General features: G+C 46.0%; 5 protein-coding genes across 14 annotated transcripts; 1 reads left to right on the forward strand and 4 right to left on the reverse strand.

Moving 5' to 3' along the window:
- Window positions 1-12898: 12898 nt before the first annotated feature.
- On the reverse strand, window positions 12899-182011 carry Trim9 (E3 ubiquitin-protein ligase Trim9). Its single transcript, XM_045747745.2, has 10 exons — window positions 181074-182011; window positions 23643-23738; window positions 23339-23455; window positions 21414-21530; window positions 20590-20746; window positions 18201-18340; window positions 17653-17791; window positions 16447-16665; window positions 15703-15875; window positions 12899-14090 (listed from the first exon to the last, which is right to left on the reverse strand). The coding sequence occupies exons 1-10, from the start codon at window positions 181854-181856 to the stop codon at window positions 13953-13955; spliced, it is 2079 nt and encodes a 692-aa protein (XP_045603701.1). The 5' UTR covers window positions 181857-182011; the 3' UTR covers window positions 12899-13952.
- Window positions 182012-190912: 8901 nt separating this feature from the next.
- On the reverse strand, window positions 190913-191479 carry LOC123761575 (zinc finger protein SNAI3-like). Its single transcript, XM_045747592.1, has one exon. The coding sequence runs from the start codon at window positions 191477-191479 to the stop codon at window positions 190913-190915; it is 567 nt and encodes a 188-aa protein (XP_045603548.1).
- Window positions 191480-194688: 3209 nt separating this feature from the next.
- On the forward strand, window positions 194689-195114 carry LOC138367966 (piggyBac transposable element-derived protein 4-like). Its single transcript, XM_069330251.1, has one exon. The coding sequence runs from the start codon at window positions 194689-194691 to the stop codon at window positions 195112-195114; it is 426 nt and encodes a 141-aa protein (XP_069186352.1).
- A 3220-nt stretch (window positions 195115-198334) lies between these two features.
- Window positions 198335-209560, reverse strand: LOC123761660 (uncharacterized). 10 transcript variants are annotated; one of them, XM_069330696.1, is made up of 8 exons: window positions 209338-209436; window positions 207621-207700; window positions 207281-207322; window positions 206906-207103; window positions 205651-205833; window positions 205142-205282; window positions 204490-204678; window positions 200371-203322 (listed from the first exon to the last, which is right to left on the reverse strand). In XM_069330696.1, the coding sequence occupies exons 3-8, from the start codon at window positions 207299-207301 to the stop codon at window positions 200506-200508; spliced, it is 3549 nt and encodes a 1182-aa protein (XP_069186797.1). In that variant the 5' UTR covers window positions 207302-207322; window positions 207621-207700; window positions 209338-209436; the 3' UTR covers window positions 200371-200505. The 10 variants fall into 10 exon arrangements, with proteins under 10 accessions (XP_045603700.1, XP_045603695.1, XP_069186797.1 ...); XM_069330695.1 differs by having other exon boundaries at window positions 206906-207106; XM_045747739.2 differs by lacking the exons at window positions 207621-207700; window positions 209338-209436 and adding an exon at window positions 209456-209550 and having other exon boundaries at window positions 198358-203322.
- A 2525-nt stretch (window positions 209561-212085) lies between these two features.
- On the reverse strand, window positions 212086-218253 carry LOC123761574 (uncharacterized). The gene is made up of 5 exons (XM_069330697.1): window positions 218150-218253; window positions 214181-214430; window positions 213698-214048; window positions 213269-213449; window positions 212086-212991 (listed from the first exon to the last, which is right to left on the reverse strand). Exon 5 carries the CDS (start codon window positions 212815-212817, stop codon window positions 212254-212256), a length of 564 nt encoding a protein of 187 aa, XP_069186798.1. The 5' UTR covers window positions 212818-212991; window positions 213269-213449; window positions 213698-214048; window positions 214181-214430; window positions 218150-218253; the 3' UTR covers window positions 212086-212253.
- Window positions 218254-224050: the final 5797 nt, after the last annotated feature.

Consider the following 224050-nt stretch of genomic DNA (forward strand, 5'->3'; position numbering starts at 1 on the left):
ATATTTATATATATATATGTATATATATATTTATATTGACCAGACCACACACTAGAAATTGAAGGGACGACGACGTTTCGGTCCGTCCTGGACCATTCTCAAGTCGATTGTCAACGTCGATTGATTAACGTCGTCGTCCCTTCAATTTCTAGTGTGTGGTCTGGTCAACATACTTCAGCCACGTTATATATTTATATTTATATATATATTTATATTTATATATATTTATATTTATATTTATATTTATATTTATATATATATTTATATTTATATATATATATTTATATTTATATATATATATATATTAATATATATATAAATATATATATATATATATATACTGGACGTTTATCCTTGCAACTTGTGTAAAAAAAACGCAAAATTTTCTAGACATACGTAGTATACGCATAAGAATAATGCAGTACAATATATACACGCCCCTGATAGTGGCCAGGTAATGTGTGCGGGGCGGCATCTGTCACGGATTTCTGACGGCTCAAGATTTGCCGTGGCAGTAAGGAGATAAGGGAGACTCTCCCATCTCTTCACCCCCCCCCCCATAACTTCTTCTCCAGGATGGGTACGTCTCCTTCCCTTCCACCTCCGTGTTACCAAGAAACATTCACAACCTTTGTGAAGCATAACGGCACCTGTGTGTATTGCTTGCGTCATGTGTGGCTATATATTCGTAGGTTCGACCTCCTGTTCTCACAACTGCAACAGCTGCACACCCACCAACATACAGCTCCTCAGCTTTTAATACAATTATTACCACTTTACAAATCTCAACACGTGAAGACATCAGAGCACCATGATGCAGGCGACGTTGGTGACTGCCGTAGTGGTCGTCTCCCTGGCCTCCCTCTCAGCCTCGCTCACCCTCCACCACCACCAGTCGTCGCGTCAAGCTGTCATTGTCAACGGCACCTCCGTCGATATTGGCTACATGGAGAACGCCTTCGTGTTCTGCAGGGCGGAGGTGTCGACCACTGACAACCTGCACCACTACCAGGTCCAGTGGCGGAACTCCACAGGTGCCACGGTGGCCAGATGGTCCGACAATACCCGCTACGTGTACTCCCTGGGCACCGGGGCACACGTCCGTCACTCCTACCTCGTCTTCCACCACTTCAGCAGCACACACGCCGGAGACTACACCTGTGTCCTCCTCCACAGGGGCACCCAGGTCGACGCATCAACCATCAACGTCCACTGATGAGTCCACGAGGGCCACAGCTCGTCCATGCTATTTATTATTTATTTAATATATTTAATATTTATATTTTAATATATCTGTAATCTGTCAAATGTTGAATTATTTATTTGTTAAAGAAATAATATAGTATATTAAAATCTATAAATTATATATTTTGTGCTGATTACCTATTTATGTCATTGACTGATTTGACTCGCGAGTGTCGAAAACACACACACACACACACGTTGTTGACTGCCAATTATCTGGGCTACCTTGATCTGTTGTTATCGCAGTAATCACCATAAAGGTTTTCAGGGTAGAGCATCTGTCACACAACTGATAACCCCTCTATATGCCACCCGACATCATCCCTCTCCCCCTCCCTTCCGAACCTCATCATTGTTAGTGAGAACATTCGGAGTATTTAATGTGTCACAGCAGCAAAGTACAGTATTAACATCTACTTATTGGCGTTTTGAATGTGTAGATGTTACATGTGTTAACACTGATCAACATGTGGATTATTTTATGAAGCTGTAAATTTATTGGTGAGGCTGTGAATTTGTTGCCGGGCCTGTGGATTTGTTGGCGAGGCAGTAGATTTGTTAGCGATTTTGAAGATTTGTTGATGACGCTTTAGATTGGTTGGCAAAGCTGTAAATTTGTTGGCGAGGCAGTAGATTCGTTTGCAAGGCTGTGGATTTGTTGGCCGAACTGTAGATTTGTTGGCGAGGCTGTGGATTTGTTGGCCGAACTGTAGATTTGTTGGCGATGCTTTAGATTTGTTGGCAATGCTGTAGAGTTGTTGGCGAGGCTGTAACTTTGTTGGCAATGCTGTAGAGTTGTTGGCGATGCTGTAACTTTGTTGGCAATGCTGTAGAGTTGTTGGGGAGGCTGTAACTTTGTTGGCAATGCTGTAGATTTGTTGGCGATGCTGTAAAGTTGTTAATGAGGCTGTAGATTTGTTGGCGAGGCTGTAGCTTTGTTGGCGATGCTGTAGCTTTGTTGGCGATGCTGTAGCTTTGTTGGCGAGGCTGTAGATTTGTTGCCTGTGCTGTGGATTCTGTGGTAATCTGTACTCACCCACCTAATTCTGCTTGCGGGGGTTGAGCTTCGGCTCTTTGGTCCCGCCTCTCAACTGTCAATCAACTGGTGTATAGATTCCTAGCCTATTGGGCTCTATCATATCTACATTTAAAATTGCGTATGGAGTCAGCCTCCTTCACATCACTGCCTAGTGTATTCCATTTGTTAACTACTCTGACACTAGAAAAGTTCTTTCTAATACATCTTTGGTTCATTTGGGTTCTCAATTTCCACTTGCCCCCCTTGTGCTTCTACCAACTATGTTAAAGAAACTGTCTTTATCTACCCTATTAATTCCTGAGAATCTTGTATGTGGTGATCATGTTTCCCATAACCTTGTGTCTTCCAGCGATGTGAGGTTTAGTTCCCGTAGTCTCTCCTCATAGCTCATAGCCCTCAGCTCGGGTACTAGTCTGGTGGCATACCTTTGAACCTTCTCCAATTTAATCTCGTGCTTGACTAGATACGGACTCCATGCTGGAGCAGCATATTCCAGGTTTGGTCTAACGTATGTGGTATACAAGGTTATATTGAGATGATTTCGGGGCTTAGCGTCCCCGCGGCCCAGTCCTCGACCAGGCCTCCTTTTGTTATACACCCCCAGGAAGCAGCCTGTAGCAGCTGTCTAATTCCCAGGTACCTATTTACTGCTAGGTAACAGGGGCATCAGGGTGAAAGAAACTCTGCCCATTTGTTTCCGCCTCCACCAGAGATCGAACCGGAAATCTAGGATTACTTACCCGAAACGCTGTCCTTTCAGCTGTCAGGCCCTAGGTTCCCAGGACGGAACCGTGGGGTTCTAAATGATTTTAAACGAGTTAAGGTTCTAAATGATTCCTTACACAAATTTCTAAAGGCAGTTCTTATGTTGGCCAAGCTGGAATATGTCACTGATATCTTCTTGAGGTGTTCTTCTGGGAACAGGTCTGGCGTGATATCAATCTGTGGATTCTGTGGCGTGGCTGTGGATTTGGCAGCCTCTGGGTGAGACATCCGTGCTGATGATAGTTCCTGTAGTCTGAGACAGGAAGCATGTACCTAGGCTAAATAAGGTTCTTCTAGGTCAAATATACTGACTTCCCCAAGGAGGCAACTCACAACAGTTACTTATCGCCTTCATGAATAAACAAGTTCACATTATTGTTTTTATGGGCATATTTTTTTTTTTTTTTTACTTAGTTTTGCAAAGTCTATTACAAAATATTACCCAGTAGTTAGTGAGCAACAGCTGAGCACGAAGCATCATGGACTGAAATTATTTATCTAGCATTATAGAGCAAATGATCTAGAACTATAGAGCAAATATAGTATTTACTCTGTAGCGCTAGATAAATCACTTCGGTCCATGATGCTTCGTGCTTAGCTGATGCTTAGCTGTCATTTTTACTCGTTAAGTATTTTTTTATTTTGTTACTCTTCATAGTATATATACATGATGAAATCTTATTTATGGTTATTTTTTATTTTGATCGGTGTTATTTTTTATTTATTCATTATGTAAACCACAGTGAATAAATAAAAAAATATCCTGTGGGCGCTGGTTTAAAGGGTTACAGGGGCACCTTATTGGTTCAGGAACTGAATTCCATAGTTCATTTAGTTAAACAAGTCTTTTTATATCATAAGTGGTTCAAGAAGTGACAGTTTCTATACAAAGCAGTGTACCTCTGCGATGAACCACTTACACATTTACTTAACCTGCGCACATTCATTTAACATTCCACATACAAGTAGTTAGTTCACACAAGATATTGCTGGTGCCAGGTTGTCGACCCTTGACAATAGTACAGTCACACCATCAGAAGTGTTAATGTTCACATGTTAGCCAGCGGTCAAGTCATGTCAGGTGACCTAGCCTTAGGCTAAGCTGATAATTATAGATATTTTGCATTGTTCTTTCCATTAAACAGGCCGCTGTCTAGGTGTGGTAGGAAGATAGCCAGAGGCTATCTCCTGGTAGGCTTAGCTCCTGGTTCTGCCTTTAATACTCGAGAAGTTGGACATTGACAGATAGAGAGGAGCCTCGCCACACCAGAGGTTCCAGCAATAGTAGGCCAGAGTCCAACAAAAGGCCTGTGCTAGACTGGCCAGTCAGGTGGGGTGGGGGCTTGACTGTCTCCCAAAACCCCCCTCCCCTTCCCTCTCTTACCAACTAATACTCAAAGACCTTGGTGAGTTTGCTTGTAAGATGATGTATTCTGTGTTTCCCCAAATGAGATGTTGTGTAATTTTCTAAGGGCAGTCATTCATGTTGCTCTCAATTCTTGTGTAGTGACTAATTCTGAATTAGTGTTGATATGGGAAAAGTCAAGGGTCAAGTTATTTATCCATAAAAGAGAGCATTCATTTATTATATATTTCAAGACTTTTAATTATCTTAAATCTGATAAACTAAGATCTTTGGTTCATTTCTTGACTTGTGATAAAGTGAAAGCTAGAGTGGAGAGCACTGAAGATTATTTACTAAAGATTATGACTTGATAATTAACTGTGTGATTCACATGGTTGTAATGTACTTAACTGTTAACATCCAGAATCTTAACTGTTGCTGAAGAGATGACTTCCATTCCTGGTCTTGTAAATAATTTTGAATGGTTGGGGCAGCCCTACTTCTACCTTCCTTCCTTCCTTCTACCTCTTTCTATCCACTAACTTCTACCTATACTCTTTACCCTTTCTATCTACAATTTACTACTAATACTAGCCCTTCTTTCTAACTCTTTCCACCCATCTTCTCTACTTCCTCTGTCCCTCACTCAAGTCTACCCTCCATCTTATTTTCTCTTTCTCAGTTTTCACTCTCACCTTCCCCACTCTTCCTCATTCTCCACCCATCCACTAGTCCTCACACTGTTATTTCACATTGTTCTTTATTTCCTTTTATCTCTTTCACTATTCGTTAACAATATGCCTTAATTGCCAATGTGCATTATTTGTTGAACATCAATTTACAAAATACATGTACAGTATTGCAAATTATGTTGAAAATGTACATGTATACAGGCTAAGACACCACTCATGGAGGGGTCGGCCCCCAAGAGCTAATGAATAATTAATTGACTTCAAAATTAAATGCCCACTTCTCCAGAATAACAATACAAAATAATACTTTTACTTACCATGTTGTGTATTTTGGTTTACAAGTTAAATCTTTAAGCACTTATTTCTTATATTTTTATATTATAATAAAATAACTTTGGTGGCTTGATGTACCAATATATAAACAATACTGTACACTATTCATAAAACAGAAAATACTATAAATTATATGGTAGACTATAGTGTAGCCTATATTGAAATGTTTAGTTTGTAGATCAAACCTATGAAGGTTATTTTTATAGTTATAACAATACAATACTGTGTATACAATACTAAATATGAAAATGTACAGTTTATTAATATTTATTAAATGGTTAATATATATCACTACAACTGTGTTATAGATGTACGCATTCACCTTATTTGTTCCTACAGGATTGAGCTGTTAGCTCTTGGACCCTGCCTTTCTAACTAATAGCTAAGTTGGTAAGGCATCTCGGAATAATGCAGGTAAGGAACCTGCTTTTGAGATCTTGAGCATCTCTGCTGGGTCATTTGAACATTGTCTATTTGGTCTATCTCTTAGGTTGCATGTAGTTGAATATGCTTTACTGCATCCTCCAGTGTTCCATGCTTTGCTAAAGCCAATACCATGTAGTGGGAGCCCCGATGAAATCGAGTTTTCCTACTTTAGTATTTTTATGTTCGACCTTTTTTGGGGGGTTCGGTCAAAAGGCACTGTTGCTCTTGTTATTCATAGACACATCGCACCTGGGCATAGGAAACATCTCCATCCTTCACACCCATCAGTGTTGCTAGTCGTTGACAATCTCATATTTCTCTGAAGAAGTTGCTAGTGTCCAGATGGAGCTACAGTACATCTCTACCCACAAGGTTTGATAACCTGGCTTTATTCGGTGTGTTCACTAGTAGTCCATTGCATCAAAAGTAGGGAGGAAGGAAGGACTAGGATTGTTGAATATGATTGCAAATGGTCTCTCTTGGTTCCATCCAATTTTGATGGAGTGGGAGCTGGACGTGACCATTTCTAGTCATGCGAGATCTTTGGCCGCCCACAAGTGGATGTGCAACCTTCATAGAAAAGCATCAGCTTTTGGCATATGTAGCTACAATTTCCAATCAGGTCTTGGCATTGGAAGTGCTTCATTTGAACTGGAAAAGTGGACTGTCATCTATCAGTTCCCTCCAGTCCAGGTGTTGCTTCCTGCGTTATCAAATTTTGAGCTTTGCGGGGCTGCATTATTCAGCTGGCTTGTAAATGGCTAGTATAGCCCATGTATCCAGCCATCCTGTCACTTTGCCTCCCTTCTGGCAACCTTTTCCAGGTGAGTAGCAGTATGACATACACAAATAGTTTTCTCTGCTAATCTTCACATCTCGAATTTGTGTGTTTCCTCTACCACTATCTGTATGGGAGCAGGAGGTGGAGATCCCTGTATTTCAGATGTGAGCATCTCCTTATCAGTATAAGGTTGTTTGGTGAACTTTTCACAATTTTCTGGTGCTGCAATCTTGTTCTGGTTGAGGAGTACTGCCTTATTCCTATAATTAGTGTGTTTTTGCTGGTCAGCACTTACTGAACCTGTGCATCTTTGTTTTCAGATTGGATCTGGCTTCCCCTCTTTTTGTCCTCTTCCAACCTCCCCCCACTCCTCCCTCCCCCACACTGTGGGGCCCACCTTCTTGAGGCAGCATTCCTTTTGCCATTTATGAGCTTTGTGGGTGAGCTGCATGATCTGTCATTCTTGTTGTTTTGCCCTTGTGGACAAGTTTATTAGTATGCAGTATCTGCCCTTATTTCTGGCTGACAATGGGGCTCCTGTTCTCTGTTTGGACATCATTTTGGTAGAGGAAAAATTAATTCATACGGGTTTACACCCAACCCAGTGTCCTGTTGCAGCTTTCCGTTGCTCTTCGAGAGCAATTCTTCAGCTACACAAATCAGCCCTATTTCTCAACTTTTGCAACTTAATTCCTTGCTTATAGGCGCAACTATCACAAATCGTTCACAGTGCTTTTTTAAGGGCAAGTCTTAGGATGGCTTGGCTTAAATTTGTGATTTAAGAAAGTATGCAACATATATTTGGCAATGTCCTATGTCAAATTTAAGTCCACTTCTAAGGGTGTAAGGTTACTTAAAAGCATGACCTGAAGTCTGTGAAATTGGCATAAGGCACATGGAAACTACTTACTGCCCTGAAAGGGGCATTTCATTTCACACAAAGCTCTATTTTTGTGGAAGATGGCTCTATGGGTTGTTGGAGGCTATTACATCATTTATGGCAATCATATTATTGTAATGACTGTTAATTTTGTCATTTTCCAATACTTAATCACCTATTTTCTCTCCTCTCTTCTCACTTTGAAAAAACACACAAAAAATGAACAGATTAATAAAAGTTTTATGACTCAATTCCCCATTTATTTACAATGTTGGTAATAAGAAATATAAAAATGATTTCGTACAGAAATCTCATTATATTTAATAAATGCACCTATAAGAATGGAAGCAAAATACAGTACAATGAAGGAAGTAATGGTCAATTACTTCCAGCTTTCTTCTGTTGTCTCCTAACATTAGTGGCAGTTGCATGCTATATTAATGCGAGCAATAGTGTTATGCACACAGTGCGTAATAATGAAAAGTAAACTGTCTTTGAAAGGGCTTTATAATAATATATACAAAACTTCTAATATGTAGTCAAGCTCATATTTTGAAATAGTATAAGGCAAGTGTCTCCCAACATATCTGGTCTACTTTTATTGGTTTACAACAAGGAAAGCAAATTCAATATTAATAATGGAGGGTTATCACTGGACAGGTTCCAAATATAAGGTACCTATAGTCAATTATTTAAGACTAGTTAATGCATTTTACCTGGAGCTTCCCAGTGTTGGCCCCAAGGGGGGCGCTCTCTCTCTCTCTCTCTCTCTCTCTCTCTCTCTCTCTCTCTCTCTCTCTCTCTCTCTCTCTCTCTCTCTCTCTCTCTCTCTCTCTCTCTCTCTCTCTCTCTCACTCGCGCTCGCTCTCTCTCTCTCTCTCTCTCTCTCTCTCTCTCTCTCGCGCTCGCTCTCTCTCTCTCGCGCTCGCTCTCTCTCTCTCTCGCGCTCGCTCTCTCTCTCTCTCTCGCTCTCTCTCTCTCTCGCGCTCGCTCTCTCTCTCTCTCTCTCTCTCTCTCTCTCTCTCTCTCTCTCTCTCTCTCTCTCTCTCGCGCTCGCTCTCTCTCTCTCTCTCTCTCTCTCTCTCTCTCTCTCTCTCTCTCTCTCTCTCTCTCTCTCACTCGCGCTCGCTCTCTCTCTCTCTCTCTCTCTCTCTCACTCGCGCTCGCTCTCTCTCTCTCTCTCTCTCTCTCTCTCTCTCGCGCTCGCTCTCTCTCTCTCGCGCTCGCTCTCTCTCTCTCTCGCGCTCGCTCTCTCTCTCTCTCGCGCTCGCTCTCTCTCTCTCTCTCTCTCTCTCTCTCTCTCTCTCTCTCTCTCTCTCTCGCGCTCGCTCTCTCTCTCTCTCTCTCTCTCTTCCTTGAAACTAAAGTCTGGGGCCAAGCTTCCCAAAATTCTGGATCAGCTAGGGTACTGCTACTGGCAGCCCCTCAGCCACTATACCTGCTACAGCCTGGCTAATCAAGCATCTTTTGATCAGTCAAGCATAACATTAGCATCTAAAATTAATATGTTGGATAAAATATCATACTCATACATAACCTTGAGAAAACTTAAGCTTGTTGGACTAGAAAATAGCAGACATTTAGTTCTAGGTTTGTATCCAGTTTTGTGGCAATGATTTTTTATATTATATACAATATATACAAAGATATATAATCAATTAAGCCATAAATTATAACTTTCATAAGTATTCTATGGCAACATGTCACAATTATGAAATATACTGATCAAACATATCATGAGATCCACTATTCATACAATGTTAGTTTTGACACTTACAGACTACAGTATCACGATAAAGAAAAACACCTAGCATGAATATAAATGTTAAGAAAATTTTGCATTTTGTGTGCAACACAGAGGCACATTGTTCCTGACAATGGTAAGGTACTGCTATAAACAAGCCAAGTAAAAATATTATTAATGGACAAGAATGTAGCCATTACAGTACTATACATGAATTTGAACATTTATTCAGAATCTTTAATATACTATGGACAGAAAACTAATGTATGTAGGCAAATCAAGTAAAAATATAACACCCTCTATAGCTGTTCTAAAAGTACAAAAAATCCTGTCATATGGAGCTCACAACACAACGAGTTGGCCAATGCTGTCATGTCTATGTGTCAGTGCTCTTGATGAAGGGCAGCAGGATTATCAAGACCAGTGAATAATGAATGCACCAGAGTTGTGGAATCTATAACACTGATAATTGCATTTACAGCTAGAGTTGGTAAAAAAAAATCAGCGTTGAATGCATTGACACGCCATTTTCTGGGCGAGACCCAGAGGCTCCACGGAGCTATCCAGGCTGATATGTAACCATTAACTTTCTGGCATCAGTCAAAGTGCATGGAGTTCTTGCCTACCGGGAACCATGAGCCAAAACCTGGCCCCCCCTCAGAGAGGCATGAGAAGCAATGGCCTATAGAAACCCCCGTGTGGTTGGAAGCATTCTATGTCTGCCATCGACCGGGTCTGACACCCAGAAAGGTAGGCGCCCCAAAACAAACCCCTATCCTGGTGAAAATATTGCTACCGAAAGAGGAATGAGTGAACAGAACTTCCCTAGTGAAAACTACCAAATTAGCATCAAGTCATCACATCGCTGTATGTGCAACTTCCCCCTTCCCGGGAGGGGGGAAGGGGTAGCCCCAGACCCCCCCGTGCCGGTGATCCAACCGACAGTTCTTAGGCTGGATGTAAAAAATATGTGAAAACACCGCCGCCCGGAGGGAGAAAGAGATGCCAGGGAGCCTCCGGGTCTCACCCAGAAAATGCAGTTTCATTACATTCAACGCTGGTATTCTGGGGGGGGGAGCCCCATTGGCTCCCCGGAGCTACAAAGATAAGAAAAAGAGGAAAGGACCCGGGAGGCAAATGCTACGCGCCCTAACTCAAAAACAAGATAACTGGAAAACCGAAGGACCCAACAGACAACCCAGGAGACCCAAACCCTGAAACAGGAAGGAAGGAAGGAAGGGAACCCGGGCAATCCAAAGCATTCCCACCACCACAAGGGACAAAACGTGCAGAGAACAGCAGAGAGGTGCAACCAAACACAACACATGATGCACCCCGGCCCGACCAACCAAAGAAGAAGAACCTAAGGACCCCTCCGGAAAGCAGCAGACCCATTCATCACCAGAGAAAAGGAGACTGCCACAAACGAGCAAAACTACCACTAGGACCAAATGAGCAGAAAAACTTCGGTGCCTGAGGAGAGCCTGAAGCTCCCAGAACCGACCCCCAGAGGCCAACACCAACAGGAAAAAAAAAAAGGGCTGGAAAAACAACCCTGAACCAACAACGAAGCCACCTGCACCCCATACAAGAGAAGATAGACTCGAGTCAGAACCTCAGATGCAAAGACTCGAGGAGAAGAATGAACCAGCCTCATGCCAAGCTTGACCAATCTGCTGAAAGAAGCGGAGCTGCTCGAAGACCCTCGGGTTCGGACACCAAGCAAGCAGTGCCCAAAAACAGGGCTGGGCCGGCCACCAAAGAGTCAGAAGGACAACTCTCCCCTGGTAAGTCCCTAAGTGAGTCAGGACCTGGAGCAACACCTGAACTGGAAGAAGAGGTATAGGTAACCCCACTTCGACCAATCCTGCCTGAAGGTATCAACCCCGACAGCCTCGCAGTCGGAGAAGGGCGCCACGTATACTGGGAGAAGCCTCGACCACCCCGACACAAAGAGATCCACTTCTGGAGGCTCGAACATCTGGCAGAGCCAACTGAACGAGTTGCCGTCGACTGTCCATTCCGTGGACAGGAGAATGAACTGGGACAGACTGTCTGCCAGGACATTGGACACTCCCCAGACGTGAACTGCCAGGAGAGCCAAACCCCGAGAACTCTGCTGATGAGACACCCGAAGTGACCAGCCCCAAAGAGCCAAGGACCGCATGGAATCCCTCCCCTGGTTCAGGCACTGAATCACCGAGGAACAGTCCAAATGGAGCCGGATCGTCGAGCCACGAGTGACCCGAACCCTTCGGAGCGACATCTACACAGCCGCAAACTCCAGCACCGTGCTGTGAGCCCGACGGAAGGACGGACCCCACCGTCCCTGGCCGACCTGGTGAGCACTGGTCACAAAGCCCCTGCCCAGAGACGACGAGTCCGTAAACACATCGAGTGAGGTGCCAAGGCACTGAACAGCGAAAAACCCTAAGAGGAAGCCGGCAATGCAGCAACCGGAGCAAAGCCACCAGAGGTCGAACCCAGTGGTCGTGAGAGAGGTGGAAGGGACATCCCCAAAGGAACCAGAACAACCAACAAAGCCACACTCGGGTAGACCACCAAGGCAAAGTTCAGGCTCCCGCTCAAACCCTAGGGCAACCGGCGTGTGACCTGGGAGCCCCTCAAAAAGAGACAAAGGCAGGAACACAGGTGAAGCAGAGCCGCCAGAGGAAGAGACAAGAAAGCGGTCCGAGCATCTCACACAAGATCCAGCCAAGACAGAACCTGAGAAGGAACCAGTTGGGATGTCCGCCAGTTCACCAGGAACCCAAACCCGGCGAGCTGGGAAAGAACCAAATCCCTGGCAAGCAGACACGTGGACCCGCTGAGAGCCAAAACCAGCCTGTCGTCGAGGTAGGCCAGAACCTGAACACCTAACAGATGCAGGCAGGCCACCACGACCCGATAAGTCGTGTGAAAATGCAAGGCGCCAGATTCAAACCGAATGGAAGGCAAACCTATCAAGCAAACTCCTAAAAGCTGAACCCCAAGGACGTGTCCACACATGGGGGCCTAGCAGGGGGCACCACCAAGAAAACAAAAATGTCTATCAAAAGACCCCAAAAAATAGAGAGGGGCAACCAATCAAAGGCAGCCCCCCCCCCTCCCCCCCACCACGCAGAAAAACAAAAACAAAAGAAAAACCCCGCAAGAGGATAACGTACCTAGGCGGAACAGAGCAGGCCGCTATAAGAGGTGAAAACTAGCTGTGCTGTACCCAGTGCCCCTACTAGTGATGAAAACCATCTCTTACCCAGAGGCAAACAAGGGCAACAGAAATTCCAGCCGACTCCAAGGGCGGCCAAATACTGAGTAGAAAAAGACATAGCGGAGGTAAATCCCAAGGAGACTTGTGAAAGGAGGCCCCAAGGGAAGATAACCCTAGGCACATGCTGCTCGAGTACCCGGCTTTCGGTAGCAATATTTTCACCAGAATAGGGGTTTGTTTTAGGGCGCCTACCTTTCTGGATGCCAGACCCAATCGATGGCAGACATAGAATGCTTCCAACCACATGGGGGTTTCTATAGGCCATTGCTCCTCGTACCTCTCTGAGGGGGGCCTGGTTCTGGCTCGTGGTCCCTGGTAGGCAAGAACTCCATGCACTTTGACTGATGCCAGAAAGCTAATAATTACATATCAGCCTGGATAGCTCCGGGGAGCCAATGGGGCGCCCCTCCCCCAGAAAAAAAATGAATACAAAAATCACTGAGAAATTATACCCAGGAGTTGTCAGTATTCTGAATGTTAGTTTGATTTACATATTCCAAAATGAGCTTCATTTTATGAAAATTTGTGCCTGCTGGGTTGCAAGTTGGTGGATGTAAGAACGCTCATTCTCACGACTAGTGTCTGCTTTCTTGTTTAGAGGCTGAAGGTGGAACCTTCCCTTCAAGGAGTTGTCATGGGTGCCTCATTACATACCCCAAGATGGACCAAGTGACCATTAGATGGCAGCATCATACCTCATCATGCTCCAAGAACTTCAAGGGGCACCTCCAACAAAATGTACTTTCTACATACCATATATATTGGAATATGGAGGAGGTTACCATGAATGATTTACTTCCCCAAGGATCTATTGTCAGCCATTTTGTGGATTTAATAACAGGCTCCTGTTCCAGCACTATCTGAAGAAGTAATTCCTATTACAGCATGATAATGCTCACACTCATACAGTACTTAAAGCAAAGGAAACCATCTAGGAGGGCTAGTGTTTGAAGCATTCACCCCTCTACATAAATTACTCTTACCCATTGGCTCACCAGGTTGTGTTTTCTTCTCAAGGAAGTTGCTTTGTAAATTGTGTTACACATTATGTAGCTTATGATAAGAGTTCACGGCCTCCTGTATTAAATATCTAAAAAGGGATCAACTTGAAGGTTCTTCAATATTCAGTACAGTACTTGATTTTCAAGTACTGTACTGATAGATTTCTCCATTTCAATCAACTTGAAGTAACACAAAATCAGACAGGACTGTTGACACTTTGACATGGCATATTGTGTATGCACACAACAAGAGCTGAGAACATAACTTTTGTTTACATTTGAATCCCCCATAGTATATACATTAAAATTTAAAATGAAATGAAGTGCAAATTACAATATTTTAAATCTATGAAAATAATTTTTGGATACGGTACCAGAACTCTAAACAATTAAACATAAAAATAATATTCGTAGTATTTTATAATGTGCTCTATGCCTCAACAATGGGAGGCACACCAAGATAATGTTTGGGAGGTTTCAAACCAGTCTGCAAGGTAAGAATCACACTTCGGTTTAGGCTGATAGCTGGATAGAGGACTCCACTTACACCAGTCAACGACAAATAACCCTGTAAGAACACAGTTATATTATAGCATACATTTTACATATTGTGGCTTTATATGCCAATTATTACCTCATTTCCCACATTCATGAGGTGGACACACATCAATCCAGAGAAAAATGAGAAGCTGTAGAGGAAAAGAAGGCTAAAGTTATTCAAAACTAGATATATTTTGATCATAGCTGATCAAGAGGAATTTCCATTCCATAACATCTTATGATACACATATGTGGTGTTAAATAAATACTGTAGATTCGAGGATTACAGAATGTTATAATGAGCATTATTAGGGATGTAAGTAGTGGTGACAACAGTGGTGTTAATAGTAATAGTGGTGGGGGTGCTTACCTGTGTTTAAAGGGAGTGAGGGAAGGGAAAGAGATGGCACAAAGTGGGAGGAAAAGAGGTGGAGGGAAGAAGATAATGTTGGGAGGGGGATTTGAGGGAAGAAAGGAGTTGAAGCATGAAGGGGACAGGTAGTAGTAGTAGTAGTAGTGAGAAGGACAATAAGGGAGGAGGGATTGGGGGGGGGGGGAGTAAGACAGATAAAGGGAGGAGAGATTGGGAAGAGATAGTAGGAGTTGAGGGGAAATTGTTACCATGAAGCAGTTCTAAGGATCAATGTCCCAGTGGTTCAATCTCTGACCAGGCCTCCTGGTTGACAGTCTGGTCAATCAGGCTGTTTGATACTGTTGCATGCTGTCTCATGTACGAGCCAGCCTGACTGATCTGGTACCCTTTGGAGTTGTTTATCAAGTTCCAATTTGAACACCAAAAGAGAAGGGCTAATTATGCTCATCATATGTTGAAAGAGGTAGTTAAAAAGTAAATTGTCATGTATCTCTTCTTGGAGTGCATGCAAGAGATGAGGTACATGCCTGAAAAATATTAGAGACTGGTTCCAAATCTACAATGAAATAATTCCTTACAAGCCCAGGAGTCACAGCAGAATGTGCAAGATAGCCCCCTTGAAAAGTATGGGTGCAACAGGTACTCTTAAGAGATACTGTAACATTATAAACATAAAAGGGCCCAAAACTTTTCAACTGACTCCCTCTAAATATGAGGGGCATAATTGCTTCAACTTTTTAAGTGTTCAAATTGGAACATGAGAAATGCCTTCAAAGGGTACCTGATCAAACTGAGGCTCATACATCAATCAGCACGCAGCGATGTCAAGCAGCCTGACTGACCAGAATGTCAACCAGGAGGCCTGGTTAGAGATCAAACCACAGGGGCACTGATTCTTGGAACCACTTTAAGGTGAGAAAGTAAGAGAGCACATAAGAGTGTGAAAGAGTACGAGAGTGAAAGATAGAGGGAAAGGAAGGGGAAGGAAAGGGGAGGGAAAAGTGAAGGTTGCAATTTTATCTAAAATTAAAAGAAAAAATCCAGAAATCATATAGAAAACTAAAAAAAACATAAAAAGGTAATTATAAAAAGTAAACTGAAGAGAGCAAATTCTTTCATTTATAAGATTCATCCTGTACCATATTAAATCTATATACTGTATTGTGCTATATTTTATATTAACAATACATTAAACAAATGAGAAATAGTATTACATACATTGTACTGTATGTCTGTAAAAGAACTTTTGGTCATGTGCTACACTTACCTGTAATTCCCCATTAACATAGAAACCTAGGGTTTTTTCTGGTAAATTGAGCAATAATCCTACAATGTCTCCTGTCCGAACACCACCTGCTGATCGGTTGAAATGTTCCCCACTGTGCATCAGCCATGATCGCTCATTATCAATGTACATACTCCAACTACCCCCACATTTTCCTGAAAAGTTAATACTTTCAATATAAGAGCAGAAAAAAAATAAAGCATAGAAAATTACATTGCCTTTCTAATCTCTCCAAAAATAGTTTATATTGGTAGTGTAAACTGTAATATGTGATGGGTTCTGATTTTTAGTGATTCATAAGTGATAGTGATCTCATTAGGCCCCTAGATGAATAATTCATTACTGTATACAACAATGTTTTTCTTCATGAAAGGTACGTTATTAGTTATATCATAGAGTAATATTCTTATAATCAAGGAGAACTAGGACAAGAGCCATAGCCCATGCTACAATTAAAGGATAATTAGGGCTTACTATAAGAAATACCTAACAAAATATTTATATTAATGCTACTAAAAATATAGAACAACAAGTAACTGACTATTGCAAGCTAATTATCTTTAAAATATTAACTATGATGCAAAATTGCTGTAGAATATTGGTATTGCACATATATATGACTGAGTGAGATACACAAGACAAGCATACAGTATTACTTTCTACATATGCAATCACACACAAAATATTCCTTAACTTTTTAAGTGGAACAAACTGGTAATACCTTACCAAGAATCATTTCCTTGCATATATCAATTCTTGAGAGTCCAAAGGCAATATCTGCATTTCCATCATATTTTTCAATGTTGAATTCCCAATAGTGTACTCCCCTAGAGAAGCCAACACTTCCCAAGGCTACTCGATGTTCGTAAGAATCACAGCTGATAGTAAAGCCATTCTCGGATATGGTGTGATCTGGGTGGATTGACTCCAGACTGAACCAAGCCACTGCAAATTCAAAGTATTACATTATACAAATGATAAATGTTGTGCATAAGGCTAGCTTTCACATATGCTGCATCAAATGATATAGTGTACAATAGCCGTAATGACTTGACGCATTCTCCTGATAGTTCATTTGTTCTAACCAAATTGTCTATTTCAAGTTAGTACAGTATTTATCACATACCACAGTAGATATCTGAAAAGTCAAACTTTGATGGCTATGTGTTGTGGCTATATATGTGAAAAATTCTTGGTTTTATTTTCAATAAATATAGTACAGTATTATTATTGTTTATTGTAACATAATTAATTATAATTAATTAATAAATAAGTCAATTAAGTGTATGAATATTTATTGAAAATTGTACATTATTTGAAATAAATTTCATTGTACTGTACATAACTTTTGAAACCACGAACATCCCTACTATTGTACAGTAGTTACTCCATCACGGGATTCAATGACATTTCTTAAGTAAGCTAACAAAAAACTTCACAAAAGATTTGCAATGCATGATTAAAGAGAGTATCCTCATATTAAATTTAACAATGGAAAATCAAAATACTGTACAATATTTAAAATTTGTAATCCGAAGGTAAATACTGAAAGTGGCAATAGCACAATTAGCTCACAATCGAGTGAACCAGAGATTGATTCCTGGACAAGGCGAGATGTTTGGGCACATAACTTTATACCTAATGCCTTTGTTCATCTAGCAGTAAATAGAATACCCGGAATTGTGTAACCGTCGTAGGGGTGCATTGTGAGGAAGGTTAGTTGCTGTTCTAATGGGACCATGCTAAGTTTAACAAGCTTCCTCTCCCGGACAATAGGACACCGATTAACAGCAGTTCTAAATTCTATAACTTTCAACATTTTTTTTTATATAAGAAATACATTCAAGTGAAAATAACAAGTGTAATAACATGAATACACAAAATAACTCTTGAGAGCTCTGATAAGAAACATGACCCTTTGGTGTAGTATACCTTCAGCTGTCTGTAAGCAAAGAGGTTCACAGTATGACGAGTTTCCAGTATTATTGAAAGCCCGTACTCTGGCTCGATATATAGAATTGAAGTGTAGGCCATCAATGGTGCATACAGTCTCTTCTCCTGTGTACACTTCCTAAAAACATTGAAAATACAGTAACTTCAAAATTCTGCATGGGGGACCATTATATTTGAAAGTTCTAGTTTACTGTATATTTAAAATCTGTGAATAATACAAAATAAACTAACATTAAAATAAACCAAAACAGATATTGTACATATAATATAAACTTTGAATAAATGAAAACTTCCATATTACTTCAAAACTAAGACTAAGTAGCAATCAATATTTCTTGTAAGGTCACAGGGTAAATAGTGTCACTGGTTTGGCTTAAGGCTAAATGTGAGTAAAAAATTTATTGAAAATGACCATCAAAATCTAGTTCATTCTGAAAAACCATATATTCAATCCAGCAATGCAATATTAACTTCAATCCTATTAAGAACATCAAAAGCAATTGCAAATTGTTATCAAATTGACTTACCCTAAATGGGCCATTAGATCCATCATCAATTTCCAATGTGTATCCAGTGACGCATGAGGTAGGATGAGGAGCCCATGCAATAGTCACACTGTTGTTTTCTGCGCTACACTCTTCAGTAATCATGGATGGGGTGCCAGGAGCTTTAAAAATAAAATGAAAAACAGCTGCATGGCAAATATGTTTTGCATCAGTATCTTAAGTCTAGGTGTTACACAATCATTGTAGTAAAATTAAAGTATGTACCTTCACTGAAAATAAATTTTGATCTCATACTGTCACTTTAAGTAACTTCTGTTTATACTGTATATAATAAAGTTCTAGTACTTTTGTTCAATTTCCAGAAACTCATCGAAAATATTCAGTATATCATCTGGGTTTATTGATGAACTATAACAATACACAATTTGATGCACAGGTAACTTTATCTGAGAATATAACACATTACCTTCTTAATTTTACACACATAAATCCCAGCTAGCCTTGTTTTTATCACATACACACATTCTACCGAACTACCCCAATTGGTTGTTTCGAAAAGCAAGAGCCTTCCTGCTTTCATAGCCCAGATCATGAACAGTCAGGGCAGGTTGACAATCTGCACAGCCATAACAAATCTTTTCAAAACATCTTGTGCCATAATGGTGCCAGGCATAAACTGCAGAATTTATTCAATACAGCCCTGAATAACTCTTGAAGGTTCATTCAGATACTCTCTTAGGCTTTACTTGAGATCATAGGCACCACCACCAAGTCTTCCATCCCAATCTTACTTTACATCCATTTCTTTCATCAGGTCATTTGCAGCCTTGCTACTTTCCCTGTAGTCACCTCTTCTGCCCTCTACAACATGAAAACATTGTTTATTTACCATTCCTGCTTCTATGATTGCAGTCTACGAGGCCATCTCGTCCCATCAATCTACTGCTCCACAGTAATACTTTATTTTCACACACGTTTCTCACATGTGCTTGTAATATTTGATGTAACAACTCATTGCTAATTTACAACATAACTCTGAAGTGAATAGGGTATCACCAAAAATAACAATATATGCTGCTTGAAAAATAAAATTAAAAATCAAAGAAAATGGATGGAGAACCAAACCCCGGTGCTATGACAAATGGTCCTACTTGCAGCAGGGAAGGATTACAAATACTAACTACTAGTATTTAATAAAAACTAACTATCGTTGCTTAATTCATAAATCTAGGACTAAATCTTTTAAATTAAAAATACATTTATTTCTCTGTACTTGCCAATGTAATGAAGGAATACATGATTATGTATTCCATGCACCTGGGCGCTAGGAGACTCGAACTGTGGACCCCATGAGCATGTGAGGCCGAAGCTCTATTGACCGAGCTAATGAGTAGTCTTAATAAGGAAAGTTTCCAGAAGCAGCATCCTGCTGCCAAACTGGAATTTTCGACTTTTCCTGACTACTACATAAGCTCAGAAGAGTTAGTGATCCACGCCTACATCATATAATATACAGTATCCTCCTGTTACTTCTGGAAACTTTCCTTATTAAGACTACTCAATAGTTCGGTCAATAGAGCTTCGACCTCACACGTGGGGTCCGCAGTTCGAGTCTCCTATATCCCATGTGAATGGAATGTTTATTTCCACGGAAGTGTGGATGGCAATTTATATGATTATGTATCATACTTTAAAATCATGTTCTTGGCCATGCAGCAGAATACTGTACCTGTATGATGTATCTTAGAGACTGCCTGACATGTACTAAGAGTCTAATCTATGCAAGTAAAATGCCATGCAAGTTCATAACAATATGTGCCACATGCTGTAATTCACAATATACTACTATACACGGCAACTAGAAACCACCTAGAAAGGTACAGTTTTAAGGAAATGGTCACTCGTACAGTCAAGCTAGGAGAAATGCCACACCAGACATGGAACTGATTGAAGCAAGACAAGAAGATAATTGTATTCCCCACCTGAGCCATCTGTCTGTGGCTGAGTAACAACTGGGCCTAGGATAGCATGGAAGGAAAACCATTTTAACCTTGGCTATGTTTTTGAACAGCAAATAATATTAACTATGGTTTTATAATATTGAATTAGTTAAAATATTAAAATAATAAAGCTACCCAATAGCTGAGGTGGTGAGTGGATATTTGTTAGTAAGTGTACTGAAAAAATAAATATAAATTCATGCGTTCACCAACAATTTGTTTTAGCCAATAAGACATTTACAATTAACATTATAAACCATTCTAAATTCAATACATACTATACTCTTAATATCAAATTCTAATGCAATAGTATGTTATATTGCACATTTTTAACAATGATATTTAATAATCAAATCTCTCGCCATATTCGAGTATTTCAAGGCAAACATGTACTGTATAATACCACTTACGTTTAAGTTGTATAAAGGTGAGCTGTTGGATCGCAGTCAAGAGTGTCTTGTCATCCAATGTGAGGTTGAAGCCTGGAGGTACTCGTGGCTCTGGTATCATGGTTTGATCCCACTCTCGCCTCATTGTACAAACACGCTCTTCTAAAACTTCCTGGGCCTGATAAATGCCAAATATGAATACTGTATATTGCTTTTTTTCAATATCGAGGCTTTTACTCAATACGAGATACTGTACAGTACTACATTTATGAGTCTTATCATTATAGATTAAAAACTACTTAAAAGGGACCAAAACAGCTCTAGCAGACTCAGAGGATCTTCTATAAAAGACTGCTTTGTATTTGTTGGGCTTCTTGCTAGTGAACTGCTCCACAATTTTGAAAATGTTAATTGTTTTAAAAGGAAAACCATAAGAAAATAAGTTACAACAAATTTCTTCACAAAGTCATTTGTTTTTGCGAGGATCTTTTTTCTCTTTTAAATATGAACATTGTGTAGTGTAGAAGGGCCTTTGAGCTTTTCACCTACAGTATACATGAAACAATTACATTAAAAATTTTAATTAGATGAACTTGGACCATTCATGAAGTCTAACATTCCTCATTGAGGAGTCCTGGGATCCTAAAAGGCTTGCTGTCTCCGATAGTGGGAAAACCATAAGCTACCATAGATAGCCCTTACTAAACCTCTGTTTATGTTATACCGTGTTACCCTTATGGTCCAAAGAGGATGCGCCCTGCACAATAAGATATTCACAGTGTAAAACTTGACTACCTTGAATATGATTGAGGCAAACAACCATTAAGATCTCTGACTACACCTACCTCCATGAAGGAAGCTGGGTCGGACTCCTTGAGAGCCTCGATGCAGAAGTGGATGGTAGCCGTGGTGGACTGTAGTGTATGGGTGTAGTCTTGCACTTGTTCTCTCAGTGCATGCACCTGTTTAAAGGTACATGTCTTTAGAAACAGGTAGCTAGAATGTATTAAAAAATACAAAATCAACTATTAAATTTTGCCACAAGACTGATTATTGAAAGAAGTCTTTTACTCTGTATTGAAGAAAAATGTGATTATATTCGACCAGATGAATTTAAAACTAACTAGTTCATCACAAATGTAGACTTCATAGCTTAATGAACATTGGTTTCGCGTTCCAGAAACCAGTGTGACTAACTTTTCTGGTACCGCTCACAGGGTTGTCTATAATAAACTAATTAGGTCTACAGGATCAAGTTGTGTGCTACAGTCCCGCTCCTGTGGCAGGCAAGCCCACTACGGGGTCACCATGGCCCGTGCTACTTGGAAATTTTATTCAGAGTAGTTGAATCTAAAAACAACAAAGTTGTGTGGTCGAGGTGCTTGTGAAATCAAAGTGACAGCGCAATATTGCTGCTTTATGAAAGTAAGAAGCATCTCATTTAAATTAATTGGAACGCTTACAATTTCTCAAATTCGATTCCCTATGGTGCGGGATATACTGACATAATTTACACTCGGAAAATATAAGAGGGACTGGTTCCAAATCTACCCATGGAAATAACTCCTTATAAGACCAAGAGGCATGGCAGAAAGTGCAAAATTGCTCCATTTGAAAAGCAGAGGTGCAATAGGCAACTCGCTAAGAGACAATTCTATCAATTGTTGTCCCCCTAACTCCCCTTGCCACTTCGGTCGGGTATAAGGTGTTTATGTAGCTTCAGGGCACCAATCCCCCCAGCCACAGGGCATGGCGAGAAGGCGCCCCTAAGCATACCTAATTCCCTATCAAACACAAACTAAAATACACATAAATGGCAGATCTTATCACAACCCACAAGAGTTAAGATGATAATAATAACACACAATAATATGAAAATAACATACACAAAACGGAAAATTCTTTTGTATTTGGTTTTTCTTATATGGGACACGGCACACAAAGGGAGAGGTGCACAGTATATCATTAAAAAGAACTAAAGCTGAAGGCAAAACAACAAGCTGCCTAAGCGGCAGGATTGGCGACCTGACATCGGCATACATGGAAAAAACTATTCATAGTGGAAGCTCCTAACAAGGCCCCGGAACGGGAGGGATATCATATATGCGCATGGGGGACCCTCCGGCCGCCGCCTTACCCACTCGTGGGCTCCGGCCAGGTCATCCACCCTCTTGTGAGAAACATTAAGTGAGCAAGAATTTTTAACGCTCTCCTAAACATAAGGGGCATAACTAGCCGACCTCTCACGGTGTTCAAAAGAAAACTTGATACACCTCTAAATGATATGTGATTAACCAGGCTGTGATTCATAAGTAAGACTGCCACACCCAGTACTCCCAGACCACACTTCTCTCCACTGCTCACACTCCATCTCTCGTCTAACAACTTGGCTGACTAGACCGCCATCAAGGATCAGTGACAGGGTCGCGGAGACATTGATTCCCGGACCCAGGAGGGTCCCAGGAGGATTCCCGGAGAGGAGGGAGCCGGTCGGCCGAGCGGACAGCACGCTGGACTTGTGAGCCTGTGGTCCTGGGTTCGATCCCAGGCGCCGGCGAGAAACAATGGGCAGAGTTTCTTTCACCCTATGCCCCTGTTACCTAGCAGTAAAATAGGTACCTGGGTGTTAGTCAGCTGTCACGGGCTGCTTCCTGGGGGTGGAGGCCTGGTCGAGGACCGGGCCGCGGGGACACTAAAAGGCCCCGAAATCATCTCAAGATAACCTCAAGATAACCCATCACACGGTAAGTAGGCAATAGGAAGTACTCACCTTGTTATCTCGCTGCCTCCTGACCCAGTTGATGAGGTCTGAGCGGCGTGCCTGCAGCGCCTCCACCAGGGCGTCCACCTGCGCCACCATCACACCCTCCACTTCTCGACAATTACCCTGTCGATTGTTGTATATACATCAAGGGATGTCACTGCCAGTGTTAATTGTGTATTAATCTGTAATGTATTAGTATCCACATATGGCACAGTATATGCAGAACGAACATGAGTACATTTTAGTTACATGTCGGTAATCTATTACAAGATACAGCAATGTATATAAAGTTATTTATATCACAACTCACGTGGACTTCATCCGAGAGAGTTTTAAGTGTGTGGATGAATTCCGTAGCAGCTCTGGCCTTCTCTGACAGCTGCTGCAGTGCCTGGGACAGCTCCGTCTGGTCAGGGGGAAAACAGTATTACAAATACTGTTCACATGGACATTTACGGTTCATTGCGAGCTTAAATTTCTTAAGGTTTAAGCTAGGCGAAATAAAGGCAGGGTGGAGGAAAGTAAAGGAATATCATTATTAACGCTTACGTTGTTATATTACATAATAAATATAGACATTGTGTAGAATACTCTCCGACAGGATACCAGTACCAGCCAACTTTGAGGAGATTGAGCAAACTGAAAAATGTTGGACAAATTAATCTTCACACACGGCCAGAATTATCCGACATAATTTGTCATGGGTAAAGACAGTGACAACATCGTCTCCGGATACTGCATGACAAGGACACGCTCTCTGGGGGACGGTTCGCCCTCTAGGTATGTGAACCCGGATCTTGTTTATCCGGAGTGTAGTAGAAGCGTTTAGACATAACACGGCAGAGGATCAGTTTGGGCATAAATGAACCAAAGAAATTAAATCGGAGCACGGGGACGGAGCTGTGGCGGTTACACCTACTAGACGAGGAGGGAGGCAGTGCTATGAGGGAGAGGAACTGAGGCAGGAGATGACGGGGAGCAGAAGAAAGCAAAAACGGGGATTTATTGATAAAGATTAAGCCACCCAACAGGTGGCACGGGCTTGAATAGCCCGTAAAAAAAAACGAGGTCAAAGACGGGATAACAGGAGCAGCTGGATGACCTCTCCATCCAACAGACAGACATTACTCCTGACCCTTTCTCTACCCCCGCCCAAGTTTCCCTGTGATCACACACAGTGGGTATTCTCTGTGGGAATATACCACCACCGCCACACTTACCTACACACATCCTTCCGGTCATCCATCTCACTCAGTCACACTCATTTCGTAGGCCACCGCTTCTTCACGCCCCCACACACTCCTCGGCAACCACTCCCTCCCTCCACACTCCCTCTCCCATGGTCATACATCATCCCTCCTCTGGACACACACTCCCTGTGTCCCTCTCACTCCCTCCCTCTCCTGGATACTCAAATCCTCCGCCCTGCACACCCAATCTTCCAATGGCCCAGCAACCCTTCTGTCACCAGCCACAAGTACAGTCCCTTCCAGGATACCTACCCATCAAAAAAACATAAAAAATACCCATCCACCCCCGCTTTTCCATGACCGCAAACCCCCTTACTCCACGGATATACCCCCATATCCTCTGGCCACACTTCTCTCCCCCACTGTCCACGTATCCCACCATCACTTTCATTATTTTATAGAACACAAATGACCCCGTTATTACGATGATGAGATGTACGTCGACCAATCAATCATCACTCCTCTGGCCACACGCCCAGGGGGTAACCGTGCCACCTGCAAGGCAAGAAACACCACCTGCAAAACTCGTATGTAAATCCTCTTAGGAAAGCCGCCCAGTTGGTGCATGCAGATACTGCTCTCCCGCCCGCACCCGCACGCCCCCACCCGCCCACAACCCCCCCCCCCCCACCCCCACTTGGTTTTGGGTACGAACTTTCACCATAAGGAACATGATCCTTAAATGTGGAGAGAAGGTGATGATGAGGCGGGAGATGAAGTTCCGGATCAGCCGGGCTGTGGTGGGTGCCAGTGGGCCTGCGGGCCGCTCCAAGCAACAGCCTAGTGGACCAAACTCTCACAAGTCGAGCCTGGCCTCGGGCCGAGCTTGGGGAGTAGAAGAACTCCCAGAACCCCATCAAGCAGGTATCTCACCACTGTACCTCCGCCCCCTCACCACTGGTCAACCAGGGGGACTAGATAGCACTGGAAAGCGGCCCGTCTAATTACCCAGAGCTACCCAACACTTGGAGGGTACATGGGGGTCGAGCTGGTGGTACGGTGCCCCATCCACTTGGGCCAACCCGGAACAAGTTGTTCATTACGGGCTATTCGTGCCCGTGCCGCCTCTTGGGTGGCTGGATCTTCATGAATCACAGTTTCACAACCACATGACACCTATCAGGAAATATAAGAAACATTGACGGAATGAAATTTCAAAGTCATCAAGAGGAAACTTGACAAGTTCGTGCAGAAAGTTGATGATTAGCCGAGATGTGTAACTTGTCTTGGCCGCCCGGCCACCACAAGCAAATCTCAGTAAATTTATATCTCTGTAAGCTTTTAATTTAACACTTCCCCCTCTCCGAAACATTCAAGTATTATAATAGATGGAACATTATGTGAGACAAAATGTTCCATCATACCATAAGTAGGAGGCAGAGTACGCAACATCCACGCCAACATTAACAACGGCAGCATGATGATGTGTACACACACACACACACACACACACACACACACACACACACACACACACACACACACACACACACACACACACACACACACACATACACACACACACACACACACACACTTGAGGCGGGACCAAAGAGCCAAAGCTCAACCCCCGCAAGCACAAATAGGTGAGTACACACACACACACACACACACACACACACACACACACACACACACACACACACACACACACACACACACACACACACACACACACACGGGGGCACCGGCGGGTGGGGCCGGGTAATCCGCCTGGCGCCTCCCGGGTAATCCGCTCTTACCGGATATTACCTGGATTTAGAACCGGAAACTTGCGGGTTTTAAATTTGTCGAAGGGGAGACGGGGAGTGTGGGGGAGAAGGCAGGTCTTCGGTGCTGGGGTCAAGGCGGGCAGTAGACGGAATATGTGACTGAACATTCATTCATTCCTTCCCCATTTCCTTGCACACATTCATTTTAATAAAATATATTACCAGATATCTGTGTTTGACTAGGATGTGTTTTAGGATTACATACCATTTATTTATACTCAATTAATAAACGTATTATCCAAGTTTATTTGTATCATAAATAATATTTGCCCAATTATCACAAGTGTCACATTTTGGCGGGAAGATTCGAATGTCATAAGCCATCTTTGTACTTATAATAATTATTAAAGAAATGGATTTAGGATTTAAATTATTGTTCACAAAATGCGAATTATAACATTTCCGACGTTCTTCAGGTTAAAATCCGGGAATGTATTGTGAACGATCGAGAAAGATCATTAACAAAAATCTAAGTTATTATAGCGATATATCAAACATCATTAACAAGTTACTGTAAAATAAATTGAAAAAAAGACTACTATTTCAATAAAATATATTATTAATTCATTTGAACTAATTGACTTTGGACTTCGGAAACCTTTTAACATCATTTCTTGGGGGCGGGGGGGGGGGGGGGGGGTTAGTAAAGAGGATAGAGAGACATAAGTGAAGTGAACATCTGTTCCTCATTTACCCACCAGATGCAGCACAAACATTTGTATAAATGCAACTATGTTCTTATTTATTTCCCACAATTAAATCTCATCAGCAAAACGATGAGTCTTCAACCGTGCAACTGTGGAAGACATAACACCACACACACGGAACCACCCACTCTTCTCCCTGCGCCACAACCTTCCAGTTCCGCAAATAGTCCCCGTAATAGTGTCTGGGATGCTCCCAGACGCAGGTTCGAATCCTCGTCACTGCCCTTGTGGATTTGTTCAGTCCCCCCTCTTACTCCACCGTTAATCCCACCCCATCTACACCATCGCTGGGCCCCCAACACCCGCTCCTACACCACCCTCCCCCACTGTGGACCCCACCTTGGAGTCTGCCGCTGTGGTAGCCACCAGCCACACCCCAACAGAAACACGCTTTCAACCAATCCGGTTATAATAATAATAAAGCTTATTCCAAAGAATGTGTGTACAAAAAACACATGGGTAATGTACAACTGTAGCTAATGGGTAGGTGGGTGGGTAGGTGGGTGGGTGGGTGGGTGGGTAGGTGGGTGGGTAGGTGGGTAGGTGGGTAGGTGGGTGGGTAGGTGGGTGGGTAGGTGGGTGGGTAGGTGGGTAGGTGGGTGGGTAGGTGGGTGGGTGGGTGGGTAGGCAGGTAGGTAATGGACAATGAACAATTGTAGGGGAAGAAGAGTTACACATACTTTTTTTGTTTTTCTTTAGGAGGCCTGGTCGAGGACCGGGCCGCGGGGACACTAAGCCCCGAAATCATCTCAAGGAGATACTAATGAAGCCACTATTACGCGAAGCTTTTCGGGCAATAAACCAAAAGAAAGTGAACATAAAAAAGCAAGTAAATAACGGATGAACCAGGAAACTGAAAAAGGAACAGAAAACAAAAGAAAATTATAAGTTAGAAAAAGAAATTAGAGAACGAGAAGACAAAGCGGAACAGAGAACACGAAAGAACAAAAAAAGCGAACACGATAAAAATGGCCACCTGTCTTCACGGTGTTGTTCATGTTCATGTTCATGACTCTTGCCTCAACCTGCTCTCTGCCCCCAATGACCCCCACCCCAACCCCCCCCCCCCACACCCCAACCCCCCCACACCCCACCCAGACCCATTATTTACTCTCTCCGTTACTTCCACCTCCCTTTACCTCAGACTGACCTACACCCTATTACAGAGCTGCCTTCCCTCTTGCTCCTCCTTACCCCGGTGTAGCACCACCTGTTCTCCTTACCCATTACCTTACCCTAGTATCTCCTCTCCCCCGTACTTACCTTATGTCCTAACTTACTCATAGTCCCATTTCCCTCTAAACCAACACTAATAACGCCATTAAATGACAAAAATAAGATGGGTTATCAGTACATGATAACCCAACTTTTGAGTGTTGGGTTATCGAGGTTTTTTGGGTGTTTTTCACACGAGTTGTGAAGGAAGCCCAAGCTTCCCTCTCTCCCACACTGAACAATCTCCCTAAGTGCCATACCAACGGTACACTATTCTTTGTAAATGGTACGCAATTGGTACAATGCACCACAGAGTAAACAGTACTCTCTTCCCCTATACGGTACCAAACGATGCAACATTCTCCCTAAATTGTGCATCCTCAGTTGTGAGTCATGTGTAAACCGTTTTTCATTCATAAACAGGGGGGGGGGGAGGTTTGGCGGGTGCATGGAATGGACTTTGGGAGCCTTTGTTTGGAGGACGGGCTGGGGCTGTTGTGGCCGCCTTACGAGGATAATTTAATCTTCAGTGAATCGCCGAAGAATATTGGTTCTTTTTGGGGCGTACGACATGTTGACGTGTGTGTACCATTAATGAAGAGTAGTGTAGCAGAAATTTAGTAAGAATTTCTCGTTTGTGAATAATATTGAAAGATATGGTACTGTTTGCGCACAATTAATGGACAACACTTGATGTTTATATACCATTGATGTAAACAATTAGTGCCGATTGCAGGGAATATTATCCCATTATTGTAGGGTTCTAAAGGATTATTCCACTCATTCTGCCAGCCCGTCCTCCAAACAAAGACCCAAAAATGATTCCATGCACCCGCCAAACCCCAGCTGTTTATGAATGAAAAGCGGTTTACACACGACTCGCAACTGATTTCGTTCGAACACTTCCGGAACAAGTGCTTCACTGACGAATTTTGTTCAAACCACAACGCTGTAAATGCTTCACCCACGTACTACAAAACCAAAAATTTTCGCCATCAGAACCTAAACACCTAACCTAACCTATTCCTGTATATACACAATATGCTATTATAATATTAATTTATATTTGAGAAAATTCCTGTTTTTAATGAACTGCATGTTAAAATGTATGAATGCGTCTGTGGGGTCGACCGCTGATGTAATGGATTTAGAGTTGAGGACGGGTTGAGGGGCAATATCCCCCCCTTAAACGGCCCATCAGAACACTGCCCTAAAGGCTCACCATGACATAGTGAACCCCATCCGTGGACCAGTAACGAACCAGTAAGTCTCACCGGGTACAACACAACCCATGACGCCAGAGACTCGATCGAGCCTGAAAATTCGAGTGCTGAATTAAACCGTTCCAGTCAGCACACACGCCATTTTGACCTCGTTCGTTTTTGTTAAGGAGGTGGGGGAAGGGAGGGTGAAGGGCTGGGGGTTGTGGGGAAGGGAGGCTGGGGGTGGTGGGGAGAAGAGATGGGGAAGGAACTGTGCGAGGCGGGGGGCGCACCGTTACCTGCCCATCAACGGGTGAAAAGGTGAAGGGAAGTTCATGATTTGTGCAGGTACATCTGTTTGGTATGGCGTTGTGTCCAAAGCGAACGACATCAAGCTCCAGAGCCCCGCCTTCTACCTATTGTATCTGTTGCATTTATACAATGCTCTGTCATTGATGGTCGTGAAGCTGTGATTTGTTGCTTCAACCACCTGTGATTCATGAGCAATCCACCTTTTAACCAGACGCTGCATTCTAGTGTGTTTATGTTATCGTGTGTGTGTGTGGTGTGTGTGTGTGTGTGTGGTGTGTGTGTGTGTGTGTGGTGTGTGTGTGTGTGGTGTGTGTGGTGTGTGTGTGTGTGTGTGTGTGTGTGTGTGTGTGTGTGTGTGTGTGTGTGTGTGTGTGTGTGGTGTGTGTGGTGTGTGTGGTGTGTGTGTGTGTGTGTGTGGTGTGTGTGGTGTGTGTGGTGTGTGTGGTGTGTGTGTGTGTGTGTGTGGTGTGTGTGGTGTGTGTGTGTGTGTGTGTGGTGTGTGTGTGTGGTGTGTGTGTGTGTGGTGTGTGTGTGTGTGTGTGTGTGTGTGTGTGTGTGTGTGTGTGTGTGTGTGTGTGTGTGTGTGTGTGTGTTAACAATGCGTTCCGCCCCGGCCCCTGTAGCCCTTCAGTGACTGTCCTATGACACAGCGTATCCGCCTCTAAACCCATGAATGGCGTCAACCTCTACTGTCTCTTACACTGACGGACTCATAAATCGCTCTGTCTCCCGGAACTGCCATCACCTAGCCCAGCCTCCTGCAGCATGTTCCCCCTCTCCTCTAACATCACGCTCCCCCCATCCCCAGATACCTGGCCACCGAGAGCATGCTCCTCTGACCTATCCAGGTTTCCATGAGTCAGTGGCATATAAGGAAGTAAGTTTTCAAGGCGCGGGCGTGCGTGTGCGCGCTCATCTATGTGTACTTGCGGAGCGTGAGTTGTGGCTCTTGGACCCCGCCTGTAGTAAAGTTGTAATCGATTTGCACATGTTCCAGAGGCTACTGGGTTGTCATATCCACATGTAAAGTAGTGTGGATGTAGTACGCATCCACCACTTCAAGCCCAAGCACTTGGGCAGGACGGTAAAGCAACGGTCTCGCTCCATGCAGGTCAGCAGGACGGTAAAGCAACGGTCTCGCTCCATGCAGGTCAGCGTTCAAACCTCGACCGTCCAAGTGGTTGGGCACCATTCCTTTCCATCCCAAATCCTTATCCTGATCCCTTTCAAGTGCTATATAGTCGTAATGGCTTGGCGCTTTCCCCCCTGATAATTCCCTCCTTCCACCACTTCACTTCTCAAGGCATTAATCGCGGCCTTCGTGTCAAATGCACTGTGACGTTTTATTGTTACGTCACTTGTGGTGACAATAAACACAGTAAGACAATAGATATATATATTTGGAGTAATGGTAGCACAGAGAAGTTTGGAGGTGAAGCTTGGCGAGCACTGGTGTGAGGGGGAGTTGGGGGCCACGCTTAACATTGAAGCTGCTGAATTGATAGATTGATAAGATTAAGTCACCCATGAGGTGGCACGGGCATGAATAGCCCGTAAGTGAAGGCCCTTTGGAGCCATTACCAGTACCAATAGATGATACTGGAGATCCGTGGATGAGATAATGATTCGTTGTTGTTTGTTGTTTTAGATTTAGCTACTCGGAACGAAATGGTGCAAGGGAAGATCAAACACAACCCCCCACCACACATGCACACACACACACTCTACTTCCAGGAAATCACCAACAAACACAACTTCTGGACCAACTACTTACATGCTTTTGGAGGCCATATTATTATTATTACAGTTATTATAATGGCGGTCTCGCGCGCACACGTTCACGCACACACACAGGAGCCTGGCGGGTGAGTGGACAGCGCTCTGGGATCGTAGTCCTAAGGGCCCAGGTTCGATCCCCGGCAGAGGCAGAAACAAATGGGCAGAGTTTCTTTCACCATGATGCTCCTGTTCACAGTAGATAGGTACCTGGGTCTTAGACAGCTGCTACGGGTCGCTTCCTCTGTCTGTGTGTGTGTGTGTGTGTGTGTGTACTCACCTAGTTGTGCTTGTGGGGTTGAGGTCTGGCTCTTTGGTCCCGCCTCTCGACTATCAATCAACTGATGCGCAGGTTCCTGAGCTTACTGGGCTCTATCATATCTACACTTGAAACTGTGTATGGAGTCAGCCTCCACCACATCACTGCCTAATGCATTCCATTTGTCAACTACTCTGACACTAAAAAAAGTTCTTTCTAATATCTCTGTGGCTCACTTGGGCCCTCAATTTCCACATGTGTGTGTGTGTGTGGGGGGGGGGGGGAAGAATTGTTTGATTGACAGTTGAGAGGCGGGCCGAAAGAGCCAGAGCTCAACCCCCGCAAGAACAACTAGGTGAATACTCGTCGGGGACACCCGCGGTCCTCACCACATGTCCACTAGAGGCGGAGACACAATGGGTCAACAAATGTAAACTAATAGACCTTGCAATGGGAAGCTGAGAACGACCACGCTCAACCAAGTCGGATTTCATCTCCATTACGAACACAAACTGGAAGAAAAACCCGGAACACAAAACCTACCCCAGGAGGGGGTGGTGGGGGTGGGGGTGGGGGGTGAGAGACGTTGTCTGGGGTTGAAGGTCCTGGTATGGGATTGCTCTTGAGCACGCCCGTAACGGTGCCAAACGAGGCTGTTAGTGGAGGCTAACGGTAACAGTGTTAGGCGACGACTTGTAGTATTAGTCCAACCTCGTTTCTAAATGTGTTTATTGTGTTATCTATTATTTGTTCTGGTAAGGTTTTCCATTGGTTTACCACTCCATTAAAGGAAAACTATTTCACGTCGTTGGACTTGAAACAAGAAGTGGGAGGAAGTGGACGGTTGAAGAGGGGGGGGGGGGGGGTGGAAGAGGGGAGGGTTGGTCAGGGACAATGAGGAAGAGAAGTGTTAGCATGGTAATGTGGAAGGGGGAATGAGGAAGGGAAAGAAATATTAAGGAAAGCACTGCTCTCTTTCTTTCATCAATAGGCTGAAGAATCAATAATGTCATCCCGGCCTGTGTACAACAACGAGGGGTTCGACTCCCCGGACCAAGCAGTGTAGCCAGCAAGTTATGCCCCTCCCCCCCCCCCCTCTACCTGGTTGATACCTGCTTGATGGGGTTCTGGGAGTTCTTCTACTCCCCAAGCCCGGCCCGAGGCCAGGCTCGACTTGTGAGAGTTTGGTCCACCAGGCCGTTGCTTGGAGCGGCCCGCAGGGCCACATACCCACCACAGCCCGGCTGATCCGGAACTTCTCTTAGAAAACAGTCCATTTTCCTCTTGAAAATGTCCACAGTTGTTCCGGCAATATTTCTTATGCTCGCTGGGAGGATGTTGAACAGCCGCGGACTTCTGATGTTTATACAGTGTTCTCTGATTGTGCCTATGGCACCTCTGCTCTTCACTGGTTCACTCTACCACCAGAGGTGACCACCACTCTCCAGGGGTCGTGTGTGTCGGCCCCTCCACCACTGCCGTTATAACACACAATTAATCAACCTCCAACATCAACAAAATCCAAATCCTGATCATCCTAACTGTCCGTCAATACTCCCACGACTCCAACACACAGTAGCCAACATAAGAGCCAAGGACACACTATAGCCCGTGCTACTTGCCCCGCTCCTGTGCCAGGTAAGTTACGGGCTCACCATAGCCCGTGCTACTTGGAACTTGTCCGAGTAGCTGAATCTATAACAACAAAAACAACATCCCGGATGTATTCCAGGGAGAAATACATAATTGTTCAAAAGTCTCCATCTTGTGTTTCCCCTGAACTGACATTTCCAGGTAACCGAGAACCACTTGGTAAACACGAAGTTCTCCAGGCATTATGATCACCTGTATAAACAACCCAATCATACTAATGACCCTTCAGCAAACACTGATCATAACAGCTTAAGACAGCTGCACGTGAGCCTGTCAACAAGGGGTAGTTCAGTGTAGTTCCCTCCTCCCTTCTGGGTGCTTCTCCGGGCTCACCACAGCCCGTGCTACTTGGAACGTTTTGTTGCAGGTAGCAGATCTTAACATCATCATCGGTACTTCTAGCACACTGCGAGAGGGGAAACTAAGGCACTGAACCTAAGAGAATCAACATGTAATCAAAATTACTTTGAATCTAGTTTAACAGAGAGGTAGAGCCTAACAGTGACAGGACGGTGACCTCTGAAGAACAAGGAGAAGGAACAAAGATGACCAGGAGGCGAAGATGACGCGGGAGCTATGTAATAATATACATGTAAAACACTCCCTCGTAACTTCCTTCTCCTCAGCTCTATATGTAAATCAGTTCCTCCCTTCCCTCCTCTTCCCCCTACATCCCTCTTATATCTCTCTCCCCCTCTTCCCCCTCTCCAATTCCTGTTTTCCTCTCGCTGTTCTTCCCTCACACAGCCAACAGCAGCAAGGGTGGCCACTGTTCCACCAGCTTGGGTGCTGTGCTGGTACGGACAGAGAGCAGGACAGCAGTTAGTGTACCTGATATCCCCATCTTCCACGATGGTTCATCACACGTGAGACGCCAGCACGGTCTACCAGCCTCTGCTAGTAAACCGCGTACACTCTAACCATTCTTCTAGTGTCAGTGAGTAAATGAAAGTTATAACGTTCCGACCTTCTCATGCTATTTGGGACTGAATCGCTGATAAATGTATATTTACTAATACAGTGTTGGAGAGTGTCCTGGCTAGTGTGTCCTGGCTCATGTTGACACTCTACAGGTGGAGTGCTCAGTGTTGTAAGTACCAGCAACACCAGCGTCAAAAGAACCAGTACCGGAAACAAGAGTACCACCCTCAGCAGCAACACGAAGAGCACTAAGAGCAGCACTAACTCGACCACCAGAGAGCAGCACTGCCAGGGAGAATGGTGACTCCCCCGGCTTGTACAACCAGCCCTCAACACTGTCTATGGCACCACACACACACACACACACACACACACACACACACACACACACACACACACACACACACACACACACACACACACACACACACACACACACACACACACACTCTCTCTCTCTCTCTCTCTCTCTCTCTCTCTCTCTCTCTCTCTCTCTCTCTCTCTCTCTCTCTCTCTCTCTCTCTCTCTCTCTCTCTCTCTCTCTCTCTCTCTGTCCCCTGAAGCCCATATCAAGAAGACAACATCAGCGGCATATGCCAGGTTCGCTAACATAAGAACGGCCTTTAGAAACTTGTGTAAGGAATCTTTCAGAACTTTGTATACCACATATGTGAGACCAATCCTGGGGTATGCGGCTCCAGCATGTAGTCCATATCTAGTCAAGCATAAGACACGGCCACTCGGGAAGTGCGAGAGGGGGAGTAGAAGAACTCCCAGAACCCCATCAACCACGTATCAACCACATACACAGCTGGAGTTGACCACCACCTGCCTCTCCCTACTGACGTAGAGTGGCACTAATGAGAGTTGAGATAGATCACCTTCATAACCAGCTGATTTTGAATAAGAACTATTAAGTCTCCAAAATTAAAAACAAAAACTAATATTAACAATGCCCTTGTCTTGCTTTAAAAGAAAGGTGGATTATTCGACTAGATTGGTTAATTCTGTTGAACTGCTACAGCAAGATCATTGGAGCCCGTGTGAACCGTACATCAAAATAGTGCCCACCGTGTACAGCAAGTGTACAGCAAGAGAGAGAGAGAGAGAGAGAGAGAGAGAGAGAGAGAGAGAGAGAGAGAGAGAGAGAGAGAGAGAGAGAGAGAGAGAGAGAGAGAGAAATATCGCAGCCACAACACTCCCAGGCCAAGGGCAACTGTTCAAATATTAACAGGAGCCAGTAATGGCCTTCAGCAATAGCTCAATGCACACTCACCCAAAAGGGAGGGCGAGAGAGGGCAGCAGAAGCAAGGAAGTCGGATGTAGAGGAAGAGGGAGAGAGTGGAAGACACACGAGGGGAGACTGAAGAAAGCAGCAGATGACAGGACAACAAATCCGGAGTAACGAGAGGTCCAAAGAGTTGCCAAGAAGCTGGTTCCAGAACTTGGCTACGAGGACAGACCTGATTCGTGTGAAGTCAAAGACAAGGAGACAACATGTCTGGACCGAGATGACCCATGATGAGAAGACGGTGGTTCTTCAGTGAGCCAGAGGGACGGAAGGTGGTGGTCCTTCAGTGAGCCAGAGGGACGGAAGGTGGTGGTCCTTCAGTGAGCCAGAGGGACAGAAGGTGGTGGTCCTTCAGTGAGCCAGAGGGACGGGACGTCATGAAGGTCACAATCATGAACAGGTAAGCAGGCAGAGGACCAGGAATAACACTCAACATTCCCAGAGTCTGGCAGGGGCGGAAGAGGAGGAGGAGGAGGAGGAGGGGTGTGTGGCGAGAGAGGAACAGTAATTAGTTACACTGTAATCTTCAGGATTGTATAACACAGGTCCCAGGAGGCCCGTTGGCTTCACTGCCGAGTTACAGTGAGGGGCCGTGTGAGCAGGGGACAGGGGAGCGGAGGGAAGCAAAGGGAGGAGTGGGAGAGAAGAAGGAGGGAAAAGAGAGAAGGGGAGGGAATCAAAGAGAGGAGAGGGAGAGGAGAGAGGAGGAGGGGGGATAAGTCAAGATTCCAAAGCAAATAAAAGCCTCCTAATGCCAAAGGCATGACGGTTATATGATAAGGAACTCGAGAACCAGACAGGGAGGGGGGACGGACAGACAGAGAAAGAGAGACAGAGAGAGACAGAGAGGGGGAGACAGAGAGAGAGAGACAGAGGAAGAGAGACAGACAAGAGAAAGAATAGAAGGGGAGGAGGGGGGGGGGGAAGAAGAACCATTAAACACCCTAATTCCACCCCCTCTCACCAACCCTTATCCAGCCCATTAACAAAGGCCTCGTTCAGATGGGATGATGCGCCCATCTACTGCTCTCCAAGCCCAGATAACACCGACCTGGTGTCATCTCAACACAGCCAATACAGTATCAAGACACACCGTGAACGACACTTAACCCATTAACTAGTTAACTGCCAGTACCTACTGTAGTAACGCTGAAACTACCTACTACCACTCCCCTAACAGTTACCAGCACTATTATTAGTAGTACTATTAATAATTTTATTATTAAATTGTTGCCATAGTTCGCATATGGTGATTTAACTTTTGATAGTACAGCTGAACAAGCAGCGGTATCGCTGTCACTTACAATTACATTACAATCACTTACATATGATAACTTAAGTAATTAAGTAATTGGTAAGCTACAGAGCTCACGAAGTTATAATAAGTATCAAAAGGATAAAATCCATGTAAGTATTAAGTCCATATATAGTGTGTGCACAACACACTATATATATAGTGTACGCTATATAAGTCCATATATAGTGTGTGTGTGCAGACTGACCACAGTAAAAATTGAAAAGATAACAGCTTTCAGCTCGGCTTTCAGGCCTTTATCAATAGCTACTAATGAAAGCTTCAAAGCCGACAGCGCTGCTATCTTGTCAATGTTGAATGTGGTCATCCGACACACTAATGATCAGTGTTTCTTGATCACTGTTGCCTGTAGTGTGTGTCGTTTTAACACACACACACACACACACAACAGCGAAGAGAGTTTAACAATGTAAGGGACAGAGTGACGGCCAAGTAACTGGGAGTGTCACAGTCACACAGTCACCTGCGGGCACCACTCTACACAACACTCAGGGAGAAGTGAACCAGGAACAATGTTGAAAAAAAAAAAAAGATAGCAAGCAACACAACCGGGGGAAGAGAACTATTAAGGTAAAGCGCCAAGCCATTACGACTATATAGCACTTGGAAGGGGTCAAGATAAGAATTTGGGGATGGGACGAGGGGAAAGGAATGGTGCCCAACCACTTGGATGATCGGGGATTAAACGCAGACCTGCATGAAGCGAGACCATCGCTCTACCGTCCAGCCCAACCGGAGAATGAACATACACAAACCCAAAATAAAGGAATGGAACAAAATATAAGAATGGAACAAAATATAAGAATGGAACAAATTATAAGAATGGAACAAAATATAAGAATGGAACAAAATACAAGAATGGAACAAAATACAAGAATGGAACAAAATACAAGAATGGAACAAAATACAAGAATGGAACAAAATACAAGAATGGAACAAAATACAAGAATGGAACAAAATACAAGGTGGGAACAAAGAGCAGACACGAGAGCACAAGTCAACACACGCTTCACACCAGAATAGGCAACAGCGCACAATAAAAAGCAACAACAATAAAACACGGCACGAGTAAATAAAACAATTCACCTGGTACAAAAGTACGACAGAAAAACAAAAGGGAGAGAGGCGGACCCAATAGTAAAACACACCATATCGTCCAACAGTCTGGAGTAAAATAACAACATGACAATATGATAGGCCCCTACCCACACCCCGACACCCACACCTACACACCCACACACCCAGACCCACACCCACACACCCAGACCCACACACACACCCAGACCCACACACCCACACCCACAGACCCACACCCACACACCCAGACCCAGACCTACACACCCACAGACCCACACACCCAGGCCCACACCCACACACCCCAAGCCTAGACTCACACACCCAGACCCAGACCCACACACCCAGACCCACACCCACACCCACACACCCAGACCCACACACCCAGACCCACACCCACACACCCCAAGCCTAGACTCTCCCCCCACCTGTTCCCCATCTCCCAGGGGCCAGTACACACAGCCTACAACTTCACACAACTCTATAAATATACTTAATCTCTCTTATTAACTCAACACTCATATATTTACCTACCCCAAAAAAAAATCCAGGTCTTAGATATTTCCCTCACCCTAATACCAGACATAGACAAGAATACAAACTACAGCACTGTATCATCATTAGCACATGACACTAGGATCATCACGCGAGTAGACAATATAGAGGACACGGCAACCCTCCAGGAGGATGTAAATCGGGTCTTTCAATGGGCCACAGATAATAATATGATGTTTAATGATAATAAGGTCCAGCTCCTGCGCTATGGAAAAAAAAGCAAATATAAAAACGGAGACGATATATATAAATTTATTTAATTTATATGAATTTATATAGAATTTAGAACAGGCATATTGGAGACTGGGAGGACCAGTATCATCAACCCAAACTGAGCTGTTTGCCATGCAGCAGGCAAATGTGATTTTGCCTGTGTGTGATTGCACAAAACACTCAGCATGCAATCATGCACTCAGACTCAAAAGCTGCACTTCAAATATTAGGAAAAAGGCAGTGGAAAGACAACGTGGAAATAATTACCACCATTTTTGTATCTTGGAGCAGTGGATAGAGGCAAAAAGACTCAACCTAACCCTAAACTGGATCCCATCCCATGTTGGAATCCCATTAAATGAGGAAGCCGGTGTGTGTGTGTGTGTGTATGTATATATATATATATATATATATATATATATATATATATATATATATAACACACACTCATATTTATGCGTCTGTGTGAAAAATGAAAAAAAAAACTATACAGGACACTAACCAGGGACCCTTCAAGAACGCAACATTCTTTATGAAAAAAACTATTTAATACGAAGTCTTTAAGTTCGTGTTGATGTCCGAGGCGACCTGAAACCCGACCTTATCGACAGTCCATCGACCAGGTGCCCGGGAGAGACCCCCCTCTCCCCCGCCCCGCCCCCCACACCACTGAAAATATCCACCTGGGGGAGGAAAACTTTTCACTCTTCCCAAGGACCAACCAACGGCGTCACTCGAGCGAGAAATTCACTCTTTTCTTGCCAGAATACCAGATGAGGGAGGTGCAGGCGGCCGGCCAGGGGCAGTGTTGCCATGCTGGGGATGGCAGCTCGCTCCTGCAAGGCCATTCGTTGTATGGAAATGGCAAAATAGTCGATCAGGAAGAATGTGTTTCTCACGACTGCTGGAGGAGGGACGGGGAAGTGCCTTTCAGGTATAATCCAGGTAAAGCTTAAGCACCTCCATATAGAGAACACGCTATGTACCTCAAACTTTCAGTAGCACACAAGTGCTATACCCGTGATTTGCCTGTGACTGGTTATACCTAGAGTATACTTGGAATGGGCTCTGGGAGTTCTTCTACCCGAGGCCAGGCTTGACTTGTGAGAGTTTGGTCCACCAGGCTGTTGCTTGGAGCGGCCCGCAGGCCCACATATCCACCACAGCCCGGTTGGTCCGGCACTCCTTGGAGGAACGAGTCTAATATCTTTTTAAGATAGTGGGTGTGGAGTTGGGGGTTAGGGGTGTCCACTTTTGTTTCGGCAATATTTCTTGTGCTCGCTGGGAGGCTTATGGACAGCCGGGACCTCTGGTGTTTATACAGTGTTCTCTGCTTGTGTCTATGGCACGTTTACTCCTCACCCCTTGTGTTCAAGAGGAAGGGGGGGGGGGTGAAGGACGGGCGCACACACAGAGGCAGAAGACAGAAAAGTAAGGGGAGACATGATAACCACCTTAAGGGGAGACATGATAACCACCTTAAGGGGAGACATGATAACCACCTTAAGGGGAGACATGATAACAACCTAAAAAAATATCAGGGGAATTGACAGGGTGGACAAAGACAAACTCTTTAGCACGGGTGGAACACGAACAAGGAGAGAAGTACAGCAGTAGATTGACGGTTGAGAGGCGGGACCAAAGAGCCAAAGCTCAACCCCCGTAAGCACAACTAGGTGAGTACACAGCCGGGTGGACAGTGGAGAGGGAGAGAGAGAGAGAGAGAGAGAGAGGGAGGGAGAGAGAGAGAGAGGGAGGGAGAGAGAGAGAGAGAGAGAGGGAGAGAGAGAGAGAGAGAGGGAGGGAGAGAGAGAGAGAGAGAGAGGGAGAGAGAGAGAGAGGGAGAGAGAGAGAGAGAGAGAGAGAGAGAGAGAGAGAGAGAGAGAGAGAGAGAGAGGGAGAGAGAGAGAGAGAGAGAGAGAGAGAGAGAGAGAGAGAGAGGGAGGGAGAGAGAGAGAGAGAGAGAGGGGGAGAGAGAAGCGTGAGAGAAGGGAAGAGGGTGAGAGAGAAATATATGCAATAGATACAATAGAGGGAAAATAGGTCGGGAAACAGTACCCTGGAGAACCGACGATTAGTCAGGCGGGGCCCAAGAGCTAAGAGCCGGCTCCTGCAGCTAGGAACGGTGGAACACACGCTAGCCAGTACCAGCACCAGGGCCTCCACTACACCTGAGTTGAAGCATCATTGTTGATGTTGCTGTTGATGAATCTTGGGGAATGTTGCTTGGCTGCTTGCACAAGATCTGTGGGGGGCGGGGGGTAAGGTACCAGGGCCAAATGAGGGTGAGAACTGTATACTAAAGGTATAGTAATGTATACTAAATGTCTACAAATGTATAGTAAACTCACAACTACAGAGCTGTGTGTTTACAAGGAGCGTCTAGCTACTGAAATTTAACAATTATTTTCCGAGTCAAAGAGAGAGGCAGATTATTTAGGCCCAAGGTAAACTAGGTGGACCTGACTTGCCAGCCGTGACGATACAAGAATGGTCCCACCTGACTATCAGACAACCACACAACGTGTCAACCATCCCACCTGACAACAACCACACAACGTGTCAACCATCCCACCTGACAACAACCACAGAACGTGTCAACCATCCCACCTGACAACAACCACAGAACGTGTCAACCATCCCACCTGACAACAACCACAGAACGTGTCAACCATCCCACCTGACAACAACCACACAACGTGTCAACCATCCCACCAGACAACAACCACACAACGTGTCAACCATCCCACCTGACCACCACACAACGTGTCAACCATCCCACCCAATCTATCGCTACAAATCTGCATTGCAAAACATCTATTGATTTAGAATAAAACAACTACTACTCCTACCAAAATTAAACGGACCTTAAGTATACCTAAACATTCTATTATATATACGCAACATCCAAATCTGTCTCTCCACCTGTCACCACCGTCTACCTGTCCCCACGTGTGACTGACAGCTCTCACCCCCCCCCCCGTCGTCATCTGGCCGTTACATAACGGTGGTCTCCAGACATTGCGTCACACACGTGACGTTGCAAACCTGTAACCGTCAAACCCAATCGGGAGCAAGTGAGTGACGCTTGCATATGCAACCTGATCAATCCGTCTGTTGGGGCCGTTGTGCCAATACTTCAAGGTTGACAACCCTTGTACCGTTACGACTAATAACAACCCTTCCATTAATCACTTTGTGGCTTACATGGAGTAATCCCACACGTATCACCACGCAAGATCTGACCAATGGCACTAGAGAGGGTGTGGCTCCGGTCTAGACCAGGCCATCAACCGCGCCGTCTGGTCAGAGACCGGGCCGCGCGGGAACTGGTCCTCGGAGATGGAGGCGAAACCTGTGGTGGCTGCTTACAAGACGTCACTGGAAAGGGGGAAATTTGCCAGAATGTTGGAAGACTACAAGTCGGACCTATACCAAGGAAGGTCATCTTGAGGTTATCTCCAGGTGATTTCGGGGCTTAGCGTCCCCGCGGCCCGGTCCTCGACCAGGCCTCCTTTGTGTTACAAGGTGATGGAAAAGATTGCAAGAGGCTTAGGTAGAGAAATATAATAGGTAGGTAGAACATCTGAAGAGAACTTTTACAATGCATACAGATTCAGAAAAGCGAAGGTGTCCCAGTGGATAAGGGAATACCTAAGCAACAGAAGACAGATTTACATCGAGGAAAGAGACTTCCTAAGTACAATAAACAACAAAACGATAAACTAAGAGAATGGTCCAACAAGTGGCTGTTAAGAGTTGAAATCGAGCAATTGCAAAATAATAAGGCTGGAAATAGCAGACCGAAAGCAAAATAGCATATTGGAGAGGAAATCTTCCTGGCATTTACAGATGAAAACAAACTAGAAGTCTATATTATAGCTAGACTATTTCCCTAAAGATCGCTAAACGCATGATACCACCCTTTGCATATGTAAGGTCTCCTGTGTACCAAGAATGATTACTACATACAAAATCCTCCAGGGAACAAACATGGCAGAATAAAGATTGTTCAGGATGGGTGGTACATGAACAAGGGGACATAGCGGTAAGTGAACAAACAAGACACAGAGTGATGAATAGCTGTTTTCAGGTGTTAATAGTGAACAGGCTGACTGCTCAGACTGTAGTGAAGGCCGGCTCCATATATAGCCTCAACGTATATACGACGTGTACACAACCAAGCAAGCCGTGTAGACTTGTCGGGAACCTGTATTCTAGTTGTTTGATGGCTGCGAGGCGGCACCACACACCTGAAGATCTCTACTCCCTCACTATGTACTCGGTGAGTATCACGACAGTACATGTGGTGTATACTCAACGTACTGTACTCACCGGTCAAATACACTCGTGATAAATGTGTACTCACCCGAATCATTCTCCAAAGGGAACAAGCCCAGGTGGGATGCTGGGAGCTGTTGAGCACTCAACACTCCCACCTGCGACCACCTGGGGCCACCTGGGGCCACCTGGGGGCCACCTGGGGGCCACCTGGGGCCACCTGGGGCCACCTGGGGCCACCTGGGGGCCACATGGGGGCCACCTGGGGGCCACCTGGGGCCACCTGGGGGCCACCTGGGGGCCACCTGGGGGCCACCAGCGGCCACCAGCGACCACCTCCCACCAGCGACCACCTCCCACCACCGCCTCCCCCACCTCATGGAATCCTGCTCACCTGAAAATGAAATGCCAGCGTTAACACCTATTAATATCCTCCACACGAACAAGAACCAACTAAGCAACACTAAAGTAACACCCAAGACACATATCACTTTTTTCTTCCCCAAGAACACTAGAGGAGCTCTCGCAACTGACTACTAGATACTGACTATTGTCATTCATCGTCCACTATGATGCTGCCCAACTGTTTGGCAGTACCAGCTGGTCAAGCAATGTAGGAGAGAGAGCCTTGCAATGGTTCCAATAGTGCTTGCAATTGGTCCTGTGGTAGAGGAGAGGTTTGCTATTGGTCCAGTTATAAAGGAGAGGCTTGCGATTGGTCCAGTTCTAAAGGAGAGGTTTGCTATTGGTCCAGTTCTGAAGGAGAGGCTTGCGATTGGTCCAGTTATAAAGGAGAGGCTTGCGATTGGTCCAGTTCTAAAGGAGAAGCTTGCGATTGGTCCAGTTCTAAAGGAGAGGCTTGCGATTGGTCCAGTTCTAAAGGAGAGGCTTGCGATTGGTCCAGTTCTAAAGGAGAGGCTTGCGATTGGTCCAGTTCTAAAGGAGAGGCTTGCGATTGGTCCAGTTCTAAAGGAGAGGCTTGCGATTGGTCCAGTTCTAAAGGAGAGGTTTGCTATTGGTCCAGTTCTGAAGGAGAGGCTTGCGATTGGTCCAGCAGTGGAGGCTTGCGATTGGTCCAGCAGTGGAGGCTTGCGATTGGTCCAGTAGTGGAGGCTTGCGATTGGTCCAGGGGGGTAATGATGGAGAGAGTGGCCATTAGACCAGATGCGACAAGGAACGCCTGTGATTAGCCAGGAATGGCGGAAGATGGGGCGACAGAAAATCAATTAACGCCGGAGTCGTAGGAATTAAATATCCAATTACAGACCTGTAACGAGGTGAATGCGTCCCCATGGTGGCCAGACGTGAGAGCTGGGTAGTGAGGGATCATCTCACTCATGATAATGATGATAATGATGATAATGATGATAATGATGAAATTAATGATGAAAGATAAAAAGAGATGTACGTTGCGTTAAGTTTCCATAAGGAAATGTTGTGAGAAGGGTGATGGGAAGTGTGTGGCGGTGATGGGAAGTGTGTGGCGGTGATGGGAAGTGTGTGGCGGTGATGGGTGCCAAGTAGAGTATGGGGAAAGAGGTGGAGATAAAAATATATGGGACAACAGAGAGGTAGACGAGAGTAGAGCATGGGGGGGGAGGAGAAGAGTGTGAGGGGGAGGGAGAGGGAGAGGGGGAGGAGCGGCCGCCACCAATTACTCCAACAGGATCAGGTCACAGCTGTCGGCCGGAACAATTTACTGATGAGCGGGGCGGCGGGCGGCGGCCACACACTGCCACTCCCCCCGGTGGGTGCGGGCGTGGGCGCGCATCCTCCTCAGGCGCACATCTCTACACCTTCACATAGAGGGCGAGGGTCTGACCCGATGGCCTCACCTATATAAACAAATGGTAACAAGTGTCTCTGAAAGAGGGGGGGGGGGGGGGGGGGGGGGGGGGGGGGGGGGGGGGGCGGGGGAGTGGGGGAAGAAGCGGGTGAACGAGAGGATAATACAAGATGATGAGGGGAGAGAGGAAATACTGAGACAGAGAGAGAGGGAAGGGAAATACCCTGAGGTAAGGAATTACGAGGGGAGGAGACTGGGTGGTGAGGCATCAACTGCTCCTGCTACCCTCGCTCTTGTTACTGCTGCTGCTGCTGCTGCTGCTGCTACTGCTGCTGTTACTGCTGCTGCTGCTGCTGTTACTGCTGCTGTTACTGCTGCTGTTACTGCTACTGCTGTTGCTGCTGCTGTTTCTGCTGCTGTTACTGCTACTGCTGTTGCTGCTGTGTGAGGGGTCACCTCCCATCCCTAAGACACACACCTTCACACACCTTGAAATCCTTTTGGCACTCTGGGGGGATGTCTCCTCGTGGCACCACCCCGGATGGTCTCCCACAACACCGCCCTACCCAAGAATGATGACAACAATACCCAATTGAAATTGAAATTGAAATAAGTTTATTGAGGTAAAATACACGCAAAGGGATACAATAGGTATGGCGCCCCGCGGAGAGCCTTCTTTCTGCGCTGCAGAGAACGGGAAGCTAATCCGCTTTCAGCAGAGAAGACTTCACTAGGGTAATGTCTGCTCAGGAGGGGGTGAGAGAGGGGTCTTTAATCTACCAATTAAGAAGTAATTACGCGTTCCCGGCAAGACGGCTGCCAAGTCGTTACCCCCCCCCCCCCCAGCGACCTCTGGTAGTGAGTCGAAGTTCCTTAAGTAATTCCGCTACGCTAACGATGGTCGTTCCGTGGACAATGCGCTACCTTGTGCAGTATCAACCCTTTCTGTAAGACATGTGTTACTTTTCACAGTCTTAGATGACAACATGTAAACAACGCAGCAGTTATAAGGTCAAAGAAAATAAATTCCACACTATATATTTTTTGAAATTGCAATTATAATTCCACCTGGGGATACTTCGTGACCCCTAGAGACACATGCAGACACATGGAGACCCCTAGAGACAATGGAGACCCCTGGAGACCCTCAGAGACCCCTGGAGACCCCTGCAGACACATGGAGACCCCTAGAGACACATGGAGACCCCTGGAGACCCTTGGAGACCCCTGCAGACACATGGAGACACCTAGAGACACATGGAGACCCCTGGAGACCCTCAGACACACATGGAGGTGGAGGCGGAAACAAATTGGGCAGTTTCTTTCACCCTGATGCAACTGTTACTTAGCAGTAAATAGATACCTGGGAGTTAGACAGCTGCTACGGGCTGCTTCCTGGGGATGTGTAACAAGAAGGAGGCCTGGTCGAGGACCGGGCCTCGGGGACGCTAAGCCCCGAAATAATCTCAATATAACCTCAAGAGGGTGTGGAAGGGTTGCCCAAAGAACAAAGACTAAGAAGAATGAAGCGAGACAAGAAGTAGAGAAGAGAGATTGAAATTGAAATAAAGTTTATTGAGGTAAAATACACACAAAGGGATGAGGTGGCTCAAGCTATTCTCACCCCGTTCAGTACAACGTGTTAATACATACATAGACACACGTCACAAACAATAAACATATTACCAAACATTCAGGGCACAGATGGGAGGGTGAGAATAGAGGAGGGGGGATAGAGTGACATCCCTGGGGGAGGGGGGGTGGGGGGGGGTCATCTTGCACCCTTCCTGCAAAAATTATATACATCAAAGAAAATCACGCCGCCCCCCCCCCCCTGATCGTCTTCCACCAACTATCGAAACTCAACCAGAGGGTAATAATTACAATTTCTGCTAAAGTGAAAATTATATTAAAAATAGTTGGTGAATAGGTCTATAAATAAATATATATATAATGCCGCGTCACGGACACAGGTAATGGAGGTGGGTGATAAACACACACATGTTTAATCCTTGCAGGCGACAGGTGTTAAACACAGTCACGAGAATATTGCAATGCTTTGAAGGTAAGAGGATGTTCTTAGGCAGGTTTAAATTCGAAGTCTAAATCCCCCCCCCCCAATATGTTAGAGTTGTAATATTATGCAGCATTTCCAAAGTGACCTTAAACATACTGACCTACTCCCACCCCACCCCCCCCCCCCACTCCAGAATGACCCTGCCCCGACAGGTTTGGTACTGACTGGGGGTTTTATATGCTTGAGTGGTGTCGGGTGACTGGTTGGGGGTGAGTGTGGTGGTGGGGGGGGGGGGAGGGGAAGGTGACTGGGGTGTGTGTGGAGAGGTAAAGAGAATGACAATAACAATGAGGGTAAGGTGGACGACAAGGAAGAGCGGCTCAAGTCAACATTAGACGGGTGCCTGGGGACGGCTCAAGTCAACATTAGACGGGTGCCTGGGGACGGCACAAGTCGTTACAGACGGGAGAGGAATCTGTCCCATCCCGTCTCCCCCTCACACAGGCCCAGTTAGGCAGCTGGGGACCCCTACATGTGTATTTTTAGCACTAATATGGTGATACGCCCTCCCGACTCTCCCCAGACGCCACCGCCGCCCACCCCTCCTACGCCACCCCACTCTCCTCCAGCCCCCACCCATGCCACCCCTGATCTAACACCCCGCCCTTCTCTGCATAAGGAAGCTTGAGACAATACATATAACAAGCTTTAAAGTAATAATGTACACCAATATAGACGATATTAGAAAAAGTGTCCACAAAACTTGAGGAACGAGCAAACACAAACCCGGATGTAGTTGTACTCACAGAAACGAAACTGTTAGGAGTCATAACAAATGCAGTATTTCCTGCCGGACTAACCAGGCTGTAGAGGATATGTGGGCCTGCGGGCCGCTCCAAGCAACAGCCTGTTGGACCAAGTTATCACAAGTCGAGCATGGCCTCAGGCCAGGTTTGGGGAGTAGATAAACTCCCAAAACCCTACCCAGGCAAGCTCTAGGTATGTTGTCCGCGAGGAGAGGGAGGGGTGGAGGAGGGAAAGTGGCCCTGTTGGTCAGAAAGAACTGGACAAGTTCCACCTGATGACCTTCACATGATCAGAGGTGAAGGAACTTGATGGAGGTGGACACAGCTAAGTGGGACCAGCCAGCCTCTTACCGCTCACACCTAAAGAAGGAGCGGAAAGAACTGAACACCCTCATGAGGCCTGAGCATAAATCCTAGATAACAGACCTAGTTCCTAAACCCATGGCCATTACGCATGAGTTAGTAGAACATCTGAAGATAAGATAAGTATTAGGAGAAAGCGCCAAGCCATTACGACCATATAGCAATTGGAAGGGGTCAGGATAAGGACTTGGGATGGCACATCTGAAGAGAATTGACCTTTATAACACAATACCAGTTTGGGTTCAGGGATTACAAATCCTACCTCACAAACTGGAGAGGATTATATGACTGGGCGACAGAGATCAGATAAGGCTGATAAGGCAAAGATCAGCATCAAAATTTCCTCGTAAAAGACGCTGAAAACCTTCAGGCAGATATTACTAAAGTCTTCGATTGGGCAACTGATTTTTTGTATTGACATTTAACGGTGATAAGTAGTTGATACTTAGGTACTTAGGTATGGGGAAAACGAGGAACTTAAACGAAACACAAGGTACAGGACACTCAGACTTACTCATAGAAGAAAGCAACATGTAAAAGATCTGGGAATTATGTCGTCTGGCGAACTGACAGAGAGAGAGAGAGAGAGAGAAAGAGAAAGAGAAAGAGAGACAGAGAGACAGAGAGACAGACAGACAGAGGGGGGGGGGGCAACAAATTCAGTACTGTTGGGGGGGGGGGATAAACAGGTACCTGAGAAAGGAGACTAACACGGCCAATGAACCAATGAAGAACCAATGAAGAGCAGAGGTGCCATAGGCACAATCAGAGAACACTGTATAAACATCAGAGGTCCGCGGTTGTTCAACGTCCTCCCAGCAAGCATAAGAAATATTGCTGGAACAACCGTGGACATTTTCAAGAGGAAACTAGATTTATTCCTCCAAGGAGTGCCGGACCAACCGGGCTGTGGTGGGTATGTGGGCCTGCGGGCCGCTCCAAGCAACAGCCTGGTGGACCAAACTTTCACAAGTCGAGCCTGGCCTCGGGCCGGGCTTGGGGAGTAGAAGAACTCCCAGAACCCCATCAACCAGGTATCAACCAGGCCCGAGAGGGGAAACAAGACCAGGGGAAGCTGGTCCCCCCCCCCGGGTCTGTCTCTACCTCACTCTCACACCTTCAAACACGTGCATAACTTAAATGCATTATCAAGTGTTACTGGGAAGGGCGGGGGTGTGCTCGACGAGGCAGGAGGAGGGCGAGGGGACAGACCAACCTAGCGCGTGAGGCTGGTGCAAATTGCGCCAATCAACCGAGGTTGCAAACAGCACCACTCAATCAATCAACCGAGGGATGAGGTGGGAATATGATAGACAGGCAGGAGTGGAGGTGTGGCAGTGGGAGGAAGAGGGTGGGAAGGGGTAGGAAAGAGGAGGGAAGGAAAGTGAAGAGGACCCCCAAACAAGTGAACGGAAAGGGAAAGGAGTGGAGACAGAGACCCCAAACAAGTGAATTGCAGGCATCATGGTATCCTCTTACTGCCCCCCCCCCCTCACCCACACACATCCTATCTTCCCCCAGTAACACCCGACTCTCATCACCCACCCGCCACACCACCCTCTACACCCTCACACATGGCCACCAGTGGCAGGCAGACCCTAGAAGCCTCCTGGTGAACCCCTCTGCGCCAGGAGTGCACACTAATGCACCACAAGGATAATACAATATTACAACCAAGTTGCCATGAAAAAAAGACATTTGGCAGTAGCATTACCATACCTATCACGTGTAAGACCTTACCTGACGATGGTTTCGTGGGACTACGACCCTACGACCCATGGCCCTTAGGACTACGACTCCGAAGCGCTGTCCATTCAACCGCGCAGTCCGTCCTCCAAACAAAGACCCAAACGCGATTCCATGCACCCGCCAAACCCCCTGTTTATGAATGAAAAACTGTTTACACACGACTCACCAACCTGTCCTCGACAGTCCATTACACCCACCGGTCGACCCCACACACACGCATTCATAAATTCTTACATGTTGTTCATTCAAAACGGGAATTTTCCCTAATACAAATTAATATTATAATGGCATATTGTGCATATATATGCATAGGTTAGGTTAGGTGTTTAGGTTCTGTTGGTGATTATTTGTATTTGTAGTACGTGGGTGAAGCATTTACAACGTTGTGGTTCGAACAAAAGTCGTCAGTGAAGTGTTCGGAAGTGTTCGAACGTCATCAGTTGTGAGTCGTGTGTAAACCGTTAAACAGCTGGGGTTTGGCGGGTGCATGGAATCACTTTTGGATCTCTGTTTGGAGGACGGACTGCGATTCGTAGCTGATTTCGTTCGAACACTTCCGGAACAAGTGCTTCACTGACGAATTTTGTTCGAATCACAACGCTATAAATGCTTCACCCACGTACTACAAATACAAATAATCGCCAACAGAACCTAAACACCTAACATAACCTATGCCTATATATGCACAATATGCTAATATAATATAATATTAATTTATACTTGAGAAAATTCCCGTTTTGAATGAACAGCATATTAAAATTTATGAATGCGTCTGTGGGGTCGACCGCTGGATGTAATGGACTTGAATCGAGGACGGGTTGCAGCCGCGAGGTCCACACGGCTTTTGTGAGTATATTCACCTAGTTGTGTTTGCGGGGGTTGAGCTCTACTCTTTCGGCCCGCCTCTCAACAGTCAATAAACTGTATATGTATGTGCGCGTGTGTGAGAGTGCGCGCACGCGGTGAAAGGCAACAAGGAGAGACCTTGAGTCCGTGAAGGAGTGTCACCCTTCCCAAGACAAGGTGGCCACACAGCCTGAACGACAAGGTCACCTTGTATCTCCCTACGACTGTGAGTGGTCTGACTGTGGCCACCACCACTCTGCTCGCCCTACTCGCTGCCCAATGGACTGTGGTTTACAGTCCCACACCTTGACACACACGCTGTGACTCAGCCAGTCACTCCTCATGGCCTAACTGTTCAGTTCAATCCCCCCCCCCTCCCGCAACTCCTCCCCTGTTCCTTGGATTGGTTCCTCTCCCTCGAATCTGGGTTTACCGAGGCGCTGGCAATCACAATATTCTCTCTGAGGGAGCCAGTCACCGCTGTGATGTAAACTGGCGTAAACTAACACCTACGGTATTTATCATAGTAGGCTACAGTTGCGACATTGGTTGCCATAACGTAAGAAAACGTTTCGACGCGTTAGTGTAGTCCCTGACGCAGGTTCGAATCCTCGTCACGGCCCTTGTGGATTTGTTCACTTGATGCATCACGTTAGTGTGATCTGTGTGTGTGTGGAGAGGACGGGATGTCTTGAGAGCGAGGACTACTGGTCAACACTCTCTCCTTATTGATTGGTGTTAAGATTTAGACATGGAACAAAACCTCAGAGATCACACACATTACCTTAAGGCCTCTGTCTCTCCATCCGGTGGATTCACTCTGTCTCTCCCTTAAGAGAGCAACGTCTGTGGACGACACTGGAGCCTGAACGCGCCCGTCTCTAGTTAACAAGGCTGTCTGTACTAATTACACCGAATGGGTTGTACCCCATTAATCTGCAGGCGCCCGGGGAATACAACCCCTCCCCTCTCTCCCCTCATCCAACACTCAATCCTCTCCCCTCCTCTCCCCTCCTTTCTCCTACTCAAATAGTAATTAGTAATTTAAGGAAGCTGGTGTGAGCTGTTCACTCCTGCAAGACTGTCTCAAGTCCCCCCACACCTGCCTGGGACCCCCACCAAGCTCCAACTTCACAAAAAATAACACAAACTTTTCAGTAGCTGTCCAATCCACGTGTGGGTTCCCAGACACTGTGCTTTTACTCCCTACACCTTAGCTTAGCATTTTAAAAGCACTACAATCACCTTCTGTGGTTGAGTGTTCAATAAACCCCTGAACTATATGTTTAACACATCTCTAACCCTGTCCATGGAGGACAGAAGAAAATGTATATATGCTGGTTAGCATTGTAAATGTCTGGCCACGTCTGTGGTAGAAAATAATAATAATAAAAAAAAAACTCCTTACACCGTCCCTGAACCCCCCCCCCCCCAGGTCCCTACACCTTTACTCAAAACAAAACAAAACGTCCCTAAACAACCTCCTCCCTCCCCCCCCCCCCTCCTTACACTTGTCTTAGCAGGACCTGGTAACCCTCCCCCCCCCCTCCTTACACTTGTCTTAGCAGGACCTGGTAACCCTCCCCCCCCCTCCTTACACTTGTCTTAGCAGGACCTGGTAACCCTCGGCATCCTCCGCCAGGCACCATCTAAACTAACCACCACGCCCTTAATTATGTTGTGGTCGGTCTACCTGTTCCTACCCGCCCTGCGCACGCGTCTCACCAGAGATCTTAACTGTCGCGGCTGTGACCATCCCACTGTGTCTTGTGTCATCTGGAGCCCTTGCCTGCCACTCCCCCTTCACCGTCACCCCCCCCCCACACACACACACACCACGCCCCCTAAACCACCACCCTCTACACAACACACTACCTGGCTCCTCCACCTCCCCCCCCCCATCCCCTCCTGTGATACCTGCTTGATGGGGTTCTGGGAGTTCTTCTACTCCCCCTCCCCCCCAAGCCCGGCCCGAGACCCGTGAAAGGAAGGAAACTATGAGGGGGAAAGCACCAAGCCATTACGACTATATAGCACTTGGAACCTACACGCTCTACTACCAGTCTTAGTGTACAAGGGTAGACAAGGCCGGTCCTCAACCCACACAGTCCAACCCAGTTAAGCTCAGTTTAGCTCCAACAAGGATGTTTAGACTTGATCCATCAAGTTCAGTGTGGGTCCTCCAAGTTCAGTGTGGGTCCTCCAAGTTCAGTGTGGCTCCTCCAAGTCCAATGTGGCTCCTCCAAGTCCAGTGTGGCTCCTCCAAGTCCAGTGTGGCTCCTCCAAGTCCAGTGTGGCTCCTCCAAGTCCAGTGTGGCTCCTCCAAGTCCAGTGTGGCTCCTCCAAGTCCAGTGTGGCTCCTCCAAGTCCAGTGTGGCTCCTCCAAGTCCAGTGTGGCTCCTCCAAGTCCAGTGTGGCTCCTCCAAGTCCAGTCCGGTCCGGCCGGGACCGGGCCAGTCGAGCCAACTTTGTATGCAAATTGAAAATCTCAAGGTTTAAGCTCATCAGGCGGGAGGTGAAGCCAATCAAGAAGTAATTAAATACTTTGATTACGTCTGGCTTTGAAAAGATTAAAAACTAACATGGAAGTATCTGACTTCAGAATAAGGCGATGTTGAGCTCGTGGCCGGAATACTGAACAGTTTTGGCAACACATAGTGAGAGTGAGTGGGTGGGTGAGTGAGTGAGTATTCAACTAGTTATGCTTGCGGGGGTTGAGCTCTGGCTCTTTAGTCCCGCCTCGCAACTGTCAATCAACTGGTGTACAGATTCCTGAGCCTACTGGGCTCTGTCATATTTACATTTGAAACTGTGTATGGAGTCAGCCTCCACCACATCACTGCCTAATGCATTCCACCTGTTAACTACTCTGACACTGAAAAAGTTCTTTCTAACGTCCCTGTGGCTCATGTGGGTATTCAGTTTCCACCTGTGTCCCCTTGTTCGCGTACCACCAGTGTTGAATAGTTTATCTTTGTCTACCCTGTCGATTCCCCTGAGGATTTTCTATATAGTGATCATGTTTCCCCTTACTCTTCTGTCTTCCAGTGTCGAAAGGTGCATTTCCCGCAGCCTTTCCTCGTAACTCATGCCTCTTAGTTCTAGGACTAGTCTAGTGGCATACATCTGTACTTTTTCCAGCTTCGTCTTTTGCCTGACAAGGTACGGGCTCCATGCTGGGGCCGCATACTCCAGGATTGGTCTTACATATATGGTGTACAAGATTCTGAAGGATTCCTTACACAGGTTCCTGAACGCTGTTCTAATGTTAGCCAGCCTCGCATATGCCGGCTAACACCAGAACAGCCTTCAGGAACCTGTGTAGGGTTCACACACACACACACAGTGTGTGTGTGTGTGTGTGTGTGTGTGTGTGTGTGTGTGTGTGTGTGTGTGTGTGTGTGTGCGCGCGCGTGCGTGCGTGCTTACGTGCATGTGCGTGCGTGCGCTCTCTCTACCCTCCAGCTCTACCAAACGGCGCGCGCGCGCGCACACACACACACACACACACACACACACACACACACACACACACACACACACACACACACACACACACACACACAGTGTGGTTGGATAAGCTCCGGGCCTCCGCTTTTGTGTTCCTGGATTAGAGGCACCGACGGGCCAACGTTTCGCCAATACACTACACAACATCTTCGGAGGCAGAAGCAAAATCCATACAAATTAGCAGGCTTGACATAATATATATCATGAGGTCTTGGGGGGGTAGAAAAACTCACAAACCCCCATCCAGGCACAGAACCTCGACAACTACACAAACCCTTAGCACAAGCACAACCATCAACCCCGTACTATCAGATTATACCCAGAGAGCAAAAAGATAGAACTATAGAAAAGATAGATACAAAAGAGAGAAAAGATAGATTTGAAAATGATGCTTAAACCCACGAACGTAAAAAAATACAGAAAATTATCTCATTAAACCACAAAGCTAAATCATGCAGAAGTAAAAACAAACGATGAGGTAAAACCCTCAAATCATGAGGTAAAACCCTCAAATCATGAGGTAAAACCCTCAAATCATGAGGTAAAACCCTCAAATCATGAGGTAAAACCCTCAAATCATGAGGTAAAACCCTCAAATCATGAGGTAAAACCCTCAAATCATGAGGTAAATCCCCCAAACATGAGGTAAAACCCTCAAATCATGAGGTAAAACCCTCAAATCATGAGGTAAATCCCCCAAACATGAGGTAAAACCCTCAAATCATGAGGTAAAACCCTCAAATCATGAGGTAAAACCCTCAAATCATGAGGTAAAACCCTCAAATCATGAGGTAAAACCCTCAAATCATGAGGTAAAACCCTCAAATCATGAGGTAAATCCCTCAAATCATGAGGTAAATCCCTCAAATCATGAGGTAAATCCCCCAAACATGAGGTAAAAAACCCCAAAACATGAGGTAAAACCCTCAAAACATGATTTAAACCCCCAAAACATGAGGTAGATCCCAAAAAAACATGAGGTAAACCCCATATCAGAATGTAAACCGTAAAGCGCAAGGTAAACCAGGGGAAATCCCCATTTCCGAGGCGCTATTAAACACCTGTCAATATTAATGTTGGTTTAGCTGATGAGTAGTGAGGGGGTGATGAGTACAGGTGATGAGTACCCACTTGTACCCCACACTCACCCACTTGTACCCACACTCACCCACTTGTACCCACACTCACCCACTTGTACCCACACTCACCCACTTGTACCCACACTCACCCTCTTGTACCCACACTCACCCACTTGTACCCACACTCACCCACTTGTACCCACACTCACCCTCTTGTACCCACACTCACCCTCTTGTACCCACACTCACCCACTTGTACCCACACTCACCCTCTTGTACCCACACTCACCCACTTGTACCCACACTCACCCACTTGTACCCACACTCACCCACTTGTACCCACACTCACCCACTTGTACCCACACTCACCCACTTGTACCCACACTCACCCTCTTGTACCCACACTCACCCACTTGTACCCACACTCACCCACTTGTACCCACACTCACCCACTTGTACCCACACTCACCCACTTGTACACCACACTCACCCTCTTGTACCCACACTCACCCACTTGTACCCACACTCACCCACTTGTACACCACACTCACCCACTTGTACCCACACTCACCCACTTGTACCCACACTCACCCACTTGTACCCACACTCACCCACTTGTACCCACACTCACCCACTTGTACCCACACTCACCCACTTGTACCCACACTCACCCACTTGTACCCACACTCACCCACTTGTACCCACACTCACCCACTTGTACCCACACTCACCCACTTGTACCCACACTCACCCACTTGTACCCACACTCACCCACTTGTACCCACACTCACCCACTTGTACCCACACTCACCCACTTGTACCCACACTCACCCACTTGTACCCACACTCACCCACTTGTACCCACACTCACCCACTTGTACCCACACTCACCCACTTGTACTTCCACGAACCCCGGAATTAACCATTATATTTTCCTCGTGTGCATAGGCCTACTACTACCCATAGGCCTACTACTACCCATAGGCCTACTACTACCCATAGGCCTACTACTACCCATAGGCCTACTGAGGCAGGCAGGCAGTGAAGAGGGGGGGAGGGGAGGTAACACCATCCCCGCTTCGTCAGGTTCCTCTGTGCTTCTCCCTAAGCTTCACTAAGCTTTACTAAGCTTCAGTAGGCTTCACTAAGCTTCACTAAGCGTTACTAAGCTTCAATAGGCTTCACTAAGCTTCAGTAGGCTTAACTAAGTTTCAGTAGCCTTCACTAAGCTTCAGTAGGCTTAACTAAGCTTTAGTAGGCTTCACTAAGCTTCACTAACGACAATATGTGGTCACCGATAAATAGCAAATCCATTAAGTAAATTGCAGGAAAAAAAGTTGGCCTGCCAATACTAGGGGAGAGAGGGGGGGGCGCTCCCTCCCTCTATACCCCCCCCCCCCCTTGTAGTTCATGCTTGTTTGCTGTTGTTCTTCTTGTTATTGTCTTAACATTTGGTGTCATCATTTCATGCATGCTTTATCCTGATTTGTTCTCCACCTCCATTATCTTATTGTGTTCTCCGTCGGTCGGTCGGTCGGTCGTTTGTCTCTCTCTCTCTCTCTCTCTCTCTCTCTCTCTCTCTCTCTCCCCGTGTCTCACATTCGTCTTTTTCTCTCTACTTACCTGCCCTTTCACGCTCCCTCTCTCCTCATCTCCCCTCAACACCCCCTAACCCCCCCCCCTGCTCACTTGCGGCATTTTTCCGCGCGAGCGAGCGAGTGTCGCGGCCGTGGGGCTCCATTTTGGGTAAAGAGAAAGGTAGAGGGGGGCGACCAGAGGGGGGCGACCAGAGGGGGGGGGGCGACCAGAGGGGGGGGCGACCAGAGGGGGGGGCGACCAGAGGGGGGGGCGACCAGAGGGGAGCGACCAGAGGGGATGTGCAATTAACGTAAAGAGGAGGAAGCGGAGGCGGCGGCCGCCCTAATGGTGGGGGGGTGGGGGGAGAGGGGGTGAAGGGAAATGGAAATGAGGGGAAGAAACAGCGTTGCAAAATGCCGCAGAGGGGAAGGAGAGAGAGAGAGAGAGAGAGAGAGAGAGAGAGAGAGAGAGAGAGAGAGAGAGAGAGAGAGAGAGAGAGAGAGAGAGAGAGAGAGAGAGAGAGAGAGAGCAACAGAGGGGAGTGGAACATAAACAAGCTCGTTACCTAGTTTCCTTCCCCTCGTATTGGGGTGTTCAGGAGGTATTGTTCGTCTGCCCTTCCTCATCTCCCGCCTTTATCTCTCACTCAACGCCTTCCTCCCTCATCACAGCCTCATCATCAGTCCCTACAACTGATGATGAACCAGGCTACAGCACCCATGTTGGCCTGCAAATTACCTGCACCAATAGTCTGCTAATCCACTTATTACCAAGTATCAACAATCTATAATTTACCCCATCAGGAATTTATAACAAATCATCAATAAATTGCTGATTTGCTCGTGACTGATGTTGAGAGTAGTTTGAAGACTTGTTTCTTTTAAGTTATAAGTCCCATGTGACCACTTAGGTGTGAGAGCATCCAGGTGATTATTGGTAGGTTCCAGCACCCTGTGCCCTATACTCACTCACTCACTCTCACTCACTCACTCACTCACACTCTCTCACACTCTCTCACACTCTCTCTCACACTCTCTCTCTCACACTCTCTCTCACACTCTCTCTCACACTCTCTCTCTCACACTCTCTCTCTCACACTCTCTCACACTCTCACACACTCTCTCTCTCTCTCTCTGTGTCTCTCTCTCTCTCTCTCTCTCTCTCTCTCTCTCTCTCTCTCTCTCTCTCTCTCTCTCTCTCTCTCTCTCTCTCTCTCCAACCATACACCTCACCCTCTCTCTCTCTCTACCTTCCCTCACCTTCACACGTCTTCCACTGACAAAGTTCCAGCCCCGCTCCTGTGCCAGGTAAGTCCACTACGGGCTCACCATAGCCCGTGCTACTTGGAACTTTTTGTTCCAAGTTTTTGTTTTCTGTTCCTTGGCACTTTTTGTTCCAAGTAGCGAATCTTAAAACAACAACAACGTCGTATATTGGAAGCATTTCACCCCATCCCCGAAGTCTCCCTCCTGTGTCATTCCTATCCTTGCCCATCCCACCAACCCTATCCTTGCCCATCCCACCAACCTGTCCTCCTACAAAGAACGTCGCTTTTCCATCGTATGCGTTACATAAGGCCAAAAATTGTCGTACAAAAAAATGGAAGCGGGTGGCGAAAGTGACGTACTGTCCCGTTTTCTGTTTTGGGTCCTCTGGTAGATTAGAAGACGAGGCTTTAAATTGACCGTTTTCTTGGCATTGGGAAACCTTAGGAGGACGGACTGCACTCGGTGCAACCTGCTCTCGCACAAGACAGCACATATATGACTTATTGCTTATAGTCACTACTTCGCTTATAAATAAGTATGTATGTGACATATTCCAAGCCATATTATTTTTCAAGGCACTAACTTTTTCTCTCAGTTTTATTAAACAATAGAGATTTTATACAAAATTTGACAATATCCTGAGTTACTTTACAATTTATTTAAATATTTTAGTTTTGTTTTATTATTTTTATAAAACTGTTATATCAATATAGGTATAGGTTCAGTACTAATCGTAATATCTTAACATACTAAGAAGGTTAGGTTAGGTTGTGGTTTTCTATTCAGCTTTTCAAGTTAAACTCAAATATTCACAATAAATTAGTATGTCTCACATGCACTTATTCATAAGCAAGATATTTACTATAAGCAAGTGCGAGAACGTGTTGTGCACTCACACCTCCCTCCCTTAACAGTGATCCCCGCCCATTTCTCCTCCCTTCATCAAGATTCAGCTCCTCCCCTTCCACTCCCCATTAATCCCAAGCACACTATAAAACTATAAAAATTTCCCTTCTTCAGAGGAAAGAATTCAGAAGGTATCTCAGAGAACGGCACACTAATGCGGACGGAATTTGATTTGGAATTATATTTGATATAGTCGTAAAGAAGAAACTAAATTTAAGAAGCTAGCAAGGGGTACCAAATTAACAGCCTGGTTGATCAGTCCAGCAACCAGGAGGCCTGGTCGACGACCGGGCCGCGGGGACACTAAGCCCCGGAAGCACCTCAAGGTAGCCTCAAGGTAGGTAGGTACCCGAGACTAATGGGGTTAAAGAGTTACTCCTGAATATATAAAGGAGTCACAGTGTACAGAGAGAGAGACCTTACAGACTGAAGTAAGGTTACAAGTCTTGTATGAGTATAGGTATTTTTTTTTTTTTTTATTATTATTTTCTACCACAGACGTGGCCACACATTTACAATGCTAACCAGCATATATACATTTTCTTCTGTCCTCCATGGACAGGGTTAGAGAAGTGTTAAACATACAGTTCAAGGGTTTATTGAACACTCAACCACAGAAGGTGATTCGGTGCTTTTAAAATGCTAGTATAGGTATGTGGGGCTATACTCTTCTGTATGAGTATAGGTATGTGGGGCTATACTCTTCTTGGCCACCACAGGAAGCTGAAGTACTGATAACAATATCAGTGGACGATGGACCATTAACGAGTCAAAACAAATGAAGAGTGTACAACTCTACAAGAGGAACTGGATAAAGCACACACAGAGATCACACTAACGTGATGCATCAAATGATCCAGTAAGTTCAGTAGAACTTCGGTTTCAACCCATTTTACCCTGTCGTAGCTCAGTCGATTAAGGCAGTGTCTGGGATGCTCCCGGACGCAGGTTCGAATCTTCGTCACGGCCCTTGTGGATTTGTTCAACTGGATAAGCTCCAGAGATGGTGTGAAAAAAACAGCTCCTGGAGCCAGACACAAGGTAATGAGACCTGGGGAGAATACAAGATTAAGCCCCTTGAATAATGTGACATGAAGAGAAGAAAAACTCCTTGAGAGAAGGCCCCCGTTACTTGCCACACACAAGCACGTAACACCCACCACATGCATGTCAACACTCATCACAACAATACCTTTCATGGACCTAGGCAAGAAGGCCTTCATAGCATTGTACACGTACGTGAGACCCATTCTGCAGCAATCTATACAGCCCCGGCCTGGACCCCTCACATAAAACCAAACTAGAGAGTTCACATAAAGGCAACGAGGTTCACACCACCCATAAGAGGAATAAACTTATTCAAAGCTGAAGAAGCTGTAGATACTGAACAAGACCAACAGAGAAGTGTTCATAATAGGGACACGGCTTCGAACCTCAGGCTCAACACAGTCATAGAGATATAAGGAAGAACTTATTAACGTAAGAATATTGACCGAATGGACCCGACTCTCTGAAGAGATGTACAGTTGCAGCCCAGCTCCTGTGGCAGGTGAGTCCACTACGGGCTCACCATAGCCCGTGCTACTTGCAACTTTTTGTTCAGAGTAGCTGTATCTAAAAACAACAACAACAAGAGATGCAAGACTCTAACAAATGAACAGTTTCAACGTAATACATAACAAAGAGGGTAGAGCCATTGCATTAGTCAGCTGACAGTTCCTGAGTCCCTTCAAGAGCTAGAGCTCGACCCTGTATCATCTTCAAGGCGAGTGATACACTACTCATACACTAACCCCTCCCTCCCCCCCAACCACGATAATGGACCCCTCCCTCCCCCCCAACCACGATAATGGACCCCTCCCTCCCCCCCAACCACGATAATGGACCCCTCCCACATGACGTCATAACTCTTACTGCCACCTTGGTCTGGTTATTATTTATATAAATATGTTTCCCCTTTATTAATAACACACTTCTCCTCACTACTCCCTCTCCCACTCCTCGTGCTGGGTTATTATCTACTCTAATACCTCCTCTCCCACTAGTCACTACACCCACCTCCCACCTTTTTACTACACCCTTCCACGCTAGCTACTAACTACTTTGTGTGGGAGGGTATAATTCCTTCCCCTCAGCAAGTTATTATCTCTTAATTAACTGCATCTCTCCCCTCGTGGTGTCGCCATCTCTCTCATTTATAAATAGTGAAATCGATATGTAAAAATTTTTTAATTCCCCGTCCGTGACAACATGGGTTCAGAACAGGGCGCTCTTACCTGTCACAGTTGCTGTGACTGTGACAGGCAAGAGCACAGTAACTCCCCCGCCCCCCCCACTCCTGTCACTCTAATACTCTCTCTCCATCCTCTTTATTTTCTCTTGTCTTCTATTCTTGCACCTCTTCCTCGTCATTGATATTCTTGCCTTTCTCTTCTACCACCTTCCCAACTCCTCTTCTTTTCTCTCATATTTCATCTCCCTTCCCATCTTCCTCCTTCTCCCTCCCCTCCCACCTATAATTCCCCCCTCTCCCCCCGTCCCAGGCTCCCCACCCCCCTTCCCCTGTCCGCCTTGTTTGGCTTCATCAGTGTGACAGGTCACGTGCAGCGGTCGTTAGCGACGACCAGCTGAACCACCAGACCACCACCTGGAGTCCAGTGGGAAGGGAGGGAGAGGGAACTGAATGGGAGATGTGGGAGAGAACTTGCAACGAAGAGGTAGAGTGGTGGGAGAGGTACTCCCTTAGAGAGAGAGACTAACCCACCTGGTGGACCAAACCCTAAAGTCCAGCCTGGCCTCGGGCCGGGCTTGGGGAGTAGAACAACTCCCAGAACCCCATCAACCAGGTATCAACCTACCACGCACAGGAGGAGATTTGTCCTCGTTGGGGTACCCACCTACCCACCACCTCGACCCACTCTCCGCCTCGACTCACTCACCGCCTCGACTCACCAAACGGACCCACGAGTACCAGTACTCCAAAGCCTGATGGTATTGGCTGTTCCCCAAGTCACCAATATAGAGGCTGCTCACTTGAGATAGTTCCAAGAGAGCTAGTTCCCCTGCTCGTCACACTGGCCTAGTGCTCACCTCTCATGATAACCAGGGGCCCTGCTCCCTGCTCTAATCTCAAGTAGCCCATCATACTGAACTCACACACCACCTCGTATAATCAGGCTCATTTTGTTCTGTAAGTGAGAGACACGCTCCCTCTCGTGTCCCAATGCCGACTGGCGCAGGCAGGCTTCAGTTCAGGCCTTATATCACCTTGTGAGCCTCCCCTGTGATAGGCTGGCCGATTCCGGCCCCACTCTCTCCCATTGGTCAAGGGATATTTTTGATAATTCCCCCCACCCCCCCAACTGATAACAGTTGGGGAAAGTAAAAATAAAGGCGTTGGCACTGTCACCTTATCTTATACCCGCACATAGGCTGTGTGTGAGAGAGAGAGAGAGAGAGAGAGAGAGAGAGAGAGAGAGAGAGAGAGAGAGAGAGAGAGAGTCGGTGAGAGAGCAAGAGTGGGAGAGCAAGAGTGGGAGAGCGAGCGACTGAGAGCAAGAGTGGGCGAGTGAGGAGTGTGAGTGAGCGAGTGAGCGAGCTAGTGAGTGTGTGAGCGAGTGAGCGAGCTAGTGAGTGAGTGAGTGAGTGAGCTAGTGAGTGAGTGAGTGAGTGAGCTAGTGAGTGAGTGAGTGAGTGAGCTAGTGAGTGAGTGAGTGAGTGAGTGAGTGAGTGAGTGAGTGAGTGAGTGAGTGAGTGAGTAAGCGAGCTAGTGAGTGAGTGAGCGAGTAAGCGAGCTAGTGAGTGAGTGAGTGAGTGAGTGAGTGAGTGAGTGACTGAGTGACTGACTGACTGACTGACTGACTGACTGAGTGAGTGAGTGATAGTGGAGGCCCCCCGGCACCAGGAGCCCCCCCCCCCAACACCAACGGTCCAGGGGGGGGGAGGGGGGGGACACAGGTGTGGACATAGCTATAATACCCCAACACTGGGAATATCACGCCCCTCAGATTAACACACAATCGTAAATCTCTTTGACATAAAAAAAACTGATGAATACTACACCATACCTACACAGGGTGATGAATGCCTGTGACACCTGCTTGATATCTGCTTGATATCTGCTTGATATCTGCTTGATATCTGCTTGATATCTGCTTGATATCTGCTTGATATCTGCTTGATATCTGCTTGATATCTGCTTGATATCTGCTTGATATCTGCTTGATATCTGCTTGATATCTGCTTGATATCTGCTTGATATCTGCTTGATATCTGTTTGATATCTGCTTGATGGGGTTCTGGGAGTTCTTCTACTCCCCACTCATCATCCACTATCCCACTCATCATCCACTGATCATGCACTACCTGATAACTGGGCAGCAGTGAACAATTTAAGGATATCATGACCTGTTTGCAATAATGAATAACCAGTAATAATGGATGAATAATGAACAATAATGGATGAATAAACATCCTTCAACACCATAACAACACCGGCCTTTTACCCATCACCGCTGTGATGAGGGCCACACGAGACCAGAAGGCATGGCAGGATGTGCAGAATACCCCTGTTGAAGAGCAGAGGTGCAACAGGTACTCTGAGAGAGAACTCTATCAACATCAGAGGCCCGAGAATGTTCAACACTCTTCCACTACACATAAGAGGCATAACTGGCCGACCCCTCACAGTGTTCAAGAGAGAACTTGACAAACACCTCCAAAGGATACCTGATCAACCAGGCTGTGATTGATACGTCAGGCTGCGAGGAGCCGCGTCCAGCACCAGTCCAGCAACCAGGTGGCCTGGTAGATTCACAAGTGAGCAACCATCCTCTTATTTACCAAGACCCAGTTTTTATATTTATACCACCATGAGAGCCGCCACCATCACCCTCCCCTGAGAGGGGCCCGGCACCCTACCAGGGCGGGCCCCCAGACCGTCCCCCCCCCCCAGCTCCCTGGTCAGATGTGTTGAGGTCACATCAAGTAATAAAACCATCTACTGAGGGTTCTAATTATAGTCTCCCCCACTCTTGCCATTTATGAACTGGTGGTGGTGGTGGTGGTGGTACTAATAACGCTAGTGTGGCGGCGGCGGCGGTGACGACACTACTGCCATTCAAGTGATTCAACACTGACAAACGTCTCTCCTTCTCCATCTCTCCTTCTCCTTCCTCTCCCACTCCTTCCCGCCGTCCTACATGACATCCAGCGACGGGTTGAGAGCCGCCGTCGGCACCAGGCACCTCCTCCACCCCCACGGCTGACAATACAACAGAACTCCTGCTTCTGTTGGCGTACCTGGCGGCGTTAACACAGGTGTCCCTTCGCTGGACACCTGTGGCTCCTGGTGGTGGCTCCTGGTGGCTCACCTGCACCTCGTAACATCACCCCCTCCCCACTCTCATTCACCAACCACCACCACCCTCTCACACCAACCACCACCACCCACACCACCATAACACTATTCCCCCGCCCCCTTTCCTCTGCCTAAACAGCACCACCAGAAGGGTCAAACAAGTGGCTGTCAGAAATAAACCCAAGTAAACCCAAAGCATAATGATGGGTGGTAGAAATCCTGTGAAATCAAGCCCAGAAAATGGACTGAGGGCACATACATGACACGGAACCTGTCACCAGGGGCTGGTTCACCCATCACTCTCCGAGCTGTCATCACTACCACCTTCCTCCACCACACGGGCCCAGCGCTAGCGCTCGGCCCAACACCCCAGTCACTAGTGCGTGAGTGACAGTCAACATGTGGCCCTCACGACCACTTATTTAATAAGGGAGGAGGAGGGGTTGGAGGAACAAGAGAGGGATGAGAGGAGGAGCAGAGGGCGTGTCTCTGGAAGGTGGTAGTGAAGGAAGGGGTGTCTCTGGAAGGTGGTAGTGAAGGAAGGGGTGTGTCTCTGGAAGGTGATAGTGAAGGAAGGGGTGTCTCTGGAAGGTGGTAGTGAAGGAAGGGGTGTCTCTGGAAGGTGATAGTGAAGGAAGGGGGGTGTGACTCTGGAAACAGCAGATATAGCTCCTCTGCACAAGAGAGGTAGTAAAGCTTTGGCAAAAAATTATAGACCAGTTGCACTAACATCACACATAATAAAAGTTTTTGAAAGGTGATTAGGACTCAAATTTCTAGTTTTATGGACAAATAATGAGCTACACAACCCAAGACAACATAAAATTAGAGCAGGAAGATCCTGTCTATCACAGTTACTCAACCACTATGACAAAATCACAAAAGCCTTAGAGGAAAAGCAAAATGCAGATGTTGTATACACAGACTTTGTAAAGGCGTTCGGCAAATGTGACTATGGAGTGAGAGCCAATTATATGAGATCAATAGGAAAATCAGGTAAAGTGGGGCGTTAAATTTTCAACTTTCTGTCTAACACAATGCGGAGAGTGACGGTCAATCAAGTAAGATAAGCAAAAAAATATTACCGGAACAAAGGTGGACGTCTTCAAGAGGCACTTAGACAATTCTTGCAGAAAGTGCCGGACCAACCAGGCTGTAGAGGATATGTGGGCCTGCGGGCCGCTCCAAGCACCTGCCTGTTGGACCAAGTTATCACAAGTCGTGCCTGGTCTCAGGCCGGGCTCGAAGAGTAGAAGAACTCCCAGAACCCTCTCCAGGTGTGCTCCAGGGAGGTGCTGGTGAAGGTGGAGGGGGGGGGGGTGTCTAGGAAGGCATGATGGATGAGTAGACGCCCGACTCTTCCTGCAGCACCTCCAGGAAGGCGGGGTGGAGGTTACTCCGTGGTAACTAATGATAGTTACAACGTCACTATCATTATAACCTCCAGGAGGAGCAGCGGGAAGAGGAAAAACGAGGAAGAGTAAAAGAAGGGAGAGGAGAGACAGGGAAGAGGTTCAACTGAAGACAGAGATGTTGAGGGCGAGAGGTGGGAAGGCAGCGCCCACATCAAAGCCAACACACCATACTCTACCTCAACAATTTAAGTCACCTCCACTAATGACTTCCTTAACCTCAATTAGAGTGATCAGTGCGCCGTTACAGCGGCTACAGCTCACTCGTCGGCACCTTCAAGGTCCTCCTAGACTAAACACGTCAGGTAAATGTGTTTTTGTAAGATATATATTATTTGTTCTCCTGTTGGAAAACATTTTACTTAAAATCTTGATGAAATGGTCCACAGAATTTATGAAAAATATGTAGTGAATAAAGGGCATAACTGGCCGACCTCTTAGTGTTCAAAAAGAGACAATCTCCACTACAACCCCGTTAGTCCGGTGCTTCTTACACGAACAAATCTAATTGCTTCTTGAAGACGTCCACCTTTGTTCCGTCAATATTTCTAATGCTTGCTGGGAGGGTGTTGAACAGCTGTGGACCTCTAATGTTCAGACAGTGTTCTCTGAGTGCGCTTATGGTACCTCTACTCTTCACTGGTTCAATTCTGTATTTCCTTTCATATCTTTCGCTCCAGTATGTTGTTATTCTACTGTACAAATTTGGGACCAGGGGCATAGGGTGAAAGAAACTCTGTCCATTGTTTCTCGCCGGCACCTGGGATCGAACTCGGGACCACAGGATCACGTGTCCAGCGTGCTGTCCGCTCGGCCACCGGCCACTCGTGTGCCGTGACGGTGGTGAATGAGGAAGAGGATACGAACCTCGTAACACATTTTTGTCATGATGATAATGTCGAGTCCCTCAGAGAGTCCCTCAAGGGGATGGGGGTGGGAGGGGGTACTGGCCTAACACGACCATGGGATGCACCCCTGATGGATGGCGAGTTCTTACTTCTCTCTCCTATCCTCGGACCAGAAAAGGGACTTTGCATACCACTCTCCTCCGGCTTGTCGGAGCACCCCCTTCCTCCTTCCCCACCTACCAGGTAGTGTTCTAACGCCTTTTCACTTCCTCTCCTTAAGACATGGAGAAGAAAATAGGGAGGCGATGAGTCACAATAACGTGGCTGAAGTATGTTGACCAGACCACACACTAGAAGGTGAAGGGACGACGATGTTTCGGTCCGTCCTGGACCATTCTCGAGTCGACAATCGACTTGAGAATGGTCCATTCAGTCCAGTCTGGTCAACAGAAAATTGGGAGCGAGGGAGAGCAAGATAAAGAAAATAGGATGAGAGGCGTATGTAGATACATATACCAAACCCCCGGACACTCCCTCCCCCCCACGTCCACTCGTCCCCCCCCCCAACCTAGGAAAGGCGTGGTGGGGGGGGGGGACTCCCCCAAAGACTCACATAAAATGTAGATATTCTTCAAGTAAGAGATACAAGTATCAAACATCTTAACCGGATGTAATCAAATGTATGTAATCAAGTACACACATGAAAAATACAAAGAAGAAAATATGTCAACAACTATGGCAGACAGAACAATTGCATCAGCAACAACAGAATAAAAACCAGTAGCAGTGGCAAGAACAGTAAGAACAATATCAACACAAACAATTGTAGAAACAAGAACAGGATATTATACCAAGATCAGAAACAATAACAATCTTTTTCAGTGGTGAGGAACAAGTGAGAGAGAGAAATAATGTGTGTACGAACAGGTGGTGGTACAGGTGGTGGTGCAGGTGGTGTGACGGGTAATCACCTCAACTACAGCCCAACCATTCATTCACCATCTGCCCATCACCCCCCCCCCCCTTACTCCACCACCTGAACCATCTGTCCTCACTACCCTCTATCACACGTTCTCTACCACCTGCCTTTCACACCTTCCACCATACCTGAGAGAGAGAGAGAAAGAGAGAGAGAGAGAGAGAAAGAGAGAGAGAGAGAGAGAGAGAGAGAGAGAGAGAGAGAGAGAGAGAGAGAGAGAGAGAGAGAGAGAGAGAGAGAGCAAGCAAAACACTCAGAAGAGCAGGCATTAGCGGTCATTTCATACAAAATATAGTGTTAACAGATGAACCCCTCCCTCCCCCCCCCACCTCGCAGCCCCCACCTACCACAGGAATATATAAACACAAGAGAGAGAGAGACACCTCCATTAAGAATACTCACAGCACAAAATTCTCTCAACATTTACAAGTTGAAACAAAACCTTCGCTGCCGCTCGACAACAAACCCAGACACTTGGAATAAACTTTAAATAAATTAAGGATGTTAGCGGACCTGGAGGAAGTCCTTTACAGCGCGCCTTGAAGTCGTCGGACACTGCCCAAGACTGACAACTCTACATACCTTGAGGTTACCTTGAGGTGCTTCCGGGGCTTAGCGTCCCCGCGGCCCGGTCGTCGACCAGGCCTCCTGGTTGCCGGATGATACATGTCTGATAAAATGTAAAAAATCCTTTCACATTTTGAAACTGTCGACTATTGTTTGACAGAAAAACTGTCACAGATGACAGTAACTAAATTACTTAAGTAAATCAATGAATTTATGACGCAAATTAATGCTGTGTTCACATACCACCATCTTTGTTTACCCGGCGGTGCCCGGGTGACGGAGGCCCCGCGGGTCAACGAGGTGGTTTATAACAATAATAACCTCGGGTTGTAGAGTTTCAAAACTCGTGAACTGCTTAATAAATGCAAACAAAGCCGCCATGGTCGAGGAAAGACGTACAGGTTTCTAAAGTTGTTGCGTAAATCTTTCGTGAACCCCAGGTGAGACAAAGGTGAGATCACCCAGGTGAGACCTCCCAGGTGAGACCCCAGGTGAGACCCCAGGTGAGACCCCAGGTGAGACCCCCCAAGTGAGACCCACCAGGTGAGACCCCCCAGGTGAGACCCACCAGGTGAGACCCCAGGTGAGACCCCAGGTGAGACCCCCCAGATGAGACCCCCCAGGTGAGACCCCAGGTGAGACCCCAGGTGAGACCCCAGGTGAGACCCCCCAGGTGAGACCCACCAGGTGAGACCCCCCAGGTGAGACCCACCAGGTGAGACCCCCCAGGTGAGACCCACCAGGTGAGACCCCCCAGGTGAGACCCCCCAGGTGAGACCCCCCAGGTGAGACCCCCCAGGTGAGACCCCCCAGGTGAGACCCCCCAGGTGAGACCCCCAGGTGAGACCCCCCAGGTGAGACCCCCCAGGTGAGACCTCCCAGGTGAGACCCCAGGTGAGACCCCCCAGGTGAGACCCACCAGGTGAGACCCACCAGGTGAGACCCACCAGGTGAGACCCACCAGGTGAGACCCACCAGGTGAGACCCCAGGTGAGATCAGATGCCGCCTCCTCCTCACATCTACAGCCATTGATAAAGTCTCCCGCAGACAGGAGGGGGGCACGGCGCCCCCAGGGAGCCACAGGCGAGACTGGGGAGTGACACTTATGGAGGCTGTGAGTGACGCATCCTTCATCCCAAGTAGGACCTTCCTGCGTACACCTGAGGAGGACACGTGCTCGGGATGGAGGATATTGATGCTTCCCGAGACGTCCTATGCCATCCCCCCACCACACACAGGATGCTGGCGGTGCCTGCACGGGAAGAGAGGAGTTGTGTGGCGCTGCAGTAGGATATCCACTCTCTGGGGTCATCCCCATACACGACACGGCGTAACCTCCTCGTATGTGATGATGTTGTTAAAGATTCGCTAACTTGGAACAAAAAGTTCCAAGTAGCACGGGCTATGGTGAGCCCGTAGTGCCTTCGTATGTGATGAGGGTTGTACCTGGGTGGGGGTTCTGGGGGGGCTGTTATACTTCCTAAGCCTGGCCCACATCCAGGCTTCACTTGTCAAAGTTTGGTCCAACATGCTGTTGCTTGGGGGTGGCCCACGTAGCTGCTACAGCCTGCTTGCTCCGGCACTTCTTGCAGAAGACTGTCCAGGATTTTCTTTAAAAAGTTCACTTTTCTTCTGGCAATATATCTTATAATTGCTGGGAGGATATTGAAGAGCGATGGCCCTCCGATGTTCAGTGTTCTCTGATTGTGCCTATGGCACCTCTGCTCTTCACTGGTTGTATTCTGCATTTTCTTCCATATCGTTCACTCCAGTATGTTGATATTTTACTGTGTACATTAGGGACCTGGCCCTCCAATATTTTCCACGTGTATATTATTTTATATCTCTCTCGTCTGCTTTCTAGTGAGTACATTTGGAGAACTTTGAAACGATCCCAATAATTAAGGCGCTTTATCTCGTCTATGTATGCCGTATGTTCTCTGTACTTCCTCTATTTCAGCAATCTCTCCCGTTCTAAAGGGGAGTAAGTAAGTATGGAGCACTTCTCAAGGCGGGACAGCACAAGTGATTTGAACAATATGATCATTGTGAAGGGATCCCTGGATTGAATGGTTCTCGTGATCCATCTCGTCCCTTTTCTGACTGATGCTCTATTTGCTTGGTTATGCTCCCCAAGCGTTACATCCTCAGACATTATTCTCGGATACTTTACATGTTGCTTTCCTACTTTCAGTAGATTTTATTGTGTTTTGTACCCAGTATTTTGTTTAATGTCTTAACTTTTACCATACCCAAGTACCTGGAATTTATCAGTTAAACAACAAGTTATTTTATGTTGCCCAGTCGAAAACTGTATTAATATGAGCTTGTAGTTGTTAATATCTTCTACAAACGTAATAATCATACCGATTTGTGTGTCATCTGCAAAATATGACACAAAGCTCTGATTCGTATCTTTGTCTATATCTCATATATAACGCTGAGGAATATAACAATCCTGGCCTGGTCGACGAGGAGGCCTGGTCGACGACCGGGCCGCGGGGACGCTAAGCCCCGGAAGCACCTCAAGGTAGAAGCACTTCAAGGAAGAGTATATAATCGAAAAGCGTCCATATTCGGTCACATTCAATATCACGTGTCGACAAGGCAAAGTTTTTAATCCTTTCAGCCCTGTATTCATTATTTGGAGCATTAGACTACAGGGCTTCATACAGATAATTACTTAAACCACAACAAACACGACACATTCACCCCAACTGAATGTACATCTTGCAACAACGTCCTACAATGTACAAACGAAACGTTTGATAAATATTAGAGAAGTAAAGGGTTCAAAGTTCAGTGATGTCTTGGGCTGGTGAAGGTAGGTAATGTACACCCTCGAGGGAGTTACAGGCAGCACCAGGACACCTTCCCAGGTCGTGTTCTAAACGGTGCAGCTGTCTTGGCCACTCCTATAACCAGTCAGAGTCGTAAACTGCCGAACACTTGCCTCATTCAAGCACATACTAGGCTCCTGACACACACATCGGGTAATGGGAGCATCACTCTAAGGTGTATCAGGATATACAACACAATGGGGTTACAGCCTACGACACAGTTTGTTTACAACCATCAGCTGTTTCCTACGAAGCAGTTTGTTTACAATCATCAGCTGTTTCCTACGAAGCAGTTTGTTTACAACCATCAGCTGTTTCCTACGACACAGTTTGTTTACAATCATCAGCTGTTTCCTACGACACAGTTTGTTTACAACCATCAGCTGTTTCCTACGACACAGTTTGTTTACAACCGTCAGCTGTTTCCTACGAAGCAGTTTGTTTACAACCATCAGCTGTTTCCTACGAAGCAGTTTGTTTACAATCATCAGCTGTTTCCTACGAAGCAGTTTGTTTACAACCATCAGCTGTTTCCTACGACACAGTTTGTTTACAATCATCAGCTGTTTCCTACGACACAGTTTGTTTACAACCATCAGCTGTTTCCTACGACACAGTTTGTTTACAACCATCAGCTGTTTCCTACGAAGCAGTTTGTTTACAACCATCAGCTGTTTCCTACGACACAGTTTGTTTACAACCATCAGCTGTTTCCTACGAAGCAGTTTGTTTACAACCATCAGCTGTTTCCTACGACACAGTTTGTTTACAACCATCAGCTGTTTCCTACGACACAGTTTGTTTACAACCATCAGCTGTTTCCTACGAGCAGCTGTTACACCAATCGCAGATCCCGCACCCCGCCTAGGTGGGGCTGGATTTCAGAGACAAGCACTGCAAAATAATAATAGAAATAATAGAAGCGAGTCTCAAAAGATGAGGTCGATCGAATGAATAAATCCACAAGGGCCGTGATGAGGGTTCGAACTTACGTCTTGGATGATCCCAGACGCTGCCTTAATCGACTGAGTCACGACATGGTAACAAGAACTGCAACCGGGAATGTTTTACACAATTCCCCCATGCGTTCATTTGGTATATCACGCTATTGTGATTTCAGTGTGTAATGGGGTCGACCCTTACCTTAGGGGTTACCTACCTAGCCAGCAGTGACCTAGCCAGCAGTGACCTAGCCAGCAGTGATCTAGCCAGCAGTGACCTAGAAAGCAGTGACCTAGCCAGCAGTGACCTAGCCAGCAGTGATCTAGCCAGCAGTGACCTAGCCAGCAGTGACCTAGCCAGCAGTGACCTAGCCAGCAGTGACCTAGCCTATAGTGACCTAGCCAGCAGTGATCTAGCCAGCACTGACCTAGCCAGCAGTGACCTAGCCAGCAGTGACCTAGCCAGCAGTGACCTAGCCAGCACTGACCTAGCTATAGTGACCTAGCCAGCAGTGACCTAGCCAGCACTGACCTAGCCAGCAGTGACCTAGCCAGCAGTGATCTAGCCAGCAGTGACCTAGCCAGCAGTGACCTAGCCAGCAGTGACCTAGCCAGCAGTGATCTAGCCAGCACTGACCTAGCCAGCAGTGACCTAGCCAGCAGTGACCTAGCCAGCAGTGACCTAGCCAGCACTGACCTAGCCAGCACTGACCTAGCCTATAGTGACCTAGCCAGCAGTGACCTAGCCAGCAGTGACCTAGCCAGCAGTGATCTAGCCAGCACTGACCTAGCCAGCAGTGACCTAGCCAGCAGTGACCTAGCCAGCAGTGACCTAGCCAGCACTGACCTAGCCTATAGTGACCTAGCCAGCAGTGACCTAGCCAGCAGTGACCTAGCCAGCAGTGATCTAGCCAGCACTGACCTAGCCAGCACTGACCTAGCCAGCAGTGATATTAGTACACACTGGAAATATACCGAGCAGCAAATTTGTCTATGAGATCCCATCACAATATGACAGACAGTGAGGAAGACTTCTACGAGGAAGTCTTGAGACTTGCTCGTAGCGAGAGAGAAATAATTACCTCATTACATGCCTCAGGAACTCCAAGTCCGCAGCTCATCTACATAATAAATCACATTCTCATTTCACCTACACACACACACACACACACACACACACACACACACACACACACACACACACACACACACACACACACACACACACACACACAAAGGGGGGGAGGGGGTCTGGTAGCTGAGTGGACAGCGCGCAGGGCTCGTAATTCTGTGGTCCGGGTTCGATTCCCGGACCAGGCAGAAACAAATGGGCAAAGTTTCTTTCACCCCTGAATGACCCTGTTACCTAGCAGTAAATAGGTACCTGGGAATTAGACAGCTGTTACGGAGCTGCTTCTTTTGTGTGTGTGTGTGTGTGTGTGTGTGTGTGTGTGTGTGTGTGTGTGTGTGTGTGTGTGTGTGTGTGTGTGTGTGTGTGTGTGTGTGTGTGGGAGAAAAAAAATAGTAGTAACAGTTGACTGGCAGTTGAGAGGCGGGACCAAAGAGCCAGAACTCAACCCCCGCCAGCACAACTAGGTAAGTACACACAGATAGATGAACACTGACACCCTTAACAAGACCCCAGGAGCTGGAGCACAGCCTCAGCCAACACCGGGAGATGAACACCCACGCATCCCCCCCCCCACCCCATCTCTCGGAACCCCTCACAAACAAGATGAATGAGCTTAAACTACCAAATTACACTCGTCAGGCCATGAGGCAGTTAACGAGGGCCGAGCCTTGAGGAGAACTGCTGTGACAATTAAGTCGTAATGGCCAGCAAGCACGCAGTATCGACCTTGCATGGGGTGATGGGGAGGATGGGGAGCAATGAAGGGAAGGGGACAGAGAGAGAGAGGGAGACGAAAGGAGGGAGATAGGAAGGGAGAAAGGAAGAGGGAGGGAGGGAAGGGAAATCCTAGACGGGAAAGTTAATTTAAGCGCTTCTGAACAAAATTTGGGAAGATTCTTCTTGGGGTTATCTTGAGATGATTTCGGGGCTTTTTTTTTTTTTTTTTTTTTTTTTTAGTGTCCCCGCGGCCCGGTCCTCGACCAGGCCTCCACCCCCAGGAAGCAGCCCGTGACAGCTGACTAACTCCCAGGTACCTATTTACTGCTAGGTAACAGGGGCATGGTTAAGATGGTTAACTAAGATTAACGGAACACTGTGTACTCACCTAGTTGTGTTTGCGGGGGGTTGAGCTTTGCTCTTCCGGCCCGCCTCTCAACTGTCAATCAACTGTTTACTAACTACGTTTTTTTCCCCCCCACACCAGGAAGCAGCCCGTAACAGCTGACTAACTCCCAGGTACCTATTTACTGCTAGGTAACCGGGGACATTCAGGGTGAAAGAACCTTTGCCCATTTGTTTCTGCCTGGCGCGGGAATCGAACCCGCGCCACAGAATTACGAGTCCTGCGCGCTATCCACCAGGCTACCAGTCCCCCCCCCCCCTCATATGGAGGGGGGGGCCGGGGGGTGGAGCTCTCTGATCATCTCAATTATATTATTTCTTCATTTATATTCTACATTGATTATTTTACTATGGCTATACCTTATTGTTCAGATCCATGTTACTTTGCACACACGCAAAGTATATATGTAGGGACACATTGGGGGTCATAACAATGCTTTTCCCTCCATCCTCTTACCCACACTCCTTCCCTCCTCCCCCACTCCTTCCTTTCTCCCTCCCTCCACTCTTTCCCTCCACTCCCTCCCTCCCTCCCTCCCTCCTTCATCCTCATTTTCTTCCCAGGACAAACACGGCAACAATATCCAATTACTTGCATCGTTTGGCTAATTGAAATCTGGCGCGCGGTGACGATCTTGAAGCTATCAAATTAGCTTGTTCGACTGAATATATTAATACTCTAACGGCAGTTAAGGAAGGACAAGGTTAATACAAACTGGTTCCCGATATTTTTCCTGCCGAGACGAAGCTATTAATGAGCGCTTTGGTCAGGGTAAGGAAATATACACACTGTCTGGGTTACATATGTGTCTCACTACATATGTATTATACCTGGTTGATACCTGGTTGATGGGGTTCTGGGAGTTCTTCTACTCCCCAAGCCCGGCCCGAGGCCAGGCTCGACTTGTGAGAGTTTGGTCCACCAGGCTGTTGCTTGGAGCGGCCCGCAGGCCCACATACCCACCACAGCCCGGTTGGTCCGGCACTCCTTGGAGGAATAAATCTAGTTTCCTCTTGAAAATGTCCACGGTTGTTCCGGCAATATTTCTTATGCTTGCTGGGAGGACGTTGAACAACCGCGGACCTCTGATGTTTATACAGTGTTCTCTGATTGTGCCTATGGCACCTCTGCTCTTCATTGGTATTGATGAGCTCTTGGCCCAAACTCTCATTAACTTTCCCTTTCCCTTTCCTTCTTTTACTCCCCCTCTCTCTCCCTCTCCCCCTCCCTCTTACCTAGAATCACTGACACTGAAAAAGTTCTTTCTAATGTTTCTGTGGCTCATTTGGGTACTCGGCTTCCACCTGTATCCCCTTGTGCGTGTGCCACCCGTGTTAAATAATCCATCCTTGTCCACCCTGTCAATTCCCCTGAGAATTTTGTATGTGGTGATCATGTCTCCCCTAGCTCTGTGTGTGTGTGTAAATCACGATGAAATTAACACGTGATGACCAATATGAGTGTCAGCATTATAAAGTAATTAGCATATATTCGTAATTATTAATCTGTCACTCTGTCAACTGCCCAATAATCTTGAATGTCTCCCAGTCTATAAAGTTCTCAACAAATGTTCCCAATCCTTCCCTTATGAATGTATCCATCCAATGCTGTGCACATTTATCCATCAATACTCCACTCACTCACTCGCTTGAGCACTAATCCACCTTCACATCCAGCCGTGGACATCCACACTTACCTGAACACCAATCAGCATTCCTCCACCAGTAGACAAACTGCCACACCTTACCTGAAAAAGTAAATAAATAAATAAATAAATAAATAAATAAATAAATAAATAAATAAATAAATAAATAAAATGACACTAGAGTTAAATACGATTTCCTTCCCTCTTATAACACTCGCCGCCTCCATTCATCTGTGTAAACAAAATTATACAAGACTCGAATCCAATTTATTTTTGTTTACAAACGCTATTCCATGTCCAGGTACGGAACGTTTGCGTCTCGTTGTAATTAAAAACAAACGTTGAGACAATGTTTTTTATTCCCAGGAACGTTTGGGGCTACAGTCATCCCAGAGACAATTTTTAAGACAATCCAATCTAGGGAAAACTACAGGAAGAACCTCAACAAAACAGTATTGTGACATGTTGAATGACATGACAGGACTTAGGCGCAGCTGGGAACATACCGTACGTGGGTTCGAACCCTGTGTGGAGTTGTCCCTCCACAGCCCTCCAGGAGGGGTGCTGGAGTTGTACCTCCACAGCCCTCCAGGCGGGGTGCTGGAGTTGTACCTCCACAGCCCTCCAGGCGGGGTGCTGGAGTTGTACCTCCACAGCCCTCCAGGCGGGGTGCTGGAGTTGTACCTCCACAGCCCTCCAGGCGGGGTGCTGGAGTTGTACCTCCACAGCCCTCCAGGCGGGGTGCTGGAGTTGTACCTCCACAGCCCTCCAGGAGGGGTGCTGGAGTTGTCCCTCCACAGCCCTCCAGGCGGGGTACTGCAGTTGGAGGGCCAGAGATGAAGGCGCCACAGTCTTATCAGCTCTCCTGCAGGCGTGTCGAAATGTACCCTCATCATCGATTTAGGACCCGGGACGTCCCACAAGCCTAATTCCTAGAGGCAACATGGCAAGGAGCTCCACCCCCCCTAGTAACACTGACGGTCACAGCAACACAGCCTAGTAACACTGACGGTCACAGGAACACAGCCCAGCAACACTGACAGTCACAGCAACACAGCCCAGCAACACTGACGTTCTCAGCAACACTGACGGTCACAGCAACACTAATATTTGAAATACTGTTACACATATTCTCCTCTACTGAAGACGGTGGGAAATGTCTGACCTGGAGAACGTATAGACAACATTTACACTCCAAATCCTCTCAATAAATACCTACGTTATTTGGAGAGCTTAAATTACCTCAAATTGTTGTCCCGGGTGACGCCGGCCAGGAAGATGCCTCATAATCATTTGACGGACTGGTGCCAAACCTGCCACACTGCAACAACTCCTCAACAGCCCAGGAGGCATGACACAATGTGCAAAACAGCCTTACTAAACATTAGGGATGCAAAAAAAAAGAGCACTCATCGTATTGAGTGACAATGGGTAGGGTCTGGTCGACGACTGGGCCGCGGGGACGCTAAGCCCCGGAAGCACCTCAAGGTAAGGGCTTACCCATCAACTTTGGTGGGTAAGCAGGTGGACACAGTGACATTAATTGAGGTTGGAGAAGGGAGGGAGAAAAGAGAGAGAGAGAGAGAGAGAGAGAGAGAGAGAGAGAGAGAGAGAGAGAGAGAGAGAGAGAGAGAGAGAGAGAGAGAGAGAGAGAGAGAGAGAGAGAGATAGAGATAGAGAGAGAGAGAGAGGGGATGAGGCATACATCATGATGATTGACACAGGGACGGGGGGGGGGAGGGGTACACACATAATGTGACTGACACGGAGGAGAACTAATATGATTGACATCGCTGGAGAGATGTGAGAGGGGAGGAGGGCCTATGGGCCAGGTGAGGGGGTGACACAACAGTACTTAGGGGAGGAGAGGCGTACTGCGCGGGCTCACCATAGCCCGTGCTACATGGACACTTCGTTCTGAGTAGCTAAATCTGAAACAACAACAGGCGTACTCACCCACCTAGTTGTACTCTCCTAGTTGTACTTGCGGGTGTTGAGCTTCGGCTCTTTGCTCCCGCCTCTCAACTGTAAGGCTCGGTAAGGGAACGGAGGTGAGGGCGAACAATTTGAGAGGCGGGACCAAAGAGCCAAATCCCAACCGCCCCACAAGCACAACTAGGTGAGTGCACATTATAACCAAATACACATCCCAACCACACAGTGTAGGGATGAGAGGACGCCAACGTGCCATACAACATGCTGCAAGCAACAGCCTGCTGGACCACGTTATCATCAAGTTATCCAGGTATACACTGGGTGGTAGGGGGGAGGGGGGGGGTCACCGTGTACAGGGAGGAGGAGGAGCCATCATCCCAACACACACACATCAATAACATCATTTCCATACAGATAACATGTGAAATTGGTGACCTGGTCTCTCCTATAATGTATTTACCCATTGATTCCCTGGGCTAATTCCACTCTCATTCGTTCTGTCCATTTCCCTCAATCTCTCTCTCTCTCTCTCTCTCTCTCTCTCTCCCTTTATCTACCATTTCTCACATTTATTCTTCCTTCATTTTCTCCATCCATTCCACTTTCTCATTTCCCTTCATTTCTGCATCTCTCGCCTTTTCTAACGGTTCTTTCCCCTTTCTTACTGCATTTCTCTCCCTTCCTGTCTGCGTCCTTTTCTTCCTCTCTCTGCTTGCCTCTCTTCACTTTTGCGTCTCTCATCCTCTCTGCTTCTCTCTTTCCCTTCTTCTGTCCCTCCCTCTTCCTCCCCATTACCTTGTGCCTCTCTCTGGGGGTGTCAGGAGGGCCTTAAGGGCCCGTCTGGGTTGGTAACAACCTCTTCAAACACCAGTGATCATCACTGACCTTCACACCTCACTTTACCCTCACAACTCAAATATACAAGCAAACAAGTCAAACAAACAGCTACAAGCAAGCAAGCAAGCCTTTATATGCTTGCTTGAATGAGGTGCCTCAAAGAATGAGGTGATTTGATAAAATGCTATGCCCAAGATTACCATCCGAGTGCCGGCGGGGAAGTGGTTCAAATAGCTCTCGGCTATCACTTCCTTATGTCCGGTCGTGATGGTCAAGTGGATTAAGGCGTCCTGTACATACCAGTTGCGTTGCTCCTGGGAGTATGGGTTCGAGTCACTTCTGGGGTGTGAGTTTTCAGTTGCATATAGTCCTGGGGACCATTCAGGCTTGAGGGGGCCAGGCCGGGACAGAGACATTAGAAAGAATTTTTTCAGTGTCAGAGTAGTTAACAAATGGAATGCATTAAGTAGTGATGTGGTGGAGGCTGACTCCCTTCACAGTTTCAAATGTAGATATGATAGAGCCAAATAGGTTCAGGAATCTGTACTGTTGATTGACAGTTGAGAGGCGGGACCAAAGAACCAGAGCTCAACCCCCCAAACACAACTAGGTGAGTAACTAGGCGAGTAAACAGGAAGCAGCCCGTAACAGTTATCTAACTCCCAGGTACATATTTACCGCTAGGTAACAGGAGCATCAAGGGTGAAAGAATCTCCCCCGATTGTTCCTCGCCGGCGCCGGGAATCGAACCCCGGAGCACAGGAGTACGTATCCAGCATGGTGTCCACTCAGCCACCAACGCCCATGAGTGTGTGAGTGTAATCATCAGTATTACATTATCCGCCATTCGTAACTAGTCAATTACAAAGATAATGTAGTTATCATCATTTACCACATTTTTCTCTCCCGCACATCGTCTATCGCGGAACATTAATGAAACACCTTCCACCACTCTCGGTGATTTAGTCGTGGTCGCCATGGTTACCTCTGGCGCGCTCAGGTGACGCCTCCCAGCATCTGTTTACATTGGTGATTCAACCCTCTCGTCGTGCTCTCTCTAGGATGAACACAGTGTTCTCTCTTGGGTGAACACTCGCGGTGTTCTCTCTTAGGTGAACACTCGCGGTGTTCTCTCTTGGGTGAACAGTTATTCTGGCCAGGTCTCCATGTAGCTGTATACACAAACCTGTCGCTCAACCGTGTTATAAGTGAAATAATATGCTTAAGTGACATTAATTCCTAGGCAGCAGCAGGAGGTTTATGGCAACAATACTGTTTATCAACTTATATTGTTTAGGTTATAAACACACAAGTTACACCTGGACACCGCACTTATCAACAACACGCGAGTATTTGGTTGGGGTGTCGGGTTTTGGCGGGAAGGTGGCTGGCGGGTTTTGGCGGGAAGGTGGCTGGTGGGTTTTGGCGGGAAGGTGGCTGGCGGGTTTTGGCGGGAAGGTGGCTGGCGGGTTTGGCGGGAAGGTGGCGGGTGTGTCGTGGGTGGCGGGGGCCAGGTCGGGACAAGAATGGTGGTGTGCGGCGCCCTTAGGCGGCCACAGGCACGATAAAGCCAGCCGACCCGGTGTAACCACACACCTGCCCACCTACCTGGCAAAGGAGGAGGAGGAGGGCGCCCCTAGGACGCTGGCCAGGGACCTCTTGCCACCCAGCAACACCACAACATTCCCCAGGGACACCCATCCAGCAACTAGCCACGCTGCACGTCCATCACATCCCTTATCATGGGATAAAAAGCAGTTTTATCTGAACCGAGACTACTGACATACACCACACCAGGGACGGTGCCATACATGAATACTTTCCCAGCTGGTTGAACGTGATGCCAGCGAGAGGGGGAGAGAGAGAGAGAGAGAGAGAGAGAGAGAGAGAGAGAGAGAGAGAGAGAGAGAGAGAGAGAGAGAGAGAGAGAGAGAGAGAGAGAGAGAGAGAGAGAGAGCAAGTCATCACAATAATGAGTTGTGTCGGGTTGCAGGGGGGGGGGTGTACCATGGAGATTCATCCACTCTTCTCAATTTTCATCGCGTCCTTTCCTCCTCCTCCTCCTCTCTCCCGTCTCTCCCCCCAACACCTCACCCTTCCACCGACACCCACAAAATATACCAATAGAATAAAGATAACTTAGAAAGTAATATATAAACACTATCATTAACCAATATACAAAATATAATCTATGATATAAAATATAATTTTCATTAGATAACACTAAGCCAAGGTAATATTAGTAATTAGATCTCTTTTGATGTTAGCCGATCGGTGAAGGTAGGCCTATCTCCGGTCCCTAGGCCTACACCAGACATATCTCGCTATACCTGTAGCGCAGTAGTAAGCGTAGTCGACTCACAACTAGTCAGACCTGGGTTTGGATATGCGAGCTGGAGGAACACCTTTAAGCGCATTTCCTTACACCCAACGCCCATATTATGACCACCACTACCACCACCGCCACCACCAGTCACCAACCAACCACAACCCTCCACCTGATGCCCCCCTACCCCCCCCCCCCTTCACGCACCAGTGCACCAAGATATACAATCTCCCTAAAATAAAAATGAAAATATTCCCGAAGAGCAAAATATCACCTCTGGAATACATCGGCCGGTACACACACACACACACACACACACACACACACACACACACACACACACACACACACACACACACACACACACACACACACACACAAGGGAGCCGGCTGGCCGAGCGGACAGCACGCTGTACACGTGATCCCATGGTCCCGGGTTCGATTCCGGGCGCCGGTGAGAAACAATGAGCAGAGTTTCTTTCAACCTATGCCCCTGTTACCTAGCAGTAAATAGGTACCTGGGAGTTAGTCAGCTGTCACGGGCTGCTTCCTGGTGTGTGTGTGTGTGTGTGTGTGTGTGTGTGTGTGTGTGTGTGTGTGTGTGTGTGTGTGTGTGTGTGTGTGTGTGTAATTTAAACAGCAAAGTCTCCATCATGGCGCACAACCAGTCAACCGCCACAACCAGTCAACCACCACAACCAGTCAACCACCACAACCAGTCAACCTCCACATTTACAACCAGACAAGCACTCCCAGTCTAGAGAGTAGAAGGACTCAGTCTGTGCACACTACTGCTTTCCCACACAACAGAGCTGGGGACCAAGCACTAAAGCACGACGGAGATCCAGTAGCGAGACGTATGTCGACGTACCAACACATTCCCCACTTAACTCTCTTCCTCTTTTATCTTCCTCGCTCTTGTTCCTTCCTTCCTTCCTTCCTTCCTTCCTTCCTTCCTTCCTTCCTTCCTCCCTCCCTCCCTCCCTCCCTCCCTCCCTCCCTCCCTCCCTCTCTCTCTCTCTCTCTCCCCCCCTCTCTCTCTCTCTCTCTCTCTCTCTCTCTCTCTCTCTCTCTCTCTCTCTCTCTCTCTCTCTTTAGGATTCAATTTCTATAATATTTGGCCTCAGGCCTTCGGTCGGGGGATGGCACTAGGAATAAGAGGCGAGGGAGAGGGGGGGGCGGGGGAGAGGGGGGGAGAGTAGAAGTGGTGTACTATATCACTTCTACTCTCATCTACACGCGCGTGCACACACACTCAAATTTCTAAAGTAAATTAGATATAAAAATAGGCAGGAAGCCACTGAAATAAGACTACCGGTGGCTTGAAAGGCGGGGGACAGGAGATAAAGCTCAATCCTGCAGGCACAAATAGAAAACACGCGCGCGCGCCCACAAACGCACACCTGGATTGTACCTGAATAGGGTTCTGGGAGTTGTTCTACTCCCCAAGCCCAGCCCGAGGCCAGGCTGTTCCTTGGAGCGGCCCGCAGGCCCCACATATCCACCACAGCCCGGTTGGTCCGGCAGGTCTTGCAAGAACTTATCTAAGTGCATCAGATATCCACCTTTGTTCTGGAAACCATTTCTAAAGCTTGCTGGGAGGGTGTTGGACACCCGTTGCTCCTCGCTCCCTATTCACCAATCTAAATAAATTAGCAGCCAGGCTATATAAAACTCCCATCCAGTCACACGCATTCACTCCAGTCACCATTAAACTTCCAATCAGTCACTGAACATTTCCAGGTAATGATTATAACTGCTGGAGGCTCGGCCCATCATATTAGTTCCTCGCCCCCGGGGCCAGCGCCCCCCAATCTAACTATGGACTCTATAACAATAATTATGATGCTGTTATATCCTCATCCCCCCCCTCCACCTCTACCCCCCCGATTGATCCCCCCTCTCCACCAACATTAATTAATGATCAACTCAGCTTTAAAACGCAGACCTGATACTGACCAGTGGGATTACTCTCGCTCGCTCGCGCGCGCAGTTGGTTGACGGTTGAGAGTTGGGACTAAAGAGCCGAAGTTCAACCTTCGCAAGTACAACTAGGTGAGTACACACACACACACACACACACACACACACAAACACACACACACACACACACACACACACACACACACACACACACACACACACACACACACACACACACACACACAGTCTCCCAAACATGGACATTAGAAACTATTTATTGTCAGTAGTAAATATACTAAATGAATTTGGAAGTGAAATCCCAAATTTACTCGGCCTATTGAAGGGAAGGGAACTATCAGGGAAAAAGCGCCAAGCCATTGCGACTATATAGCACTGGGAAGGGGTCAGGATAAGGATTAGGGATGGGACGGGGGGGGGGGAAAGGAATGGTGGGCCAACCACTTGGACGGTCGGGGATTGAACGCCGACCTGCATGAAGCGAGACCGTCACTTTTACCGTCCAGCCCAAGTGGTCGGCCTATTGAGTCTATGGCGATATAGACCTCATAGGCCTAACCAGCTTCAAAGGTAGGCAAGAGAATCCAAATGGTCCAGCAAGTTGGAGGAGAATATCTCCTCTCCTGCAAGTTGGAGGAGAATATCTCCTCCCCAGCAAGTTGGAGGAGAATATCTACTCCCCAGCAAGTTGGAGGAGAATATCTCCTCCCCAGCAAGTTGGAGGAGAATATCTCCTCCCCAGCAAGTTGGAGGACAATATCTCCTCCCCAGCAAGTTGGAGGAGAATATCTCTTCTAACAATTATTGAAGAAGATATGACCAAGCATCAGTGGCAGAGGTTGCCATTTCCTCCTTTTTTTTTTTTACCTTCCGTCCTACCCAGTTACCTACCTCCCTTTCCCCTCCTCCCTCACTCTTCATGAGTGGCCGTAATACCCCCCCATGACTACCCACGGGGGGGGGGGGCAGAGCACAACAAGGGCTGAAGATCACAGGGTTGTAGAGACCATTCACTGGTGACCGAGCGCCGCCTACTATGTGCCTCAGGTTCCAAGTTTCATTCATAAGAGAACAACGCTCCCAGATAATGTAAACAATCTTATACTACGGTAGTTGGGATGCTCCTGGTGGAGGGTGTGGGGTGTAGGGTGTGGTGTGTAGGGTGTAGGGTGTGGTGTGTAGGCCGCCGGAAGCCGAGTCGGCCGAGCCGGTAGGTCGGGAGCCGGTCGGCCGAGCAGACAGCACGCTGGACTTGTGATCCTGCAACCCGTTCTCGCAAATTCGTAAAGTCAATATTGACTTATTAACTACGTGCATAGGTGATATACTAAACATAATAGATACCCCTAAAAAGATTCATAGAAAACACCGACCTTACCTAACCTTGTTAGTATCTTAAGATAAGCATCTTATTGCTTCGTAATTACAATTATTACTTAACCTATACCTATTATAGCTTAGGTAATAATTGTAATTACGAAGCAATAAGATGCTTATCTTAAGATACTAACAAGGTTAGGTAAGGTCGGTGTTTTCTATGAATCTTTTTAAGGGTATCTATTATGTTAAGTATGTCACCTATGCACATATTTAATAAGTCAATATTGACTTATTAAATTTGCGAGAACGGGTTGCAACCTGTGGTCCCGGGGTCGATCCCGGGCGCCGGCGAGAAACAATGGGCAGAGTTTCTTTCACCCTATGCCCCTGTTACCTAGCAGTAAAATAGGTACCTGGGTGTTAGTCAGCTGTCACGGGCTGCTTCCTGGGGGTGGTGGAGGCCTGGTCGAGGACCGGGCCGCGGGGACACTAAACGCCCCGAAATCATCTCAAGATAACCTCAAGATAGGGTGTGGAGTGAAGGGTGTGGAGTGTGGGGTGTGGAGTGTAGGGCGTGGTGCAGCATGCGGTGCAGGGTGCGGAGGAACTGTGCTCCGAGAACGAGTTTTGAATACAAGTTATAAAGCTGCCTCCCCCGCCTCCCCAGCTGAGTCACTACCATCCACTGCCAGCACATTACCCTCCGCCAGCTTCGTTACCTAGTTCATTACTCGCACCTAATACTCCCCCCCACCCCCTCCCATCCTGGCCCAGCTCAACTGCAACCTGCAAGTACCAACAGTTTTGGTGTCCGGCCTCGAAGCCTGATCACAGTTCAGGCCGCATGGGAATGTCACCCCCGGAATTACCATAGGACCCCCCTCTACCCCATCAACTGGTACCCAATGGGGAGGTGACCTCCTCCCGGAAATACCCCTGAACCCCTCAATCATATTAACCCCCTTTCCCCATGGGGACGTGACCCCGCCCTCGAAACCATCACAGAACACCCCCACAATAGGGGACGTGTCCCCATCATCCCCAGGAACCACCACAGGACCCCCTCTTCACTACCAATCAGACCTCCATGGGAATATGATTCCCCAGGACCTGGTTGATGGGGTTCTGGGAGTTCAACTACTCCCCCAAGCCCGGCCCGAGGCCAGGCTTGACTTGTTAAGAGACAGGCGTACTGAGCAAGCAAACAAGCAACTATCAGGGGAAAGCGTCAAGCCATAACGACTATATAGCACTGGGAAGGGGTCAGGATAAGGATTTGGGATGGGACGGGGGGAAAGGACTGGTACCCAACCACTTGGATGGTCGAGGATTGAACGCTGACCTGCATGAAGCGAGACCGTCGCTCTACCGTCCAGTCCAAGTGGTTGGCTGGTACATGCGTACTAAAATCATATTAACGTGATTCATTAATGAGAAAGAGAAGTCATCACTAGGAGTCATGAGGAGGATTCGAACCCACACACTTGGTACTCCCAAGCACACGCCCTGCACCACTGCACCACCTCATGCTCAAAAGCAATGCAACCTGGTGAATCCTCTCGTGGTCCTGAAGCCTCTACTGAAGCCCAGTAAGGGTTCCCTAATTGAAACATGATCACCTACATTTCAATGATTTCAGGGCTTAGCGTCCCCGCGGTCCTGTCGTCGACCAGGCCTCCTGGTTGCTGGACTGGTCAACCAGGCTGCTGGACGCGGCTGCTCGCAGCCTGACTTATAAATCACAGCCTGGTTGATCAGGTATCCTTTGGAGGTGTTTATCCAGTTCTCTCTTGAATACTGTGAGGGGTCGGCCAGTTATGTGTAGTGGAAGCGTGTTGAACAGTCTCGGGCCTCTGATGTTGATAGTTCTCTCTCAGCGTAACCTGCTTGATGGGGTTCTGGGAGTTCTTCTACTCCCCAAGCCCGGCCCGAGGCCAGGCTTAACCTGGTTTAAAAAAGAAGGTACCTACTTCACCTCAGCTTTTCAACGGGGGTATTCACATCGCATACGATATTGTCAGGAGAACTGATAGCGACAGACTATACTCGTGTGATAGCATGACAGCAATTAACTAATTGGCATATAGTAAGAAGCGAAGAAATAGAGGTAGACTCCACACGCAGCTTAAAAAATTAAGATGACACAAGCCAAAAGAATTCGGAAGCTGAAAATCAACTGACTGAACACTGAGAGGCCGAACCCAACAGGCCAAGCTCGCCCCCCCCCCATCACCACCACCCACAAGCACAACAAGGTGAGCACCACACCACCACCACCACCGCCACACCTCTCCATACCTAACAAGGAAAATATTGAAGTGTCAGCCATATATTAGCGGAACAGAGCAGGTTTACACCCCCTCCCACACCCATCCCCAAGACCCCCCCCCCCCCTCCCACACCCATCCCCAAGGACCCCCCCCCCCCTTCCCACACCCACCCCCCAAGATAAGACTTGCTTCCAGCTGACGCCCCACTTACCCCCCACCCCCACCCCCTCCCCCCTCAGAATCCCTTCAACACCACCCCCCAACCTCCTCCTCCCCCCTCCCTCTCCCAATACTTCAAGACACCAGAGGCATTATCAGGGGTAATAAAGATGTGAATAAGGGGGAGGGGGAGGGGAGAAGGGAGAGCATGGAAGAGGGGAGAGGGGAGAAGGAAGAGGGAGGTAAGAACACTGACGATGGGAAAGAGGCAAGAGAGAGCGGGTCAGAGAGGGGTGATAACAAGGACAAAGAACGGGTAAAACACGAAGAGACCCGAAGGGAAGGAATAAGACAAAGTATACAAGACGAAACAAGCCACAGAGAAAGGACACAATAAACAACTAAACAAGAGCAGAAGCAACAGAGATTAGAGAACAAGAACTAGCATAACAAGCAAACAGGAGTAAGCAACTGCAAATACGAATGAGTGGAAGGGAGGGAGAGAAGGGGAGAGAGAGAAGGGAACTAGGAAAGTGGGAGTCAAAGAGAATAAAAGCTGACAGAGAGGGTAAAGAGAGGGAGAGGAGGGGAGAGTATCTCAATATTATGGGCACCCTTATCTGGTAGTGTCTCCCTCTTGTGATGTGTGATATGTGTGAGTGCGAGAGAGAGCAAGAGAGCGAGAGAGAGAGAGAGAGAGATTTCTGATGCTCACTGAGAGGACGTTGAACAACCGCGGACCTCTGATGTTTATACAGTGTTCTCTGATTGTGCCTATGGCACCTCTGCTCTTCACTGGTTCTATTCTGCATTTTCTTCCATATCGTTCACTCCAGTATGTTGTTATTTTACTGTGTAGATTTGGTACCTGGCCCTCCAGTATTTTCCACGTGTATATTATTTGATATATCTCTCGTCTCCTTTCTAGTGAGTACATTTGGAGAGCTTTAAGACGATCCCAATAATTTAGGTGCTTTATCGCGTCTATGTATGCCGTATATGTTCTCTGTATTCCCTCTATTTCAGTAATCTCTCCTGCTCTGAAGGGGGAAGTGAGTACTGAGCAGTACTCGAGACGGGACAACACAAGTGATTTGAAGAGTACAACCATTGTGATGGGATCCCTGGATTTGAAAGTTCTCGTAATTCATGCTATCATTTACCAATCCTGGAGTATCCTGGAGAGCCCAGTAGGCTCAGTAACCTGTACACCAGTTGATTGACAGTTGAGAGGCGGGACCAAAGAGCCAGAGCTCAACCCCCGCAAGCACAACTAGGCAAGTACACCAGCCACACCAATCAAACACATTACACTCAAATATAAGATTATATATAATGACCCACACCTTCCCTATACAGAGCCTGATCCCTTGTCACACCGTAAATAGCATCAGATCCCTTATTCTGCCAGACAGGATTCAATGCCTTGTTTCCCAACCAAAATAACCTCATCCTTTGTTACACGTGATCTGAATCCGATACCGTATTGCTCGATACACAAGATCTAACACCTTCCCGTCAAACACACACCGAAACTACGACGTTGGTACAACGTTCGAACAAGTTTTAACACCTCCTAACCGGTTATAACAACCAATATAGCAAGTTGTAACAACGTTCTAATACGTCATAAACACGTTAAGCCAAGAAGTAACAACTTTATTACAAGTTGTAACAAGCGGAAAATAGAGACAGGTATGGTTTGTGTTTCCCGGGTTCTGGCAATCATTTACACACACTCCAGCCCTATTCAAATACTAAATAATAATCTCTCTTTAAATAAAGTCCGAAATTCTTGGTAAATTGCTATAAAAACTGGGACGGAAATTGGGGAAAGGGGCGGGGGGGGGGAGGGGGGGAAGGGGGAATTGAATTCAACGGGAAGTTCGTGCAACTGGAAATTCAACAGATCCCCATTGATCGTTCAATCGTGAGAATCAACAATGCAAAGTTTGTGTTCAACGGTATTAAAAAGAGCATTGATGGGGACCATTCCATCCATCACCGCTGCACTCTTTTATTTAGGCCCGCAACACTGTGTTGATTATACTCCCTGTGGCACTATTGTGTTGACAACACGGCCGCCGCTCCTCACGCAACACACACACACACACACAGTTTCAAGTGTAGATATGATAGAGCCCAATAGGCTCAGGAACCTGTACACCTGTTGATTGACGGTTGAGAGGCGGGACCAAAGAGCCAGAGCTCAACCCCCGCAAACACAACTAGGTGAGTACACACACACACACACACACACACACACACACACACACACACACACACACACACACACACACACAGTCAACAATCAACCAATTGCTGGAAAGGCGGGATCCAAGAGTCAATGCTCGATCCTGCAAGCACAAATAGGTGAGTACAAATAGGTGAGTACACACCACAGTATATGACACCTGTCACTTAACTGCACACACACCTGTTATTCTCCCTCCACACACCTGTCATTACCTTCACTGTAGCTCTAAACACCTGTCATAACTCATCCTTGAAACATCTACACATATATTACAAATATTTCTACACACCCATCACACCATTATATCTGCAGACACCAGGTGTGTGCGTGTACACCTGTGAGGAGGAGGAGGGGGAGGGAGAAAGAGAAGGAGAAGGAGGAGGGTGATGGAAGATGATGGGGCGGGGAAGCAGTAACAGTAAGAAACAAGGAATGAGAAGAATAAAAACTGAGAAGAAGGAGAGATTACAAGGTGTGTTAGAAGGGGCGAGGATAAATATTTACCCAGGTGTAGAAACACCTTAACGAGGTGCCCCCCACTACCCCCCCCCCCCCACACACACCTGTGCCACCAGCCACACTCTCCACCCTGGGAACCCCGCCCACCACACCCATCCACCGCCCTCACAATCTCCACTGCACTAGATTATAGATGCTCCCCCCACCCCCGCTCCTAAACATCTAGATGTCAGTCATGTTGTTGTTTCTAAATTCATTCAGATTTTGAATGCATACCTGGAGAACAGGTATGCACCGGGTATCCAGGTTCGCCACGTGGTCGTGGAAGATAACCAGGCAACAAAGAGCTTTACCATTCCGGCTGTGTGTGGGAGTCTTATTGACTAGGACACCAGAGTCAAGCTTAACGTGCACGTGTTCACTGAGGGAACACGTGTTTACTGAGGGAACACGTGCACGTGTTCACTGAGGGAGCACATGTTTCTTCAGTGTGAGGGGGGGGAAGGCATGAAGTAAAATCTCCTCTTGGGCACAAGTGCCAATATCAACAAACAAGTGCCAATGTCAACAAACAAGTGCCAATGTCAACAAACAAGTGCCAATAACAACAAACAAGTGCCAATGTCAACAAACAAGTGCCAATATCAACAAACAAGTGCCAATGTCAACAAACAAGTGCCAATGTCAACAAACAAGTGCCAATATCAACAAACAAGTGCCAATGTCAACAAACAAGTGCCAATGTCAACAAACAAGTGCCAATATCAACAAACAAGTGCCAATGTCAACAAACAAGTGCCAATGTCAACAAACAAGTGCCAATATCAACAAACAAGTGCCAATGTCAACAAACAAGTGCCAATGTCAACAAACAAGTGCCAATGTCAACAAACAAGTGCCAATAACAACAAACAAGTGCCAATAATATCAAACAAGTGCCAATATCAACAGGTGTCAATATCAACAAACAAGTGCCAATAACAACAAACAAGTGCCAGCAACATCAAACAAGTGCCAATATCATCAAACAAGTGCCAATAACATCAAACAAGTGCCAATAACATCAAACAAGTGCCAATAACATCAAACAAGTGCCAATAACATCAAACAAGTGCCAATATCATCAAACAAGTGCCAATAACATCAAACAAGTGCCAATAACATCAAACAAGTGCCAATAACATCAAACAAGTGCCAATAACATCAAACAAGTGCCAGCAACATCAAACAAGTGCCAATATCATCAAACAAGTGCCAATATCATCAAACAAGTGCCAATAACATCAAACAAGTGCCAATAACATCAAACAAGTGCCAATAACATCAAACAAGTGCCAATAACATCAAACAAGTGCCAATAACATCAAACAAGTGCCAATAACATCAAACAAGTGCCAATAACATCAAACAAGTGCCAATAACATCAAACAAGTGCCAATATCATCAAACAAGTGCCAATAACATCAAACAAGTGCCAATATCATCAAACAAGTGCCAATAACATCAAACAAGTGCCAATAACATCAAACAAGTGCCAATAACATCAAACAAGTGCCAATATCATCAAACAAGTGCCAATAACATCAAACAAGTGCCAATATCATCAAACAAGTGCCAATAACATCAAACAAGTGCCAATAACATCAAACAAGTGCCAATAACATCAAACAAGTGCCAGCAACATCAAAGGCGGCCCTGGCTGGTGCCTGAGAGGAAGGAATGTGTGGAGTTAGGGGGCGGGAGGTGGGGGGGGGGCGGGAGAGGGCGAGCGGTATTCTTCAAAGGACAAGAACAAACTGAGTGACCCCCCGGCGCGGTGCTCATCACCTCTCACACTCACCACCTTAACTTTACAATGTTCGGCATTGTATATATATATATATATATCACTAAACACTGATCATTTGTATGCGGAAAAACCACAACCACAAAAACCACAAAAACCACATTGTTTTTTTTAGATATTTACAAGAATGTAACAACTCTTGTATATATCTAAAAAAAAAAAAAAAAAAAAAAAAAAAAAAAAAAAAAATGGGGAAGAGAGATGAACGTTTCGGCCTGTTAAAGCCGTTGTCAACACCAGACTGACTACATAAAGAGAGAGAGGATACAGGCCAACACCTGGAACCTGACCAACCCATCTCTAAGGAAAGAATTTCCAGAAACAGGAATAGCTTAGCTTAGAATGGTCAAAGATTAAGCGGTCAGAGAATAAGGAGGAAACACCTCAAGGTAACCTCAAGGTAACCTCAAGGTAAGGTAAGCTTAATACTATGAGCTATTGGAAGGGAAAGCTCTCAGCCTGCTAACAGGAGTCAGCAGTCATTTATTCCTGAACCTATTCTGTGTCAACAAAAGTCAAATCTAAAATCAGGACAAAATGCGGAGGATTTAAATTTTACAAATTTTGACTAACAAAAAATACAGGTGAAGATTGTTCAGCAATTCAGTCGTAGAACAGTTAGCCAGCCTGGTAAATGGCCTCCTTGAAGAACACACCTTAGGCCTAGTTACTGTTAAAGACAGGATAGACGCAGGTTATACGAGAGCGACCATGTAGCCTGGATAGATCCCGCCAGGGATAGTTCAAGGTGCAGGTAAGGCCAACATGTGGGTTAGGTAATCAAGTGGTCCCACACACCTGCCGGCCACCACCTCCACCTCCCCCCTTTTTACACACCTGTACCTTACCCCCCCCTCCTCCCACACTTGCACCTCTCACTCCTCCAAATTCCTCTCTACATACTTCCACACTTTCCCGCTACCATACACCCTCTCTACCATACACGTCCACACCCCCAATCCCACCCCCCCTCCCGCACCCCTTCACACGTGCAAAATTTCCCAAGGTGTGAGTTTTTAATGGCCAGACTCCCATCAAGACATGAATGTGTGGCAACGTTTCCTTACTGCTCACCTCTCTCCTATACCCACCCACCCACACCCTCACTCCACCCACCCACACCCTCACTAGCTGCCCCTGTGTACGCCACACCCTTACACCCCCCCCCACCCCCTTCACAGTACACCGACCACACCCTGACACACACCACCGACGCCAGAGAAGAACACTCATTAGGCGACAATCGACTTGAGAATGGTCCAGGACGGACCGAAACGTCGTCGTCCCTTCAACTTTTAGTGTGTGGTGTGGTCAACACTCATTAACACAACGAACGACCAAGGTGGTGACCAGGAACTACAACACCACAATAACACACTGCTGTTGCAGATTGTAACCAGTTGTTACTCCAACAGTCCAACAGCCTCGCCAAGGCTAACCACCACAGGGTCATTAAAGAGGCATAGAGAATATGACGTGTGATAATAGGTCATCAGAGGCGAAATAATGCTGTAGCTGGAGTAATGAGAGACTAATTACCCCCCTGTAAACAATAGAGTACTGACCGGGCCGGGCTTGGGGAGTAGAAGAACTCCCAGAACCCCATCAACCAGGTATCAACCAGACATTACACAAATGGAAATATTAGGATCCTCCAAAACTTCATAACACTATAATCTTGCGATAATAACACTGTTTTGGAGCAGAAATTGTGGGAACCGGTTTGAGTGATTTTTGGGGCTATTAAGGAACGTATGGACGCACTCACTGACGAATGAGGAGGGGAAGGAACCGTTGACTGTACTGGGGAGTGGGGGAAAAGGGGAGGGAATAAAACGTAAGAATGGAATGGAAGGACGGCAAAGGAGAAAAATGAGAGGGAGGGAGGTTAGGGAGGGGAAATAGAAACAACTGAACTCAAGCTACAAGAATCATACAAAACCCAGGAGAGGCAAAGAGAGCAAAAGGCCATATGAGAGAGAGAGTCATTGTCAGTGTGTGTGTGTGGGGTAGGGAAGAAGACCCACCCCAGCAGCAACTTCACCCAGGACAAACTTATAAGCTTGTTAAGTCCGGCAAGTTAGGAAGACTGGCAGGGAACTTTGTCCAGGGTGCTGGAGACGCCCCCGCCCTTCTCCCCTCCCCCACGAACCCCCACCCCCTCCCCTCCCCTCTCTCCCACTCACACACAAAACCAACCGGGAATGACAGAAACAGACAGAGGCTGACAGATACAGAGATAGGGACAGTGGGAGACAGGGCACCAGACCCCGCACCCCCCCTACCCACAGATAGAGACCTACCCACAAGGCAGGTAGATAAGGTAGGTTACATCCGTTCAAATTAATAATTCATTAAATATGTCAGGTGTATCGTAGTTTTAATTTATGGAGAGAGAGAGAGAGAGAGAGAGAGAGAGAGAGAGAGAGAGAGAGAGAGAGAGAGAGAGAGAGAGAGAGAGAGAGAGACAGACGGGGGGGGGGGGGAATCTACACGCAATCCCTACCACTAAATATAACCAATAAATTGGACCGTATGTCCGGTAAACCCCTTTAAATCCCACATGGTTGATACCTGGTGGGATTACCATAGTGAGGTTGATTACCTGGTGGGATACCATAGTGGGACACCTGGTTGATACCTCTCATACTCATTCCACCGCCTGCCAGACCAGACCAGACCAGACCACTGCACCTGCACAGGAAGGAGAGACCCAATTAATTGCAGTAGAGGGAGCAGGTGCACTACACCTTGCGGTGCACACCACCCACCACTCTCAAGGTCTGCCCACCACACACACTATTATCCCCCCCCCCACCCCCCTACTTTGTCATCCTGTAGGGGATAGACACTCATAAGGAACTTTTGAGCCTGATGAATTGGGTCCATATTTTAACACTCCAACAGACTGTGTGTGTGTGTGTGTGTGTGTGTGTGTGTGTGTGTGTGTGTGTGTGTGTGTGTGTGTGTGTGTGTGTGTGTGTGTGTGTGTGTGTGTCAGAATGAAGTTTTTAATATGGTGTGAGATATAACTGCTTCCAATCTGCTGTTACTATTACTACTATCTCTACTACTACTACTACTGCGGCCTACACTCACTACCTCAGCCACTCCACCACGCCCACACCACTGACACCATCCTAGGTGATCCCGGGGACACGAGTGCACACCCAGGGAGCACTCGTGCTCCCTGGGCCTTTTCGTTCTATGTTATGTGTTTCGTTCTATGTTATGCTATGTTCTATGTTCTATGTTATCGTTCTATGTTATAACATAGAACCAAACTGAGTTTTGCCAAACTCCCTCACTAACCCCACCCCCCTCTTTACCTCTAACCCCCCCCCCCTATCCCCTCGCTCTATCCCCTCCCCCCCCCCCCACACACACTGAAATAAAAAATAAAAGCCTCTTCCAATGCCTTAAATCTCACGGAACGACAGAGCGGAAATTTTTGTTTGAATATATGACGCCCTCAAGAGCCGTCCTGTTTAAAAAGATAAGAACTCATTTCCCAGAGTAAAGCGTCCATTTCGTCGTAGTTTCACTTCATTGGCTTTCGTAAATAGCACATAACCGAGGCCCTAGCCGAGGGCGATTTACTTCCTCCTGGGATTACAACAATGGTGCGGATTAAGTGGAGGATTTACGAGCACCGAGACTATCTGGCGTCACCGTTGGAATCCCGGTAGTGTCAGACCCCTTCACGTAATAGCCCACTTATCACCACCAAGCGTATGTGTATATGTATGTGTGTATATGTATGTGTATATGTATGCGTATGTCCCATCAGTTAAGTCCCACCACGCTGCAATAGTCCTGATCAAAGTCAACTAACTATATATAAAATGACATCCCCCCTCTGCAGGTGTCTTCAAGAAACGTTTAGATAAGTTCCTGCAAGACGTGCCGGACCAACCGGGCTGTGGCGGATATGTGGGGGCCTTACGGGCCGCTCCATGCAACAGCCTGGTGGACCAAGTTCTCATAAGTCACAGGGAGGAGAAGAACTCCCGAAAGCCTCTCCAGGTATTCCAACAGAGGAGTAGATGGGTGTCACCAGGCAACAGAGATGGATGAGTGCCGTTAACCAACAGAGGACTTCCAGAGTCGTATGGAGGTGGCCACAAACAGGTAGCCACAAACAGGAAGCGAAAAACAGGTGGCCACAAACAGGTAGCCACAAACAGGAAGCGAAAAACAGGTGGCCACAAACAGGTAGCCACAAACAGGAAGCGAAAAACAGGTGGCCACAAACAGGTACTTAAGCAGCAGTAGGAAAGCGACGACCCGGGACGACCCGGGACAACAGCGAGCTACCACCATGAGACAAGTTCAAGTTCAAGTATGTTTGTTGAGACAAGAAAATACATCTCAAAGGGATAGAGTAGCTTAGGCTATTTTTAACCCTCCTCCCGTGTGACGCCCCCAACCTGCCTCGCCTGATGACTTGCGCACTCAAAACCTCCACACACACACACACACACACACACACACACACACACACACACACACACACACACACACACACACACACACACACACAGCATGGACAATATATGCAATATAGGTGTACATAAGCCAGTTATTTTAACACCTTCACCTCAGCGATGAGTCAGTACATGCATCTCTAAGAGTCCACAGAAGGGGCTGATAGCTGAGTGGACAGCGCTCTGGGCTCGTAATCCTAGGGTCCGGATTACGAGTTTTTTTCCCCCATGATGCCTCTATTACCTAGCAGTAAATAGGTACCTGAGAGTTAGACAGCTGTTACTGGCTGCTTCCTGGGGGGTGTGGGGGAAAAATTAGTTAGTAGTTAGTAACAGTTGATTGATTGAGCTTGATTGAGCTCAACCCCCGCAAGCACAACTAGGTGAGTACAACTAGGTGAGTGTACACACACCATGAGGTCACCTTGTGGTTGCCCGAGCACCAAAGTCTCCCCGATGTGGTGGACCGGACACAGCCAAGGACACACACGGACACAGCCAAGGACACACACGGACACAGCCAAGGACACACACACACACACACACGGATACACACGGACACACGGACACACACACACACAGCCACGGACACACGGACACAGCCAAGGACACACACACACACACACACACACACAAACACACACACGGACACACACAGGGGGCCTCGTAGCCTGGTGGATAGCGCGCAGGACTCGTAATTCTGTGGCGCGGGTTCGATTCCCGCACGAGGCAGAAACAAATGGGCAAAGTTTCTTTCACCCTAAGTGCCCCTGTTACCGAGCAGTAAATAGGTACCTGGGAGTTAGTCAGCTGTCACGGGCTGCTTCCTGGGGTGTGTGTGTGAGGTGTGGAAAAAAAAAGAAAAAAAAAGTAGTAAACAGTTGATTGACAGTTGAGAGGCGGGCCGAAAGAGCAAAGCTCAACCCCCGCAAAAACACAACTAGTAAACACACACACACAGCCACGGACACACACACACACAGCCAAGAACACACACAGACGCGGGTAACCAGAGTGGGAAGCAGCAAGAGAGACAGACGAAGGTTTACTGGGCCTCGTAGCACCAGAGTGAAGACATTATCGTCGCCTGACTCATCCAATAACCCATTACACCTTGCAGGAGGGCAAGAGGAGGAGTAGGGGGGGGGGGGAAGGAAGAGGGGGAAGCCCTCCCCGTAGCCACCACACAACTCTGGGATCACAACCCCCCCCTCCCCCATACTAAATAGTCACCTGTATGCATGTTTATATCTGCTGGTTTGTATTTGTCGTTAGGTAATCTTTAATCAATCAGCGTTGCTTGTTTGGGTTGTTTGTTACTCGCTCTTGTGTGTGTAATCACCTATAGTTGTTGTGTTGACTATTTGTATCTGCAGAATCGAGGTATTAGCTCTTGGACCCCGATTTTGTAATCAATTTATTTTTCCTCTATTATGTCTACTACATACATGAACAAATCTACGAGGGCCGTGACGGGGATTCGAACCTACGTCCGAGAAGATCCCAGACGCTGCCTTAATTGACTGAGCTACGACATGGTTAAAAGAATTGCAACCGGGAAATCATCCTGATTTACCAACGGTTCCTGCAGTCACTCCGAGACACAAACCAGGGTTTTACCCTTGGTAAATCAGGATTATTTCCCGGTTGCAATTCTTTTAACCGTGTCGTAGCTCAGTCAATTAAGACAGCGTCTGGGATCTTCTCGGACGTAGGTTCGAATCCTCGTCACGGCCCTTGTAGATTTGTTCATTTGATGCATCACGCTATTGTGATTTCTGTGTCTACTACATATATTTCTCTTACACACACACATATCCCCAGGAAGCAGCCTGTAGCAGCTGTCTAACTCCCAGGTGCCTATTTACTGCTAGGTGAACAGGGTATCAGGATGAAAAAAAATTGCCCATTTGTTTCTGCCACTGCTGGGGATCGAACCACGGTTCCCGGGATTACGAGTCCTGAGTGTTCTCCACTCATCCACCAGGCGCCCCTGCGGTGTGTGTGTGTGTGTATGTAATCACCTAGTTGTGTTTGCGGGAGTTGAGCTTTGCTTTTTCGGCCCGCCTCTCAACTGTCAATCACTAACTACTTTTTCTTCCACACCACACCACACCACACACACACACCCCAGGAAGCAGCCCGTGACAGCTGATTAACGCCCAGGTACCTATTTACTGCTAGGTAACAGGGGGGCATTTAGGGTGAAAGAAACTTTGCCCATTTGTTTCTGCCTGGTGCGGGAATCGAACCCGCGCCACAGAATTACGATCCTGCGCGCTATCCACCAGGCTACCAGCCCCCTACCTGCTCCCTGTGCGTGTGTGTATGTGTGTGTGTGTGTGTGTGTGTGTGTGTGTGTGTGTTAAAGGGAACAAAATCCAATCGTCAATATGTTCATCAGTGTGAGAGTCTTAGTGTTTGTTATTTGTCTTGTGGGAGTGGCCGTGTTTGATGCCTACTCAGCCTCCGAGGACACCCCCCCCCCTTCCCCAAGATGATCTCTCTCCCCCCCCCACTCTCTCTCTCTCTCTCTCTCTCTCTCTCTCTCTCTCTCTCTCTCTCTCTCTCTCTCTCTCTCTCGTGATAAGTCTATAATAGGAACTGAGAGATTTGGGGCAACATAAAACAATGTGTGAAGTTCAAAGAATTCAAATTCCAGCTGCTCTCCCAACTCCAAAAAAAAAAAAAACAGAGCGGTATATATACAACAGGAGGAAGCTGCACGACACAGTAAACCAGACCAGCGACACACCTTGTCGCGCACACAAAAAAACGAATGTACCATATGTCCACATGTGACATATGCGAATGTCTAAACGTGACATATGTGCGGGAATGTCCACATGTGACATATGTGCAAATGTCCATACACAACAATATGTGTCACAAACCTTCAGGTCTAAATAGGAAACAAATTACACTCTCATAAAGGCCTTGAAGCACCAGCATAAAGAAGTTACGACTGGTTGAGATCTGACACGTATATATATGGCCGGCCTAAAACGTCCCACCAGACAGCTTGACACAATAGTTGCCATGATCAGGTTCTCCCATAGTTCACATGTCAAGTGTCATTTGGGCTTTGAGGAGGGGGGGGTAGGGGGGGGGTGTAACCGAGTCTGAGCTTAGGCCTAAGTGTCAGGAAGACAAATTACATCTCCATACAGAGGTGAGGAATGGTCGAGGACATGAATACTGGTCTAATCACTCTGGCGATGGGATGGGTAACATTTGGGTGAGACGTGGGCGTAAGACGTGAGTAAGGCGTGAGTAAGGCGTGAGTAAGGGCATGAGTAAGGGCGTAAGGGCATGAGTAAGGGCGTGAGTAAGGGCGTGAGTAAGAGCGTGAGTAAGAGCATGAGTAAGGGCATGAGTAAGGGCGTGAGTAAGAGCGTGAGTAAGGGCGTGAGTAAGGGCGTGGGGTGGAACTTTATATCGTGGTGGTCAGGTGTTGTCCGAGAGAGTGACGGAACTCAACCGACCAACGTGGGGCTCCACTGGGTTGGTTTATTTAATTCTGGGAATATTTAAGTTTAAAAACAGGCTGATGTATTAAATTAATATTAATTAATTTAAAATGAGAATTATTTATACAGGGAAGATTGTAGTCTTGTAATGGATCAAATTAATCCCCAACTTCAAGAGACTAAGCCTCGGTAGGGAATGATATCTGTATACTTGCCCCATACCATTATACATGGTATACACTCCGTGCAGGATGTATACAACCGTTATACATGGTATACACTCCGTGCTGGATGTATACAACCGTTATACATGGTATAGTGTCTACTATACACGAAGCTTGAGGTATAAAAGGGCTCGTCTCGGTTAAGGTGTCCCATACTAAGCGACCGCCACTCTATACAAGATTATTTCAATACTCTACCCACTCCCTACTTTATGACTACTGTATCATCATTACAGGAATCAATGTGCCCACGGCCCGGTTTCTGGCCAGGCCTCCTGGTTGGTGGTCTGGTCAAACAAGTTGTTAGACGCCGCTGTGTGCAGTCGGACGTATGAATCACAGCCTGGTTGATCTTACCTTGAGGTTACCTTAAGCTGATTTCGGGGCTCAGCGACCCTATGGCCCGGTCGTCGACCAGGCTTCCTGGTTGCTGGACTGGTCAACCAGGCTGTTGGACGCAGCTACTCGTAGCCTGATGTATGAGTCACAGTCTGGTTGATCAGGTATCCTTTGGAGGTGCTTATCGAGTTCTCTCTTGAACACCGTGAGGGGTCGGCCAGTTATGCCCCTTATGTGTAGCGGAAGCGTGTTGAACAGTCTCGGGCCTCTGATGTTGATAGTTCTCTCTTGAACACCGTGAGGGGTCGGCCAGTTATGCCCCTTATGTGTAGTGGAAGCGTGTTGAACAGTCTCGGGCCTCTGATGTTGATAGTTCTCTCTTGAACACTGTGAGGGGTCGGCCAGTTATGCCCCTTATGTGTAGTGGAAGCGTATTGAACAGTCTCGGGCTTCTGATGTTGATAGTTCTCTCTTGAACACTGTGAGGGGTCGGCCAGTTATGCCCCTTATGTGTAGTGGAAGCGTGTTGAACAGTTTCGAGCCTCTGATGTTGATAGTTCTCTCTCAGAGTACCTGTTGCACCTCTACTCATCAACAGGGGTATTCTGCACATCCTGCCATGCCTTCTGGTCTCATGTGGTGTTATTTCTGTGTGCAGGTTTGGGACCAGCCCCTCTACTATTTTCCACGTGTAAATTATTATGTATCTCTCCCGCCTGCGCTCAAGAGAATACAGCTTTAGATCAGGTATACAGGTATATCAGATCAATACAGATCAGGTATACTCTAGAGGTGTTTATCAAGTTCTCTTTTGAACACTTCAAGTTGAACACGGCCAGTTCTTTATTATTAGAACTTTTGGATATTCCTGCCCGAAACGCTTTGCGTAATAGTGGCTTTAGGCATGTATGTACTAGCTCTCGCTATAAATTCACCAATATTTGTATCACACCCTATATGTATGTACTTTACCTGAATAAACATTTGAATTTGAATTTTGAATTTGAATTTTGAATTTGAATTTTGAATTTGAACACAGTGCGAGGCCGGCCAGTTATGTTTAGAGGGAAGAGTGTTGACAAGTCTCTGGACCTTTACACTAAATTTATATAAAAAAAAAGTTTATTATTAGAAAGTAGACAATTAGAAATAATACTAAAAGTAAAATCTTTCAGTATTAAACAGTTTCCCCCTAAATCTGGATACATATCATTGAAAAAAGTGTGCAGCTCATTTAATTCTGTCCGGTGCAGAATTACCTGCGCGAGGCGGCTCACTCTGCCCAAAAAAATATATATATATATATATAAAGTTTTTTAATTACCCAAACTTTACAATCCCGTTGGGAAAGAAAACAAAAAACATTGGAGGACCGGGGAAGGGGGGGGGGGTTGCGTCTATTAATTTGTTCTTGGCGACCAAAAAACTGAAAGATTTTTGTTATAGTGTGAATACCTTTTGGGAGAGCTGGTTGAGTGCGCGCACTCTGAGGGTTGCCTGGTTGTTACCACCACCACTGACCTCAATACCACCCCAGGGAGCCGGTCGGCCGAGCGGACAGCACGCTGGACTCGTGATCCCGTGGTTTCTGGGTTCGATCTCGGGCGCCGGCGAGAAACAATGGGCAGAGTTTTTTTTTCACCCTATGCCCCTGTTACCTAGCAGTAAAATAGGTACCTGGGTGTTAGTCAGCTGTCACGGGCTGCTTCCTGGGGGTGGAGGCCTGGTCGAGGACCGGGGCCGCGGGGACACTAAAATGCCCCGAAATCATCTCAAGATAACCTCAAGATAACCAGTACTCTGATAGCCAGCAGTGACACCAATCTTTTAATTATTGCTTGTCTTGCAACATCACCTTCAGCGATATCAAAAACCAACCTCACCCCTCACCCCCCCCCCTTTCTTTCCCCGCTACCCTACCCCCACCCCTCCCAAACACCAACCCAACGCCATCTACCTGCCCCCCCCCCTCCTACAGCCTCCAGAACCCCCAGGCCCAGTTATCTTGAGATGATTTCGGGGCTTTTTAGTGTCCCCGCGGCCCGGTCCTCGACCAGGCCTCCACCCCCCAGGAAGCAGCCCGTGACAGCTGACTAACACCCAGGTACCTATTTTACTGCTAGGTAACAGGGGCATAGGGTGAAAGAAACTCTGCCCATTGTTTCTCGCCGGCGCCTGGGATCGAACCCAGGACCACTAGTCCAGCGTGCTGTCCGCTCGGCCGACCGTCCTCTCTCTCGTCAACTCCGCTATACAGACGCCTCCGTCACCTGTTCCTCCACCCCGCGCCTCCACAGCGCCCTCGTCAGGTCGCTCCAGGTATGACATTCGCCGTGGCTATCTGGCTCTGTCCAGCTGGGAGACATCAGCGGCGTCATCGGGGTGAAAGCCCCCCACACATAATGCAACTCACCCTTGGTCACCTGTTATACTCCTCCCCAGAAACGCGTCAATCTTGGCTTCCCTGGATGTTGGAATATCCCCAGAAACTTTCTACTTCCCCCAGCTCCTGCCTGGAGTGGGTTCTGGGAGTTCCTCTACTCCCTAAAGCCCAGCCTCTTGACTTGTGATAAAATATGTTGCAATTTCCCCCAGGAACGCGTCAATCACAGCTTCCCCCGGATGTTGCAACACCTATCAGAGTCACACCAACACACGCATGCCACATCGACACATTTCCAACGCACTAAAATCTTAAAAGACTCAACAATTGCGCTCCATTAACCAGTTCCACGTAACAACGTATTAACTCACGTTCACCACAGAAGTAATCAGTCTCAACCTTCCGTAAGAAGTCACAACTCTCTGGAACCGGGTGGTGGCCGGCCGGACCTGGGGCCAGATTCACGAAGCAGTTACGCAAGTACTTACGAACGTGTACAGCTTTCCTCAATGTTTGACGGCTTTGGTTACATTTATTAAACAGTTTACAAGCATGAAATCTTGTCAATCAACTGCTGTTATTGTTATAAACAGCCTCCTGGTGCTTCGGAGCTCATTAACTGTTTGATAATTGTAAACAAAGCTGCCAAAGATTGAGAAAGGGTGTACAGGTTCGTAAGTGCTTGCGTAACTGCTTCGGGAATCTGGCCCCCTGGACACGGACCTGGACACGGCACTATGGAGAGCTGACGAGTGTCGTTAAGAGGTGACGGATGACACCAGCCACCACACCAAGAGGTGACGGATGACACCATCCACCACATCCACCTTCGCTTCTATCAACTTCCCAAAAGACTATGATTTAGAACGATGAAGAATATTGGTATATTATTATTACAAGTTATTCAGAAACTAGCAGCACTAGAGCAGCACTAGAGCAGCACTAGAGCAGCACACTAACACTAGCAGCAGTACTAACTATTGCTAGGTTGCTAGGGAGGTCTGAGGCCACAGGGAGGTCTGAGAGAGACCACAGGGAGGTCTGAGGGAGACCACAGTTAGGTCTTCAGGTTGTCGAGGTCTCAAGAGGGTTCAGGGAGCTCTAAGGAAGATTTTACAGAGCTTTCGGAAAGGTTTCCATTGTGGTCTAAGGGAGATATTCTGGGGGTCTTAGAAAGGCTTCTCAGCGAGGTCTCAGAGAAATATAAGGGAGACTCCAACGAAGTCTTAGAAAAGTATCCTCGAGATTCACAGGAGTAGATGGCCTGGAGGAGTAGATGGGCTGGAGGAGTAGATGCACAGGAGTAGATAGACGCTTTCCCATTGGAGTGGGAAAGCATCTTTTCCGACAAGAATAGTGAACTTCATCTCAGGCAGCGAGAAGAGGGATTATGTATACATACATACATACATACATACATACATATGCCTCCTCTGTATTATACAATAACACTTCAAGACTGGCAACTGGTGGGAGGGGGGGGAGGGGACAGGATAAGAGGGACAGGGATGGAAGGGAAAGGTGGAAAGAATGAGAATTTGGAGTCTACCCTGTGTCTACCCTGTCTACCTGGAGTCTACCCTGTCTACCTGGAGTCTACCTGGAGTCTACCCTGTATCTACCCTGTGTAACAGATGGTAAGAGATTAATAAGGAAGTAGGAAGCTATGGAATAAGGAAGGAGCAAGAAGACATTCTGAGGAGAGATAATAAGAAAAGGAAATGGAATACGTGGAGAGCATGGGGTGAGCAGCACGCCAGTAGACGAGGAAATCACGAAGACACGTGGGGGGAGAAATGGAAAGGAAGAGGTGATATAACAAGAGTAAAGAGCAGATAAGAGGACGAGGAGGAAGGTGTACATGACTCTCAAGAGTTCCTCCTTCCTCACATCTCTTCTCCTCTCTCTCTCTCTCTCTCTCTCTCTCTCTCTCTCTCTCTCTCTCTCTCTCTCTCTCTCTCTCTCTCTCTCTCTCTCTCTCTCTCTCAACTGTCAATCAACTGTTTACTAACTACTTTTTTGTTCTCCACACCACACACACACACCCCAGGAAGCAGCCCGTGACAGCTGACTAACTCCCAGGTACCTATTTACTGCTAGGTAACAGGGGGCATTCAGGGTGAAAGAAACTTTGCCCATTTGTTTCTGCCTGGTGCGGGAATCGAACCTGCGCCACAGAATTACGAGTCCTGCGCGCTATCCACCAGGCTACAAGGCCCCTGTGTGTTAAAGGGAGTGTAAATAGGCATGTGTATATATGAAGGGATGTGGCTAGGGGGGGGGGAGGGGAGGTATTCCCAATGTATAAGAAGCAATGTACGCGTGTGTACCTATATTACCTATATACACATCGTATACCAGACAATTACCACTGACAACACCCCCCCCCACCCCCTCCACCACTGACAACACCTCCCTCCACCACAGACAACACCCCCCCCCCACCACTGACAACACCCCCCCCCCTCTTCCACCACTGACAACACCACTGACACACTTTCCACCTCGGTATTCTCTGCCTGAATCACCCAGTGACCTCACTTTTCCCCTCAAGGAGAGTTGACCTTACCCACATTTATGGTGGGTCTGCCCGAGTGCCCTGGTTACACCCCTGGCACTGTGCCAGTACTGACGACCCTGCTCTCTTGGCACTCCAGGGGGGGGCGGGGGACACACTGGAGAATACACTGATGGCACTACGATTAATTAATACTCAAGGGGGAAGTCCGACAATATTAGCTTTGTGATGATACATGGTTACCATTGTTTTGATACATGATTGGCACTCTTAGAGAGAGACTGCACTCCAGTGCCACAACGAGTGCCATTCTGGAGAGACGCTGCACTCCGGCAGAACACAAGTTACATTCCAAAGATTGTCAGCTGGCACTTTCGGTGATACACAGGTTGCACTTATACTGGCACCAGCTTGGCACTCCGGTAATACACGGTTGGCACTCTGAGAACAAAAATGCATAATAAATGATCGAAAGATCATACGGATAGAACAGACAGATAGATGGATGCGTGGACTGAAGGACGGACCAACAGATGGACGAATCAGCCAACAGATTTAGGATCTGACGAATGAAGACATTAAAGTAGCTATCGCAACAGCAAGACAACCACAGCCAGGATAGCACTAACTTATCAAACAAGAAATGTCAAAGCAATGATGATAACAAGACACTAGTGCTCTCTAGGGAGGAATATTGGTGCACACAAACAGCCCCATTCAAAGCTGGAGAATTCACCGACTTAGAGAACGTGCAGAGAATTCTAAGAGGCAGGCGATGAGTCACAATAACGTGGCTAAAGTATGTTGACCAGACCACACACTAGAAGGTGAAGGGACGACGACGTTTCGGTCCGTCCTGGACCATTCTCAAGTCGATTGAGACTTGAGAATGGTCCAGGACGGACCGAAACGTCGTCGTCCCTTCACCTTCTAGTGTGTGGTCTGGTCAACATTCTAAGAGACAATTGTATAAACATGAAGGGAGCCAAGATTACTCGGTACCGTAAGGAGCATAACTGGCCGACCTCTTTCGGTGTTCCAGTGGGGACTTGATCAACCAGGCTGTGATTCGTACGGTAGAGACCGGGCCACTGGTATACCTATCCTCGGAAGCAACTCTAAGGTAAGGTAAAGGATCTGAGAACCTGCTTCTTGTAGTCCTACGACACAGGCTGACCACGAAATTCCCTCCACAGTCAACGTTCACAAAGGTTGCCAACCATAGCCTAATGTTAATTAGTTTTCCTCTAAGTTATAAAGTTAAGCGCGTGCTCTCTCTCTGATGCAGGTTTCTATACAAACTGTGGGCGACCTCCAACTGTGTAGGATTTGGAAAGTCAACCCCCCCCTTCCTCCCGCCCCCTTAATCCACTTTCATATCCAAGCCTGAAAGTCTCTTCACCTCCTAACTCCCCAACACCACCACCACCACATCAACACCACCACCACACCAACACCACCACCACACCAACACCACCACCACACCAACACCACCACACCAACACCACCATCACTCCAACACCACCACACCAACAATGCCACCACACCAACAACGCCACCACCAACACCACCACACCAACACCACCAACACCACCACCACACCACCAACACCACCACCACACCAACACCACCACACCACCACCAACACACCACCACCACCACACCACCACCAACACACCACCACCACCACACCACCACCACCACACCACCACCACCACACCACCACCACCACACCACCACCACCACACCAACACTTCTTGAACCAAACAACCAAACCAGACTAAAACAAAGAATAACAATCCTACACAATTACCTTCTAGAATTCATTTTATTCGCAGTACGACTTTGGGAGAGGAATATGAAGAAAAATAGGAACAGGTGGTGAGGTAAAGGGGACAGAGAAGAGGGGCGAGGGACGGAGGGAGGATGATATAGAGAGGAAAGAAGGAGGTGAGAGGGAGGAGGGAAGAGAAGGGTCCGCCAGAAAACACAAGATGATTCTGTTAATTGTCCACTCTGGCGTCACCACCAATCATTACATGGCGTAGTACCTGCTGGCGGAGGACGCCAGCCCTCTCCTCTCATGTGGCAGCAAGAGCAGGGAAGAGAGAGGGAGAAAGGAGGAGAGACGGTCGTGAGCGCGGGAGAAAGGAAAGAGACGGTCGAGAGAGAGAGAAGAGAAAGGGAAGAGACGGTCGAGAGAGAGAGAAGAGAAAGGGAAGAGACGGTCGAGAGAGAGAGAGAAGAGAAAGGGAGGAATAGAGGAGAGATAAGGAGAGTTGGTAAAATGGTGATTAAAATATTAGGAGGTTGTGATGTTGTTAAAACTGTGTGTTCAAGTTCAAGTTTATGTTTATTGAGACAAGAAAGAAATACATCTCAAAGGGATAGAGTAGCTCAGGCTATTCCTACCCCCCCCCCCTCCCGAAACTGTGTGAATGCGTGAGGGAATGTCTCAGGTCTGTGTGGCTGGGTTACGACTTGTGGCAGCATGGCAGGAATGGCAGCAGGAATGGCAGCTACAAGCAGCCAACCCTCCCTCAGCGAGCTGGTGTACGTCGCCAGCGGTTCTCAGCTACACAAGACGCCTCAGTGCCACACTCTGGGGCTCCTGAGACACCTCAGCCTCTTGACAGCGTGGGGCGCCGATCTTCGACTACCAGACAGATGGTAGTCGAGGGATAGTTGTATGATCATTCAGGGGCGGCCAGCCCTTAGTTCCAGGGCTGTACCCCCCCACACAGCCCCCAGGATGACCCCTCCCCCCCCTCCCCTAGATGGACCTTAGCCCTTCTGTCTTCCCCTATACCTCCCCTTACACCCCTGCTGTCAATAGGTCTGAGTGTGTGGTAGTCCGTCGCACAATATTAAAAAAAATAATAACTTTATTTAATTTATTTATGCACCCTATACCCATCCCGTGGACGGCGGTGATGGAAAGGGTTACAGAGGCACATAAAGGGTTCAGTAGCCATAGTACCTTTAGCTAAGCAAGTGACAATCTGGTGAAGTTAGTCACACAGTTGGTAATATCGACCCCTCACAGTGTTCAAGAGAGAACTGGATAAGCCCCTCCAAAGGATACCTGATCCACCAGGCTGTGATTCATACGTCAAACCACGTCTAACAGCCTGGTTGACCAAACAACCAGCCAACCTGGTCAGAGACCGGACCTCGGACACGTTGATCCCTGGAATCCCCACAAAATAGATAAGTAGGGAGATAGACAGCACTAATGTAAGCCGCCGTAAAGCCCCCAGTGGGAATTCGCTGGTAATTAGAGGAGTAGATCCTAAACAAGTCATGTGCGTCCAATTATCGTGAGCACCGAGACCCATAGTTCAGTGCGGCGATGTTATCAGTGCTAACGCCGGCTGCTGTAGGGCGGTGGACGGTGTTTACCCTCGGGTACCTACCTGGTGGATGGGGTTCTGGGAGTTCTTCTACTCCCCAAGCCCGGCCCGAGGCCAGGCTCGACTTGTGAGAGTCTGGTCCACCAGGCTGTTGCTTGGAGCGGCCTGCAGGCCCACATACCCACTGTGAGATACCTTAATGGAGCAAACCCCCCCCCCCCCAGGTATGCTCCAGGTAGCCACTAACAGCCCAGTACACCCGCCACACCACCACCCGTTGAAGGGAATTATCAGGAGGGGAAAGCGCAAAGCCATTATGACTATATAGCACTTGGAAGGGGTCAGGATAAGGATTTGGGATGGGACTGGGGGAAGGAATGGTGCCCAACCACTTGGACGGTCGGGGATTGAACGCCGACCTGCATGAAGCGAGACCGTCGCTCTACCGTCCAGCCCAAGTGGTGGTGTGGCGTGTGTACTGGGCTGTTAATGGTCCCGCCACCCGTTGAGAGGCGGGACCAAAGAGCCAAAGCTCAACCCCCGTAAGCACAATTAGGTGATTACCACCCACTAACAGCAACGAGGCAGTTGACGATGTATACACCAATGTCTTGGTGTACACGCCCCTCATCACTGCTATATTCAGACCCAAACACAGCACCAGCAGTGTCTTCACAGTGTCCCTCGAGGACGACTCCCGGGTAGTTATTCCTCACCAGGACCTGCTGCCCCCCCCCCCACCTCCCCACCTCTTGCCAGGACGACTCTCACTAGGACCTCCGCCCCTCACTAGGACCTTTTTTCAGAGACGTGAGCTTCAACTCCTTAAAGTAGCTCGTACCTCACAGCTCCAGGACTGGTCTGGTGGCATACCTCTCAGCTCCAGGACTGGTCTGGTGGCATACCTCTCAGCTCCAGGACTGGTCTGGTGGCATACCTCACAGCTCTGGGACTGGTCTGTTGGCATACCTCTCAGCTCTGGGACTGGTCTGGTGGCATACCTCTCAGCTCCGGGACTGGTCTGGTGGCATACTTTGAACTGTTTTCAGATTCATGTTGTGTCAAGGAGAGTAGAACACCGCGCTGGTGCCGCATATTCCAGCACTGGTCTGACATAAGGGATATTAAAGATCCTCGAGAGACTCCTTGTGCAGATTTCTGAAGACATTTCTAATATTAGCCAACCTTTTCTACGCAGCTCAAGATATTATTAGATGTGGGCGTCTGGCGAGAGGTTTAGAGTATTATATCAACTCCAAAGTTGTTTTTCTGGTTCATATCTGGAGTGTGTTCCAGGAGGTCTTCCTCGACGAGGCAGGATTTCCTCCCACCCACTTGGGTCGGTCGGTAGAGCGACAGTCTCGCTTCTTTCAGGTCGGCGTTCAATCCCCCGACCGTCCAAGTGGTTGGGTAACATTCCTTTCCCCTCGTCCCATCCCAAATCCTTATCCTGACCCCTTCCCAGTGCTATATAGTTGCAATGGCTTGGCGCTTTCCCCCTGATAGTTCCCTTCCCTTCCCTTCTGTTATACTGTATGTCCGGCCCAGCCACCACCACCACCACCACCACCACCACCACCACCACCACCCATGCCACTGGTGGCCAAACCACCACCACCACTTTCCGTTATCGTCTACCACCACCTACCCGGATCAGCATCCACACCATTAGCACTATAATACAGCACCACTACCACCCCCATCCGTCACCACCACCACCACCACCACCACCACCACCACCACCAGCATCACCACCCTCCCCACCAGCCCCAATCATTATCCATGGCATGTCCCGAGCCTCGTTTCACTTCCGAAATGTTGAAATAGTGCTGGTGGCGGCCCAGGGAGAAGGGGGTAGTACCCCACGATGAAACGACACCTCCCGACCCCCAATTCCCCCAAACCGGAACTACCCCTTCCCCGTATCCCCAAAACGAGACCCCCCTCATCCCCCTCTCACAACTCCAACAAAGCCCGCACCCCTTCCCTACCACACCCTCAGCTCGCCAAATGAGAACACGGCTTAATGTGCCGGGAATGGCAAGAGTGAGAGCCAAGCTTGGCACCCTAGATGAAGCTGGAACAGTTACCCCCTCCCACCTCTCCGTTTTTAATGAGCGAGAGAGGAACGGGTTGCACAGCTAAAACGCTCCGAACACGCTCAGTGAAGTTGAAAATTATATGCTTATCGCCATAATTAATTCCAGGCTTTTAACGACAAATTGTTGGCAATGAGAGAGAGAGGAATTCCAGGAGGGAGGGAAACGCTGAATAAGCGACAAGCTTGAAATTAGTGTAATAAACATGGGGTCATTACGAGGTCGGGGCTAAAACGAGGCCTGGAATGAGAGAGACCCGAGGCCTGGAACGGGCAAGATCCAAGGCCTGGAACGGGCAAGATCCAAGGCCTGGAACGGGCAAGATCCAAGGCCTGGAACGGGCAAGATCCAAGGCCTGGAACGGGCAAGATCCAAGGCCTGGAACGGGCAAGATCCAAGGCCTGGAACGGGCAAGACCCCGAGGTCTGGAACGGGCAAGACCCAAGGCCTGGAACGAGACCCCAGGCCTGGAACGAGACCCCAGGCCTGGAACGGGCAAGATCCAAGGCCTGGAACGGGCAAGATCCAAGGCCTGGAACGGGCAAGATCCAAGGCCTGGAACGGGCAAGCTCCAAGGCCTGGAACGGGCAAGATCCAAGGCCTGGAACAGGCAAGATCCAAGGCCTGGAACGGGCAAGATCCAAGGCCTGGAACGAGACCCAAAGCCTGGAACGAGACCCGAGGCCTGGAATGATGTGAAATCGAGCGAAAATTACTGGAAATGAACAAACCAAGTGGAGGAAGACTGGCCTGGAAAAAAGGCTACAGACTGAAAAAAAGCTTGAAGCTGGCAGGAGATGAGACTGCCATCGAATAAGCAAGCAGATTGAAGCTGGTTATCTTGAGGTTATCTTGAGATGGTTTCGGGGCTTAGCGTCCCCGCGGCCCGGTCCTCGACCAGGCCTCCTTTTTGTTACACACCCCCAGGAAGCAGCCCGTAGCAGCTGTCTAACTCCCAGGGACCTATTTATTGCTAGGTGAACAGGTGAAAGAAACTTTTTGCCCATTTGTCTCCGCCTCCACCGGGGATCGAACCCGGAACCTCAGGACTACGAATCCGAAGCCCTGTCTACTCAGCTGTCAGGCGCTGGAGTGAACACACAGATTGAAGCTGGAATGAGGCTACAAACAGTAATAAGATTAGACGGGTGGAAGGAGGCTGGCCTGGAATTAGACAGCATCCTGGGATGTCGCAGGAGGAGATTAATTTACCGTGGAGGAGATGAGATGACGTTCCAGGCCACCACCAGACACTCCCTAACAGCCAGAGAAAATATCCCCCGAGGCACCGTAATGACTAAACTCGTGTCCAACACCGCCACTCCCCTCATTCCCTCGGCAAGGACTCCCGACTCCAGACCTTCATCTCCAACTTCCCCACTGGATATTCTGATTGTCCATGCGTCATTCTGATTGTCCATGCGTCATTCTGATCGCCCATGCGTCATTCTGATTGTCCATGCGTCATTCTGATCGCGCATGCGTCATTCTGATTGTCCATGCGTCATTCTGATTGTCCATGCGTCATTCTGATCGCCCATGCGTCATTCTGATTGTCCATGCGTCATTCTGATTGTCCATGCGTCATTCTGATTGTCCATGCGTCATTCTGATCGCCCATGCGTCATTCTGATCGTCCATGCGTCATTCTGATCGCCCATGCGTCATTCTGATTGTCCATGCGTCATTCTGATCTGAAGGTGGGGGGCGATGGATACCGCATTATTACACGATTGATTGGGAGTTTAGAGTATATAATACGGTGACCCAGGTTCCAGGAAGGCTTTACTGTTAACAGCGCTAGACATTGACTTCAGTTCTGTCATATTCGCCTAGTGGATATAACCTTTTTAGCGAGTTATTCAGGAAAAGTAAGTGAGTTAAAGCTAAAAGAGAGAGAGAGAGCAAGAGCGAGGGAGAGAGCAAGATCAAGGGAGAGCGCAAGAGCTCTCTCTCTCTTACCTTCCTTGCCTACCTTCCATCTCCCTTCTCCCCCCGCTGTACCTTGCCTGCCTCCCTCCCCACTTCACCTTTAACTTCACTGGGTGTTGGGAAAAATGTCCAGAGGACTCTCCCTGCCCATCAATCAAACCAATCGCTTGCAAACCGACTTCGCTCACCACTCCGCTACAGATCAGCCCTTCCTCAGCCCTGCCCATGTGCTGGGAGGGCGGCAGGCAGTACACAGGCTCCTACTGTCTCTTCTGGAGGATCATACTGGTATTGCCAGGAGGACGGGGGTTGGATGGAGGTATTCCTTAGAGGTGGGGGGGTTGAGGTGTGGGTTCGAGAGGGGGGAAGAGTTAAGCTGGTAATGAGAGAACAAGTTCCGGGGCGCAGAACTGGCCGGGCTGAGCCGGCATCGCCCCCATTAACCTGAGAAACTTTGCCAAGGTGGATAAATTTCTCGTAACAGAAATGTTCACTAAACTTGTGACGTTAGAGGCCAATACCCTATACCCGCCCCCACCCTCGACTCCTTCCGCTGTGCCTAGTGTCTAGTGTCAGCCACTGTTGGTTCCCTGTTTGCCACTGTTGGCCAGGCTTGACTTGTGAGAGCTTGGTCCACCAGGCTGTTGCTTGGAGCGGCCCGTAGGAGGCCCACATATCCACCACAGCCCGGTTGGTCCGGTACTCCTTGAAGAAAACTATCTAGTTTTCTCTTGAAGATGTCCACCGTTGTTCCGGCAATATTTCTTATAGTCGCTGGGAGGACGTTGAACAACCGCGGACCTCTGATGTTTATACAGTGTTCAAGATGAGTGGCGCTGCCCAATAAACTCGCCCCTAGGGGCAAAATTACAAAAAAAATTTACGCTCTCACCTCTCCCTACACCACACCGCTCTCACCTCTCCCTACACTACACCGCTCTCACCTCTCCCTACACCACACCGCTCTCACCTCTCCCTACACCACACCGCTCTCACCTCTCCATACACTACACCGCTCTCACCTCTCCCTACACCACACCGCTCTCACCTCTCCCTACACCACACCGCTCTCACCTCTCCCTACACCACACCGCTCTCACCTCTCCCTACACCACACCGCTCTCACCTCTCCCTACACCACACCGCTCTCACCTCTCCCTACACCACACCGCTCTCACCTCTCCCTACATCACACCGCTCTCACCTCTCCCTACACCACACCGCTCTCACCTCTCCCTACATCACACCGCTCTCACCTCTCCCTACATCACACCGCTCTCACCTCTCCCTACACCACACCGCTCTCACCTCTCCCTACACCACACCGCTCTCACCTCTCCCTACACCACACCGCTCTCACCTCTCCCTACACCACACCGCTCTCACCTCTCCCTACATCACACCGCTCTCACCTCTCCCTACATCACACCGCTCTCACCTCTCCCTACATCACACCGCTCTCACCTCTCCCTACACCACACCGCTCTCACCTCTCCCTACATCACACCGCTCTCACCTCTCCCTACATCACACCGCTCTCACCTCTCCCTACACCACACCGCTCTCACCTCTCCCTACATCACACCGCTCTCACCTCTCCCTACACTACACCGCTCTCACCTCTCCCTACATCACACCGCTCTCACCTCTCCCTACACTACACCGCTCTCACCTCTCCCTACATCACACCGCTCTCACCTCTCCCTACACCACACCGCTCTCACCTCTCCCTACATCACACCGCTCTCACCTCTCCCTACACTACACCGCTCTCACCTCTCCCTACATCACACCGCTCTCACCTCTCCCTACACTACACCGCTCTCACCTCTCCCTACATCACACCGCTCTCACCTCTCCCTACACTACACCGCTCTCACCTCTCCCTACATCACACCGCTCTCACCTCTCCCTACACCACACCGCTCTCACCTCTCCCTACACCACACCGCTCTCACCTCTCCCTACACCACACCGCTCTCACGCGATTCAACATCCCATAAACATATTTCCTGGACGACACCTCACCCCAGAGGCTCCTTACACATGCAAATGTGGTAGAGCCTCCGCCAGGCACCGCGACCACGACGGCCTCCACACTCACCTCCTCCGAGGAAGCCCACAGCCAAGGGCGGGTCGTCAAGTGTGGACAGTCCTGCCAGGTTACTTGCCTGACGTCCATCAGGCAAGTAACGGAACCAACGTTACAAGCCAAACAAAACAACGAGGACGCTACCATCCCCCCCCCCACAACAAACTGTTACAGAGACGGAAGTTCAATAAAAGCCATTACCCTCCCGCCGGGAGGAAGCACCATCACTACTCCTCCTCGGGGCCAACAATTACACCCGCGCCACAGTCGGGGCGGTAACAGCATCACTACACAAGTGGACATGATGCAACCCGTTCTCGCACTGTCGTATAGTCTGTTGTTGTTGTTATTGATTCAGCTACTCGGAACAAGTTCCAAGTAGCACGGGCTATGGTGAGCCCGTAACTTACCTGGCACAGGAGCGGGGCAAGAAGCACGAGCTATAGTTAGCCTCGTGGACAGGAGATGTCTCCCGTCTGTTCGTATAGTCAATATTGACTTATTAAATACGTGCATATGTGACATACTAAAAATGCTAGTTTACCTTGAAAAGCTTCATAGAAAACACCGACCTTACCTTCTTAGGTAAGGTCGACCTTCTTAGTATGTTAAGATAAGCATCTTATTGCTTTGTAATTACAATTATTACTTAACCTATTATAGGTATAGGTGTTTAGCATGTCACATATGCACGTATTTAATAAGTCAATATTGACTGTAAGAAAGTGCGAGAACGGGTTGCATGATGTGCCTGGGGGCGTCACGTGACTGCCGCCGGTGACTTACCACACAATTGCCGCCAAATAACGTCTACGAATTAATTTGTAACGTGTTGTGGGGGTTCACCATAGCCCGTGCTACATGGACACTTCGTTCTGAGTAGCTCAATCTGAAACAAGAACAATAAAGATTGTTTCTCTGTAGAGTATCCAACCACTTGGGCTGGACGGTAGAGCGACGGTCTCGCTTCATGCAGGTCGGCGTTCAATCCCCGACCGTCCAAGTGGTTGCCCTGGAAACACAAACCGAAACTGTCTCTATTTTCCGCTTGTTACAACTTGTAATAAAGTTGTTACATCTTGGCTTAACGTGTTTATGACGTATTAGAACGTTGTTACAACTTGCTATATTGGTTGTTATAACTGGTTAGGAGGTGTTAAAACTTGTTCGAACGTTGTACCAACGTTGTAGTTTCGGTGTGTGTTTGGCGGTTGGGGCACCATTCCTTCCCCTTTAACCCCCGTCCCATCCTTAAATCCTCATCCTCACGGCTCTTCCCAAGTCCTATATAGTCGTAATGACTTGACGCTTTCCCCTGAAAATTCCCTTCCCTGTAGAACTACGCTACGATAGTAATTGTTCCCCTTTAGAACTACCCTACTACAACCATTGTTCTCTCGTACAACCGCGCGAACCTTAGCTCCCGGCCCCCACCCCAACACTTCCCCAATAACAACAACTAAATCTCCCACTTTCCCTAACGACGTCACCCCCCCCCCACCACTCCCCAACCACACGTAGGGACACAAGTAAATTGAATAAGCCTAACTTAGAACCCCCACCACCCCCCCTGCCCCACCCCCCCAAACACCCAACTCAACTATTTCCACAGTTTTCTGTATTCTTTCCCCACGTTAACATTCAAATGTCGTCCCGCCCCCCCCCCCCTCCCCCCCGCCCTCCAATTAACCCCCTATCTCCCCCCCACCTCCCCCCCCCACCCCCACCCCTTCTTTCAAATATCAGTAGTGACATACAGTTGTACCTTCGAAGTTAGAGCCCCGCTCCTGTGCCAGGTAAGTCCACTACGGGCTCACCATAGCCCGTGCTACTTGCAACTTTTGGTTCCCAGTAGCTGAATCTTAAACAATTAAACAACACCAACAGTTGTACCAACACACCCCCTGTGTGTGGCCCTTGTGAGGGAGAGAACAGTGGCCAAGCACCTCGGCTACACAGAAGAGGCGGTGTTCCATGCTCGCATAATAAATGAGATATACCTTAATGAAGAGTTATAGAAAGGTAGAATAGGGGAAGAGAGGGGGTTCAACGAGAGGGGAGGGAGGCGTGTAGGGAAGAGGAGGGAAGGGGAGACGGAAGCGGAATGATTGTATTAGCAGGTTACCAGTGATTGTTGCTCCACATCCACCCATTGTCCCCTCCCCCAACTGTGCCTCTTCCTTCCTGGTTACAGCTGTTAACAGACGCTGCTGCTGTTGCTGTTGAGGTCACAATTGCTTACCAAACCGGAACACCCTCCACCCACAAGCACACGGGGACATCCACTCCCCGCCCGGTGGCCGCAGCTGCCACATGGACCAGCCGAAGCTGTCTCATCCCTGTGTGTGTATCTGTTCCCGCACACACACACACACACACACACACACACACACACACACACACACACACACACACACACACACACACACCCTACACCTCCCCCCCCCCCCCCCTGCAACTTAGACGCTTATTAAGCGTAAGAACAGTGTGACCCCCCCCACCCCTTTCCCCAACACCCCAACAATCACCACCCCACAACCCCAAAGACCCCCCCCCTAACAATCCCCCCGCCCCATTAAATCCCTCCAACACCCCCTCCCTCCCTCTTCACGGTATAATTATATTAGTAATCCTTCAAAATGTACTCTCATTATATAATATTATGCTGTATTATACCCCCCAATTGCAAGTCTCGTCGCGCTAACTGTGCTCACTTGTCACGGCTCTACGCCTGCTCACTCCAGCCTCTATAGTAATAGCAGCTTGGTTATAGATAGGAGCTTGGTTATAGATAGGAGCTTGGTTATAGATAGGAGCTTGGTTATAGATAGGAGCTTGGTTATAGATAGGAGCTTGGATAAAAATAGCAGCTTGGTTATAATAGAAGCTTGGATAATATTCCATACTCAATAGGACTGTGGACATACCTGGAGCATACCTGGAGAGAGTTACGGGAGTCCCACTCTCCCGGAGCCTCTGGGCCTGGCGACTTGTGATAACTTGGTCCAACAGGCTGTCTGTCTTTCTCTCGTGCTTGCTCTCTTGCACTCTGTCTCTCGTGCTTGCTCTCTTGCTCTCTGTCTCTCGTGCTTGCTCTCTTGCTCTCTGTCTCTCGTGCTTGCTCGCTCTCTCCTCCCGCACTGCGGGGTAAGGTGATGTGTGGTAAGGTCAGTGGTGTGTTTGTGTTCCTTTTGACCATCCCGGAACTCATCTCCCCCGGCCCTGTCCCCCTCGGAGGCTTCCATCAGTCACCACTTGAGACCTTCACCCCCTCCACCCTCCCCCAGCTACAAGCGGACACTACTAAATGATCCCACATAACTTGTCCAAGGTAATGCTCATTACTGCGAGAAATCACATATTTGCCAAGTCTCAATGTCCACAAAATCGACATAATTTCCACGCTCGAGTCCAAAGCTTGAGGTGTAGACGCATCATGTGTGAGGTCCGGTCCCCGTCCCCCACCCCCACCCCACCCCAGCCTACTAATACCCCAGTTTTTTTGTTTTTTTTGAGATATATACAAGAGTTGTTACATTCTTGTACAGCCACTAGTACGCGTAGCGTTTCGGGCAGGTCCCTGGAATACGATCCCCGCCGCGAAGAATCGTTGTTACAACCAAGTACACATTTTACTGTTGTGTTAAATAGAGGCTACAGTTAAGGATTTGAGCCCAGTAAATCCTCCCCGGCCAGGATTCGAACCCATGACAAAGCGCTCGCGGAACGCCAGGCGAGATATTTAACATCGCCAACTTTTGTCTCAAACTTTGGCCGTATAGACCCTCAAAATTCCTGAACGAAACACTCCATTCAGCAGACTGATCGTTATTATTACAGCTCCTGGAGTCATGAGTGAGACCCTTTCCCTCTAACTCTGCAACAATCACCAACGGTTTACCATCACAGGAGTTTACAATCACCACACTCATAACGTTATCCTGATATCTTGGCCCAGGCTTAGGTAAGTTTTGATTTTTGTTTACTGTGTCCTGAAGAGCGAGATTATTGGGCAGCTTATTTAAATGTTAAAAAAAATAACATGGTTTATGGAGATATTACAGGGGTAAATAAGACACGGGGGGAGGGGGGGACTGGACTGGTTCAAGTGATGTTAAGATGTGCATGATAAAATCAGCTGGGGGGGGGGGGGGGCAAGCAGGGGATTTGAACCAGCGTTCCGGTGAATACCACACACACATTGTCCCAATGATTTTCTGATTGGTATATCACGCCATTGTCATTTCTTGGTGTTAGACATAGGTGAATATAGTTGTGTACATGTAGGCCTTGCCTCGTGTGGGTTTTGAAATTGAAATTGAAATAAGTTTATTGAGGTAAAATACACACAAAGGGATGAGGTGGCTCAAGCTATTCTCACCCCGTTCAGTACATCGTGTTAATACATATATATACACACATCACAAACTATAAACATATTACCGAACATTCTGAGAGATAAACATCTACATTTTCGGTTTATGAAACGACACAGCTCAACTTCCCTGAAGGGAAGGGGGAACTATCAGGGGGAAAATCGCGAAGCCATTACAACTATATAGCACTGGGAAAGGGTCAGGATAAGGATTTGGTATTGGATGGGGGGGGGGGAAAGGAGTGGTGCCCAACCACTTGGACGGTCGGGGATTGAACGCCGACCTGCATGAAGCGAGACTGGCACTCTACCGTGCAGCCCAAGTGGAGACCCTGAGGACCCTGAGAGTAATCTTCCAAGAGGAAGGTTACTCTCATATCTCCCTGCCAGGCTGGCTTCATCACCTCTCTTTACCGCTAAACTACAACACAGTTTTCCTCATATGTTAATTAATTTATTACTATGTTTATGTCATGGGGGAGGTTACCTTGAGGTGCTTCCGGGGCTTAGCGTCCCCGCGGCCCGGTCGTCGACCAGGCCTCCATTAGTGTGATGGTGTAGAGTGATGGCATTATTTACAAAAATTAAGTTATGAAACGAAACTTTTATCAGACAGACAGTTTCAGGAATTTGTTAGTCAAGTAGTGGTTGAGGAGGAAACATTAGTCTGGTATATACCTGGAGCATACCTGGAGAGGGTTTCGCGAGTTCTACTACTCTCGGAGCCCAGCCTGGAGCCAGGCTGGGTACTGTGGTCGGCCACAATATTTACAACTTTCCTCTGATGTGTTGATCCCAATCTTCCAAAGAGAGGGGGGAGGAGGGGGGGGGGGGCAGCTGGTGCATGGTGCACTGCCCCCAACTTCTCCCCCTACAGTATAGCAGAGTTAATGCAGGCGATGGCCACCCAGATGGTGATCGCAGTCCCCATAACTCTTAGTTGATAGAAAGACAAGTTAATGGGCGAAGTGGCCACCCTAGTCGCTGCCTCGCTTGTGTCAACAGACTCCAGGAGCCAGATTTACGAAAGCACTTACGCAAACACTTACGAACCTGTACATCTTTTCTCAATATTTGGCGGGTTTGTTTCCAATTATTGAACAGTTAATGAGCCCCGAAGCAGCAGGAGGCTGTTTATAACAATAACAAGAGTTGAATGGGAAGTTTTCATGCTTATAAACTGTTTAATAAATGTAACCAAAGCCGTCAAAGATTGAAGAAAGATGTACACGTTCGTAAGTGCTTGCGTAACTGCGTTCGTGAATCTGGCCCCTGGACAAAATACATGTTTACCTCTTGACGATTCTAAAAGTTGTTCTACTGCCACACTGGCCTGGCCAGCGACCTGACCCTCCCTGGTCTGTGGGGGTGCCTTGTGGATGGTTGGCGGGTGTTTGTTTTGGTATCCCTCAAGGCCAACAAGCCATCACAGCCTGGATGATCCGGTAACTTCAACACAAACTTACTCTCTCTTGGAAGCTTTCACTGTTGTTCTAGCAACATTGACATTTGTTGCCAGAAGATGGAAGAGACGCGGTTCTCTGATTACATTGCCTTTTCTAATTGCCCTCATGACAACCCCACTTTTCGTTAGACTTATTTTACACTTACAATCGTATACTTCAGTGTGAACAATCAACCACAGAAGGTGATGGGAAGTGTTGCGATGTCCGTAGTGTTTTGAGCGTGTGAACTGTCACCTTCACGGCTCTAGTTGCCTTAACGATCTCTCTAAGGGTCAGCGCCAACAGTCTCTCGTTAACCCTTCGTTGTGCGATTGTTCGTCTAGGCTACTTCGTGACACTCCACCAAGGAAAGTTACATTTCCTCGTGAACAAATCCACAAGGGCCGTGACGAGGATTCGAACCTGCGTCCGGGAATCCTCGTCACGGCCCTTGTGGATTTGTTCATTTGATGCATCACGTTAGAGTGATCTCTGTGTGTAGTTTCCTCATCAACTGCGTGTTCAAACCTACAGCTGACACCTGCTGTTTGATGTACGATCCTCTGCGCTGTGTGGTAGAGAATATAAGCAACCTTCTCAGTGCAAAAAATATATATATAAACGAATTACTCCGAGTAGGCAAAATGGTGTATTAATTTTATCAGTAAAGATGTTAATACCCCGACAAATTTTGGTAGTAAAATACTTAGTATCATCCTTCACTGCCAGCTGGCAGGCTGAGAACTGGATAAGCACCTCCAAAGGATACCTGATCAACCAGGCTGTAACTCATACGTCAGGCTGCGAGCAGCCGCGTCTAACAGCCTGGTTGATCAGTCCAGCAACCAGGAGGCCTGGTCGACGACCGGGCCGCGGGGACGCTCAGCCCCGGAAGCACCTCAAGGTAACTCTAAATTTGGGCAGAGTAAAGTCTCCCACGAAAATAATATTCGGTACATGATTGTCTACGTTTTTCCAGGAAGATCTTAATACTTATGATCTATTCGACTGTTGCTTCCCCCTTTCCCCCCCCTTCCCGCCAAATAGAAGCAGGTAAAAAAAAGGGGAGGGGGGGGGGAGGGAAATGAAAGGCTTAATTTTCACATTATATCTCAAGATTAAGCATTTCAAACAACATTAATCACTCACAGGCCATCCTCTCCACTTGTCACAATGTCATAAACATGATGTACTAATCTGCCCGAACCTAACCAACCCGAGGACTCACTAATAGAAAACGTCAAATTTGACGTGACGTGACGTGACAATGACGTGACCGCCCGTCAAATTTTGCTAGCCGCTGTAATTTATAGAAAATCGTACGTTGACGTCGGGAAGTTTGATGTCACAACAAGATGTAATATTCGCGAGGAAAAGTATTATTCATCTGGGTAGAAGTAGCCCGTGACAGCTGACTAACACCCAGGTACCTATTTTACTGCTAGGTAACAGGGGCATAGGGTGAAAGAAACTCTGCCCATTGTTTCTCGCCGGCGTCTGGGATCGAACCCAGGACCACAGGATCACAAGTCCAGCGTGCCGTCCGCTCGGCCAACCGGCTCCCTATACAATGTATCTTTGTGTTCATGCTCCTGGAAAGTACTTCAAGCACGTCAGTATGTTGTAGCCAGAGGCGTCTACCCAGGCCACCGGGACACAGCTCGGGTGGTCATCTCAGAGCCCCTACACAACCAAGTCTGGATTTGAAAATCATCCTAGCTACCCTCCCCGGCTGACACTTATCATCCTAGAGCCACATCGCAGCTCAGAACCATCCTAGTGTCGCATAGCATCATCATGCTGGGACCACATCACTCCTGAGACTCGTCCTAGCTAGCTAGCTAGCTAGCTCTCTCTCTCTCTCTCTCTCTCTCTCTCTCTCTCTCTCTCTCTCTCTCTCAGCTTGCCTTTAATCAAGCTTCGGGTGCTCCTGAAGGAAATCTAATTTGGTCCTTAGCTTCCAGGGTTGCAGGTAGAGAGAGAGAGGGGGGGGGGGAAGAGGGTTATAATGTGAGGAGTTTGGAGGGCAGTATGGAGTTCAGGGAGGGGGGGGGAGATGGGGGTCAGGGTTTTGGGGGTGGTGAGGAGCTCTGTGCGGTGGAGTTGGTGTGGAGTGCTGTGAACCCGGGACCACAGGATCACAAGTCCAGCGTGCTGCCCGCTCGGCCGACCGGCTCCCATATATACAGGTACATAACGCTCTTGTTACAACAAGGTGACCCGGTGGGCAAGACATGCTCAGGTAACGTCGATTCGACGTCGTTTCCAGAACCTGGGCCCACTGGGACAGCCAGATCGCCCTCCCTCCCCGGAGGCTGTGATGAGTAAGCGCTTACATCACCGAATGTCCAATTATTAGACTTTTCAGACCCGTTGATATGAGGTACCTGGTGCTTGGCAATTACTTTATTCACTCTCGTGTTCTTGAAGATATCCTCATATTGAACCCACAATCTGCCAATGCAGGCTACTGAACATATGACCCTGTATGACTAACCATCCTGCGAGATGGGGACTTTTAGTATCACTGCTGCCTTATTCACTCTTGTGTTGATGATATCCTCATAATGCACCCGGAGTCTGCCAGCGCAGACTACTTATCACATGCCTCTGTATGACTAACCATCCTGTGTGATGGGGAGTTTTAGCATCACGTAGCTAGCTTTTGACACACTGTACTCCCCTTCATATAGTCTAAGGCAGCTGCACAAATGCAGATGTATATAATGTGTAATACAAAAAAATAACCAACCAGGGGGTATTAACCCCCCTGAGACGGAGAGACGGCGGCGCTCTTCTCCAAGATGTGTCCAGCACGGATACATATGGACGGTAGACCTGGTTGATGGGGTTCTAGGAGTTGTTCTACTCCCCAAGCCTGGCCCGAGGCCAGGCTTGACTTGTGAGAGTTTGGTCCACCAGGCTGTTGCTTGAAGCGGCCCGCAGGCCCACATACCCACCACACCCCGGTTGGTCCGGCACTCTTTGACGAAAACTATCTAGTTTTCTCTTGAAGATGTCCACGGTTGTTCCGGCAATATTTCTTATACTCGCTGGGAGGGTGTTGAACAACCTCGGAATTCTGATGCTTACACAGTGTTCTCTGATTGTGCCTATGGCACCCCTGCTCTTCACTGGTTCTATTCTGCATTTTCTTCCATATCGTTCACTCCAGTATGTTGTTATTTTACTGTATAGATTTGGGACCTGGCCCTCCAGTATTTTCCACGTGTATATTATCTGATATCTCTCTCGTCTCCTTTCTAGTGAGTACATTCGGAGTGCTTTGAGACGATCCCAACAATTTAGGTGCTTTATTTGCAAGAATACAAGACCTTGATGACTCTCCTGATTGCCTCACCACTTGAGTGCGTGTAGCATGACACTCATAACTTGAGTGCGTGTGGTGTGACACTTGACCATAACGTCTAGCCCAGTGAGTACTTGCTCAAGAGACATACGACCTTCGCTTCCATTATAATCATGACTATCCATTAGCTCACAAGAGCGTAGTAACTTACCACTGCAAAGTAGCGTGACGCTCCCAAGGAATGTGACACTGCCTGTAAACTTCATAACCCCACGTATACTCAACACTCCACGTAAACTCCACCTCCTAAGCATGACAACAAGGGAGATGACGACCATAGACATGACAACCATAGACATGACAACCATAGACATGACAACCATAGACATGACGACCATAGACATGACAACCATAGACATGACGACCATAGACATGACAACCATAGACATGACAACCAAAGACATGACAACAATAGACATGACAACAGAGCACAAACATGGCACAACAGTAAACCAGATACAGCACAAACATTACACAGTCCAGGCCGAGTACACCAATCAGAGTCACAACACTAAAAACAATTAACGTAATACCCGACTCCCACAATCACCTGATTACGTCCCGGGGCCATCACTCCCCCAGGGCCATCACTCCCTCCAGGGCCACCAGTCCCCCCAGGGCCACCACTCCCCCAGGGCCACCACTCCCCCGGGGAAATCACTCCCCCGGGGCCACCACTCCCCCAGGGCCACCACTCCCCCAGGGCCACCACTCCCCCAGAGTGTTTGATGCCTCCCAAAAGTTAGTAATTACCTCAGCATCGTTGTGTGTAGCCTCCGGCTTGGATGGATGGAGATGCAGGGGGCGGACGTGGATAGATGGATGGCGAGGTATGCGGCGGACGTGGATGAATGGATAGAGGGATGATGAATGAGTGGACGAGGATGGATGAGTAGCCGAGGCAACAATGATTTGCAATAGATCCCGGCAGCAGAGAGGGACTTTCATCCCACCGCGCCCTCCTCCTCTCTGACCTGGTGGGACAGACTAAGGACGGGAGAACAGGCAGGAGGACGGGCAGGAGGACGGGAGGACAGGCAGGAGGACGGGAGGACAGGCAGGAGGACGGGAGGACAGGCAGGGGGACGGGAGGACAGGCAGGAGGACGGGAGGACAGGGGAGGAGGGCGTGAGGACCGGAGGACAGGGAAGAGGGCGAGGAAGAACATCATAATGGGACAGGAGACGGTGGAGTATAGTAGAGAGGGATAGAGTGATAAGGAAAGACAGGAAGATGGTAAGGGATCGGGATAGTGTGTGTGTGTGTTCACCTAGTTATTGTACTTGCGGGGGTTGAGCTTTGGCTCTTTGGTCCCGCCTCTTAACCGTCAATCAACTGAGGAGAGAGATAGAGATAGAGAGAAAATGAAAATGGTGGTTAGATAAGATAATATAGGTACGAGAGCGAAATAGAGGAAGACGAATATAATACTTAAATCACCCCAATTAAGTTCTTTACTTTCCCTTCTCCCCCTCTCTCTCTCTCTCTCTCTCTCTCACACACACACGTGTAACTCTACCCTATAGTCTCATCTTTCTCCCAGCTCCCGGGCCCCCAACTCCCCTACAGGCTTGCCGTACAGGGGAGCCCCTGGGAAAGGTCAACCAGCTAGGGAACAAAGGCTTCCCCCATAAAGGCCACCTCCCTCAAAACACCCACTCCAAGACTAAAGGTCACGTGACCAACGCAGTACACACACACACACACCAGCCCGGGCCCTTCTCTCCTTTTTCCCACTCCGTGAACAATGCAACTGTTTGGTCTAGCCATAAACGTACGGAACCCAGTCATCCCATCTAACCTATCGAGGCTGATCCATAGAAAACGTTAATATTACTGTCCTTTTAATTCCGACAAATACGTCTAGATGCATAGAAAACGTTAATATTACTGTCCTTTTAATTCCTACAAATACGTCTAGATGCATAGAAAACGTTAATATTACTGTTCTTTTAATTCCTACAAATACGCGTATTTGGTAAACAAACAGAATACGACGTATTTGATAGCTAGCAGAGTCCAAAGTTGCTTTGGCCGCAACTTTCTACAACACAAGTGATATGAATCTTGAGACACGAGATCAGTACAGCTCTACGAGGTAACACAGTCGGTGGACTGTGATTGACAGCAACTAACTCACGTGCGTGTGGCCTGACAACAACAACAAACGCACGTGCGTGTGGACTGACAACAACAAACGCACGTGCGTGTGGACTGACAACAACAACAAACGCACGTGCGTGTGGACTGACAACAACAACAAACGCACGTGCGTGTGGCCTGACAACAACAACAAACGCACGTGCGTGTGGACTGACAACAACAACAAACGCACGTGCGTGTGGCCTGACAACAACAAAGGACGCAGGTGCTTGTTGACATAACACAACATCTTGGCATGTACATCACCATACATCGGGCCGCTCCAAGCAACAGCCTGGTGGACCAAACTCTCACAAGTCAAGCCTGGCCCCGGGCCGGGCTTGGGGAGTAGATGAACTCCCAGAATTCCCCCCCATCAACCAGGTACAATCCAGATACATGCTATGCTGCTGAGCTGCTGCTGCTGCTGCTGCTGCTGCTGCTGCTGTTACTATTATGTAATTAATCTATTGTAATTTTGTGTGTAAGCTCTCCCAATCATGAACGTACAAGCATTTACGAGTAAAGCTTTTAATGTGGTATGAATGGTAAGCTTCTACATTCTAAGCCCCATCATCTTGCATGTAGGCAAAGCATTCATGCAGTTTCTTCTAAACTCCAGGCATTCATTTAAGATAATTGTGAAGAAGAAGCACTAAGCCATTACGACTATACAGCACTTGGGAAGGATATGAGGATACGATTTTGAGACATGACGCAGGGAAGCAATATAGTGCCCAATCGCTTGGACGGTCGGGGATTGAAGGGCGACCTGCATGAATAACTTACCTCAAGGATGAACGAGGTTAATTAGTAAAAATTAAACATAACCCCCTTCCCCCCAGACCGTAACCTGATATACAACATTATATATTTTTACTCACGAGAGAGTAAGGTAGAGTTGTGAGTAAGGAGAGACCGCTGTTGGGTCAGCCCAGGGGAACACCGGCTTGTGGGGTAGCACAGGCTATGGTGAGCCCTTAGTGGACTTACCTGGCACAGGAGCGGGTCTGTAACGTGTTGTGGGGGGGCCCCACGGCACACCTCTGGAACTGTCTTCCGGACTAACCTGTACCTTACCTTGCAACCACTGCGCTAATGTCTTGCCTCAGCAGTGCCTCGCGGCACTCGCCAATTACACGCAGGCGAAGTAATTGGCGGGAGAGTGCCAAATTAACGCCACATTTAACGACGTAAAAATAGGCGATAACGCTATTAGCCCTCGCTATGTTACCCCCCCCCTCCTACCTCCCCTCCAGGCCCAGTGAGGAGAGGGATAGGACGGGGGATAGGGAGTGGGGGGACTGAATGGATTGAGGGGAGGAGAGGGGGGGAGGGGGGGTTTGGTGGGAGGGGGGGGGGTTGGGGGTAGGAGGAGGATGCCGGCGGTGCACAGGAAGATCTGTGTATTGTGCAGACCTGAATTGGCAGTTCTTATGCGGCTCATATTTGTGTCCACCTAATTCCTTGTTAGCATGGTTAGGCTAGTATAAGCCAAACTAGACTAGATTAGGCTAGGCTAGGTTATAGGCCTACGCACGTCCCGTTGACCGGCTATCAGTGCACACTGGGAGTTGTACATAATTACTTTTTTTGTATAGGCCTAGTGTGCTCGAACATCCAACGGTATAGGTTAAGTAATAATTGTAATTAAGAAGCAATAAGATGCTTATCTTAACATACTAAGAAGGTTAGGTGAGGTCGGTGTTTTCTATGAAGCTTTTCAAGGTAAATTAAAATATTTACAATCAATTAGTATGTCACATATGCACTTATTAAATAAGCCAATATTGACTAAGAGCAAGTGCGAGAACGGTTGATCCACACAGGAACTCTTGCTGCCATAATCCTCAAAGATGTGGCGACGTTGTAAGGGGTCAGGTGGACCGGCCCTTATCTCTCGTTATCTCTCTTATCACTTTATTACGTCCCGTGTCTCCAGCGTGTGACTCGCAGCACTCGAGAATAGGGAGTGATAGTGGCCATAGTGTACCCACCCACATCCTCCTCTACCCACCCACACCCGCCTCTACCCACCCACACCCACCCACACCCGCCTCTACCCACCCACACCCACCTCTACCCACCCACACCTGCCTGTACCCACCCACAGTCACCTCTACCCACCTGTACCCACCCACACCCGCCTCTACCCACCCACCCCCACCTGTACCCACCCACACCCGCCTCTACCCACCCACCCCCACCTGTACCCACCCACACCCGCCTCTACCCACCCACACCCACCTGTACCCACCCACACCTGCCTGTACCCACCCACAGTCACCTCTACCCACCTGTACCCACCCACACCCGCCTCTACCCACCCACACCCACCTGTACCCACCCACACCCACCTGTACCCACCCACACCCACCTGTACCCACCCACACCCCACCTGTACCCACCCACACCCACCTGTACCCACCCACACCCCACCTGTACCCACCCACACCCACCTGTACCCACCCACACCTGCCTGTACCCACCCACAGTCACCTGTACCCACCCACTTTTTTATTAACACATTTAGGTACATCTGCATTTGTGCAGCTGCCTTAGACTATATGAAGGGGGACTTGATCCCCGGAACCGTCAGAAGGAAGCCACAAGGCAGGTAGGTATGTAAGTAGGTAACTAGCACATAATGTACATTTGAAATGGTATATGTATGTACATATATATGTACGTATATGTACGTATATTTGGTAGAGGTGGAGCGCCTCGCCGCCTCCACAGCCCGCCAGCAGCAGCTCCGGGTTCCGCCAGGCCCCGCCAGGACCCGCCAGGACCCGCCAGGACCCGCCAGGCCCCGCCAGGACCCGCCAGGCCCCGCCAGGCCCCGCCAGGACCCGCCAGGCCCCGCCAGGCCCCGCCAGGCCCCGCCAGGACCCGCCAGGCCCCGCCAGGACCCGCCAGGCCCCGCCAGGCCCCGCCAGGCCCCGCCAGGCCCCGCCAGGCCCCGCCAGGACCCGCCAGGCCCCGCCAGGACCCGCCAGGCCCCGCCAGGACCCGCCAGGCCCCGCCAGGCCCCGCCAGGACGCCCACATAAACCTGGCAAAATAGCGGGGCGCCGTTATCCCGTTCAGCCGTAGCTATCGATATTTGAGCAGGCGGCGCCCCCGGTGATCGGTGAGGCAGGAGCCAGGCAGGGGTGAGAGGGAGAGACAGGGAGGGGAGAAAGAGGGAGGGGAGAAAGAGGGAGGGGAGAAAGAGGGAGGGAGGGGAGGGGTGAGAGAGGGAGGGGAGAGAGAGGGAGGGAGGGGTGAGAGGGAGGGGAGAGGGAGGGAGGGGAGAGAGGGAGGGGTGAGAGAGGGAGGGGAGAGAGAGAGGGAGGGAGGGGAGAGAGAGAGAGAGGGGAGAGAGAGGGAGGGGAGAGAGAGAGAGAGGGAGGGGAGAGAGAAAGAGAGGGAGAGAGGGAGGGGAAAGAGGGAGAGTTTTTTTTCTTTTTTTTTTAACTATTTTTAGAAAATACTAGTAGGAAAATAGTAGAGGGGCTGGTCCCAAACCTGTTACACCGAAATAACATCACATGAGACCAGAAGGCATGGCAGGATGTGCAGAATACCCCCGTTGAAGAGCAGAGGTGCAACAGGTACTCTGAGAGAGAACTATCAACATCAGAGGCCCGAGACTGTTCAACACGCTTCCACTACACATAAGGGACATAACTGGCCGACCCCTCACAGTGTTAAAGAGAGAACTGGATAAACACCTCCGTACTCTGAGAGAGAACTATCAACATCAGAGGCCCGAGACTGTTCAACACGCTTCCACTACACATAAGGGACATAACTGGCCGACCCCTCACAGTGTTAAAGAGAGAACTGGATAAACACCTCCAAAGGATACCTGATCAACCAGGCTGTGACTCATACGTCAGGCTGTGAGCAGCCGCGTCCAGCAACCTGGTTGAGCAGTCCAGCAACCAGGAGGTCTGATCGACGACCGGGCCGCGGGGACGCTAAGCCACGAACACACCTCAAAGTAACCTCAAGGAGGCAGGTGCCGGGTGTACCAGTGAGGCAGACTAGGAGCTGCTCCGCTGATCCATAAACGCGCTACAAGGTCCAAATTTGATCTCAGAAGAACTTTTTATGGACATCAAGGTCAGTGTGTGAGGCCGGAGTGTCTTCCTAACTCTTAGTGTGTGTGTGTGTGTGTGTGTGTGTGTGTGTGTGTGTGTGTGTGTGTGTGTGTGTGTGTGTGTGTGTGTGTGTGTGTGTGTGTGTGTGTGTGTGTGTGTGCGCGCGCGAAATTAATGACATGAGTTGTGACATGATGATTGTAGGAACCTCCAAGAGGACTTGAACAAGTTGCAGAGATGGTTAGATAAATGGCTACTGGAGTTCAAGACGAGCCAGTGTAAAGTTATGGAACTGGTAATAGGGGACAGGTGACCTAGGGGATAGTACACAATGAAGGAAAACTACTTACCTGTGAGGACTAGAAAGAGAGACCTGGGAGTGGACGTAACACAAAATATAACTCCTGAGGCACATACAAATAGGATAACGTCAGCAGCGTACGTTATCATATTAGCAAAAGTTAGATCATTCAGGAAACTAAGTAAGGAGGCATTTAGGGCGCTTTACACTGCCTACGTGAGGCCAGTCTTAAAGAGTATGCCGCCCCATCATGGAGTCCCCACCTGAAGAAACACAAAAGGAATCTGGAAAAGGTTCAGAAGTTTGAAAACAAGAAAAGAAAATAAGACAGGAGTCATTGCTTTAAACAACCAGCGGCCAGGGAGGCGGAGTCCAAGAGCCAATACTCAAGCCAGTATGCACAAATAAGTGAGTACACGAACACTATCCCAGGCAGCAAAACCTAACCATTTCGAGATAGGACGAAACAAAGTGAGATAACAACATCGCCGATGATAACATATCTGAAATACTGATAATATATTTAAAATTTGCGTCACGTAAATAAACACACTACTGTATTGAGCTGTATAAAATACACGGTCGAAGGAGGTCGTTTGTACGTCGCTTTGATCACTCAGGCTATTGTGGTATTCTAAGTTATAAATATGGCAGCCAGTGTGGCGAGATTAGGGTCTTGTGTGTGTGTGTGGCCTGTGAGACTGGTTGAGGTGTAGGTGGACCAGGCACTATAGTCCCAAGTGCCAGCTACAATTCTAGTCAATTGAATTCTGTCTTGCCAGCCACAACCTCCACTGTTGTTGCTAACCTCCCTTACCACAATCTCCACTACCACAACCACCATCCTCCCTTACCACAACCACCAACTACTCTTACCACACCATGATAGCACCTCCCTCTCCTCATGACAACACTGCCTCTAACTTCCTCTTCCTTTCCAACTTTAAACATTCCACCCATACACCTCCCCCCCCCCACCCACCCCATTCCTTCTCTTCCCCGCTGTTCCCATCCCAACGCGACCGCTCTCCTCTTCTCCATTCTACTCAACTGTCACCTATTTGCAATTTGTCTCCCCCTCTCCCTCTTCCCTTATCCTACAAGCTTTCAAATCTACCCGTTTCCCTTATTTCCCCCCCCTCTCTCTCTCTCTCGTCCCCCCCCCCCCCTCCACGGGCAGCAACGGGCCGCCATGGGAAGCAGCGGGCATCATGGGGGCGGAGGCCTTAAGTGCTGCCTGGACCATTAGCTGCCATTTCTCTCACCCGAAGCAGGGAGGAGCCACGAGAGAGAACATGGCTAATATAATGGGGAGAAGGCATGAGGGAGGGAGGGAGGGAGGGAGAACACATAGCAAGGGGGGGGCGGTAAAGTGGAGGCAAGATATACTAGAACTAAACAATGTGTACACGGAGAGTACGCAGGATTGTACTTATGACTGGGGAACGTTGGTACAGTGATAGGAGAGGGAGGAGATGGTAAAGTGATGGGAGAGGGAGGGGGTGATGGGAGAGGGAGGGGGTGATGGGAGAGGGAGGGGGTGATGGGAGAGGGAGGGGGTGATGGGAGAAGAGGTGAAAAGGGTAGGGAAGGGTAGTTGGTGATAAATATCTCCTGATACGCATCTCGTGATGCACTGGCACCAGAAAATGGGAAATTGAGAGCGAGAGAGAGAGAGAGAGAGAGAGAGAGAGAGAGAGAGAGAGAGAGAGAGAGAGAGAGAGAGAGAGAGAGAGAGAGAGAGAGAGAGAGAGAGAGAGAGAGAGAGACAGACACTGCTTGCCTGCCTGCTGTCACAAGGGGAAACCCAACGCACCCACTGTCACTTTCCCACATAAAAAGGTACCGGGAAGCAGACCAGGCTAGCATTACACACGCGACCTGCCCTCTCCATTATACATGACCCCCATCCCCTGGCCAGCCCCGCCTCAGGGCTCACGGCAGGGACAGACCCTCTAAACACTTCCCCCACGTGAGAGAGCATGGCAACTTGGACAACATGGCGGCTTTACACTCCAACATATCCTCTATGGTCTCCTGCCTCCACCTGCTGTACTGTGGCTTGGGGTACACCGCATTTATTATGCACCCTCCCTGTTCATTCATCACTCAAGCATATCTACACGTGCAATTCATCAACTGGCAATTCACTCAATAGTATGCTTGGAATAGTCTGCTTGTACACCCAGTTGCAAGTCTTGGCAACAATACACTTTTGAATTAAGAATGGTTCTTGAATTAAGAATAAGCTTGAATCAAGAGGATTAAGCTACGAGGACGCGTTAAGAGAACTTAAGCTACGAGGATAAGTTAAGGGAACTTAATCTCCCATTCTTAGAAAAAAAAGGCACAGAGGGGACATGACACAGCAAGATACTGAAAGGGGGAATAGCCTCTTTAAATCGAGACAAAATAGGACAAGGAGATATACGGAGAATTTGAAAACGCAAATGAGTCGGAGATACGCAAGGAAATACTCGTACCAAGGTGACCTGGTCGAGAACCGGGCCGCGGGGACGTTGAGCCCCGAAATCATGGCAAGGTAACCCCCCCCCCCCAAGATAAGGTGACCCCTGTACGAGTAGTCAACACGTGGAATATGCTGAGAAGTCGAGCAAAGTTACAGCCCGGCTCCTATGCCAGGTAAGTCCACTACGGGCTCACACACACACACACACATTATATATATATATATATATATATATATATATATATATATATATATATATATATATATATATATATGAGTATATATATATATATATATATATATATATATATATATATATATATATATATATATATATATGAGTATATATATATATATATATATATATATATATATATATATATATATATATATATGAGTATATATATATATATATATATATGAGTATATATACTGAGTATATATATATTTACATATACATATACATATACATATACATATACATACATATATACACACACACACACACACACATACATACATATAAGAGCGGTAGCCTCACAATCCAGGCTCAGTGCCCCCCCCCCCCCAATCCAGGCTCAGGGCTGGAATAATGCCCACTGAGTGGTTTCATTTGCTCTGGGAGTGGTTGGCGTTCATTAACATAATGTAATTTCCTACTTAATACGTGACAGTCCTGTTCTTAACAAAAAATGTGAAGGGCACGAGGGTTACTGGAGGCGGGCGACGCCCTATATAACGTCCTATTATTATCTTGGATCCTTACGGGCTCACCATAGCCCGTGCTACATGGACACTTCGTTCTGAGTAGCTAAATGTGAAATATCATCTTGCACCCATTGGGCAGAGGATAGATTGGTGGAAGACCTCTCTCTGGTCCTCACCTGCTTGACTGTACTAATCAGTGGGATAGGTAGGTGGGTGTGAGTGTTGGGTGAGTGAAGGTGGAAGAGTATGGGAGGAGGGTAGACATAGCCTAAGCTACTCTATCCCTTTGAGATGGATTTTCTTGTGTCAATAAACGTACTTGAACTTCTTGTTTAAGATTCGCTACTTGGAACAAAATGATCCAAGTAGCACGGGCTATGGTGAGCCCGTAAAGTCTTGAACTTGGTGGGTGTTGTGGTTGGGAGGGGGTGGGTGATTTTTGTGATGGTGTTAAGGAGGTACAAGTGGGCCAGCACGGTAATGAGAGGTAGGGCCGTGAGGTGGGGCGTGTGAGAGACCAGTCATATAGTGAACAAGTCCCCTCAGGCCTTTCTCGCTATCACATGCTCCACTCGGCTGCCTTTACTCCCCCCCCCCCCTCCCCCCTTATGCCCTACCACAACCACCCCTACAACCACAACCATCGTTACCAATAAATCCCCACAACCACCACTCCCCCAATAAACAAATCACAAGACAAAATACAACTCGTGTATCACCCCCTCCCCCCTCCCCCCCACTCAAAATATTAGTCTATTAATGTCTCCCGTAAAAACCTGTTTCTCTTAGCAAAAATGGTGATCGCTGCCACCCTCGCCGATATCATTTCCAACACGCGGAGCAAAAAAGATTAGGTTTTTCCAATCCCGTGATCGTCCAACACACACTGTAATCTGCGAGACAATTACCTACACCATGTACACTATACAGAGAATATTTCCCATCATATCTCATTCTCGATTTTGATTTTTTAATTTTTTTCAAAATGTCAATATAATTCTTTTTATATACCACGTCCTGGTTGGCCAGACCAACCAGCAAGCCCTGGTCAGAGACCGAGCCGCGGCGGGCGGGGGGGGGGGGGGGGGGGGCGGGGGACGTTGCCCCTGGGAATCAACTCAAGGTAACTAAAAAAAAGTAGACCTAAGAAACTCTAACAGTGAGAATGATCAACATGTATAGTTAAGTATCGTGCTGGAAGCAGCCATCATCCACACCTTCAGGAGCAAGTGGGGCTCAGGAGCTAGACCTCATTCCCCGCGTAGACGTAAGCAAGCACAATTAGGTAAGCGCCACCTACAGCCCTACTTCTAGTGTTCCGATCCTACCCTCCCTCCCTCCCCCCCCCCCCCCTCTCTCTCTCTCTCTCTCTCTCTCTCTCTCTCTCTTCTACAATATACACCCTCCTCCATGCTCTACTATACACACCTCCGCCCCGCACTGTATACTCCTTCCGTCCTCCACTATACACCGCTCTACATCTCCATTAAATACCGCCTTTCATACTCCACAATACACAGCCCGCGACACTTCAATACAGTCAAGCTTACGGTATATACATCATACACACACTCCTGCTATACCCAGCCAGCACACACCCTCTCCTATACACACACCTCCGCTATACACATTATCAAGCAATATAAACTTTCCTGGTGTTCCCTCAGGCTTGGTATACATGGCCGGGAGTGTGCAATAAACTTTATAGTGTTTCTGCCAGCCAGGCTACCGCTCTCCCTCTCTCTCTCCCTCTCACAACTCTCTCCCTCTCTCTCTCACCCTCTCTCTCCCCTTCTCACAGTCTTACCAGTTCTCTTTCACCACTTCTCCAACACTCACTACCTATCTCTCTCACTCCCGATCTCCAACACACACACATGATATATATATGATGGAGTCCAATAGGCTCAGGAACCTGTACACTAGTTGACTGACAGGCGAGAGGCGGGACCAAAGAGCCGAAGCTCAACCCCCGCAAGCAGAACTAGGCGAGGAAAACTGGTTGAGTACACACTGACGGTCTCTGTCTGTCTCTGTCTCTGTCTCTCTGTCTGTCTCTCTCTCTCTCTCTCTCTCTCTCTCCGTCTCTCAGGTGTGGTGAGGTGCCTGCAGCGTGGACAGTGATGGATGCGGAGGTAGTATAGGTGAAGATAATGTGGCGGCCCCACACAGTGATGGTGATGCTGGGAACAATAGGTGTGATGATGATGGTGTCTGTTGGGGGTGACAATGGAGGTGATGGTGCACACGGCACACTATACCAGCATAAGAGCTCAGGGGCACAGTATACCAGCATAAGAGCTCGGGGGCACAGTATACCAGCATAAGAGCTCGGGGCACAGTATACCAGCATAAGAGCTCAGGGGCACAGTATACCAGTATAAGAGCTCGGGGCACAGTATACCAGCATAAGAGCTCGGGGCACAGTATACCAGCATAAGAGCTCAGGGGCACACTATACCAGCATAAGAGCTCGGGGCACAGTATACCAGTATAAGAGCTCAGGGGCACAGTATACCAGTATAAGAGCTCAGGGGCACAGTATACCAGCATAAGAGCTCAGGGGCACACTATACCAGCATAAGAGCTCGGGGCACAGTATACCAGTATAAGAGCTCAGGGGCACAGTATACCAGTATAAGAGCTCAGGGGCACAGTATACCAGCATAAGAGCTCGGGGCACAATTATAATCACAGTTTAGAGCATAATATACATAGTGCTACATACTTTACCTTGGGTATCTTGTGGACGTTCTGGGGATCAACGGCCCCGCGGCCCAGTCTCCCAGTTGGTCGTCTGGTCAACCAGGTTGTTGGACGCGGCTGTTCGCAGCCTGACGTCCAACCAACCATCAACCAGGAAGCAGCCCGTGACAGCTGACTAACACCCAGGTACCTATTTTTACTGCTAGGTAACAGGGGCATAGAGTGAAAGAAACTGCCCATTCAGTTTCTCGCCGGCGCCTGGGATCGAACCCAGGACCACAGGATCACAAGTCCAGTGTGCTGTCCGCTCGGCCGACCGGCTCCCGGGTTCAATCCCGGGCGCCGGCGAGAAACAATGTCAATGTTTCCTATCATGTCCCGGGGAACATGATAGGAACGTATAAAATACTGAGGGGGATTGACAGAGTGGACAAAGACGAAATGTTCACACGTAATAATAATAGAACGAGGGGACATGGATGGAAGCTGGAAACTCAGATGAGTCACAGAGATGTTAGGAAGTTTACTTTTAGCGTGAGAGTAGTGGAAAAATGGAATGCACTTAAGGAACAGGTTGTGGAAGCAAACTCTATTCATAATTTTAAAATTAATTATGATAGGGAAATAGGACCGGAGTCACTGCTGTAAACATCCGATGCTCGAAAGGTGGGATCCAAGAGTCAATGCTCAACCCTGCAGACACAAATAGGCGAGTACACACACACACACACACACACACACACACACACACACACACACACACACACACACACACATGTAAATTAAGCTACGAAAAGTAATTCAGAAAACATTATTGCTATCATTATTTTTAAGGGCGACGTTCACAGGTGGCGGAGGAACACTTGCAATAAATCCCAGGAAGAAGTAGTGGCCACACTCGCCACACAGACCCATCACTTACACGGCTTCCACTACACCACCTCGTAATTCCTCTACAAATACAACCACCTTTTTATATAGAGATCTCACTAACGTGTAAATGGAGGCTCGGTAATTCTAACTTGTGGCGGGATACCTTGAGGTGCTTCCGGGGCTTAGCGTCCCCGCGGCCCGGTCGTCGACCAGGCCTCCTGGTTGCTGGACTGATCAACCAGGCTGTTAGACGCGGATGCGATCACTGGGATGCGATCACAAGAATTCCCGTTAAGAGAATTACCGACATTCTTGAGGAGATAAGACGTCACTAAAAACAGTCTTACAAGTCACCTCCTCCATCAATTTCGGACCACAAAACAGTGTCAAATTCCACGGACCAAAAATACAAAAATGTCGCTACCTCAGACCCGACTTAATTCTTTTTTTTTTAAGAGTCTAGACCTTGTCGTTGTGGCCGTGATTAAGTCTCTCAGGAGAGAACTTATAGACCTACCCTGTGCCGGAGACAGCTGGACCGAACAACATAGGCTGAGCACCTTCAGTATCAGTGCAGAATAAGCCTTAGGCCTAAGTCGAAAAGTATTACGCGCGTTACGATACAACATCTATCAGACTTTAGCCATTGACAACAGGTTGACCAAAAGTATTTTTTGTTTTTAGACAAGAGTTATTGCCAAGATAACACTTTCCTACTTCAAGTGCCGAGCTATATATACTAACACTTAACACAACACTCTATAACACAAACTGGATGAATTTGGGGTCAGGAAAGACCTGGGTAAATCCTGTATTTACCCAAGGAAAGACCTGGGTAAATACAGGTTTGGGAATACGGTTGTCGATTTATGTTGTGAAAAACCGGTTAACATAACAGACGTTGTATCGCTGGAATCTTTAAAGTGAGGCTTAGATATATAATATTTATAATATTTTATGAATATAATAATAAGGGAGAGATATATGGTTATATAGCCAGCTATATGAACTGCCTCAGTTATGAACAAGCAGGACACAATGACCCATAGTGTACGTGGTGCCGGACATGTGGGTCGTGGTGCCGGACTTGTGGGACGTGGTGCCGGACTTGTGAGGCGTGGTGCCGGACTTGTGAGGCGTGGTGCCGGACTTGTGAGGCGTGGTGCCGGACTTGTGAGGCGTGGTGCCGGACTTGTGAGGCGTGGTGCCGGACTTGTGGGTCGTGGTGCCGGACTGTGGGACGTGGTGCCGGACCTGTGAGGCCGTGGCCACCAGACACGGACCACGAAACATCACAACACGAAGGTTATTACGGCCAAAAGACAAATTCAAATAGCGCCTTGAAGCTCACAGCCGCTTTAATACATGCAAAATAACCCGCCGTAATTGAGGAAAGATGCACCGGTTTCGCAAGGGAACATGATGCATCCTGGTGGTGAGGAACTAGCACTGACACTAGCCATAGTATTAACGGAATGAAGTAACGGATGGCCAACGCCCCAAGGGAAGAACCAAGAGACGAACGGGGCCAACAGATACCCCCAACAACAGGGGCGCCAACAGGTACCCCAGCAACAGGGGCGCCAACAGGTACCCCAGCAACAGGGGCGCCAACAGGTACCCCAGCAACAGGGGCGCCAACAGGTACCCCAGCAACAGGGGCGCCAACAGGTACCCTAGCAACAGGGGCGGGCACACAGGGTGCAGAACAGCAGGTCAGTTCAGAGGGTCAGACCAAGAGCGCCCCTCGCGGCCTGGCTGGCTTAGTCCCTCCTCTTTACAAACGTCCAAATCGATGGTTTTAAATACAGTGGGGGTTGGAGTGGGGGGGTAGGGGGGGTAGGGACGAAAAAGTAGAGGGTGGGGAGGGGAGCACTGAAATCTCGAGGCCTCCCCCACTTGTGTTCCTTGAACCTATTTACCACTACTATGGTAATATGATGTAGCCCGTCCTCCAAAGACCCAAAAGTGATTCCATCCACCCGCCGAACCCCAGCTGTTTATGAATGAAAAACGGTTTACACACGACTCACAACTGATGACGTTCGAACACTTCCGGAACAAGTGCTTCACTGACGACTTTTGTTCGAACCACAACGCTGTAAATGCTTCACCCACGTACTACAAATACAAATAATCGCCAACAGAACCTAAACACCTAACCTATCCTATGCCTATATATGCACAATATGCTAATATATTGTAATATTAATTTATACTTGAGAAAATTCCCGTTTTGAATGAACAGCATATTAAAATTTATGAATGCGTCTGTGGGGTCGACCGCTGGATGTAATGGACTTGAGTCGAGGACGGGTTGAAATGCTTCACCCACGTACTACAAATACAAATAATCGAACCTAAACACCTAACCTAACCTATACCTATATATATGCACAATATGCAAATATGTTGTATTAATTTATATTTGAGAAAATTCCTGTTTTGAATGAACATCATGTAAAAATTTATAAATATGTCTATGGGGTCGACCGCTGGATGGAATGGACTTGAGTCGAGGACGGGTTGAATAATGGGGGGGGGGGGAACTTAACTAGAGGGAATCAGGGAATGAGGCACAGTAGGGTGGAGGGGTCAAAAGATGGGGTAAATAGGTCTAAGACATGAGACTTAAGGGTCATAGATAGGTGGCAATGGGAGTAAGAAACAAGGATTGAATGAGTATAGGGTGGGAAGGAAGGGGTTAAAGAGAGGGGGGGGGGTAAAAAAGATAGAACGGGGGGGGGGGGGGGGGGAAGTAGCCTGAGCTGTAAACCTCAACTTCCAGCACCTTCCCACCCATTAATCTTTTCTTTCTGGAAAATAACAACTATTAGATCCACATGGGTGATTTACTAACCTAACCTCCCCTTCCCCCTTACTTCCATATCTCACACGCACACTTTATATATATATATATATATATATATATATATATATATATATATATATATATTTATATATATATATATATATATATATATATATATATATATATATATATATATATATATATATATGTATTATATATATGTATTATATATATATATATATATATATATATGTCGTACCTAGTAGCCAGAACTCACTTCTCAGCCTACTATTCAAGGCCCGATTTGCCTAATAAGCCAAGTTTTCCTGAATTAATATATTTACTATAATTTTTTTCTTATGAAATGATAGAGCAACCCTTTTCTCTATGTATGAGGTCAATTTTTTTTTATTGGAGTTAAAATTAACGTAGATATATGACCGAACCTAACCAACCCTACCTAACCTAACCTAACCTATATTTATAGGTAAGGTTAGGTTAGGTAGCCAAAAAAAGCTAGGTTAGGTTAGGTTAGGTAGGTTAGGTAGACGAAAAAACATTAATTCATGAAAACTTGGCTTATTAGGCAAATCGGCCCTTGAATAGTAGGCTGAGAAGTGCGTTCTGGCTATTAGGTACGACACATATATATATATATATATATATATATATATATATATATATATATATATATATATATATATATATATATATATATATATATATATATATATATATATATGTCGTACCTAATAGCCAGAACGCACTTCTCAGCCTACTATGCAAGGCCCAATTTGCCTAATAAGCCAAGTTTTCATGAATTAATTGTTTTTCGACTACCTAACCTACCTAACCTAACCTAACTTTTTCGGCTACCTAACCTAACCTATAAAGATAGGTTAGGTTAGGTAGGGTTGGTTAGGTTCGGTCATATATCTACGTTAATTTTAACTCCAATAATAAAAAATTGACCTCATACATAATAAAATGGGTAGCTTTATCATTTAATAAGAAAAAAATTAGAGAAAATATATTAATTCATGAAAACTTGGCTTATTAGGCAAATCGGGCCTTGATTAGTAGGCTGAGAAGTGCGTTCTGGCTATTAGGTACGACATATATATATATATATATATATATATATATATATATATATATATATTATATATATATATATATATATATATATATATATATATATATATATATATATATATATATATATATATATATATAATATATATATATATATATATATTCAGGCAAACCATTATATATATATATATATTCAGGCAAGACCATTCAGGCAAACAAGCCTGAATGGTCCCCAGGCATATATGCAACTGAAAACTCCACACCCCAGAAGTGACTCTAACCCATACTGCCAGGAGCACGACGCCACTCACCAGCTGACAAGAGAGATCTTTTACCTATAAGCCGGTGGCTGAGCGGACAGAACACTGGACGCGTGATCCTGTGGTCCCGGGTTCAATCCCAGGCGCCGGCGAGAAACATTTGGCAGAGTTTCTATCCCCCTGACGTCCCTGTTCCCTAGTAGTAAATAGGAACCTGGGAGTTAGTCGGCTGTCACGGGCTGCTTCCTGGAGGTGGAGGCCTGATCGAGGACCGGGCCGCGGGGACACTAAGCCCCGAAATCATCTCAAGATCTCATCTCAAGATAATGCAAGGGAGGGAATTATCGGGGTGAAAGCACCAAGCCATTACGACTATACAGCACTGAGAAGGGGTCAGCATAAGGATCTGGGATGGAGAGCAAGGAATGGGACCCAACCCACTTAAGACGGTCGGGGATTGAACGCCGACCTGCACGAAGCTTGAAGTACCTGCAATGCAAACTCACCACTCACCTGTCCAGGAGGAAGTCCCACATACAACAAAGGCCGTCCAACTGGCGGGTCTCCACCCCTCGCATCACGGGAGACATCTCCCGTCACGCAGGGTGCAGTCGCACCTCCACAGATCTCCAGTATCATCTATTGATACTGGAAATGGCTCAAAAGGGCCACCACTTACGGGCTATTCATGCCCGTGCCACCTTTTGGGTGGCTTAATCTTCTCTCTCTCTCTCTCTCATGAGGGTCCCCGCGGCGCTGGCTCCCTTGTCCCTGTTGTTGTTAAAAGATTTAGCTACTCAGGACGAAGTGTCCATGTAGCACGGGCTATGGTGAGCCCGTAAACCCCTTTTCCCGCCTCGTGGGTTTAGATCAACTCCCCAGCAACCCCACCGCCAGGGTCAGGTGATGTGGAGGTTAGCGAGGCATCTAGAGGGGCAGCGCAGGTTCACAGGCACGCGTGTGTGTGCGGGGTAATGAGGGAGCTTCAGCAACTCACACTCGGGAAGCTTTGTAATAGCAACGTGGAATGTAGAGAGAGAGATAAGATGCGGCCCCTGATGTATCAGCAGCACCAGCAGCTATTTGCCAGGAGCAGTGCCTGTTACAGCAGACGTAGTGCAACCAGCAGCAGCAGTAACAGCAAGGCCTGGAGCAGCAACAACAGCAACCGACACAAAAGGCCGCAGCAGCCAGTTGCTGGAGGTCACAGAGGATGGAACACAGCGGTGGTGGAACAAGTTGGCGGAAAACTTCACAGTCGGCCACAACCCCCCCCCCTCCTCCCCTCCAACATCAGTTCTCTCTACAATAGCCTTGGCTAACCTTGTTTGGTCAGAGGGGAGCCGGAAGGGACAGTTAGCAGGACGGGACCGAGACGTGGGTAAGAATGAGGAAGCCAACGAGAGAGAGAGAGAGAGAGAGAGAGAGAGAGAGAGAGAGAGAGAGAGAGAGAGAGAGAGAGAGAGAGAGAGAGAGAGAGAGAGAGAGTACTCACCTAGTTGTGTTTGCGGGGGTTGAGCTCTGGCTCTTTGGTCCCGCCTCTCAACCGTCAATCAACTGGTGTACAGATTCCTGAGCCTATCGGGCTCTATCATATCTACACTTGAAACTGTGTATGGAGTCAACCTCCACCACATCACTTCCTAATAACTGTGTGTGTGTGTGTGTGTGTGTGTGTGTGTGTGTGTGTGTGTGTGTGTGTGTGTGTGTGTGTGTGTGTGTGTGTGTGTGTGTGTGTGTGTGTGTGTAAGGAGCTAGGTAGGAAGGTAGGCCAGCCAGGAAAGGACGGACATACCTGTCCACCACTATCACCCGGGTCATCCACACCACCTTTCGACGTCACCACCTCCCTCCCTCCCTCCCTGGTACACTTGGCTCCTTACCTGGACCATTCATGTTCCTGGTGGAGCTGGGGGGAGGGTGCTGTGTTGGGGCCAGGCGAAGTAAGAGTGGGAAGGTCTTATAATAAATGGTAATAGCAGTTCTTACGTAAGCAAGAGGTATGTGACATTGATGGAGAGAGAGGGGAGGAGAGAGGGAGACGCGAGGGGAGGAGAGAGAGAGAGAGAGACGAGAGGGGAGGAACGTGAAGAAAAGATGGGAATAAGGGGATAAACTGCAATTTGTTTCGAGATTTCTACTGCTAAAGAGTAAGTGAGGGGGAGGGGGAGGGAGAGAGAGAGAGAGAGAGAGAGAGAGAGAGAGAGAGAGAGAGAGAGAGAGAGAGAGAGAGAGAGAGAGAGAGAGAGAGAGAGAGAGAGAGAGAGAGAAAGAGAGAGAGAGAGAGAGAGAGAGAGAGAGAGAGAGAGAGAGAGAGAGAGAGAGAGAGAGAGAGAGAGAGAGAGAGACAGAGAGAACGGGGGTGTAGGGAGATGGTGAAGAATGTTAGATAAGAGTAACAATGAGATATAAGAGTGGGGTCTGGGGGGGTCTGGGGGGTCTGGGGGGGGTGATAGGAAGAGGAAGGCAGGAGCTTAAGGCCAGAGGGACACGAACAACAGGAGGTAACCGTGCTAGCCAACGGTGGTATGGGACATTATGTAGTGGTAGTGGTGGTGGTAGTGGTGGTGGTAGTGGTGGTGGTAGTGGTGGTGGTAGTGGTGGTGGTGGTGGTGGTAGTGGTGGTGGTTGTGTTGGTGGTGGTGTCGAGTTATGGTGATAATGGGTTTACCTTGTGCTTGCGTTATGGTGACGGATGAAAAGTGGGTAATAATTTTGGTACCTGCTTCTAGGGATTCTTCCTCCTTTTCTGCGTCCAAGAAATCTGTGAGTTCTTCTACTCCCCACACTCGGCCCGAGGCCAGGCTTGACATGTGAGAGTTTGGTCCACCAGGCTGTTGCTTGGAGCGGCCCGCAGGCCCACATACCCACCACTGCCAGGTTTGTCCGGCATTTCTTTTAGAAAACAATCTAGTTTCCTCTTGAAGATGTCCACGGTTGTTCCGGCAATATTTCTTATACTCGCTGGGAGGACGTTGAACAACCGCGGACCTCTGATGTTTATACAGTGTTCTCTGATTGTGCCTATGGCACCTCTGCTCTTCACTGGTTCTATCCTGCATTGTCTTCTATATCGTTCACTCCAGTACGTTGTTATTTTACTGTGTAGATTTGGGACCTGGCGTATGTGTATATTATTTGATCTCTCTCTCGTCTCCTTTCTAGTGAGTACATATGGAGAACTTTGAGACGATCCCAATAATTTAGGTTCTTTATTGCGTTTATTTATGCCGTATATGTTCTCTGTATTCCCTCTATTCCAGCAATCTCTCCTGCTCTGAAAGGGAAAGTGACTACTGAGCAGTAAAACGGGACAACACAAGTGACTTGAAGAGTACAACCATTGTGATGGGATCCCTGGATTTGAAAGTTCTCGTAATCCATCCTATCATTTTTCTGGCTGACGCGATATTTGCTTGGTTATGCTCCCTAAACGTTAGGTCGTCAGACATCATTATTCCCAAATCCTTTACATGCTGCTTTCCTACTGTGAGCAGATTTGACTGTGTTTTGTACCCTGTATCATACACGCATCCCCTGGAGTACACACGGACATACATGTATATACATACGCAGGGTGCTTGCGTGATGATAACTCTGGTACTTGTGTGGTGATGGTGCTTGTGTTGTGGGGATGGTAGGGATGTTGTCTAGTGGGATGAAGGGATGTTGTAGGGATGAAGCCTAGTGGACCAAACTCTCACAAGTCAAGCCTGGCCTCGTGCCGGGCTTAGGGAGTAGAAGAACTCCCAGAACCCCATCAACCAGGTATGGTGAGTGAGAAGTGGTGGTGCTTGCAAGGTGGTGGTGAGGGCGTGGTAGTAGTGGTAGTGGTGGTGGTGGAGGGAGCCTTGAGGCAGACCCACCCCACCTTCCATACTTGGTCTCCCACACAAGGCTGGCTAACCTTCCCTGCTCCATCATACACTGCGTCGCTACCTCTCCCTCATCACTCACCTGCGTCACAAATCAACACAAACATGCTGCCTAAATCCAAAACACAAATTAAAAAACACAAACAGTGTATACAGCTTTAACACAGCAAAACATTATTCCTTTCTCAGTATTAACAATATTTAACTTTGCTTTAGTGATAAGAAATCTACTAGAAAAAAAAATCCCACGTGAAGCCTCACCTGTTTCTCAACCATGGTTAGGACAATCCATTATCGTCCAGTCAAACAAATCTTTCGCCAAACAAGCCCCCAACACAAACAGTATAGTGAGCCAAGTCCTGGTGGAGGGTTACCCCAGAGCTGCTCCGGGACTTCCACCACAGTTGTACACTCAGGTAAACTCATGACTATTTCCTACGGTATTGACCTGGGGTTCCACGTTCAGTAAACAAACAAATCTGAAATGGCAAATAACACTGGATTGCTTAGGTAGCCTAAGGTCCTTACGGGAACCCTAAGCAGGCCAATGTTAATAATATTATTATTATTATTATTATTATTATTATTATTATTATTATTATTATTAATACTGGTTCCTGGGAACATCCAGCGCATAGGTTCGATCCCTTATCACGGCTCCTACGGATTTTTTTATTATAATAAATTATTATTATTATTACTACAAGTATAAGGCGGTGAATTAGTCATCTGAAGAGAGCGTGAGAGACAGCTGTACAGTATAATTACTGTCACACTACAAGTGGGTTGGTGACCTTGCCAGGAGGACTTGTCAGTCACCAGCAGCCAAGCCTCGCCACCTGACCAACCACTTGCATCGTCAACACCGAGCAAAGCATTCATGCAATTGCCATGGTTCCCATGTCTTTTTGGACATCTGGATGAAATATATACATACATGAATACCCCGGAGCACACACAGATATATACATATATATACACATAATTCATAATAATTCAGTGTCGGGGTACAGGCAGTCAGAGTGTATTCATACGCGTTAGGCTTACATCAAGCCCCCCCCTCCCCCCTCCCAAGGTCGAATTACTATCCCTGCTCAGGATGCAACCCCTCGACAAGCTGACTGCTTGATAACTGCTTGATAACTGCTTGATACCTGCTTGATGGGGTTCTGGGAGTTCTTCTACTCCCCAAGCCCGGTCCGAGGCCAGGCTCGACTTGTGAGAGTTTAGTCCACCACGTTCACCAGTTTGGACTCCTGAGTACCTATTTACTACTAGGTGTACAGGGGGAATTAGGTGATAGGAAACCCGCCGAACCACTTCTGTCTCACCCGAGATTCGAAGCCTGGAATTTTCGCTTGTAAGTAGACAATGAAACCGACTGTACTACCGGGGCCCCTCAAAATAATGTTCGCATACATGAATACAATTGAAGACAGAATGAATGAACTAATAATGGCAGACCAAAAGCGAGTAGCGAGTGTAAGATAACATTACCGGGAAAAAGACCCGCCAACGCTAGCGGGAAACCTAGGACACTGACGTGGGCAAGGAGAGGCGGGGTAGAGGGTGGGGCGGGGAGGGGTAGAGGGTGGGGCGGGGAGGGGTAGAGGGTGGGGCGAGGCGGGGTAGAGGGTGGGGCGAGGCGGGGTAGAGGGTGGGGCGGGGAGGGGTAGAGGGTGGGGCGGGGAGGGGTAGAGGGCGGGGAGGGGTAGCGGGTGGGGCGGGGAGGGGTAGAGGGTGGGGCGGGGAGGGGTAGCGGGTGGGGCGGGGAGGGGTAGAGGGTGGGGCGGGGAGGGGTAGCGGGTGGGGGGCGGACAGGGGACCAGGGGGCTGTGGCGCTGAGTTGGCAGTGACTGGGTTCAAAGTTTCCCAGTAAGGTGGCGCGGTACTGGACTGGTATCCGGTTTGAGGTAGTACCACCCAGTACCCACCACCCCCACCGGTGGTTCAGGAGTCCGAGAACCAGCGGCACGTGTGTGCACGGTTCCAGACGGTGTGTGGTAGTTGCCGTAGAGCAGTGAGGGAAGTGAGCTGTGAGCAGGAAGATCATGCCTCTCGCACCTACTTGACCATTAAGACAAAATCACTGAGGCATTAGAAGAAAAACAGAATGCAGATGTGGTATACACGGATTTCTCAAAGGCATTCGATAAATGTGACCATGGAGTGATAGTACACAAAATGAGGTCAATGGCAATAACTGGTAAAATAGGACGCTGGATACTCAGTTTTCTGTCGAATAGAACACAGAGAGTAACAGTCAATCAAATAAAAGAGTCCAAACGCAGTTAAAAGCTCTGTACGTCAAGGTACAGTCCTTGCACCACTGCCTTTCCTTATTCTCATATAAAAAATAGACTCAAATACAAGTCACAGATTGATAAAGATTAAGCCACCCAAGAGGTCGCACGGGCATGAATAGCCCGTAATACAAGTCACAGCTTCGTGTCATCCTTTGCTGATGACACAAAAATCAGCATGAAAATTACCTCTGCTGAAGACATTGACAAACTACAAGAGAACATACGGCATACATAGACGCGATAAAGCACCTAAATTATTGGGATCGTCTCAAAGCTCTCCAAATGCAACCCATTCTCGCACTTGCTTATAGTCAATATTAGCTTATTTAATAAGTGCATATGTGACATACTAATTGATTGTGAATATTTTAGTTTACCTTGAAAAGCTTCATAGAAAACACCGACCTCACCTAACCTTCTTAGTATGTTAAGATAAGCATCTTATTGCTTGTGCAGGCGACGAGTCACAATAACGTGGCTGAAGTATGTTGACCAGACCACACACTAGAAATTGAAGGGACGACGACGTTTCGGTCCGTCCTGGACCATTCTCAAATCTTATTGCTTCTTATTTACAATTATTACTTCTCCCCCCTTACCCCCCCCCCCCACCTCCTCACATTGACCTCCCCATAACCCCCTCCCCCCCCCCCCCCAACTACCGGCACCGCGACATTACCTGTCCATGCCCAATGAACAAAAACAGCGAGTCACGTCAAATGCCAGACACACAGACCCGCCTTGTGTAAAAAAAAACTCTTCCCTGTCTTTGCTGTCAGTTGACCCTCCACTGGTCCATTCCCCTCGTCGCTCAACTGCCGCGTTCCCAGCTTTAATGGGACATGATCACGTCGTACGCGACACATACATAGCCACGCTCCTGTGCCAGGTAAGTCCACTACGGGCTCACCATAGCCCGTGCTACTTGGAACTTTTGTTCTGAGCAGCTAAATCTAAAACAACAACGTCGTACGCGAAACGGTAGTAACCTGTCCATGGTTTCAAAAACGTCAAAAACAAATTGCGTCTGAATATGGCCGTTTGCCCGTATGGCAAAAATGGACGTAATTTGAAAGTGAAAAATTATTGAAAATAAATTTTGGATTTTTGTTGTTTGAACAAAACAAAAACAAATTAAGGGTCCTCTGGCAGGTTAAGAGGGCAGGAAGTTCTCCAAATGATTTCAAAACGTCATGATAACCATTAATTGAAAGTTTCCTCTCCTAACCTAACCAAATAAGCCGGAGGACTCAAAACAGAAGACGAGTCAGTACCTCACTTTCGCGAACTGGTTTCATTTCAAATTACGTCCAATTTTTGGCCAAACGAGCGAAAAGGGACGTAATTTTAAGAGGGGTTGTGTATTAGGCTAGGATGTATTACCTTAGCTTAGGCTGTGCTGGACTCGGCTAGTCTGGGTTGGATTTTGCACCAGATAAATTAACGTAACGTTCCTAAGGTAAAAAAAAAAGACAATTTTTGGGAAAAGAATGAAGTGAAGGTTAGAGATGAAGGTAAGAATACGAGAATAAAGTTTCAAATTAGGAATCAGATATAGAAAGGGTACGAAGTAAAAGAAGATAGGAATAAGGAATATATAAGAACAAATTAGAACAAATACAAATTTCCTTGTCTCAAACCTCATAAAAACTTTCCCATCCTCATTCACCACCTTTGTTTGCCTCATTTAAACTCCTCTCACGTCACCAAACCCTAACCCGGTGCCTCATTTTCTGTTAGAGCAATATCATATAGGATCCTAAGGATAAGGAAGCCCTGAACTAAGAACTGAAGCCTGAGAACTGCACGAAGCCTATCAGCGCGCTTCAGCAATACGTACACAGTGATATTCAACATGTGCATTCAAAACAGACACACACACACACACACACACACACACACACACACACACACACACACACACACACACACACAGGTTGTGAGGCGGGACCAAAGAGCCGAAGCCAAACCCCCCCTGCAAGTACCACTAATCGAGTACACACACAGCTCCAATGCGTCACAATATTCCAGTAAAAACCCCCACACACCTCCATTTCCTCAATCCAGGGCGTGTAGAGACGACACAGAGCATGGTCGTTCACTCTGTGTCGTAAGCTTAACAATAAACGTATCGTAAAAGGTTGATACGTACTCGATAACTTGTATTAAGAGATGCTCCTAAGGAGTTGTGTGTTGTATGTTCACACCAGCGGAGATGCTGTGTCACCCAGGCCTGCCTCCACTGGAAGACCTGGCTGTGTCACTCAGGCCTGCCACCACTGGAAGACCTGGCTGTGTCACTCAGGCCTGCCACCACTGGAAGACCTGGCTGTGTCACCCAGGCCTGCCTCCACTGGAAGACCTGGCTGTGTCACCCAGGCCTGCCACCACTGGAAGACCTGGCTGTGTCACTCAGGCCTGCCACCACTGGAAGACCTGGCTGTGTCACCCAGGCCTGCCACCACTGGAAGACCTGGCTGTGTCACCCAGGCCTGCCACCACTGGAAGACCTGGCTGTGTCACCCAGGCCTGCCACCACTGGAAGACCTGGCTGTGTCACCCAGGCCTGCCACCACTGGAAGACCTGGCTGTGTCACCCAGGCCTGCCACCACTGGAAGACCTGGTTCTCACTGACGAAGCCAACAAACTCTCTACTCTCTTTATATTCCACTTCCCCAACACGAACGGCTCGAGACCGGGTCCCGCCTCTCGGCTCATAAACTCCAGACAAACGCAAATTTGCAGGCTGGTGCAGAGTACATTTGGCCGGGGTTGTTGCCACCGCCTGGTTATTGCTTCCAGACCTGCAATGTTTATCCTGCAGCTGTGTTATTGCTTCCAGACCTGCAATGTTTATCCTGCAGCTTGGTTATTGCTTCCAGACCTGCAATGTTTATCCTGCAGCTTGGTTATTGCTTCCAGACCTGCAATGTTTATCCTGCAGCTTGGTTATTGCTTCCAGACCTGCATTGATAATTCTGCAATTTTCTGCCACTACCACCACAAACACGTCAGGTACCCTTAACACAGAAATCATCCACTACCACCAAAGACACCACCACTACTATCACCACCACCACCAGACACCCCCACTACCACCACAGACACCCCCAGTACAACTACCACCACCACAGACACCCCCACACCACCACAACCCTGCCCTAACTACCATCTTCAGACACCAGGAACTCAGCAATTATCGGCAAAAGGTTGTATCTTCAAACTAAGAAAACAAAAAGATAATCATAAAAAACCTTAGGAAAGGGAAGGGAACTATCAAGGGGGGAAAGCGCCAAGCCATTACGACTATATAGCCCTTGGAAGGGGGTCAGGATAAGGATTTGGGATGGGACGGAGGGGGAAGGGGAAGGAATGGTGTCCAAGTCGGGGGATTGAACGGCGACCTGCAGAAGTGAGAATGGCAGCCGGGTGTGATGGTGCTGTCATTCTCGCAATAATGAAGAATCATAGTTTGTCACACTTTCTGAAAACTACGCCACATAAAACTTGTTTATGCAGTACAATTATTTGCAAAATCATGCAGCAACTTTTCCACTTTTTCTTGATATGAAAAAAGGCGCACGAGCTCGCACAGCAAAACTTCATGGTTTCTTTCCAGTGTGATGAACACTGATATGAAAAGTGGAAGGTTTCCAGTGTTGGCTGGCGGGGTAGGAGTGGCTGGCGTGGCCCAGGGAGTGGCTGGCGAGGCCAGGGAGTGGCTGGCGGGGCGCAGGAGTGGCTCATGGGCTGTTGTTATAGATTCATCTACTCGGAATAAGTTCCAAGCAGCACGGGCTATGGTGAGCCCGTAGTGGACTTACCTGGCACGGGAGCGGTGCCGGCTCGTGGGTGCAGGAGTGTCGTCATATATCATCCGTCATATATCATTTCACACCCATTCATCTCAACACAAGCGTCATCACGTGGGCGGGGGGATTGTTGAGATTGTGGGTGGGGGATTGTTGGGGTAAGTGCTGTAAGAGCAGTCCCGCCACTAACAACCTCTGATCGTAGAAGAACCTCTGGTAGTAGAAGCAAGCGGTATATGTTGGGGTAGGCGAGGGTTGTGCCCGGGCGAACCTACACCAGTCTGGGTGTCGCCAAGGCAGGCGGAGAGTCATGGTAATTAGCAACCCCGCCATCATGCCGGCTGAGTACTTCCCCAAAGTCATGACTGTCGTCGACCCGGTCCACTGAGCTCAGTCACTAGGGGATCAGGCCGCGCGCGTGTGTGTGTGTGTGTGTGTGTGTGTGTGTGTGTGTGTGTGTGTGTGTGTGTGTGTGTGTGTGTGTGTGTGTGTGTGTGTGTGTGTGTGTGTGTGTGTCGAGCTCTGCATAGCCTTTGTTCCAGAGTAAGGGGAGGTGGGGAGATTACCTTCTTGCTTTGGGTGCTGCATGGTCAAAGGTCAATGTATATTTATCAAGTGACCGTAGAAGGACCAGAAGAAACCCTCTAGCAACCTCTCTACGATGTTGTTGTTTAAGGTGTGACCATCCTAAGATCGGGTCCCCTTCCGAAGCTGGGTTCGGGAAATATGGAAAGAACCCAGGACCTGCCCAGGTATGTAGGCAGTCCAAAATTGGACTGTTTTCTAAGAGAAGTTCCGGATCAGCCGGGCTGTGGTGGGTATGTGGGCCTGCGGGCCGCTCCAAGCACCAGCCTGGTGGACCAAACTCTCACAAGTCGAGCCTGGCCTCGAGCCGGTCTTGGGGAGTAGAAGAACTCCCAGAACCCCATCAACCAGGTATCAAGCAAGCAGGCCAGCCTTGTATCTGTGGTGACGGCTGGCGGTCGTGAGGTATTTGCTCGCCGACCTCAAGTATTCCTCCTCACGTCCCGACGGTTGCAATAAGGTCCACGTCCCTCCATAGCAACATCCACCTGTTTAGTAAGGCTCCGGTGCTTTACATCCCTGGAATAAACGACCCAGCGACCAGCTGACAGCCAGGGGGCGCAGCCAGGAGGCTGACGCGTGAGAGGACTGACCAGTTGCCACCGTCTCTGGCTGTCAACACTGAAGCTTTTTGGGGGGAAATATTGACACCATATGATAGGACAGGATCGAACCCGCATCCCAGGACTTGAGAGGCACTCCTCCCACCGACTGAACCATGATGAGCTGGATGGCTAGTGTGACTGGGGAAGTCCAGGGACCAGATTCACGAAAGCACTTACGCAAGCACTTACGAACCTGTACATCTTTTCTCAATCTTTGGCGGCTTTGTTTCCAATTATTAAACAATTAATGAGCTCCAAAGCACCAGCAGGCTGTTTATAACAATAACTACAGTTGACTGGGAAGTTTTCATGCTTGTAAACTGTTTAATAAATGTAACCAAAGCCGTCAAAGATTGAGGAAAGATGTACACGTTCGTTAGTACTTGCGTAAGTACTTTCGTGAATCTGGTCCCAGGGGCATAGGTTCGATCCTATTGCATGGCCGCAATATGTTCTCATAAGATACAATACGAGCAGCATGTGTGAAGGGATTAAGAGAGATAACTATTGTGATAATGTGGATTTAAATTGTTGCCGAATTTATTGAGAAGCGCCACCGCCATCCTGTGACAGAACACACCGCCATAGTAACGTGTACAACACTCCCCAATAGGAAGAAAACCCCGATTGCTTGTTCACCCTGCCAATTGCACCCAGACACAGCTGGGACTTGCTTAACGGTCCCCAAGTAAACAAATCATCAAACAAGGAAATAAACAATTAACAACCTTATTAAATTACGTTATCATGTGTGTGTGGGGGGGGGAGGGAGAGGGGGTGTAAATTGATGGAATCTTTTAAAGAGCTGTGTGTGTGTGTGTGTGTGTGTGTGTGTGTGTGTGTGTGTGTGTGTGTGTGTGTGTGTGTGTGTGTGTGTGTGTGTGTGTGTGTGTGTTTACTAGTTGTGTTGTGTTTTGCGGGGGTTGAGCTTTGCTCTTTCGGCCCGCCTCTCAACTGTCAATCAACTGTTTACTAACTACTATTTTTTTTTCCCACACCACACACACACACACACCCCAGGAAGCAGCCCGTGACAGCTGACTAACTCCCAGGTACCTATTTACTGCTAGGTAACAGGGGCACTTAGGGTGAAAGAAACTTTGCCCATTTGTTTCTGCCTCGTGCGGGAATCGAACCCGCGCCACAGAATTACGAGTCCTGCGCGCTATCCACCAGGCTACGAGGCCCCCTGTGTGTGTGTGTGTGTGTGTGTGTGTGTGTGTGTGTGTGTGTGTGTGTGTGTGTGTGTGTGTGTGTGTGTGTGTGTGTGTGTGTGTGTGTGAAGAACAATGATGATCAGTTAGCATGTAGTGTGAGCCCATCCTCCAAATATGAGGAGGTAAATGTAGCGGCACAAATAAGTGTAATTATGTACTATTCCTAGCAGTCAGGAATTGTACTTATTATACTTAGTATTAAACCTTACTGTCAACTCGGAGGATGGGTTGGTAGTGTGAGTGACTCAGGGAGAAGGATGAAATGCGTGGGACAAAAAAATGGAGATTAAGTGTGAGCTGGGGTGCTGGGTGTGGAGCTGGGGGCGCTGGGTGTGGAGCTGGGGTGCTGGGTGTGGAGCTGGGGTGCTGGGTGTGGAGCTGGGGGCGCTGGGTGTGGAGCTGGGGTGCTGGGTGTGGAGCTGGGGTGCTGGGTGTGGAGCTGGGGGCGCTGGGTGTGGAGCTGGGGTGCTGGGTGTGGAGCTGGGGTGCTGGGTGTGGTGCTGGGGGTGCTGGGTGTGGAGCTGGGGTGCTGGGTGTGGTGCTGAGTGTGGAGCTGGGGTGCTGGGTGTGGAGCTGGGGTGCTGGGTGTGGAGCTGGGGTGCTGGGTGTGGAGCTGGGGGTGCTGGGTGTGGAGCTGGGGGTGCTGGGTGTGGTGCTGGGGGTGCTGGGTGTGGAGCTGGGGGTGCTGGGTGTGGAGCTGGGGGTGATGGGTGTGGTGCTGGGGGTGCTGGGTGTGGAGCTGGAGTGCTGGGTGTGGAGCTGGGGTGCTGGGTGTGGAGCTGGGGTGCTGGGTGTGACCTGGGGTGCTGGGTGAAGCTGAAGGGTCGTCTCTGCCCTAGGCAATGGTCTCTGATGTTCCACCCCCACCACCCACAATCACCCACCCCCACCCACCCCACCACCCGCCCTCACCCACTCCCACCACCCACTCTCACCCACCCCCACCACCCACGTGAGGAGGGGGCGAGGGTTGGTGCATGACAAAGAAGCCAGTGTTAGGTTGAGTTGTACTATTTACATGTTAAGTATATTTTCTACCCCACAGACGTGCCGCTAGATGGCACGTCCTCCTTGGCGGGGTTAAGAGTTCTCTTGGACAATATTTAGTGTTGAGGTATTGAGCCACAGGTGTTTGACGGGTGTTATCAATGATATCTAACCTATATACATTCTCTTCTGTGTTACGCTGACAGGGTTGGGGTCTGTCCAACTGTTTGTCAGTGCAGGTTATTTGAATACTAGACCGCAGAGCGAGATTAAAGTCCTTTTGCGCGACATGCCAGTGTACAGTCAAACTGTGACAGATTGACAATCAAACATGTGGGAAAGACAGATAGGTACACACACACACACACACACACAAACAACCGATAGCTGGAAAGGCGGGATCCAAGAGTCAATGCTCGATTCTGCAAGCACAAATAGGTGAGTACACACACATCTGTACACCAGTTGATTGACAGTTGAGAGGCGGGACCAAAGAGCCAAAGCTCAACCCCCGCAAGCACAAATAGGCGAGTACACACACACACACACACACACACACACACACACACACACACACACACACACACACACACACACACACACACACACGGGGTGTCCCCACCAGTCAACCCCGCAACATCACATCAGCCTAATACCATTTTGGTTCCCCTCCCTCCCCCCCCCTCCCCCATCATCACCGTCATCCCTCCGCCCCGGATTTCCCCTCCCTTAGTTCACGTGTACGTCACACTTCTCTCCCCTCTAACACATGCACGGTGGGAGAGAGAGAGAGAGAGAGAGAGAGAGAGAGAGAGAGAGAGAGAGAGAGAGAGAGAGAGAGAGAGAGAGAGAGAGAAGGGGGGGAGTGATTGATTTGATGGGGGAGTGATCTCTCTCTCTCTCTCTCTCTCTCTGGGCCGACCGCTCCTTCTACCTTGAGATAGTCTTGGTATTGGTGATGAGAACCTTCCCCCACCAGCCCTCACCTCCGTGCTCAGACAACCAAAATCATTACACGAGCCATCTCTGGTGCTCCCTCCACCTCTCCCTCCCTAGTATATACACGCCCTCTCCCTACTCTCCCCTCTTCCCATCCCTCGCTGCCCCCCCCCCACACACACACAAAAGTCATCTCTCAAGGAAAACTTTTGTTGAGGGGAGAAAATGCGTTTTGCCAAAGATGACAAGAACAACGGTAAACTTGTCACTGACGGGCCCCACTTGGGAGGTGGGGGGAGGGGGGTTGTAGGCTTAGGGGGTAGGCTTAGTGGGGGTAGGCCTGGGGGTAAATGCCTGGGGGGGGGGGAGAGAGGAGGGTATTACACGTGAAAAATATTAAAAATTAAATTCTTCTACAAACCCACTAGGCTACTACTGCTGCACACACACAGAGATCACACTAACGTGATGCATCAAATGAACAAATCCACAAGGGCCGTGACGAGGATTTCTCGTCACGGCCCTTGTGGATTTGTTTACTACTGCTGGTTCTACTACAGTTCCAATGTGTACACACAACAAGAAGAGACTCTTGCAGACACGATACAAACGTGGACGGCGTCTCTCCCTTCCCTCCAGCTCTCACTACTGGAATAATGATTACTATTAACATGCAGTGCTCAAACTTGTGCAGAGAAATTTATACGAGAGGATGACTGGCAAACCTAACCTGTCTTCTACCCCCTACTCTCATCATTTTCACTCTACACATCGAGGATACACGTGTTGAAGACTTGCAATGTTTACAGGAGAGGAGTTGCCGTATCATAGCTCATATTGTAGGGTCTTGCATAGAAAAAAGATCCATCAACCATTATACATCCATGTCCACAATTAATGCTTTATATACTGGGGTGGACAGACAAGGAACAGAGCACAATGATGACCAGGCCACACACTAGAATGTGAAGGGACGACGACGTTTCGGTCCGTCCTGGACCATTCTCAAGTCGATTGTCTCACAATCCCTCCTGGACTATTCTCACAATCGACTTGAGAATGGTCCAGGACGGACCGAAACGTCGTCGTCCCTTCACATTCTAGTGTGTGGCCTGGTCATCATACTTTAGCCACGTTATTGTGACTCATCGCCTGCAAACAGAGCACAATGGTCCCATCTCGTACTCAGGATTCGAACTAGGGTCTTCTCGCGTGTACAACGATAGTGCTTTCTTCAACACGGTGCTTCTGTATGGTTACAAGTTCCACTACATCAACCACTTATTACTTGTACGGTTACCAGTAGGTCTGCTGCCAGCACACCCACCTCCCTACACGCCGACCCGCCTCATGCAGGTGAAAACATGGTTATCGTGCCGATATCACGAGGGCGGTGAAGCGTCTTGGGGGCGGTGAAGCGTCTTGGAGGCGCTACAGCACACCAACAATTCTGCCTAGACAACACCGGAAACACCAAGTCCTGTGTTCAAGATGTTTACTGAGACAATACATCTCAAAAGGTTAGTAGCTATTTCAACCCTTTTCCTGTGATCTATCACTCTCTATGTGCAACCTGTCCTCTTAAAAAGAACGTCGCTTTTGGCCGTTTGCCCGTATGGCCGAATTTGGACGTAATTTGAAATTGAAAAAAATATGAAAATAAATTTGGGATTTTTTTTTCAACAACAGTAAGTTAAGGGTCCTCTGATAGGTTAGGTGGGCAGGAAATTCTCATAAAGTTTCAAAACGTTATGAAAAACGTTAATTTAAAGTGTCCTGTTATAACCTCTGCGCGTACGCCGGACGACTCAAATAGAAAACGGAACAGAACGTCACTTTTGTGAGTGGATTTCATTTCAAATTACGTCCAAATTTGGCCATAGTGCGCATACCAGCCAAAAGTGACGTTCTTTTTAAGAGGACGGGTTGCTATGTGACCGTTCTCACGTGTATCCCAGCCTGTCCTCACGCTTAATGCGAGGATGAGAACCATTTTCATAAAGCCTGAGAACCATTCTCACGCCACCGACCACACCCTCAAGGGTCCTTTGCTCTACCGATGTTAAAACCATGAGAACCTAATATATAAGACTCTTCCTTGGACTAACGTTCATCGGCCTCGATAGTTGAGGTGTTTGCTTAGGGTTCTTAAGCTTCCAGTTGGGTAAAACTACTTCAGATCTGACGCTTCTCGAGTGGTGAGACGAGGCTGGTCTTCAAGAGAAAACTAGATTGTTTTCTTCAAGAAGTGCCGGACCAACCGGGCTGTGGTGGGTATGTGGGCCTGCGGGCCGTTCCAAGCAACAGCCTGGTGGACCAAACTCTCACAAGTCAAGCCTGGCCTCGGGCCGGGCTTGGGGAGTAGAAGAACTCCCAGAACCCCCACCAAGCAGGTTCTCTGTGCGCTCCTCGACCTTCACCTTATTCCTGTCGTCAACTAACCTTATCTTTTCAAATAACATTTACTGTGTGTTTCAAAGGTCGACCTCCAGGTTCAAACTTGGTCATGTAATCTGCACTTTCTTGGCCGAAAACGGATTTAGAGCTTTCGCCTTTTCTCAAGAGAGATTATTTCTTCAAGAATGAATTGGTTTATTCGCTTCCCTGTGCACGTCTCGCACTCACACACACACACACACACACACACACACACACACACACACACACACACACACACACACACACACACACACACACACACACACCAGACAGAATTCCACAGAAGAAAACAGGACGATGCCTCGAGCCCCATCCTGCTCTATAACGTGATATATCACGTTATAGAGATATATCACTAATATAGTTAGTATATTACTGCAGTCCAAGTGCATCACTTTATATTTTTCTAAGGCAGACCAGAGGAGGGCAGGAGGCAGCAACAGACCAGAGGAGGGCAGGAGGCAGCAACAGGAGGAAGGAGATGAAGATGTGGTAGTGAAGGATCAGGAGGAGGAGGGTAAGTACGGTGGAGAGAGACCCCAGGAGCAGGTCAGTGCTCCCCCGGGTCCCGACTCCAGCAGTCCAGGCGGCTCCCTCCTACCCCCGTCTGGTCACCGCTACTGTCTGCTATCTCCACACTCTCTCCCGTCCCTTAGTCCCCTACGTCCTGCCACTGCTCCTGCTTCCTCCCTCTTCCTCGCCATTGCCTCCCAGTCTTCCTCCTGTCAACTCCAGTCTCACAGCTTTCGTCCTGTTCACTCCTGCCTCAGTAAGCCGCCGGACCCATCTCTTGCCCTCCTGCGAATACCGCTTCCGCTCCTAGACTACTGGAGAAAATATTCCCGGCATGCCAATATTTACGGTGCTGGCTGGCTGGCTGGGTCACCTTGTGTAGCCCTTCCTCCACCCTTGGGGTGCCTTCAACTCCCCAACTCGTCCTCGACTCAAGTCCATTACATCCAGCGGTCGACCCCACAGACGCATTTATAAATTTTGACATGCTGTTCATTCCAAACGGGAATGTTCTCAAATATAAATTAATATTATATTAGCATATTGTGCATATATAGGCATAGGTTAGGTGTTTAGGTTCTGTTGGCGATTATTTGTATTTGTAGTACGTGGGTGAAGCATTTACAGCGTTGTGGTTCGAACACAAGTCGTCAGTGAAGCACTTGTTCCGGAAGTGTTCGAACGTCATCAGTTGTGAGTCGTGTGTAAACCGTTTTCCATTCATAAACAGCTGGGGTTTGGCGGGTGCATGGAATCACTTTTGGGTCTTGGTTTGGTCGCCTCAGGTTTGGTTCCTTGACCCGGGTTCCAGGGCATGTAACCCCCCCCCACCCCCCCGCAAGCGTAACTAGGTCAATACAACTAGGTGAATGAATACATCCCCAGGAAGCAGCCCGTAACAGCTATCTAACTCCCAGGTACCCATTTACTGCTAGGTGAACAGGTGCATTAGGGTGGAAAGAAACTCTGCCCAATTGTTTTCGCCACCATCGATGGGGATCAATCCCAGGACCCTAGGATTACGAATCCAGAGCGCTGTCCACTCAGCTATCAGGTCTCCTGATATCAGAGTGCGGGTTGTGTTGTGGTGGTGTGGTTGTGGTGGTGTTGTGGTACTTGTGTAGTTGTAATATGAACTCGTTTTCTATACATTCCATTAAGCAACCAGCCTGTGACGATGATCATTTCTTGTGGTAGTTGACGATGGGCTCACTGTGCAAGCAATATTGTTGTTGTTGTTATAGATTCGCTACCTGGAACAGAAAGTTCCAAGTAGCACGGGCTATGGTGAGCCCGTAGCAAGCAATAAGCCCAGCTTGATGATAAAGATTTAGGTCACCTTAGAGGTGAGGCGGCCACCCCCCCCGCGGGAGGAGTCTCGCTCTTACAGCAACATTTCAAGTTCAAGTATGTTTATTGAGACAAGAAAGAAATACATCTCAAAGGGATAGAGTAGCTAGGCTATTTCTACCCCCCCCCCCCCCCCGAACAGCAACATTTTCGCCACGTGGGAAAATGTCACGTGATCCCATCCCCAACCCTCGCGCCGGCCCATCGTCCCTTCACCCTCACCTATTCACTAACTCTTCCCCTACTTTTCCCCTCCAGATTTCCTCCCTCGCCCCCCCCCCCTTCACCCCCTCCCTCTGGCTGGAAGACCCGATAAAGCTGACTTCCTTCCCACTTAACACGACTGCACTTCCCAAGTTTATCCTCAAGTCGTAAAAATGTTTCAGCTCGTACGTTAACCTTTAAAGTACTTAGTACTGACACTATTCAAAATAACTACAATCATAAGCACACTGGCTGCAAGAGGCAACAGTCTGGTTGACCTCATCGGAATAACTGAATTATCACAATTTTGGGATATTTATGAGAGTCCCAATTCATGTTCACTAACATATGTAAGAGGGATACACATGGAGGTTACACCCCTTCCCAGCGTCAGTGAATCTGCTCATCTCTCGCCACGTTCACCTTATGTTGCAATGTCCTTCGTCCTGAATTACTATGTCTAAATAATTTTATATGTCCCTTCTCCGAGGCGAAGATATTATACGGCACGGGTGACGCCTCGTGAGGCTCTTACTTACTGTCTTCTTCTACGAATCCTCCCTTTATCAATTAAAAAAATATAGTAAATAAATAACAACATAATTATATGCCCGATTAAACATTCCCAACTTGTTTACACTGAGTCAGCTGATCCCATCTGTCAGCTGAGTGGTGTTGACGCGACGAGCGGCCAACAGACCAGAGCTCGCAAGCACCAACCACCATTCATCAGTGTCAACAAACCAACTACCATTCATCAGTGTCAACAAACCAAACAAGGGAGCCACAGAAGGTAAGCCCAGCATTGTTCTGGCTGTATCATCAAGACATCTGTTGCAACTGGCATCAATATATCACAATAGCTCGTTGCTCGCGTCAATATACGAGTTTTCGTGGTTGTTTTCCCTCTTGAAGTAAAGAATTATACAATTGTCAATAAACAAAGTCAACTGTAGAGATATAAAAAGAAACGATATTGACGATTTAACGACACGATTTAAATGTATAAAACGGCTGGCTCCATTGCACCTGTCCATCATGCAAATGTCAGGAATGACAACTATGTACACAATGCTAAGCGCTCAATCAATCAATCAATCAATCGCTCAATCTCTCTCTCTCTCTCTCTCTCCCTCTCCCTCTCTCTCCCTCTCCCTCTCTCTCCCTCTCCCTCTCTCTCTCCCTCTCTCTCTCTCTCTCTCACACACACACACACACACACACACACACACACACACACACACACACACACTCGCCACATGGTGTGGACACGAACGCGGGAACACGGGTGTGAACCAAAAGATCGACTGAGGCACATGTGTATTGGGAAGGCTTTATTTAGTTCAGTGTCAGAATAGTGTAGCAGAGAGATGGAATGGACTACTGAGTGAAGAGATGTAGGCAGACAGCACACCCGGGTTTGTAGTGCAAGTTGTCTACAGCGTTCAGAAACCTCTGCATCAGTAGACAAAGTCAACTGACGGGACCCAAGAACTGAAACCTAGTCGAGTGCAACCCTCCCCCCCCCCACACACACCCTAGTCATTTGCTTCTTTCCTACATCCACGTGTTCATTCCAACTCCTCCCCCAATCCACTCCGCCTGTTCCACCCCCACTATGCTCTCCAACCACTACGGAGCTTATAGTGGGGGGTCCCCCAGATCCAATCCACCACGCCCCCCCCCTTCCCGATCCCACCCCCCCCCCCCCACCCCATCCGGCCTCATCCACTACGACCTCGGGCGTGAAGATCCCCCCCCCCCCCCCCCCCGCCCACACAGACGTCCCAGTGACCCGGAGCGGCCACCAGCGGGGCGGTGCGCCTGACCCCAGCTCTGTGCCGCGCGGTAAGCCGCCGCCGCCCCCGCCTCATTTACATATTACCCAACAAACATGCACCGACAGAGAAAGTTGTGCTTCGAGGCCAACGGGAAGAATACAATTATCAAATTAATGGCGGGTGTATTTTTGTGTTCAGGCCTTTTCAAGGTACGTTTGGCAGCGTGTGTAATTACCAGAGTGTAGTTACAGGATGAAAGCGACGCTCGCGGTGTCCCGTCTTCCCCAGTACATATGACAGAGTCCCAGTACTCTGGCATATGATGCTTTGCTCACCTATTTGTGCTTGCAGTATCATATTTACTTTTGAGATTCGTCAAGGAGTTATCATCTTCTACCCTCCCTACTCCCCTCGTCTACTTCAATCATTTCCTCTGCTACTCAAATATACATGTTCACTGAGAGTAATACACAGTCCAGTTAATATGATATTTCGAGAATCGTCGAGAGGCCCTCACTGACACTGTTAAGTGGCACGTCTTTCACTTGAGCCATCGTAGATGCAACCATGTTGGGGACATAACCCACAGGAATCAGGGTGCAAAGATGGGCGAGGCTAGCCCCAAGGGTCTAACCTCCAACCTTGGGGTATCCCCCAGTACTTTTTGGCAACCACAGGGTTAGACACATGGACACAAATCGCCAGTCCCTGAAAAAGACAAGCGAGTCCCTGGACAGGACAAAACAATACCAAGACAATACCAAGACAATACCTAGACAATACCTAGACAACACCAAGACAATACCTAGACAATACCAAGACAATACCAAGACAATACCAAGACAATACCTAGACAACTGAACTCTTAGACAAGACAACTGAGCCCCTTGACAAAAAATAGCCTTCTTAGTTCTAAGAATAAACAGTTTGACTGCCAAAAATAATCTAAAAAAAAAAAAATACAGAAAAATATTACCCCAAATTTTTATTATTATTATTTACTACCACAGACGTGGCCACACAATTACAATGCCAACCAGCATATATATATATACATTTTCTTCGGTCCTCCATGGACAGGGTGAGAGAGAGATCTCTTAAACATATAGTTGTATCGAACAATCGACCACAGAAGACGACTGTAGTGCTTTTAAAATGCTCACCAAACCTACTACCATAAATTACACAGATTTAACACCCACCCAATTCGGTTTACGGGCTCACCATAGCCCGTGCTACATGGACACTTCGTCCTGAGTAGCTAAATCTTTAACAACAACAACAACAACGCCCACCCAAAGATGAACACGACAACAACAAACAAAATGACACGGCAGCAACGCAACGGCAACAAAGACAGCACAAAGAAAATAAGTTACGGACACAAAACAATTACGACAAGGCCAACAAGTGACCAACCTCCCCTCCCCTCCCCCAGCGCCCAGCTGGTTCAGAGACTCTACCAGTCTGGACGCCCGGGAAACCTGTTTGATCCTTTCAAACAATACCTTCCTATTACCCATCAGCGGATAATCTTTTCAGCGTTGGGGGGGACGCCGCTTGGAGGGGGGCTTGGAGAGGGATGAAAGACTAAAGTGAAGGGTGGGGACAACTGGCCTGAGAGAGAGAGAGAGAGAGAGAGAGAGAGAGGGAGAAAGAGAAAGAGGAAAGAAAGAGAGGAAAGAGGAAAGAAAGAGAGGAAAGAGGAAAGAAAGAGAGGAAAGAGGAAAGAAAGAGGAAAGAGGAAAGAGGAAAGAGAGAGAGAGAGAGAGAGAGAGAGAGAGAGAGAGAGAGAGAGAGAGAGAGAGAGAGAGAGAGAGAGAGAGAGACACTGAGGGAGAGGACATATGAGAACATGGTTGTTAAGTAGAGAGATAACGATGGTACTCGGAGAGGCGAGAGATTCAGAGACTCTTGTGAGAGCTGAAGGAAAGGGGGGAGGGGGGGGAAGGATTCAAACACTTAGGGAGCGAACAAGAGATGAAAGACAGAACAAAAAAAGATGGGGAGAAAGACGATAAGGCTTTGGACGAGGAAACAGTGACTGGAAAGGAAGGGAGAGTCTCTACCGACGTAAAGTAATACACAACCGAGAGAAAAAGGTTCACAAATAGGGGGAAGGGGAGGGTGTGTGAGCGTACAAAAGGGAGGGAAGGGAAGGGAAAGGAAGGGGGAGGGAAGGGAAGGGGGAGGGAATGGAAGGGAAGAGAAGAGGCAGCACAGAAGCAGGAACCTTCCTCTTTACTCCCCCCCCAAAAAAAAAAAACCAGAAGCAGGGGTAAAATGAGAGAAGGAGGTTGGAGAGGGAGGGAGGGAGGGAGGGAGGGAGGGGGAAAGGAGGTACACATTGTGATTTACCTGTGACCGGTTTCGAGCGTTTTTTCTCCCTAGCAGCTCCAGCCCATCCTCCGAATAGACAGTACGTTTTAATACTAAGTGTAGTAAGTACAATCCTGACTATCGGCATAGTGCGTAAATACACTTAATCGGCAGCATCGCAGCAAAATGTTGTGAATATTAGAGTTTACCTGAAAAGCTGTATAGAAAACCACGACCTAACCTAACCTTGGGAGTGTAGGAGGACAAGCATGTAAATAACATTTATTGTTTCTTAATCACAATTAGTACTTAACCTATAGCTATATTGATATTACAATTTTATGAAACTAATAAAACAAAACTAAAGTCTTTCAATAAATTATAAAGTAACTCGGGATATTTTAAAATCTTGTATAAAATCTCTATTGTTTAATAAAACTGAAAAAGAAATTCTTTATATTTAAAACTTGTGTATATAGAATTGAACACGAAAACTTCAACCTAAAAATTTTGAGTGAATTATCAGAAAATGAGAAGAATATATGGGGAGGTAAATGTAACAGCACAATAAGTGTATTTATGTACTATGCAGACAGTCAGGAATGTACTTATTACAGTTAGTATTAAAACGTACTGTCTATTCGCAGGAAGGGTTACAGCCCGCTGTAAGACCAGGCTTCCCTGGTGTCCGCTGGTGTAGTGGAAGCACATGGGAGAAGAGGGAGGGAGGGAAGAAAGGAGGGAGAGGAATGGAAGAGAGTAAACGGGAGAGAGAGGAGGGCGAGCTAGAATATCTCCACCATTGTCTGTTACCAAGGTTCCCACGCCAGGCCCCTCCCCCCCCCCCCACACAACCAGTTAAGGTCGCAGATGAAGAGGAGGTTAACTGTCACCTACCCTCTTGAGGAGGTGTGTAGGGGGGGGGGAGGTAGAGGTAATCGTCACCCCAAGCTTAACTAATACAAGCTACAATTACGTCACCACCACCGCCGTAACTACAACCTACAACCGTAACATTATTGTCCAATATAATCACAACATGTGGTGTCTCAACAGGGACAATACTGAGGCCCATACCATGCGCCTGGAGAGTCCGGGGATCAGAGTTCGATCCTCAATGTTTCATTATTATATATTTGTTATTCCGAGTTAGCCTAAAACATTCCAAATTAGTTTTTGTACACAGGAAATAATGTAGAGAATCACCATATAAGAGTTGATCAAAACACCATGGAAATCATTCTATCACTACTACTACTACTGACACGGCACCCCATAAGCGGCTGTTACAAAAGTTGGCACAACAGGCAGGAGTAAAAGGGAAGGTGCTCCAGTGGATAAGGGAGCATCTAAGCAACAGGAAACAGCGAGTAACTGTGAGGGGAGAGACAACAAAGTGGCGAGATGTCACCAGCGGAGTCCCACAGGGATCTGTACTACCGAACTAGACTACCGAGTACAACCACTCACCACAACAAGGCTACCGAGTACAACCACTCACCCCAACTAGGCTACCGAGTACAACCACTCACCATAACTAGACTACCGAGTACAACCACTCACCCCAACTAGACTACCGAGTACAACCACTCGCCACAACTAGGCTACCGAGTACAACCACTCACCACAACAAGGCTACCGAGTACAACCACTCACCCCAACTAGGCGAATCCTCATATTTGCCGATTTAAAAACAGAAATGTTTACGGTCGCAAACTTTTCAGTCCTACAAGAATTTTAACGATTTGTATAATTTGTGATGTTAATAAATGTTTTTCTTTCTGACAAACAGCAGCTTATCGACCACAAACCTTCCTCTTTTGGAGGTTTTGAGAACCTCCAAAACCAGGGCCGCTGCCACGCCAGTGATGTCACTCTTCGATAGCAGGTGAGATAGCAGAGCTGTGAAGTGTGCCGAGATTCTTTACAACATGGACAGTCTCAGTGAAGCATTTCAACTACTGGGGTCGACTCCTTGCACTCTAACTGTACTCCTTTGGGGAGAAGATGAGAGAGAGAGAGAGATGCCTCACAGTATAAACATGGGGGGGGGAGGGGGGGCCGCTGGAAGGTCAGGCAGGTTCCAAACCTGAACAATAAAACTGAAACTTGCTGGAGTGAGAGAACAACTCTCGAAATTATCAACAAATTATCAACGGGTAAGAGGCAATAGTAGGCTGTCACCAACACCAATAATTCTACCTCCATCCACAGTAATCACTACTACTCAAGACCTCACAATAATCCTACCAAATCCACCTTGGCTATACCACCACCAGCTGTCGCCTAAACTACCGGCTACCACTACACGTCACCACAACTACTACTACCACCACAACCAGTCCCTTCAACAAGCACCGACACCCCCACCGGTGCACCAGCTGAGGCTCCAACCAAGGAATGACTCGAGCATGACAAAGTCCAGACACACACACACACACACCCACGGCCCAGATGCTAGATGTAAACAAACCAGGAGCGACGCACACGTGGTCAAGGAACGCCACCAACGCTAAAAACGGCGCACCAGAAGAAAGATGTTGAAAAAAGTATTTTTTTTTAGGGTCCTGGTAGTACAGTACGGTTCGTTCTCAACTCACATCGAGAATTCCCGGTTCGAATACTGAGCGGGACAGAAATGGTTGGGCATATTTCCATCACCTAATCCACCTGTTCGCAGTAAGTAGGTACTCAGGAGTTAGTCAGCTTGTGGGTTGCATCCTGGGCGGAAATTGAAATAAGTTTATTGAGGTAAAATACACACAAAGGGATGAGGTAGCTCAAGCTATTCTCACCCCGTTCAGTACATCGTGTATCCTGGGCGGAGTCAGTTATTAGACCTTGAAAGGGGGGGGGGGGCCTAGATCAAAGCCTAACGTGTATGAATACACTCTGGCTGCCTGTCCCCCCGAAACAATGAATTATTATAATTATAAAAAAGGGGGAGCAAAAAGAAACAACATGGAGACGAGGGGAAATCTCAAAGTGCTTGCGGGGTTGAACGTTACCTCCTCTTGATTGTCGAGGGCAGTGACTTGCGACCCACCTCCTTATCATACATATTTTGAAAAGTATTCGTTATATTAGCTTTTATTATATCTAGTTAATTCCATCCGTCCCCCCCCCTTGGTATATATTGTCTTGTAACTAAACAAGATATAATCTTGTTCAGAAGGCATGGCAGGATGTGCAGAATACCTCCGTTGAAGAGCAGAGGTGCAACAGGTACTCTGAGAGAGAACTCTATCAACATCAGAGGCCCGAGACTGTTCAACACGCTTCCACTACACATAAGGGGCATAACTGGCCGACCCCTCACAGTGTTCAAGAGAGAACTGGATAAACACCTTCAAAGGATACCTGATCAACCAGTCCAGCAACGAGGAGGCTGAGCGATGACCGGGCCTCGGGGACGCTAAGCCCCGAAATCATCTCAAGATAGCATATAATCTAACTTACGCTATCCCTTGAGAATTCTATATGTCGTTATAATGTCTCCCATTTTCCCGCTTTCAAGTGTGGCAAGAACCTGCTCCCCCAACCTTCATTTCATAGTTTAATCCTGTTAGTTGTGAAGCGATCCTCTTTAAGCACAACTTTGCGCGGGTTGAGCTTTGGCTCTTTGGTTCCGCCTCTCAACCGTCAATCAACTGGTGTACAGACTCTGGAGCCTATTGGGCTCTATCAAACCAACATTTGAAACTATGTATGGAGTCAGCCTCCACCACATCACTGCCTACAGTGATCAGTAGCCTGCACTTGCAAACTCTGGGAGCATAGTAAGGATATTCTCCAGAACACCAGAGTGAATACATTACCTGCAGAGTTGCAGGCACTTCACACCGTCACGCATGACTATTCTAATGACTGGACAGTCAATAATGTAGTGTATGAGAACATGATCCGGCTTCTGCTGTTCACAGAGTGTGCACCTGGAGTGCTCTGGGGTTGGGAGGCCCGTCACCTGCCACAGGTAGCGGTAACCCAACCTGGTTCCCGGCAACCACTGTGTCGCAATGACAACGTCCTCTGTTGCACTTGTACATAGGTGTCATACCTGGTTGATGGGGTTCTGGGAGTTGTTCTACTCCCCAAGCCCGGCCCGAGGCCAGGCTTGACTTGTGAGAGTTTGACTTGTGTCAGATCTAAACTAATCAAAGCTTTTTATACTTGTGCTTTCAGGCGCTTGGAAGTGTGTAATTTATCTCCTATCCGACGAGAATGTTTGGAGCAATATAGTCTTAATAACAGAGACGGGGATACGCAGGTCTAGTTCAATTTCATCTCTTGTTATACGCTAATTTGGCTGTCATCATGATGGGTTATATTTATGTAAGGTGGCGTCCACACATTATTGGTTTTAAACTTTTATTCTGTGCAGCGAGCAGGTTACTGATAATTGTTGCTACTATGAGGTTCTTGCTGTCGATCTTGCTGGATAAACTTTCAAGAACTTGAAAACCACACTTTGAATCACAGAAAATTATTCCTCCTTCTGTATTTTTGAGTGTAGTGGTAGCTAGTTGTAGTCTAACTAGTTCTGTTGGTGTAGAGTTCAGCCAGTTGTTGAACCTGACAGTGATACTATGTATGTGAGTATTGTTGACCAGACCACACACTAGAAGTTGAAGGGACGACGACGTTTCGGTCCGTCCTGGACCATTCTCAAGTCGATTGTGATGAGGACAGGTAGGGACAGGCAATAAATAGGCCAGAGAGAGCTGAGGAGGAAAGTAAGGTGTAGGGAGTATGTGAGTATTGTTTCTGTAAAACCTACAGTCCGTTGTAGTGCATGCTGTTGACGACTGGACTGACCCATCGGTGTGGACAGTGGTCGCGAGATCCTGGGACTTTGACAGAGGAGACAATTGTCTCAAGTGTGACAGCTTTAAGAAGAATAAGATCCTCATTAATTTTCGTGGTGACCTCGACGACACCAGTTGTGCCCACCACGAGTCACAACAGCGTAGCGGAAAAGTCGCCACCCAACCCACGCATCTGAAAATGAAAAGCGACAACGTTTCGATCCATTCCCAGATCTTTATCAATTACGACTTGATTATGATCGAGGATGGACCGAAACGTCGTCGTTTCTTCATGTTCACATGTGTGTGGGTTGTGTGTGTGTACATCAGTTGTATCTGACGCCAATCTGTGTAATGTTTTCGCGCTGAAAAACCATAATGAGTGACGCACCTGAGTGAGAAGAGGCAATCACTGTCCACATTTGATTAATTGATGAAGATTAAGCCACCCAAGAGGTGGCACGGCCATGAATAGCCCGTAAGTGGTAGATTATTTTTTTGGGAAAGTAAACTGTGTTCTGAGGTCGCATTTATATCGCCAGGCTGGTATCGCGGGGGAGGATACTGCTTGACAGTATTTATGAGGCTGTCCAACTGCTGGATATCTTTATATCTGCTGGATAAACAGAAGAGTGGCAGTGTTGATGGCTTCTGGGTGGTTGCTGAAAGATTCAGGGACTCTTAAAAGCTCTTCTAAAAGTCGTTGACTGCTCGACATTCCAGAAAATATTGAATAGTGGACTCGCCACATGCTTAAACCCGCAATATATACACTCTGTCCGGGGAGAATGAGAGAAATGACTCAACTATCACCCCGTGTCTACCTGACGTAGCCACCTTACCAAGGTGGGATAAATTAAATACCGTAGTATCGTTTATCAGCAGCACCAACGAGTGGGATACGAGCCTAGCAAGATAATCATTATTTATCCCAGCCACCGTTCAGTTTGCGGGTCCCCCAGACCCACATGCTGTTAACCGTTGCTAACAGGAAATGAGACCGTTGTGGTGCTCCCGAAACGCATTCCACTCCTTCCCATCCTATGGTTATCTTGAGGTTATCTTGAGATGATTTCGGGGCTTTTAGTGTCCCCGCGGCCCGGTCCTCGACCAGGCCTCCGGGGAGGCCACCAGGTACTAACACCCAGGTACCTATTTTACTGCTAGGTAACAGGGGCATAGGGTGAAAGAAACTTTGCCCATTGTTTCTCGCCGGCGCCTGGGATCGAACCCAGGACCACAGGATCACAAGTCCCGTGTGCTGTCCGCTCGGCCGACCGGCTCCTCCTCGGCCGACCGGCTATGACGCTCAAATAATAATAATAATAATAATAATAATAATAATAATAATAATAATAATAATAATAATAATAATAAGTACAGTTACACAAAGGAATCCCAATAACGAATAGATCAATAAGAAAATCATTTGTAGCAATGAGGAGGGGTGGTATAAAACTTGGACTGGCTTCGCGAAGCCTCATCCAGACTTCCTGTGAAGTCAGTGGAAACCCAGGTTGTGTAACGTATTAGCATGTCGTGGTACAGGGGTAAGGAAGGGAGTTTACCCTGATCGCTGGTTCGAGTCGCCTCATGGCTCTTAAATGATTTTTCTCAATAATTACAGTAATTGTATAATATATACAGCCAATAGTTACGCACTTTTAATAGTTTTTCGGGCATAGACCACCCGGCGGTGCCGGCCAGAATCCAAAACCCAAGGCGAGAAGAGAAAATATGATGACATCACAGTGAGGTCAGAAACCTTATGCATGCCATCTTCTTGAGGTTATCTTGAGATGATTTCGGGGCTTCAGTGTCCCCGCGGCCCCGGTCCTCGACCAGGCCTCCACCCCCAGGAAGCAGCCCGTGACAGCTGACACCCAGGTACCTATTTTACTGCTAGGTAACAGGGGCATAGGGTGAAAAGAAACTCTGCCCATTGTTTCTCGCCGGCGCCTGGGATCGAACCCAGGACCATATATAAAACACAAACTATTCTCTCTCTTATTCTAGTTAGATTAGGTTAGTAGGAACACATAATAGGCATAGTCCCTCAGTTCATTAGGTGCCTCTGCAACCTTTTTCAACTACCGCAACACAGGATGCCTGTACGTTGCATGATGGGAAAAAAAGCTCTTGGGCCCGCCTCGCCCCGAGACTATGCTGCAAGCCTCTCAGCTCCACCATGCCCATGACACTCTAGGTTACACCCCCAATAAGGTTAAGGCACTAATAACTCGCTAAGTGACAAAGAGGACAAAACACGCTACGTGACCAGGTACATGACAGCAGGGTGACGCACTAAATAATACAACCAACAGTATCAACCTATGCAAATTATATATAAATAAATTGTGAAATTGAGATAAATTCAAGGAAACATTAAAATAAAAAAATTAAAAATACGCAGAAAATCTAGAAAATTTTTAGAAAAAATCAAATAATAACAAGGGCAAGAAAGGGCTATGTGTAAGGAAAAATTAAAAAAAAAAAAAAAAAAAAAAAACATGAGAGATAAGATAAAGGCGAGAGGCAAGAGAACTATGAGAAGTAACAGGAAGCAACACCGTTAAATCACATGAAGTTTTAGGCCAATGAAAAGAGTGTATAACGCCTAACGGTAAACACACACACACACACACACACACACACCGGAAGAAACAAGAGGGAACACAAATGCTACGAGAATGGTAGGAAGGAGCCAATGAGAGAAGGTGCAGCAATAATCTGTCCACGGCTCTTCCCCACAACCAACACAATTAATCCAAGAGGGTCTTCCAACTTGGTAATTAAATCCTCACTCACTCTTCGGGAAGGGCAGAAAGAAAATGGAGGGAAATAGGGGGAATGGTACTGGTGTGGGTTTGGGGGACTCAAGGGGGACCAATGGTGGTGAGGGGGGACTGGAGGTAGGTTGTGGGAGGATGAGAAGCTGTGGGTGGTGGAAGAAGGGAAGGGGAATGGTGTGGGGGGGTCGTAGGATGTTGAGAGCCGTGGGTGGTGGGGGTGTGGGGGTAGGCGTGGAGTTGGGAGGAAAGGGCATGGGGGGGGGGGTGGCTGGGGTGAAAGGCGGGAAATATAAGTGAAGGGGTTAAAAGACCCGTGAGGGCAGGTGCGGGTGGTAGGGGTAAGTGGATGACGGGGGGAGGGGGGGGGATAATGGATTGCCTCATGGATGAGGGGAGTTTTAGGGTCTAGGTAGGGGGTGTATAAGGCTGGTGAGGCGTGGGAACCAGAGGGGGGAAAATGACCTGTATTTAAAGGGAAAGGGGAAGGACACTAACACGAGTTACAGCCCCGCTCCTGTGCCAGGTAAGTCCACTACGGGCTCACCATAGCCCGTGCTACTTGGAACTTTTTGTTCCCAGTAGCTGAATCTTAAACAACAAGACACTAACAAGGAGTATTGGTAAAGGACAGAGCACAGACAATGGGACACAGGTATAAATCAGGGGGTAAACAGGCGCGGGTGTAGAAATATCGACCACTAAACGCACACAAAAACCACAACCTGAGTGACAGACAACGACTATCAGCGTAGAGCCTGGACTGACAGACGCCTCGACAATTAAGTGCATTACACAAAGGAAAGGACGACCATCAAGCCTAATGGCAGTTATATCCGGACACAAGATTGGGGCCAAACATAACATCTCACCACTTTCTACACCCACACAATCGGGTCCATCCTCGACCGTACTCACCACTCAGTGTCAAACCATAAAAACTATTAACAATACTAATAATAATAGAAAACCGACAACATATTGTGGGAAGCTAAGACTGAACCAACTGCAACTAGAATATAAAGTCTAGGAGCACTAGGAGCCGGTCGGCCGAGCGGACAGCACGCTGGACTTGTGATCCTGTGGTCCTGGGTTCGATCCCAGGCGCCGGCGAGAAACAATGGGCAGAGTTTCTTTCACCCTGTTACCTAGCAGTAAATAGGTACCTGGGTGTTAGTCAGCTGTCACGGGCTGCTTCCTGGGGGTGGAGGCCTGGTCGAGGACCGGGCCGCGGGGACACTAAAAATCCCCGAAATCATCTCAAGATAACCTCAAGATAATCTTTAACAGTCGGTATGAGACCCCAAGTAAACATTACCACGTGTGCCCCCATCAATGCCAGAATCAAGTGAAGGAAATATATCACCCCACAGCCCCTCAAAACCCAAGCCCTACCGTATGTTGACCAGACCACACACACTAGAAGGTGAAGGGACGACGACGTTTCGGTCCGTCCTGGACCATTCTCAAGTCGATTGGGACTCAGACTCATTGCCAGCCTACCTTGCGGTTCCCTTGAGTTAGTTCCGACGATCAACGTCCCTGGGGTCCGGTTTGACCAGGGTCCCTTAACCCAGAGTCATAATACACTATTGGATCTGTAGACCAATATTTCCACCCAAGCAGCAGCTGATGTTTTATTTTTTGTATTTTATACAACTATAATATTCATACAAATTGTTTTTGACTATGCGGGGAACAATCATTTATAATAATGATTAGCACTGATCCTTTAAGACATCAAATAATATCAAGATAAATCATAGTGCTCCTAACTCCTCCAGAACCTTAGGCTACAAGGAAGAAGTCATCATTAACATTGACTCTGGTTATGTAGTCTCAGAATCTGTGGAAATTAGAGTGCATACAAACTACTCAAGAGATAATCCGTAGTAACAATATATATAAAAACCCAACTACAAAGAACTATAACAAGAGAATGGCACCACCATTTATTGCGCGCGCGCACACACACACACACACACACACACACACACACACACACACACACACACACACACACACACACACACAGCACACACACAGCATTGGGTTTGTAAACAAGCACCAACATGGGTTCTGGACAGGGAAATCATGCCTAACAAACCTTTTAGAATTCTATGATAAAGTAACAAGGATAAGGCAGGACAGAGAAGGCTGGGCAGACTGCATATTTCTTGACTGCCAAAAGGCCTTTGATACGGTACCGCACATGAGACTGCTATACAAACTTGAGAGGCAGGCAGGAGTAAGCGGAAAGGCCCTAGTATGGGTGAAGAACTACCTAACAGGAAGGAGCCAGAGGGTAATGGTAAGGGGCGAAAAGTCGGACTGGCGAACAGTAACAAGTGGAGTACCTCAAGGATCGGTGCTGGGACCAATCCTCTTTCTAATTTACGTAAATGATATGTTTACAGGAGTGGAATCATACATGTCGATGTTTGCAGATGACGCAAAATTAATGAGAAGAGTTGTGACAGACGAGGATTGTAGGATCCTCCAAGAGGACTTAAACAGGCTGCAGAGATGGTCAGAGAAATGGCTACTGGAGTTTAACACCAGTAAATGTAAAGTTATGGAAATGGGATCAGGTGACAGGAGACCAAAGGGACAGTACACAATGAAGGGGAACAGCCTACCTGTAACGATTCGAGAAAGAGACCTGGGAGTGGATGTGACACCTAATCTAACTCCTGAGGCACATATAAATAGGATAACGACAGCAGCGTACTCTACACTGGCGAAAATTAGAACTTCATTCAGAAACCTAAATGAGGAAGCTTTTAGGGCGCTTTACACTGCCTACGTGAGACCCGTCTTAGAGTATGCCGCGCCATCATGGAGCCCCCACCTGAAGAAACACATAAAGAAACTGGAGAAGGTTCAGAGGTTTGCGACGAGGCTTGTCCCAGAGCTACGAGGGATGGGATATGAAGAGCGGCTGAAGGAACTGAACCTTACGACACTAGAGAAAAGAAGGGAGAGAGGAGATATGATAGGGACATATAAAATACTCAGGGGAATTGACAAATTGGAAATAGATCAAATGTTCACACGTAATAATAACAGAACGAGGGGACATGGGTGGAAACTGGAAACTCAGATGAGTCACAGAGATGTTAGGAAGTTTTCTTTTAGCGTGAGAGTAGTAGAAAAATGGAATGCACTTGGGGAACAGGTTGTGGAAGCAAATACTATTCATACTTTTAAAACTAGGTATGATAGGGAAATGGGACAGGAGTCATTGCTGTAAACAACCGATAGCTAGAAAGGCGGGATCCAAGAGTCAATGCTCGATCCTGCAAGCACATATAGGTGAGTACATATAGGTGAGTACACACACACACACACACACACACACACACACACACACACACACACACACACACAATGCTTTCTAGTTGTAACACTCCCCCTTCGGCCGCCTGGTACAGAGACGGTACCAGGAACTGACCACCACCCATCAGCAAGGCAGTACGGGCTCACCATAGCCCGTGCTACTTGGAACTTTGTTCCAGGTAGCGAATCTTTAACAACAACAACCCATCAGCACGATAACAACCATGGGTAACAAGCCTGCGCGTAGTTTAAGTACGTTTATTGAGACAATAAAATACCTCTCAAAGGGATAGAAGCAGCTTAGGCTATTTCTACCCTCCCTCTATAGTCTATCCGTCTACTTGGGAGACTTGGCATCAACACTGTATGAGAACAAATAAACTGGTCCGGCAGCTGTTCCACTTAGTAAATGAAAAAGTATAGATGTAAATGTACCCAAAGCTCTATATTAGTACAAAAAGTACAAGATGTACACGGCCGCATCTGGTACCAATGGCACATACACCAAGGAATATATATGAATATATATATTCACAGAATATATGTATTCATATATTCTGCGAATATATGAATACACATTCATATATTCGCAGAAAGCACTGACCTAAAACAACTATTAAACTTTAAAAGAGCTTGGAAAAATGCCACGAAAATTAGATTTGATAAAAATTAGATAGAAACTAATTAGCTAAAATTATATAGAGCTTGCGTACTTTAACAAATCTTAAAATAAAAGGCTTCAAATGTATAGTGTTTGTGTTTAAGAATCAATGTTGTAGCCTAGCCTAACTAGAAACGCTCGTAATAATGTTGAAATTTACATGATGACAAAAGAATAATAAATACCCGCTTCCTGGTTCCCACGGAGAGGAAGATGACGTGTGAGGGGAGACAGGAGGGGAGATAGAAGGGGAGGAAGGAAGGGTAATTAGAAGAGGAGGAAGGAGGTAACAAGGATTAGAGGGGAGGTGGGGGGAGGAGAAGGGGGGGAACTGCACGGGGGGAGGGACGGAAGGGGAACACCCGGATCATAAAATCAATAACCGTATTCGCTTTGTGTTTAAATTGGTTTCTCGTTGATTTCCCACCCCCGTGAATGTTCAATAACGGAAAACCAATTTGTGCTACAGTAAATGCAACGCGCGCTCCCAATGAGAACTTGGTAGTTTACTCTCACAAACACACAATACTCGCTGTAATCTGTGAGAGTTTGCTCACACAGTGTATTTTCTATTTGTATCTGTAGAATCGAGCTATTAGCTCTTGGACCCCGCCTTTCTAACCCATTTATGTTTCCTCTATCATGTCCACTACATACATTTCTTACCCACACAATCCCACAGAAAGCAGCCATAGCAGCTGTCTAACTCCCTGGAACCTATTTACTGCTAGGTAAAAACAGGGCCACCAAGGATAAAAGAAACTCTGCCCATTTGTTTCTGCCTCTGCCGGGGATCGAACCCGGGCCCTTAGGGCTACGACCCCAGAGGGCTGTCCACTCACACGGGCGCCTCGCGGCTGTGTGTGTGTGTGTGTACTCACCTATTTGTCCTTGCGGGGGTTGAGCTTTGGCTCTTTGGTCCCGCCTTTGGTCCCCGCCTTTGGACCCGTGTGTGTGTGTGTGTGATGCACTAGCACACACACAATGCAAACACACCTCGTCAACAAACCACACTACAATGTGAAATGCAAACACCTGCCTTCATTTAAAGATCCACACGGCCCTCAGTAAACCCGTTTCCCCTCTCTGGTCCCCCTCTTATTACCACAAAAACACCCACCATGTGTCAACATCGCCGAACCTAAACGCAAGATGAAAAGACGCATCAAGACGTCGGCACCTGTACTGAGGGAAAGTTCAAGTGACTCACGTAAATGTTAAAAATATATATAATCTGAAAGTCGAAACAGCAAAAAACTATTGGTGCTCTTGGCTTTTCTGGTGACTCAGAGCTTTTCTTATTATTTCTTTACCTAATTTTCCGACCACAATAAAGCATTTGTACATATCCGAGTGGTAGTGATTTTTCTATTAAATTTATGCCGAAGTTATGTGCTCTGTATGTTTCCAAGAGGGCCTGACGGCGGAGTGGACAGCACTCGGGTCTCGTAGTCAAGTTCCGGGGTCTATTCCCGGCGGAGGCGGAAACAAATGGGCAGGTTTGCTTTCACTCTATTGCCCCTGTTCACCTAGCAGTAAATAGGCACCTATAAGTTTGACAGCTGCTACGGGCTGCTTTCTGGGGGTATGTAACAAAAAAAAGGCCTGGTCGAGGACCGGGCCGCGGGGACGCTAAGCCCCGAAATCATCTGAAATAACCTCCCAAGTCACCGTCAACGCCATGGGTGACGTCAATATACCTCCACCTCCCCCCCCCCACCATCCAAGCCAAAACTGACCGAGGGATAATTAAATTAACCAGTTCGATACAACTGTTTAGTCCCACCTGACAGTGAGGTCGCGTTTTCTCCTCTAAAATCAAGGTGGATTAGTTTTTAGTGCCTCTTCCATGAACAGGAGGTACTTTGGCAGGGAGTAGCGAAACCTGGTCCAGTACTCGAGCCAAGAAGGTAATACCAACAAGCAATAATACAAGTGCTTCTCATTTAACAATGTTATGAATAAGTGATACAAGGAAATTATGTCCTATTAAGAAACACCACATTTAAGACCACTGAAGTACAGACAAATGCATATTTAATCCCAGTAAGGAAAAACGTGTTAGAGCTCTGGTTGCACGAGCCTCCCAAACAACAAGGTACCATATCACCTTCCGTCACGTGCACTTCCTGAACCCATTATGGGCCTCTTTAACACTTTCCCCCACCGCCCACGGGATGGATATGGGGTGCATAATAAAAAAAAATGAAATTAACCAAATAAAATACACGCGACTCGATAGCAATTAAACAAAAGCTGGTGGGAAACCATGCATTTGTTAAGCTCAGAGGCTGATAAAAAGATAATGTAACTTTAAGGCTAGCCAAGAATGACTATCAACAAAATAATTGACTTCAAGCAGCTGGGGTATAGTTTTCAAGCGCCTCATTAAATCCGTAACTGCGAAAAAAAGCCTAATAGAGGTTCGATCAGTAAAATAAACAAAACCGCACACTACCCTTTCATCCTAGAATTGCTTCACAAGATTCTAGCAAAATTCTAGCTATAACTAAACCAATCATTATGTGCCTTTGTAACCCTTTCCACCGCCACCCAAGGGATAGGTATGGGGTGCACAATTAATATACTATAATCCTCTCTATACGCATTCAACATCAATCTTAATTACACGTAATCCTTAGGGCACAGACTGATTCTAAAACAGTATTGATTTAGTCCGACTTTAAAAGGGTAATGAGCGCGTTTAGGGTAAGTTCGAGTAGGCCTTTTCTTCGGTATTTCTTGACATTATGCTTTAGTACAACCCATATTTAAACAGGAGGTGCATAAACACAACCCATATTTAAACAGGAGGTGCATAAACACAACCCATATTTAAACAGGAAGTTCACAAACAACCCATATTTAAACAGGAAGTTCATAAACACACCCATATTTAAACAGGAAATTCATAAACCATGTTAGACTTGTTGGTCCAACCACTTGGGACCCCCCCCCCCTCCCCTGGTCCCATCCCAAACCCCCATACCGATCCCTTCCAAATGCTATATAGTCGTATTGGCTTGGCGCTTTCTCTTGATAGTTCCCTGTCCTTGATGGGTATTGCCAACTCAACCAATAAAACCATTAGTAATATTCTACGGAAAAAAAACAAAATTGCCTACTGCAATTTTTTCTTTCAGTTTAAATATGCTAATAATTCACAGTAACGAATACTGTACCATACTCTTTTTCTGTTCTCCACTCTGGCTTTGCTTACACTTTTCCGGCGATTCTGTTAAAACTTGCAGCATGACGAACACTGTATCTTTTCCTTCAGTAAAGTTTGTTAACACATGCAAATAACGATATAATGTATTCCCCAGCTCGACCACGGCTTGTGGCCACTTAACGAGACCACATGACCTAATGACCAAGTGGGTTAGGTTCATCACACCTTCAAATCAGTGCACACCATCTCCTGCCACGTTTATTATATAACAATTATTCTTGCATACAACTAATTATAATACAGTACAAATAAGAGCGAAATGGGTTTATCATTTTCATATATGGTCAGGGGGGGGGGGGGTTAAGTTGGTTAGTTAGGAGGTTAGGCCGAAGCTTGAAACGAGCCGGGACCCAGTGGACACCATATCCAATTATAACGGTAAATGAACGGTGAATCAACGTTATCAAGGTTAAATGTCAGCACTGTGGAGAAATGCCCGACAGACCACTGCAACATTATCTAACACAGTGCACAGTTACAAACCCAATAAGATCGTCTTACTGAAGATTTTACTGAAGCGACCATACAAGTCATAAATACTCATACTGGAATACTTTATTTTTCCATTTCGTTGGTGAAACATTTATTGAGAGGCGTATGTGCCCATATGTTTCTCCAGTGAAAACAGAAGGATAAATACATAGGCATAGAAAATAACAAACATACACGGATAGCCTAACTGTAGAGGTTTATACCATTCCCTGGCCCGGATGTCAATCTGACGTGGAGGACAAAGAAGGTAAGATATGGTAATTATCATAGCTTAGAAGGCGCTAAGCTTACAGATAAGGTAGGTCACAATTAACATTTTCTCGGCATTTGTAAATAAACCGTGCCTTACTAACTTTACTAAGGTCTAAGTGGGCAAAACATGCTCGAGTAATCTTAAATCATCAACGTTATCGACGTTGATTCGGCGTCGTATTTATAATATTGTGTTGTATGTATCATTATTGTGTCCACTTTATTATTATTAATGCCCATCACGTTATCACAAGTCGAGCCTGGCCTCAGGTCTGGCTCGGGGAGTAGAAGAACTCCTGAAGCCCTCTCCAGGTATGATGGTTGAGACTTTGATATCTCGTGCGTAGTTAGGCGCTTCACCAAGGCGTGTATAGAGAGGATCGAGTACTATTATGGTTGTATTTGAGAGGAATGTACGTTGGGACGATGGCGTATAATGATCACGCGTAGTCAATATCGTTTGTAATGAGGATCGAGCATATGTCTGGTGAGGATCGCAGCCCAGTGAAAATTGTGTGTAGTGAAGCTTATTCGTATTTATATGAATACATCCTTACTCTGGGTAAACGTCGGGAGCTCATTTCTTCCCTAGAGTATCTTTGTTAGTTATATAATAAACATGCCTCAAGTTATCCAAAAATTGCGACAAGGTGCATGGTGTGTGTACTGGCTAGTGAACTTGATACAGTTACATCTCGCACACAAACAACTAGGTTAGTACGAACCGATCCGAGCGAGGTTGTGTGATGTAAAGCAAAACGATAAACTATGTTAATGTTAATGATAAACTATGCAGTATCAGATTTCCATACCAAGCACTTTGTTAAATGGGTCACCTGACCGGAATTGTATTTCCTCTTTGTCACCAAGATATTTCAAGCAGTCAAGTGGCCATTAAAAACCTATAGTACAGTATATTCAAAACTTTGGTCTAGGGCTTGTGCTTAATTCCAGGGAATCAATACTTTAATTAAACATGCTCGACTGAACACTGTTTGGTCTAAATTAGGTTGTCAGATTGGATTATATTCACTTTGTCACACTGAATTAGGTGTTGCTTATGTAAGTCACAAATAAAGAGGTTGATGCATTTATGCTACATGAAAATGCTTAAACAATTTTGCCTGTACAGTACTACTCTCGTATTACATAACAAAAATTAAGACAGTATATTGTATAGTTTTTATTTACTAATAATCAGAATTCAAAATCTTATGATATTAATCATTAATGTAATGTTTAATATCATTAATCAATCTAATGATTAATATCATCAATCATTAGATATCTGACTAATGATATTAATCATTATAATTTAATGATTAAAATCATCAGTAATTATAATGATTAATATCATCAGTAATTATAATGATTAATGATTGACATTAATCATCTCAACTAATCGGCATTAGGGTAATCAAGTGTTTAGTTCTATTAATGGTCTCAACTAGTGAAGTCCTATTAAAAATCGACATTAATAAAGTAAATAATATAAATCTATATTGTCCCAACAAATCGATATTATACCATCTAAAAATCTATATTAATCAAGAGTATCAGCAATATTTATCGACTAAAAGGCGACAATAATAGTGGCTGGACAAATCGATACGAGTCGAGTGCGTAATCAATATTAGTCATGTTTTTATTATCTCACTCTGTGTGACTACTGACTTCCGCCTCTGCCCGGGGGATGAGTGTCTATAATGAACTACAGTAATTAAACTCGGTTAATGTGTGTTGCGGCGAGCCATAGTGAGCTACTACCCAGGGATACCAAGGGCTTCAGGGCTCACCTTATGGGTCTTGGTGACGGCGTTAAGAGCGTGGACGTCGTGGGCGTGGTGGCGTCCATGGTGTAGACAGAGAACGCAGACGGGCAGACGACAGGTGAGACAGTACATGGAGACGTGCTCCTGAGGGTGATGGCCGCACCTGCCCTCCCGCTCCCTCCGGCGAGCCCTCAGCAGCGCCCTGCCCTCCGCCACGTTCACCAACCAGTGTGCCGCCAGCGGCCCCCGGTCGGGGTGGCAGGAGTCTCTGCAGGGGCCGCAGTAGAAGACCAGACACTGGTCGCAGAAGACTTGGGCGGGGCGAGGAGCTCCTGAACCTTCACACAACTGACACGGCTCGGCTACCTGGTACCGCTCCAGGTGCTTGTCCACTACCGCCGCCAAGACCCTGTACCGCGTCAGGCCCTGCGCCCCTGCCTCGTCGGCGGGGGTCGCCACGCTACACTGAGGGCAGGTGATGGTATAGACAGGCGGGGGTGGCAGGGGCTCGCTGCTGCTGCTGCTGCTGCTGCCACCCACCTCAGGAGCGCCCACTAGGCTGGTGGGTCGGGAGCTGCACGACACGCCGGAGTCGGCGTCACTCAGCACAGAAAGTTTATCAACCTCAGAAGTTTCGTGGAGGTCTTCGGCAGGAGGCACACTTCCTTCCTCCTCGCCGCGGGGAGGTACCACCGCCGGCTTTTGCAAGTCTCGAGCGCAAGCGAGACACATGGCATGTCGACACGCTAAAAGAACCGGCACGTGGTAGAACCCAGTACACTGAGCACACCGTAATTCCTCCTCCATCTCGCTCACTGGCTCACCTCGTACTGTTTACTCTCCTCCCGTTGAGAGACGCGGGCTCCCCCGCCTGCCACATCTCATCCACAAACTCAACTCGGCCTCTATTTTGGCGACCACCACAGAGCTTGTCTGCCTTTATATTAACAGTATTAGTTTTTGGTACACTTGAATGAAATTATGAAGCAGCTCGAGAGTAAATATATAGCTTTAAAATCGTATTTATAATATCCACAATGAAAACGGGAAAGCTGGCGCACATTTTTAAATGGAGCTCCAGTAAACATGATTCTATTATTGTTTCTTTATATATCTTATATATATTAATGATTAATATCATTAATTAATCTAATGATTAATATCATCAATCATTAGATATGACTAATTATATTAATTATAATTTAATGATTAATATCAGTAATTATAATGATTAATGATCGACATTAATCATCTCGACTAATCGGCATTATTAGGGATAATATATATAATAATATATATTATCATATATATTAATATATATAATATATATATAATATATAATATATATATAATATATAATATATATATAATAATGACAGTGTCAGATTACGGAGGAAGAATTGAAACAGGAATTTCCTTAAGTATTTTCGTATATTAGTACATCTTCAGAAGGAATGAAGATGTATTCTATTCTTTTCCTTCTGAAGATGTACTAATATACGAAAGTACTTAAGGAAAATTCTGCTTCAATTCTTCCTCCGTGGTCTGACACTATCACATTTTTCATCACATGTTAATTTTCGTGATTTACACACACACACACGCAGGGGCCTTGTAGCCTGGTGGATAGCGCGCAGTACTCGTAATTCTGTGGCGCGGGTTCGATTCCCGCACCAGGCAGAAACAAATGGGCAAAGTTTCTTTCACCCTGAATGCCCCTGTTACCTAGCAGTAAATAGGTACCTGGGAGTTAGTCAGCTGTCACGGGCTGCTTTCTGGTGTGTGTGTGTGTGTGTGTGTGGAGTGGAAAAAAAAGTAGTTAGTAAACAGTTGATTGACAGTTGAGAAGCGGGCCGAAAGAGCAAAGCTCAACCCCCGCAAGCACAAATAGGTGAGTACACACACACACACGCAGGCAGCAGTTCCCTGATAATACGAAACCATTGTCGCATGGCTTAATGGGCCCACAACCATTAACACAAACGGCTCACGCATGCTCTCTTGTGGTCAAGGACCAAATATGACTAAGAATGTTGCGGTCTGCACATTAATTCCTGTTGTTAACTGTTATGCTTTTACTGCTGCTGCTGCTGATGTATTAATTTAAATATTAATAATGTTGCCTGTGGTGCTGTTTAGTATTGTTACTGTTTGCGATATTAAGAACAAATGAATTAGGGAGTATCACAGCATGTATATTTGACCCATATATTAGAACATTTTGGAATCGTCACTGATGTTCGTGTTGTCACTGACGTTGGTGTTGCTGTCACTGATGTTCGTGTTGTTGTCACTGATGTTTGCGTTGTTGATGATGTTTCTTCTTCTTGTTGATAGTAGGTGCAGTTTGCATGAAGGGTTTGTCCTCCCGATGACTGCACCAGTACTGATGTTGTTGGACGCGTTTATGTTGAAGATGATCGGAGCTACCAAGGTGCTTGTTGCTTTGTGCTGTAGATAGAGGAACGGTGATTAAAACAGAGGTGTGTGTTAGAGGGAGACTTGCCGCACCGTAGGGCGGTGTGTTGTGTTTATGGCGTCAGCTGATCCTTGGTGTTGCGACGAGGCAGTTGTTTTCTGTGTTTAGCTGTTGGTGGCGCCAGGTATAAATGTGGCGCGGGTCAGATGTGACCCAATTTGTTTGTCGATTGGAGATATTTAGCCAGTGCTTTGACTATTTGGTATTTTTCTTGTGACGAGTGGTCACCGCCTCCTAATATATGCTCGATGGTGAAGGGTATTTTAAGTGCGATAAAGACTTGTTTGAAATTTACTCTGGCGCTATAATGTCGGAAGCAGTGCAGGAGATAGTGTTCGACTGTTTCAGGCACCTGACAGTGAGTACAGAGTTCGTTGATGTCTGTTCTGTACTTAGAGCTGTGTGCTGCTAGTTTGGTGTGTCCCAGCCTTAATCTGGTCATCGTTACATCAATTTCTCTGCTTTTATATCGGACATGTTTCCAAGTTTCCCATTTCTTTTTAATGGACCCATAGTGCAAAGGTGAGCATAACGTTATCCAGTTTGTTGCAAAATCCTGGGAGGATTCGACGATCGTGGGATCGGATGCGCCCCGGCTGCCCGATACCGGGAAATAGCGAAGGGACGGGGTCCCTATAGTCTCTTCAGGCCATAGACCCTACAATCTCCTAAGGCGAGTTGATGATGTTGTTGACTGATGTTTGCGTTGTTGTCACTGATGTTCGTGTTGTTGTTGTCACCGATGCTTATGGTGGTGTTGTCACTGATGTTTGGTGGTGGTGTCACTGATGTTCGTAGTGTTTTTGTTGTTGTCATTGACGTTCACCGTGTTGCAGTTTAGTGCTAATCTTTTCATTGTTGAAAAGATAGGAAGGCTGTTAGGCTCATTGAGGTTCCCCCATATTCAAATACTGACCTTCAGAATGCAAGCCACAAATTACCTACTTTCTGGGTACCAATTTGCTGCTAGGGGCCTCGTAGCCTGGTGGATAGCGCGCAGGACTCGTTATTCTGTGGCGCGGGTTCGATTCCCGCACGAGGCAGAAACAAATGGGCAAAGTTTCTTTCACCCTGAATGCCCCTGTTACCTAGCAGTAAATAGGTACCTGGGAGTTAGTCAGCTGTCACGGGCTGCTTCCTGGGGGTGGAGGCCTGGTCGAGGACCGGGCCGCGGGGACACTAAAAAGCCCCGAAATCATCTCAAGATAACGTCAAGATAGGTGAATGTAGGAAACATTACCCAAACGCTTTTGTTCTGCCATGGGAATTGAACCTGTCACAGTACCCTTAATGTGGACAGGTCTTTTATTATGTCCTCCATGTTGCATTTTGTTTTGTGTACAGTATAGTCCCCTTGTAGGATCCCATGCTAGCTTATGAGCCATGTCTCGCCACCTTTTGGTTGTTCAATGTATTGAGTTAACGGATCTCCTTTGCTAAATCTCCAATTCTTGTTACCTTGCATTTGTCAAGGCTAAAGTCAAACAGCCATTCCTCTATCCACAGAGCTTATCCAGGCCCTCCTGCATTTTTTTTTTTTATAATCCACATGTGTTCTGACCTTTATAAATTTTGCATCTGTAAACACTGATGTAAATTCATTAACTACCTATTTTAAGCCATTTACATGTACAGTATAAGAAATAATATATGCCCAAGTACAGTACTGACCTTTGTTGTGCTCTATTTGTGATCTCTCTCCTCACATTAACTCTTACATGTAACTTTTTATTGCATTTATTATTACATCATCTTTATATATATCAAATTAATTTTTTACAACTGTCTATAGAACCCTACTTCAGTGTGCCAGTTACATTTTACATCCTTTTACAAGACTATAAATGTTTCTCAAATGTTTCCCCATCCTTCTACAGCATCATATCTGCATTCCAGTAACACACTACCTCCCTCTACAAGACCACACCTTCTTACTGCCCAGCTCTTTGCTTATTCTAACTTTGCCATTAGAATCTTGATAACATGCAAGAGTGAGGTCTGATGAAGAGACTAGGAGTATAGGATAAATTAACCAAAGTCACACACGAAGTTTTGAATTGATGTATAATGTCACAAATTTAACTCTAACAAAAATATAACATTTACAAATTGAAATGCATTAACTATTAATAAAATATCACATTAGATCATTATGTAAGTACAATAAATTTACACGTCTAATCTTTAACCACAGGCATAATAAACGACTTTATATCGAGTGGATTGACACCCTGGCTTATGTATTTTCATGATTTTAAAATGCTCAAGTGGAGAGACTATGAACACTTTTATTTCATTACTGTATAAGGCTGCAGTGGAAGTTCACTCCAACACTGAGATCCATTGATCAACTAATGTGCATCAGGGAATTTTACATTTTTAGAGTTGAGTACTCCTGAAAGTTTGTATGGTAGAAACATCTGAGACTACAGTACTAGTATTCTGTGCCATCTACAGACTAAGATAGGGAAAGATTGGATTCACTTTCAGATGCAGGGCTCTCTCATTGCTCTCAATTTATTTTTTATTGTATCTACATCTTCTTAAATATGTGCACAAGTTATTTTGCTTGCAAAAGCTCCAAAAAAGATTATTGTCTTGAATATATAGTAGTGGACATGCTATTTGCATTAAATTATACCTGATCATTTTCTTCCATAAATTCAATTGATAACTCATGTTATGCTACACAAATGTAGACAATATCAGTATATACACAATTAACAGTAACCCAGCTAACAAAAATTAATATGATGAATACCTTAGCAGGATTTTTATGAGCATCATTTACATTTATTTTTAATATTTGTTCCATATGCTAATGGCAATGGCAACATAAAGCAATGCTGTATTCAAGAATTCCAAAGTCAAAAAAAGCACATTGAACATAATTTATGCCACTGCTAGTTCCTCACTTATCTCCAAACAGCACTCCTGTACTCAATGGCACTCCCACATACTGTACGTTGAGGAGTCTCCTTAATATTTCAAACACTACTGTGCCTTATTTATTTAACCTTTTATTGATCTTCATCTTTTTTTCTCACCCTCCTTTTACTGTCTTATCAAATGTCTAGAGATTAAATTTCCACACCTATACACACGCAGTGAGACAGCCCTCGTTCACTTCACATACAGTACTTATTTGTTAATTTGTTAGTTCAAGCAACTGAAATATACTTCACCTAAGCAATAACCAAAGCCGACTGAAAAATTCCTTGGCAAATGCTACAAGTTTTACAGAATTCCAAGTTACACAAAAAAGTACATGTATAGTTAAAATGCTTGATTACTCAAAATGCACTATTCTGTTCTAATTCTTGGAAAAGGAACATATGTATGATGAAAATGATGATAAAGCAATAACAATAGGGATGGTAATAATAATAATAATAATAATAATGATGATTAAGCATAAATTTATAAAGTAGAACTCTTTCTAACCATGACTACATACAAAACACTGCACCCATTAGTATCATGAGCAGTACTGGAGTGAGTTTCTACTACTGTACATATACAATATTGTGCCACAGTTTCAACCCAGTAGTATATACATAATATTTATTAATAAATCTTTCTCTAATCGAATGAATATTTAAATAAACATCTATAGAGTGATTTTTAAAAATTTACATATCAATTATAAGCAATTAAATAAAACTTTGATATCATTCCATGTGCTGTATTAAGAGCACACAGCTCTATCAGGAAGGTCAATTGAAGTAAATACAAACCACACATCATGCCTACCTGCAAATTAAATGTACATTTAAGAGATGATATTTTTGTGAACCGTGGCTATGATTTTGCAAGAAAATTATAATTTCTCATCCTGAGACATGTCAAATGCTGCCTTCTTCATCTACTTGTGTTCTATTGCACAATGTCATTTCATTGGCTCACCAGATGTGTTTCGTAAATGAAGTTTGGTGGAATTTGTTAATCCGTCCCTATCACAACTCTGCACAGTATTCAGTGGCACAGATGTTCCTTATGTCAGGGAACTGGATTAAGAAAACAAGTTGAGGGGGAAGAACTTAGAAACAAGTTTTGTGACTTAGTAACTCTGGAAATGCAAACAAAACAGATATTAATGAGAAATATATGTACTGTATATAAATATATATATATATATATTATATAATGAATATTGCCAATATAATGCATAGGGTACTAAAAATAAGTAAAGAAAAACTAATGATATTCCATTTATCACATACAACAGAAAATGCCACTTACCCGGCCATAAGCACAAGAGAAAGCACACTTGTATGGCTTAATTCAGTAAGCGTTTTAGAAAAACTTTTAATCTGTTACTTATATAAAAAGTGTATTTTTTTTGTTACAATAGTAGGTAAAATATTGTTCACATAGCCTGTGTGAGCTGCCAAGTATATTCCTGGCTTCCAGGATTAATTTGGCAGTAATGCAAGCTCCTATGTGCTGTGGTGCTCAGTTATGTCATTTTCTGTACCTGAAAATAATAGAGTAATAATCAATTCATATCCATAAAAAAAAGTTTATAATATTATTACTGTACATGCATGCATGCATACATACATACATACATTCAGAATTGCTTTTAAATACATGGATGGCAAAATACTAAAGAAATTGTACACGACTTTTGTTAGACCAAAGCTGGAATATGCAGCGGTTGTATAGTGCTCATATCTTAAGAAGCACATCAACAAACTGGAAAAAGGTGGCAAGACATGCCACTAAGTGGCTCCCAGAACTGAAGGACAAGAGCTACGAGGAGAGGTTAGAGGCATTAAATATGCCAAAACTAGAACATAGAAGAAAAAGAGGTGATATGATCATTACATACAAAATAGTAACAGGAATCGATAAAATTGATAGGGAAGAATTCCTGAGACCCAAAACTTCAAGAACAAGAGGTCGTAGATTTAAACTAACGAAACAAAGCTGCCGGAGAAATATAAGAAAATTCACTTTTGTAAACACAGTGGTAGACGGTTGGAACAAGTTAGGTGAGAAGGTGGTGGTGGCCAAAACCGTCAGTAATTTCAAAGCATTATATGACAAAGAGTGCTGGGAAGACGGGACACCACGAGTGTAGCTCTCATCCTGTAACTACACTTAGGTAGTTACACACACACACACACACACACACACACACACACACACACACACACACACACATACATACATACATACATACATACATACATACATACATACATATATATATATATATATATATATATATATATATATATATATTATATATATATATATTATACATAATACACACACACACACTGCATTGAAATATTTTTGCCTAAATTAATTTACCCCTTAATATTAATATACTGAATACTGCACATAAGTTACCAACTTAAGCCTAGTTTTATCTCTGTTAGAAGTATTAGACTATATTACAGAATAATCAGCCTATTTAGGTCACATTATGAAGTTAGTTTTAATTCAAATTAAAAACAAAATTGCATCTATCAATCCTCATATGGTTTCCATTTATATGGGACAGAAAGCCTTTCAAGATTATCTACGTCTTTCTAGGGCCAACGACTTTCTTTCTTAAAGTTGCACAGAAAATATCCACTCACGTTATACAAACAGGATGAATGTAAATGAGATCAGATCTTGTGCTTGATCTACGTATTGGCTTAGAATGGTTGGCATAGTGACGACCTCCCCTCTTGAATGGTTGGCGTTTAATTCCCAATGGTCCAAGTGATTGGGAACCATTTCTTTACTCCATCATTATATCCCAGTTCCCTGTCCTCATATACATTCCAAGTGCTTGGTGTTTTTTCCTGACAATTACCTTACCTTTGTGTTTGATTCACTCTATGAATACTGCACAAAGGATAAAATGATATACTGCTGTCTCATGCATTTCATTCCCCATTGTTCTCTGGTCCTCTACATTTAGGAACAATCACTTCCTATGAATTGTCATAATATTTTGTGCTAATTTACCATGATACTGTACCTGCTTGATGGGATTCTGGGAGTTCTTCTACTTCCCAAGCCCGGCCCGAGGCCAGGCTTAGACTTGTGAGAGCTTGGAACAACATGCTGTTGCTTGGAGCGGCCCGCAGGCCCACATATCCACCACAGCCAGGTTGGTCCGACACTTCTTGAAGAAAACTATCTAGTTTTCTCTTGAAGATGTTATCATTCTATTCTCAATGAATCATTCATCTAACTGTAGTCCTCTTAACATGTGATTCTACAGGTTTTCATTATGCATGTCCTTCTCCTTTTATCCAGCTTGGTAAACCTTCCTAAAGCCTCATCAGTCACAGTCAAATATTGATAAATTGGGCAATAATACCATCATGGACCTTTTGTGCCACCTGTAACTTAATTGTGCCACTGCTCGCAGGATGACTATGGGGTGCACCATAAACTAGCTGCAATGATGGAATCAAACGTACCCATTAAAAAACAAACTGGTAGCTTTTCTATGCATACTAAAGCAAGAAAAGTCTGAGCCAATTATATTCAATCAAGGTTAACAAAGTGATGCAGACTACAAGTGATTACAAATGATCTGTAGTGTAGCAACTAACACAGTTGATGTAACTGATTGGATCCGCATTAAATTCCCAGACTGGGCGAAACGTTCTGGCCCATTTCCTTACATATGATAGCTCTCTTCACCTAGTACTAAATAGAAACCAGAGTTAAGTGCTTATTGTATGTTGCAACTTGGGAGAAGTCCGTAACTGGCCCAGAGGAACCTTGATAATCTTGACAGGCTTCCTGACACCGATAAGAGAAAACATCACTAAGAGATAACTCTGTACATGTATTGTAATTAATATAAAACTTTATTGGAATGGACTATCTAATAGTACAATGTTAAATTTAGAAAGATGAGGAAGGGATGTAAAAATCAGAAGAAATATAATTCTGCACTGAAAAATAGTGAATGTACAGTAGTTGTATAAGCATATAGAGCAGCATTTGTGGAAAAAGTGATTCAAATAATGTTTAAATAGAAGGCATCCAATTATGATAACCTTTCAAAAGTGGTATAAAAATTAAAGGTATGGTAGAAAATTACACATAAGAGAAATGTAAAGGCCTACTGATGGAAGGATGCGCAGAGTACTGATGGAACGATGTATTAGAGAAATTGCTTAAATCAGGTTTGAAGTTTCTTTTTCTTACATGCTTTGCTGTAAAGGCATAATGAATCACAGAATACAGGTATGTAAACACAGTTGTGGAATCACAGTAATGTTGCACAGTATTGTGTATTATTTTATCTATAAACATTATAGTAATCTCTTAAAATAGCACGGTTTAATATCATAAAAGATATAATCCTAAAATGAAGTGTACCTAACCTTCAACATAAACAATACACTATTCAAAACTGCTTTCACCTCTCCTTTTTTGAAGAAGAAAATGAAGTATTTTTCCTTACAGGGCACCGATACAGACGATGTCGTGATAACTCTATGGGTCTTCTGAACCCTTCCTTGCACTCCAAACATTGGAAAGGCTTATGTGGGCTATGGTGTTCACGAAAATGTGACTGGAGGGAGCTCTGGAGTTTGTACGACGATTCACAGAAGAGGCATGCAAATGGCTTCTCTGTGGTGGAGAACTCGGTGCATGTGGTATTTTGTAATTTAATGCCCATGCGATATCTAGTTTCTACAGTGCCTAATCCATTGTCATATACTAGCACGGGCATGTGATACACACGCACATGCATCTTCAGGGCCAATGCCGATTCACATCTTGCTCTGCAGTACATGCACAGAAACACTTGAGCCCCATCCTCTTCTCTAATGACGCCAACTTTTAACTTTTCGTCTGGAGAGAAGAAGGCAGGATCAGTGTCAAAGACAATATTGGGCGTTGGCTGTGCCTGTTTCTGTGGAAGTGACCTCTGACTGCTAGTCCCATCATCGTCTACATCGATATCTGGTTCTACCTCCATAATCATTACACCCTGTAGGTGGTAAAACAAAAATATATATACATTATTTTGATGCTCCAAATAATCTTACAGTAATACAAAACCTACAATTTAAAATGTACAATTTATATAGCATTTTAATTAAGAATATTAATGTTCTAAATACAGTAATTGATTTCAAGTAGAGAAATTTAACTGCTACAGTCAATATGCAGTGCAGCCTCCTAGGAACTTGTCTGCATTTGGTCCATTACCTTCCCTTGTCTCATCTGCATTTAATAATTTCTGCCTAAACCTCATCAATGCTTGCAACATTCCCACATTTCAGCCTTGGCATGATGTACTTTTCTCTCAAGATATATATGCTGGTATTTTATCACATTTTTGTCATACAAACAAAACCAGCCACATTCAGTTACAATTTCTGTATTGTATCATTTCCAGCCATAATACTTTTAAAATTTTTCTCCACCTTTTAATTCCATTGTACTTACCTTTTATTATTCCCATTGGTTTTTCATTAGTCTCCTTGGTGCACTTTCTTACTCTTCTCCAAAGAGAGCAGTAAGAAAGTTAGCACTTTGCACTTTCCAATTCTTATTTCTTCCTAACTACTCATCCTGTTGGTATTTTTTCTAGTTGACTAACCTTTCACTATCACACGTACAATACTGTACTTCTATTTTTTTGCCCCTTTCTCGTTCACTATTGTTTTTTGTGCAGTTCTACACACTTGTCAATCTTGACGAAACATTTTTTGTACACATTTAACCTTTTGACAAAGTCCCCCATAAGAGGCATTGCATAAGTTGTAGAAACAGGTTGGAGTAACTTTTAAGGTGCTCCAATGGATGAGGGAGTGCCTAAATAACAGGAAGCAGAGAGAAACTGTGTGAGGCGAGGCCTCAGAATGGTGTGATGTCATCAAAGGAGCCCCACAGGGTTCTGTACTTGGAACTATCCTGTTTCTGATAAACATGAATGATCTTCCAGACGTTATAGTCCCAATCACTTGGGCTGGACAGTAGAGCGACGGCCTTGCTTCATGCAGGTCGGCGTTCAATCCCTGACCTTCCAAATGGTTGGGCACCAATCCTTTCCCCCCGTCCCATCCCAAGTCCGTCTATGGAACTCACCCCCAAATGAATCGAAAAGCTGTCCAACTTTTGTCATTCAAAAACAAAACTAAAAAGTAACTAATTTCATCTTCATAGTTTTTTACCTTGTTGCTTTAAAATTGCACTGTATCTAGTGCTACCCAATCTCCCAATCTTTATGTACCCAATCCAAACAACTTTACCATTGTGATCATTGCTGTCTTCTTATATGTGCTATCAATTTGCTGTATGGTGCCTATTAATCTTTGTTTAAATTACCAATCAAGCTGTCAATGTAATCAGAGCTTTAATATACCAATGTGCTTTAATATACTTACTAATCTCTCTCATCTCATTTTTTTTCTTGCAATGTATCTTATCATTTTATTAATTCTGCTAGAATTTACCTACTTACAATTATCTGTTAGATTAAGGACCTGCCCGAAACACTGCGCGTACTAGTGGCTTTACAAGATTGTATTTTACTATGCTATGTATTCTCACAAACCCAATGTACCTTCTTGTATATAAATAAATAAATAGTTCATAAAAATGAACACGATAATGGCCTATACTTTTGTGCTATTTGAGAACAGGCTCATTGTGCTATTTGGGTACTAACCCATGAAGAATTGTACTATTTGGGTACAGGTCAACGGAAGAAATTGTGCAATTTGGGTACAGGCCCATGGGCCATTATGTTATTTGAGCACATGTGGCACTGCATGACTTGGATACTGGATAATGCAGCATTATAATATAGTACCTATTTATTCACTTTGGAAATTGGCACAAAACCAGATACTACTTGATAAAAAAGAAAGAAAAAAAGACTGAGGTATCAATTTCAGTATGCCTGATACCTGTTTATATACATACTACTGGAAATTCTGACTTTAATCATTCTACAACTAGTACTCAGACCAAGTTCATTTAATGCAGTGGTCGACCCGAAAGATGCATCCATAAATGTTAACATGCAGTTCATTCAAAAGATATATACAGTGGTACCTCGGAATACGAGTGTCCCTGTATACGAGTTTTTTGGAATACGACCAGGATTTACTCGGAAAATTTGCCTCGGAAGGCGAGGGTTGCCTCGGAACACGAGGGTGTTGATACACGTACAGGCCGACTAGCGTGTGGTGGCATGGCGATCGCGCCTCAGTTTACCAGTGTCTCGCGCCCAGTGACTATCCCGCCTGAATTCTTCACATGGATTTACAGTTTTTTGTCGTTTTTTGGGCCATTTTAACATAAAAGTTGTTGTTATATATCTCGCCATGGGTCTCAAGAAAGCCATTGGCAAGGTTCAACCTAAGAAAATACTGTAGCTGTGAGTAGAGGCAGTAGAGGATGTCCCTTCTTGATTAAGAAAATGTGTGAAGTATGGAAGAACTGCAAAGTTTTGTTGAAAAAACTCACCCAGATAAAGCTGTAGCAGGCCATTGCATTGACCTTTTAAATGACAATGTGATGTCTTACTACACACAAGTGTTAAAATGTAGGGAAAAACAAGTGTCTTTAGACAGATTCTTAGTAAGACAAGCAAGTCCTAGTGGTATGCAGGCAAAATGTGCCAGAGAGTGCACACCAGTGAAGTCCTCATTGCCTGATGTTATAATGGAAGGGGACTCCCCTTCCAAACAGTAACACCTCTCCTCCTCACCATCTTCCATACGCCAACAGCAGTCATCAGCAAGGGTAAGTAATAACTTGAACATAGTTTTGTAGGTATATTTAGATGAATTAGGTATAAAATTTAGTTTGAAGTGAGGATTTTGGGTAGTCAGGAACGGATTAATTCATTTCCCATTATTTCTTATGGGGAAATAAGCTTCGGATTACGAGTTTTCGGAATAAGAGCTGTTTCCAGGAACGGATTAAACTCTTTAACCGAGGTACCACTGTATTTTGTGACTCAAATATAAATTAATATTGTTATTTATTAGCATAATGTGTATATTTAGGAATTGCTTAGGTTCTGTTGATTATTTGTAGTACGTGGATGAAGCATTTAGTGTTGTGGTTCGAACTAAAGTCGTCAGCAAAGCACTTGTTCTGGAAGAGTTCGGACGTCATCAGTTGCGAGTTGTGTGTAAACCGTTTTCATTCATAAACAGGGGGTTTGAGATGAAAGGAAAGTTTTGTGACAATTTTGTACCAGGACAGAATGTCATGATTGATGAATTGTTAGTCCTCTTCAAGGGACGACTAGCATTCAAGCAGTACATTCCATCAAAGCGGCACAGGTTTGGACTTGGACAGTTTTTCATGCTATGTGACTATTGCGAAACTGGTATTGTCATGGACATGATACTGTGTTCAGGTACAGACGTTGACATACCAGGTCAGGATTCACACGGGTTCTCAGGCAGTGCTGTGAAAACACTCATGGAAACATTGCTGAACAAGGGTCATATCCTGTATACTGACAACTACTACACCAGCCTCTTGTTGACCAGATTCCTCCTTAACCACAACACCAGCGTATATGGCACTGTCAAGCCCCACAGGAGGGAAAATGCCAGTGTTTGGTACTGCTATTGCAATGGGTGAATGCGAATGTGCTGTGAATGTGTGATAGAATTTTATCAGTGCACTGGAGGGACAGACGTGAGGTGAATATATTGACAACTATTCACACCAGTGCCATATTGGACAGTGGCAAGGTGAACTTTGCAACAAGGTTGCTAATGTACAAACCTGATTGTGTCATTGACTACAATGTCAATATGGCAGCTAGTTGATAAACGTGTCATGATGGTTGGTGTCGTCGAGTGCGTGCAAAAATTTATGAAGTGGATAAAGAAATTCTTTTTCCACCTCATTGACGTTGCAGTGCTGAACTGTTTCAATGTGTATCTCGTGAAATCTGGCAAGAGACCCCCCAAAACGTACATTCTGTGCTGCTCTAGTATCACAACGTCTTGTGAAGTATGGGGGGTGGAGGGCTGTGTTGCAACGTGTGGGGTGCCAGCAACAATGCCTCATGCAGTTCCTGACAGACTCAGGAGTAAAGAACACTTTGCTGTACACAAGCTTGGTTATATGCCAGGCACAGACACATGGGACAAGGGTAAACGTGCCTGTGTTTGCAAGAACACGTAACGTAGGGAACGCAAGCAAAAGATTCATCTGCACCTGGTGCATTGAGTGCAAAGTTCCCCTATGCCCCATTGACTGCTTAACAACCCTCAAACTTGCATGAAGTGAGGGGGGACCCCGGGGTCACATCCATCAAACCCACTCGTCCCCTAGGGGATTCCCAGAGTGCTGAGCGTTTACTTGAAGAGGACTCGAGCTCAGGTAAACCCAGGCAGGGTACTGCTAACCGGCACCCAAAACTACCAAACAAACTGTCTAAAGCTGAACCCCAGGGACGTGTACACTCACAGCGACCAAGCAGGGGGCAACACAGGGTGTATCAGGGTGAGGTCAAAAAACCAGTGGCAAATAGGGCAGAACCCCCCCACCAAGGCAAAAACAAAAAGAAAAACAACCCCGCAAGAGGACAACGTACCCCAAGGAACAGAGCCAGCCGCTGTGATACGTGACAACTAGCTGCACCACACCCTGCGCCCCACCAGTGCAAAAACTGCCTCTTACCCTAAGGTTAACTAGGGGAGACAAAACCCCCAAGTACCCAAAGAGCGACTGAGAAACTGAGCAGTAAAACGGATATACAGAGGCAGACCCTGAGGAACTTGTGAAAGGTAACCCCAAGCTCCAAGGGCAGTACTTACAAGGCACCTAGGGAAGGAAACCCTAGGCGCATGCAGCCCAAGTACTGAGGAATAACTCCTGGCTCTCGCACCCCTGGAGAACAGCAGCCACACATAAGGCACAGCGCCGCAAAAAGACTGGAGCCAGAGCACACAACCGAGCCGATAGCATCAGCCTCAAGAATTGGGGTGTGGATCGCCGGCGTGGTAGGTCTGGGGGCTGCCCCTTCCCCCTCTCAGGGGCTGCGCAGACAGCGGCACAACGATGAATGACTTCATACTAGTTTGCTCGTTTTTTGTTTGGGGAGTTCTATCCACTCGTTCGGCTTTTGGTTGCAATTTTCACCAAAATAGGGGTTTGTTTTGGGACGCCTACCTTTCTGGGTGCCTAACCCGATCGATGGCAGACATAGAATGCTTCCAATTACACGGGGGTTTCTATAGGCCATTGCTCCCCTTGCCTCTCTAGAAGGGGCCAGGTTCTGGCTCGTGGTCCCCGGTAGGCCCATAAGAACTCCATACACATGACTGATGCCAAAGTCTGACATTAGCATATCAGCCTGGATAGCTCTGGGAAGCTGAAGGGGCTCCTCCCAAAAAGCAGCGACTTTCAGACAAGTGATAAAACTCATGTGGGGTTCTTCATAGTTCCCATATTTGTAGAACATTGAAATGGTACATCCTACAGAAAATATAATTTTAAAATTAGGAAAGTCACTGATCCAGTGAAGATATTAGAGGTTGAGATTTATATATATTATTAACAGGTACTATGATCAGTGTTACAGAAAGTAAAACTCGGTGAAATTACAATAAAAATACTTTATTTTTAACACTTTTGAAGTCTGAAATATATTAAAAACTGATCCTTAAGGTTTTAAGTATTAATGAAAGGCTAAACTCTGAGCATGTATTCAATTATTCCCTTAGCAAATAATGTGCTCTTTCCTGGACATGAGTAAATACAGTGCAGACAGGAAGGTTGACACTTCACCCAAGTACAGTACAATGGGAATCTTTACAAATGTCCCATCTGGTTACACCGGGACAAGACAATGCAGATGACTGTCCAGCCAAGACTGACCTCCAGAAGGCATATTCAATTATCAAATGAATATGCCCACCATTGATTTCCACCAATGGTGGTAAAAGCCCATCATTGGTGGAAATTAATGCCTTTACACCACATGAAGATGACTAGAAACAAAACCCCCAACCCGTAAAACTGCTGTTGTAGAACCCAGTAAGGGCACTGACAATCTCCAAGTAATCAAAACCCCAAAAAGCCTTCAGAAGAAACCTGTGACCTAAGGTAATGGTGGGATGCCTTTAGACAGACCTAGCACAGGATACTTGAAGCAAGCACAATTTAATTGGCCAAGGTATTGCTTAAGATCCTAACAAGATACAGCGCTTCTCAAGAACCAGATAGAGATGGGAAGCCAATTCAGTGCCACCTCCTTTAAAGATATGGAAGCTATCCTGGCATCCAAGACAAGACCCAGCTATGTCAGACAAGGTACTAGTTAAAATGGGAATTTAGCTTACTCAACAGCAGGCAAAACCCATAACTTGATAATGACCAATATGCATAACATTAAGACCTAAGCTCAAACACAATCACCACCCACTTCCAGCATACCTTATAGGACCCCACCATAGGATGAAAGACCAAAGAAATGTAGAAGGCAAAATAATAGGCTGTCAAAGTAAAAAAAAGATAAAAAAAAAGGAGAGAGAGAAAAATGGAAGTACTGTACAATACCCTGCAAAATGTTTTGGCTTAGGTACTCTTGTACTTTACCCTTCATGTCAAAGATTCCTGCTATACCAAGGCAAAAGGTCAATCTGTTCAGCTATACAGTATTTAATCCTGTTCTGGGAAGAGCAGGACATTACAGAGGAAGCAACAGTCATCCAGCTCAGAAACTTCAGAAATTAATCTACTTCGTAGAAATACTGTATTTCATAATTATTTAATATAAATTTACAGTATGCATCATTTTTAATGAATTACAAATGACATTAAAGGGTATGAACAGCAAAAGATGCACTTTGTATGGACATTGAGCTAGTATTGTATTTAGAAATATATTCGGAAATGTGTACATTTATAATACAAAATTATACTTTAAAAAGGAGCCACATTGATAAAAACAAATATCAAATTATATCTTATACCTATCAATAAATAGTCAGATCTTTATTTTAATCCAGTGAGTTGCTTCCTGCTCTGTAGCAAAGCTGCCTCGGCAAATCAGCCACCAAATATACTGGCCAAGGTGGACCATTTATATACTGTGTTTTAAATATACAAACACACACTTTGTCTATTGTATGCAGTTGTCCTTTTAACCATACTCTAGATGTCTAGAATGCCTTGGTTCTCATACTCAGCAGTCCTTATCATGATATGAATATTGCAACATGTCCACACAACCTAAAAATACTATATTTCTTATCATTTTGCATTACAACGTACACAAATCATTTCATAAGCATTAACATGACCTTGCAGAGCACAGTTCATTTGCTGGTAATGTCCTGTACTGTATTTAGAAAAATGTATTTTACTTTATTGTTACATCACACAAAAATACATATCATAATGTATTACTTTCCACATGTGGCAAACAAATGAAATAATCTATGTAACCATATAAATTCTCAGCCCAAATTACAAGCCAGAAAAATATAATATTCCATGAGCTAAACTCTTCTCCCTGTCAACTGTATGTTGCAGACACAGTTGACAGGGAGATTACAGATTTAATCTGCGATCTGTGATCTTTAATTAAAGATCTGTCATATTTGATCAAGATCAGTCTTGATTAAAAATTTAAGTTTGCAGCTAGGCTAGCCCTTAAAACATGATTAATCACCTTCATATAAACACAGGGTTTAGTTGTCTCATGAAACCAGTTTCAAAAATAAATAAATAATGCAATGCAGGGTGGCGCGATAAGTGAGGAATGCAGTGAGGGTGTGAAATGAGGTGCAATGGGTGAGGAATGCAGTGAGGGGTGAGAAATATGGTGCAATGGGTGAAAAATGTAGTGCGAATGGTAAGGAACGCGATGAAGTCAGAAATGCAGTGTAGTTATCTTGGTTATCTTGAGATGATTTTGGGGCTTAGCGGCCCCACAGCCTGGTCCTCGACCAGGCCTCCTTTTTGTTACACCCCCCCCCCCCATAAAGCAGCCCGTAGCAGCTGTCTAACTCCCAGGTACCTATTTACTGCTAGGTAAAAGGGGCATCAGGGTGAAAGAAACTCTGCCCATTTGTTTCCGCCTCCACCGAGATCAAACCCGAAACCTCAGGACTACAAATACGAAGTGCTGTCCACTCTGCTATCAGACCCATGATAGCAATGGGTGAGGAATGCAGTGAGGGGTGAGAAATGTGGTGAGAGTGAGGAATGTGAGGTGCAGTGGGTGAGGAATGTGGTGGGGCGGGTGAGGAATGTGAGGGGGCGAGTGAGGAATGCAAGGTGCAGTGGATGAGGAATGTGAGATGCAGTGAGTAAGGAATGTGGTGGGGCGGGTGAGGAATGCGATATGATAAGTAATAAGTCCATATTAAGAATAACAGGTGGAAGGCACAAATTTTATAATTGCAATTTATTGTCAAGCACCTAAAGAAGATACCTAATATAATATAAAATCTAAGGATAGACTGTTTTTAAAATTGTAAGCATCGGCTCTGTTCTTCTAGTTTTCTTATGTCAAAGTAACTAAGAATTTAAAAACTTTTTGTTTTAAAATATTTTAGTGATTAACCTTCCCTTTTAGGCTTTATATAGAGAAAATGTTTACAATAGGTAAACAATTATGAATATCATAACAAATTTGGCAATGCTTTTAACCTGTATTTTCCAAAATTGGCACAAAACATCATCATAGGTTAAAGCACTGAATATATTTTGCCCTAGATTTACCATGTCAACATTTTTAGTTCAGCTACCATACATATAATTAATTTTAATGTTTGAATTTCAACCATGGGACACATACTGGAACTGGTTAGTTTATTCAGCACTATGTTATACCCAGAATATAATCCACCAATAGTTTTACATTCAAGTTTCCAATTACAGTAGTCGAGTGACAAAGGGGGCAATCGTTCTACCCTGTGCTGGGTTTAAACCCAAATCACTCTCACTTGCAAAGTGAGAGGATGAGGGCATTAGCCACTACACCAAAGGGTGATGCTTTCTGTCAATATTTTAGTTTGCTGTCTGATCATTATTCTCCACTACAATGTACAAGTGAGAGTCTTGTGCTTGTGCATCTGACAACATTATATACATCTGTGAAGCTCTACTACTGTTCATTATTTCAATGCTCTCTGGTTTTACAGACTCTGTTGATTGTTCGTCACTTTTTAACACCATAAATTCTTGTGGAACATTATCAGTTTCTTCCGAGCAGAATGAACCAGGAAAAACTTTAATGCTCTGATGCAACTTTGACTCTTCTTTACATTCTCCTACATTCACTACATCTCCATTTGTTTCTTGCAATTCTGTTGTAGACATGTCACTATCCATACAAGACCTATCATTACACATAACTGCATCTTTTGAAATTCCTCCCTCCTCCAGGTGAGTGATAGCCAATACAACGGAGTCTTTACTGCAATGTTTCTCTGCAATGATTTTAGAGACAATTGGCTCAGACTGGTCAACAAGGTCAGGTAAGGTTTGAGTATACGAGTCAACATATTCATAATTTACTGGATCAACAGTTGCAGCCATAGCCTGCTCCAAAACATCTAAAGAACCACGACTAACTTTAGGAGAGGTATAGACTCCAAGTTCTTCCCTAACTATTGTTCTTTTCAATTTGATCTGCTTCAGTCTATTTGCTTCCTCTTTGGGATGGGACTTCTTGCGATGGTGTCGTAATGCACTGTGATTTCGAAAAGCATTTCCACAGTACACACACTTAATTGGCATTTCACCACTGTGTAATTTCCGGTGTGCTGTATAATGATGCCGTAAACTAAAACTGTTGCCACAAACTTCACACACAAAATTCTTGGCTCCAGTGTGTTTCACCATGTGCTGCTTTAATGTACCACCATTTCTGAAGTCCTTACCACATGTAGAACACTTATATGGCTTCTCTCCACTATGAATTCTAAGATGCCTCTTGTATGAACTATTGACAGTGAACTCTTGCCCACACACTTCACATTTATAATGCTTCTCTCCTGTATGAATAACACTATGTTTTCTAAGATCTGCTTGTCGACGAGTACTATAAATGCAGAAGTTACAAGCATACACTTTTGCTTTGTCTATCTCATGACTATCTACATGGTAACGAAAACCTCCTGATGAATTGAATTTTTTTCCACAGTATTCACATATAAATTTGCAATCATTAATACCATTCTTATAAAAGTTCTTAGGGTTCCCTTTACAATTGACTGAAATTGCATTTTTTACCATGCTAAAAACGTTTTTTGATTTTTTATCGATATCAAGAGAAACTATATCACTTGCAATACTTTCTCTTGCCTTTTCTGTGAGCTTTCTTTTACGTTTTCCTAAAGAGGGTTGACTAGAAATCCCTGCAAATAAATCAGCCAAAGTCTTTCTGTCCTGTCTGCCAGACGATACTCCAGAGATGTCTTGCACATTTTGATACTTGCTGTCGAGTTTCGGTGGCTTTGAAAATATCTCGGTACTATTGTGGGCTTCGGCCATTTTTACATCTGTATCTACGTGCTTTAAGCCTTCAGTCTCCCTATAATATATACAATCGGACACAGAATTTTTAGGCATGGAGCCACCTGAATTTTGACCTAAGAGAAGCGATTCACTAACAACTATATACGAATCCTCTAAGTCTGTTTGTACATCATCTTTATCTGTTGAGCATGCAATACTCTCTGTACCTGAAAATGTGTTATCTACATCTGCCAGTCCTGACATTGTACTAGAAGCTGAAGGAAAGTGAAGAAACTCATTGTTTGTGATAGAAGTATTAATATTTACTGTAAAATCTGAACATAATGTTTCCTTGCTCTCTGCCATATCAGAGATAAAGGAAGGTTTGAATAGAGAATTGCCAATATTTACAGCTTCACTATCTGTTTTCCCTAAAAGGTTTCTTTGAACACAAGTTCCTTCCTTTTTATTTTGCTCGTATTCAAGGCCCTCAACACCTACAATTCCATTAAGTATATTTCTTGTGCAAGTATTTTTATAACCATTTTCAATGTACGTTTCCTCTTTAACAGGAACAAGTCCAATCTCATCTGTTGATATACTTTGAAAACTTGGTAAATTGCGGGTTATACCAGTATCTTTATCAAAATTCTGGTTTTCCAAAGTACCCAATACTACAGAGAGTGGTTCATTCTTTTTTAGGTCATTTTCATTTCCATACTGAACCTCACATTTGTCACTGGTCACACCGCTTTTAATAGTAAATTTGGCATATCTCGAGCCTTGACTAACAACATGCATATTACCCTGATTCAGGTGATTCTGCACTTTCAAATCCCATATACAACATTTATCACCAATGAATTCTAAGTTAATATTATAGCCCCATGGTATAAATGTACCATAACAAACCAAACAAGTCTCACAATACTGATAAAGAACTTCAGCATTTTTTTCATTACAAAGACAGCATTCATAGAACTCGCAGTGAGAACAATCAGCACAGCCTGTGTCAATGTGGTCCTCACGTTTGTCAGTGACAAGTGTGCTAGTAGTACTCCGGGGAACTGTCTTCACCCAATGTGGTGACATTCGACTGAACATAGAATCAAAGCTGTCTGTTACATCAACCGGATCATATTTCATTTGCTCCTCTTTGTCATTACTGTTAAATCTTTGAGTTTTCAAAAAGTTTACATAAGAATCACTGATTATATCACTCTTCGTGACAGGCTGAGGGCTTCCACTTGTTACTTTCATTTGCGAAATATTATTGATTTCAATATCATCCTGGTATGAACAAGGCTGGTGTGACTTTGATGGCAGTACATCTTTGATTACATCTTGTCCAGAAACTCCCTGGCCCTGAAAGTAGAGGGGCCTTATGAATAACACAAGATAAACACATGAAAATTTATTATTGACATACCTATACTGTACCATCAAAGTCACATTTCCTTTCATAGAATATATATATATATATATTATTTTGTTGTTAGCCAGAAAAACTGGAACATTATTCTTAACACACATTGTAAACTCAGTATCACTTGGTAGGACAGCGAATTTACAAAAAATTATAACAATAAAAATTAAGATACTGTATTTACAAAAAAGGAATTTATGAATTGCATTTGAAATAGAAAAGATTACAACAGAGTAACCTTTAACATGAGGGGGACTGAAAAAAAGTACATATAGACTGGCATATCTCAGATATGAACAGGATGGTGTTCAGCACATTAGGTAAAGAGGGTACTGTTATGAATAAAGGCAGTACAATGAGTTCATGGAGTATGTGTGTGGAAGCATAATGAATACAAGCTGATGCCATGAGCTGAGTGAATATAATGATCATGGGATGGCAGTTGTGTCTTTAGTGGAGGATGTGAAGGAGGGTGGTGGAGGAGTCTATGAAAGTGGTTGGTGGTGGTGGTGGTGGTGGTTGAGGAGGAAGGTGGTGCCCACCTGTCACTAACCACAAGGTAGTTTAAGCTAGTTCTTTATGACCTACCTACCTACCTTTTCTCTACCTAGCATGTTTTTTCCATCTATATTTTATTTCTGCATTCTATCAACCTTTAGCCATTAGTCAACAACCCTCCCAGTCTTTCATTACCAATTAGTTAACATTATCGCGCTCCCCACGAGAGCGCCGCAGACTTTGATGTCATGGGGCCAATGGTGCGGGCGAGCGTGCGGCAACGCCTAAATGTGTTTCAGTTTTCTCACCTTAATTCTTGTGCTACATCGTTTGTTTTGGTATCATTGTGTTCGCAATTAAATTCCCTGCAGATGTATATGCATATAATGTCCAAAAGCCTGGCGAGACTCCCCACAGCAAAGCCTAAAGCCTAAAAATATGTAAGGGCCTGGGAAGCAGGCTTACATATTTTTTCCTCAAGGAGTGAGAAGAATGGAGGCTGTTAGGGTAGTATGACATGGAGACTTTTTCTATCATGGCCAAGTTGTCAAAGAAAGTTTCTGCTGGATATGACACACTTAACAACAAATTACACAAGATTTCCTTACCTCGGCATCATTATCACTACAGATATCATGTCCATCTGCAGGTTGTGGTGTTGCTCTTCCCCTCCCACGACCACGCCCCCTACCTCGACCAATGTCATCTGATCGTCCTTTCCATCCTCTTCCTCTTCCTCGTTTTCGGGCAGTTGTTTGTGACATTTGAATACAGCGAAGGCATCGTGGCTTCAGCATCTGTATTGAAAAATATTTAAAGTTATTACAGTTTCCATGGCAATGAAATATTGTAGAGTGGAAAAGGCTATTAAAAACAACCTAATCTGAGAATGTACAACTTGATTAGATTATACAATACAAAGCATAGGGATGTATTATATAATACAGGGATGTATTATACTTTAAATAATATTGAATTTCATTATTACTGGGTGGAAGTAGACACTGAAGATGAAAATCCCTGAAAACTGAATCTCACATATGCTAGAAGAATGTTAGAAACCTTAAGTCAAGTATTGTAATTAAAAATAATGGGAAGAGGTGCCCAGTGCCGACAATACAGATAGAACACCAAACTCGTATGAGACACATCTAGACAGTACTGTACTGTATAAGGCTAACAAGCAAGAAATGCAGTACTTATCATAAGAAATAGTGCATGCACATTTGAATCCTTTTTCTTCAGAAGACAATACAATACCTTGTCTGTTCTAGGATATTTTAGCTTAAGTCTCTGAATGGTTTCCAAAAATTTAGTGCGGACATCAGTCTTGGACTCTGTTAGTGTCTGCTGCAGCTCATCTATGATATCAAGCAAATGATAACATGCCTTGCACACAACCTAACAGAAAAAAAGTAATATGAACATTTTACATATAATACACATATCCCACTTGTTATACCTGTATTTGACATTCGCATAAGAAAAGAACTATGAACCCACGTTAAAAATATATATATATATATATATACAGTACATATATACATTACAGAATGTACATATATGTGTGTGTGTGCTCGCGGTATATATACAGGTATATCATTTATAATACTGTACCTGACTTTTAATAATCAGTTGTAAATCATTTATTGGTGAAATTCAAAAATGGTTAAACCATAAAATACACACATGAAGAACCAAATCTTAATGCCAGTACAGTCTACAACTGAATTATGAAAATTCTGTCAAGACCTCATAGCAAATCTGACCTGCGAGTGGAGTCTGCCGTCCTCTAGTTTATATCCGAGGACATCAGTAAGTAGCACCAGGAGTGGAGCATGCGAATGATTCATGGAGGCTTTGATCGACTCAAAATTTTTGTCAGACACAGGGTTACAGCATACAAAACACAGCCGGTTTCTTTCAATTTCTTCATGATGTGAACCTTCGCCCTGCAGACAAATAGTACAAGTTACTACAAATATCTTGCTGGTAAACTATATGGCGAGGGGTTTTTGTTAGGAGCTTAGATGACAAACTCAAGATATATTTTAATAACAACAATGAGGGAATATTAATTATAAGGATTACAACAAAGGAAAACAACAGCAAGAGCTTTTTCATACTATCTGCACTATGGGAAATTTATACTTATTTACACTAAGAATATAAAAAATATCCAAGAAAGTTTTAAGAAGTCCAGTGGTGTTGTGCACTGAACAACTATGGCACCACTGACACATCAGGGATGTGCCTACGTGTTTACGTGAGAGTGCCGAGCAAACGGAGGAATATCGAACATGAACACAGCGTTCGAGTTGGGAGCTGTTCGAGTACCGAAGTTCCACTTTACCAGTGGATTTAATAATCATCATCTACCAAGATTAACTATTCTTGAGAGAACAAACATTACTGCTGTACTTTATACACATACAAGATCAAGAGTGGAACCATCAAATATTCAGCTTGTGATGCTGAAATACTACACCTCAACATTTTCAATTATGACAATCCAAATTACCCCATTACAAATTTGCATTAATTCAATGGGAATTAACAATTTCTAGACAGATATTATAATTCACAATTTATAGGTTATAATATAAACCAAATACAGTACAGTATTTAAATTCTACAAGTCATTATCAAATAAAGAACTGTAAAGAACTTAGAAAATATAATAATTCACTATCATATCTCTGTACTGTGCTTATAGTATTGAATGTATGTCATGGGTGCTCAACTGTGTATTATAATACACCATTAAAAGTAGTATCTCACCCTCTCAAGTTGAATTTTTAGAAATTACATAATACTATACTGTACTGTAAATGATTTGTAGATCACTTATGGTAAGTTCTTCGAGTTTGGGCACATCTCAATTTTGTATGCAATGCTGGATTTTCAAGTCTTGAGGCACGTGCCAGGTGGAGATACAAAGAGCGGGCATTCCTGCCCATCACTAACCTGCCCTAAGAAACACTAGTAGTAGACACCCAACAATAAGACAAACATGGCATATACCTGATTTTCAATAATGCTTCCAGTCTGCATGAAGGAAGCTGCTGAAGCCCCAAGTGGGCCATCTTCATTGCCATCTGTTGTAACAAAGGAACTGCCTGCTGTATTGATCATCCCCTGGGGGTGAGTGGGTGGCGGTGAGAAACCTTCGTACACAACTTCTGGCGAATCATTCGCACTATCATCCCACTTCTCTGCCATCTGCTAAAAGTAAATGTAGTAAATAAAATAAACTGGCTTCCTAAATATACTATAATTATAAATACATAACTAGCCTATAAACTTCATACTGCAGATGACATTATAGCTATAACTGATAATCCTAGGACTCTAGATTGAGATACAGTACTGTATGAAAAAAAAAAATGATGTATGTACCTGTATTGAAAACATCTCCATACAATACACCAACTGTAACACCTGCAATAAAGAAATGTACAATTTTAAGCCTAGTATTAAACCCAAACTTCAGTTATTTCAATGTTTCTCATGGTTGCATAGATCTTTGTTTTGTCTCCAATGGTGTGTGGGTGGATAATGTGCTTGTAACTTGGTCAGTCAGGAAATGCACTACAACAATAATTATATTCAGTATTCAAATAAGACAGCTCTCTGTGCAACTTTATCAAACAGATCTACAATCCTTAGGATTGGCATGGGGTTAATTACTCTGAAAATTCTCTGAATACCCCGAGGTACCCTGAGCTTCTGTAATTACCCAAGTATAGTTACAGGATGAGAGCCACGCTCGTGGTGTCCCGTCTTCCCAGTACTCTTTGTCGTTTAACACTTTGAAATCTGTGTTAAGGATTGGATATTCAAAGATTTGCATAACAATCTGCAGGATACTTTGATAGGGTGAATTAATGTTTAGTACAAGTACTACATAATTAAAATATATTATTGTATACTCTACTAAAACAAATCTTTTAACATCTCGTGAAGAACTATTTATTCCTGGAAATCAAAACTGGGAACAATTAGCCCAGAGCCATTTGAGCCAACCACGTCCAATAGCAACATCATGACTATTGTTGCCATTACCAATTAGTTTAGTGTGCATCACATACTCATCCTGTGAGTATGAATTACAGAAGTCTTCATCAGAGCCCGAAATGCTTTACATAATAGTGGGCTGATTAGTTTGGGAAACTCTTGTCCCTACAATTGTACATTACTCTTAAGTTCTCTGTACACACTATTTTGAATACAAAAATTATTATTATTAAGTAATGGTAATGTCATATCACAGGCATAACAACATTGGGTAAAAACCCACACTTACGTATTTGTGAATACTTTTTATGTAAAGATTTGCACCAAGTCTTTCGCACTCTCTCAAGTGCTTTATCAAGGCCCGAGTACGTGGTTAGGACAAGACTTAAATCTACCCGACTATTGCCCTAGTCTATACCAACGACTAAGGCATTAGTCGCCGAGATGCAAGTCTCGTCCTAACCTTGACAAAGCACTCAGAAGTGTGAAAGATTTACACAATCTTTACATAAAATTCACAAATACATAAGTGTGGGTTATCGTGTTATTATCATTACTTATTTTTTTATGTACAAGAAGGTACGATGGGATCTGAACATATACACATTAGTGATTAAGTGGTTTTGCAAGAATATATTTGGGCAGGTCTTTAAGTAAGTAATTATCATATCAAGAGACGGCATCAAGTCAGGGAGACTATGTAGCACACCTTAAGCTAACCAATAAATGCAAAGAATGTAAACATTTTAATTCACATAATTACTTCAGCAAAAATTTATAAAATAAATTATATAAATTATATTGATGAAGTTGTATATCTATATTGTAATATACTGCACAAGTGGATAGTACAAGATGCTGTGAGCACATGGTAGGATACTATAAAGAAGAAATTAGGTACTTCATTGTTCTACTTTTGTAGAAAGTACTGTATAGGGTGGACAATTTGTTCATTTATTAAGAGAGCAAGTTCCATATACAGTACTGTACTGTATTGGGTCCTTTTATTTGCATGACATGTTTGCAAAGATTATTCTGACTCTGGGAATATCAAAGAAACTATTTAGTTCTGGTGTGATACTTTACAAGTAGATATTCCTTTAGAGAGGTCCCTCGCAACCCCAGGGCCCGCAGAGGTCCCTCGCAACCCCAGGGCCCGCAGAGGTCCCTTGCAACCCCAGGGCCTGCAGAGGTCCCTCGCAACCCCAGGGCCCGCAGAGGTCCCTCGCAACCCCAGGGCCCGCAGAAGTCCCTCGCAACCCCAGGGCCCGCAGAGGTCCCTCGCAACCCCAGGGCCAGCAGAGGTCCCTCGCAACCCCAGGGCCCGCAGAGGTCCCTCGCAACCCCAGGGCCCGCAGAGGTCCCTCGCAACCCCAGGGCCCACAGAGGTCCCTCACCCTATTGTGTCAGTAACGAGAGCAGTCAAGTCTACCACCCACAGGGGGGCCCTCACACCACAGGTGTCACCGACCACAGCAGACCCATTAGCAGGCCAGTACCCCTGGGGCCCCTGCCACAGGCCTCCAGAGGGCCCCTCACAGCACCAGGGACACCCACCTAAGCAAGACACAGGCAGAGCGGTTAGGATAACAGCGCTCAAGGCAAAACCTCACACGATCCCTCCCATATTGTTTACAAAGATGGCGGCTCTCTCACACCCGCCAAATTTTAAATACTACTACTAATGATTTAATTCGTTTCCTTAGGGAGAGGAAGCTTTTGTATATACATATACTTTAGGTTTGTATCAAGGTTACCCCCCAAAGTTGAACTATTGACCCCCTCCCCAGAATGCAACCCCACAACAATTGCCTAGGTTCCGGGTACCTATTTACTGCTTTCATTTATTTATCAATTAATTTATTTATATACAAGAAGGTACATTGGGTTTGCATGGTAAACACCATGCTATGTATCCAAATAGCATGGTATTTACAATCTTGTAAAGCCACTAGTACGCGCAGCGTTTTGGGCAGGTCCTTAATCTAACATAATTTTAAGTAGGTAAATTCTAGCAGAATTTATAAAATGATAACAGGTACATTGCAAGAAAAAAATATGAGATAGGAGAAATTACTAGGTATATTGAAGCACATCGGTAGCTCTGATTGATTGCACTGACAGCTTGAGTGGTAATTTAACAGATTAATAGGCACAATACAGCATATTGATAGCACATAAGGAGACAGCAATGATCACAGTGGTAAAGTTGTTTGGATTAGGTACATAGAGATTGGGTAGTACTAGGTACAGTGCAATTTTAAAGCACAAGGTAGGAAACTATGGAGAGGAAATTAGGTACTTTTAGTTTTGTTTTTGAATGAGGCAAGAGTTGGACAGTTTTCCAATTCATTAGGAAGCGAGTTCCATAGACTGGGTCCCTTTATTTGCATGGTGTTTGCACAGATTAAGTTTGACTCTGGGGATATCAAAGACTTATTTCTGGTGTGGTGATAATGGGTCCTATTACATCTGTCCAGGGAGAGTTTCAGAGCAGAGACTAAGACTTGTCAGGGTTCCTTAGTCCTTCCTATCCTACACTACAAACTTGCCAGCGACTTCTCTACAGACTTGCCGCAAAATTCTTCCCATCTTCCCATTTGCTTTCTTCGAGCTCTAAATGCAACCCGTCCTTAGACCAAGTGGTCGACCCAAAAAGACGCATTCATTAATTTTAACATTCAAACTAGGAATTCTCAAGATTGATTTATGAAGATTAAGCCACCCAAAAGGTGGCACGGGCATGAATAGCCCGTAAGTGGTGGCCCTTTTGAGCCATTACCAGTATTAAGAGCTGATAGTGGAGATCTGTGGAGGTGCGGCTGCACCCTGCGTGACGGGAGATGTCTCCTGTCAGGAATTCTCAATAAAGTAATATCGTTATATATTACCATACTGTGCATATTTAGGCATTGGTTAGGTGTTTAGGTTTTGTTGCCGATTATTTGTAGTACGTGGGTGAAGTATTTACAGCGCTGTGGTTCAAACAAAAGTCGTCAGCAAAGCACTTTCTCCGGAAGTCGTGTGTAAACCTTTTTTTTCTTTCGTGAACAGGGGGGTTTGCGGGTGCATGGAATGGACTTTGGACCTTTGTTTATGAGGACGGGCTGCTAAACGTAATGGTCACCAATTTGGAATAGTCTGACGGAATTCCTATCTACCCCATTTCAAATTCCAGTCAAGAGATTCGACTTTACCGGTCAGTTTAGGTCAAAACTAGGTCAGTATTTTCCACCCTGGATTGTTCACAAGTAACTTGTGCTTCAGGAATACGGGTATCCCAATGTCGCGAATGTTTAGTAAACCACATCTAATCTCCCCCACCAAGAGTGAGGTGGATCAATGTAATTCTAATAAAATCTATTTGTCCTATTTGCAACACTGCGAGCAATTTACACTCCTATCGAAGAGTTACGTGTTCGGTATTATAGGACCTACGAAAAACCTAGCATTTCCAGAAGATGCATTATTTAGACATTGGTCAACATTAACGCTTTCCAGATCTATTTAATTTGAGCTTTCTTCTTAGCGTTAGACTGCCTTACAGTCCCTGTCGTCCGTTTCACCATTACACTTTTTAAAGGGAAGCTGAAGAGACTAATTCACTCTTAGTCAAGACAAACTACTTCGTGTTCGAGACAAAAAGATACTGTATATCTAAAATACACAGTTCGAGGTTAATCTGTTAACCTCCAAACAAAGACCCAAAAGCGATTCCATGCACCCGCCTAACCCCTGTTTATGAATGAAAACTTTTACACACAACTGATTCGGACACTTCCGGAACAAATGCTTCACTGACAAATTTTGTTCGAACTACAAAGTTGTAAAAGCTTCACACGTACTACAAATGCAGATAATCTCCAACGAAACCTAAACACCTAACCTATGCATATGTACGCTATTATAACAAGAAAATTCCAGTTTTGAATGAACAGCATGCAAGAATTTATGAACGAGTCTGGGGTCGACCGCTGGATGTAGTGGACTTCACAGAGATCACACTAACGTGATGCATCAAATGAACAAATCCACAAGGTTTCGAGGTTCGAATCTTCGTCGCGGCCCTTGTGGATTTGTTCAAGGGACTTTAGTCGAGGACGGGTTGAAATACAAGTGAATAATTGCCTTAACAGCACAGGACCAAAAATAAGTCTTTCGATCTTTAGGAAAATAAGGCTCTAGAATCTAGTTGCCAAATTCATTTTATTTAAATTGTCCATTATGTAAAATTTCAAAAATTTAAGAACTCATTGAAGTAAAAAAATTAAAAGTTTTTTTTAAACTAAAAAAGGCAAATTAAAAAAAATAAAAATACAGCAGACCCCTATACAGCAGAGAGGCCCTATTGCAAATTATTCTTTCGTCATCTCTTCAATGTCATGGTTGAGTTCCAACACCTGCTTGACGAGATCTTCGTCTAGTAGAAGGCGCGCCAGAGTCACGAGGCTACTGCGAAGGTCGGATGATGGCCTGCCCGTCTGATCTGCGATGGCTGCTAATGCTTCTTCAACTTCACTCTGCTCATCATTGACCAAGAAGTAACTTAAGGGCCGTTTTACATGTCTCACAAGTCCATTGACTTTGTGGAAAAATGTGACCGATGTGTTGTAAGAAGTCCGCGTGGGGAAGTAGAGTCCACAGATAAGATTACCTTGGGCGTCACGCCCCAGTAGAGACTTGAACGGCTCTACAAGGTTGCGACGTTCAGCAATGTCTACAGTAGACAGGAATGGTCTAGAGACGTGAATTACACTTGTGGTACATTTGTTGGGCTTTCCTTCCCTCTCCTCTACCATACGCCACGACACAAAAGCGTAATTATCCTGCCAAAAGCTGTATTGGAATGTACGGTGAACGTCCGAACGTGCAGAGCAGCCTTTAATGGGGCCAGACTGCGGCGAGAGGCCATCCTCCATGACGGTGATGGGCTCTCCGACATGATAGCCTGGGTCGAAGAGCAGCACGCCCGCACGACCCGCGACACGGATCCTCACGCATAACAATACGTGTTCCTTGAGGCACCGTGCCACCACAGGTTCCTTCAGTGACGAGAAGGACTCCAATTCTGTAACTTCTTCCTCGCATGATACCTGTATGAAGAAAACGGAAATTTATATAAAACTACTTTGAAAAATATGTTCTTACCCTGCATTTTCACCCCCACCCCCAAACCCACAAACCTTTATCCCACTACCCGTATATTAACTATCTCCCACTATTACGGACTCACCATAACCCGTGCTACATGGACATTTCATTCCGAGTAGCTAAAAACAATATATTACACTACTTCATAATGAACATGGACGGACCGAAACCGTTGTTCATTTTCTCAAGTGAGGTTTAACTATAAATTACAGTACTTACCGGATACGTTGCATCCTTGAGGCCTGGATAATGTGCTTCCAGCACAGATAGTCTAGTGGCGAGGTCTGAAGAGAGTCCAACACACGTGTACCTGCCAGTCAGTACAGGGGGATCGTAGTCACGGTAGAACTCTAGCAACGCCGGATAGTCTTCTCTCGAGGATAGATAACTTTTCCCAAAACTAGAAAAACAATAGGGTGAACAAAATTTTTATTTTATATACACCATATTTTTTTTTCCTCTTTAACAACTTAAAAGCTAGAGAGTAGTTAGTTTAGTTCATTTATTATGCACCCCATACACATTTGTGGGCGGTAGTAGAAAGGGTTACAGAGGCACATAATGTGCCTCTAATGGGGTTCAGGGACTGAACCCCATAAAGCTTTAACAGGGACTGAACCCCACAATTCATTTAGCCAAGCAACTTACGCAATGAAGTTAGAAATGGTGTCATATGGGAGAGAGGCGAGGGCTCTGCGGAGATGGTAGCCGACGCGCACCAAGAAAATCTTGTACTGCTGTTGACAGTTGAAAGTTACTTCGGGACGTCCGCATCCCCACTCCGGCAAGGGTAGAGGGCGATCTACTGGCCACTCGTCTTCATTCCACACGCTGTCATCGTCGCTGTCTTCGTCAGCAGCAAGGGAGGCGTTTAGTGCTGCTCGTTCGCCGAGGCTAATTTCTGAAGTACTGACGCCACTGTGATAGCCGGATGACGCTGACGTCCGCCAGTCACTACCCGTCTGCAGGTCTCTCACTTCGCAGCGGTACTCTCTGTCGCTAAAAGCGCGAGAAATATTTACACAAGGGAAAAATCAATTATATTTATAATATATACATCAGTTTCCGCAATACTAGACAAGGTACTGTACTACAAAATGAGAAGGTTCGTTGTAACCCGATAGTGCTTACCTAGTTTCGCTGCAAGAGTCTTGTGATTCGGGACCAGAAGTTTCCGAGATAATCGAGGCAAAAGTTGAACCGACTTTATGTCGGGAACACAATGGGTGCTTCCGGTCGAGTCAACTGGGCCACGTGTTGCCGAGTCTAGTGTAGTGATCAACGGGAGGCACGGCTGCCCCCGTACTTGGTGACGGGGAGGCCATCTCTAGGGGTCTGCTGCCGTGACCAGTTTTGATGCTACTGCCAAGTAACATGCTCGCTGGAATATAAAAATGCACATTTTAGCTTACTCTCAAGTAGTATCTATAGGTAATGTTTCAACAAATTTAAAGGGTGCGTCATTCTTATGGCTAAGGAACTTTTGTTAGTAGAACCGGCAAATTTCTTGCCAGTTCTACTCGATACCTACAATATTAGCCGTCTTCCAGCGTCTGAAAGAACCTTGGGTCTATCCTACCCAAGTTATGTTGGGGGAAGGGGGGGGGGGTTGAAAGGCCCAAGTGCTTTAAGAACATAAGAACATAAGAACAAAGGTAACTGCAGAAGGCCTATTGGCCCATACGAGGCAGCTCCTATTCTATAACCACCCAATCCCACTCATATACTTGTCCAACCCGTGCTTGAAACAATCGAGGGACCCCACCTCCACAATGTTACGCGGCAATTGGTTCCACAAATCAACAACCCTGTTACTGAACCAGTATTTACCCAAGTCTTTCCTAAATCTAAACTTATCCAATTTATATCCATTGTTTCGTGTTCTGTCCTGTGTTGATACTTTTAATACCCTATTAATATCCCCCCGGTTATGTCCATTCATCCACTTGTAAACCTCTATCATGTCACCCCTAACTCTTCGCCTTTCCAGTGAATGCAACTTAAGCTTTGTTAATCTTTCTTCATATGAAAGATTTCTAATTTGGGGAATTAACTTAGTCATCCTACGCTGGACACGTTCAAGTGAATTTATATCCATTCTATAATATGGCGACCAAAACTGAACTGCATAATCTAAATGGGGCCTAACTAGAGCAAGATATAGCTTGAGAACCACACCAGGTGTCTTGTTACTAACGCTGCGATTAATAAATCCAAGTGTCCGATTTGCCTTATTACGAACATTTATGCATTGATCCTTTTGTTTTAAATTCTTACTAATCATAACTCCCAGATCCCTTTCGCAATCCGACTTCGCAATCACAACACCATCTAGCTCGTATCTTGTAACTCTATCATCATTACCTAACCTCAGAACTTTACATTTATCAGCATTAAACTGAATCTGCCAATCCTTTGACCATTTCAAAACCCTATCTAGATCAACTTGAAGTGATAGTGAGTCCTCCTCCGAATTAATTTCCCTACCGATTTTCGTATCATCGGCAAATTTGCAAATGTTGCTACTCAAACCTGAATCTAAATCATTTATATATATTATAAACAACAGAGGTCCCAGGACAGAGCCTTGAGGCACTCCACTTACAACATTTTCCCACTCTGACTTGATTCCATTTATACTAACTCTGTTTCCTTTGGTATAGCCATGCCCTAATCCAGCTTAATATAGCACCCCCAATACCATGAGACTATTTTTTTAATCAGTCTTTCATGTGGCACTGTATCAAAAGCTTTGCTAAAGTCAAGGTATACAACATCGCAATCCTTACCACTATCAACTGCCTCAACAATGCTAGAATAAAAAGATAACAAATTTGTTAAACATGAACGGCCATTTATAAAACCATGTTGCGACTCAATTATTAATTTATGTTTTTCAAGATGAAGACGAATTTTATTTGCTATTATAGATTCGAGTAACTTTCCCACAATAGATGTTAGGCTAATTGGTCGATAGTTAGACGCAAGTGATCTATCTCCTTTCTTAAAAACTGGTATCACATTAGCAACTTTCCAAAACTCTGGCACTCTGCCTGACTCTATTGATTTATTAAATATGGTTGACAGTGGGTCACAAAGCTCCTCTTTGCATTCTTTAAGCACCCTAGCAAACACTTCATCCGGCCCTGGGGATTTGTTTGGTTTGAGTTTTACTATTTGTTTAAGAACATCCTCCCTGGTAACTGCTAAACTCGTCAACCTGTCCTCGTCCCCACCCACATAGACTTGTTCGGCTGAAGGCATATTGTTAAGTTCCTCTTTAGTAAATACAGATACAAAATATTTATTAAAAATACTACTCATCTCTTCATCACTATCTGTTATTTGACCTGTCTCAGTTTTTAATGGACCTATCCTTTCCCTAGTCTTAGTACGATATAACTGAAAAAACCCTTTAGGATTTGTCTTTGCTTGCCCTGCTATGCGAACTTCATAGTTTCTTTTTGCTTTCCTTATCTCTTTTTTAACATTTCTAACCAGTTGTACGAATTCCTGTTCTAAAGTGACCTCCCCATTTTTAATCCTTTTGTACCAAGCTCTCTTTTTACCTATAAGGTTCTTCAAATTCTTTGTTATCCACTTTGGGTCATTAGTATACGATCTATTCAATTTGTATGGTATACTACGTTCCTGTGCTTTGTTTAGAATATTCTTAAATAAGTTATATATTGAATCCACATCGAAATCCCCATTTAAGTCACCTATCGCTGGGTTCATGTCTCGCTCCAAGACCGGCCCACACCCCATACTCAAGCCTTTCCAATCAATTTGACCCAAAAAATTTCTTAGGCTATTAAAATCAGCTTTTCGAAAATCTGGCACTTTAACAGAATTTTCTCCTACTGGTCTATTCCATTCTATGCTAAATCTGATTTCTTTGTGATCACTGCTCCCTAGCTCACTCCCTATTTCGATGTCATTTATTTGCGTTTCCCTGTTAGTTAACACTAAATCTAAAATATTATTTTCCCGTGTTGGTTCCTTAATGTGTTGCGTAAGAAAGCAATCGTCAATTAATTCTTTAAGGCACTTCTGGTCCCATGCCTGCGAGATTTTTACCAAATTTTGACTAGACGCGTTGCCTGTCGCGTTTTGAAGGTTCTCGTCCATTTTTAAGACTAGTGGATGTGTATCAGCGGTTGGAGGGCGAGGAACGTGGAGGGATATGGGTGTAGGATATTACATATATTAGTCAGTCAGCAACTGTACTCTAGGTACAAGTAAACTATAGTCAGTCGCTACGGGTACACATTATCTTTGTAGTTCCCCTTTAAAACTAATTTTTTTATCCAGCAGGTTCTGTGAAAACTGGTAAAGTTTGATAAACTGGCTGTCAGATGACGGGGCTTCCGATAGAATACAGTATACAGACTCCGCCTTCCCCCCCCCCCCCCACACACACACACATTTCGTCACGTATCAAGTTATGCAACCATCAAACAGTTTCACGAGTAATGGTTACCATTACAACACTTTGGTAAAATATTCCACCCAACTAGTGTAAAGATTTGTTGGAAATTCTGTTACCGTCGCAAGAACCTAATTCGGGAACTTCAAATAGTGCAAGTTTGTTACAAATTATTAATAGAGGTAAAAATTTAAGCACAAGGTAGGTTGAATAGGAGGAGGAAAGTTGGGAGAGGGGTTAAAGAGGGAGAAATGCCGACTAGAACACTAATCAGACGGGGTGGGAAAGAATTATTTGTTCTATCCCTTGAACAAGGGATGGAACCTTTCAGTAAAGGATATTACGGTACTTCAGATTTAGTTCAAGGGCGTTGAGGGGAGGGGGATGGGGGGGGGGGCGCAGGTAAGGCCACAGCCAGGGTGGCTTCCGGTGAAGTTGAACAGTTATTTCCAGATTAAGTTCACCGCCGAGGTTATCAAGGCCATTAACATTTCCTTTATAACCCGCAAGATCACAAACATTAAACAAAAAGTCCACGATTAAGTAAGTAAATAACCACACGTTAACACTTGAGAAGTCAAGACACTGTTACACAACGCCGTGATATGAACTTTCCAAATGTGGCAATAGATAATCCGCAGCGAACCACTTCCCGCCACTGCGCTACTCACCCATGGATGACGCCGCAGGTAGTGAGTGAGTAATGGCGTCGCCAGCCGGCCTTATATACCCGCGCCCTCACCACCGCCTCACGCGTTGCCACCTACATTTGAAGACCTGAATACATTTGTTCATTTGATATATCACTTTATTGTGACTTCTGTGTGTATTTGTTATTGTTTAAACTGGTTTTGTTTGGTGATGGGCGTAAAGCCTATCAACCAAGAGCGGGTAGCTTTTAGCTTTATATACTTTATAAGTAGCTTTATATACTTGTAAAGTATACTTTAGTTCTAAGCATAGTCCGAGAACTGGCATAAACCTCTTGAAGAAATAATGTGCTATCTAGGTGTACTTAAGTTACCTGTAGGGGATGATAGCTCATACACTCTCAAAAGTCTTTACTTAATCTTATATCAAATTACCTAACTTTATACACATAATTTTACTGAAGCGTTTTTACGTGAAACCCGATAAGTTATATACAATAAACATTATATATCAAGTAAACCTTTTCATTAATATTTATTTAAAAATATTTAAAGCCTTTAATTCATTTAAAAATGAAAAGGAAGTGTCAGAGTGGCAGCGTCGGTAAATTGCGCAAGTGCTGATTGTCCGCCATGACGCAACGCTGCGTCACCTGGGAGACTCCACACATGTGCGTGTGACACACACACACACACACACACACACACACACACACACACACACACACACACACACTGTACACCAGTTGATTGACAGTTGAGAGGCGGGACCAAAGAGACAAAGGTTAACCCCGCAAGCACAATTAGGTAAGTACAATTAGGCAATTAGGTAAGTACACACACAAGCCGTCTACAAGGCTTGTTAACAAGACCACACACTAGAAGTTGAAGGGACGACGACGTTTCGGTCCGTCCTGGACCATTCTCAAGTCGATTGAGAATTCTATACCCATTCTATACCCATTGTTTCGTGTTCTATCTTGTGTTGATACTTTTAATACCCCTATTAATATCCCCTTTGTTATGCCCATACATTCACTTATAAGCCTCTATCAACGTCACCCCTAACTCTTCGCCTTTCTAGAGTATGTAATTTAAGCTTTGTCAATCTTTCTTCATATGACAGGTTTCTAATTTGAGGGATTAATTTTGTCATCCTACACTGGAGGTTTTCTAGTGAATTTCTATTGGGGATAGAATTTCAGGGATGAATGAAGCTTCAGCTACTAGACTAATGAGAGGCGAGGGAGCTGATGAATTAATCCTCTGACTTCAAAAGGTGGGAAGAAATGCATGTGAAAGCATAGTAAGATCCTTATGTTCTAATGTTACAAAGAATGATGTCCTTCAAGAATGTATTTAATTGCCAAAGAAACAATTAACACCAACATGGGAGAATACAAAGTAGATGCAGCAATGGTCAACATGGTCAAAAGGAGTTTCAACTCCTTTTGACCATGTCGTAGCTCAGTCGATTAAGGCAGCGTCTGGGATGCTCTCGGACGCAGGTTCGAATCCTCGTCACGGCCCTTGTGGATTTGTTCATTTGATGCATCACGCAATTGTGATTTCTGTGTGTATTGATAATCGACATCGTCTTATCCACATCCTCCACACATTTTAAGTCACTGAGAAGCAATATCTCCTTAGTCAGAGGCTCCCAACATTCTGAAATTTCTTCTTGCTCAGCACTTGTACACACCCCTATCGTAGGTAACTCTTAACAATGTCTTCCAATTCTATTTTTGTAAACCATTTTTTCTGAGCTTCTTCGTCAACATTTTCCACCACACGGGGTTGAACACTGCCATCATTAGTGGATAGTTCATTTTCCTGAGACTCTTCCATCCACTTCCTGACTTTCTTCACCCTAACCCTGATAATTCCCTCCCCACTACACACTATCTGTTTGCCATTGCTAATTTTTCGAGAGCTTCAATCCTCTTGTTCAACTTTTTGAGGTATTCCAAGATCTGTGTACCGACCGACCGCAGAGTCCGCGACGCTGCCCTGCACCTCATCTCCACCAGGGTACACTTTTTCGGCTTCGTTTCTTACTGCACTAGGCTATCCTTAAGCGTCGCCGTGCCTTTCTCGCAAAAGTTGGTCACAGAGACAAGTGTTGTCTTTCCACTGTTTATTCCTTGTTCCTGCTGTACAATCTTGCCTTCCATCAGAGCCTCGTTTACTCTGCTTATGGTTACAGGCTTGGAATCTCTCACACGAAGCTCCATGGGACATATAGAGAGGAGCCAGCATTGTGGATGCCTCGACAATTGCAGCAAGATGGCAAAATTTGTTCTCTTTTGTCAGTCCTGACTACACTGTCGTGAGTCATGTTTCTTTCCACAATACCAACATTTGGGGTCAAACGTCGCCGTCGATCACAACACACCCCCGCTCCTGTGCCAGGTAAGTCCACTACGGGCTCACCATAGCCCATGCTACTTGGAACTTTTTGTTCCCAGTAGCTGAATCTATAACAACAACGTCGATCACAACACTTCTTCACTCATCCATCACTGTCAGTATCACCTAACTCTCTGCGCAAACTTTCCCGTTTGTTCCTCCTGGTCATTGCTACCTGAAAAGGCCTGGACTCTTCTTGTTCATCCTCCATCTAAGTCACTCGTTCACAACTTTCTAAAGCGCTCCAAGACTCGCTCTTCCGCGACCACGATCGACGTTTCTTGACTGTCCTGATGTGTGGTTTGGTCATCATAGATCTCTAGTACTGTGAGGTACTAGATTATCTCTACTCTCCTCGATTGTGCTGCACCTGTTATTTCTTGTTTTGGTAAAGGTAGACTAAACAATAACGAAGCCAGGCGAATAATTTTAGGATGCCTAAGAAATGTTATACTTGAAATAATGAGTACAATTCCCCTCTAAGGAATTGAAAGTAAAGAGTATTAGGGGAATGAATTTCTGGTTGAGGCCTGGTCAGGGACCGGGACGCGGGGATGCTGAGCCCCGAAATCATCGCAAGGTAACCGCAAGGTAAAGTCATGCGAATGACCGTAGCATATCAATAAGGACTCCACAATATGGCACGGAAGAGCTCCCACATCTGAAACCTTGATAACTTGCCTTGATCGAGGCGTCGGCAGACGGCCTCGATTCAATATATAGACAACTTTATAGCGCTTCGGAGTTCGTAAACAGGATGTTAAAGAAATACAAAGTAAGCCGCCATAACCGAGAAAAGATGAACAGATTTCATTCAGTAATTAGACCCTTGGGGAGGGGGGTGGGGTAGGGGTGGAACCTCGATAAAAGCCTAACATGTAAATGAACAAATCCACAAGGGCCGTGATGAGGGTCCGAACCTACGTCCGGAATGATCCTAACATGTACTGTACGTATAAACTGGCTTCCTGTCCCTCGACACAATGAATTATTATTAATTAATATATTGGGAGGTTGGCCACCTGGTGGCGGTGTTGCTAAGCGTCGCGCCAGCCCGCCACTCAGGCGCCATCAGCGTCTCATAAGCCTCGGAGTTTCACCTCTTGTCTAAATATTAGTAAAAATCAGCGGGACTTGCTACATCTGCCTATGAGGCCTCAGCATTACCTCTATAATTGATGTGATGGGCGGAATAATAATAATTTGCAATAATATTTATAAAAAAGCGCATTAATATTTTATGTAATAACTACGATATTCTTGATATATAGTAGTTATGTTTGTTAAATATATTTGCGAGGGAAGCAGTAAAGCAACACAAGTTAAGTAAAAAGCAATAAATAATGAATAGAGGACGTAAAACAATAAATTATTGTCAATCAACTTTAATTACCCGAAATCCTTCAATGACACTGACGTCATTATACCTTACCTGCATGACGTCATCACCTCAGCTGACGTCATTATACCGTACCTGCATATGACGTCACCACCTCAGCTGACGTCATTAACTCAACCAACGACTTCCTCTAACATGGCGTGACCAATTTTCCTAGCAAATAACAAAGGTAATAACGACCTTACGAAATGTGAAAAAATAACGATAGACTACGCTATATTTTAAGAGCTGTAAGATAAGATAATTACCAGTGGAAGCTGGAAAAGTAAATTCATTGTTTAACCATTTTCATGTATATTTTATGATTCGGTCAGTGATTTTCGAGTTATTTAACCTTCATGCAGAGTGACTGAATACTCTCTCATGGTGAATCATTGTTGGAGCCATTGACGAGAGGGAAGGGGAGAGAGTGAGGAGGAGAGAGAGAGAGAGAGAGAGAGAGAGAGAGAGAGAGAGAGAGAGAGAGAGAGAGAGAGAGAGAGAGAGAGAGAGAGAGAGAGAGAGAGAGGTAGATAAATCGTATATAAAAATATAAAATAATACAAAAAGTATGTAGGCTACTAAACTATTTAGCATAAACCTATTTTTCAGTTGTATTAAATTTGGTCTTCCATCCTAGTCCTCTCAAATGAAGCTTGAATTAATGATGATCACTTGTGACTTACTCAAGGACACGATGCTTCCTTTGTCTGCGTCGATCACCAGTGCTGAGGCCCTGAGCATGACATTACTCTATAATCTAGAGGTCTCAGTTAAGAAATTAACTTATGTGTAATTACCTAAGTGTAGTTACAGGATGAGAGCTATGCTCGTGGTGTCCTGTCTTCCCAGTGCTCTTTGTCATATAACGTTTTGAAACTACTGACAGTTTTGGCCTCCACCACCTTCTCATTTAACTTGTTCCAACCTTCTACCATTCTGTTTGCAAGAGAAAACTGACTAATATTTTACGGCACCTTTGTTTCCTTAGCTTGAATATGTGGTCTCTTGTTCTTGAAGTTCCTGGTTTCAAGAATTCCTCTTTGTCAATTTGGTCGATTCCCGTTATTATTTTGTAAGTGGTGATCATATCACCTCTTTTTCTTCTATCGTCTAGTTTTGGCATGTTTAATGTCTCTAATCTCTCCTCGTAACTCTTTTTATCAGTTCCGAAAGCCATTTTGTAGCATGCCGTTTCACCTTTTCCAGTTTCTTTATGTGCTTCTTGAGATTTGGGCTCCATATTCCAGTTTTGGTCTCACAAAAGTTTTGAATAATTTCTTTAGTATTTCACCAGCCATATAATTGAAAGCAAGTCTGAAGTTGGAAAGCGACGCAGCCTGCGCCATGGCCGAAGGAGCAAAAAAGGGGAAGACATCCTAGGAGCCAGGGCTCAGGCCGATTCCAAGAAGGCAAGTACCGCCTGCCGACACTCAAGCCGGGAAGCGTAGAACAGGGAAACCGCATCCAGCAAGATCGGTGCAAACAGCTTCAACAAGGCAGACGATGCGCGCGCCGCCGAGCCCAAGGCACCGGACCCCAGAACGGCCCCGAGTGCCCCCACATCCTCCCCAAGCCAGTCCAAAGACTGCTCCATGAGGGAAAAGAAGTGCAAGACCTGCACATGGAGCTGCAGAACGCCAACATCCCGGGGAAGGGCAGGAGCAAACAAGCACTCATTGAGGTGTTCAAGGTGCCCCCCCCCCCCCAGGAAAACCTAAACCACCCTCGAGACCTCGCGGCACTCAAGCGTGCTGGAACGACAGAAAGAATGCCAAGCCTCCAAAGCACAAATAGGACAGTCCGCCAGCCAGGACGACTCCGGAACCTCATAACGAATGAATTCCCAAACTGAAAGATGACGGATCCATCATGATTTGATTGATTGTTGCCGCCGAAGGCGGCTAGTTTATTGTGCACCCCATACTCATCCTGTGAGCGGTAGCGCAAAAGCATTACAGAGGGCACAAAAGGTCTTTATCAGACCTCATCTTAGATTATTACATAAACAATTTCTTCAATCCTTCACACCTTATAGCAGTACTGTTGAATAGCTCCTGGGACTCGCACCCCTGGAAGACAGCCACCACACTCAAAACAGTGCTGGAAACGCTGGAGCCAAGCACACGACCATC

Source organism: Procambarus clarkii, chromosome 24 (assembly GCF_040958095.1).
Source record: "Procambarus clarkii isolate CNS0578487 chromosome 24, FALCON_Pclarkii_2.0, whole genome shotgun sequence".
NCBI lineage: Eukaryota > Metazoa > Arthropoda > Malacostraca > Decapoda > Cambaridae > Procambarus > Procambarus clarkii.

Excerpts from the sequence above, each read along its gene's own strand:
- LOC123761660 (XM_045747736.2), bottom strand. The coding sequence starts at position 207,301 with ATGGAGATGTTTTCAATACAG. Across the intron at positions 204,679-205,141 it reads AATATCCTAGAACAGACAAG|ATGCTGAAGCCACGATGCCT; the intron begins GTATTGTATTGT and ends TTTTCAATACAG. Across the intron at positions 203,323-204,489 it reads GTAGTGATAATGATGCCGAG|GGCCAGGGAGTTTCTGGACA; the intron begins GTAAGGAAATCT and ends CTCTACTTTCAG.
- Trim9 (XM_045747745.2), bottom strand. The coding sequence starts at position 181,856 with ATGGAGGAGGAATTACGGTGTGCTCAGTGTACTGGGTTCTACCACGTG. Across the intron at positions 23,739-181,073 it reads CCGTCACCAAGACCCATAAG|ACGGAGCTGTCCCAGGCACT; the intron begins GTGAGCCCTGAA and ends CCCCCTGACCAG. Across the intron at positions 20,747-21,413 it reads ACCCAGCTTCCTTCATGGAG|GCCCAGGAAGTTTTAGAAGA; the intron begins GTAGGTGTAGTC and ends GGCATTTATCAG.
- LOC123761574 (XM_069330697.1), bottom strand. The coding sequence starts at position 212,817 with ATGGAGGATGGCCTCTCGCCGCAGTCTGGCCCCATTAAAGGCTGCTCT.
- LOC138367966 (XM_069330251.1), top strand. The coding sequence starts at position 194,689 with ATGAAAGGAAAGTTTTGTGACAATTTTGTACCAGGACAGAATGTCATG.
- LOC123761575 (XM_045747592.1), bottom strand. The coding sequence starts at position 191,479 with ATGGAGGTAGAACCAGATATCGATGTAGACGATGATGGGACTAGCAGT.